Source organism: Crocodylus siamensis, chromosome 2, assembly GCF_052110815.1.
Source record: "Crocodylus siamensis isolate JL-2025a chromosome 2, ASM5211081v1, whole genome shotgun sequence".
In the NCBI taxonomy this organism is placed as follows: Eukaryota; Metazoa; Chordata; order Crocodylia; family Crocodylidae; genus Crocodylus; species Crocodylus siamensis.
The window spans coordinates 31,026,849-31,315,206 of NC_143396.1; the positions used below are offsets into that span (position 1 = coordinate 31,026,849).

Genomic DNA, 288,358 nt, shown 5'->3' on the forward strand with positions numbered 1-288,358 from the left:
TGCAGTAGCAGCGGCATCATGGTTAGTACCTGCTGATGCTATGTTGCCATAACGATGAGCTACATTGCCATAGCTTGTTGCTATGGCAACATAGCATCTCATGTAAACATGCCCACAGAGTAGTAAACAGATTGTCAGCTCAGAGGGACAGGGACAAATAGCTATGTTGGTCACAGGGAAAGTAAAAAGCATTGAACAAGCAAAAGCAACAGTGCACTGGCAGCAGACACTGAAATAACCCTTGCTCTCCCCTCCCTCCATCTACCACCAATTACATATGGAATTAATGCAAAGAAGACTAGCTAGATGCATAGATAGGGCAATAGGAGGGAGGAAGAGGAGTCAGGGAGCTAAGAAAATGGGAAGAGCGAGGGCAAGAGGTTTTACTGATCTGAAGAAACTGAGGGGAAGCACAGAAGAACATTTTACTGTGAGGTAATCAGGATGGAGCTTTATCAAGAGTCAGCTGTTTCACAGTAACTCCTGTGTGCACATTTCTTACAGATGGTAAATAAAAGCTATAGTGTAGTCACTTAACCCTCAATGGCAGAGGCCAGACAGAATGCTTCCAAGGGGAAGCAAGACACTGTCAGCTACAGACTGGGTAGTTAGGACACTCACTAGCTATGGGGAATTTTGGCTTCTAATTCCTGCTCCAAGGACTATTTATATATGTTACAGTAAAACATCAATTAATGAAATACATTTCTTGATTCCTTTCTTTGGCCAATGTCACAGTCTCAGTTGAAAAGGAAAAGAGTGCCCATATCCCAGAACTAACGTGGTAGTTAGGACACTTTTCTCTTCGAATCCCTATCAGGGTAAGGAGGACACTGAACACAGGGGAACTGCTCTAACTAATGTGTGACTGGATAAAAGGAGGGCATGGAAGAGATAGAAGAGACAGTTTGGGAACCATCTACATGTTACTCTAAGGATGCATCTACATGTCGCTCTACAGTGACATAGCGCATTGCTACGTCATTGTACAGTGTGCTACAGTGACATAGCAATCACATGGATCTACATCTGATCAGCAACTATGTTGCCATAGCAAGGCACTCCACAGTTGCAACATCTAACTGTACACTGCATGTACGGTGCAGTACAGGTGGTCACTGTGCCATGATTTAGTACTTCCAAAAGGAAGTACTAAAGCAAGGCACCATAGCCACTTTGCCATTCAACAATGTGTAGACACTTCTTAAATGTAGGAAAGGGATTCAGATCATGAATCGCAATCAAACACAGACATCTCCCAGCACTCCAGAGTTAGGTCCCTAAGCTCAGAAAGGAGTGGCATATAAGGATGCACCCCTCTGTTGGTATTGCCTGGTATTGATGTAGGCTCCCCATAGAGCACGCTGGCTGTCTGGAGCCTTATTCTGAGGGGCCTAACTCTCTTCATGCACTGCAGGGGAGTTTAGGACCTAGCTTAAGGCTGCAGATTCCATTCTGGGAATGGGCACCAGAAGTCCCTTTCTGGATCTGACCCTAGGTGACTGGCTGTTGGATGCTATCAGAACTCAGACTGTTATGGGCATGACCACTGGCAGACATTTAGGCACCTAGCCTAAGAACAGAAAGTCAAAAAGCTGGAGGCTGAATTGATTCAGTCTTAGTAGGTTAGTCTAAGCTGCACAGATTGAATAGACAAGCAAGTAGACAGACATTCACTTTTGATTCCAGAAATGTAGCCACCCACATGTCTGCAGTGGCCCAGGACAGAAGCCAGGGGCAGGGGGTGGCACTAGAGCATGCCTCCCTGCTTGGCTGGATCAGACAACCTGGGTCAAGGCTAGCTTGCCCATTCTGCAAGGCGGGGTTTGTGGGAGAGGTGCAAAGCATTCTGGGGTGCTATGGGACTGTAAATTAACTTGAATCTGAATCTAGGACAGAAGTTCAATAAACCAATTTAATCAAAATCCCTTAAGTCTGGTACTGCATTCATTCATCCAGGTCTATCTTAAACTGATTTTGGCCATTTTGAAAGCAAATTATGTGCGCTGAACTTCTGCTGTGTTACAAATTTGAACTGTTCCTGATCACTTATACCATTTTATGTGTAACTTCTCTCCCCAGCCCTAGGGAACTTTACTGACAAAATTTCAAGTGAATTGCAATATTAGGCAGCAACAGGACAAGGATTTTTAGGACCAGATTTTTGCCTATCTGGTATATTAGATATTTAAGACATTTTGTGGAATTAGTCCAAAATTATTTTGATCTGTCAGGGTTTCTCTCCCACAGCATCCAGAACAATGAGTGAGGGGAATGAGAGGACATTTTCCCACAGTATTTTTGTACTCCTTTGAATCTCAGTGAGGCTGCAGCAATCACGTACTTTCATTACACCATCTCCACCACAGCTTTTTTGTATGTGGAGCTCTACCTCCGTTCTGCAGTAAAAAACATCAATACTTTGAAACTGCTGATTCTTGTAATATCCTTAAATTACAGTGATTTGCCATATCACATTCTTTGCTTTTGGTGAAATTTTATATTAAAGTCCATATGACCATTCTCTGGGGGCATTATTGTGGATTTTACAGTTTAAAATATTTTTCAGGTTTTAGTTATGATTCCAGGAGTTTTCATTTTAAGGACATTCATTTCCAGGGATTTAAACAATTTGCAGGGGAACAAAAGAAGCAGCCAGAAGCAAGGAATTTGGCATTGACCCAGGTCTTCATTCATAATAAACCTTTAAAAAAACAATGATGACTCAGCAGAGACATAATTCACTAACCAGAAAAGCTTGCTTCACTATGTTACAACCACGTTGGTAGGAACTTAATCACAGTAAATAACATGCCAGATATTTTATTTTTGAAAGCAAGTGCTGTGTATTCATCTCTTTAAATTGGTGTATCAGACATCTGTCATCAAAAATATCTATGTTGGATATAATTATTAAAAGTAATCTAAAGAGGTTAATGTCATTAGACATTATGGTAAATGAAACTAGCTACTGAAATAGTAACACCACAGTGCGTTTTAACAAGCTGTTCTAGAATCTAAGTACATTGCATGACCTCTTTGAGGAAATAACTCAGCTGTTTGTCATTGTTTCATTGAAATTATAGATTAAAAATACGTTGGGTAACTAGTTTGGGCCCTTTGAGGCCCAGCCTATAAAACATGTGCTAGTGCAGATCTCTGCACCCACACAATAGTCTACTGTCTTCTAGAACAAATCTGGTTGCTACAGCCAAACCTGAGTGCTTACACCTCTTATATTCAGCACGCCCTCTTTAGTTTAGAAGTAATTTCTCCGTGATATTACTGATCAAATTCTGTGTCCTTTTTTTCACACTGTTACACAATTATTATTAAGAACAAATGATTTGCTTCTAATATGTACACAATATGTACACAATATGTTATGTGTGCACAAAACCAAAAAACTGCTATAAGATATGCCCTTATGTGACAAAGCAGAGAGAATGGTGAAAAGGGGAACAAACAAAGGTGGTCAAATAGTAACTAATCACAGCCTGATGTACTCAGGTTTTTTGGTTGGTTTTTTTTTTAATCAAAGTTTTTGAATTAACATTATAAAAGGTATCCTCTGTTTCCCCAGGGATCTTCCTATTAGGAGATGGCTAATTTCTTGCTGGAATTATAGTAGAGATGGCTGTTTTTGTTTCTTTCACTTTTTATATAGCAGACCTACATTTTACTACAAGGAAAAAGCAAGTATTCACTTGTATACACTATTAAAGGTATCATACTTCAGCTTTACTTGTGTAGTTAAAGTGATATAAACCCTTCCAGTGCAGATAGAGTTATACTAGGAAGACCAACCACACCTTGTTAGGAAGGCCAACCACACCTTGTCATGCATCCACAGATGCATTTCGAGCAGGTCCGAGGAGGCGATTCTCCCCCTCTATGCGGCACTGGTCAGGCCACAGCTGGAGTACTGCCTCCAGTTCTGGGCGCCGCACTTCAGGAGGGATGTGGCCAACATGGAGAGGGTCCAGAGGAGGGCCACTCGCATGATCAGGGGGCAGCAGGGCAGGCCCTACGAGGAGAGGCTATGGGACCTGAACCTGTTCAGCCTCCACAAGAGAAGGCTGAGGGGGGATCTAGTGGCCTGTTACAAACTATTCAGAGGGGACCAGCAGGCATTGGGGAAGTCCCTATTCCTCCAAGCACTACCAGGAGTGACTAGAAATAACGGTCACAAGCTGGCAGAGGGTAGGTTTAGGCTAGATATCAGGAGGCGCTACTTCACGGTCAGGGCGGCTAGGGTCTGGAACCAACTTCCAAGAGAAGTGGTGCTGGCTTCTACCCTGGGGGTCTTTAAGAGGAGGTTAGATGAACACCTTGCTGGTGTCGTCTGACCCCAGTACTCTTTCCTGCCATGGCAGGGGGTCGGACTCAATGATCTGCTCAGGTCCCTTCCAACCCTAGAAACTATGAAACAAGAATAGAGGCGGCATTACCAACATAGCTTATTTCCATCAGAAGTAGATGTTTACTCCCCTAGTATAATTACTTCAATAAATACTCATATTACACAATTGTTATTAAGAGTAAATTGTTTGCTTCCAGCATGTACACAACACACTAGGTGCTATACAAAATCAGAAGACTGCTGAAATGACATACAGATGTCAAAGCATCTAGAGGAGAATCGGCAGAACCTGTAACAGCTAGCATGGATTCACCAAAAGCGAGTCATACCTAACCACCTTGATTTCCTTCTATGATAAGATGACAGAATTTGTTGATGTGGGGAGAGCAGTCAATATGATATTGGCTTGGCAGTTTTGTCTAAAGCACAACATTACTGGGAGACACAAGCCTGTGCTATTACAGAAAGTGCAGCAAGTTATGTTTAATTGACTGAGGAGGCAGATAGACCTTGGGAAAATGCTCATTTTTGCAATTCTGTTTAGAAGCTGTGGATATTGCCAATAAAGTCTGATTACTGCCTGAGTCTTGATGATTGAAATCATATTTAGGTAATGAATCAAAAATCTTATCTGGGAGCAAAACACTGCATAGTATTCTCTGGCTTCAGACAGGGGTTATCTAAATTTCCTCCCTGGAAAATCTGCAGTACATTTTCTTAAAACAAGTTGCCTCCTTCTACCCTATGAGTCGTCTAACAGTTACCACCAAAAGTGGGTAACATTGGGGATTTACATCCTACAAGTCAATCTGAATATATTGATATTTGTTTTCATTAAATTCACATAAAGAGATTAAATTTAATCATTTTTGATGGACCTGAAATTCTGAAAAAAAATATTTGGAAATGGTTCACATCAGTATTTTTGATCAGCATTCCTGAAATCAAGTGCTTTGGCTTAGTTTATCAAAATGATCCAAAATGGGTTTTTTTACCACAACATAGCATTGCTTTCTAAGGGCTAAAATCCAGGAACACGACCTCTGACTTCATACTCCTTGGCTGGGCATCTATAATGTATTCACAGTCCTGTGACTACCATGATGCACCACACCACTTGCCATTGGAAATCAGTATTCCATTCTAGGAGATGCAAACTTCAGGGATCTTGACCCATATGAGAGAGCATGGCTGTCTGAACTACAATTTCCATAGGTCTATTCACAAATAAGAAAATAAAGTTTAATATTTTGGTTGGGCTGAACTGACACAAAATGCTCCTGTTTTTCTGGGGGAAAAAATCAATTTGGGTAGGGGAAACAAAAATAAAATAAAATATTAATTTTGATTTACCAAGCCACAAATTCAATTTTTTCAACAAAATGAAATTTTACATGGAAAATTTTATTTTGTGGAAAGTAAGCATTTCATGGAAGTCACTCCCACAGGAAATTCCTGACCACACCTAGTCACAATATCCTTCTATACTTACTCCATTTCAACATAAGTCCATTTTGCAATATGAGGATCTCTCTACATGACAGTAAAACCATATTCCTGTTATACTGTTGGAGCAAGTTGTCCTAACAACATCAGTTCCAGCAGGCTTTTACTACAATATTTTTCAGGCCTGCCAGCCTATTTGCATCTCCATGCCTCCCATACTGTAAAAGTGGGAGTTTATTATTGCACTTTGTAAAGTCAGAATAACTATGCTGTTCTGTCAGTACAGAGTATCACTGGTGTTTTTCCAAAATGTGCTACCTCTCCATAATGAGGTGCACTTCCAGAGGCGGTCATGTCACCCCCAATGGCTGTATGGTACCTGTCTGCCTCCCCTGGCCACCTCGGCTGCCTCCTCTCTCTCTCACTTTCACCTGCCACATCTTGATCTTATGGTGAAAATGATATTTAGAAGGCAATAGCCTCTAGGTGACCAGAGTCCAGCTAAGGGTGCCTTGCTTTCACTCCTCTTTCTCCAGCTGCCAACCCTGCCTTTTCTTCCCCTGCACTCCCACTCTAGCTTTGGCTAGGGCTCCAGCCCTGCTGGGTCCTAGCCCACCTAGTCACAGTCAGAGCCTCTAGCCCCTCTGGGTTTTGGCCCCCATCTGTGCCTCTGCCTGGCGGAGGTAGCTGCTTACCTTCTTCTCTGAGACTCAGAAGAAAAACGGGGAGGAAAGTATAAACCAAAAAAAACCCAGGGAGGTTGGGGAGGGGGGGGAAACCTACAGGATGCTGGGCACTCCATATCGTGGCCTCCATAACTCCCCTCACAACTGACCCAGTCTGTCAGATGTTGCCAACAAATGAGCACAAGGAAAAGGAAAGAAAAGCAACCCCCTCTTGGGTCAACATAAACAGTCCTTGGAGGGCCCCCACTCCCCTGGGCCCCTCCTGGGCCGACATAAACAGTCCCTAAGCCTCTGGGCACACCTGCTCGCCATGAGTCCTCCTGGAGTCCTCGCTCCTCCAGGCGCAGTCGGTCCCCAGGATCCCCCCTGAGGAATGTAAACAGCCCCTAACTTTCTGGGTGCACTCATTCCCTTCCTATCATCAGGGTCTCCTCCTCTCAAGCTGCAGTTTCTCTCCCTGGGCTTGTGTTCAGTTTTGCCTCCTTCAGAGGCTCCATCCCTCTTTGCTGCGGGACTGGTCCCCCTGCCTTTGCCTTGAGGAAGGGCTTATATTTCAGTTAACCCTTCCTCTGCAGCCACCTGACCAGCACAGAGCAGAAACCTGTTTGCCAGTGCACCAAGGGGAAACTAAGTGGTGTGAGGAAATGAGGATGGCCATAAGAAACCCAACCCCTAAGAAGAGTCCCTAGGGGAAGGGTAGAGAAGTCACTCTCCTTACCCTAGAGCAGATGAAAGCATTAACAAATGACAGAGAAGAGGGGAAGAAACGGTTTTTCATTCAATGTGCTATTGACACAAGAAGGATAAATGAGTGATGGCTAGAGAGGGACTGAGACAGAAGAGAAGTGGGTCAACATGGAGAGATTTTTGTCTTGCTAAAGTAGTCAATTTGTAGCTGAGACTAGGAAAATACGTTGTTTAGCCCCCTTGTTAGGTTAATATTATTGTGGAGTGAAATAAAGAGTAAATTGGATGCTTATCTTGCTGGGATCCTATGACCCCAGCTGACTTCCTGCCCTTTGGGCAGGGGGCTGGACTCGATGATCTCCCGAGGTCCCTTCCAGCCCTAAAGTCTATGAAATCTATGAAATCTATAAATAAACTAGCTAAGGACCTTGTATATGACAGCCCATTTTCCATCTTACCTGTGTGAAAGCAGCTCCACTGACATGCCCAAGCAGACCATGCTATCCTTTCTGACAGAGGATTTGGTCACAGCATTAAGTACCTGGATACCAACAGTTTATTACTCCCTGCCCAATCCACTCTGTATATGAAACTGTTAGGTGAAAAGGTGGTGAAAGTACACCCAATTACACAGCAAATCCTTTGTGAATGCTATGGTAAACATGCTGTGATAATGGAGAGCTCTGAATAGAAATGGCTTTTCCAAAAGTGGTGAAATTATTGCTAGAATTCACTTTTCTATTCTGACTTCAGTAACCTAAAAGCAGACTACTCTCCTCATGATGGCTTTGTGAAATCCACAATGACAGGACAGGAACACTTCTTCTGCCACTTAGCAGTCACTACTAGTGGTGCTTCTGAGCTCACTGCAAAACTCTTACGGATACAGTCTACTGTTTGGGACTGAACAATTAGACTATTCTCAGATTATAGCAAAAACAGAGTAAGAGACTTCATCTATAACAAGGACAGATTCATTGCAGAATATGCTTTCAGGTGTCTCATGGCAATTACCTGAATTGTTTTCATCATCATTGGATAACTTATAACTGGCAAATTGTTTCTCTTTCATTTTCAGTCCCTAAGCCCATACCTTCTCTCCAACCAATACGTAGCTATAATTTAGACTCACATTACCACTGCACCCCACAGATAACAATGGAGTGATCACCAGAGATTGCAAGCCATAATTTTTAAGAATTCAACCAAGCATAACATGTAGCAGCAACCAACAACTCCAAAAACAGTTCCATGTAATCTGAAAGTCCAGGAGCAAATGTAAAATAATACCACCATTAACAGTACAATAACCACTGTATAGTGTTGTCAGGCTCAGCATTGCAACATTACAATCAGCTATGGAGAGAGTTTCTGGTCAGGAGGAGTAAGGAAAAAACTCTCAGCTCTAAACACCCCCAGATTTGAAAATGATTAGCTCTTGATCCAAATGCTGCAACTGTCTTTAATGAGCTTATGCAGATATGGTTAGATCAAGAATTTAGCAAAGTCAAAAATGGAATAGGCATTTAAATGGCTATTAAATCTGGATCAAGAATACCCAGTTATCAGAATTCATGATAATAAAAATCTTTTAATGGATGTTAAACCTTGTCCTTCAGCCAAGCTTTGCCCATTAGAGATGAAGATGGGACTCTGTGGTATAGATTATCCCAACTCTGCCAGCTGTGGGTTTTTTTCCACCTTTTACTGAAGTGCACTACACAGGATCGAACTTAGACCTGATACAGTACTGCATTTTCTAATGTCCTAGCTGCAAAACTTTTTATAAAACCGCAAACTACACATGCTTATTTTCCATGTAAATTCAAAAATTAACCAGGTCTCAAGTGAGCCTGGAGGCCTGTTTATGGCTTCACATGAAAAACACATAGAAATCATTTGTTTTCAATGTTTCAACTCTAATACAGCCAAATACAGCTGTGTGGTTTTGACATTCAGGCATATTTGAATACAAAAGCCTAAAGCAAAACTAAATCGATACAGAAGCCATGCAGAAGGAAACCCAAGAAAAGGATTTCACAGACTGCCTCATAGCTTTGGGACAAATCCTACTCATCTTACATAAATAGTTCCATTGCCTTCAATAAGACATTTCAAACAGGACTCATCCCAAAATGTTCTTCTCTCAGAAAATTATGCCAAGTTTATACAGGTGTAACTTTAAATTACTTCAGTGGAATTGCTCCAATTTATACCAGTGTAACTGAGGAAATCCAACCAATAGTCTTTGTTCCTGTAATAGTTTTAAAAAAAACTACTGGAAATTTATAGCATCAGATATGGTTAGCAGCTGTACCACTAACAAACATGGAGCCCTGACCAATGTGATAAAACAAACTCACATAGCATTGAGCATAGATTTTACCATTCTTCCTACCTTTATCTGTATCTGTTTCTCTGGCACACGTATCCTTTTCTTCATAGTTATGCTGTGATAGGCTAACAATGCTTAAATATGATTTTTTTTTTAAGTTTAGGGTAGACACTACAAATGTCTATCCAGCCAAGTGGTGTAAAAAGATATTAAATATTTACTTTTTGATTATGATGGACTGAAGGCATTTCCTGGAAGTTAACAACTCAGCGGTAATAGGAGAGGCACTGAAATCTAATGAAGGTAATAAGACCCTGCAGCCTACATTTGTATAGAGACTTTCAGCATGTCTGGGTAGCAGGGATAGTGGTTTGACCTAGAATTTTCTTTCCTAAAGCTTACTAAAATTTTTGCATTGCCTGATTATATACAAAAAAACCCCAATCCTCTCCCCACCCCACAAAAACCCTCAGCATGTGGTATGAACTAGTAGTTACAATTTGTATTCTAAATTACTTTATAAATTAACTAATTAATTCTCAAAACATCTTTCTAATGAAGGTAGGTGTTCTTTCCATTTTAGACAAAGAGAAAAGAAGAGTGAAATTGTGGTCATATTGAAGTAAGTGGCAAAATTTCTACTAGAACCAGATTTCCCCCAAAAATGACTTGTCCAAGATCTAGCAGGGAGTAGGTATTAGGGCTCCTGGCTCTCATTGTAGGCATATTATTTCTAAACCAAGTCACTCCTTTGACTCATCCAGGCCTGTTAATCAGTCATACTACTGGTCACATATCTAATCCTTTTCTAAATGTCATTCTAATTTGAAGTGAACATCTATCTTTCTACTCACATGGTCTCCACATCTGCAGCATTTGAGTACCTTAAACAGTTTTTTTTTTTCTTCTTCTGGTCTCTGTTGGAAATAATTCAGAGCAAAGTGTGTTCCAGGGAAAATTAATCATTTTGCTGATGTCTCATCTAACAACTAGTGGCAGGAATTCAAGCATTTGGCTGTGGCAGCAGCATATGACATGCCTGTTTCAGATTTTCTTCAGTTCTTATTTGCCACACCGTTCTCCTTTTCTCTTTGGTAGGTACATTAACTAGTAAAGACTCTTTTGCATCTTGGGTATTTCTTCCTTCTTTAGCATCTTTTTCAAAGTTTATAGAGGGAGCATTTCTAAGGTAGTTTGAGAGTACATTTCATTATATATTCCATGTATTCATGTATTTGACATTCATAAGCCTGCCACACTATCAGACACTCACATGGTACCTCCTGTTGGCACAGCAATACATTGGTACCTTGACCCTCAAAAATGTCTTCCAGTGATCACGCACTTCATTTCTCTCTTTCAAATCCACTGTATGATTCTTTAGACTTCCTAATTCTTCAGCTCATTTTCACCTAGAATCAGTAATCAACCAGTGTATGCTAAAGGCCAATTGGGAAAAATCTATAGTTATGTATAATTACAAAACTTAAAATAAAAACAAAAGAAAATTAAAAGCATGAAATACATCATCATAATAGATGGGGCTAACAACTGGCTTAAGGCTACCAAATGCTTGCTGTTATAATTGAATTAAACAAAACAGGAATGAAGCACTCTTATTCTAGAATAAAAGCAGCTCTGTATAGAATCATTCAGAAATATTTATTCCAAGATATCTATTCCTACGTAATACTACGTGTACATAAGACCTACTTTACCTATTTATTGGTGTTCTATCTTCTTACGTTGCTTGTGTAAGGTTGAAAAGAAAGGAGGAACAGTATTTGGACAGTACCATGTACAGCATGTACAGTCAAACCATCTGAACACTACTGTGATATAAATATTAAATAACAACAAAATTAATCAGTTCTTCTTGTGATATTCCAACACTGTTAAGCTAAAAAGTTTAAGGTTGTTTTCCCCATATCTTTTTCTTCCATGGCAACTTAGCATCTGTGGTTAGTTGAATGATAATCATTTTCCCTCATTTTAAGTCACCTTCATGTTGACTGTCAGCCTTCTACATTTTGTTGCATCTTGATTGATGTTGCCCCTTTTAAGACGATATACACTGCCTTTAAAATACTGTGTAAGGAATAATTTTACTGATTTTTTGATGTGTATCTTATTTGCCCCAGATTATATTTCATAGATTTCATAGACACTAGGGCTGGAAGGGACCTCGGAAGATCATCAAGTCCAGCCCCCTGCCTGAAGGCCAGGAAGTCAGCTGGGGTCATAGGATCCCAGCAAGATAAGCATCCAATTTACTTTTGAAGGTGTTCAGTGTAGGTGCTTGAACCACCTCTGATGGCAGGCTGTTCCAGACCTTGGGGGCTCAGACAGTAAATAAATTCTTCCTTATGTCCAGCCTGAAATGGTCTCACAGTAGTTTATGACCGTTTGACCTCATCATCCCTTGGGGCACTCTGGTGATGTTCTCCCAGATACTGGTGGTCACCCCGAAAAACTTATATATAGGTGGCCATAGGTCACCCCTGAGCCTGTGCTTTTCCAGGCTAAAGAGCCCCATGGCTCTCAGCCTGTCATTGTAAGGTCCGTTTTCCTGACCTCTGATCATGCGCGTGGCTCTTCTTGGGACTCTCTCAAGTTTCTCCACATCCTTTTGAATTGTGGAGCCCAAAACTGGATGCGGTACTCCAGCTGCGGCCTCACCAAGGCCGAGTACAAGGGGAGAATGACGTCCCGGGATTTGCTCGAGAAGCATCTATGAATGCAAGCCAGTGTTTTGGTCGCTTTACTAGCCGCAGCATCGCATTGCAGGCTCATGTTCATCTTGTGGTCAATGATGACCCCCAAGTCTCTGTCTTCCATAGTGCTAGCCAGTGTAGCCCAGCCGAGCCTATAAGGATGCTGCAGGTTTTTCCTCCTAAGGTGAATAACCCTTCATTTTTCAGTGTTAAACACCATGAGGTTCTCATCTGCCCATTTGCTGAGCCTTGTCCAGGTGATAGGCCACCTGGTCATAGAAGGAAATGAGATTGGTCAAGCAAGCCCTACCCGGAACAAACCCATGCTGGCTATCCTTCAGGGTGTTGGCATCGGACAGTCCATTAAGGATAGCCTCTTTAATAAACTTTTCTAAGATCTTCCCCAGGATAGAAGTGACCTCACTAGGATGTTACAATTCCTTCAGGACACGAACACTCACACTGAAGAAAAACAGACTTAAAATTAGCAGGACTATTAGCACGGCCATGCGGATAAGACAAAACAGAAATGCTTTAGAAAGTTAGCTGAGATAATGTCTTCCCATCTATCAAAGGATTCTGGCCCCATTGCAAAGAAGTCTGAAGATTTTAGATCCTCCCAACTTGTTCCTAAAATTATATGATCAGGTGGCAACTGTGCTCTTCTCTACCTACATGTCCAATTTGCTAAGAGACTCTATTACTTCCTATAGTGCAGGATTAACTACAGTGGGTGCACCCACACATGCAATTAATGCAACACAATAAACTCTGGAGCACTTTGAGCCAGAGTACACTGCTTCCAGGTGCAGCATCTACATATGTGCCCAGGACAGCAGCATTTTGACGTGGGGCAGAACAGGTCCAGGCTGGCAGCAGGCTTGGGGGGTCAGCCCCAGGCTCTGGGTGGTGGTGTTGGGTGGTGGAAGGACTGGCCGGGGCATGAGAGTGTTGAATGTGCAGAGCTGTATGGTTAGCAGCAGGCAGGGTTCTGGTTCCTGCTGCTTGGCTAAGCAGGCACATTTTACACCCACTGTCACCAACTTCACATGTATTTCATTGCAGTTAATTACTCTGCTATTAGATAGTATTGTCATTGACTGTACTATCTTATGACAGAGTCAATTAATGTAGTGTGCTCTAATACCAGCGCATATGTACATGGTAACATTTTACTGCAGAGCTAATTAGTCTGCTCCACAGTAAAGTGCACGAGTAGATGCACCCAGTGAGATGTTATGTTCTTCAGCTTCAGACTACATTATATTAACACACTGAATCAGGGGTTCAGTGTAGAAACCAGGCCAAAGCTACACTATATACAACATGTAGCAACTTACCTTCTTAAAGGGAGGAAGGCTTTTAAACACATCTACCATGTGTACTCATATTCTTCTAGTCTTTCCCAGTCAACTTCCACTGTTTCAAATTTTATCTTCCAAACCACCCAGAGGTCAAGATGGAGCTATATGAGAAACTTTATCTCCTTTGATAACCCAGCCAGAGAGCTGTGCTTCTCAGGGACACAAAGCATGTGAAAGCCAGACAGAAAGTAATCTCATCTGAAAAAATTCAAAGGCAAAACAGGGTGCTAGAACAGATAAAACAATCCAGAATATTTAGAGCAAAATGCAGGGTGGATAATAATCAAAATGTTTATTTCCCCCAAAAAAATTGATACACATCTCATACAAAGAATGATGTTAGAAGAACATAATAAAGATAGAAAATCAAGCATTCAAATTTTATGAAATATTAGAATTGAATTGAGGTGTCTGTGCAGTTTTAATTGTGTATATGTGTTATGACAGAGTCTTTAATGACATTACCATATTATTTTCTGTTGGACCCCTGCCTCATTCATCACACAGAATGGGCTGGCTGTGAGGATGAAGTAAAGGAGTATCTGTAAAGGAGACTGATATCTGTAGGACACCTGTATCATTTTATGCAGAATTTGGAAAGCATGTAGTGAATGAAGTAAGTGGACTGCACAAAGAGAAAGGATGTTCTTGTGGTAAAGGTAGCTGAGTGCCCTCAGTACCTCCAAGACTGGCAGGTTCTTGAAGCAGGCAGGCAAGGATCCCCAGGTAATAGTGCCTATCTATCAACACTAGACACAATTTCATGGAGGCATTCAGAGATTGCAGACAGCTTCCGGTAATTAAGAGGACTGCTAAAGAAGAAAAATGTCCATATTATTTACTCTGAGTTCTTTTCTATTAAACAAAAGAAGGAAGACTGAAGGCAGACGATTCTTAAAGTGAACCATTAGATACGTTGTGCAATGTCCGGAAGATGTGTTCTGTGGAAAACTGGTCTATTTTCTGTGGAGAGAGGGAGCTCTATTGTTTGTGTGGCCTCCAGCTCAGGGGAAGAAGAATCAGTCTCCAAGGTGATAGGATGGCTAGACTAGCCAGGAGGACATTTAACTAACAGCAAAGAGAAGCGTTAAAAAGGGGGAGCACAAGCACCCATTCAGAACAAAATGAAGATGCTTAGAACAGAATTAATCATACCATCAAGGAAAATAAAGAGGAAAAAGTCTTTAATTGGTTCTACACCAATGCTAGGGTCATGGTTAAACAAAGAGGACTTGGAATTGCTTGCTTGCTGAATATAAATTCAGCCTCACTGATGTTACTGAAAATTGGTGGGAAGATCTGCATGACTCGAATGTTGAAATAAATGGTTATAACCAATTTAGGGAAGATTGAGCAGGAGAGAGGAGTGGGGATTGGCACAGAATATCAAAAATGGTATTACCTGTTTTCAAGCAACTGACAATTAAAAAGCAAATGTTCTTTAACACTTACAGGTCAATGTTCTAACAGCAAAACCACAAAATGAAGTAATAGTTGGCTTTTGCTGCTGCTTGCCAAATCATATTACAGAACAAAATGACAAGACTCCTTAAACATTTGCCTTTGCTGTATACAACACTGCATTGATACAGGGAACTTCAAGATGAATGACATATGCTGGAGGTCTCATGCCACCAATACTGTAATTTCCGCAGAATTTCAAAAGTTGCAGTTGACTAAAGTGTTATTTACAACATGAAGGGAATTCTGAATTACATCTGTATCTTGACTGATTTAGAACTGATAGCAGAACTGAAAATTAGCTATTGCTTAATTACATCCCAGTCTCTTTCTACTTTCCCAATTTTCCCCATGACTTTCAGTTTATCAAACTGTATTTTAAGAGGTTCTAGCATCGGTTACATAACTTCTCCTTTTGTCCCACAGGCGTTTATGTTATACAATGCTAGAGGTTAGAACACAGTGAATAAAGCAAACTTTACAAACTCCATAGCCAGTCCTGAGTAGTTACTAAACAATGCAAGAACTAAGAAAATACCCTGAGTGGAAGCATGGAGCAGCTAAAAGTTCCAGCAGAAGAAAAGAAATGACCAGAAAATATGGAGGACAACTGGAGAAGTTTTCAACTCAAACTTCACTTTGTACCTCCATGAAATGAGTGTCAGCAAAGGGAGGAGACAGACAGAAGGTAGCTTCCTGTATGACAGTGGCTTATTTGGAATTCCTTTATGTTTTGAATAGCTTTCAGCTAACTCAGAGAAGACTTGAGGTGCATACAGGAGTTACATTTAAAATGATCTAACCCTGATTAGGTTGATTTAAATACCCAATCATGCAGACATTCAGAGGGCTTAAATCACCCGAAAAATGGCAAGCCTGATCTTAGGTCACTTAATGAGGTGCACTAACTTAGATCAAGATAGGGTTAACTTGACCGAGGAAATGGTTAACGTGATCTCCCAAATGCCTTCACACTAGTGGTGTACAAAACAGGCTGTATTCGATTCAGAGTCAACTCAAATTGGAGACAGTGATTCAATTTGTTGACTCAGATCACTGTCCCCAATTCGATTTGGCCAAATCTGAATATGAAGATCCAGTGCTGATTCAGAGAAATAGCAATTCAGCTACAGACACAGCTTTAAATGTTTTTTCTACATACTTTGAGATGCCAGGTGCAGCTCAAGAATGTTGAGATGCTGGGGGAGATGGGGACTCCCACAGGAGCACAGGGGGCCCCCCTACATGCTTGGCAGTGAACCTGGAAGTGGACCGGAAGTACTTCCAGTCCACATCCAGGTCTGCTGCTGAGAGTGAGGGGGATCCCCCCCCCGCACCCCATGCAGCTCAATGATCAGCCATGGGGGGACCCCAGGTGCCTCCCCAGACCCAGAAGGCACCAGTCACTGAGCCAGGAAGGCACAGGGGGGGCACCCAGTGTGCTCCCCGGCAGACCTGGAAACAAACACTAGTGAAACAAACACTTAAAGAGGCCCCAGTCTTGAGATACTACATCAGCAGATGCAAAACTACGTTGTCCCTAATACCTTCAGGAGTGGCATTTATACAACCATCTTACAACAGTATGTCAAAAACTGGAGACGAGTGGGTTATGCATCACAGCTGCTAATAAACAATCCACTCAAATAGAGAAGCCATCTTTGGCTTTTGTGCATGGGCATAAAAAGTTACAGGTGCACTTTTTGGAGGCCACTGTTAGTTGAAACTAACTACAGACCACTTTTTGATGTTCCCTCAACTGCTTCCCTCAGTACAGAAATTATTTTTAAGCTGCAGATGTATGATTTTCAAACTGAAATACAAAATTTGCAGAGCATTTTTGAGAGCATCTGAAAAATGTACAATAGAGTAAAGCCAAGAGCTGAAGCAAGTATCTGAGAATCTGATTACAGAAAAACGTGTCCAATCTTAGATGAAAAAATGAACTATGAGATATAAACAGTGATTGCCAGATATACTGCTGAGGATGGAACCCTGTAGAAAGTAGATAAGGTTTGTCTAACTGGTTGGCTAGGCCAATATATTCCCAGCCCTTATTATCAATTTAAGGGGTAGCGCTCAGTTCTGGATGGAATTTTGTTTAAAGGTGACCAGGCTAGTGATCCCTGAACTGTTAGAAAAACACAGATTAAAAAGGATAAATATTCTGTAAAATTACTAAAAATCAGAAATAGTGTCTTAAAAACTAATGTTAGATTCACTGGGGGCCCAGCTGTCACCATGTAATGTATATGATGTAACTGGTATCTACAGTAAGAAGCAATGGTAATAAAAGGCACTGGCTTCACTGTATGGTTATATAAGATTGTTTTCCTAGATAGATATACACTACAGAGAACTACAGGTAACATCTTCCTCCAGTCTCATGAAGGATAGAGGCAAAAAGTACCCAAGTGGATGTTATATTTGTCCCACAGCATTCATAAATAAATTATTCCAGCCACAGGCATGAGAAAGTGCTGCCCGAGTAGCAAGTACAGAATATACTGTAAATATTAAGTAAAAGTTTATGTTAATTGTCATTAGGCAGATTCAACAGAAAGTAACTTTAGATTCTCACATGTAGATTCAACACATTCACATATCTCAAAGTGTCTGTTTAGAGCAGTGGTCTCCAAACTTTTTTTATGGTGAAGATCACTTTTTGCAAGTAAAGGGCACCCCAGGATCAATCATATCCCCCCCTCCCTGCCCTGCCCCCTGCCCCCCACAACCCTGGGCCCAATATTCCACTTCTGTGCTGCAGCTGTGCTGAGCTGTGCCAGCCCAGAGACCCAGATGAACATGGTGTCAGGCCTGGGCCGGCCAGGTCTGGAAGTCTCTGCAGGCTAGGGGAACATGGGGGGAGGGGGGACTTCTGCCACTGCAGCAACAGCAGCCTCTGCCCGGAGCCCAGGTTGCCCCAGGGAGCACGGGCCCTGGGGGCCTCCATCAGGCTGAGACACGAGAGCTTTATGAGCACTCGTGGTGCTCTGGTGAGGTACCGAAGGACTGGAGGACTGGAAGAGGGTCCCCATCTTCAAAAAAGGCAGGAAGGAGGACCCGGGAAACTATAGGCCGGTTAGTCTTACCTCAATCCTAGGCAAGCTGTTCGAGAAAATTATGCTGGCACACACCCAGGAGGGGCCAGCAGGGGACTGCATGCTTAGGGGCAACCAACATGGGTTCATCAGTGGCAGGTCCTGTCAGACCAACCTGGTGGCCTTTTACAATCAGATCACCAGATCATTAGATACAGGGGTAGCAGTGGATACAGTCTTCCTGGACTTCTGGAAGGCTTTTGACACTGTCTCTCACCCCGTTCTCATTAAGAAACTGGGGGGCTGTGGTGTAAACACCCACACAGTCAAATGGGTCGCCAACTGGCTGGAGGGCTGCACCCAGAGGGTGGTAGCGGATGGGTCCTTCTCAACCTGGAAGGACGTGGGCAGTGGGGTTCCGCAGGGCTCGGTCCTCGGGCCTGCGCTGTTCAACATCTTCATCAGTGATTTGGACAAGGGGGTAAAAAGCACCCTGTTCAAATTTGCTGATGACACTAAGATGTGGGGGGATGTGGGCACACTGGAAGGATGCAACAGGCTACAATCAGACCTAGACAGATTACAAGGGTGGGCGGACGAGAATAGGATGGGTTTCAACACAGACAAGTGCAAGGTGATGCACCTGGGGAGGAACAACCGGCACCATACCTACAGGTTGGGGAACTCCCCTCTTGTCAGCATGGAGGCAGAAAAGGATCTTGGGGTCATCATTGACTCCAAGATGAACATGGGCTGGCAGTGTGGGGAGGCAGTTAGGAAGGCGAACCGCACCTTGTCATGCATCCACAGATGCATCTTGAGCAGGTCCAAAGAGGTGATCCTCCCCCTCTGTGCGGCACTGGTCCAGAGGAAGGCCACTCGTATGATCAGGGGACAACAGGGCAGGCCCTATGAGGAGAGGCTACGGGACCTGAACCTGTTCAGCCTCCACAAGAGAAGGCTGAGGGGGGATCTTGTGGCCTGTTATAAACTTGTCAGGGGGGATCAGGAGGCATTGGGGGAGTCACTGTTCCCCCGAGCACCGCCAGGAGTGACCAGGAATAACGGTCACAAGCTGGCAGAGGGTAGGTTTAGGTTAGATATCAGGAGGTGCTACTTCATGGTCAGGGCGGCTAGGATCTGGAACCAACTTCCAAGAGAAGTGGTGCTGGCCCCTACCTGGGGGTCTTTAAGAGGAGGCTAGATGTACACCGTGCTGGGGTCGTTTGACCCCAGTATTCTTTCCTGCCATGGCAGGGGGTCGGACTAGATGATCTGCTCAGGACCCTTCCGACCCTAGAAACTATGAAACTATGAAACTATATATATATCCATACATGCATACATGTGTGTGTATATATGTATGTACATACCGTGTGTGTGTGGGGGGGGCACAGGCACATCCCAAGAATACAAAACATTCCCTTGGCAGGACCACTGACCCCTTGGCCAATCAGCAGCAAGAGGCCACTTCCTCCTTGGCTAATCAGCAGCAAGAGGCCACTTCCTCCTTGGCTAATCAGCAGCAAGAGGTGGAGTCATCAGGCCCCTTGACCAACCAGCAGCAAAGGGCAGGGGCACCACAAAAAGGTGCCTTCCTCCTTCCCTCCCTACCTGGCTGGTTTGAAAACCTGTTCCTCCTGGCTGTGCATCACCCAGCCTCTAGGTACAGCCAATAGAATCTCAAGGACTAATGATTGACATGTATTTCCACCAATTAACTGAAAAACAGGACTGTATACAGTCCATTCTTCCTTCAAAAATGGACAGGGGACAAAGGGTTTAAAACAGGATGGTCTAATATAAAACAGGACAAATGGCCACTCTGGGTTGGAAACAGTATGGATCTCTTGATGAGCAAGACAAAACAACAGACAAAAGACAAACCAAATTTAAAAAGTTTCTATAAACCAGTTTTTCAGATGTTAAATAACTTTCAGTTCCTTGGAGGGAAAAACACATTTTAAAAAGGTTTATTGTTAGCATTTATCTAGGTCAATACCATTGGATCTGTTTCAGCAGGGAAGTGTATAGTTTTGTTTGCAGATTATTTACTTCCTTTCCAGTAGCAGCAAATTAGGTGTTTACCTCCTGAAGCAGCAGCAGCAGCAGCCAGTACACCTGTTCTTTCCAGATTGTCTTTGCTTTTTTGGCACTTGATGGCCTGAAAATGGCTTCAGTGTTCTCTTGTGGGAGTATTTGGAGGTGTTGTAAAAAGAGCTGAAGCATTTGTTTCTAAAGAAAAAGAAGGGATGGGTAATCACATACCTACTACAGAATATAATCCTCCTTTTATTATTCCAGATTCTCTTCCATTTAATTATGTTCACAGTTATAATTCCACAGAATGCTGAAATTAGATTAGATATGGAAACCAGGGTAATTTACATAAACATGAATATATATTAAAAAGTATATAAGATCCATACATCAGTATCACACCAGAGGATGTGCAGTGGATGGGTTGCATCTTCAGACAGAGATTTTTCCTGGATTTCCTCTAGTCCCCATCCCTGTCTCAATGATCACCTCCTTTTAACTCACAATCACATCCTTGGGGCAATTCCAGCATCACCTTACCTGACAAACATGACATTATGAAAGAGTTCTGTGCATTTGTAGCTGCTACTTAATGTAATCTAGCAGGTGGAAACAAAAGATGAGTCAGCACCTTGTGACCATCCAACTCTACAAAGACCACCAGATGCATAAGCCATGTGCTACATTCCTACCCTCTCGTATTCTATCACTACATTAGTTGTACTGAGCCTTCCGGGAGGCAGCACAGGAGGCAAAGTCTGATCGGGGAGGGCAGAAAGAAGCTATAAGCCATATGCATGTCCTCCTGGTTTTAGTTTGCTCTAGACAGGTAAGATTAAACCTATGAGAGGATTGCTCAGTGCGTATGTCCACATGTGCACATTTACTGCTCATTAACTGAAATTACTGCACAGTATGGGTAAGCATCTACATGTGCATGTCCATACTGTGCAGTAAATATGGTGACTTATGCTGATCTGAGCATAAATTTGATACCTGCATCATGCAGATATCAAATTTACACCCGATTAGTTACTGAGCAGTAATGCACATGTAGAAGCCTTATTGCACAGTAACACTCTGTGTGTGGACTGACTTGTGATTAACTTTAGTCTCAAGTCAGTCCACACACAGTGTTAATGTGCTTTAATGCCTGTACACGTAGTCACCAGCCTATTCCTTTTTACTGGACAGTAAATTTAAGCCAGCATACATGCACATGTAGACATGCCCAGTGAGTATATTTACGCAACACCATGCAGTGCCATGCAGAGATACCTGAGCTACCTCAAGTACCAAAAGCTATATAATTGTGTTAGCCCTGGGCACTACCCAAACTTATAAGGCCTGCTGAGAAATAGGGTGCATTAACCTACAACTATACTGCTTCCAATTAACTGAGTTAGCTTTAGTATCTCTGAACAGCCCTGCATTGTGCCTGTAGCAATTCCATAAATCCCAGCACCCTCCTTCAGACCTTTCAGTTCTATCCAGAAGGCAGGTCCCACTCCCCACACTTCAGACAAGAATTTTCCCACTCATAGCCTGCCCCCTGTATAAATGATGATGGTAGCTTTTGCAGGAAACAAGAGACTGAGTCCAAGCCTACCAGGCCAGGGAGACAGAGATCCTACCCAAAACATTTTAAGTTGCAAATGGGAGTGCATTTGTCATACAGAAAGGATATTTGTTTCTTTAAAGTATTGATTTCATGACTAACCTATTCAGATGACCGTGTTCTGTTAAGTCCATGAACAGTATTGAGAAAATTAGTTTCAGCATGGTATGCTTTGCGCATCTATGACCAACAGCAGAAGCAGTAACCAGTAACAGCATGTAGGAGTAAGAATATGACTGTTACAAATCCAACTGTAATTGTAAGTCTGTGATCTGAAGAACACATACCCTCTAAGACAATCCGTTTGGCAGTTGAAGGAGAGAAAATTGATTATTCAGGGCTCAGAGGGACTTGGCTGACTTTCCAGTACAGCAAGCAAATAAAGTGCCCTAAAACCTATAAAGTGGAAATTACATTGCTGGCTTCCTTGGTCCTCTCCTTTAAAAAGCCATGGTTCCCTACAGTCATCATTGTTGGGCCATTATTCAAATGTAGCATCAAGGATAGCACACACAACATTTGGCTCCAAACCCAGTCTATATCTTCAGTTCAAGGGAACATGAGCTTAAAGTTCAGAATGAATTTAAGTCTTGTGCTGAACAAGGTTCTGTACGTGAAGAGGTGCTACCAGTAGCCCAAGGAGGAACACTTTGGAAACAATCCCACATCTCCTCCTGACAGGGTGGGTCCTCAGTGTTTTCTTCACAATATGAAAAGCCATGTACTTCCTTTAGTTACTTGAAGATTTGGTCGCTGATGAAAAGGAGGCACACTGAAAGGTCTGAGACTGAAATTCTCCATTTCCCATATAACATACAGGACAAGCTTCCTCAGTCTTTTTGCAGACAGTAGCCCTTTTCTCTGCCATGTGAACAAAGACAGCTCATTCTCTGAGCTTGTCTCCACTTAAAAGGGTTTATTACTATGCCTATAACAATAGGAATAGGGAAACATAGGAAACACCCAAAGTAGAAGCACGGCTTATACTTGCAAAGGGCTCTTTAACTGGTATAGTTTAAACCAGGACTGTCCAATCTGCAGGCTTCAGGTCCCATGGACTCCTGCCTGGCTACTGTTCCCTCCCTTGCCCCCTGCCCCACCATGCAGACTACTTCTACTTTTGCAGGGATTTCCGGACTCCACCTCCCTCCCCCAGTTTCCACTTCCTGCCCCCACCCCTGGCCCCACACCTCATAACTGTGAGCCATGGACCATGCAGCATGTGGCCTCCCAGCATGCAGCCTCAGCTGCTCAGAAATTGGACAGCCCTCATTTAAACCACATTCCATTAAACCTGAATGGAATAACCCATCCATCAAAATAACTTTCTTTGGGGTTTTTGGGGGGGTGGGGTTTGGTATAACTGTGTCTTCATTAGGGCTTTTGCTGTCATGTCTATGTTTGGAATACGATTTTTTCATGCTCCTAACCAACACACAGCTACATAGATAAAATACTTACGTGTAGATCAAGCCTTTATATATCTCTCCTTACACCCCTAAAGAATTATACAGAGGGTACAGTTCAGAAATAGATAGATATGAGTATGAAGAACTGTCTCATCCCCTGAAAAAGTGCTGAGTCTCATAATAAGAAACACACAAAGGGGCAATACTTCAGCTGAATGATGACAATTTATACCACCTCAAGATTTGCTTCTAGGTGGCTGCATCTACACAAGACACTGACTGCTCAGTAGCCTGATACTACAGCACAGTAGCGTTACATGGCAAAAACTGTGATGCAGTGCTACTGAGCAGTAGTATTAGGCTACTGTACAGTAGCATCACAAAAAAGTCATTTGTAGGTGCCACTGCACAGTAACTCGGATTACTGGGCATTCATTTAGTACTTGTATAACATGTTGTACAAATACTAAATGAATGCGTAGTAATGACTACTGACATGTACTATGGGTCTAGACACTGGCAAAAGAGATGGTTAAGTTAAACTGCAAGCAGTACAGAACAGGTTTGCCAAGTACATGGCGATGATATGGAATGTGCATATAAATATTATTGGATCATAAGCTTCCATTTTAAGTCCTGAAGATCAACTTGATTAAGTGCTTCTTTACTGAATGATACGCATGGGCCAACATTATAATGTATATAACCTTCATGTATAATGTAATGCAAGGCTAAGCTATTTAAGATGCATGTAAAGAAGAGGAAAAAGGGTGGAACTACCTGGCAACATTCTTAGTTCCTTTGAAGATTCAGGTATCTGCTGACTCAGGCCCTCCCTGTCCAGATTGCAATATATGATGAGAAACTAGGTCACAGCAAACTCCTGACCTCAATATTCATATGCTATAGAAGCTTAGTCTTGGGTTTTGTCTCACTAACATCTTAAAAAGTTAATTTTATGAAGAAGTATAAGCCTAACTCTCAGTCAAGTGCCCAGCCATAGGGGCCTTCTCTCTCGCCACAGAATATAATTAGCTTCTGTTGAAGCCTTTTAAAATTACAGTTAATGAGAGCTGGGGTGGGGAGAAGCTGTTTTCATTTCAGCCATAGGTGACCTTTGGTATGTCATTTATCCTGTCAGCCTCAGTTTTCACATCTTTAAATGGATGATACTACCGACCACCCAAGAACTATAAGGTTTAAATCCCCAACATCTACAATGAGTGCATCTTGGCTAGAAAAAAAGCATGATCATAAGACAACTTAGCTACCACAAGCAGATTTATTCAGGGACAATTCCAAATAAATACAAGTTAGTTTGTAGCTTATCATATAAATTTAGTAATGGTTTATCTACACTGAAAAGTTAACTCAAGTTTCAACTCGTGTTGCCACTAGCCTGGCAAATTGTTCAATCACCACAAAGATAAACAGGTTTTTCTCCCCTACCTTATCCTGTGCTGAAGTTCTGATCAACACTGAGGTGTGTGTCAGCAATTCCAGTGAAAATCTGTTTTCAGGGTTTTATAAATCCACAAATAAGCTTTTGCTTTCAAGAACATGCATGATCTAATGAATATAACTATATCTTGGATACTATTTCAAGTAGGGAAAAGTGCAACTTAATTAAGAGGGGAGCTTTACAAATTCACTTAAGTGTTTGTGTATATGTGTGTGCATGCACACACATATATTCACAAAGGTAAATGAGCATATAGATATAAAATAACTACATGTATCACAGTAAGAACATTTTACTGTATTTACTCAAATATTAGATGAGATTCCCCACCCTCCTCCCCCATCAGCATAGGAGGAAAAAGTCCCGCATCTTACAATCACATACAAGTAATCACATTAAATACATTGTCTATCTTTAAACTACAGCCAAAAGCATTATGTGCTCAGTAATGGAAATCAACTATGAAGTTGATTTAAATGCAGCCAACACTGAGCATGATTACAAAACACATAGCCTAGATGGGACAAACATACTAATGGGAACCTACTTTTCTTTTTTTCTTTTTGTGGTAAAAATATACGTTTGTGTGTGTGTGTTCCTTGTCACTGTCATCACACACCTATACACCCCCCCCATATATAGGTGTGTGATGACAATGACAATATATAATGCACCTCTACCCCACACAACCCCTCTGTTTCTTTCCCCAGTCCTTAATCCATGTCTTCATTTTCCTCTTCTTCCTCATCAACCTTGTTGCTCATCCCCTCTTCATCCTATCCTCCTCCTCCTCACCATCATTGTCATCTTCTCTGGGGGGGCTCATTCTTAAACAGTCTGTGCCAGTTTTTTCTCTTTTATGCATTCTCCAACATCTTCTCCCAGCTTATTAGCCTGTTCATACCTATCTTACTATGCAACTTGTGTCTGCATCAGTTCTACAGTAGGAAGAAAAATTTTGACCAAAAATTTTTTTTTATCAGAATTTGCCATCTCACTGGAATCAACTGATTTTGTATCAACTGATTTCAAGAAAGCTTCCATGGAATGGAGGCAGGTTTTAAAACCTGTCCAATTTCCTTCTAGCTTGGTTCCCTCATTTCAGTCTCTTTAGTTCACTGCTGCTGACCCTAATTTTCCAAAAAAAGGGAATTTCTAGTGCAGTCCTCTAGATGGATTGTCTCTCAGGCCCCCTCCACACATCAGAGGTATTGCACAATTATCTTGTTAGTTGCACAACTATCTTAAGACCAGCTACACATACAAAGTAGCTATTGCATGATTAAAAGCTCCAACCAGCTATAAAGTTAGACCTGAAAAATACGTACTAACTTCACAGCTGGTTGCTATTGAGCTTTAATTTATACATGTATCAGGGTCTCCCCTGCAGCTGACAGCCCTGTAGCTGACAGAGCTCCCAACCACAGGGGGTCACTGTGCCCAGCGTGAGAAACCCAAGGCCTGGGGATCATGGCTGCCATGATCCCCAAGGCTTAGGGGAGCCTGAAACGCCCAGCCCACAAAGGGGTCTCGGTCCAGGCTGTGCCACATGTGCAGCCGGATCAAAAGTTCCCACAACTGTGGCACAGCAGGGACTGAGTCCCACAATTGACAGGGCTTTTGGCCCTGGCTGCACATGAGGCACAGCTGAGACCAAGAGTCCTGCAACTGATGGGACTCTCAGCCCCAGCTGTACACGAGGCTCAGCTGGGACTGAGACACCACAGCTCACAGGGCTCTAAGCCTCTGCTGCAGGCATGGGGTTTCTCAGTTCCAGCTGAGCATGAGGTGCAGCCAGAGCTAGGAGCCCCATCAGTTGTGGACTCTTGGTCCCGGCTGTGCATGGTTCCTGCAGCTAGGAGCTTACTTCTTGCCTGAGCAGGGGGAGCCCACTGGCAATAAGATGCAATTGGATCTAATACACGATCCCACAACTGCACTTCCTACCATGCACATGTAGCATGGCAGGGGGTACAATTGTGTGGATCATGCATTACATCCAATTGTGCCTTTACCTGCACATGTAGAGGAGGCCTCAGAGTCAGAACCCTTGAGCTCTTGTCAGACTCCTAAGGCAGTGATTCCCCAGGTTGTCAAAGATCTAGCTACTCAAAAGTCCTTCAGCCAGAATTTCATTTTAAAATACCAAAAGTAAACCTTTCAGTTTGTCTAATTCACTTTATTTCAGCTTTCTGCTTTGCAAAGAATTTTCGGAGGGGGGAGGTTCATTTTGTTCCAAATAGGACTGAAAATAAATGATGAAATCTCAAGAATTTCTACAAAGCAGGATTTCTCCACCCAGCTCTGAGCAGTTCACTGTGGGAAACTCTGCGCAGCCTTCCCAAAATCCTCCAACTGCTGCGGCCGGAGGCAGAATACTGTGGGAGTTTTTCAGATGATGCAATAATCTTTGGGACACCCTCCCCACCACACGAAGGAAATGGGAAGACTGGTAATGCAAATATGGCTAGGCCATTCTTCCCATCTACACAGCAGAAGAATCATGTTTGAACCTGTGTAATCTGAAACTGTGTTACAGCCTTGTTCAAGAACCAGGTCCAGACATGGTATGCTCATTGGGGTTAAGGATCTTACAAGAATTACACTGCATGGAAACATGAACAGTATTTGCAGTCAGTTACAAATTATAAAACTTAATAGGCTCCCCTTTGCATTTCATGTGGAAATTATATTCAGGACCTGGTTATAATATACTTATCTTAAAATACAAGTAAAGCCTTTGTACATGTTATAGGAACATACTTTTAAAGGCTGTGAACCCACTATCACATTAATGTGAGCATTACCTTTCTATGCTCATTCTTTTCTGGTTTTGCCCCTTCATTCTATCACACTGAAATTAGATTGTAGCATCTTTAGGGCAAAAACTGTTCATTTTATCTGTACTGTAGAACAGTGGGGGCCAATTTTTTTCCTCCAGAGTGCCACAAGTTAGCTTCGCACATTCTCCAAGCACCACTCTCACACCCCTCCCCTGACCAGTCTGCTGCTCTGCTTTCTGATCTGGCCCCATTGTTCTTGCCCTATCTGCTACTTTACTTTCTGTTCCATAACCTAACTGCAGTGTGCTTCCCATACCCTCCTTGATATTTGCCAAATACAAAGGCTGCCCATGCCACCTGTGACACTCATGCTACAGGCTGGCCAGGCTTCCTGTAGAACTTTTAATATACAAGTGGGTGTTAATCAAAATTTCTTTATGTGTATATACATACACAAATTACATACTGAAGGCAGGGCAGAAAGGCATCTTACACATTACATCCTTTATTATGAAGATTTCAAATCTCGTTGCTGCCTTTGCTAGAATCTGGAAGATATGGCAAGCCCTTGAGTCCTTACTCATGGGAGTAAAGGTGGCAGGATCCAATTTATACACCTTACCCAAATGTAGAAATCCTTGGTGACAATCAATTCCAGTCCTGCAATCTATCTTGAAAGGCAGTTTGGTGCCTACATATTAGAGGTTAAACCAAGTTTTGGCCTTTGTTATGTTGATCTCATAAATGTGCTGAGTTCAACACATGTGCAAGAGATGGAAGGAATTCTATTGCTTAGCAACATCCAGTGTTGCAATTCATGTTTAAAAGTCTGCAGTGCCTTTGAGAACAATTACTACATAACTGTATTCTATTTTATTTTATTCCATTCTATTCTATTTTAATTCTATTCCAAACCAAATAAAACCTACTTAAAATACTAGAAGAACATGACTGACATTGTAAAGTCAAGTACTCAAAAACAAAAGAAAATAATTGTACAACTGTCATCTTCCTTTTCCCAATATGATACAATTCATGGTGATATGATTACCCACTACTTTTTTCTACAGGACCTAGACTCATTCAGAAAACAACGTGGATGGCACTTCCTTACTAAGCAGTTGCTCGGTATTTTATTTTCTTCTTATTCAATATGTGACTCCACATCTTATGTACACTATTAAAATCCTGCTCTGAAAAAAGAATTATTAATTTCCATTATACTTACAGTACAGGTTATACTTTAGAAGACTTGTATATTATTTCCTTTGTAAAGATGGAATATGTTCAACCTCATGCTATTCCTATATATTCCTCTTGGAGTTGGAGTTTTGTTCCTATAGTTACCTGACTAAAAAGTTTTTATTGACTCCAGTCCAAACAGATTATAGCTACTGCCACATATAAATCTTTTCAACTTTTCAAGGTCTACCTCACAAGCCCTAGTTTTTTTTTGTCTCTACCATTTCCCCTGGAAGGCTGTCCCAGAAGCTGCTTGATTAGGAAAATTCAAATTCCCAACCTAAATTTGTTCATGGCCAGTCTACACCTTAATCAGTACAGTACAGTCTACAGTTGTTTTTGTATAAGTATATCTTTAGTGTTTATTAGTGTTTATTTCATCCCCTCTCAAAAATATTTACAGAGAGCAATCACATCTCCTCTCATCCTTCATTTTTCTGGCCTAAACAAACTCAAGTTCTGTTAGTCTTCTTTCATAAAATAACTCTTCTATAAGTTTATCAGGGGTGCTCACCAGGATCTGGGGGAACATCTGTTCACCAGAGCGCCCCAAGGGATGACAAGGTCAAACGGTCACAAACTCCTCCATGACCATTTCAGGCTGGACATAAGGAAGAACTTCTTTACCACCCGAGCCCCCAAGGTCTAGAACAGACTGCCAGCGGAGGTGGTTCAAGCACCTACATTGAACACCTTCAAGAGATATTTGGATATTTATCTTGCTGGGATCCTATGATCCCTGCTGACTTCCTGCCCCTTGGGCAGGGGGCTGGACTTGATCTTCTGAGGTCCCTTCCAGCCCTAGTGTCTATGAATCTATGAATCTCCATTCCCTTGGTCATTATAGTCACTCTTGTCTGCTCCCAATCCAGTTTGAATTCATCTTTCTTGACCATGGTGACTTAAACTGTACATAGTATTCTAGATTAGGTCATAACAATGCCTCATACAGTGGCATTAATTCTTCTCCACTAGTAATACCTGTCCTCATACATTTGCCCTTTTCCCAGCTGTAACAAAATGGTGACCTGAACAATCCTGTGATCAACTACAATGCCCAGGTATTTCTCTTCCTCTATCATTTCCCACAGATGAGCACTCTCTTTATAGAAGAGGTTCTTGGTATTAGTCTCCAAATGCATCACCTTATGCTTTGTACTACTGAATTCCATTGCATAAGAATCTCCCGGCTCCAACTCCAGCTCCAGGGTCGTAATGGTGGAGCAGGGACTAGGAGCTCCCAGCTGCCAGGGCAGGGGGATACTGTCCCTTCCCAGGCTCCAGTGAGAGAGGCTGCCCCGGCAGCAGGCAGCTCCTGGGGTCAGGGAGCAATGTCCCATCCCATGCCGGTAGTCAGCTGTGTCTTGGCCTTGTGCTCTCTGCCAGCCCCTGGGATAGCATCCAGAAGAAGCCTAGAGCTTCCCTTGGCTGCTACAGGGCCTGTGAGGGTGGAAGCAGACTGCTGCCGTGAGCAGCAAATCTGTTCCCACTTCCTCACACGTGTAGACACCTGCCCAGGGTGAGTTTTCTACAGAGTAAGTTACTCTAGAGTAAGTCAGTCTAGAATAAACCCACCCAGGAGCATTTATATGTGTAGACACATACTGTTTCATTAATGCCCTCCAATTTTGTGGCACCAGTGGCATACTTGTACTTTGAGAAAGTGACACCAGCTTTTGTCCCACTGTATTCCTGGAACCAAGTTTTAACACCTATTTAAAAATTCAGGACAAGTTCTGGGAAAGAATATGTGTCAGATATTAAAGATCAGAACACTAGATACCTAATGAAGAAAAACCACTCAAGTGCTAACAAAGTTTAGTCAATTATATGCCATGAAAAAATCATGTCACAGTTATTTGTGAACATTGTGATCTTCCCTAAATGAAGATTGCTTAAATGATTATGTTGTCAAACCTTAGATATTAGCTGGGGTTCAGGGATTTTTTTTAAGTGTGAGGTATGTTGTTTTCAAGGCTATAAGTATATTACTCTTATTTTTATGATATATAATAACATACAATAAATGCATATCACATATACATAAGTTATATGTAATCTATTTATATGTATTAACATGATTATCTATAAATTTATGTTAAGTGAATATTATGCAAAATAACCATATTGATTACACTATATTTTACCAGTCTATCTTTTTTTCTGTAAAACACATCTCAAGGAATCAGGAACTGTACAAAAAAACTCAGTAATTAATGATTAGACACAGTGAATACAATAAAAATGAGTTTAATACACCCTCAAGAACAATTGCAGCTTTGACAAAGAACATAAGCAAAGAGAAGAAAAGCAAGATTGTGAGTATTGTGACAGTATGATTAAGGTAAAATAGTTCCATGGGATGATAACTTATTTCAGTCAAAATACCATAGTTCTTGTTCTTCCTCCCAAACAGAGCCTGGTATCTAATAATCTAATCTGTAACTAGGATTTTTCCTGTGTAACTTCTACTTTTTGTACAGTTGCTGCCCAGTGGTGAATACAATGGTTTTCCAGTATGTCTGATCCCTTGCAGACCCCCTTTTCTAATTTTTGAGGGATTAGGAATGAGAAGTACTGGAATTACTCAGCTATACAATACAAGTAGTAGCCTCCTCAGTGCCACTGACAGCCAGTATTGGCCTTTAATATATATAAAAATAAATAAATGAGGATGTAAATTCTAAATAGATGATATACTGACAGAGATACTGAATGTTAAAAGATGCTCCAAAATTAATCAGGGGACCTACAAGGAGCACATATATGACACGCTCACTGCGCGGTAGCCCGAAACTACTGAGCAGTAGCATTGCACAGTAAAAAATGTGAAGTGATGCTACGGCACAGTAGTACTAGCCTACTGCACATTAATGGCATCACAAAACACCATTAATTGGCATTACTGTGCCGTAACTTGGGCTACTGCACATTTATTTAGCCCTTGTTTATACCAGCAACCATAGCACAGTAGTGTTTCATGTAGATGCAGCCACAGATTGGTAAATGTTGTTTCTGTCACAGGCTGAAATGTTCATTAAAAACAGAATTGTCAGCACTCTTAGAACAGTGAGTGCTAGCCATTTTTGGCAGACATACCACAAACGAATCCCTGCACCTACCTCAAGTGCTCCCATCTGCTTCCCCTGTCTGAACTTTTGCTCCTTATATGGCCTGCTGCTCAGGTTTTTGTTCCCTGCCCTGTCTGTTGCTATGCTGTCTGCCCCCTCCCCAATGTGCTATGTGTCATACACAGGGCATGTCTACACGAGATGCATTACTGTGGAGTTGCCTAATTTACTGCGCAGCAAGCACATGTTTCTACACATGCACATGATGAACGCACAGTAAGTTCCCTTAATCACAATTAAATATGCTACCTGAAAATGCAGGTAGAAAATTTAAGTGCAATTAGTTAATGCACAGTAATGTACATGTAGACATGATGTGGCAGCAAGTTTGCTGCTGAGTCTCCCAGCCACTAAGGGTCTGCAGCCCCAGGGCTAGTGGCTGGGAGCCTCTCCTGCTCCACAGCTGGGCTGCCTCACTGGCAGCCCTGGTCTCCCATGGGAGTGCTGGCCACCTGTCCTTGGGCTCTACCCGCTAGATGCCCCCACCCCATGCTCCGCCGCCCCACTCTGAGACATAAAAACACAGACATAATTTTGAAACTGGGAAGAGGGTTTTTTATTGTTGGTGAATGGGGAGGATGGTAGAGGGGCGCTGTTTGTTGGGGAGAGCGGGCTCTGTTGGTTGAGGGGGGAGGAGGGAAGGGGCTCTGTGTGTTGAGGGGGGAGCGGTGAGAAACAAAGATGTGGCCAGTGCTGATATGTGTGAATGTCCCCCCAGTGGTCTACAATGGCCTACAGGACCATGGCTATAATAAAGGTGGTCTCTGTGCATAGGAACTGGCTGCCCAGAGAGCACAGAGAAGGGCTGGGTTTTAAAGATGGCTGCCAAGTACTGGCAGCTGGGCCTGGCTTCAGACATGGTTGTCAGGAGCTGGCAGCTGGGGCTGGAACCTGAAGCTCCTTCTGGTGGCCACAGGCACTCATGGCAGGGCTAGAGGGACCTAGCAGAACATTTTCTGCCAGGTCCTGCATGCATTGACACCTAGCCAAAAAGTATATACTGCACAGTAAATCTAGTCATGACTAAATGCAGGTGTAGATATACCCACTGAGACCAAAACTCCAATTTATTTTTATCGTGACTGAAAGCTAACTAGAAATATCTTAAGTTCTTGTAGCTGGCTCCACGCTGTTTAATATAATATTTATGTGTTATTGTGTGCATGTGTATTTCAGGTAAAGCAACCAGTGTGGAACCTAGAGACAGAAGCATAGGTTGCAGGTGACAAGAGTTTGAAGGAGGTGACAGTAAATCTGTCTTTACGCACATTACTCTCAGCATCCCTGTAAATAGTTCTCTTAAAAAAGACTGTTTTTGTTTGTTTTGCTTTGTTTTTTTTAAAGCATGGAGTTATCTTATGTTAGTACCAGCATCTGGTACATGAAACAGTGGCAGCAGCCAATCCAATGTAATGTGACCCACAGAGAGAAAGTCAGTATGATTAATATACAAACAAAGCATTTCCTAAGAGCAGGGAAACATACAATGCAGGGGGACTCCAGGAGTGCTGAATTTCCAGAGGAAGAGCCTTGCAGAAGCTTGGAAGCAATGGAAGCTAAAGGAGATCTGTTCATGAACACAAAGTATAGAGAGGGGGATAAAATGAGGAAATGAAAGTAAAGATTTTTACTATTTCATTAAGAAACAAGGGTGAGGTTTGAGCGTCCTTTCTCCAGACCCAGATGCCTACTTTGGCCCCTCATCAACACAGACCACATCATCCCTGGACCAAATAATACAGATTATAACATCCAAGGTTTGTTTACCTACACCTATACCAACATTATATACTCCCTCACCTGGTTACAGTGCCCCTCTTCTGTCTACATGTGTAAGAATGTAGATACTGATTAGACATCAGTACCAGAAAGAAACACAAGCCTATGGCAGAATACTTTCACCTCCCTGGCCATTCCAGTGCTGACCTCACAGTGGCTGTTACTAGACAACAACACTTTGAAAATGACCTTGAATGGGAAATTGCAGAACAAGAAATCATCCACAGATTGCATTGTGTTAAGTATGGTCTAAACCTAGACTACAGAGGACTCTTATCCCATTCCATGGATTAGCTTTTATGATACCTCTGTTCCTTCACAAGTTAAGTGCTTTGTTTTTTTGTTTCCTACCTACCTTGCTTCTCCCAGCAGTCCCCCTTCCTTTGTCCTCCCTCTTCCCTACCCTTTGTATTCTAATCACTGCTTTTTATTTAGCAGCTTTGCTTCCTGCAGTACCTTTACAGCATCTGCTTACAAAAGCTTATACTAGACATCTGATTTAGTTAGTCTCAACAATGTAGGGATGTAGACAGGCACCAATGACAAAGCAGAAGTGGTGACATCTGGTTGCCATCATGATCAGGAATGCAAATACACAGCTGCCAGAAGCAGTCACTTTTTTTTGCACACCCTCCCCACCCCCCCACCCCAGGCCCTCCATTTGGCACTTGGAGCAGTTGCACTTATTGCTCTGCCTATTTATACCACTGGTTACTCTATAAAGGTACAAATCTACCCTGCCTTCTGCCTGACCCCAAAATAACGCAGTTAGCTACCTCTCTCTATGGGCCTTGTTACACAGTAATTTTAGGCTGCTTCTGGAACTCTTAACCCCTGGACTGGCTGCACATCAATACCTTTTAAATGGCTTAATGCACTTGTTATTTGGCTTAAAGTTACACCACTCCCAGACAGGATTATCTTCAAGCCACCTAATCTTGTTCCTGTTCCATTACCACGTGGCCACTTCCTACAGCTATTCCACCCAAGTGGAAGACCTCCAATATCCCAGAATGCAGTGGCCCCTCCTGACTCAGGGCAAGCAATGACTCCAGGGCACAGATGGGCCAGGCACAACTCACCCCTGGGGTATGTAGAGCAGAGGCAGCCCCAGAGAACCCAGCAGATGTGGTGCCTCCTGCTGCTGCTTGGACTGGCTCTGCTCCCACAGGTAGTGGCACAGGAGGTGAGCTCTAGGGGAGAAAAAAAAAGGATTGGGCCCCTCTGAGCCCAGGGAGAGCCCAGCAGGCTAGGGGCCCAACCAGCAGTGGCACAGGTCTGGTCGGGAGCCACCTGAACCCTGAGGGGCTTGATCCTCTTTTTCTTCAGACCTCACCCCTGTGCCAGACAGAGCAAGAGGATCCCTCACTACAAAAAGGATGTAGACAAAAACTATTAGAGATAGTCCAGCAGAGGGTGACAAAAAATGGTGACGGGGCTGGGGGACATGACTTATGAGGAAAGACTGGGGAACTAGGCTTATTTAATCTATAGAAGAAGAGACTGAAAGGAAACTTGATAGCAGTCTTCAACTACCTAAAGGGGAGTTCGAAAGAGGATGAATCTACGCTATTCTCAGTGGTGGCAGATGACGGAACAAGGAGCAACAGTCTCAAGTTGTAACAACAGAAGTCCAGGTTAGATATTGGGAAGAATTTTCTCACTAGGAGAGTAGTACAACACTGGAACAGGTTACCCAGAGAGGTGGTGGAAGCTCCATCCTTGGGGGTTTTCAAAATCCGGCTATAGCTTTGGCTGGGATGATATAGTTGGGGCTGGTCCTGATTTAAGCAGGGGATTGGACTAGATGACCTCCTGAGGTCCCTTTCAACCCTAACTTTCTATGATTCTATGATCCCACCCCATCTTTCCCTCCACACCTTCAGAGATCCAGGATACCTTCCCAACCACAGTGCAGCCCAGGTCTGTCAGGAAGCAGCAAACACAGGGGAATTTCCCCCCACTCCCCCCCCCTGCCCCTCCCCCCACCTCTGTTTGCTGCTGCCCAAGAGACCTGGGGTGCCTGTGGCCAGGCAGGTGTCCCCGGCTGCCTGAACATGTGGGGGAAGAACCAGATCACTGCTCGCACCAGGCAGAGTGAGCAATTCCAGAGCTGTGGCAAGCACAAGGAGAGAGAAGGAAATCTCCTCCAACTGTGAATGGAGCCAGGGACACCCTGCCTGGGTGGAGCAATACTTGGGTCTCCTGGAGAGCAGCAAACTGAGGGGACAGGGGGGAATTCCCCTCACCCCCGCTTCGTCCCAAACATGCAGGGAGCCAGGCAGCTTGCTGCTCTCTGGGAGCGAGGAGCTGCTATGTGAGTTTCAGTGAGTCCAGAGAGACTCAAGGAAGCAGCTTCCCTAGGGTTCTGGTCTTGCTGAACCTGACAGTGGCTCCTCTGCACTGACAGTGCGGCTGTGGGGCTTGAGTCTTGGCAGCGCTGCTCTAGCGTGGAGCCACCACAGCTCACTGAGCCCAGAAATCCCCAGGAAAGGACAGCCCCATGCTGGGAGCAGGGCTGCCCAGGCTTAAGCCAGACAGCCACCCCCTCAGTGCAGTGCCACTGTGTCAGCTTCAGCAAGACCAAAGCACCCCAGGGAAGCTGCTTCCCAGGTCTCTCTGGTCTCACTGCAACTGACCCAGTGGTAGCCCACTCTCTGTCCTATGGGAGCAGCAAGTGGGCCCTGCTCCTAGTCCTGCCCCTACTCACCAAGCCTCTAGTGGCAATTCACAGGTGAAGGACAGTCAGAGCAGGTTTTTTGCCTTGCTGTGTTACTGCTCTGCTAAGCCAAACAACACTAAGCCAATTAATATTTGTTTGATAACAAGGCCCTGTGGTATTAGACAGAATGAAACCACAGACATTTTTTATCTGAGACTAGGAGGCAGATGACAGATACTTATGTCACAGAGCTAAGACCCGTGAGACTTGGGGCATGGTGTAGGGGAGGAGCAGAGCCATGCAATTCGCCCTTAAGGCTATAGGTGCTCTGTAGGGGCACAGAGAGGCCAAGAGGGAATATTTAATGTAAAAGCTGGATTCATACTAGTGGAGTCCAGGAGAGACCCGCTGATGAGCTGATTGGACTAAGGCTCACTCTAAGGCTTGTGGGCAGTCTCCCTTATTTAGTCTCAGTAATAACAAGGCATGGCAGGAAAGCAATTAAGGGAGGACTACATTAGAGACAAAGCTGGGCAAGAGCCACACAGCCACCAGGGGACATTATGGCCACCTTCTGGCCCGAACCTGCCACAAGGCTGGCAAACTCTCGGAACTCACTGGCATGTCAGAAGAGTTCCTGATAGAGCTCCATACATGTCATGACCTCCAAGCTTACCAGGTGGTTGGTGAGGGTCTGCTAAAGTCCCAGCTTTCACACAGCTCTCTGAAGCAGTAGCACTAGCCTACAGGGCTCCAGAGCTGTGTGGAAGCAGGGACTCTGGTCAGACCCTGCACTGACCAGCTGATGAGCTCAGAGGTCTTCATATATACAGAGCTCCAATAGGAGCTCTGCTGATATGCTAATGCACTCAGAGAGCTCTCTGCACTTGTGCCACACAGTCAAAGGGGGATGATGACCCCAGTCTGCTACATCCCCCCTGGACCCACCCCTAATCAAGTGGCTTTCTGAAATGTGACTTTTGCAGACTCTCAAACACCTTGCACTGCACAAACAACTGCAAACTGTTCAACTGCTATATTTGCAGCTACCATGCTTTTAGTCTACCACCAGTTTGGTTTCAGCTGCATGATGGAGCTACCTGAACTGCAATCTCAACAACTGAAAAGAGTGCAAAACAGATCAAAGAAAAGAAAATCTGCAACCAAATTGCATGGAACTCACTGTCACAGAAAATCACTTAGGCCAAGACCTTAAGATGTAGAAAGTGATTTGATATGTCTTTGAATGATGAGCAAGTCTATATTTACCATACCTGATAATTAACAATTTAAAAAAGTGGTACTGAACATGATGTTTCAGGGTTTAAACCAACCTTTGACTATCACAGACTAAAAAGAAACCTAACACCCAAAGCAAATGATCTGCCTGTGGTGAGTTTTTTGTATTTTCTCTGAACCCTCTGATACCACTCACTGTCAGAAACTGAATATTCAAGGGTGTGGCTCAGATTCCATGGCAATGCTTATATTCCTATATTTTCACCGTGTTCCTACAATCATTTTTCCCAGAAATCTTCCTTTCTCTTTAAAGCCCAATAAGAATTCTTCTCCTAAGCCCTTTGCATCCACCATTTTGAGCATGATATGGAATATACATTTTGTATCTAAGTGCATGAGGCTATTATCCAGAGTCACAGGTAAGATGCAAATGACTTAAGTACTGGCATCAGGCTTTCCCAGAAATGAAAGTGCATATGCACACTGCCCATATGAATTTCTGTATACAGCTATTGACTATTACTGATACAAGAAATGGTCTCTACTGTGCAGAACTGGCCAGACATTGTGCAAACTGCACACAATGCCTTCTCTGTGCATGAGAACAACATGAGGGCCATGACTTTATTTGCTTTTGTGTGACATTTAACCAACCCCAAACCTGAGTAAAGTATTCACTTGATTCCATAACATGCATTTCATAGTAATAAACTATCATCGGTCTTTCATCAGTCCCATGGGATGCCCATACCCACTATGGGACAGGGAAGTCCGGGTGAGGGAGATTCCCCTGCCCCTCATCAATGCTGACCTCATGAAGGAACACTTTGAGAGGCTGGATACCTTCAAGTCAGCTGGCCCCGACAGTTTACACCCCAGGGCACTCAATGATCTGGTGAGCATCATAGCCCAGCCCCTGGCATGGATCTTCAAGAACTCCTGGTGCTCTGGTGAAGTGCCTGAAGACTGGAAGAAGGCCAATGTGTGCCTATATTCAAGAAAGGGAGGAAAGTGGATCCAGATAACTATAGGCCCATCAGCCTGACCTCTATCCCAGGGAAGGTCTTAGCAAAGTTTATTAAAGAGGCAACCCTTAATGGACTGGCTGGCACCAAGATCCTGAGGGATAGCCAGCACAGGTTTGTTGCGGGTAGGTCTTGTTTGACCAATCACATTTCCTTTTACGACCAGGTGACCTATCACCTGGACAAGGGAGAAGAGATTGATGTCATATATCTTGACCTCAAAAAAGCCTTCAATCTGGTATCCCATGATCACTTGTTGGTGAAACTGGCCAATTGTAGCCTTGAGTCCACCACAATCTGCTGGCTGGGAAATTGGCTCAATGGTCGGACCCAGAAGGTAGTAGTTGATGGAAGTCAATCATCAGGGTGGAGGCCTGTGCTGGAGCTCTGGCGGACCTGCTGGAATGCCAAAGCATCAGGTACGCCTCCTGGGTAAACTCAGTGCCCATTGTATTCTTGAGCTCTCCCAGCCTGGTGAGGGAGGTATGTGTGGTGGGGCTGGAAATCTCAGGCATCCACTACTTGATTACACCCCTGGAGACCCTGGCAGTGCAGATCGTGGCCTCCAATGTCCCCCCACACCTGCCAGACCAAGACCTCACCAAAGTGCTTGAGTTCTATGGTGTCCTCACCAGCCCCTTGTGCAGTCTGACCATGGGGAACAGGGACCCCAGGCTCAGGCACGTCCTGTCCTTTTCGAGGCAGGCATTCATGCTCCTCACAGGTGGCACTTCCCTGTCCACATCACCCTGGCACACCAGAGCTTGCTCCTCATCAACATGTATGTGCCCACCAAAGGGAGAGAAAGGGTAGCCTTTTAAGAGACCCTGGGCAACCTTCTGCATGACGCCAGTGAGAATGATGACCTGCTCCTTGTGGGCGGGGATTTCAACTACACGTCGATGCACTGCTAGACCAGCCGGGGCCAGAGCTACACCTGCCTTCAGCCCGCAACCTGCGGACTGTCCTGGAGGTAGCAGATCTTGTCGATGCCTGGCGGGTTCTCCACACTGATGCATGCCATATATCTGGGCAAAGATGATTGCCAGTGGAATCGCCATGGCCCACCTTGACCACCCCAGCACCATCTGCCGTTACTGCACAGCAGCTGCATCATCCCATTGGGCCTCTTGGACCACGCCCTGGTCTGCTGCGAACTGACCCTGCCTGGCAGAGCATGCATGCAGGCCCCTTATTGGTGCCTCAACATCAGCCTGCTGCAGGACACCCACTTCAGGGACTGCTTCATCCAGCTCAGGAGGAGCTGGGAGGCTGCATGAGCTGGCCACTCCTCCTGGTGGCTGTGGTGGGACATGGGGAATATCCAGATTTGGGCATTCTGCCAGCAGTATTCCCAGCTGGTGGCAAGCGAGATCTACCGCCGCACCAGGAGCTGGAGGAAGATGTGGCAGAGCTTGAGGCAGCCCTGCTCCATGCCGGCAATGACATGGCACTCCTCAAGAGCCTCCGGTCCCGCAGGAAATGCCTGTGGGAGCTAGCAGAGGGCGCGGCCCATGGTGCGAGGGTATGTGCCTGCTGCCAGGACCTGGCAGAGACAATGCCCTGACCGGCTTCTTTGGTCTGGAGAGGCAGCGGGCTGCAGCAAAGACATTGGACCATTTCAAGACCCCAGAGGGACAGCTGCTCATGGACCCAGGTGAAGTGCAGGAGCATGCCGTTGCCTTCTATCAGGACTTGTTTGTGGCTAACCCCATTTGTCCGGAGGCTGCCCAACAGCTACATAAGGACCTGCCACACCTCAGTGCTTCACAGGTTGAGGCCCTGGAACATGAACTCTCCCTAGCAGAGCTTGAGGCTGCTGTGGGGGGCTTGCCTCAGGCAGGGCTCCAGGCCTTGATGGACTGCCCGTGGAATTTTACAAAGCCTTCTGGCCCTCCTTGGGCCCAGCCTCCTCCGTGTCTTCCATTAGAGCCTTGCTGATGGGACCCTGCTGACCAGCTGCTGCCGGGCAGTGCTCACCTTGCTGCCCAAGAAGGGAGACCTTGGCTGCCTTAAGAACTGGTGGCCCGTCTCCCTTCTGTGGGCCAACTATAAGATCCTGGCAAAGGTGCTGGTGAACCATCTCTACACCATCATCGGGCCTAAGCAGAGCTACTGTGTGCTGGGTAGGACCATCCAGAACAACCTGTTTCTGCTGTGTGCCCTGCTCATGGCTATGGAGCATTTTGGTCTGGATGTCGGCTTTGTCTCCCTGGACCAGGAGAAGGCCTTCAATCACGTCGACCACCGTATCTGCTCAGCACCCTTGAGGTTTTTAGCTTCAGACCTCTTTTCATCGTGGTGCTCCAGGTCCTGTACCACAATGCCTCCAGCCTGCTCAAGGTGAACAGCGTGCTGTGCTCCCCATTCCCAGTGCACGGTGGCATACGCCAGGGCTGCCCCCTCTTGGGCATGCTGTACCCCCTGGCCATCGAACTGCTGCTGCACACTCTGAGACATTGCCTGACTAGCTTAGCCCTGCCACTAGCACCGGGCCTGACCACCGGCCCCCTGATCCAGCTGTTGGCGTACACAGATGATGTAACAGTTTTCCTCAGCAGCCAGGAGGATGTGCAGGTCCTGGTGGATTGCTAACACACCTATGAGCTCGCTGCATCAGCCTGCATCAACTGGGGCAAGAGTGACACACTCCTGCTCAGGATGCGGGCCAGCAAACCACCTTCGGACCTGCTGGGGGGCCTCGCCTGGCACCGGGAAGGCCTCAAAGGCCTTGGAGTGTTCCTGGGGCCACCAGCCTTTGCAGCCCACAACTGGGAGGACCTGGAGGATGGAATGGAGGTCCACCTGCAGCACTGGCACCAGAGCTTGCCCCCCACCCCTACTGTGGCTGGACCCTCTGCTGGAGCTACTCGAGAGACTGCAACAGTTCCTAGTAGACTTCCTCTGGGACGGACGCCACTGACTCCCATGAGCTGCCCTCTACCTGCCCACCACCAAGGGGGGCCAGGGCCTGATCAACCTGGCCAGCAGTGTGGCCGCCTACTGCCTGCAGGCCCTCCAGTGACTCCTGTATGCCGAATGCCACCTTCCATGGCAGCAGCTGGCATGCTGGCTCCTGCACCTAATGGGCTGCCTTGGCTTTGACCAGGAGCTGTTTATGTTGGACCTCACCTTCCTGAACAGAGCGGTCCTTCCCTTGTTCTACTGCAGCATGGTGCGGGCCTGGCAGGCTGCCTTCCATTTCTGTCCTCAAGCCAGGCATCTGCATTTCCCGCAACTTCTTCAGGAGCCCTTGGTCCACAACTTGGCCCTGCAGCATGTCGTACCAAGTCTGGCCTCTGCCAGCCTCATGGCTGCTCTCATTGAGGCACACACCACCCACCTGGGGCACCTCCAAGACCCTGCTCAGACAGGCTAGCTGTCAACCAAAGCCCTGGCTGCCTGGCTGGCACTGTGCTCCGCTCACACTGCAGGCCGGCTTCTGCAGGCTGTTAGGGCCACCCTCCTGATGGAAGCAGCGACCACCCTATAAGGCTACCTCCAGGCTCACCAGGCCCTCCCCACTATGGACGCCACAGGTGGCGCCTTCCCACCACTGCTGGTCATCCCAGCTGTGGCCAGTGAGCTGGCTGACCAGCCCAACACACTGCTTAGGCTCCTTGTGCCCCCCCAGCAGCAATATGGGCTGCCCTTTGGCACACTGCTCTGGAAGGGACTCTACATGTGGGTGGTGCGCATCTGGCATGCCCAGGTGCTGGTCAGCTGCCCTGACAACATGTGGTACCAGCACCTGGCATGGCCCAAGACCCCAGTGTGGTGCACACTGTACAAGCTGCCCACCACCAAGAAGACCAGTGACCTCCACTGGAGATTGGTGCACAGCATCCTGCCCACTGGCACCTTTGTGTGCCACCTGGACCCGGTGGCCTCAGCAGCCTTCCCCTTCTGCCCAGGGGTGCTGGACAAGGATATTTTCCATGCCTTCCTCGACTGCCCCCAGCTGCAGCCACTGTTTGCCACCCTCGGGGCACTGCTTTGGGCACTGAGCTGGGACTTCTCAGAGAACACCTACATCTACTCCTTCCCAAACCAGACGGCCAAGCAGGCCGCAGTCAGCCTGGCCAACTTCCTAATAGGCCAGGCCAAGATGGGCACCCTGAAGAGCCAGAGAAACCAGCTCCCCGGGACCGGGATGGATGATGCCTTGCAGCTCTTCTGCCTGTTGGTGCGGACCCCCCTCTCGCTTGAGTTTGAGCATGCAGTCCTCCGGCAGTCGGTATCCACCTTTGAGGAATGCTGGGCCATTGAGGGGGCACCGTGCCGAGTCGAGGTGGAATGCCTGCTCCTTGCCCTGTGATGCCACCAGCTGCTTAGGGTGCAGAGACACATCCAGTGAGCTGAGACCTCAGGCTTTGTCCATTATGTCCTGAGGCCCCCCCCCAGGCTTCCCCACTGGCAAGAACTGTATATATGTACATACTTCTTTTGTTCTTTCTGTTTTTTGGGTTTTTTGTCTAGAATGTGCAGGCAGGCTTTGCAGGCCATGAGCCCAGGCCTTGTCCTTGAAGCCCAGACCTTTGGGCCAACCTGTACATAATTTCTACTGCCCCCATTTGTGACCCTCCCTGGAATAAATGTTTCTTAAAAGTCAAGTCTTTGTGATAACTGTATATACATTTATTTACATTAACTTAAGTCCCCTGACTGTCCTGGCCTGGTTCCATAGAGACAGAGGGAAACTGAATGGTCTGCAGTTCCTCCACAGCACACCTGCCAGCTAACAATCCCCTTCAACTGGAGAAGGGGAGTATATACCCGAGTTACCTGGGCTACAAAACATAATAATCAGAACTAGTTAAGCCTCAAAGTAAAGCTTTAACAAAAATGGGGAAAGGTTATAAACGAACAAAAAATTAGAAGGAAAAGCCAACTAGGACTAAGGTTTTTAGAATAGGCTTGGCCCATTCACATAGGACCAAGTAGTGCACATCACAGTGCCTGAGAAATTATCAAAAAGAAAGCCTAGGCACTTAAGAAAATACTTAAAGCAAACCAATCCATCTGGCTCCAAACTAGAATAACATATAATGTGCATGATACCACTCTTAAGTGCTGTGGAGTATAGCTACTGAGCAGGAAGAACGTATATTCTTGGGCTTGATTCCCCTATGAAATACGAAGAAGTAAATCTGAAGCAAGTCCATGGAAGTCAGTGGAGTTACATTAATGTAAGAGGTAGAAGATTCAGGCCCAAAATTTCTAGAGTGAGCCTGTGAATTGAGCCACACCCTGTATCTTCACCTGTAAGACTGGTTTTACCATGAGATGATCTGTGAGCAACATGTCAGTGGCCAAGTTTCCACTCCTGCCCCTGAAATAATTGTACTGGCATAACAGATACCTTTAAGCTTTGGAAATCTTACAAATTTTCTTGTACAACCACACATGCACACACATACATCCACACAGGAACAGACTCCAGAATTCTTGGATCAGTTATTTTCCCGTTTACTAGAAGCCCTCAGTTACCTAACTAAACCACTGGTGTATTGTGATTTTGATTAGTTAATCCTGGGAGGTGTACTGATGAGCAACATTATATATGCCTGAGTAGATAGAAATTGACAGCAAAAAAAGTTCAGTTAAGGTGTCTGTTATGACATTCAGCTTTGCTAGAGGTCCATACAGGTTTCCCTCGTTTTATGTAGGTTCTGTATGTGAGAATTCGCTCTTATGCAATGACCCTTTTTATACCAAAAATCCGTTGCATTCAAGGTAAATTTAGTCATATGCAATCAGTGTGATGGAAGTCCACAGTCAGCTGCTTTGTGCGGTGCATTGTGGGACTGACGCATGGATCTGTGCTCCTCGCTTGTTGTCTGTGACACGTTTCTGTAGTTGCTATCCCTATTATGGCTTCTAAGCGTCCCACTAGCTTATCTCCTACCCCTCTCTGCTGTTGGCAAGTATCAAAATTGTCTTGTAAAAGTGGTAGAAATGGGTCTGAGGGTCAGTACAGTCAATGTCTTGGAACATATTGCTATTTGTTACATTGTAAAGTGGGTTCCCTTTATGCGAATTCGAGTTATGCGCCATTTTCCAGGAATGCATGTACAGCAGAAAGGGAAGAAAACCTGTAATGATTTGATTTTGCATGAACTACCATACAGGAAAATCATGCTGAAGTCTTTGATGGTTATACCTATTGTGGCTTTTACAGAATCCCAGCCAAGAGCTAGGGTATGTCTCCTTCCAGGAGACTGTGTACGTGACCAACTCAAAGCATTGTGGCAAAATTATCAAAGGCGCCTACTTGACTTCGGAGACTGTGCTGCATTTTGAAAAGTGATTTAGGTGCTTCCAACATTAAGCAACATGTACTTTTCAAAGCATAAACTGCATAGATACTTTCTGCAAATGTTACTTCTTATGTTTTTCATAGAAAAAGGGAAAATTACAAATATAAACTATAAAGAGGCTCTAGCACAGTTAACACAGGCTCCAAGTATAAATGACAGGACATGCTCTAATACACATATAAAATATTTTGGCTCCAAAAACCAAAATTAGGACTTCAGCATAAATAAATTATCTGGTGTTGTTTATGTACTTTTCTATAAAACAGCCCCCTTGCAAGGGATATAAATGCTAGTTAAGGAAAACTACAAAAACACAAGCTCCTGATTTTGTACATTCCTAATAGGCACGTAGAAATTCAGGAGCTTGTGTTTTTTGTAGCCTATAGGCAAGGACATGTGCATGCAACATTGTGTCTCCGCTCGGCCTCCTTGTAATTGTGAGTGGACATAGTGCTCAAGTATATATGAATCCTGCTCGGAAGTGCTCATTTCATTGCACTGGCTCCTTACATACATAGAGTTGAGAGCCAGAGCAGAGGGATGGCACGATGTGCATGTACATACCCCAAAGCCAAAACACAGCTGGGAAGTTTAATTTTAGATCTTCCAGCCATTACAAAGTCCCTTAAAAATGTTAAAGTATGTGTGTGCCTTCCACAATGCCAAGCATGCAAAGAGCCTTTGTTAACACAGGGGAGCAGGAAAGATGCACTCTTTCCTTTTTACAGGTTTTAAAAAATGACCCTAAATGTGAGGATGCACAGAAATGGGAAACAAAGTCATTATCTCAAGCAATGCAGCATTCAAAGCAGACAGATCATGAGGTAATATTATGTTTAAGCTCTCTAGAAAAACAGGACTCAGAATCAGTAACATGACTGATTTCCAGACAGCCCTTTGTCAGATGGTCTCAAGGCAGCTTTCAAGCATTAACAAATATTCAGTAACAAGAAGAAAGTACTAGTTTTGCTTTCTTTATGGGGAACTGAGACATGGAGCAGTTACATGACTTGCCCAAGGTCAGACCATAGGTCTGTGGCAGAGATTGGGATAAAAGCTGACAATTAATTTTGGGATTTAACCTTCAGGATAATATGTACTTTCACTATTCATTTTGATGTGCCCATTTTTATTTGTGTTGTCATTCAGTTGAACACTAGCTGGCTTGGCACCTTAGCAAAGGCCTAGCTCTAACACAGCTTGTAATTCTTGGCCCCAAATCTGCAAAGAGAACCATGTTGAAGAATTTCTTAGGCCACATGAAGCCACACTGACCTCACTAGGGCACCACAGTGGCAGAGGAGACCACCTGCAGCGCTCTGTGTGATGTATTGGATTATCAATGTATGAGTGGATTAAAACAGGGGTGTCAAACTCACCTTGTGCCCTGAGCCATATCTAGACCACAGGGTCCTTATGGTCCAGATCTGGCCCAGGGCATGAGTTAGTGATGGCAGTGGCTACCTCAGTGGCAACGAGGCAAATGACCACAGCCCAGGCAAGTGCTTGCCATGGCTTAGGTATATAAAGGACCATAGTCAAGGAGACCACAGGGTGACTGAAGGCTGTTTCACAGCCTTGACTTTACCCCTGTTCCCAGTGGCCAAGATCCTGAATTCTGTGCCAAGCCCCCTATACTCCTAGTCATGCCCCCAAGTCCCTGGTCCACCTGTAGCCTAACCGTTGGGTTGGAGTGGCTCTATGGTATAGGTCCAGCATGAGGGCTGTAAGTTTGATACCCCTGCATTAGACAAAAGGAGAAATTTCTGGAACAGTTGGGCTTCCGAAGTGTTTGGGCAGAGACAGGAAGAGACTTACCTTAACATGAAAGAAGTGGGAGTGGATAAAGGATACAGAGGCAGCAGTCAGGGGAGAAGCTTGGGTGGAGCACGAGGTGCTAAAGAGAGTGTAGGAGGAGATGAGGGAAGAGATATAAGCACAGTTACAGCTATTGCAAGCTTTGAAAGTAAGGAGAGGCTTACACATTCTGAGAATTATGCAAATATGGTACAGCCACACAGGCATTCAGGAAGGAAAGTCATGAGTATCTAAGGTCTGCCTAGTTTCACTGATTTATCTCAAGGTGCAATTTGGAACAGATTGAGTTAAAGTAGCTTATATCAGTTCATTTGCAAGCACAAGCTAAATGGATGCAACAGTTTGAGAATATGTGTGTGTCCACACAGAACAGTTTAACTAGATGGGTTGGGTTTTTTTAATGTTTAAGTAAACTGATGCAACTTGAATGTAGACAAGGCCTGAGGTGGGGTGGGAAAACAGCGCTTGTATTATTTCACAAATAGTACCTAAACAAGTGATTATAGACTTTTGAAATGAATATGCATGAAAGGGAAGAATTAGGGCTTGGTGAAACAAGTACCAGTCTGTATGTGACCCGGTTAAATCATGCAGTCTTAACTGTCTCCTAATGCAATTTATTTAAAGCCTTGTCCTTGGCGTTTGTTGGCATTTCAGAATTTTCATTACAGAAAACAAAATAGAATAAAAGAAATTCCATGATTGGCTGCTGACCACTCAAATTACCTACGCGCGTGACCTTAGGGACCTGCAGGAAAAAATCCCTCTCCTTCAAGGTGTGGCGGCTGTGCAGCTATTACAGCACCCTACAAGATATTCGGGTAATGAGGCAAGACTCTGCAGAGGAAAGTAGTACAGACCAAAGGCAGAGAAGGAGCCTTTAAAGGGAAGCCAGAGACTGAGTTAAGGGGAGTGTATTGTGGGAGTGGGAACAATGGAGAGAATAACATATGAAGAGATAAGATAGTATAAGGAACAGGATATTCAGAAGAGAAAATGGCATGATGTAAAAAAAAGAGAACTGCCTGGACCAGCTAGGTAAGACCCAGGTATGTAACCATGCCATACTATTTCCAGCAGCAGGTGTACCCTTTTCTCTTCCCTTTAGTTTGCCAGTTTTGGTCACTGCATCTTGCCTCCTCCACGCTGGGGCAGGGACCTGCTTAAGTGCTCATACAGTGCCTAGGAAACAGAGCCAATTCAAATGATATATTAATAAACTGCAGGGTAGAAATATAATCTTCAAAACTGGAAGACAGTGTTAAAATGAACACAAATCCCTTAACAGAAGAGGAGAAGCTGAAAGGACAATGACAATCTAATGTGCAAGGGGTAAAGAAGGCTGATATTTATTCTAATTCAAGCACTAAGACTGCACATTGATGAGGTTCAAGGTAGCCAGCTTCCACACAGTTCAGCATTGAAGTTTATTCAGGAGTGTGAAGACTGGCTCTACACTATCACTTGAACATAAATGCTGCTTTTGCCTCACTCTCTAAGAAGGACCAAGTTGGTTTTATTTATTTATATTGTCCTTTCACAAGAGAAAGAGGTATTAGGAAGACACATTCCTGCTCTATGACTGGGCTCATGTTTCTAAGCATGTAATTCAGTCCAAAAGGTCACACGGCCAAGCTCATTGGCAAAGGATGAGTGACAGCCTACCCTGCAGGCTGACAACCCCCCAAGATGAAACATGAATAACTCAAGCTGTGATAGTGAGGTACAGTCCCCAAATATATCATGAAGGACAAGGGCACTTTTCACATTGAACCCTACCTTACCTTCTCAAATCAGATGATACCTATAGATGTATTATCATTAAAAAAGTAGAAGAATCAGCTGAACTCATGTCATATATATTTGCAGGAGGTCAGTCTTTTCTTGCTTTCTGATCATTCCTTGCCCCTTTTTAATGTCCTTTCTTTGCAGCCAGCATGCATAGCTTAACTTGAGAAAAAATAGACCGTTCCCCAGAGAAGCATTGTGGCCCAATGGCAAACTCATAGATCTGAGTGCCAGAAACTGCTGGGCTTTGTCCAATACTCTGCTATTGACATTGCATGACTTTGCGTGAGCCAAACTACTGTGTCTCTTCCCCCCCACCCCATAAAATGGGATAAATCTTATGCATCTTAGAGGAATGCCAAGAGATGTAACATATTTGTGCAGCACTTTGAAAATATACAGCTGAAAACTGGACATAAATGTTAAGGATTGCTATTGCTAACATGACCAGAAAGATGAAAGGACACTGAGTGAGACATTTCTTGGAGAAGCATTCTCTCACTAGTGAGCACTTCTAATTGTTACCAAGGAAAAAAAAAGATGATGGCAGAAAGAACTTTGTAATTTTTTCCTCTTGTCTAGTAAATAAAATGCTTAGTACCCTAGGCAAACCTTACAAACATTTTGCTGCAAGCTGACATGCATTGTTCTTTGTACGTAGCTCTGCACTTTACAGTGTTCTTTACTCATTAACATTTTCTTACCTCCACACCTGTTCAATATTACATGTTCAATTTTGAAATACTGTCTTTTTTGTCCCCTTTTTCACCATCTGTTGGCACAATCCAGTGTGTGTCTGGGTAAGGTCCAGCTGGCACACACAGAAGGTGAATACATTCAGATCCTCTGAAATTGCTGATTCAGGGAGGGAGATACTCAAAAGGCCTGCTTCTGTACACTGATAGCACCACAGCTGAGAAGCCTATCATTGCAATCAGCGATAGTGCCAAACCTTATCAATGCACAGACATCCTTCACCCCACCCTGCCCTCCCCTCACCCCAGACTTGTATGTTGTAATCACATAAACAATGGGAAATGCAGAATACCGATCACAAAGACAACAGCTGCACTCCAGGGTCAGGCTTTGAATACTCGCCTAACAATGGTAATGTGTAACCCCATCTCAGCTCCCAGCTCTGAATAATGTATTTATAGATGCAATATCTCTTTCAGTGGCCTATTTAAGAATGTCTTTTCATAAATGCATGGAAATTGAAATTATTCTTCACTCTCCAAAAAGGTTAAGGTAAACCTTCTTAAAATATATTTTATCATGTAGAGGGTGAGGGGGAGTGAAGCAACTGAAATAAAAGAAAGCAAATTGTAGACTCTTTTCTAAACTTGGTTTTGTTAAAAAATTTAATGCATGCCATTACTAGAGGGTTTGTAATAAAGTACTTGGTTCATATTAAAAATAGGTAAAACAAAAATATCTAAATAACAAAATGCCTTGAAAGTGATTCATGCTGCCATTCCTTTTGAGAGATGTATAGGTTGCCTATTTTCTAATAAAATTAATTTCGTCATATAAGCTATAATCTGAGCATCCATTGTGCATGGACTTTTCTAACATCCAGGAGACCATGAGCCATATTATACATGAAAACATGATTAGTTCAGTTCAGTTTTAGGTTTTTAAAATACTATTAGTTGTTGCCCATTTATTGTCTAAACATGCGATTTCACGCAAAAGCAGAGGGAAAAAGGTCAACTAAGCTCACAAAAGATTAGGAAAGCTATCTCGTTGCAATTCTTTCCCATTCATATTATTATTTACTGATGATAATTATTTCAGTTTTTTCTCCGTAACCTTGTCCAGCACTATTTACATTGATTTGTCTTTAGGTTTTCCCTAATTTACATTAGCTACTAAGATATTGTTCCCAACAAGCTCTGAGTTTTAAAATCATATACTCTGCATATGGTTGAATGAGAGTTGATTCATTCTCTGGTAATCAACTGAAGAATTAAATGCATTAAGAAGTTCTATTATACATACACAAACACACATATAAATGTGCACGTGTATGTGTACACTTGTGTGTGTAATATGTATAAGTATAAATAAAATGTGGCAAAACAGTCTCTAAATAGAAAAGAGCTCCATGATACCCACAGAAGCAATGAGTAAAAATATCCTTTGGGCTTCAACTATTTCTCTTTTGAAACAAGTAACGAAAGCTATTGGTGATGTGAAATGCATTTTTGCATATTTGCTAAATTAAAACATATCATATTTTCATACTAGTATAAGTATTGTAAGTATATGGCATTATTAACTGTTATCTGTACAGTGTGCTGGAAAAAAATGGGTGGCCTCTTTGTATTCTCACCCCTTCCATCCACTACAATCCACAGGAAAAGTCTCATGACTGGCAGCTGGTTGACTGCCCTATTATCTGAGTCTGCGTCCAGTCTGGCTAATTACAGTCACTGATTACTAAACACTGAGCAGCACTGTCACCTGCCTTAGCCTGACAGGATTATACCATCTGTGCCACATGGCCAGGGTATGGAGAGCTGGTGAAAGGTCACAAAGAGGGGCAAATAGCCCTTAATGGGAGGTAAATGTATGTTTACAGACGTGACAGCTGACTGTCATTAGAGTGTATATATAGTAACAGCTGAAGACACTCTCCAGGGAAAAAAGTAGTATAGGAGGTGTGACTTAATCTGACATTCTTTACCCCCAAACTTGATATCATGCACTAGACAGTTATTGAAGGAAAGAGAAAACATGCATTTATCAGGAACACATCCTTTAACACTGGGTTGAAATCAAATGATGGAAGACATACTATAGAAAACAACTCTATGTAGACAAAGAATGGACTAGGCAACAGAGATGTATATATTGTATTGTCAGTGTATGACTTTTAAGGCCAGGAAAGTACATGGTATGATAGCGAATATTTACAGTCACTTGAAAATTTTGCATCTCCTGTCTTAATCTACCAGGAGGATTTTTCATTTTTTTACAAAAGATTACTAGTATATAGTGTTTGTAATTTATTTATTACACAAACATGTTTATGGCACACATACACACACACACATGCATGGGTGTGAATCTCTACACATTCGAGTTATGCATATACAAGTTTTGAAACTGAATTTTTCGAGTATGGAATATACATGTCAATATTGTATGCTATGCGTTTGTTATTCACAGAAAAATAATCAAGCCACCTCCTTTTGTGGTCTGTAAACTTTCACCAAAGATTTTAATGACCTGTACCCAGCCAATGGCAAGAACATATACATCCTCCTCATTCTTCATCACCTACCAGACACCTTCAGCACAGGCAGCCATATTCTTCACCTTGAAATCCTTGAATTCCGTTGTCTGGGACCTCACCTGATTGCTGTGACTTTTCCAAGTTAATGGCCAGAGGCTCTGCAATCACATCAGCCAACTTCCTCAGCATCCTTGGGTGCACTGCATCCAGCCCCATGGACTTGTGCACATCCAGCTTTTCTAAAGAGTCTTTAACCTGTTATTTCACCACGGTTGGCTGATCACCTTCTCCCCAAACTGTTGCCAGATGCAGTAGTCTGGGATCTGAACCTCTTCTTCTTGTTGCTAGAACAGGTTTGGATTACACTCTGACTCTTGAGGGGTGGGTCTGCAGCGGTGGCAGCTGGAAGCTGGAAGGAGCTGCCATCACCACCTGAGCTGCTTAGAAAGGCACATGGTGGGCCAGGGGCTCATCTCGTATGGGGGTCTCAGCCACTCCGAGTCCCTCCCCCCCACTGTATTTTGAACCCTGCTTGTAGAAACGCTTCTTGTTACCCTTCACATTCCTTGCTAGCTGCAACTCCAGCTGTGCCTTGGCCTTCCTGATTTCATCCCTGCATGCCTGAGCAATACTCTTATACTCCTCCCTAGTCATTTGGCCAAGCTTCCATTTCTTTTAAGCTTCCTTTTTTTTGTTTTAGCTCACTGAAGAACTCCCTTCTAAGCCAAGTTTGGCATCTGCTATACTTGCTGATCTTCCTGAGCATCAGGATGGTTTGTTCCTGCACCCTCGGTCAGGTTTCTTTAAAACACAACCGCTTTCCTGGACTCCTTTCCCCCTCAGACAGGTTTCTCAGGGGATCCTGACCATCAGTTCCCTGAATGAGTCAAAGTTGGCTTTTCAGAAGTCCAGGGTCCTAACTCTGCTATTCTTTTCTTCCTTTCCTTTGTCCTCCTCGTCCTTGCACTCAGAGCCCTGTAGTCACTTTTGATCTGCTCAGGGTCGCCCCCGGCAGTATCATTGGTGCCCGCATGGATAAGCAGCATGGGGTAGTCAGAGGCCCAGATAAGTCTCAGTAATCCTATTGTAACATCTCAGATCCAGGCTCTGGGCAAGCAGCAGACTTCCCAAGACAACAGATCAGGTCAGCACACGGATGCCTCCATCCCCCATAGAAAGAAGTCTCCAATCATCATTACTTATAACTTCCTCTTGGTGGCAGTGGTCTTGATCCTCCCAGTCTTCAGGAGGCCTGGCATGACCTGTTCTGTCAGTGGAACATGTTTCTCCTCCTCTGTTGCTAGGGCTCCATATCTATTCTCCAGGAAGGCTACTGCAGGTGGGGATGAAGACTACAGCTTGTTGCCAGAGGTCACAAGCTTCCAACTTCCACCTTCCTGGGAGTCCAAGTCCTCTTCCTTCTCTAGCACTGACTCTGGCAGTCCTTCCGCCACAGTCCTAGAGGTTTCCTCCAGCATTGAATTGATTAAGTCATCGTGGCAGAGGATACTTTGGAGCCTTGCTGCCTCCTCCTGTAGCTCTCTCACCTGCATCCTGAGGGACACCACTGGGGGTACCACTCACCTCACAAGCACTCCCCCACCTGGCTGTCACTGGAAGGAAACTGCAAGCCACAGTCTCCACAGCATCAAACCAAGACCTGAGTGGAAGCCTCTGCAGGGAGCAGTCCTACCTAGATAGACATCTCACAGGTGCAAACAGAGGAAGAGCTGGCAGTGGCAATAGCAGTGGCTCAGGCATTGCAACATCCTCTAGCCATTTCTCTGGGCCTGTTGCCTCTCTCTTCTTGCCCCTCTTTCCAAGCAGACCTTCCCTAGCAAAATCCCCTGTAAGCCGGCCTGTTTGCTACTCTTTCATCCTGGAAATTTCCCTTTTTCCTGTTTCCTCTCACCAAGCTTACAGTGAAGAAAGGCAAGAGAAAATTTTCCAGACTGAAAGTCCCTAGCGAACACCCCTTGGCTCTAGACTCTAGTCAAGCAAGGTTAAGTATTGGTCTAACTCAGAGGTGAGCAAAATAGAGGCCATGGGCCCAATCCGGCCAGCCAACTGATTGTATGTGGCCCACAGATCAATGGCTGCAGAGCATAGGATTCGGCCCATAGGGATCCAGTGGTTACAGCTGCTACATTGTGCTGGGTGGACGGGTACGTCCCAGTCTCATCCATAGCTTACACCAGCTCCCATTTCATGCACCAGAAGCAGCACTGGGTCCTGAATTTGCCTGGTGCCCAGCAATGGCCATGGCTGCTCATCATGGTCAGGGCCACATCTCTGTGTCCATCTCCCCCGTCTCCTCTCCCCCCAACCATACCGCACCTGCAGCATGGCCCCACAGCTTACACCAGCTCCTGACCCATGCATCAGAAGCAGCACTGGGTGGGCACTGGGATCAGCTGTGGCCACAGGTGGCAGCTTCCCCCTGGGGATCGGGGCATTTGCTTGAGCCCCTCCGTGGCATAGAAGGGTGGACTGGAGGCTGAAGCTGTTGCCCACACTAGCTCCCCTCCCCTATCTCTCCCCCCAGTCCCATCCTACATAAGGAAGTTTGCTTAGCTGTTGTAAGTGGTGAGCGGGGTGCTGATCCACCCCACAACAGCTCCCTAAAACTCCCTATGTGGCACTCAGGCACAAATAATTCCCCACCCTGGTCTAACTCCTGAGTTTTAATTGCTTACACTGAATATACATAGGTTAGGTGGTCTTAATTAAGGAAAGAGTATACTACCTTAAAGGCTCCCCTTCAAAGAGGAGCGGCAAACTGACCTGTGAACTAACTTGTGAACTGCTTGCAAATTGCTGTCTGCAGTCCCTGTTCAGTTGCTCCCTGGTTCTTTGGAGAATAGCCTTTTATATCCTGCCGGGCCTGGCTCCACCCTCTTGTCCAACACAGGCAGCACTCCCAGCCGCTCAGAGTACATGCCCAAAACACACCCAGCCCACCAAATAAATACTCAGCAAGCCAAACACACAGGCAGCCCTGGCTCACCTACCTTCCCAGAGCAGGATCTGGTGCTTGGCTCCTCTTCCCCTTTCAGCCTCTTGCTCCCAGAACACTGTCTGCAAACTTCCCTGTTTGATCCCTCCCATCTGTGTTTCCATCCATTTTTTCTTGTCTCAGAATGTAAGCTCTTTAGGTCATAGACTCTCTTCTTCATATTTTTCTCACTTAGTGGTATTCAGGACCGTAAGTGGGAGAAGGAAAACAGGCCTGAGGGGAAGTTCCAGACAAATCATGGTTTAACTACAAGTCCTCAACAGTGGATCAGGCAGAAGAAGATGTCAGGATATCAACTTCTGTAAAGACAGAAGGAGGCTGCAGCAAGATGGAGGTCTTCTGTCATCTAGGGCTATCCCTTGCCACTTGGCCCACATCTCCACCTTATCCAGATGGTGTAGTTGCCATTTCCATGCACTAGCCTCCTCATGTTAAAGTCACATGTGTCCCTCCCCCTACTGTTGCTCAAATTTGCCTGTTCTTTTTTCATACCTCATACTCTATCAGCCCATGGCCCTCTTACCTCCATTCTCAACTAGTTTTTCTTGTGCTCCCTCATCCTCCAACACACTTTAATTTTTACATAATATAGATTTAAAAAAAAAACAACCCACAGTGTTTATAATAAAGGAGTATGCAATGATCACATAAGAAAGGAGGGAGTGACTGTCCACAGGAACAGAAAGCTGTGTTTATATCAGCCATGATAAAAGTTTAACCATGGAACAGAGAGTTGCCATCTTGGCAACATGCTATATGAATCAGAACATAACAAAAACAGTTACTGATAAACATTCAAGCAGATTTGTAGGGTAATTAGTTAAGTAATTTATGTTTGTTTAATTAGATCCAGTAATGGTGGTTAAATAGAAAATAAACTTTATATTTATGAAAATATTACATGTTTTACCTCTTAAGCTATATCCCCATATGAGCATATGTCAGAACAGCAGAGACTTCCTATGCCTGAAGAAGAGTGATTGCACCTGAAAGCTTGCAAACAACCTTTTCCCAACTACTCAGTTGGTCTAATAAAATATATCACATCTCCCCAAAGAATCTTGCCTGCCTATATCCCCATATGAGACCCTGGTTGATAAAATTTCCAAAGAAGCCAAACTTGAAAAATCTGCAGCAATGAAGATATCGAACAGGTCCTGAAGTTGTGCTTTGAAAATTCACATCTTTAGATACAATTGTATAGACTATTTGAGGCCCCTTGTTCAATTCCAGCATGCTAGTCCTCTGTGTATTCTCACGAATAGCTCCATCCAAGTCAGTGAAGATAATCATAGGTTAGCCTGGTGAGATATTGCGAAATCAGCCTAAAATCTTGTCTACTTTAGGAAAATGATCCAGAGCTGACAATGGGCATCCTTCGTAGTAAATGCAGCTGAATGAGTAACAAATCTAGCTGCTGGCATAGATCAGGACAAACAGTACTTGGCACTGCTTAGAAACCATTCTGTGCTACATACCTACCCAAAATGAATGGTGCTGATGAACATGTCATGACTTGATTGACTCTTTCAGTTAAACAGGATTCAGGTACAGCCTTGCTGGCAACAGATAAGGTTTTCAGTACTTCTGTTTTAACACTATTTAAAAACAGGGAAGAAAAATGTAAGAAAAAAATCAGTCCTAGAGGTTTGTTTCAGTTTAAAAAATGTCTTCTGAAACTCTGAGATCCATGTTCTGGCTGGCCTGCTCTGTAGAAACTGTTATAACCAGCATCAATAGGCAAGGGTAGATACTTTTAAATTGTAAGGCTAGGGGCAGACATTACACAGAAACCAGTTTAAGTGCTCTGGAACTGATTTAAACCTGTAACAACAGAAGCTCATTGCACATAAACCAATCTGAAAATGGCTGAAACTGGTTTGAGATAAACCTGGTTGAATCTAGTATCAGACTTAACTGATTTGGGTCAAACCAGTTTATGCAATGTCTGTCCCAGACCTCTTACTGGTTTAAGATAAACCGGATGCCCCTAGCATCCCAACATGCTCTCGGGCTAGGTGGGGCTCTCTGCTCCCCCCACTCCCCTCTGCTCCCTGACCAGAGCTTGGACAGAGACCTGCAGGTACAGAGCATCTACCTGGCTTCTCCCTGCTAAGCAGGGATTATTTCTCCCTCCTCTCTGCCTTAATGCAGACACCTCAGCATTAGCTAGCAGACTGCATACTGGCTATGGTCTGTGCTGTGGAAGATGACAGAGGCAGAAAGGCTTTCTGGAGCTAATCAACAGGTAGCTTAATGTCCTTCCTTGGGAGAGCTGTTTAAGAAGAGTTCCACTAGTTAATGGAGAAAGGCTTTTTTTTTAATGGCTTGATAAACACTAAGTTAAGGGTAATAAACATTCCCTGCTGAGCTGCATGGTGGGGTAGGGGCTAGGCCATTCTATCCGGCCCATGGGGCCACTAAAAAATTTAGAAAATTAATATTCATCTTTCCTGGGCTGCCTGTCATGCGGCTCTCGATGGCTTGCTGAAACTCAGTAAGCGGCCCTCTGCCCAAAATAATTGCCCACCCCTGGAACAGAATCTCCTTATTATGAGCTTTCCTGTTGCACAGACTGAAAGTACATTCTTCCCCTCAGAACTCTGTGCTATCATGAGAAAGGTACAATGCAAGCTGAAGACAATGAGCAGTATATTTCAAAGTCGGGAAAAGGGTTCAAACAAAGGAAGGCTTCTCTGCACTGTATGGCTTCATTACTCAAGTCTGAGAAGAGGTTTAATCCCTGATCAACATAGCAATGTCAAGAAAAGTCCTTTTAAGTTTTGCTGGTCTGACTTATTTTGCTCAGTATGGTGGGGAGGAGACTGGAATAAAGTTTAGCAGGAAAATAACAGTATTAGCAATTGAAGTTGCACTTGCACAAAGAAGCACTTCACTGGCATATAGCACGCTGGCACAGTTATACCAACAAAGTGTTGTCCCTACAGACTTGGGTTAACAGTGCTTTGCTAGTAAAATTATACTAGTATACTATGCAAGAAAAGCCATCCTAAATAGGCTTATTGTAGCTTATTGTAGTAGCACTTAATTTGAGCTGGTATAGCTTAGTCCAGCTCTCCCCTTGAAACAAAATATGTTATGCTGGCAAACTATAATTTTACTGAGGTAATTTTGTCTATGGCAGAGACTTCTGCTGGCACGTGCAAGTCAAAGGCCATAGTTGTGACCAAAAGAGCTATGCTGGCAAAACGTTGTAATATCAGCCTGGCCCAAGTGATTCAAGTGAGCATGTTCCACATTGTTTGGAAGTGTTCTAAGGCTTGATTTATATTAGGAAAGTTTTGTTGTTATAGCTATTCAGATATAATTATAGCGGCAAGTCCTTGCAGAGTATATGCTCATGTACAGGCTCACAAACTTCTCAATAGAGGCCTGTATCAAAATGGGACTGAGCAAGATGCAAGGGTATTACAAGAAAGTGATAGGAGATGTCACTAGGGATCATATGGAACAAGATGGACAGCACAAACTGTTCAGGAGTGGGAACCCTGAAGCGAGTAATAACGAAGACGATGACAATGACAGCAGCAGAGCTAACAGTAAAGAAGATGATGACAACAGCAACAACTGAAAGGACCGGGAAATAAACAGGGGTAGGAGAGGAGGGAAGATGGGTTAGGGGTGAGGTCGCATCCTTGTGATTGTCAAAGGTGATGGTGACGGACATGTAGGTATGCAGACCCATGGGGGTATGGTGGGCATATTGTGATGTGAATGCAGAGATGTGCTTTAGACTGTGAAGTGAGCCACAGCAGCCACAGGACAGGTTGGTAGAGGTATTGAGCTGTGTGTATATATATACACATATATATTTATATATATATTTTTTTTTTATTTTTTTTTAAGAATAGATAGCAACAAAGTGCTTTCCTGATGTAGTTTGTACCTGTTCCCCAAATCAAGTAAGACATACTGACAAGAACATTTATTATCAATGACTTCATATCTACTGTAGAGGTTTTACCCATGTAAAAATCACAACCCTAACCAATATTACAACATCGGGGAAAAGTTTAAGTCTAAACCTGGCCTATTCATTGGAGAGATAAGAAAATAATTTGAAAAAAAAAAAAATGAACAGCCACCACCTATGCAGCTGATGTAAACAGCATTTACAATTCAGTGAGAACAAATGTTTTCTCATAAAAACCTTCACAGGTCTTTCTTTTTACACTTGTTTCTTATATATGTATATTTCCTGAAACTATAGGGGGAAGAGAAATTCAATTTAGCAAAAGCTTTTCAAATTGCTTTGTTTTAAGTGGAAAGGAAAATCCCACAAAATCTTAGATTCTCAAGAAAAAAAACATGAAAAAGATAAATTTTCATTTAAAGAATGTTGTATTAAATCAAAACACCTAATTTTGAGTTAAATTTAAATAAAATAGTAAAATCCTCAAATATTTTTTTTAAAATTTAAATATATGTACAAAAAGAAGAGTAAAATATTTAGTTCCAACAATGCTGAAGCAGAATATTAGGTATTTTCAATACTTCTGTTCTCTTTATTTTCCAAAATAAAATTTCAGTGAAACTGCTCCAATGTTATGAAGTATTTTCTTCTGAAGTCATTGTGTTTTCCAATAGAAAACTGTTCTGTCAAAACTCCACTATCTTCATGCTTCAGAACCATCATTACATGTTTCAGTTGCTCTCAGAGGCATAACAACACATCTGGGCACTTGGGGCAGCAGCAACTTCTGCCTCCTACCATTGTGAACATGTGGTTCCAGTGGCAGCACTTTTTTTCTGACCCCCCAAAATTGAGCATGGGGGTTGCCCCACCCTACTGAATGCTCTGTACATTTGAGTAGAGTCTTTTTATATAGCTACACTTATTTTCAAAGAAACATCCTGGATTTCTATGCTAACACAGAAGAAATCATAAATATATTTTTGAAGAAAGAATATGGAGCATTAAATCCTATTTTTCAATATGCAGAGGCTGTATACCTGTCCTGAGAGCCATGAATGTTTATTATTAGCATCAGTTTTAGTTTGAAGTCAGAACTAAAAGCAAAAGTAAACTCTGAAGGCAATGTTGCCTTCCCCTCCATTAAATCCAGTGTATTTTTTCATTTAACACCTCCGTGAAGTTTGATTCCTTTTTTGGCAGCATACTGCATTATATTATACAATCATAGAAAATTAGGGTTGGAAAGGGACCTCAAGAGGTCATCTAATCCAACCCTCTGCTCAAAGCAGGACATCCCTAACTAGATCATCCCAGCCAAGACTTTGTCTAGCCAAATTTTGAAAACCTCTAGTGATGGAGATTCTACAACCTTGCTAAGTAGCCTGTTCCAGTGCTTTTCCACCCTCCTAGTAAGAAAGATTTTCCTAATATCTAACCTAAACTTCCCTTACCATGTCACTGAACATCTGGCCTATATTTCTTCAATAATGTTTATGCAAAAATGTACACTTACGTTGACTTAAGAAGTGTGTAGAATGTTAACATAGAATGATAATTAAAAGAGCGTGTATGTGCAATCACTCTAATTGTAAGCACAGATGACTAATTGAGTGTGGCCATCTTAATGTACAGTTACTGTGACTAAATGGGCAACATCTGTAATCTTCTGAAAGCTTAGGTCAGGAACTGCATTCTTGGTATGACAGGTGATTTAATTAATTGATATGAAGGATTTTAGTTTGAGTAACCATTTAAATTCAGACTTTCTACAGCCCTTATACCCTGTGAAGTAATATATCAAATTCCAGTTCAGAGTTAATAAGTCCTTCTTTTTCTTCTCCCAGATTTAGGTGTGAAATACTTTGACCAAGCAATGTAGAGAAGGTCACACAAACCTGCCTAAGTCTTTTAGAATCACAGGTTTCAATTTTTAAACATGTATATCAAACTCTTGAGCTTGGGGAGTTTATTCCTCTTCATTTTCTCACGATTAATCGGTCATCAGCCAGGTTTATATTATCCAGAGGTCTATACCACTACATTCATGTCAGTGGTTAACTTTCAATGCAACATGTAACAACTTAGATGTTAATACTAATAAGTTCACTGCTGATCAGTTTTACATAACATCCAAGCTAATGCCCCTGTAGTACAGACAGAATGAAAATATGATTCAAGTGCAACCTAATGGCTCAAAAACTAGAAGGCAAATAGAAAGAGGTACACTTTTTTTTTTAATTCATAGATTTCATTAAGCTAGTCTCCTGAATTTTGAGATCTTTGCTCAGAACTTGTGACCTCTGGGATTGACAACACAGTGGGTGCATTTACATTAAGAAATTAAAGTGATGCAATACACTCTGGAGCAGGTCAAGGCAGAATCCACTGTTCCCGGGTGCAGTGTCTACACATGTGCCTGGGATCGCCGCAGTCTGAGCTGGGGTGGAGCAGCCCCGGGCTGGCAGCAGGCTCACGGGGTTAGCCCCGGGCTCCAGGTGGCGGTGCTGAGCAGTGGAGGGGCTGGCTGGGGTACAACAGTGCTAAAGTGCAGAGCCGTGCAGCAGGCAGCCCTTGCACTTTAACTCCCATCACCATCTTCACATGAATTTTGGCACACTTAATTACTCTGCCATTAGATAGTACTGTCCCTGACAATGATGTTTTACTGCAGAGTTAATTAGTCAACTTTGCAGTAAAGTGCATGTGCAGACGCACCCACGGGGGGCATCTACACAAGATGCTTTTCTGCACAGTAGCATAATTTACTGCACAGTAAACGTATGTGTCTACATGTGTACTTGCTTAATGCAGAGAAAACCTCACCACTAGCGAGTAAATTTGCTACCTGCAAATGCAAGTAGGAAATTTACGCATGAATAACAGTGCAGTAATGCACATCTAAATGCCAGCTGGGAGCACACTCCCAGTCAGCTCTGGCTATAGAGCACTCCCAGCTGGGAGCACACTCCCAGTAAGCTCAGCCTCAGGGCTCCAGGGCTAGGAGCCTCTCCTGTCCCAGGGCTGGGTTGGCTCTATGGCAGACCCAGTCACAGGTCCTTTAAAAGCCTGCAGGTACTTTGAGCCCCAGGGCTCAACAGCAGGGAGCTGGGGGGAGTTTTGGCCTCTGCTGTGCACAGGCTGTAGGCTTCCTGTGCCGGCCTGCCTGCTCCCCGGTGACACTGCCTGGAACTGTAGTGCTGTGTGGCTGCCAGGTCTATACCATCCAGCCCTGCATGCTGCTACAGGCTCTTGTTAGCCCCCAGACCCAGCTGCAGCCAGCTCCTGGCCACCTGGGCCAGTGACAGCTGCCCACAGCCAAACCCCAGCAGCCTGCTCCTCCACCAGCCAGGATACCCTGCCCCAGCCCCTGCCCTGGGTACCCCACCACCAAGCTCCCCCACCTAGGCCCAGCACCACTGCTCACCCCGGACCCCAACGCAGGTACACAGCAGAAGCTGCCTGCAGAGAGGTCAGGACTGCACACTGGCTCTGTTGGCCCTGGCCACTGGTTGCCAGAAGGGGAGATGCCCATGTCAGGACACCAGCAGCTGCTATTGCCCTGGGTAAGCCCCTCACCCACTGCACTCATGATGGCATAAGCACCTGCAGGGGAACAACCAGAGGCTGGGGTGCTGGCCACCTGTGCACAACTCCACCCCCTATACTCCTCCACCCCACAGCCACCCACCTCAGGAGGGTACACACACAAACTACACTGTGAATAGTCTGCATGGGGAAGAGGGTGTTTTGTTTTAGCTGGGTTGGCTGGGTGGTAAGGGGTTCTGGTGCTGGGGAGGGAGAGAGGACAGGCTTTGTTGTTGGGTAGGGAGCAGAAAGGAGGGTCTGTTTGTTGTGAGGACAATAATGTGTTTTTCTGAGAATGCCACTGCCAGGGCTGCATTTGCCCTTCTGGGCCTCCAGCCCCACCATCTCTGGGCTTTGTCCAGCCAGGACTGGTGGCTGCATGGTGTCCAGCACACCTGGAATGACAAGCAGTGGCTGGAGGTGTTCAGGACGACCTGGGCCACCTTGCTGGGCATCCTGGAACAGTTCTGCTCCCACCTAGAGTGGCAGGACAACAACATGTGGCCAACCCTTCCCATGGAAACCTGGCTGGCCGTTGTCCTGCTCAAGATGGCCATGCCTACCAGCCTCTGCTACATGGGCCACCTCTGCAGGGGAGACTATCGTGGAGGTGTGTGGTGCTCCCTAGGATGTTCTGGGGCACACCGTGCTCCATGTGCACAACCTCCTGGAGGCGGTGGTGGGGTTCCCGGTCCTGGTAATCCCCCAGTGCATTGGGGCCCTGGATGAGACCTACATTTCCCCATGGTGACCACCCCTACTACAGCTAGCGGGGATTTCACTCCATTGTGCTCCAGGCCGTCATCAACCACCATAGCACCTTCACCAATGTGAGTGCCAGCTGAGCGGGCAGTGCCCATGACACCCGCATGTTTCAAAACTCTGCACTGTCAGCCCTGGTGCAGAGTAAGCACTTCATGCCGAGGGTGCCAGACCTCCAGCTGGGCACTGTGATGGTCCCACCCCTCCTCACTGCGGATCTGGCCTACCTGCTCCTCCCCTGGCTCATGCAAGCCTACACTGGCCAACAAGACCCCCATCAGACCCACTTCAATCAGTGCCTGGGTTGGGCCCACACCCTGCTGTAGTGTACTTTCAACTGCCTGAAAGGATGCTGGCGCACCCTCACTACCCACCTTGAGTTCACCAAGGACAACATTCCCCTGCATACTACGTTACATCTGAGGCCCACAGGGAGTTCTTCCATGAGGCCTGGGCAGAGGCAGCTCAATGGTCAGAGGATGCATGATTGCAGGAGCACCAGCTGTGATAGCAGTTACGGCAGTGGACCTCAACCCATCAAGGCCCTGGGCAAGCTGCACACCCACCACAGGGGGCCAGGGCACTGGGTGTGAGAGGCACTGGCCACCTGCCTCCTCCTGCACTCCCCGCTGTAGCCCATCTGCCCATGGACTCCTGCTCCACTGCCCACCCCTAGCAGCATGGCCACTGCAGGCACTGTAGCCTGTAAGATGGGGTCCAGGCTGGAGCTGTACAGCAGCCCTGGGACATTGCAGTGGGGCCAGTCAGGCAGTTGCTGTGCATGGGGGAGCCAGCAGGGCCAGCACGGCAACCAGCAGGAGCCCAGGGTGCTGGGCGTTACTGCCAGGGGCTGGGGTGGAGTAGCCATGTGTAGGGAGGCAGAAGCTGCACCACGAGAGCTGCCATGTGCTGCCTCGATACTCTGCACACTGCTTCTGGCCAGATGTGCAGCTGGTCAGGGAGCAGGAAGCAGGACTGCCTTTTAAAGATGGCCTCCAGCCTCAGAAAACTTTGGTTGGAGCCTCCAGTTCCCCCTGGTGAGAGCAAGGGCCCATTGCAGGGCCCGAGGAAGTGGGAGCAGTTTGCTGCTAGGAGCAGTGAATCTTCTCTCATGTCCCTGCACATGTAGACACCTGCCTAGGAGCATTTACTCATGAGTAGTTGACTTGTAAGTAAACTGGTCCCGCATCAAGTGCAAATGTAGACACACCCAGTGTGGAATAGGTTGGGCCTTTGAATACATTTGTGATTTATGTTATCTGGCATGACAGTGAATTACATTTTACAGGAATAAGAGATTAGAGCTAGCTGGATATATTTTTTTCCATTTTTTAAAAGAATGAACTAAATGAGACTTTTCAGTCTTGGCTCACCTTCATTGGCCCAGAGGCAACTACATGGGGCAAGTAACATGCTGCAGGCAACATCATACTTTGCTTTCCCCATCAATCTTGGCTTCACCTTTTTAATTTCCTGTGGCTATGAGTCACATATTGGTAATGACTATCATAGAGAAAAGGTATGATAGACAATAGCCAAATGTTCAGGCTTTACCTGGGAAACCCAGATTCAAGTCCTTACTCCATCATTCTCCCCACATCCTAAACGAATGCTCTACTCACAAGGTAGTTGGCTGTAATGAGATTGTTCTTTCTCAATCTTTTATGGAAGTTGTGCTAGTTTGTATGAGCAATTATTTTGTATTTTGTATTAAACCTGGAACTTCTACATGTCTAGTAACTGCCTTAACCAGGCCATATTCTTATGCTAACCTGAGGAGCTGACTTTCTAAATTAGAGAAATACACTGATTACCAGAACGGAAGCAGTTTGCATTTATTTTGATAGTTATTCATTTGTTTATGTTGTGTATGTGACTCTTTAATTCTCTTTTGTTCAAGAATGTGCTCAGACATGAGAATAGGAGAAGACAGAACTAGAAGTAAAGGTTAGTATTATTTATAGCTTTAGTTAAAACTACTGAATATTCAATAATACATCAAATTACCAGTTTCAGAGGCAAATTTTGCTGTCATATAAGCATGCATAACTACCACTGGCAGCAAAAGGATGCATGTATACTCGAGAAAATAGCCCTTCATTTTCTGTTTTAACTTTTAAATTCCTTTGAAGCTCCTAGTTTATTACAGTCACTTCCAAAAGATAAATAATTTAAAGTCAGCCTGAGAAATGACTGTGCTTCTGCTCTACATTACCAGAAGCTGTAAGCATTATGTAGCAGATATATGCACAAACATTTAGACACCTACCCTGTTCTCAAAACCTGATATTTTCATATTTCCTCTGAGGATTGTCTGATCCACTTTTAAATCATTAAAAAGGAAAACATTTTTTTAAAAGTGTGAACTAATTTATGTGGCATAAGATAAGCATAATACATCCTATTCCTACCTGACACCTACATAAAATGTCACATAAGAGAAATAGGATTTGTTTCCAGCAGTAAAAAAGAAAATTCACAGCTTTACTGTTTTAAACTTCTATTTCTACTTGGTACAATAAGTAGATTATCTCTTACAACACTGTTTTTCTAATTTTCACTTTCCCCTTTAATATCTCTCAGTTAATTATGAGGTTTGAAACTGACAACACACACAGCATTTATTATTATTCTTCCCTTAAATTTTTTGTGGTTTTGCAACTTTAATAGATTATCAATGGAATGGAGTGGAAAAGGATACTGATATCTTAAGGGAAGCAATTACTGGTTTGGTCCTGAAACTAGAGCAGTGGCTCTCAACCATTTTAGATGCCAGGCACGCGTCATTAGATTCAAAGTACCCCTCATTTAACTCAAGGCACCACTCAAAATGACTACCTTTGGCTTTCACTCATGTTTTGACTATAGAAAAATAATAGAGCAATTATTTTGTTGTGAAGAACTCAGAAACACTGCAACAAGTCAAAATGTATTTGACACTATGGATGCTTATTGGAAATCACTGGGTTTATCATGTGAATTGTGTAGGTGTTTGCACACCTAACAATGCTAATAGCAGGGCATCCCACATCCTTAAATGGAGCTCACAGAACCCCAAGATGCCATAGCACCCTAGTTAGAAACACTGATCTACAGGCAGCCTGATGCCAGACTTCCCATTTAAAAACACTGAGGTAGGTACTGCTCATCCTCTTTGTGCATTATAGGACAGAATTTGCATAGCAAAGAACCTGTTGTCTAATAAGCCAGGGTGGATGCTGTGAAAGAAAAGCATTGTGAGACACATTACTAGCTGCCCTTGCACAAGATACTGTTCCAGGGTGGATTCTGTCCTAAACTGATTAACTCCTTCTTTGTATGGAGTATCCCATAAGCCCAAAACAGGAGGGCGACTGCTGTTTTGTTATGAGTGGAGAGGTCTCAGTTAAATCATTTCTGAGACCAAGCTTACCGGTAGTATTTGTGACAAATCATCCAGAAACTGACTTTCACCTTATTTCATAACGTGTTTGATAGTTTGGAGTTTTTTAATCAGTTTAGCAGGTAAAAAAAGATATTGACCGACTGATTTGTCCCAGCCAACTAACTTGCTTTTATATCTTTTCTGGTTTTTCCTGCTGGTTATGTTCCTTTCTTGGTTTAATTAGACCTTAACAACATTTGGGACAAACATATACATCATTTACAAGAGTGTTTTGTTTTGTTTTGTTTTGTTTGTTTTTTGTCAAGTCCTTGCTTCTTCCTCAAAGTAATTATTGTTTTGGTCCTTCACTGAACTGAGACAGTCCTACAAATAATGTTATGCTAGAGCAGTTCTAATTGTACATGAATTCAGCAGAGCTTAAAGGTATCAATTTGGCATCAAGGTTTGATCAGGCTCTGGGGAGCTTTCCTGTGTCTTGTCATTTTAGGCAGATCAGAAGTGTCACTAAAGTAGCCTCTTATGTATTCAAATTTTTGTGCTTCCTGACCTTCCCAAAGCCACAAAGTGTGCAGGATATTGAACTGAATCTAAGAACTTAGGTTGTTATAAACTCCAAATGCTCAGTTTTACTTTGAGTCTTCACAAAGGATTCCGTTTATGCAAATCATTTTGCCATGTGTAAATTAAAGATAGGCACTGTATAAAGGTAGGGCATGATATTGTCTTTGATTCTGTGCCCTCTACTGCAGATGCAGTACTTTACAGAGATCCTGGCATAATCCCTCACACAAGAACATGGCATCCTATATAAAGCTCTATTATAGTTTTATCAGGCTGTGCCAACAGGAACAGCACTGCTTGCTGGTACAGAGGTATGAGACTAAGGTCACTGAGAATATGTCTGTGTGGCATGAACTTTGTCTATTCATTACATAGAAAAAGCCCATATAAAATAATTGACATATTCAATAGTGGCTGCAAAGTCAACAATTTGTTGTATTCTATATCCCAGGTGATATAGGTGCCAGGCTGTATAAACTTCAGCTCACAAAACAAGCTAGGAGACTCTTCCTGTACTGTCAGAATAAATTGAGTTTACTAGAAGAGGTAAAATTTGCATTGCTGTGAAGTAAATGTTTATGAGATTACTTGTTCAGTTGGAATGCCTTGCCATGTGGCTGTTGGAGTGTTTCATGAGGAAATTCCTCATGTGGCTGCTGGGAGACTTATGTAGGATAGGAAACAAGTAGTAAATTATTTTGATGGAGGTACCAGATTCTTAAGTGTGTCTTAGATTCTTCTGTGTACAACTGTATAAGGTAGACTGAAAAAAACTGTACTGCTTTCTGTTATGTATTGGATTGTATGAGTTAGGAATGAAATAAAATTGCCCTTGACTTTTAGGAGGAGCTACATACATAACATGTGGCAGAGAATGAGTCATACAGCCTAATGCCCAAATGTTGACGTGACGAGCATGGTTTAAGAACTTGCATAGAGTAAGGCCATAGCATAGCACATATTTACTTGATTTGTTTGTCAGATTTCTTGTAGAATTTCCAGTCCCCTGAGTACTGAAATATGTAGTTTCTGTTGTTGTACTTAGGGATACAGCTGATTCAGATGTGTGATGTTCTATTAAAAAACTACCACTTAACACATAGCCACATGCCTAGAAGTAGGTTTTAAAACATGCGCAATGTGCATGCCACAGAAGATTAGATCTACCCCATATATTTTGTTGATTATATTGTGTTAGTCATTGGTAAGAGCTGAGCTATGTGCAACCTAAATTTGCCTCTCAGGTTCTCCACCCCTTGGTCAAAAGACCAGCCTGTCTCCTGTGAGCCTAATATGCAGCCACTACATACAGACTTCTGGAAGATGGGCACTCCAGATAACTGGATATATATTCAGATAAATAAAACTAATTTAAGGCCTTTTCATGAAAAATAGTATAAATCAAACCCACTGTCACATAGCTGTTTTGGCTGGACTTGGCTTCTATTAAGGTTTGATTTTTTTTTTCTTCTCAATGCACCTACTATCCAAAAATAATTTTTGCTTACACATGTTAAATTGAACATGGCAGCAGTGTCATAATTTATTTCTCTGTTGATTTTAGTCATTGCAAAAATAAGCAGGCCCAGACGAAGGTTTTAAAGCATGCAGTTTGGCCCATCTCTAGTTATTACACTGAAATTGCATTAAGGAATCAGATAACAGCATAGGACTAAACTAAATCCATTGCTTCACTCAAGGAACAGTTGTGCAATATTATGCTAAGTATTAAGAAAAAAAGTTACACTGGAAAATAAATTATGCAATTAAATGTGCAGAGATTTAGCCTTTAAAAATATTTCAATACAACATATAGAAAATATACTTCCTCAATTCTTTTGCTCTCTATTGACAGTATCTTTCAAATAGCAGAAAGGTAATGTGCTAAGGAACTGTAAAGGTAAGCTGCTTTTCATGAATTATACATTTCTTGTATCTTTACAATTCAGCAAAAAGTAGAGGGCTCAGTGGAGTCAGATGGAGAGCAGATGCTAGATAGGACCTAGTTCAGAGATTTTTGCTTCTAGATTGTCAGTTCAAATCCAATTCAGGTAACCAGCAGTAAATAGTTACTATTTAATGGATGATCAATGATCCATGGGAAATGAGTTGGGGAGAAATCTATCTAGTTTCCAATGAGCATTGGAACCTCTGTTGAGAGCTTTGATAAAGAGGCCAAGGAGGGTAAGCATAGAGATGGAGGTACCCTTGACAACATAAATGCTGCCCCATCCAAGCCAGGACTGAAGTCCGTGGACAAGGAAGAACGGAGAATCTCATGCTGCCCTTGCCCATAGGAACCCATTTTATGAACAAATATAGCACTTCAGTCCCCAGAGCTTTATTTCAATACTTGTTATGTATGATAATAAATCACACCAAAACAAAAAGATTCTACCATTAAATTAAATAACATAGTGGGAAAATTTGCTGTCAGTTATGAGTATACAACTCCCAAGTCAAGATAATAGAAAATGTGCACACTACTCATAAACAGAATTTGACCTAATGTTTGCAAAACTGTTTAAAACAAGTCTAGACTTGAAGTGGTTTGGTTTTATGTCTGCTAATTGGCAGCAGATTATGACAGTATTCAGGAAATACATGCTACACTGAGGTAAAATGTGTTTCTTTAATCTTCCTTACCTCTGATACTTTTATTTTGTAATGAAGAAAGGATAGAGAATTTTTTTCATGCAAATTTGTATTTCAAACCACACTAAGATTTAGTACCAGTTAAATTAAACTATTATAGATCTTATCCTAATTCAACAGACCAATAGAAATAGCTTTGTTAAACCATTATATCTGATGTGAACACATATCTTAAACTGATGAGGATAATTCTGAAAGAGCGAGCCTTGCTTTTCTTTTACAGGTGCTACAGCTGAGGCATTACCCGGTAATACATAATTAGACCTCAGTTTCTTTGAGGTTTCACAACATTTTTTGGTAGTAATGTTCTCACCAGGACCATAATAGTTATCGATAGATGAGGTATTTGACATAACATTAGGATAATATTTCTTTTATCTCCATGAATACATACTGCAAATCAAGACCTAAAGCATGTTGAGAGCCAGCCTCAAATGAAGCATCCATTCTTACAGCATTGAGTGTTTGCTTTCTGACTTGGCTTCTTTACATGTTGATAAAGCATTAAGAATGTGAAATAAATAGATAAGAATAAACATACAAACTATGTATGACACAGAGAAAATATGTTTCTAAGCCCTCCCTGACCATATACTTTTCTTCAAATAAGCCCCTGTACCACCTCATCCTTTCCCTCTAAGGGCCTGGGGGTGGTTGAGAAAAGCATACAGGAAAGCAGTTCAAGTGGAAGTGCAAATGTAAGCGTATCTAAAAATGTCAAGTCATCAGTGTACAAATCAGCTAAATGCAATCAAATGTATTATCTGTGTTTGGACATGTGGATGTTTCCTTTGTGTGTAGTTGGGTTTTTTTTTAAAGAAAATGAGTTTTCAGGTCCTGTTTGTAATAGAAAAGCTACCTCGATTGAACTGATTTAGCTCTGAACAGGGGTCTACTCTTGTCAGAACCAAATACGTCCAATAGCAACGAATCTATTTCTGAAAATGAGGAGGAATTTAACATTTCACTGTTCACACAGGAGACTGCATATTTTATGTTTATAAAGTTAGAGAAATACCATGACCCAAGTATGGATGCAGTTATGTTATATCAGTATTAAGACAGAGATACTAATACAGCTATTCTTGTGCAAGATTGAAAATAACTGTACTGGTATGAGGCACCTTTATTCTAATATTAACCTACATTAAGCATAGCATCAGTGTAACTATTTCAGTAAAAACAAATTAACCCCGTAAATAACATACCATTAAAAACTGCGTTTAGACTGGGCCAAATAATAGTGTAACAAAGAGCAGCAATTTTCCTGAGATTTAGATGGCATGTCAACTAGCATTCCCAGCCAAAGGCTGTCAACCTTATGAACCTGAACAAAAGTGAAAGAGAAATGGAAAGATGCCTTGCTAGAAGGTAGCAGAGAGAAGTATTCTTCTATTTTTTCTATAGGAAAACCACATGTTAAGTGCAGGAGAGAAGGGGTGTGTCCACACATGCAAGCACAAGTGCTTGCAGCAGCTTAAAAAGAAGCGATGCAAATTTAAGCTGAGGTTTTTTCCTTCAGCGCGCATGCTTGGACATGCACTTTGGTGTGGGGCAAACTGTGCCACCTGGGGCAAAATAACCCTGCCTGGCTTCTCCCAGATCTTCAACCAGGGGGAGCTAGAGCCTGGGGCCAGCACCTGTGCTGTCCCCAGCAGTATAAAAAGCTGCCCTGTCCTGGCCCCAGCAGTATAAAAATCACCCTGGCAAGTAGTTCAGAGCTACTAGCTCTCAAGAGCTTCTGGGGCCCAGCCAATTGGTACCTGTGCCAGCTGGACTGCTGAAGCAGCCCTGAGAGTTCCCTGCACCCTGGGGCAGGCTGGCAGTGGGGGCTGCTGCCTGGCTGTGACCTGCTGTGCACCTGCCAGACCTGGATGGGGACTGCACAGCCAGTAGAGGCATCTGCCCCTCTGGGCCAGCTGCCAGTGGGCTGTGGTTGCAGCGTTGGCCTCTGTATGGCACTACTGCCATGTGTGCCCCCTACCTGGCCATCTGGGCAACTATCACCTGGAAGATGTTTGGGTGAGGTGGCTTGCTTTGAACTAGCAGGAATTGTAGTGTTTCCTATTAGAAAACTGAAAAATCCCTGATAAAAAAAATCCCAAAGTCCCTCTCTAAAACACCCCGAAATCCATGTTCCTCCACAAGTAAAAAAAAAGACCACTATAAAGAGAGAGAGACAGTGAGATAGAGACAGTGATCAGTTGGACAATGTTTTATTGATATATCTTACAGTGTTAAAACAAGACTCTTATCATAATAATAAATGGAACACTAAATACATGTTTCTTGAATTCATACTTTACTGACCTCCCCCACAGGTGCGATGGCCCCCACACTGGGGTTCAGCCCCCCAACAGGGGCTCAGCCCCCACACAAGGGTTTTGGCCCCCCAAAAGGGGATTCTGCCCCCATACAAGGGGTACAGCCCCCCAACAGGGGACTCGTCCCCCCCAACAGGCGGTTTGGCTCCCACACAAGGGGTACAGCCCTCCAACAGGAGCCAAATGGCCCCCACAGGTGCTACCAACCCCCCGCAAGGCCCATATGCCCCACCCCAGCCCCCCAATTGCTGTCCCACCTGACCCCATCCCCCACCAGTTGCTGCAGCTCCCCAATGACTGCCCCTCCCAGCCCCACCCCCCACCTTGCACCCCCAGAACCCTATGGCTACCCCCACAAGCCCAGGAACTGTCACTTAAAAAAACAGAAAAAAAAAAGAAAAAAAAAGCCTCCACTTACCTTGGGGGGGAGAGGCGCTCCATAGCCTCCTGGCAGAGCACCCCGGGCAGCACAGGACAGCAGGGATGCAGCAGGGCCTGGGCTGGGGCCGCTGGAGCTGTCCCCATACCACACACTCTGTGGGCAGGACTCCAGTCAGCCAGATGCAGCAAGAGGGCAGGTAAGTACTGGTTTTTGTTTGTTTTTGTTTTTTAAAACTATGGGGTGGGGGGCAGGGATGGGGGTATTTGGGGGAGGGAGCCAGCCAAGGCAGGGGTTGGGGGCCTCGGGGGAGCTGATGGGGGAAAGGGCTGGCCTCACCAGAGTTCAGGGGCCTCAAGGGGGCTGGCAGTGTGAGGGGCCGTCCACAGCAGGGGTCAGGAGCCTTGGGGGGGCTGGCAGGAGGAGAGACCAATCACGGCATGGGGTGGGGGTATTGGAGGGGCTGGCAAGGGGAGGGGCTGAGCATGGAAGGGGTCTGGGGTCTCGGGGGGGCTGGTGGAGGGAGAGGCTGGCCACAGTAGGGAGCGGAGGTCTCGGGGGGGCTGGCAGGGGGAGGGGCCAGCCTCTCCAGGGGTCGGGGGCCTCAGGGTGGCTGGCAGGCATAGGAGCTGGTCGGGGGGATGGAGGAGTGGGTGGGGCCATAGGGGGTCCCCCCTGTGGTCCCCTCCTCCAGCCCCCCAACCCCTTACTCACCAGCACTGGAGCCCTGGTGCTGAAACATGTGGCCTGGCTGGCCGCGTGTTTCAGCACCAGGGGAAGGGGCCAACCATAGAGATGCTCTGGCAGCCAAAGTGTCTCTGTGGAGGACCCAACCTCCGGTTGCCTGCTCTGCTTTTTTAAACTTTGATTTTTTTTTAGAGCCCTGGATATCCAGGGATCTAATTTTCTCCCTGTGCTGCAAACTTGCAGTGTGGGGAACATTTTTTCATTCCTGCACATGCCTGTTGCCCCACTTCAAAGGGGTTTGAGGTGGGGCAAGAGGCACGTGCCCACTCGTGTGGATGCCCCCAAGGAGAACAAATAAGCTAAGGACAGACATTGTACATAAACCAGTTTAAATTATCATAAACTGATTTAAACCTGTAACCGAACAGACATTCAGTGAACATAAACCAATTTGAAAATGGCTGAAGCCAGTTTGAGACAAACCTGGTTGAATGTAGTATCAGACTTAACTGATTTGGCTCAAACTGGTTTATGCAATGTCTGTCCTAGACCCCTTCCTGGTTTAACTTAAAACAGAGTCCCCCAGCATCCCAGATGCTTTGCAGCCCTGGGTGGCACTCTCTGCTCTGCCATGCCCCTCTGCCTGGCTGCCCCTTGTCCCAACCCCCACTCACAACTCCCTGCTCAAGCAGGGATTCCCCCCCTCCCCTCTCCCAAAGTATGGACTGTAGCCAGCATGTGGTATGCTAGCTAATGATGGACCTGTGGGTTTTTGGAGTTAATCAACAGGTAGCTGGTAATGTCCCACTATTCCTTCCTTGGAAAAAGTTGTTTAAGATGAGCTTGAACTAATGAGAGAGGCTTTTTTTTTCTTAAGTTAGGGGTGAGAAACACTGCGTTATCAACTCCCTGCTGAGCTGGTCAGAAAAGGGGGGGAACCCCTCCCTAATCAGGGCATCCTGTCAAGGCCTGGCCACACCTCCACCTCAGCTCAGCACTGTGGAAGTGAACAGAGGGCTGCTGTAGCCCTCCCTGGCTTCTAGCTTGAGCCACTGCAGGCATGTGCCTGCATTTCTTCAGTCCAGAGGGGATGTCTGTGCAGTTACAAAACAGTTCAGTCTAGCCAGGTTAGACTAACCTGCAAAGATTGAATCAATTCAGGCACAAGCTTTTTGAATGTTTGCTGCTAGGCATAGACTCTGTGCTTGTCTACAGCACATCAGCAGTGGGTCCCCAGGGGGTAGGAGGGGAGAGACAGGAGGGACAAGGACTGACCAAATCCCTTCCATTCAAATCCTCTGATGTACTCCAGAACCAGAATTTCACCAGTATGGACTGCTCCAGACTCATCCTCAATACCTGTCAGACCCACTGGAGACAAAGGGCCCCATCTAAACTCCAAGGTATATTAATCATTTGCTTTCACAGACTGCATCATTGATCTATGAACTTCTCTCCAGCCAAGCTAGAAGAAAAGGCCAGTTAGAGCAGGATATGAAACAAATAAGTCTCTTCAAGAATTATCTGCTGGCACCTAAATTCTTTGCTTTCATTACCAGGGTAGAGAGTTTCCTGCAATCCATCTGGCTTGGAAAATATTGTGGAATTTAGAAATTACCTTGACATGTCATTATAATAGTGTAGCAATCAATATTTGGACTTGTTTATCCTCTTTGTCCCTTTTCTCTTATTGTATATGCTACACAAGAGTGGCTTAAACTAATTTACAACACAGATTCCTCAGGGCTCCTTTTTGTAAAAGCTATTTTAATTCACATATTCTGTTAATTAATGGAAGTCTGTGAGTGAACTTGATTCTGATAAAAAAATGACTTGTCAATTTTGCTTAACTAAATCTCTAATTTTAGAAAAATACTCATTTTACTTACTCTGAAATAACAGTTTTCAGCAACAAACTTGGCAACACCAATATGAAGAAGAAAGAAGGATGATCCTGTTGCTGCCCGGGAGTGGGTAGGAGCCAGCGGGAGAAAGAAAATCTTGCTGAGAATGGCGCTTCCAGAGTCACTGCTCTGCAAAACTAGAGTGGCCACAGAGGGGGCAGAAACGTGAGAACCCCAGATGGAAAAAAGACTGACGTGGCACGGAGCGGGGAGAAGACAGAAGAACATGACAGCCGGAGAGATAGAGAGCTGGCAAGTGGTGCAGTGAGCAATTAAGAAGAGTTACAATGTTCAGAGACTGAATACAGTTGAGGACTCATTGAGGGAAGAGAGTGAAAAGACTGAAAAAGTTCTGGAGGAAAGCAAGAACTCCACAGAAACAAGTAAAGCTTTTCTTTTAATTTGTTTTTAAACAGGAATGAAAGTGAAGTAAAATTTATTAAACTTTACAGAAAGAAAAAAGATTTGAGTTGCAGAGGCAGATAGCCGGAAACTATTTTTTTGTCTTGTTTTGTTGCTAACCTTAATTTTGATAGATATGGGACTTTGTATTTGTCTGAGTTGTGAGATTGTCGGAAAGAAACAAGAGAAGAATTCAAACTACAAAAAAAGAAAAAAATAATAAATTGTGTTCTGTAATAAAAATAATAAATGACACAATAGAAAATACTGTATTGCTGTGAGTTTTTGGAATGAGAATGGTGAAATTTACCTAAATTTAGAAGATGATTTCCAGAGTTCAGTGCTGAAAGATAAACCAACATTATCTGGTGATATATATAGTGGTGTTAAAATTACATCCCTCCTGAAACATAATTTTCCATCAAGATGTGGCAGGCAAGAATCAGTCGGGATCACCACAAAAATCAACCAGTTATAAGAAACTTATTTGTAATTGGAAATTAATCTGGAAATTTACTGGAAATCTATACCTTTATAAAAATACGATTAGACTCCAAACTTCACAACCAGTTTAGCTACATATGGTTATGGCAGAGCACCTTAGGCCAGCTACCACCTTAGGCGAGTGGGGGCACCTAAAACCCAGCCCCCACCTTCGGGTGGATCATTTAACATCAGAGGCAGTTGGAGCCAGGCACGGTTGTGGCCACCTGAGCCCATGTAGGGTTCAAGACCCCAGATAGTGGAGAGTGGGGCCAGGCATGGCTGCAGCCACCTGAGCCCATGGGGAAGTGTAAGACCCCGAGGAGTGAAAGTGGAGGGACCAGACACACTGGTGAGTGGCACCTGAGCCTTCAGGGGGTGTGTTTGACCCCAGGCCCCAGCATAGAGGGCGGAGTACGGGCCTCAGGGGATGCAGAGCAGTGTGCAGTGGGGCACCTAATAGCCTGCACTAGAGTGGCAGTTAGGAGGCCCAGAGAGCCAAGCAAAGGGGTTGAAGCCTAGTGAAAAGGCAAGAAGCCCAGAGCCTAGGAGCCCCAACTGTTCGTGTGTGGGGCAAGGAACACAGTGAGAGGGGTTTGGAGCTCAATGAGAGAGGCCGGAGTTAGGGGCCAGGATATGGTTACAACAGGTGAATGCCGATACAGCTGAGTAATGAGGCCCTGAGAACAGGGGGCCTGAGATGAGGCCCTGTGAGGAAAGGGCATGAAGTGGGACTCAGTGAACATGGGGCTTGAGGGGGCCAGGTTAGGTCCAGGTAAGCCTTCAGGCACCTGAGGCCACAGGTGGGCCAGAGGCTGATTGGGTGGGGTGGCTGAGTAAGTGCCACAGGTAGACAACAGGGCAAGCCAGGAGCCCCTAATTCAGAGCGACTGGGTGAGCGACCTGGTGAGGGACTAGAGGCAGAGTCACTGCAGTGTTCTGCTAACCACCCAGCGCTCACTCGGATGAGGGTTGCAGGAGTGGCCCAAGAGGCCGCGCGCTGGCTGGCCAGAGAGTGCAGGGAAACAAGCCCCAGGACCCTCCAAGTGAGGGCAGGGTGTGGCCCTGGGAAAAGGAGGGGCGGTATAAGAGTGGCCCTGCAAGGGGGCAGTATGAGAGAGACAGCGTGAGAGGTGGTGGAGTGAGAGAGGCCTCAGTGAGAGGGAGGTGGTATGAGCGTAGCCCATGATGGGGCAGAAAGCAAGAGGCCTAACACTGGGATGGGTTGAGCCCAGCCCCTGGCCAGAGCAGAGCTCAGCTGTTAGGAACATCTGCGAGGCTTGGGGTACAGTATAGGGGTGGCTGGAGCTGCATACATAAGCCCAGGAGAACAGGGCATACGAACAGGGCCTCCTGCCTAATTAAGACCTTAATTTTTAAACAACAAGGGGTGGCAGATGAGAAAGGCAGGCGGCGTGCCCAGAGGCAGGTGGGAGACTAGTACTGTGACTAGTCAAGGAGTTCCCACGTTGCCACAGTGCTTAAAACAGCGTTTTACAGAAACCAGCAAAATGATGAGTATAGCGGAGCCCTTACTTAGATATGTCTCAACACTGTGTTCCTTCAATTCTTTCTTCTTCCAAGAGTAGACCTTTGCTATCAAAAATTCTACAATTCTGGAAAAAGTATGGAACACCACCTCATAATGCTTTTCCTTAACTGCAGTATAGTAGACTATGTTTATAATCTGTCTAGATATAAGTATTTTAAAGAACTCTGACTTCAAATATGTCAGTAAAGCATCTAACACACTACTGCCCTTTAGGGTCGGATTTTCAAAAACAGTGCTAAGGTCCACAGAGTGTTGGCTTCAGTGGAAGTAAAGTTAAGCCAACAATAATGGATTTTTTGAAAATCACACCTTATATATTCAAAATGGGCATTTAAGATATTAACATGGTTCTCATGACCAAATTATACATGTTCTAGTACCATTATAACTGAAGTTATTCCTCCACAATGAAAACATATCTCCTAGAGGTATAATACAAGATTCCCCGCATTCCACTCATATATCTTAGTCAGAATTTACAAATGCTTACCATGTCATAATATGCTGTGTTTTGCTGAAAATTCAGGCTGCCTGTTCCACTGCAGTGTTGGGTCTTTCCAGGTCTTTCTCCTGCCTCCAAGAAGCAGAAAGAGGATTCTGAGGATGACAGCCAAGTAGCTCAAGAGCTACTTGCTCTTCTGAAGAGGACTCAAGGAGCAAGAAGCAAGTGTTGCTGCACATTTCACAGAACTTGAGTGGAGAATAGGGAGTAGGGTACTTATGAGCTACTGCACTCTGCCCAAGCTCACTAGATTCCTCCTCCATTCTGGTGAAAAATTACAAACCTCAGATGTCCACGCCCACTTCCTCAGTACATCCACCAGCATATGAACAGTTTGGCCCTCAGAGGCCTCCTTCCTGTCTTTTTAAGGGAGGGGAAGAGGGTAAGAGCAGGGAGACAGATAGCAGCTGAAGATTTTTTTGGCACAAGGAGGGGAGCACCACTCACATGTAGGTTATCAAACAATGACAAGATAACTCTACCTTCAGTCACAACTGATCTAGGTTGGATTCAAACTGTTGAGCCAGAGGCAAAAGATTCTATATTTCATTTTCCATCTAGTCTTCTCACATCTCATTTATTTTAAAAGTTTAATCAGAAGTTCATAAAGCTCAGAAATAAATGTTTCAAATAAAAATAAAGTGTAAAGTACCTGCAGGTAAGTTCTTTTAAAACTCATGGCTCACCCAAGTTTCATTATTAACAAAGAGTTTAGTAGTTTCTTTATTCTGCAAATGTTATAGTGGTAAAATGTAACTTTCATTAGCTGACTGTTGCTTTAGGGATGTAACATTTGCTGAAAATAAATATAAGACTCCCTATACAAAGAAAGAAGACTATATTCAGCATCAGTTGAAATCTGTAGCCCCTTGTGGATTTTCTGGGTATATAGCATCACTACAACATTCTTACCTCCGCTGCAAAAATTGTCACTAATTTCTGGGGGCAGTTATAAAAATAATGAATACAAAACTGGGAAATCAGACTAAATTAGGTAGACATACTTTACTGCTAGTTTGAGAAATCAGTTTCATTCTTTCAGACCAAGCAGCAAGAAGTCTCACAATCTGATTATAACTGTAGGCAAGTCATAATTAAATTTGGGTTACATCTTCAGCACTAAGCAGGAAAACCATCAAATCTCATTTAGCATAAAAGAGAGTCTCATTAAAATATATTAACCTTATTTTTAATAACTATATCTTCTTTATAGCTTCACAATAACCCTTTTTGTCCCCAGAATAATTTTCACTCTCTTCAGTACAGTGGATATTGGTATGACACTGTCTCTTCTCACTCTATGCATTGGCCCTACTTTTATATGTACAGTTCAACTTTACATCTACTCTTTCAAAGGAATTCAATTTTCTACAGTTGCCCTATTTTCTCCTATAAGTGTCTTCTCCTATAAGTACTTCACCCAGCCTTCACCATGATTGATCCCTTTGCATTCATATACCTTCTTCCACAATGAACATCTTGCTGGGGTCATTTGACCCCAGTATTCTTTCCTGCTATGGCAGGGGGTCGGACTAGATGATCTGCTCAGGTCCCTTCCGACCCTAGAAACTATGAAACAATATTTTTTGCAGTTATGTGGGTATCCCATAGGCTTGCATGAAGTGGCTAGTATTTGCTTTGGATTTGGCCGATTTGGGGGGCAGTGATTCAATCTGGTGATTCAAATCACTGTCCCGAATCGATTCGGCTGAATCTGATCCGGAGATCCGGCTGCTGCTGAATCAGCCAAATCTCTGAATCACACAGGCCCTATCCCCCATCCACTCTCCCAGCCCCGGCAATGGCTGCCCTGCCCAACCCCAGCTCCAGCCATTTAAAAACAAAAAAAGCCCTGTTCACTGGCTACTGTCCAGTGGGGGGGTGATCCCTGCTGCCCCCCACTGCCCCATGCTGTGTGTGGGGCTCTGCACAACCCCCCCAAAGCCCCTTGTCTGCTGCAGCAGCCAATGAGTCTGGGGTTTTTGTTTTTTTTCTTGAAGGGCTTGGGAGCTGGGGCAGGCAGGACAGTCATGGGGGGGAGCTGGGAGAGCGGGTGGGGGTTGGGGGGCTTGTGGCAGAGCCCCTCACATGGCATGGGGCAGTGAAAGGCAGCAGGGATTGCCCCCTCATCTAGCAGCACCCGGTAAGTGGGCTTTTTTTTTTAAAGAGCTGGGAGCTGGGGTGGGCTGGACAGCCATGGGAAGGGCTGGGGGAGCGGTTGGAGGTGCTCAGGGAGCCTGGTGGAGCAGGTAGGGGATGGGGCCTGGTAGAGGTCCCCCCATGGTCCCCTCCCCCCACTCCAGTCTTCCCTCCCCCACCCCCTACTTACCAGCTCTGAGTCCGGATCTAGCTCCCTGCTGCAGCAGGCGGGGACAGCCTGAATCACCAAAGCTCTCCAAATCTTTTCTGAATCAATCTGGAGAGCTTCAAATTGATTCAGACCTTTTAATTAGTCCCCTGATTCAACTTGGATTCAGAGATTCAGTCACCAAATCGGCCGAATCGCCTCCGAATCAAATCAGCACCCTAAGCTTCGCACAGCCCCAGTATCTTGGTCTTGACCTTTCTTCAAACTGTTTCTAAAAAGCCATCTATTCCATAAAGCCTACAAAAGATCATACTCACCTCCCAGTTCATACCCTTAGATTCAGTTTCTCAGGATACCGTTGCATTTCTGTTTTATGCTTAACTTGTTCTAAACACAGTTTATACCTAATACAGGGTATAATTAGTTCATACCTAATGCAGTTTATACCACAGTTTATACCACATGCAATTTATAGTTAATGCAGGGTTGTTACTACACAGTCATTTAGCTTTAGCATTACTGTGCAGTCCCAGTGGCGCATTGGTCATTTCCAACCCTACTGGGCAGTAGCAAAGAGCCCGCCAATGCTATGGCAATATAGCGTCTCATGTAGAAGAGCCCACATGGTACAATTTAAAAGTAGTGTATATACTTCTCTTACATTGCATAGTAATTTTATTTTATATAGCATGTCTTATTCAGACTGCATCCCCAAATTATTTAAAGTATTCAGAGTTAAAGATAACAAGCAGTAATAATAAAAGGTTCATTCAAGCCTAGAGGCCCCTTCAGGCTTGTGTAGTTAAGATGCACCATTTTCTGTACCCACTAGCACACAAAAGAGTGATGCAGCTAGCATCACATCTGCATACCTTTTACCTTCTAGCCCTACTGACCAAGCACTCACTTAGCTGGATTGACTCTGGAGGGAGGCTTCAACATAAATGTTAAGCTTGGATCAAAACCTCATCAGTGGACCCACAGCGTGATCCTTACCATTTTGCTCTAATAGCCCTACTGCAGGCAGCATGTAGTATAAATGAATATATATTTAAAAAAATCATATTCAACACACTATGAGCTCACAGACAAGAATATAATGTGAATAGAGTTTAATATTGTGTACTTGAATACAGTGTTTTAATAATAAAACCAATAGCTAACATGGAGCAAAATTAACAGATTTTAGCTGAGATTTTCAGTGGAGCCTAGTAGAGTTACATGCTTAATTTTCATGATATTCCAATAGGATATGACAGCCTAATGTCCTTGGGCCTTTTTAAAAATCTACATAACTAGTATTTGGAATGCTCCCTCCTGATCATGTTGTGTATATTATAAGAGATGGATTGAAGTTTGAACAACCCTGAATTAACCAAACACAAAGATTTACATTCCTAGAGGTGACTTTCAAATTAAACTTGGGGTCTTCATCCTGCCATCAGAGTGCATAAAAGGGCAGTTGGTGGATTGATTTCAGAAAGTAGTTTCTAGAAAAAAAAATAAAACCTCCATTTTCATGAAGCGGAGGGCCCCTTTAAAATATGGGACCAAGAGGTGACATAGTTTATTTGTCTATATGCATAAACACACACACATTTCCAATACATAAAATGCTATAATCTGGTAGCTGTAAAGTGTTTGTCATCAATTTCCTTCATAACACCTGTTTTACTTTTCCCAAGTTTGTGCATGTTAGCAGTGGAAACAATAGTTCTACTGATACAGGGAATACAAATTCCAATTCTTCATTTTTGTCTGCAGTAACTGTAAATTGATAACTACTGTTATTTCACACAGTTCAAGGGTGCAAATGCATATCACAGTCAAGAATCTTGTTGCAAATTTTGAGGGAAAGTGGAATGCTTAGCAAGGAATTTTGTATTAAAGCAGTTCTCTGAGAAACGCCGAATTATCTGAGAAAACATGAACACTCATATTACTCCAGAGGGTATTAATCCAATTCAAATTGATCTAGTTCAGTTTATTGGGCCCATACATATATTCCCAGTAAAGATAGAGATATTCCTACACATAAGTAACTTTAATGGAGGACTTGGTGTGATAAGGTACAGATAAGGTAAATTCTATACTCCTATTTCTCAGTGCTGAACACTTTTGGCTTTGTAAGGCCAGACAGATAAATCAAAGGAGAGTGCTATACTATGCACCTAGTTGATCTCTTTTATTCACTTCTTTTGGCACATTTTCTTAAGGTATCTGTATATATATCCGGTACAAGCACAGAGAACTGTACCAAGAGGTTGGTCGCCCTTTATGTATGCACGTTAGTCTACACATACACGCACTTATACTGCTTGCACACAACAGCTAGTAGTTGAAAATGTGGCCTTCCATGACTCTAACAAATTACAAGGTATGGATGATGGGTGGAGGCCTTTTTGTCTTCACACTCTCAAGAAGAAAACAGGTTAATGTTTGGGAGGGCCAACAGTGGCTCACTTATTTCCACCCAGCAGGATTGCAGTTGAGTGACTGCTGACACCCTCTACTTTATTGCTGTGAGCCACATTGTGGTAAGGTAAGTAATCATGTCCCCACCTCTAAACAACAGAGTTGTGTAAGACTAGAGGTACATGAAACCTTCTTTCAGAGAGCAGGATCACAAGTGAGAATCCTGATAGACCGGTCTACCCAACAGGAGTCAGCGATACTCAGCCTTGCTTTCTGCAACCCTGTGAAATCCCTCTTTTCTCTTTTCATTTAGCCTCAGTTATAGTTACACTGGTCTCAGAAATAAAGTATCTGATAAAATTACTAAGAAAACCTTACTATTTTTCCCACCATTGAGGGCTCATTAGGTTCCCTTTCCATTTGAAGGAATTTTTTTTTAAACAAATTGAAAGAACAACACAGGAAGAAGTCTGAATTTATAAACAACATTATTAAAAATATAACAAAGCCTTTGTTAACTATCACACACAGAGCTAATTACCAGACATTTGAGCAGTGTGTGTAGAAGCTCTGTAGTCCCATAAAGAACTGGAATCAACTAAGTTTAAAAAAAAAAGAGTGCTAGAGTCTCATTTTTTTACTGTAGCAGAATTAAGTGTGCCACATCTTCATAAATTCACAGAGCTTGAGGCCAAATGAACCACTAGATCACATAGTCTAACCTTCTTCATATATCACAGGCTATTAAATGTTACCCTTATATTGCAGCCTAATATCTTGGATTAAGCTAAACCTCAAAATTCCTTGGGAAACTATTATGTGCTACAGGTTGAAAAGAGGAGAAACCAAGGGTGCTTTTATATATAATCTAGGAGGCGGGGGAGGGGGACTTTAATTAGATAGGCTCTGAGAGCTGCTCTGATGAAAGCACCCAGAGTGTCACGTGTATCAGCATCTTCACACTGCAAAATGGTGGTGGGGGTGCTTTAACTAAAGCTTGTTGAACAAGCTTTAATTAAAGTGCCCCTGCTACCATTTTTCAGTTTGGGGATGCTGATACACATGTCACTGGAGTATGGTAATTACAGCACATCAGGGCAGCCTTGATGCACATGTATAGGTCCCCCAAGGTGCTACCAATGCTGTGGCCCCTTCCAACGACAGATACTTGATTCAGTAAGATACACGTAGATGTATAGGGCAACCCACACTTATTGCTGCAGAAGAAGGTAAAAGAACCTTAAGGTTTCTGCGAATCTAATCTCTGAGGAAACTACAGACTCTCCCTATGTCTGAAGAAGGGCGCCTGTGCCCAAAAACTTGAAAAGAACAATTTTTCCAACTACTCAGTTGGTCTAATAAAAGATATCACATTTACCAAATAACATTGTGTTCCCAACCACAAGACATACAGGCCAACTAGCAAAGAGTGAGGATTCTTTGTACCATCTCATTACTGATCCAGCCTATGCTGTGCTCACTTTTAAATGCTTTCGATGAAAGCAGTAGCAGAAGTAAGAAAGGGCAACCAGTACACGAGCCCCACTCACTGACTTGAGGGGGAAGGGGATACATAAATAACAGCTACGGCCACTGCTCTCCTAGCCAATGTGGCACTGCTGGCTGCAGATATTTCTCCATGCACCACTACCTAGTTATGCCTCTGGATGAATGGTAGAAAAATACACATTTTCTGGCTAGAATTTATCTGCCAAATTATCCACTGAAGCAAAATTTCCCTTCTGACCCATGTTGGCACCTGACCTAAACCCTGAAGTATTAAAATTGTTGTCAGTCTTAACCCAGAGCTGCATGTGTTTTGAACATATTGATGGCAATACAGTACTTTGTATTCTTTGTCATAGCCTATGAAGAAAAGGAATGAACTGAGGAATTCATAGATAGATAAAAAGACTCCAAGACTAGAGATTTCATTACAACCAGACACTTCATGTGAAGGCCATTGGATTGTCCCCAGAAACTGGAATTAAACATATCCAGTGTCACCAACCAGTCCCTGAATCTTGTAAAAAATGGACAAGTTTATTTGACAAGAGCTATCATCCATGAAGTCAAGCCAAATAACATTACTTTATTATTACCATCCTACTCTTTGTTGATAAAGTCTTAAATCAACTATTCCATTTTATTACTGCAGATTCACATCAGGCGGACCCATCTCCTGTTCCCTTGATTGTCATTTTGCCTTTCTTAAATATTGGAATGACACTGAAAATTCTACAGCCCTTTGCAATTTTCCCAGTTTTCCTCAAAATACTAGTCAGGTCATTCATTTGAGAATCTTGGGTGTAAGCCCTCCAGAAGATAAATTTTCAAATCCTGCTCTGTTACAGATGGTAACTATTCCAGTTTCTCTACATCATTCACTCTGGTTGAATCCATCTTCCTCATAATTTCTACATACAGAACAGAAGTATCTATTGACAGATTTTAACTTTTTCTGCACCATTATTTACAATTTTACCACTGGGTCTAGAAATGGGCCTATACAGGCAGTCCTCGGACTTATGACACAATTGGTTCCTGAAAACTTCATCTTAAGACAAAACATCATAACTCAGAACCAGTTTTTCCATAGGAACAATGTTATAAATGGGGGATTGGTTCCTTTATGATGCTCAACACAGCTGCGTCCAGCTGGTAAGACTGTTGTGGTGGAAGGGGAGAGGGGAGAGAAAAGGCGTGGGGGGGCAGATCAACACCACCACAGTGGGGGAAGGTGTGAGGCTTGGCCTAGGACAGGAACTAGGGCAGGCATGGGATGGAGCTGCAGTTCATTGGGGGCGCGGCGGGGGGGCCGCTGCTGTGCGCCAGTGGTCTGGGAGCTGCTTGTCTGGTGACTCATGTGGCAGCTTCTGCTGCTGCTCCTGCCACTCATCTGGGAGTGCATGGGGGGCACGTGTACCCTTGGATCTGTGCAAGATGGGGTGGTCAGGGCCAGGGCTGCACCAGGCCACACTCCAGGTGGGCAGTGGTGACTATGGGGGGCTACAGCAAATTTTCAGGTGATCGCAGCCTCCCCATAGCCCCCACTCCTCTGCCCAACCTGAATGCAGCCTGCCTCAGCCCAATCCCGGGGCACACACCCCACCCATGCCCTCCCACAACTCGCGCAGCCAGGGTGGGGTGGGTGTAGGACAGAGCCATGGCTTGTCCAGGGGACCGGGGGGCGGGGGGGCTCCCACCGCTGTGCACTTGTCTGGAGGCAGCACAGCAACTCAGTCCCACACCCATCCTGCCCCAGCTGGGCAAGCAGTGAGAGGGCATAGCCCCCACTCCCAGCACCACTGCAATCCTCCTGGAACACATCCTGGTGCAGCCCCGGCCCTGCCCGCCCTGCCCCACCCCACACAGATCCGGGGGCACATGCCCCCACCATGCCCTCCCAGGCAAATGGCAGGAGCAGTGGAAGGAGCTGCCAGATAAGCTGCCAGACAAGCAGGCCTATCCCTATGAAAACCATATCTTGCTGGTCCTCCTGCCCTTCGTCCCTAGGACTCTTCATTGTCTGTCTTAATACTTCTCTTAAATATGGCCAATCAAATCCTAATAGCATGGGACATGGTAAAATATCTGCTAATCCCACAGCTAATTCTTCAGTATGGCCTATAACTGTCACTCCTAAGATTCTTCCCTCATACGTATAGGATGCCCCATGAATGCAGACCGTACTCACTGAGGTCTCTGGCTCTCTGGCCTATGCAGAAATCAAATCAGCATTTACCATGATTTGGGTACAACCTGTATCTATCATTGCAGGGATGATAAAGCCTCCAATTTTGACATCCACTACCAGTTTGGACTTTTCCCAGGCTACAGTCCATTTTTTTCTTGTGGAGAAAATCCCATAGCTGATCTCCTGCTCCTTTTCGGGAACAAACCCTGGCAATATGTCTTTTATTCCTGGAGCTGAAGCATACTACTTCTTTTGGCTCCCAATTTCTATATTCCCTATTCGTTATTTTTGGAGTTACAATTTTACCCCCTTTTACTTGAAGAAAGATATGGACCAAACTATGGCCTGTGGACAGGATCCAGCCTGCATAGCCAGTGGATCTGACCTGCAGAGTGGGGTTTGGCAGTATTCAGTGGCAGGGGGCTTTGCCCAGGCTGCTGGTAACCCAAGGAGTTTCTTAGGCTACAGACAAAAATCACACATATACCTGTGTAAGTGATCAGAAACTGGTTCAAATCTGTAACACAACAGAAGTTCAGTGCACATAAACCACTTTCAAAATGGCCAGAACCAGCTTAAGATAAACCTGGATGGATGCAGTATCAGACTTAACTGATTTAGGTTAAATCAGTTTATTGAACTTCTGTCCCAGATTCCCTCCAGATTCAACTTAACTCACAGTCCCCCAGCACTCTAGGATGTTTTGCACCTCTCCTGCAAATACCCCTTCAGAGGGTGGGCTGGGCTAGCCTTGGCCCAAGCTGTCTGCTTCAGCCGAGCAAGGAGCCCCAGCTTCTGGCCTGGGTCATTGCAGGCAGGTGGCTGCATTTCTGGAATCAAAGGTGAACGTCTGTTCACTTGCCTATTGATTCAATCTACATGGCTTAGACTAACCTGTGAAGACTGAATCGATTCAGCCCCTGGGTCTTTTGACTGTCTGTACTTAGGCCTTAGGGTCTAATAACAAACACAAGGATAGATTTGATGGCAGCTGTGGGTCTCTGTGTGAAACAGTAACACCACCACAGAAGCAAACAAAGAAGGTAGAAGAAGTCTGAGAAACACTTACAGTGTGACACTGAAGAAAGCTGAGGGAAAGTTATCCTTGGAATGTGAACAAAGGAACTGCCTTCTGCAGCTTGATACCTACCATGTTTGGGGGAACAGAACTTCATCTACTTTTTATAATTAAGCAAGATTACCCCAAATAAATACCTGCATCCAACAAAAAATTCTCCAAATGGAAACAACCTGCTGTCAAAGAAAATGAGCCAACATTTATATTATTAACCATATTTACCTATATTAACTAATAAATAATTTTTAACAGCTTAAAGTCATTAGAGATGTTTAATTAGGAGACTTCTATATTCTGCCATTTCAGGAGGTTTATGTTCTACGATTGTGTGGACTGGGACAGGTCAGTTTGGCAGCTGAACAGAAAAATACATCAATGGGGAAGGGGGGTGGGTTACATTGTTTTTGCTGGAAAGAAAAAAAACCCTTTTATTTTGGGTTGGATGAAACTAAATTGGCCCCCAGGCTATCACTAGCTCCCAGGAAAGTGTCTAGAGACCTTAGCTAGAGCAAGCTATAAGGTATTCTGGGGTGTCTCCTTGAATCTTTCATGTTGATGTGGCTCCACTTTTATATAATACATTTAATTATTTGTCAGAGAACTGGAACTCCAGCTGTCCCTCCTCCCAGATCACTGCCCTGTTATCTTGTAGTATTTCTCCCTCTCTCTTTCTCTCTTTGTATTTTATATGTAGCCACACACACACATTCTCTCTCTCTCTCTCCCTTCCACCCCCCACCCATGTGAGACCACTGTACTACTGGGTGAACATAAACGAAAACTCTCCCCCAAACATACCAGAACTACATGTTTAAGCAAACAAGCTATTCATCAAATGAAAAGAAAAGTATTGGCTCAGCTCTCATCTGTCTTTTATGGACTACTACATTTTTGCATCTAGTTTCTACCATATCATTTGATGTAAGCTGAACTGTATGGACTTAATTTTAGCAGTGCTTCAAAGTCTCCATCAAATAAATACTGATCTGTAAGTAGGAGCTCCTTGTTTCAGTAAAAGACTAAGGTATATTCACTATCAGGGATCCTGGTTTTCTCTGATAAAAAAAAAATCCCCAATTTTCAGATTAAAAAAAGTAACCCAATATCCACATTGTACCATGATTAAAATGAAACACCACTACTGGGAAAATGTGGATTTGAGTTACTTTTTTAAATCTGAAACTTAGGGATTTTTTAAATCAGAGAGCGCCAGGATCTCTGCTCACTGTGTTAATTCTGATTCTGAATTTGAGAGTGGTATTTAAACTACATTTATTCCTTTCCTACTTGTGTAGCCTTATCGTTTCAAAATAGTAACAGCTATTGCAAGATAATAAACCCATTTAAAATACATTGGAAGAATCAAGACATCTTTTTTTTAATACCTGGAGATTTTAAAAATTAGATTATATCAAATCTGGGTAATTGGGTGCTAACAATTGATCATCTTCATTGTTATATTTGGTTAGATTAGAATCCAAGTATTAAAATGAAGAGAAAGTAGCAATAGTTGTTTTCTGAGACAGTTTTCTGGGAATAGCTGTTTAGTCTAGTCAGAGATCACAGGGAAGTAGTAGATTTGTGGTACTGTTTTTAGACTGTTATTTTTAGACTTGAAGAGAAGTTTACAGATTTATAATTTATAATGTAATATAAAAATAACATGTCAGTCTTCCCTTTTATTATTCACAGTTTAGAAAGGAATAGCATCATACAAGGGTGATGGGTATTTTATATCAAATATAATTTTTCCTGTTATAGTTTATTTAGAATTAGAACAGATAGTGGGAAGACAAGGCATAAGAGATTCAACATCTCACTGACATTCAGAATATGCATGTTTTTTTCAATACCACCAAAGCCATCTATGGCCTAAGCACTCAGGAACCAACACTCTTGAGACCTAAGGCTGAAGGAGACTGATCAAGGAAAGGGGAGCTATCAAAGCCCATTGGAAGGAGCATTTTGAAGACCTTATCAATCGAGACTCTGTTATTGATGAGAATGTTCTCAACTTCATCCCGCAACTCCTAGTCAAACATGATCTCAGAATCCCTCAAACCCTTGACAATGTAAGGAAAACCATCAAGCAGATGACGAACAAGGCACCTGGAGCTAATGGAATCTGCACAGATATCTTCAAGGAAGAGGGATAGGAGCTCACATCACAATGCCATGCCATCTTCTTAAGGATATGGAATGATGAAGAAATCTCAGATGATCTCAGGAACACCATGATTGTGACAATCTTCAAGAAAGCTACGCGTCCCTGCAAGCTGATATTGGCGACCAGGGTGAATGACTGGAGACCCTCTGGGTTAAAATCCATGGGGAACATGGCACAGGGGACACAATGGTGGGAGTCTACTACACACCTCCCACCCAAAGTCCTGAGCTTGACCAGGAGTTCACCCAGGAAATTGGCTGAGGCTGCATGCTCCAGGACCATGGTTTTCATGGTGACTTCAAATACCCAGACATCTTGTGGGAGGATCACTCAGCAAAATCCAAGGGTCGCAAAGCTTCCTCTCATGCGTGGATGACCTCTACCTGACTCAAGAAGTCTATGGGCCAACGAGAGGTAAAGCGCTGCTCGACCTGGTACTGGCTACTGGGGAAGACCTAACTGGCGACATAGTGATCGATGGGAAGCTGGGTGACAGCAACCACGAGCTGATCACCTTCACCATCCGCTATAAAGCTGGCGAGTCAGTCAGCAACACGGAAGTCCTTGACTTCAGGAAAGCTGACTTTGACAAGCTCAGGAGGCTTGTCAGTGAGGCCCTAAGGGACCACAACCCCAGGTAGAGGGGAGCTCAGGAAGAGTGGCTGCTCCTCAAGGGAGCGATCCCTCAATGCACAAGCTAAGTCTATTCCATCTCGGAGGAAAGGCAGCAAGAGGGCACAGCAGCTCCCCAGGCTCTCCCGGGATCTAGCAGACCTCCTGAGGCTAAAATGAAAGGCCTACAAAGGATAGAGGATGGGATTCGCCACCAAAGAGGATTACTCTGCACTGGTCCAGTCCTGCAGGGAGCAAACCTGGAAAGCCAAGGCTGCAACTGAACTCCAACTAGCTTTGAGCATCAAGGAAAAGCAAGAGCAACACTGGACCCCTGCTGAACCAGATGGGGCAATTGACAACTGATGCCCAGGAAAAAGCCAACCTATTAAATGGGTACTTTGCATCCATCTTTCATCAGTCCCACTGGATGCCCATGCCTGCTACGGGACAGGGATGTCCGGGTGAGGGAGATCCCCTGTCCTCCATTAATGCTGACCTCATGAAGGAACACCTTGAGAAGCTGGATACCTTCAAGTACACCGGCCCTGACAGTCTACACCCCAGGGTACTCAAGGAGCTGGCGAGCGTCATAGCCCAGCCCCTGGCACGGATCTTTGAAAACTCCTGGCGCTCTGGTGCAGTGCCCGAAGACTGGAAGAAGGCCAATGTGGTGCCTATCTTCAAGAAAGGGAGGAAAGTGGATCCAGCTAAGTATAGGCCCATCAGCCTGACTTCTAGCCCAGGGAAGATGTTAGAACAGTTTATTAAAGAGGCCATCCTTAATGGACTGGCCGACATCAACATCCTAAGGAATAGCCAGCATGGGTTTGTTGTGGGTAGGTCTTGCCTGACCAATCTCATTTACTTCTACGACCAGGCGACCTATCACCTGGACAAGGAAGAAGAGATTGATGTCATATATCTTGACTTCAAAAAAGCCTTCGAGCTGGTATCTTATGATCACCTCTTGGCGAAACTGGCTGATTGTGGCCTTAGGTCCACCACTATCCATTGGCTGGGAAATTGACTCTGTGGTCAGACCCAGAGGGTTGTAACTGATGGAAGTCACTCATCATGGTGTCCTGTGACCAGTGGGGTCCCCCAAGGTTCTGTCCTTGGACCCATATTGTTCAACATCTTCATTAATGATGTGGACATTGGAGTCAGGAGAGGACTGGCCAAGTTCGCCGATGACACCAAACTTTGGGGCAAAGCATCCACACCAGAAGACAGGCGGGTGATCCAGGCTGACCTGGACAGACTCAGCAAATGGGCAGATGAGAACCTGATAGTGTTTAACACCACAAAATGCAAGGTTCTTCACCTTGGGAGGAAAAACCTGCAGCATCCTTATAGGTTTGGCAGTGGTATAGTAGCTAGCACTATGGAAAAAAGAGACTTGGGGGTCATGATTAACCACAACATGAACATGAGCCTGCAATGCAATGCTGCAGCTAGTAAAGCGACCAAAATGCTGGCTTGCATCCATAGATGCTTCTCAAGCAAATCCCGGGATGTCATTCTCTCCTTGTACTTGACCTTGGTGAGGCTGCAGCTGGAGTACTGCATCCAGTTTTGGGCTCCACAATTCAAAAAGGATGTGGAGAAGCTTGAGAGAGTCCAGAGAAGAGCCACACACATGATTGGAGGTCAGGAAAACGGACCTTACAACAACAGGCTGAGAGCCATGGGACTCTTTAGCCTGGAAAAGCGCAGGCTCAGGGGTGATCTGATGGTCACCTATAAGTTTATCAGGGGTGACCACCAGTATCTGGGGGAACATTTGTTCACCAGAGCACCCCAAGGGATGACGAGGTCGAACCGTCATAAACCACTGTGAGACTGTTTCAGGCTGGACATAAGGAAGAATTTCTTTACTGTCCGAGCCCCCAAGGTCTGGAACAGCCTGCCATCAGAGGTGGTTCAAGCACCTACATTTAAAACCTTCAAGAGTAAATTGGATGCTTATCTTGCTGGGATCCTATGACCCCAGCTGACTTCCTACCCTTTGGGCAGGGGGCTGGACTAGGTGATCTTCCGAGGTCCCTTCCAGCCCTAATGTCTATGAAATCTATGAAAGGAGACATTATTTTTCTGCTCTTTGACAGTATGCGTGTAGTAGTTCTCAGTAATGGATCTACTGCAGATCCTTCTGAGGTTAAGATAGGAGTTAAGCAAGGCTGCATCAACACTCTTCTTGATATTCCTTAATCCCGATGCTTCACATGACCACCAAGTTTCCAGTTTAAGTAGAGCTACACTATTTAATCTTAGCCAACTCCGAAACAAAAACAAGACCAGCCCAAACACAATCATTGAACTCTAGTACACTGATGAAGCTGTAGTGTGTGCTCACTCAGAAGCAGACCTTGAGGCAATCGTCAACATCTTTACCAAGGTATACAAGAAAATGGGACTGATGCTTCACATTTAGAAGACAAAGGTCCTCCATCAACAAGCTCTTAAGGAGCAGTGCCCAGCTCTGGTAATTCAGATTCAGAATGAGAGTCTGGAGAATGTTGAATATTTTCCATACCTCAGATGCCATCTCTTGCAGAAGGCTGTTATTGATGACAAAATCCAACATCAGCTCAAATGTGCAAGTGCAGCCTTTAGATGCCTGAGGAAATGCATGTTTGAAGACCTTGACATCAGATCTGAAACCAAGCTCATGATTTATCAAGAAACTGATTCCCACCCTATTGTATGAAGCTGAGATGCAGACAACATATAGAAGACACCTCAATTCATTGGAGAAGTACCATCAACACTACCTGCATAAAATTCTCGGAATCCAGTGGAAAGGTAGATGCATCAACATTAGTGTCCTCTCACAAATAAACACCATGAGCATCAAGGCAATGATCATTCAACATCAACTTTGATAGGCCAGCCATTCCATTCAGATGTTCAGCTCCAGACTCCCTAAATAAGTTTTATTCTCTTAGCTCAATCAAGGCATATGCTCAGAGGGCAAAGTGTTTCAAGGATGTCTTCAAGGCCTACTTGAAAAAAATGCAACATCAACATCAATTTGTGGGAGACTATCACCCAGGTCTGCCCCAAATGGAGGAAGAGTTTGTAAAGATCTAAGTACTTTGTAACCTTATGAGCAAGATGGAAATGCGGGGGTGGCAGAAACAGCATGTCACAGACCAAGTAAAAAATCTGGAGCCACCCAACCCACATGGAATCACAGGCCCGAGTTGCAACAGAGTTCATTGATCTTGGTTCTGCCTTGTAACAGGGAGACAAACAACCTTGTTATGAGATACAATACTAGTAAAACTTACCAGGAGTCAGAGATGCCAGGCACAGATGGTGATGTCATCAAGTGGCGTCTCATGGCGGGCCAGTAACACACCTAAAAGAAGACATTAATTGTTGACTGGAAGAGGAGTGCAGAGGAAGCATTGAAAGATCGCCACCCACAAGCCTCTACCCCCGGAAGACAGAGTTTGAGAGAGAGCAACCAGGAAGGTTGAGGCAGCTCATCCAGAGGCATGGGAACATGTTAGTGACTTGTCAGGATGGACAGTACGCACCCAGAAACATGGAGGTAACTTCCTCGACCAAGCAAGAGGTGAGAAAGCTCAGGGAGATGGGTGGACATGGGTCTTGTGTTTGCCACATCTCCCACAGGGTTATTATCTGCAAATGTAATAATTCTACCCTCTATTTCATCATCTCCAGCATTCTCAGGGGGTGCACATGCACCCCCATGCACCCCCTGTGTGTCACCACTGTTGAGAGTGGTTTTCCAATCAGCTGTGCACCCACTTTATAGCTTCATCTAGATAATAGTGTACTGATGAGAATCTCAAATTAGAAATAAAAAATTGCACCCAGAAGGATAATAAAGCTTTTCTGGATATATCGTGAATTCCATCACCTGAAGTCTTTAAACCAAGATTAGATGTCTTTCTAATCTAGTGTATTAGCTGTAGGCTTGGTACAGGAGTTACTAGTAAATATTTATGTCTTATGTTAATTTACACCAATGATTTTCAGCCAGAATGGCATGGCACCCTAGGGTACTTTGAGATCCTTTTAAGAGTTCAGCACAATATTAGCACTGTTAGGTGTGCCAATACCTAAACATTAGCACAAGATAAACACAGAGATTACAAATAAGAATCCATTGAGCCTAAAACATTCTGACCTGTAGAGACCAAATATAATTCCCAAGTGTCACATATTCTTGAAAACCTAGTTACTCTTTATGAGATTTAAGTGTCTCTAATGTTCCACCAATTTTTAGGTATTGGGTATATTAGTTGCTGGGAAAAATAGGTTTTATTTATTAAACTCATCACTAAATTCAAATATTTGTAAATAAGGACAGTGTACCTTAAAGTGAATATTTTCATGAAATACATGTTTCTGGTTTCCTCACATCCTGGCAATGTACTTGATATCCACTCAATTTTCATTGCTTTCAGTGACTTGATGAATTCTCTATTATCCTAACCCAGGACTGTCCAACTTTGGTGCGGTTGGGAGCCACACAGCACACTAGCCATATGCTTTGGGAGCAGATGCCCCGTGAAGTCATCCTTCCCCGCTGTGTGGGCTGCCCTGGTGACTCCCCGCAGCAAGGGCACCGCTGGCAGCACATGGCCATCCACCCCTTGCCACACAGGCAGTACCAGTGACATGCAGGCCCCTGCCCCATGTCTCAGGGGTATCACAGGTAACACATGGCCCCTCCACACCTTCCCATGTCATACAACAGTTGGAGGGACAGCTACAGAGGTCTACAGGCCACATGTTAACTGCTCATGGGCCAGATGTAGCTCATGGGCCACAAGTTGGACAGCCCTGGCCTAACATATCTTGAAATCTGGAAAACCAAAATAAAATTCTCAGACAAAATCTTTAATGAAGGGCTTAGTTTTATTAACATAATTAAGCCACTGCAGATACACTTGTACACTTCTGTGTGGGCATATTTATACTAAATGGTGTATTATACCAGAACAGAAAAGAATGTCATAAGTGTATCAGTACAGATCTTCTAGTAAATTTCTTCAAATAGACAAGCATTTTTAATGTTGAAAGAGACAGGATTTTTCACTTTCTCCAAAACATTTTGATTTTCTAGCTTTGAAACATCTATGGAGCTTTTCTATATAGCTGCAACATAATAGTTTAAATTACAGTATTCAGTGTAAGTAATTGTTTTAAAATATGGACATTAGAAATAAAGGTTCCACAATTAGCTTGACCTGATCTCCTGCCAAACTACACACCATTTGATATATGACATCCATAATAACTATCACACTTATCCAAAGGTTTTTTTCAAATGTTTTGGGAGCTGTTCAAGTTTTAAGTCATCTCCCCTTTATCCTCTCTAATATAAGTAATCAGTAAATATAGCCTTTTCCATTTATTTTGGGGAATGCATTACTTTGTGATCTATGTCACTGAACTGGATGTAAATGGATGATTGAGTTCAAATCCACAACGAAGGAGAATTACATCATTAAAGAGGTCTTTGTAGTCTCGAAAAAAAGGTAAGCAGTATAGTTCTGACTTTGTCCTGGTTCTTTAACTTCATCACATCATGGGCTAACTTCTAGTTTTAAGAGTTAAAATTATGTTTAAAAAGAAACTCAGACACATAAAGGTAAGGAAATCAACATGTAAGGCCAAACAACCTTGTTGCATAAAGACTAATGCCATACAGTAAGCATAGCACTAAAATCTTAATGAATGTGGACCCAAACTATAGTAAATTGATTTTTAAAAATTAGTTGTTTTTCCTATGTAGTTGTTACTATAGGGAAGAATTAAGGTTGTTTGGATGATTTAATTGTGCATTGTGCATCTTAATACTTTTGGGCCACGTCCAGACATGCATGGATGTTTGGTTCCCCAGGGACAATTAGTAGCAGCACACCTTGTGCTAGTAGCAGCACACCTTGTGCTGCTACTAGCTGTCCCCAGTGAATGCCCGCACCACGCACGTGCTGGCACAAAGCAAGTTACCCCAGGTAGGGTACAGGAAGCTGAGGCCAGCACCCAGCTGGACCCAGCAGTCTTACCTGAAGTCCTGGGGGCCTCCTGGGCTGTAGAAGTGGCAATCCTGCTAGGCAGAGCCTGGCCAGCAGTGGAGCACAGCTCCGGATGGCCAGGCTCTGGCTTTGGGCAATGCATGCTGCTACTGCATGAGTAGCTCCGTTTTATTTCTCCATGGGTTTTTTTGACCCTTGGATAACCAAGGGTCAGAAAACCCCACCACACTGCTTCCTTACAGAGTGGAGAAAAAAACATGCTGTATGTGACACTGCAGACATGTCTACTGTGCCATATACTGCATGTTTTGTTGTTCTCCGCACTATAAGGGAGTGGAGAACAACATACTGCAACACATACTGCATGGCCACGCTCACCTGGACATGGCCTTGGATACCTTTACCTATAAATTTCCTAGAGTTGTAATATTTACTTTTTCATATTTTCAATGACAAAAAAAATGTTTTTACAATAAAATTACAATTTTTTTCTCAATCTATACTTAATTGTATATAATTTGGTTTGTTTTTTTGGAGAATATTCTCTTGCTTCTCTCTTTTAATTGTTAAAAATTTCATGTACCAGCCATAAACAAGAAACCCAAAGATAACACTATCCAATATAATTAATAATTTAAATATAGAGATACATTTTTTAAATAAAATTTAACTTCTAAGCAGAGATTTACTAGTATAGAGTGGCACAAAACAGCCAAAGTATGAAGGCCACTTAACTGCTTTAGCCTCTTTGCCATGTTGTTGTAGCACAAAGTGGGAAATAAAATTTGCCCTTAATGCAGACTTGTAAACCAAGAAGTTAACTCCACTTTATGTGAAAGGTGATAAGAAGGTCTAGTCTTTTGGTGGCAACTAGATCTGGATAATTTTTTTCAGCAAATATTAAATTAGGCAAAATAATTTAGCATCAAAAACCCACCAAATTATTAATAAATTCAGGTCTATTTTGCCAAACAACGCTGACTCTAAAAGAAATTGGGGTCTAGAGAAGTAGCCGTATCCAGAAGCGTAACTGACCAATACTATGCCTCGGGTACTACGGGGTACTCCTTTTAAGCAGGATTAGCCTAAAATTGCAATTTTTAAGATGCATTAAGGGTGCATGTCCACACTTGCATGCCCTTAATGAACCTTAAAAATGATGATTTAAGGCTACTCCTACCTAAATTTGATACCTGCATAAAGCAAGTATCAAATTTAGGCATGATTAACTAAGTCGTATTAGCCCACGTGAGATGCTTAATGCGGATTAACATGTCTGCACAGCGCTAATGCGACTTAACTAATTGCACCTAAAAGTTAACGTGCCTTAATGTGCATTAGTGTGTCTACGTGTAGATGCGTGCCTAAATCACCATAATGCACATTAAGCACAGGCGCATGAAGTTTAGGTGCATGTAAATACACGTGTAGACACAAACACTGTGTTCACCATATCATACATCTTCCTGCAGTGGCTCCAGCTGAGACAGCATGGAAGGCAAAGTAGTGTCCAGAAAAAGAGCAGCCAGTGGCCACAGTTCATTTTGCTGAGAAAGATTGTGTCACCTCCTTATTTTGCTGCCAACTTGCGTGTCCAGCAGCCAGGAAAACACATCTTTTTAATTGAAAAAAAAGGAAGTGATATCCCTCCCAGTAGCAGTGAACTACCAGCTGTTGCTCCTGCATTGCATGCCACCAGCACTTCCCTGCTCCTCCTCCTGCTAGAAATGGAACCACTGCAGGGAAGGTGCAGCATGTTTATGAGGAAACAGGGGATGGGGGACAGGAGGGTGAGGTGCCCCTTGCTTAGGCAGCACCCATAGCTTGTGCCCTCCTCACCTACTCACAGTTGTGCCACTGTCCTTCTATACAACATCTCACTGTTTACTGTACATACTCAGTATGTGGGAGACTTGGGTCCAATTTCTTCTTCTGCCTGATAGGATTCAAACACGTATCATCCCACTTCCCAGGATCATGACCATTAACCACCAAGCTAAACAATTATTCTCACCTACCTGTCTCAATGATTGTTTTGTATTTATGCATGAGCAAAGAAAGGTAGTTAGACATGTTAGTCTGAAGTCAGGCATCAGAAAGGGTAGATTTGTACCTTATAGATGAACTAAATCAGTGACATCCAACATCTGATTAAATGAGCTGGGGTTCACAAAAGTTTGTTATATATTGCCGGTTTAGTTGGCTATAAAATAAAAATCTACCCTGCCTTCTGCTTGTATCTATACAAAATAGAACTGTTCCTGCAAGAGCAAGTGACAGAACCATGTCCAGACTGTGCTATAGCCAGGGGGTTATTGATTCAAGTTTGGGATTACCAAACTGCAGCTAACACAACCATACTTATACCAAACAGTTACAAGTATTTTTGGACTATACATAAAACATAAGATATGGAAACTAATATGTTCTGATTATAATGTTTGAAGGAAGTGGACAAATTGTTCTACACATGAAAGATAGGAAGAAAGATGTATCTTGCAAATTAAATTAATGAGTCAATGCTTGTAAAGAGAAGATTGCCACGTTGTTAAATTTGGGGAGAACAAGAGTTGACATTGGAAATCAGTGGTGAAATCCAAAAAGATCCCCCCTCATGGGGGAATAGCCCTGTTTTACATACCTATTATATGACCAAGATAACAAATGGAATTTTAAAAGTTAACATATGGGCAGTTTTACATGTGTGCACGTGAAATGATGCACATGGAAGCACCTTAAAATAATACAAGGCATTTTGAGGACCAAACAGAGGTTGACAGCATCTCTAATTTATAAAGCTCTCTTCAGAGCCACTTGGTATTTATCATGAAATATATTAGAGTGTAGAGAGGCATTATGAATTTTTAGCTGAATTTTTATAGTGTCTAAATTTCCTTGTCATTCTTGACAACTGTATGCCGGACATTTTAAAGACAATCCTAGTATCCTTAAGTTTGACAAGTAAAAGCTGTACATGACTGCTAAGAATAAAAAACCTTCTCATAAATCAAGTTTGATCTCAGACATTTCCTTTCTCCTAAGTTAGAACTAATGGCAATAACCGCTACCACATTACTGAAAAACTAAGATGTCCATGTACCTAGAAGAAATTGTGATATTCAGTTATCACATCAGAAGAGGCAACCTGGAAATAGGATTCATTCACTTTAATCCATTACTTTGTCCTTCTAAATAGCTTTTCTGTATGAAGTTGACATCTTTACTTTCTTCTGTGGAGACGTCTATTTATTTTAGCAATATTTTATGTTTGATGCTCTTGGGAGAAACTCCAACCATCTCTACCTTCAAAACAAAGAAATAAAGAATCAGAAATACTCACTGGTACACACAAGAAAATATTAATCTATTTGGAAGCTGAGTAATTAAAAGGTAACAAGAGAATAAAAGCAACTGGCTAATCGGTCAGTTCTGAGTAGGGTCTCAATCCTACAATTTAAAACATTCAGGCTGGGCCCAGCAAATTGGGAAAAAATTGCCACAGGAAATAGAAACTCCATTAGCACATATTTTCACAGAATCTGTCAAATCAGGAATATGAATGGAAAATAGCAAACATAGCTCTTATTTTTAAAAAGGGGAGAAAATAATCCAGGAGATTACAGGTCTGTCAGTTTGACTCCAATGGTAGGTACCAAAGGAAAGGATAGCTACAGATATGGAAAGAAATAAAAATAGACAAAACAAAACATGACTTTATCAGAGCATGATTGTGCCAGACTATTTAATAACATTCTATGACAAATAACAGATTTCTTGAATAAGTTTAATGCAGTTGAATTAATTTAGCTAGACTGAAGCAAAGATTTTGCTGTCATGCCTCATGGGAAATTATTGTCCTAACTGGACAGAGATCAAGGCTACAACTGCAAGGTAGATAAGGAATTGTCTCCAAGAGAAACTACAGTGGATCATGTTCAATGGTGAACTATGAAGAGTGGTTACCAATGGTGTTTAACAGGGATCAGTCTTAGGGTCCACCCTGCTTAATATTTTTAACAAGTCACCTCATGAAGTTAAGCTTGGGGGTATTGCTAATATGGAAGAAAAGTACTTTATTATACCAAACAATTTAGATAATCTTGCGTAATGGAACAGTAGAAAAGGAATGAAATGTAATGGTATGAAATGCAAAGTCATGTACCTCGGGATCAATAACAAGGACTTCAGCTATAACATGTGGGTGCACAGACTAAAGAGGAAGAGAAGGTCCTGGTTACACTGGTTGACTGTAGGATGACCATGAGGTGACAGTGTGATGCAGCTGTGAAAAAAGAAAATGCAATTTGGTGTGTATTATAGCGGGTATAGATAGCAAAACAGACTGAGAAAGGATACATATCTTACAAATACATCTGTGGGGTGGATACTAAGTGTTTTAGGCTGAAAAACAACACCAGCACAAAGCCAAACTGGTGCCAAGGATGTACTAATATCATTGTGCAAGGCAGGGCTGTTAAACACAGGGCTGATTCACAAGCTAAATCAGGCCTGCAGATCCTCATCTCCCACTCCCTACGTGAAAGATCCAGTGCACGCAGCCCCCCCCCTAAGGACCCACACCATATGCAGTGCCCACCCTGGCTGGTCTGGGATGCTCACTGTAGGTGGAGCCCATTCTGGCTAGGACCCATGCCACATGTGGCACTCCCCTCCCCACAACCAATCTGAGATGTGTGCCACATACAGCACCTACTCCAGTCAGTACAGGACCCAAGCTGTATGCTGTACCCCAGACTGACTAGAGCAGCCACCATATGCAGCATGTATCCTGACCCTGCAGCCTCTCCCTGCTCACGCCGGGCAGGCCCTGCAGCCTCTCCCTGCCTTCCGCTCTATATTGAGCAGATTCTTTTTGGTATTGGGTGGTGGAATCGGAGTGTGCTCCATCCACTCCATGCATTGACCTGGTATTACAGTGCTTCCAGGACCGGTGCAAAAAATACAAAAAAAACTGGCCAGGGGGCTGGGGCTGCATGTGGCACAGATCCCAGACCATCCAGGGTGGGCACTGCATGTCACCTGGGTCCTGGAATGGGTGCTGTCTGTGCTGGACCTGTTGTGCAGCAGGAAGGGAGGTGGGCATGCAGGATGCAGCATAGAGGCCAACTCATCTATGTAACAGAAGTATAGTCCAGGTTTGATGGTGCAGTTTTCTAGGAGAAAACTCCCCACTGGTCAATAGATATCATGTGGGAAGTAGCCTTACCTTAGCAAGAAATGCTTAACCAGTCAATAAATCTCTACTGCCGCTACTATCAACACTCCACCCCCCACACCCCCCAATAATAAAACCATCAGAATCCTAAACACACCTTTCCCAAAATGTGATATACCTGATTCAACCCCCCACATGCCCTCATGGCAACTACATGGCTGAAACTAAGCAGCAACTATAGACCAGAATGAACTCTCACCAAAAAAATATAAAGAACAGACACGTCCGCCTTTAGGAGAACAGTGCTCACAGTACAACCACTCCCTCTCTGACCTCACCATCCTTGAACTCAAGGGAAATCTACAGTACTTGGCACCTTTAACAGGTGAACTTGGAACAAAAATGTATAAGATGGCTGGAAGCTAAGAACCAGAGACTTAACACTGATGTTGGTTTTATGGTACACTATAATCTACCCGACTTCTGAATTCTTTTCATATGTGAAAGGTGAGACTGACCCTCCTTTCTTCTGATAGGTCTTGATCTCAGAGTAATCAGTTTCTTTTCTTCTGATAATTGTTTGTCTGCTACCTCAGAACAACTTCTTTCTCCACTCTCCTACAACCGTTTTTTACTATGCTATGTTTGGTTTGTAGTGGCCAGACCTGATGAAGAATGTTGTACATTTGAAAGCTTGTCTAACTCTATCTCAATTGTGCAGTTGGTCCAACACAAGATATTGCCCTAACAACCTTGCTTCTTGTATAATTTCTGAATCATCACACCTACATTACTTTTATACTACCACAAGGGAGTTAAGACCTTTTCTTATAAAAAAAGATTAAAAGAGCGTGGCTTGTTTAGCTTTAAAACTTACACAAAAACTGAGCGTGGTAAAGCAAAATAAGTCTGTGTGACGTTTCCAACCATATTTAAATTATTTCTGTTCTGAATCTGAATTACAATCTGACATGCTGTGATGAAATGGAGGAAGGTTTCCTTCCAAACTTCTCAAGGTCTGGCTCTGTAAGAGGTTCATGTGAAGGATATGAGAATAGGAAAGGCACAGGGGGCTGGTGGATTGCACATTAAAATTGGATTTCCCTATCTCCCTCACAAGAATATGTGTAGATTAATTAATATTTGCAGAGCACTGAAAATAAAAGTTGAAATGAAAATATTCAATAAAATATGCCCTGATATAGAAGTGTAGGGTTTTTTAATGCTGTAGAAAGCAAAATCCACCTACCCCTTTCTTCTACACAAACATTTTACACTAATATAACCTATACTTGTAGCCAGTCTTCTGCTGGTGTTACTGAGCCCAAACTCTTTGAAATATTTTTTAAACATACAAAAATTAACTTTCAGATTACCAGGAGGCAGAACTACCAAACTATGTCTACTCATGAATTTATGTTAGTGAGTGCAAAAGTGTGCTGGCCATGGAGTGGCAAGTATGGTCCAAGACTCCATTTCAAGGGTTGTAAGAATGAGTCATAAGACCCAGAGCCACATAACAGCAATTTGGAAAATGTGTTTCCTATAAAATGACCACAGTACAAGAAACATTGGAAAGGTCTTTCAAGAGAGATCCTAGGGCTTAAGTGGGACTGAATAATTCCCTACTCAGAGAGTATATCTTTATGGGACACTACAGTGATGTAGTGGTGCGTCCATGGGTGTCTACATATGACCAGCAGCTACTTCACTGTATTAGCACGCTCTTCCATTAATTATATATTTAATGTCAACAACATGATTGGTGCTGTCCAAACACAAAGAAGTTACACACCTAAAAAAAGACAAAAAACCAAAACAAAACAAAACAGGCTGTTCTGAGGCAGTTCCCATCGCAGCACAGTCCCTGACAGCACTTTTAAATGAATGAAGTTTCATATCCTATAGGCAGCTGCACAGGCAACATATGTGCAGTTTGTACCACCACAAAGGGGCTGTGGTGCCACAAACCACATGTGCCTGCATATCTGGACACAGCCAAGAAGTTCAGGTTAAATTTAAGCCAATGCCAAAATATCCAAGAGGTTATGCCAGAGACATGTTAAGCTCTGAAAATGGGGGAAGTTCCATTTACAAATAATCGACAAAGATGGTATCTATCTGAAGTCAAGTGGATAAATGAGATTATCTAAATATTGAGAAAGTTAAAGAGGAAGGGGTCAACAAAAAACCCTAAGTTACTCCCGAAGAAGTGGAAGAGAGTCAGCAAAAACATGTTAAACTTCAAGGACAAGTCAAAGTAAGGAAAGAACCAGAAGATAAGAGTAGCATGAAGGTCTACTTAGTATATCAAGAGAGAGATCAAAAACAGTAGGCACACCAAGAAGAAGGCTAAGAATCCAATGACTTCTTTGAGGGGCAAAAAAGGTGTCAGAGGGCTGTGAGAGATGTTCCAGAGAAAATAGGGGCTATCAGTACAATCAGTTAAAATTTTCATATATGAAAACAATTCAGTGTGGGGGACAGGACCATAATTACCAGTTAGCATGATGTGCATAATTTCACCAAGTGAAATTCATCAGCCTCATAACTCCTGCTCTTCAGCCATGACAGATCTTTACATCAGGATTGGATGTCTTCCTGAAGACTTCAAGTGATGGACAATCCACTAGTATTCTGTTCTGATGACTCATAACCCTAACAATTTGCTTCTTATTTGGACTAAATGTATCCAGCTTCAGCAGATCTTGTTATGTCCTTATTAAATTAACAAGCCCTTTACTGTCAGGAATCTGCCTCTCATATTCTCCTGAACTGTGATCAAGTCACCTCTCAATACTCTATTGACTAAACTAAACTGGTTAAGGCCATCCAACAGAGAAGCAGAAAGCAAACAAAAAAGAAATAAGATATAATGCCCCTGCTGAGCAGAAATCAGACCAAAAGTACTAAACTCCATTTCACTAATCCCCAAATAAGAGCCAATCTGGAAATGTAAAAGGTATAAATATTGAAAACTTGACTTTACTGAGTACTATGTAAATGTTCTCTTTCTTCTGAGCCCATCTTTTCTTTTAAGTAGGTTTAATGTCTCTTTGAACTGGGTACAAGAAACAAGAATGTTCTTGGATAACCAAGAACCTTGATTTCCGTAGTTTAATAACTTTATGCTTCTAAGTGGATTGAAACATACTATATGATTATTTTTTATCACACAGGAACTGCATCACAGAACACATTTTCCAGTTATCTGTAAGCCTCAACTAATCAGGTGCTGAGTCAGAGGCCTACATTGTCATTTAAGGATAGACATTTCCGAAATATTTCAATTAGAGCCATTTAAAGAATGTGAAAGAGACTCAGTACAACCAGGAGGAAGGGAAGAAGCCATTCGACTTTCCAGTCGTATTGGAAACATCAATTAATAGAACCGATCCCTTAAATTGTCACAAGAGCTAATCCCAAATTATATATTTGTTCTATTAGGAAGACAGGAAGCCCTGAATTAAATTTAAATTCCTTCACACTCATTTTTTTTAACCTTTAAATATACTTTTACAGGACATACTAATCTTTTGTCACATTTTGCACTGGTTTTTGACAAAGAACAACCTTAGCTCTAAGATATGGAACACACCAGTATAATATAGCCACTAGTAAAAGACATACAGAAGAACATTACAGAAGCACCTTAATTTACTATACTGATTTTCCCACTGAAATTTCCTTTAAATACTTAACTGTGATTATACTTTTAAAATCTACCATATTCAAAACTTACATATTCATTTTATATCAAAGTCCTCTTATTATACCTAACATTTGATTTGTGTAGTATAAAAGCCTTACATTTATAACTGATATGTTCCAAATCAATTCTACCTGCCATCGGATATTAAGTTAGATGCAAAATTTTCCGTATCAACTGATCAACCTAATATTAAACTTCAGATTTTAGATTATAAATTAGCTAAAAGTTCCCCATGAAGCTCTGCGCCCTCTCTCATTAATAATAGCCTGAATATTTACCATATTTACTAAAATATAAGACAAGTTCCTTCCTCCCTCCCGCCCCTGCGATCAGCATGGGGGGTAACAGCCATCATCTGACATTTGCATACAAGGAAACCTTATTAAATACATTGTCTATCATTAAACTGATGCCCAATGCAATATGTACTCAGGATTAAAAACTATGAAGCTGATTAAACACACCCAACCCACTAGAATAACTATAAAAAAACATAATCCATATTGTACAAACAGAACCTGTCACAAGAATAAATTAGTGAAGCTTAATCTGAAAAAGATACATAGCAGTGCCCATTGCACTCACTCCCCCTCAGTACCTAATCTTTTTCAAGTCATGGTGAACCACTACAGTGAATGCATTTTAACTGCTGCTTCACTCCCACAGCTGAGCTGCAACTTTCTTTCCCATTTCCAATGATTCTTGTTTCTTCACCAGCCTTAAGTGTCTGGCAAACATCACCAAACAGGGCCCGAAACAGTTCCCACAGAATCCCTCTGTTGCCCCCTCTCTCAGACTGCTGCATATAATTAGTGCAGCCCCACCCCCCCATGAGGTGGTGCCAAGCCAAATTACTCAATGCTTCATCCGCATATACATTTTTGGAGGATCCCAGGACTCATGTCAAGAATGCCCAGTTCTAGTCATGAGTGTGAGGGGCTAATAAGCACATGGAGCCTTCGTGGGGGTGGGAGGTATGCAGCACACACACATACCGAACTAAGGGTCACCATAGCTTTAAATACTGTTGACTCTTCTGGGGCCCAGCACAATGAACTGTATGGTAAATCACAAACCCTTTGGCTTGGTTTGACCTATTCAACTAGTCACTGAACTATTATCATGCATAGTTTCTGCTATATATAAGTAACTATAAAAGTGTTGCTTAAAAGTATGTTTATGGAATACCTGGGCTAAAGCTTTCAACAGTTTTAAAAAAAAAGATAAAATGCCCCAATTCTGGATAAACTAAGTCAATATTTTCAGATTTGCTTTTCAATTCTGTGCTAGGAAGAGCAGGGTCTGACAGTAAGGAGAGGGAGAAGGGACTGAAGGGGGAAGAAACTGGTGGGGCAGAGGGGAAAGACAGGAGCTAAACTCTCTCCCCTCCCCCAAGCTTTATTTTCCCAGTGGGAGAGGAACAAATTCATGGCAAATCTCCAATAATTAGATTCTATACCTGGGACATTATAACAAATTTACAATTTTTTCAATGTTGGGGGTAATCCTATATTTGAGTTAATATGGTATTACAGTGTTTAACATTCCAAATATGGCAACATATTTACATAGAAGAATATGATGCATTTTGGACTCAAATTGTGGATCCTGTTCTGTCAGTATATGAAGCTTTGGCAAAAATGTTGCATTATTGCATAGAAATAATCCAATCCCATTTTACCTTTGGATCTTGATTTATTGCATAGTCCAGCAATGACAACAACAGTGTTGACATACTTCCTTGAGACCCAGCTATATTTGCACACTAGACAGGAGCTTGACAAAACTCAAGTACTATTTGGGCTCGTTGGCTCTGTGTGATACAGGAGGCAATGCAGAGAGAGTACTGAACTTTAACTAAGCAAGTCTGAGCTTGCTTCCTGGCTCTTCCATTTACATACCGGGTAACTTAAGGCAAATGATTTTACCGCTTTTGCCTTAAATTTCCCTTCTCTTAATGAAGGAAAATGATCCTTTGTAAAATGCTTTTGTGACATAAAGATAAATCTACTATTTAAGGACCACCTAGAACCTACATTACCTTTACTGTCATTACATGCATTACATTGATTGATGCAGAATTTGACAAAAGCTTCAATAAAAGGAGCAAATTCATTTTTCAAAAAAGAACATTCTTTACATCAGAATTCTGTTTCTCTGAAAACTTGCAGAATTCTAATTCCTGGGTTTAAATTCAATAGTGAGAGAATTTACCAAGCACTTAATATTTTTATTTACTACCCCAAGAACTGCACTATCAAATCCTTAATATACCTGAGATCATTGGTGACGCATTGGGGGTGCACATAGGTGCACATGCATCCCCTGAGCATGGCGGTGCACCCTCTACGTAAAGGCAGCACCTGCGGGTGGTCGCCACTCCCCCCTCCCTCACCGCCGACACCGCTGGCAGCGTCTGCGGGGGGACAGCAATTGCCACCATGCTCCCACCAGTGCCACCGTGCCTCCCCAGCCACCGGGGGTACACGTCATTCATGCCTGAGATACACAGATGACATCTTCATCATTTGGACAGAAATCCTGCAGTCTCCGATTGATTTCCATCAAAAATTCAACAATCAGCATCCCTCCATTGGACTATCACTTGAATACTCTAACACCAGCATTTCCTTTTTTGGACACTGTGATCAATATCCAAGATGGTAAAATTCAAACCAGCATATATAAGAAACCCACAAACCAACATACATAACTACACAGAACTAGCAATCACCCCAAACACACCAAGAAAGCTGTAATATACAGCCAAGCTCTTCAATACCACCGAATTTACATGAGGAGAATACCTGTGACCATCACCTCACAAATCTCAAAATGGCCTTCAGCCAACAAGGGCACTCCTCCAGAGAGATACACCTTTGCACCTTTGAAAGAGCCACATGAAGACTTACTGCAGTTTAAAAATAAAACCCCCACAAATCACACACCATTAGTTATGACATATCACCCTTCCTTGGAATCTACACAGAAAATCCTCAAACAATCACAACCCATACTAGAAGAAGACCCAATTCTTAATGAGATCTTTCCAGAACCACCCATCCTAGCTTTCAAACAAGCACCAAACCCCACTAACCTCGTCACCAGAAGCAACTCCCTACAACCCAAACCACATCAACCAATGGATCCAGACCATGCCATGACAAGAAATGCAAAACCTACCAACACATCTCCATCACCCCCACTATAACTACACCCCACAACAGAACCATCGTCATTCCTAGATCTTATACCTGAACCTCCAGAAATGTGATATATTTCATCCAGTGCAACAAATGCCCTGAGGGAAAATATGTTGGAGAAACCAAACAACTGCACCCCAGAATGAATGCACACCAAAAACCTATCAAAGACAAGAATACCCAACTACCTGTGGGTGCACACTTCTCACAGGACAATCACTCCATCTCCAATCTCTCCGTTTTAATCCTCAAAGGGAAATTACAAAACACCTTCTGTAGACGAGCCTACAAACTTCACTTCATAAATCTACTGGATACAAAAAATCATGGACTCAATATAGACTTTGGTTATATGACATGCTACAATCTGCCTGCCATCTGATTCACCAGGTACCTGCCTAACAATCTCTTTTCTACCTTATACTCTATCACTGCACTGTCTCCCTTCAGCCTTTTCCCCCTGCTTTCTTCCCCCTCCCCCGCTTCACTTCTCTGCCTCACCTTTTGTCTTCCTAATTCTACCTAATTACATTTTCACTGACATCCTGCCACACTTTTAGCCTCTTTCATTTTTTGAAGTCTCAGAATAGGAGTTTTTCCATGCCTGAAGAAAGTTGACTGCACCCGAAAACTTGCCAAGAACTTTTTTCTAACTGTTCAGTTTGTCTAATAAAAGATATCACATCTACTCAAAGAACCTTGCCTGTCTATGTCTGTCTATGTCTTTAGAGCAACACAGCAACAACCAAAAACCCAGTAATATTTTTATTAATATTCAGGGAGAATGTTAATAACATACAGTGCCTATCAGACTGCCAATTGCTATAACCTACTTTTCAAAGAGTCTATTCACTTCTTTCAAATATATAGGCAGTTACAGTCTCAGAAATATTCAAAATAATGAAAAATAAATATGAAAAACATGCTTCAGGGTGACACTCCTGAAAAAGGTAACTTCACCCTTACAGGTGGCGACTGGGTAAGAATCCTACGTGATGTTATTTTCTGAGATTACAAATCTAAGTAATTTTCCTCTCTCTAAAAATATCATCTGTGCAGAGTTCTCCTCTTAGAATAAAAGACACTTCAGCAGCGTCCCAGAGGGAAAATGAGAGTGAAGCTGACATGAGCAGCAATAACAAGGCCTGAGCAAATGATGTTAACAGGAAAGGTTGTGCTTGTACTTGAAGTAAAAAGTATGCATTGTATACCTAAAAAGGAAAGAAGCAACTTTTCAGACTTGTCAAGCACACTGTATGAAATCCCATAGCCAATAAACTCTATGCAAAAATTGGTCAACTAAATTTATTTAATGCCAGGATATTAAAATAACTTTTCCAGAATAAGAATATTTCACCTCTTTTAACCTTGCAAACTTTGGAGAAAATGAGGGTCTGTTCTTAAGGGCAAATATAAGCAATGGTTTGCAAACGTATGTATGGAAAGGATACTATGTAAGCCTTTGCAGGTATCTGTGATAGGTAGATATGGCAACCTTGCCTGAGACAGAAGGAGCCTTAACACAACCATTTGGTCTCTAGAGAGGTAAGCTGTATCTGTTACCAAGCCAGTATTATGTCCTTGTGGACAAGTTTCTCAAGTTCCTTGCACTTCTCTCAGGGGAAGAGAAGTTATAAGAACATAAGAATTGCCATATTGGATTAGACCAATAATACTTCTACCTCTCAGAGGCGGGGGGGGGGGGGGGGGGGGGGGGGGGGGGGGGGGGGGGGGGGGGGGGGGGGGGAAGGTTGCCTTCCTCTGTAGCAGAGGGCAATGATCCTGTACCTAGGATCAGCCCTCAGTCTTTTCCTTTCTAAAACAAAGACCTCGGCCTTTTCAGTCGGTCCTCGGATGGCAGCTGCTCCATACCCGATCATCTTTTCTACTACGTACATCCCTTTTGAAATTCGGAGACCAGAAATACATACAGTATTCAAAATGCAGGCACACCATGCATTTATACAGTGTCATAACGATGTGTTTCATTTTGATTTCAGTTCCCACTGTAATGATGCCCAACATTTTATTGGCTTATTTTGGTTGCCGCTGCACATTGAGCCAATATGATCACGTTTGAGGTCTTCTTTCAACACCCTCATGTGACCTCCAGTTCTAAAGATAGTCCATAGCTGGAGGGGTCAGTAGCCTTTCTTGCAATGGTACACTTTTCATTTGTGTCTTTTGTCAAGCCACACTTGCTTCTTTCAGCTGGCTCTCCTAGGCAGGGTGGAAGACATTGTCAGTGGCATACTGAGACAAACACCTCAAGAATTTCATATGCAGCCAGATCTGATTTGATGCCTTTATTAGGAGCTGACAAACAGCAGGACTGATGACTTATCAATTGCAGTTTTCTATGAGAGATAGCAGCTAAGAAGGAACTGACTGGAATATTCACTGGACATGATTTACTCAGCAGTAGCTGACATATGAAGATCAACAGCTAGGCTCTCACTTATACTCTGTTTCTCTGCTTCTGCCATGAAAGGCCCAAACATTAGGGCCTATCAGGAGTTAGGATCTAAGAGTACAAATTGTGCAGAGATGGCAATGTCTGAAACATAATCAATATTTATGTATTTCTGCCACAGTGTCTGCAATATACTGACCATGGCTCCTCATGGTCATTGTGTCAAAATATGCTTTTTGGCAAGTGATCTGTTAACTTCACTCTCTGGTCAATTTGTTTCATCCAGCTTTGTTATAAGCTAGGCTTATAGAGGCAGAGTGTATATTTTTAAATAAATGTTTAATACTACACCTGACATGGAGACTTCCAGGCACAACTAAGTAACTAATACAAGCGCAACTATAATACTCATGTAATGTATAAGTCTGGACGGATGAATTGGAATTTGGGGGAGAATACACAAGCATGTAACAGCCTTTTATTTTATTCCAAAGGATTACAAAGCAGTTTGCAAAAAATGTGTGCATGTCTTCCACGACTTTACCAAATTCCATAGATTGAAATTTGTTTCTTTCCTCCTGAATGCAACACTCTCCAAGACCACAAGAACAAAGGGACTATGCCTGATTTTTAGAAAGACTTTTATTGAGCAGTAACAGCTACAATTGTAAAATTAATTTATAGGCTCACATTTAATGATCTAGTTTATTGTGCCATAAACCCTTGAATCAAGGACAGTTGGATAAAGTAATAATAAAATAGTAACAACAATAATTACATTTAAACTAATAAGAAGAGGCACTGAGCCCACAAGAGGCCAAGCTGGCCCCTGTACAGCGACTGAAAAGGCAATAGCACCCTGCTTTAAACTCTTACTTTCTAGCATTTAACCAAGAGGCCCTACAGCCCTTGTTAGGTATAAGTGTTGCTCCCACCCAAGGTTCAAACTAGATTCCCTAGCTCAGCAGTTCTTAACCTTTTTAGACTCGAAATACTCCTGGATAGATATGAGGCACCACTTGGAAAATGTAAACTATCTTCACTCTTTTTTGCCTCCATAATAATAATACAGCAGTTTTTCTGTTTCAAAGAACTTAAAAACACCACAACTATGGATTTCTGTTTCGTATCTCTGGGTCTTCCTTGGGCATCATGTCTGTAAACCTAATTGAGCTAATAACACTGCTTGGCACCCTTGAAGGGCTCTCAAAGCAGCCCAGGCCGCTGGGTCACCCTCGCAGGGCATCACTGCTCTAGGCGCAGTCAGGTCTGCAAAGGACTTGAGGTTTGGTGAAGGGAAGGGGCCAGCACCACCTCACAGGCCTGGGTTTCTGCCCTAAGCAAATGGGGGGGGGGGGGAACAAGCAAGCTCCAACACCTGCCCGGGTTTCTAGATTGAGTTTTGGCACCTGTTCCGAGTCTCCCCAGGACAGGAGAAAACAGGGCCCTATGTCATGTGTGACACCTCCACTACCACTCCACTGGCCCTGCATTGACGGTCTGCCACTGGGTACAAATGGGCCCCAACTTCCAGGAATCTCGTGAAAACCACATGGAGACAAGTCCCTGGCGCGGGAGCTACAAACTGAGGCCGCAGGAAGAGCGCAGAAGCAGTTCCCCCATCTCACCCTTGAGCCTGCACCTTCCCCACCCCCCAGGCTTCACTTTTCCCACGGCGCCTGCGCCCCGCACGCCCTCGCCCCTCCTCCCGGGGCGCGCAGCTGCGTCAACGCAAATGAGGCGGGGAGCGGGGAGACAGGATTGTCCTCGGGCGAGGGCCGAACAGTCCCTCTCAGGCGCTGGAACAAACTATTTTCCAGCCTCTCCCCTTCCCCGCCCCGCATCCTGGAAGAAACCATTTTGCGCTGCTCACGACAGGCACAATCTGATATTTATTTCATGAAAAATACTGCAAAAGGGGAAAGAAACGGCGCGCCGCTCCAGTGGCACGGACCCCTCCACGCGCACGCGCACACACGCACATACACACGTAGGTTCCACCCAGGGCATCCGTTGCATACTCGCGAGAGCAGAACGAGAATAAAGAAAGGCGCAGCCTTGGGCGGGTTTATGAATAATTCATGAGGGGAGGTGCTCATGAATTATCAAAGAGGCTTGAGGCGGGGATTGTGACGTGGTCTGGACAAGCCTTCCGGGGTTCTTCAGGGGGCTGCGGCCGGCCGGGAGCCGGTGTGTGAGCTGCGGGGCGCGGAGCCTGGGCCCGTGACAGCCCGGCCCCCTCCTCCCCCGGGGGGGACCTGTCACACCAAGCGCTGCCCCTCACACTGGGACTCCCCGCGATTGTTGCGTGTCCCGGGCGGGGGGGACGGGGGTCCCCGCATCATCCCGCAGCTTTGTCCCCTCACTCAGGGATCCGAGCGGGGGGCGCCTGCCCCAGCCCCGCTCGGCGTGGGCGGCGCCGCCCGGCCCAACGCCCTCCCCGCCTCGTCACGCGCCGCGCCCGGCTCCCCGCGCCGCGCCGCAACATGCAGGATGAGCTGCTGGCGGGGGTGACGCCGCCGCCGCCAGGCAGCAGCGAGAGGCTGGGCAGCGGCCCCGCATCAGGACACCCCCCTCGCGGCCACCCCTCCTCTGACTCGAGAGCCCGTCTCAGCCCCCACCAGGATTTAAGCAAGCGGCAGCCGCAGCCGCCGCCTCCGCTGAGCCAGAAGAGGAAAGAGTTGAAGCCGCCGCCGCCGCCGCCGCCTCCGCCGCGCAGCCCAGCCCAGCCCCGCGGCGGCGCCCCCCACCCCCCCGCCTGCCACCGCCGCGCCCCCCCGCCTGGCCGCCCCGCTGACAAGCACCAGCAGCGCCTCAGCGCTCGCCTGCAGGAGCAGCCGCCGTCGCCGGGAGACTACCCGCCCTACCGGCCCCTCAGCCCGGCCGGCTCCGCTGCCTGCGCGGACCCCGATGCGGCGGTGGCCGCCGCCGCCTGCGTGAAGCCGCCCGCGCCTCCAGCCAGAGCCCCCATGGAGTCCCCCCCCAACAGCCACTTGCTGGGCAGCCCCGGGACCCTGCTGCCCGGCGGCCTCGGCTCGGGCTTCAGCAGCCTGCAGAGCCCGGAGCTCCCCAGCCCGCATCACGGCAGCGGGGGAGGCTCCTCCTCGGCCGCGTCCCCCCCGCCCCCGCCGCTGCCCGGCTTCGGCTCCCCCTGGTCGGTGCAGACCTCGTCGCCGCCGCCGCAGGCGCCGCAGCAGCCGCCGCCCCAGCAGCCGCCGCCGCCGCCCCAGCAGCAGCAACAGCAGCAGCAGTCGGCGGCGTCCGGCAGCGGCGGGGGGGGCACGCCGCTCAGCGCGATGCCGCCGCCCAGCCCCGAGTCCGACACCAGCTTCTACCCGGGGCTGCCGTCCTCCATCAACCCCGCCTTCTTCCAGAGCTTCTCGCCCGTGTCGCCGCACGCGCCCTGTGCCGGGCCCTTCAGCAGCCCCTTCTCGGCCGCCGCGCCGCCGCCGCCGCCCATGAGTTTACCTCAGCAGCAGCAACAGCAGCAACAGAACCGCCGCTCGCCCGTCAGCCCCCAGCTCCAGCACCAACACCAGGCGGCGGCGGCCGCGGCCGCTTTCCTGCAGCAGAGGAACTCCTACAACCACCATCAGGTGCGGGGCCGGGCGGGGGGCCAGGGGCCGGGGGCCGGCACGGGCACCGCAGCGCCCGGCCGGGAGGGCAGCTCCATCCTGGCCTCCAGGGCAGCACCCCCCGGCGCGGGCTGCGGGGAGCCTGGTCTGCCATCGCCCCGCCTGCAGGTCGGTGTCGGGAATGAGAGAGGCTGGGAAGGCGCTGCCTGAGCAATCGCGCGGTACCTCGGCACCGCCTGGAGGGCTTTGGGGCCCTGCTAGCCCATAGATTAGGAGGTTGCCTTGTAGGCATCCCGTGAAGTGTGTGTGTGTGTGTGTGTGTGTATATATATATAATACCGTCATTCTTTGAAGGTAGAACTACAGGAGGACGCTTCTCACTTCTTGGCCTCTTGAAGGCTTATTAGATCAAGCGTCGTGGCTTCTTAACCTGGCGGGGGAAATACCGCGGATCTGTGTCCAAGAAGGAAGTTTTCTTGAAACGAGCTGCTCTTCTGGCGTGGTTTAGTACCTGCCGAGGTGCACCGGCTTTATGCCCAGTTTATGGAAATGGGAGTCCCCTCCTTTGCTTGCTCCGAGGGCTTTATGGCTGAGGACAAGCACAACTTGGGGGTATCGAAGCCCCAAGCCTCTGGGCATGGGCCTGCAAGTAGGATGCCTGCCAAAGGGTTTGGGAACATCTGAAGCCCCAGGTGCGGGTGGAGGATATTTGCTGGTAGTAGGGCCACTTATGGTTCTGGACTCATGGGTTTGGAATTAGTTTGGGCTAATTTGGCCTCTGATACAAATTTAAATAAACTTAAAAAAACAAACGTACAGGAGGATACACGGGGTTTGGGTGCTCTGTTGGAAGGGTGCTGCATGAAGGAGAGAGGTGCTGTTGGTCCTTCTTACTGGTTGTAATGGCCAAAGCAACTGTTCCCATCATTGAGATGTGTGGGACATCTCCTTCTAGCACTTCCCAGCCTGTTTATTGCTTGTAGGTAGTAAACCTGGAGACAGATATGACAGCAGAGCTGCTAAAATTAAAGACCTATTAACATTTGACATTCCCTCTCAAGTGCGTTTCACAATGGAGCGGCCACCTCTCCCAAATTCCAGCCAGAGCATTCAAGTTTTACGCCTCATTATTCAGACACACAGGCGGGCAGCTCCATTCTGACCACAGCGGCTTCGAGCAATTTTAAGAGATTAATTTTATTTTTGTGTGTGGGCCCCGTCACCCCCCTTCACTTTTTTAAAAGGAATATTTGATACTAATATGTAGTTAAATGTGACGTGCTTTGATTCTATTTGCATGTCATTTAAGTTACAAGTGCCAGGGTTGTTTACAACCCATCTTTGAGGTACGGTTATTAAACCCTATTTTGATTGGAAATTAGAATGTATGAACACCTGATTTGGGCGATCTGAGTGTTTTGAGAGAGGTCTTTCCCAAAACCGGATTTTAAACATACCAGACAAATGCTGCTGCTTACTACTACCAGAGCTCAGTGGGTCCACCTTTTGGTAGCATGACAACTATTATACTTCAAAATTTTTTAGGTTACATGTCGGAGGCAGTCAAAAGTTTATCTGTTTTCACTTCTAAAAAAGTATTTTCAAAGATGGCTTTTGGCACCAACAAACTGCTATCTTGCCTTCAGAGAACATACAAGGTGCCTCCCTCTGTGGTAGCCCCCCAAAACCCCTAGATTCCTCAGTTGGAAGAAGTTATCTTATCTCCATTGACAAAGCAAAGCTGATTTTTACCAGATAAGATCATGATTTTATCTGTTACACCAGAAATTCAAGCTGTGGCTTCTAAAGATAAAAAAAATCCCATCTTTAATTATGTCAGTGATAGTTTTAAAGTATGGTCTTGGATTATGCATATTCTGTGTAGGAAAGCCAGCCTGCTTTGTCCTTCTTACTTGACATTTATTATAGATTGATGCATTAAATATATTTTCTTTGTGCAACTCTCAATTCTTTTCCTTCACAAGGGGAAAAAAAAAATTCGTATCAACCTGAAACCATAGAGTGCTGTTCTTCAGGGGCATGCCAAACAGAGGCCTACCTATCTAACGCAAGCGAGGTCAGCAATACGGCGAAAATGGCAGCTTTGTTGTAAAGGGCATTTAACTGTAGGAATGTTCTGCCAAGAAATTAAAAAAAGGTCCGTTGCACCATTACTGCCTTTTTTTGTAGAGTAATCATTCTGTATTCCATTTTCTCCTTTGCTTAGTAGTATGTTTATAGGCAAATTAGTGAGGTCTAGTTTACAAAAGTCATTTGAGGGTTTTTCTTCTTTTTTAGGAAGAAAGCAAACCTGTAATGTTTCCAAAATAATCTAATTGTTTTTGGGTTTTTTTCTTTAGCCTCTTCTGAAGCAGTCACCTTGGAGCAATCAAAGTAGTGGCTGGAGCACAGGAAATATATCCTGGGGAGGAATGCATGGCAGAGACCATCGTAGAACTGGAAACATGGGAATTCCAGGAACTATGAACCAAATCTCTCCTTTGAAGAAGCCCTTTTCTGGTAATGTCATAGCTCCCCCTAAATTTACTCGCTCTACTCCATCGCTGACACCAAAATCATGGATTGAAGATAATGTTTTCCGAACTGACAACAACAGTAACACTCTCCTACCCTTACAGGTAAGAGTGGCATGTAACTGGAAACTTACTAATGTTTCCTCTTTTCAGTCTTACTTAGCTTTGTAAATTGATGTATTTTTTTTTAAAAAAAAGGAATACAGAAATACCAAGTACTTTTGTAGTGATTACGTAAAAACTTATCTTCCATTTCTACACATTTAGTAATGAGTGGCAAGTACACAGTATCTTTTCTCCATTTTACCTCATGAGGCTGAATTTTGTACCTATAGTGAGTATTATTGCTCACAGGCCATATAGGATAACAAGAAAACAAATTGAGGAGACGCACGCGTTTTTAAGCTGTCTTTTTTAAAAAAATAAAAATAAAACACCCTTTCAAGTATAGATTTTTCATCCTATAGTTTTATTTTAGATCTTGTTATAGAGTTCTTAAGAACAAGCATTTTTTCACTTAATATTTGGACGTCTGCATCTGAACTTATAATTTTTAAATTTGCCTTGTCCTCTTAAACTTTTTATTTGTGCTATTTTATATATCTGCTTTATTTTTCTTCCAGTGACAGCTTCTGTGAGCATTCTTGAATTTATCTGATGGGTGGAAGCTCTTTGATTTGGGGCTTGATCCCTCTCATCCCGCCTCTGTCAGTCTCTGCCATTCAGTTTGTGATTTCTTAGGGGCAGGGACTGTCTTCTGTTGGATCCTAATCCCAATTGTTGTAATAGTTTGAAAATTTATTTTATTACAAAACAGTCACTCTGCTTTAGAATTAAGGAACTTAAAATAATTCACTAGATTTTTTTTCTTGACTCTACTGCACAAATATTCTGTTTGTAATCTTTTTTCCGAACTACTATACTAGTATTTTTCCCTTAAATTGGTTTACTGTGTTACAAAAAAAATAAGGGGATATGAAGGAAAATAGTTAAAATTCTTGCTAATCCATTATATAAACTGTACTGTCTTATTTCTTATTAGCATTTATCTTGACTTTGACTTGGTCATGATTGTCAACACACTTAACTTTGAACAAAGGCACTTGGATTAAAAAAAAAAAGGAGCAAACTAATCTTAGTGCAGCTGTGGTAATGGCAAGGTGTGCACTTTTTTATGCATAGGTTTCCTGTTTTTCCTTGTAATTTTGGCTGTCAGTGGATTTCCAGTTGGCTAAAAAAATCTCATACAGTACCAACAGTTCCCTTCGAGGCCTGATATTCTGCGTGGTGGGCTTGCGGCTAATAGTGATTTCAAACCTGTTTCATATTTTCTGCAACTGCAGCTTGTCACACATTTGCAGTATAGGAGATTTCTGCTAGTACTTTTTTCTAAAGGCCTACTTCATTGACTGGACTTCACTGGGATAGCTCTGTAGGACTGTGGTATTTTTTTCCTTCTAATTTAACTATTCAAATGGAAGATGGTAAGGATGCCATTTTGATATCTTAAATCTAGATCTTTACTCATTAAAAGGCATGGTTCACAGTCACCTGCTTGAGAGAAGCTTGTGCTCAGCAACAGAGACACTTAACATCCCACAGTAAACACTGTAAAGTGATCTTTTCACATTTGAACAGCAGTTTCACAACATCTTAGAGTTCATATGCAGCTAAGCACAAGCTTGCTTGTGTGAGGTATCATACTCTGCTTCTAAGTTTTGAATGTCTTGCATCAAAAAAAGAAGGCTGAGAGGGGACTTGGTAGCAGCTTACCACTGTACTGGGGGGAACCGCAAGGGCTCGGTGAACAACTGTTTACCAGGGCATCCATGGGGAAAACCAGGAGTAATGGCCACAAACTCCTGGAAGACCGTTTGAGGCTCAACTTTAGTAAAAACTTCTTCACAGTTAAGGTGCCCAGGATGTGGAATAAGCTCCCTCCAGAGGTGGTGCAATTGCCTACCCTGGAAATCTTCAGAGATCACCTGACCCCAGTTGTCTGTCCTGCCTGTCGTAGGGGGCTGGACCTGATGATCTTCTGAGGTCCCTTACAATCTATGAATCAAAGCTGTCCAACTTCTGAGTAGGCCAGGGGACACAAATTCTGGGGGCTACACCAGTATGGCCTACCAGCTCATGACCCCTATGGCATATGGACGTGACTACATGCCTGCATCACCTCCCTTCCGCTGTAGTACACACTGCATAAGCACCATCTCCACCACTGGTGCCTCCTAAGTCTGAGGGGGCACTTGCAGAAGCCAGAGCTGGCATCGGTGGCAAGGACAGGACTGGCAAGCACCTGTAGAAACTGCCAGCAGCACTGGCAGTGCAGATGGCCGTGTCGGGTGGGGGAATGTGCCCCCTCCCCCACCAGTCGCCTATGACTACAATGACCCCTTGTGGATGTTCCTCCTCTCCCTCCTCCCCCAAATACTGTACCACACACTGTGTAGCCCTGGCTTCACCCTGAGTGTGCCGTACCACACCACTCCATATCGTGCTGCTCTGCTCTGTGGGACAGGTGTGGAAATCCAAAACTGGAGGAGGGAGCAGGAGCCCAGAGACTCCAGCTACTGTTACAATTGGAGCAACATGGGGAGTTTCAGGCAGGCAGGAACCCAGGAGCTGCTATTTAACTCCCTGTGGGACACATGCAGCCCATGGGCTGCTGTTTGGATAGCTCTGTCTAATACGATGATCTTCTAGAAACTTTGAGCAGTGATTCTCAACCAGGGTGCCACACAATATTAGCAGTGTTTGGTGTGCAAATTCTGACACGAGCCATAAGATAAACCCAGCGGTTTCAAATAGAAATCCATGGTGTCAAAAGCCATTCTGACATGTTGTGGTCTTTCTGAGTTCTTTGTAACAGAAGAATTGCTCTATTTTTCTGTAGTCAAAACATGGGTAAAAGCTAAGAGCTGACATTTTCTAAGGGGTGCTTTGTGTCTAAAAAGTTTGAGAAATACCGTTCTAGAGGAAGCCATTTAATAAAAAGTGGCTCTAAACAGCATTTGTTATATTTCTTGCATATAAAAGCTAATCCTTTCTATTTAATGTTAAACAGAGTGGAGTAGAAAAAAAATAAGCATCTGAAGTTTAAACAAACGTATAATAAATTGTATTGATATTTTGTTCTGTTGGGCTTCATAGCTTAAGGTGGAGCAAACATATTTCAGTTCTGTGTCTGTTATTTAACTGACTGCTCTAGTGTTTCATCAGAGGGAGAAACTAAATAATTCATCCAGCAATATTTAAGCTGATATTTATCTCAGTCTGATTTGTTTGGATTTAACAGACTGTAGTCAAAGGACAGAATACAAATACTACGTATTTCAGTATTAACCACTGCTGTGCTATTTTAGATATCTTCCATATGCTGCATTGCTTCACTAAGTTACTGCATTTGTATTTTTCAGTCATCATAAAATGCTGTTCTCTGAAGGGTCACTTCTCCCCCTGTATTGACTAATTAATTTATTTTAGAGGTCAGAATGAAAAGGCTAAAATAAAGTTGAGTAGAATTCAGAACTTGTGGTTGTTACCATGTTGGCAGTTGTGACAGTCAAACATCAATCTATTTAATTTGTGCTTGCTTGCCTCTTTCCATAAAAGGTTGAGGTATTCAGATTGAAGGTTCTTAAAGATACAGAAGCAATTCAGTAGATCCTGTACAAATACCAATTTTACTAAATTTATGCAATTTGCAAAGTGCAGCAGTGATAAAGAATTTGAGGGAACAGTTGAATATATATGAAAAAGTTACCTAGACTGCTTGTGAACCAGAGTTTCTCAAACTTCCATTCTTGACCTCATTGTTAGTAGGAACCTACTGACGACATAGTTCTTTATACACAATTTTGCAGATTTTTTCCCTCCCACTTGTGATTATACAACATCCTTGTTGTATCTACAGTAATGAACAAGAATGTATTCTTTTTTAATAAAGGGTAGCTGCTTTAAAAAAAAAAAAAGAAGAAGAATCCAAGGTAAATGAGCCAACACTGTAATTACAGTAGCTTTATGCAGACATCTAGAGGTCCAAACCACAGCTGGCAAGTCACTCCTGACAATTCCCAGGCCTTGTTTACAATGGAGACTTGCCCCAATTCCAGCCTTGGGTATCCAGCCACCCGTGCAGCTGCACCAATGTGACCCATAGTGTAAACTGCAGATTATTTTATCTATACTATCATAGCTTATTCCATATCTGGAACTGCTTTATCCTGGGAGTCTGTCCTAAAGCAACCGTTATTGACTGGAACAGGGACAAATTTCCAGTGTAGACAAAGTTAGGTTAATGATGTTAGAATGGAGTAGAGTGTTGCTTGGTTTTAAAACAGAACAGTTTATTTTACCAGTCATTAGTGTATTAAGTTACAATGTAAACGGGATGAAGGCAGGTTTTTTTTAGTCTTGGCATCCTTTAAGTATAAGATAAAAGACATGAATTCACTGTTTTCATAGTGGGTATGATTTCACTGACTGGTAGAGTTAAATCTGCTAATTACCAATAGTGTGGCACTACAGCTCTTAAGGTGGGGTTTTCCAAATTGCTCAGATCTGGCCTACTATTGTATTGCGTTCAGTGGTAACACTGTCAAGGCTGCAGTGGGAACAATGGCAAGCCAACACTAGAGTATTTGTTACGTAATTATGTAATTAAAGGGTATGATCATTTTTATTGATATCATTGTGCTGGTAAAAGCCCTACTGAAAAACAGTTATTCTGGCATAAGATGTGTGTTGCTCCAAGAGTTTGCTAAACCAGGTCTTACTCCAGTATAAATAATGTATAGTGATTAGATCCACAGTATAGGATTTTGTTGTTTTATCCTTGAATAGTTAAAACAGCAGATCTTAAGTGTAGAGACTGCCTTAGTGCTTGTTATATTTCTAATTTTAGGCATATAAAATTAGACCTTTTATTTTGATAAATATTTATGATCAGGAGAATTGCCCTGGCCAAAACATACTCTGTAAATTGAGATGTGTATATAGATAGTCCAGTTTTCCCATTCTTTCTCTTCGGGTTAGGGGAAAACTCTGCATTCCTATTACTGTCAAATATATTATACTGCTTATGAAAAGCCTAAAGGCACTTTGATTTGAAGTTTAATGTTTAAAAATATATTTATAAAACTTATTGAAAATAAAATAGAACATATTTCCTAAAAGATGCATTGTATTTGAGTGTGTGCTCTTGGTAGGAGCAAATGTAAATAAAAACGTCATTGTCTTAGAGTGAACCTGGATTCTGTTTCTGTATCTTTTTTGACTTCAGGAAATGCATTGCATGTCCATGTGTTTTTCACCTTGATTTGTCCTTCCTGTTTGTTTTAAAGAGACCATGCATACAATATCAGCGGTCCTCGAGGCTGAGCTTTACTGTTCACTGCTGAAACCTATTGCTCCAATTTGGGATTTATAGATTAAGATATAATTATATCTCATAATTGCAGATATTTTTAGTCACTTTTTGAATTTATACACTGAAGTTTCCAAATGCCCAGTGAAATAAAGCACAGTTTCAGAGATGTTTTCAGATAAGATAAATGTTTTAGAATTGATTGTACTTGACACCAGCTGTTAGCTTTAACAAATTCTTTAATTTATGCTAGAGGCAGCTAGAGAACAATTTATCAACTGTAGTTATTCACAGAGTTAATTTGACATCTTCAGAACCCAAAGCTGAATTTTGCTATTTGTAAGTTAAAATATTTATCCCCTTAAATATGTTTAAACTGCAGTTATTAAACATATATCAGCCAACATTTAAAAAAGCAAGTAGCTAAAATTGAGCTCTAAATCCATATACAGGCACTTAAATAATGGCTTTATTTTCAAAACTGCTGAGTATTAGCATCTCACATGAAAGCCAGTGAGAGCTTCTCAGTGTTAGGTGCTTCTCAAAGTCCGGTTGCTTATTTAGATCCATAAGTGAGTATTTGGAGCCCATCTATAGGCACTTTTGGGAGGAGGAATAGATTTTACTGCACTGTAAAGTGCTTGTACGTTGAAGCCAAAAAAGCCTGACAGAGGCTGTAAAGATTTAAGCCAAACATTTCAATAAGTTTTGCCCGAAACACAAATGCTTACCTACAGTGTAAAAAAGCACAGCGTATATTTGAAATAAATCCTTTTTTTTAAATGTAAGCCAGAACTTAAGTAAATAACACAACAAAATGTTGGCATGCTGTATTAGTAAAGAAGCACTGTATGCACTGAATCTAATCGCCAAAAAACTAGCCATTGAGGAAATGGTTAGAACCTCTAGCCCATCTCCCAGCCAGAACATAGTTATTCTTTAACATTCAAGAGTTTTTCCAAAGTTAAATAAGATGTTCATCAGAGAATTATTATATAACCTTAGCTGCTCTTAAGCAAAATTTTGCTTTGCTGTACTATTTGTCTTTTTTTTCCTTTCTAAAATTTTTTTGACTAATTTCCCCTTTCACATTGACATCTTTCTGCTGTCTCATGTGCTCTTATTTCAGTCATTTTGATCAAGCCATAGGTTGTGTTAGGCTTTCCTCATGACTCAGTCCTGCCAAGCCTTTAATCATCTTTGTAGCATCTCTGGACAGCTTCCAGTCTGTCAGTATATTACCTTGAACTGTAGCACTACATGTCTGTATTAGCAAGGATTCCAAAAAATTGTGTAGCTGGGAAGCAGAAATGTCGCTGTCACTGAACCTGTTCAATATGTTTATAGCTTGAGTGTAGCTAGTTGCATCCAGTTACTCCTGTGTTATTACCTTAAAACGTTTTCTGTTCTTGGGATTGCTTCCCCTAAATATCTGCCAGACCTTACAGTTTTTGCATGGTGTTGGTAATGGTAAACTGCTTTTCCTTAATAAGGGGATTTCTTGTTTCACCTTTTCTAAACCTCTTTCTGTGTTTCCATACAGCTTAATTGTAATGATTCCTAGGCATAACTGTTATAGTTTCTCAATATATATGTATATACAGTAAAAGCTCCATTACCCCGCACCTTACAAGCCAGCATGTTCTATTAACTGGCATGCTGGCTTGTAAGGTAAAGTGAAACTGGAAGTGCACATCGTGGTAGTTCCAGTGTCTCTGAGCTCCCACGGCCCAGAGCAAAGCAGCTTGCGCTGCCAAGCCCCCATGGTCCTGGGCATAGCAGGCTGCACGGGCCCCTCCTCCTTGTCCCTCAGAGCCTGTGGGAGGGTCAGCAATGCGGCGGGAGGGACGGCAACACCCCGGACGCGGTGCGACAAGCAGCAGCCCAAACAATCAAAGACACCTGTTTGGGCCTCTTGATCAACTGGCATATTTTGTTATTTGGCACCCCCCATTCCTCATGGGTGCTGGATGAGAAAATACCTAGTACAGTAAAAGCTATCTAAGCAAGATGCTTGCAACTACATTATGGATCCTTGATGCCTGCAAGCTTAATTCTTTATGTTTTTTCTAAAGACAACATGAATGACGCAAAAAAAAAAAGGCATGCTTTGCTGATATCAATACATTGTGTGTGTAGTTGGAGAGATAAAAATTTGTTCCTAACAACTTAATTCTTTGAGAACTGTAGACATTTGACTGTATTGGTAGTCAGTTGCTCTCTACTAGTTTTAGCAAAATGTGATCAATATGTACATTTTTTTGAAGTTGCTAATTTTTTGTAGAAAAAGACTAAAATCTTTTAGTGCATTTTTGGGAAACAGTTTTAAGAGGGTAAGATTTTAAAACCTAAAATTCAAAATATTTGCGAGCCTAAATTTAAACACTATCTTTTTTAAAAGTCTTGTTTAACAATGAGCAGAGGCTGTTTATAATTCTTTTTCTTAACTCCCTTCAGTATATTTGAATTATTTGACATGTGATTGCATTATGCATTGAGCTTCTATAATTAACTATTTATTGCTGTAAATGTACTGGCAAGATAGTCTTTGTGTAAATTGTGAAGGTTTATTTAGAAATTTCAAATTCTGCCAAAAACAATGCCTTTGGAAGGAGCAGAAGTTATATTGATAATATGATGAAAACATTCCCTTTTTTAACCAGGTGTTAAATGATGCTATATGCAGTACTTTCCAGTAGCACAGAGAATTGCATAAATCTTCACTTTTGCAGATGGTAAATAGGTAGTTTTGAGTAACTGAAGGCAAAATTTCCTCTTCTAAGGGTACACATCACTCACTCGGTTCCTGGACCAGTACTGCTACAGGAGGCAGCACTCTGCTTCCAAATTAAGGTTACATATTATGCTAGCAGTTTCATCAGGAAGTTCGAAGGAGGAAAAAAAACCCCTCAAAACCCTGACTGAAGTCCAAGTAAAGTAATGTGAGCACTCCATAGCTAGGAATATTGCCTTGATATGTGTCTTTTTCTGGAGGAAAAAAACTAACAGAAAAAGAATAGTTTGGAGGAAGATGTACTTCCAAGGAGGCAGCAGAAGTGAAATGGCTAATTTTAATGGAGGGCCCCCACCACCCCACACCAGTTAATAAACTAATGATGATATTTTTCTGCATTACAGAATATACTCATCCTCCCCCAAAAATTCAGTTCCTATAATTTTTTTGTTAAGGGAGAAAATAGCTGCATTAAAAATAGTCTCTCTGAAAATGAGTGTACTTCTTGTGCAAAGTTTACTAAAAGGACATATGGTATAATGCACCTGATGGTTAACATACATATGCTGTGTGCATCAAGTAAACATAGCTTCTGAAAAACCTGGCAGATTGCTTAATGAATATATTAAAGAGAAATACAAAGAAAGACTTTTAAAGGGAACTCGCTTCTTTGTAGGGAGGTGACAGTACCTTTTGAGTCTATGAGAAACTAACCAACTGTATTACTAGATTCATCTATATTTTGAAACTGAGAAATTATTGAAACATTACATGAAGAGGTCAGGCCCAACTTAAGTCTTTTTTTTGTTTAAAACAAAGAAAATGTGTCAACACTGCTCCATACTGCTTTCTGTAGTACAAGACTAATCATAACACTTGGGAAAATGACCTACTTCATAGAATTATCATTTTGTTAAGTATCAATAATATAATTGATGTTCAAACTAGATTTCTGCCATTTACTATCAATCCAGAGTTACCTGCTTTTCATAAAAGATTGTTTACTGTGTTTCATTCAGTGGTTGATAAGTCTTTTTGTTCTTCAAGTCAGTCTTGACCAAAGGCTTTTAGTATAACAGTAGGATGATTTTAAAGGCATTACACTTGACACACATCATTTTCTTCATAATCCTGATTTGGTTTGTTTTGTCATTGTTTGATTAAGGTTTCATCCATTCATAAATGAATATAAAAACAGTTGTTTTTTGGGGTCCAGTATGGAAGTAACACTTACCTTTTTTGTGGACAGTTTGTTCCAAGCACACTGAGAGAATTCACAACATAACTCACTTGACTGAGCAAACATTTTTAGTAATCAGAGTGGTCCCCTTTCAAAAAGTTATTTCACTCTTAGTGCATGTGGATTTTATTATGATGACTTTTTTGTAATATCGAGTTTATATTCTTTTGCAACAGTTCTTGATGCTGCCTTAAAAGAATCAAAGGCTTATGCTTCTGTCTTGAAAGCTTAAATAGTCTACCTATTTACTTTTACACTGATAAAGCTTATTTGTACAAACAGCTTAAAACTGAACCTTGTACCCTAAACTTTCCACTCGGCTTGGGATATCAGGTTTGGATTAGCTGACCTCATAGGAGTTCAGTCAAGTGAATAGGTGACAGAGCCTGCCATCTGGAATACTCTCTGTCTAGATGTCTACTGAACTCATCAGTAGCGTCCATCAAGGCAAGGTTGAAGCTTAGTGTGCATTCTGCAGTTCATTACTCTATATTTGGTAAAAAAATATTTATATAAGGCATTGTATTTTAGCCGTTTGGTTTAGTTAGTGTTGTATATTTTGTGTGGTGGGGAGGTAGTTTTAACTGTGAGTGCTTTAAAAGTATGTGGTTATCTCAGCCAGGAAGTGATATTTTAAGACTGTGAGAGTTGAACTTGCTCAGAAAAGGTGGCGCAAGGGTCATCTCTTCTTTCCTCTGTTATTCTTTTATATTACTTTTGGCAGAGTTATAACCTATGCCTCCTTTTATATTGGCCAGTGATATTATTCACAAGTTCACAAAGGTGGTGACCTTATTCTGTAGTATACTTTGCCATTGTTTTTCTGGCTAAGTCAACCAGAATTCCTCCTGCAGTTAACAGCAATGCAGCTACTTCTTATCCTCTGAAAGGCAGTTAGCATCACAGTCCACCTCTTTACAGGAGGAAATTTATTATTTTTTGTTGTTTCAGTATATGTGCATGATAAAATTCTAACCAAATTAAAATGTAAGGCACTAACTTGGACTACCTAGGTGTATTAAACATCACATTAAGCCCCTAATACCCAAGTAACTGCAACAAGTACTATTGGATATGAATTTGACTTCTTATTGGGATTTTCAGATAGATTGTATGATATTAAATATATTAAATACTTTTTTAACATAGTCTCTCCCTTCCCTAACTGCATGATGCAGTTCTCAGTATAGATTCAGTATTTGGGCTACTGGTAGCTTTCTACTTCTATAGCTTTCACAAGCAGCAGAAAAGCAGAATTGAAAAATTTGGTTCATTTCATTGTTATTTAGAAACATACAAGGAGAACTGAGTCCCAATATAAGTGACTTTTAGTTTCATTCATTCTGAGGCTTCTTGGGTAAGCAACAGAAGTATAGCAGAGCAAGGTGGTCACAAAAAGGAGCACTGGGTTTTCCATCAGTCTGGCTTAAATGCAGTCATGAGTCCATGCTAAGATTGAATAGTAGGGATTCTACAGCCTTCGATTTAGGAGACATGGCTGTAGGCAGAAAGGAATCAAGCATTCAAATATATTGTTCATATTAGCCCAAAGTACTTAAAAATGTACACTTAGCTTAGTGCATAGGTTGTTCACACTAGTAGGAGTCCCATCATCCTTTCTAGCATCAAACTCATGCAAATTTTGGGTTTTAGGGTAGTTTTTCCAAGCATTGTCTTGTCTTAAATGTCTTATGTCTTGAACAGCTGGGCAGAAGTCATTGCTTCGATCCCACAGAAAATTCCAGTATTTCAAAGCTTGTATTCACCTAGAAATGATGCCAGTTTTTTCATGGGCCAAAAGTTTTCAGCTAATTTCCCGCTAACATTCCTGAATAACCTACAGTTACAATTTGGTTTGATGGAGGCAGTTAGTGTATAAGGTGCCTCCCTGCCTTGCTTTCTGCCCAACTCATTCAGAGGGGCATGAGCCTTTAGGCTAGGGAGAGATGTTAAAAAAAAGTGAGCCTGAATTGCTTCAATCTTTGCAGATTAGTCTAACCTGCCTAGGTTGAACCCATTTGCAACTGTACAGACATTCCCTGTGGACTGAAGAAATGCAGGCACATGCCTGCAGTGGTTCAAGCTAGAAGCTGGGGTGGGGAGAGGTGCTAGAGCAGCCATCCTTCCCTTCCAAAGTGCTGAGCTGAGGAGGGGCATGGCCAGGCCCCCAGCAAGACTCTCTGATTAGGGAGGTATGTAAACCCCCGCCCTGCCTGCAGTCCTAGGCTTTTCCCCACTTGCTGCTCAAGGGGCGGGAGTGTTGCCAGACCCCAGCCCTGGGCTAGTACTTTGAGGCAGAGGTGGCGGTGGGGTGCAGTGCATGCATCACTTGATGATATGGAGCTTTTCAATTTCCCTCTCCCTGCTTCTTCATACTGTCTGCAAACCTAGCAGGTGAGGGAGCCAGCAGGGAGCTGATAACACAGCGTTTATCAGCCCAGCAAGAAAACAAAAGCCTCTCTCATTAGTTCAAGCTCTTAAACAGCTTTTTCCAAGGAAGGAACAGAGGGACATTACCAGCTGACTTGTTGATTTAGCTCAAAAAAGCCCTAAGTGAACGCTGTTTAAATTGGACAAACATGCGCATGCACACACACTTCAGCATTAGCTAGCGTACCACATGCCTAGGGTCCATGGGGCTAGGATCCATCCTGTGGGAGATGGGAGAGAGTGAAGGGAGATCCCTGCTTGAGCAACAAGCCACAAGAAGGTAGGAGGAGGGCAGGATGAAGCCAGCAGACCCTGCTGTGTCTGCAGTCTCCAGCAGAACTCTGGCTAGTGAGCAGAAGTGTAGGGCCAGCCCTGTTCTCTGGAGCAGAGAGCAGAGCCCAGGGCTGCAAAGGATCTGAGATGCTGGGGGACTCTGGTTTAACTTAAACCAAGAAGGGGTCTGGGACAGACATTACATAAACTGGTTTGACCCAAGTCACTGAAGTCTGATACTACCTTCAGCCAGGTTTATCTTAAACCAGTTTCAGCCATTTTAAAACTAGTTTATGTGCACTGAACATCTGTTCTGTTACAGGTTTAAACCAGTTTCTGATCACTCTGTTTTATGTGTAATGTCTGTCCCTAGCCTGATAGGCTGCAGCCTACTTCCTAGCATCTGATGAAGCAGGCTGTTTCCTACAAAAGTTCATGAACCAGTTAATCTATAGGGTGTCACTTTACCCTGCCTTCTGTCCAGATCAGTTTGATGTTAACCTCTGTTCTCCTTACCTGCCATGGTGCTTCATGGGAGCTGTAGTTCCAGGTGTCTGTTGTCGCCATTCATTCATTCTCCACTTCAGGCAAAGCACTCTGGCTACACCCTTTATGAAGCACAGCTGGCATGAGAATGTTATGATAGATCTGCTGCAACCTTTGTTCTTATGTTGAATAACTTATGCTAAATTCTTATGGCCATGCAACAGGGAGGAGGAATACAGTGAACTGTGTCCTTGTACTTTGTGGGAGATGTAGTCCAGCCAAAAAGTCCTGCTTATAGGAGAGAATGAGGACGGTGCATATCACCTACAAGATCTCAGGAAGCATCACAGAAATCAGCAAAGAAGCTTCTCTCCCCTCCTGCCTCCTTTCCCCCCAACCCCATCCATAGAAAACTAACTCTTCCCAATGTATTTGTAGAATTGTAAAACATGTAAATATTGGTATTAGTGCTTTGTCGTAGAAAATCTGACTGTCACTGGAATTTTGTTGTGAAAATTATTATAAATGAAGCTGGTTGGCGTCTGTTACTAAGGAGACCTTAAACGCATCATATACAGATATTTTTCGATGTCTTGAAATGAAAGAAGAGGATTACATTCTGTGCTGGAGACTTCATTTGTAACTATGAGTACACAGCAGTTCTGAGAATGAAACCTTAGAGCGGCAGTTCTGAACTAGGGTGCATGTACCTCCAGGGGGACATGAAGCCTCACCAGGGGGTATGTGAGATATATTTCATACATTGTCTAACACAGGTCGAAAAATGAATTTCCCGTTGAAAGGGGGTACGTGAAGTCTCACTCTGAGACCAAGGGGTACATTGACTGAAAAAGGCCCTAACCGCAGCCTTAGGGTCTCTGTGATAAAGCATCCACAAAATTCAAAACTCCAGACCCTCTGTGAAAAATGTGGGTTTAGGTAGCTTGTCTCGCATGACAGAGGGAACTGAGAGACAGGGATAAAATTCTTCAGGGTCACCTGAACCATAAGATCATCCCTTTCCTTCCTGCAATCCTTTGCCTTATTCACAGCATACCTTTTGATATCTTCCAATGGATCCATAGCAATACAGGTAATAGCCTCCTTCATTAAACAATCTCAAATTCTCCCTAGGGCAAGTCTGTCCTGCCTACTGTATGAATATGTATGCAGAAGGAGTCTTCAATTAAACATGCCTCTTTGGTATTGTATTTGGATGCTCTAAAGGCTTTTATTAATTTAAATTCAAACACCTTCAACTTTAGGTAACATAGCTTGAGCATACTACGTGAAGAAATCACCTTACTCTTCCTGTTACAAAGTGCAGATTTTTTTACACCAGTACTAACGATTTTATTCTCTTTTAGGATCGAAATAGAATGTATGACAGTCTGAATATGCACTCTTTGGAAAACTCCCTTATTGACATTATGAGAGCAGAGCATGATCCACTTAAAGGTATGTTACAATGCTAGCAAAATGTCACCCATTCTGCATATTTGACTTAATATTGTTTACTAATTTAAATCCTAGATTAATATAACAACTGAACGGTCTAGAATGAAAGAGCATTCTGAATCTTGTATCTTTATTAAATTGATTTTATTGATTTACAGTTAGGTAAAATTTTCAGTATTGAAGTCTTCATAGTTTTCTAGAAATTAAATAGACACAGAAATAGGGCTGAAAAGTCACTCGTCAGCTGCAGTATTTTTACCTCGGACCACGTTTTGCAACTTGTTCCAAATGATTGAATGAAATGTGACATTAAATACTTGGCTATGGGTGCGAGTTGGTATGTAAATTATTTGTGATTTTTATGTTGGAATTGATGTTAAAATTACTGCGAGAACTTCTAGTTTCATAAAACCTAAAAGAAGTGAAAGTAGAATAAAATTATTACTTCAATCCATGTAATTTGACACAAACTTCTCGCTGTCTTCCATTTAAAACTTTTTCTCCAGAGATGCAGAATGTGTACGATTAGCCTTTTTCTTTATTGTAAAAGAAGTGCATATAGTGCTTTTCAGAGCTTTGGCAAATGGGTGGGGACTGTGGAGGTGTGGAAACTAAGGTGCACAGTTGACAGCCCAGAGGTTGCAAGGTTGAAACATTCATGTCGCAGTCCTGTCAGTTCCAACAAATTTGTGAATGCCACTAAATACAACAAGGACACAAAAAAAGAAAGGAAAGGAAGGGCAAATGAGTTCCTTTTGCCTCAAACCTCGGAATCATGAACCACTGCAATGAACTTGAATGTAATGTTTTTTGGCTTCCTTTTTAACTCCTATTTTCACTATGTAATAACTCCAATTCTCAATCTTTTCCATGCTTATTTTCAGCCCAGGAGATTTATTATTAAAATTTTAAACAAATCCAAGACACCAAAGTTGGCCAAAGGAAATGTTACATCATTTTTAATGAGATATTTCACCTATTTGTCATTTAACTTAAGTTCAAAACCTGAAACTTGTGATGTATTTAAAACTCTTTGCAGGAAAATACCTTTTAACATTCAAAGGATGTAGGTTCAAAATACTCATGGTCAAAAATAATTGCTGTTTATATTTAGCATTCTGACAAATGTTTGTCCATTCTCCATCTCCAGAAATTCCTAAATGAAAAAAAGTTAAAGTTCGAGTGGGTTTGCTGCATTTGAATCCTTTTCCGCTCATTCACACACAACAGTTAGAAAGTACAGTTGCTGCCTTGTTGAAGTATGTCCCTTTTCAAAAGGCTACTTGTGTTTGTGTCCACCATTATTACAGAAACTCGGGTAACTCTGGCTATTGCAGAATTCGTACGTGAGCGCAATTCCACACTTGACAGGAGGAAGGTGCCAGGAGGAATACAGAAAATAAAAAGGAAATAAAAGACCACTTGTACAGGAACTAGTGTGTTTTGAGACATTAAGGTATACAATTCCACATAAACCACGGCTGTCCAACTGGTGGCCCACATGCAGCCTGCAAGTGGTTAAATGATAAACTCCAGATTCCCTTCTGGGCACTACTCCCTCCATTATTCCATAGACATTAGGGCTGAAAGGGACCTCAGAAGATCATCAAGTCCAGCCCCCCGCCCAAAAGGCAGGAAGTCAGCTGGGGTCATAGAATCCCAGCAAGATGAGCATCCAATTTACTCTTGAAGGTGTTCAATGTAGGTGCTTGAACCACCTCCAGTGGCAGGCTGTTCCAGACCTTGGGGGCTCGGACAGTAAAGAAAATGTCCAGCCTGAAATGGTCTTGCAGTAGTTTATAACTGTTTGACCTCGTCATCCCTTGGGGCGCTCTGGTGAACAAACATTCCCCCAGAAAATGGTGGTCACCCCTGATAAACTTATGGGTGGCCATCAGGTCACCCCTGAGCCTGCGCTTTTCTGAGCTAAAGAGCCCCTTGGCTCTCAGCCTGTCATTGTAAGGCCTGTTTTCCTGACCTCTGATCATGCGCATGGCTCTTCTCTGGACTCTGTCAAGCTTTTCCACATCCTTTTTGAATTGTGGAGCCCAAAACTGGACGCAGTACTCCAGCTGCGGCCTCACCAAGGCCGAGTACAAGGGGAGAATAACGTCCTGGGATTTGCTTGAGAAGCATCTATGGATGCAAGCCAGCATTTTGGTCGCTTTACTAGCTGCAGCATCGCATTGCAGGCTCATGTCCATCTTGTGGTCAATGATGATCCCCAAATCTTTCTTCTGTAGTGCTAGCCAGAATAGCACTGCCAAGCCTATAAGGATGCTGCAGGTTTTTCCTCCCAAGGTGTAGAACCTTGTATTTTTTGGTATTAAACACCATCGGGTTCTTGTCTGCCCATTTGCTAAGCCTATCCAGGTCAGCCTGGATCACCCGCCTGTCTTCTGGTGTGGATGCTTTGCCCCAAAGTTTGGTGTCATCGGCAAACTTTGCCAGTCCACTTCTGACTCCAGTGTCCACATCATTAATGAAGATGTTGAACCATATGGGTCCAAGGACAGAACCTTGGGGGACCCCACTGGCACCATAGTGTTTGGGCTTCTTCTCCCTCCTTTGGCTTGTGCTTCCTATCCCTGCCCCTCTGGGTAGGGCAGCAAGTCCCAGGCAGCTTGGGCCTTTGAGATCCAAGTGACCCCTCAGGACAGGAAAGTCAGTGAAGCAGCTTTCATACTTTCCATGTGGCTTGCATGGTTGGGGAGCATGGGGAAGATCATGCAGTGGGGGTTCAGGGAAACCCACACAGCTGGGGGTAACAACAGGTAGGGGAGGGCATGCTCCAAAGGGAGCACAGGGAGACCATTTAGCAGAAGGGCATAGGGGAGACCACCTGGAAGCAGCATTGTGCAGCCCCATGGGATAGGGGTGGAGGACGTCTTCTGCCCCATGTGGGTTCGGCTTCCAGCTGCTGAGAAGTTCGACAGCTCTGATGGTGGCCTTGTGGTGCTATAAAGAATTAGTCTAACAACATAGTCCTGGAGTTGGTTGTATTATATCGTTTAATTTTTTCCCTTCTTTAAAATAATTACAGCTGTGGCATGCAAGTGTTATCTCACTAAAACGAGTAACAAGAGATTCCCATCAATGATTAGGGAGGAGGTAAAGCCTCTGCCCAACATGAACAGGGTGGTGATATAGTTCTTTATTGTGTTATATCATCATTTGTGTTCCTTAATTCCTAAGCCCATTCAGATTCTTTAACACAAGACTTACACCACGGTTGCACAGAATAAATTTATTTTAGGAAATGGTTGTTTTCCTATTGTTTCCCCTTCTCCTTGACTCTTATCCTCTTCATTGTGCTTCATCATAAAGATGAAGTGGCAGAGACGCAGGTCCCATTAGAGAAAATGCCAGTCATACCTATTCTTCAGCCTACTGAGTCATGCTATTGAGACATAAAGCATACATGCAAGCACCCCTCAGTGTTATGCAGCAAAGGGGATCACAAGATCTAATAACTTTTAAACAGAAATAATATTAAAGATAACATTTTAAAAACTGGATGCCAAAAGTTAAGTGTTTTCTTTTCAGATACTTTTGAAAGTCTCTTTTGGAGGTCTGGGTATTCTGTGCTTAGGGCACTTAGGTGCATCTACACAAGACATTTACTGGAATAGACTAAATTAGCTCTGCAGTAAATTCCTCAGTGTCTACACATGCAAGGCTATTAGGTGGAAGTAAACTAAAACTGTTCACCAGGGTAGTACTTGTAAGTACTTACAAGTGCTACCCTGCTTCAGAGTTTTTATTCCTCAGCAATGTCCACATAGACGCTGACCTAGGTAGGGTATGAGGGTGCTTCAGTGCAGGGACTGCCTACCGGCTAGCCTCGCACAGGAGCGCACACATGCCCCTAGTCAGCTTCTCCACAGCACATTGAGCAGGGTTAGAGCAGCCCCAGGCTGGCAGGTTGACCCCCCCAGACCCCTGCTAGCTGGGGTCCCTCTGACCTGGCTCAACGTGCTGCAGTCCTGGGCGCACATTCAAACTCAATAAGCACCGGATTAATTAATTGCACCCTTAGGTGCCTGAATATAGTTCTAGATCTTAACTTTAGACACTAGATTTTAAAATTTGGCCGCCTTAATTTTTTTATGAAAATGTCATAATATAAGAACTATTTTTCTAAAATAGAAAAAGGGTCCCTGGCCATGCTTTCTGAAAGCCTTAAATATGAGGATGGATTAAAAGGTGGGGGAAAAGCCTATAAAAGCCAAATAACTGACACACAACAGCTGAATTTAAAATGTAGTGGGTGGGCAGAGCTGTGGTAAGTAAGCATCTTTATTAAGATATTACATCTCTTTAGAAAATATTCAACATAGAAGATTTTTCTGGAAAAGTTGGCTTTCACTGATATTCGTACTAGAAAAATCTAAAAAAAATTCAGACACATAAGAAGAGCTTCTGAAATAATTTTCTCTCCTTTTTTTTTTTTCCTTTTTTTTTTTTACTACTTGTTAAACAGTCATTTTCTTTTCTCCAATTTCCTGTCAGCTTCCATATTCCTTTGATGGCTTACAGTAGGTTATAAGCCATATATTGGAGCCTGAGCTAACAAAAACTATGATCTCCAGTTGTCAGGCTTTTTGAGCATACTGCATATAACAATATTTTAAGACCAATTTATTTACATATTTTTAGATTGTCTGGGCTTAATTCAATCTAGTAGTAAATGAAAGATCTATTATAACTGAAGCTTGGTGGGGGGAGTTGCAGATTTTTAACAGTAAATTAAAGCACATTAATACAATGCGTCTTTTATGTAGTACTGCAGCAGTAAAATGAAAGTCCTTGGAATTTTAAGCACGTGTTTCAGATTTAGCTGCTTACAGTGTCTGGAGTATGACTAAGCATCTTGTCTTGGGCTTTTTGGAATGCAGAGCAGATTTTGTATGTACTAGTTTACAGCATTGATCCTTATAGCTGTGTTTAAAAGTCTATTTAAGAAGGGTCAGGTTTTACTGATACTAACTTTTATTTCATGTACAGAACTGTAGATTTAATTTTCCAGTTAATTAAATTAATACATGTTAAATAAAAGCTAGCATGTTTATATGTGTGCAGTTCCAACTTATAGAGCATATTAAATCTCTGATAAAAATTCTTTAAAAGGTAAAAAAGGGTTTGATGTCTTTTGAAATCAGATGCAGTTGTTAATTGTTGCTGTTTTTTTAATAGAATAAACAAGGCTGTAACACTTAACATCTGGTTTAAGATTGTCTTCATGTTGCTTTCTTGCAGTGTGTTTTATAACAAAATAAGGTGTTCAAATTAGCACCTTAATTTTGGGATGAATAGGTTCAAACCTGAGGTCAAAATATAAATACATTATTTTTCCTTACTAATTGTTCTGAGAATACCTGACACGTTATTGTTAGAAGGGTGTTAGAGACCCTGGGTTAAAAGCCAACTTGAACTTTATGGATATTGGTCCTAAAGTTGCCTTTTCCAGAAATATCCTATTTATTTTGGTTTTTCCCAATAAGACTTGATTTAGGAACATTACAGCAGTAGACAAACTTTTGTAATCATGCTAAGATTGATTACTTAAATAGCAATGGGGTAAGCAAGCAACTGTATATCTCAAAGTTTGTTTTCAGTGAGAAGCAAAAACCTTAAGATACCTTGTTGCGCTTTGGAACATTTCCACTTTAAGAAATTTTCTGTTGTAAAAACTACTACTAGCCTTGGCTCCTAATTTACCATTGCTTCCTACCTTCCAGCTAGATATTGCCACATCTGCAAACAAGATGCAAGATACTGTTACATTCAAACTGCTTCTCTTTGACAGTAGTAATAATACACCACTTTTGTAGGGTAATAGGAAAAGAAGCATCAAGCTTCTATTTACATGGAAGAAAGCTACCTTTTACTCTAGGCTGTTCTATAAAAGAAAAAAAAACATTTGTGGAAAAAGTTTTACAAATAGAACAATAAAAATAGAAGCTTATAACAAAGAAGTTAGTTATGAAAGGAGAATAATACTAGGCTTTCCTATGAAAGAATCTCTCAGTATATTTGAAAATCTCTGTGCCTCTGCCTGTCTTGCTCCTGTTTGTAGTATTTTACTTGAGTATCAGAACACCATGAAAAATGAACTTTTAAAGGCAACCAGCTGGAGCATAGGGCGGGTGACTGGTGACTCAGCAAAAATGTGAAAATATTTCTCTAATATTTCTCTATTTTTCTTCTGAAAATGTAAATAGAACTGATGTTGTTTAATCTTTTTTTTTTTTTTAGAAGAGAATGTTGTTTTATCTTTGCTTGTGTTGCAGAGAATCCTGGTTGATGAGAGAATATTAAGCTGTTCTTAAAGGGCACAAAGCTACCTACCCACATAAGGGTTATATATAAAAGGTAGAGTGGTGTTGGTACAGGACTTGGGGTTCTTGTGTTTTGTAGTTTCCTATGGTACAAGGTTCTTGAAATAGTGTAGAAAAGATAAAGGAGTTATTACATTTTTACTGTTTTGAGCATTTTTCTCTTCCATAAAAACCTGCCTATGTTTTTCACTGAGAGGCAAAAATAGACTTTTTATGTAAAAATAGCATGCATAAACAATCTTAATATAAAATCTTAGACCAGACACTTTATAGACTGTATCAATACAACTAATTACACAAGTATTTAACATATAATATTTATATGGAATAGATCTGTATATGCTGTTCTTTGTTACTGAGGGATTATCAGTATGTGGTTTGTGCATTGCCTTAACTAAAGTGGTTTTGAAATCAGCAGAAATCATCCGACAAATGCCATATTTTAAATTGGTAAAATTTAAACTGTTGTGTGATAACTTCAGTTATTAATCAATTTATTAAGTCATGTTTATCAATTCTTAGCAGTGCTCCAAAACTTATTAGGTTACTTTCATGGCATTTATTTTTAGAAGTGATAACTGTAGACAAGTTGTTCCCTTTCTGGTTTCTGAACTGTAAGGATAAACTCACTTCACTTTTTCAAGCTTCTTAGCAAACCAGACGGGCTAAATACTTGATTTTATTAAATATAAAAAAGCATACAGTAAAACAGACTGGAAATCTCATGTAGTCTCTTGATTCCAGTAGCTAGGTTTTAAGAAGAACATGTAATATTTCAAATGTTATGCTGAAAGTGTGACTTGGCATTACCAAGACCCCTTTAAATTTTGCTTATACTTATTTGAATGTTTCCATATTTGGGGGTTCCTCATACCAGTTTATTTACATTGGAATACAGAATACTCAAAACCAAGCCTAAATACACAAACCTTTCTCTAAATAAAAAAAATTAACGAATGAACATAGCTACAACTAAGTTTTCCCGGGAAAAGTTTTATGCAGAAACTTCACTTGTTTGGGTCATGTAAACTAGACTCTTTGAAGGACACATGAGTAAATCTAGCGGTGCTACTTGTTAGGGGTATCTTAATTAAGATACCCCTTGTTATCTTACCGAGTTTGGTGGATATACAAGAGAAGGTCTTGCACATGAATTTAAGATTTTACAATCTTTTTAAATGTATCACAAACAGTTTTCACAGTAATTGGATGTAGAAGTGGAGATGGGGAAGTAAATGTAACGGAACCATTGTTACATATGAAACCAGTCAAAACATCCGTAGCTGCAGAGGAAGCTAATGTTTTGAACACAACATTAATGTACAGTTACTGTATTACTTCAAAGGGCATCATTCAGTACAGGCCCTATGCAGAAATTCCTTGTGTTCTTTTTACACCTTACGTTTATATGTGAGTAGATATTTATATGTGAGCATGTACTTACTGGTTTAAAGAAATTTACAGCTTTGAATTTTGTGCAGTGCAAATACCTGCAGATAAATCAATTGTCAACTTCCTAATCATGCTTCTATTGGATTGTTTTTGCTGTTGTCACAACTGACACCTAAGATTACAATACTCAAAAGAGATTTTTTTAATATTTTCTTTTGAATATATGGCAGAACTTTAGCTGGGTTCAGAATTTTTCCCTAGAAACTCAGTGTCTCCTTTTATTTCTGTGGGTTTTTCTGTACCATAGGTCCTTTTAAAACTAAGAAATTGTAATTGTAAAAACCATAAGCTGACAGGGACACACCTGACTTCTTTAACTACTTATTTTATTTCAAACTGACAGTGTCATTTTAAGCATTATTTCTTGACATTTGCATGCTTGATCATGCAAACTTAACATTTATATTCTTGTATGAGAAAGGGTAAAGCAAAATCAGAGAACTTGTGATCTTGCAACTTCCTTCTGGGAAGTACTCTGCATTCACATGTAATCGCACATGTTGTCTGTGTGGAGGAACCTCCAGGATCAGAGCCTGTAGAAGCTTCTTGAATTATGAAAATATAGAGACAGAACATCTGCCAAAAATGTTCTTTTTCAAACAAATATTCAAAAGGTATACAATATTCAAAAGGTAAGAAATACAGAAATTAAAATTTCTCATGCAGAAATAATGCACAGGATGAATGGGGTCCAGTAGTGGTGACAGCTATTTGATAGCTGTCTTTATCCTCATTCAGTCCAAAATTATCCAAAGCCTACACTAACTATGGGTTTTGTAGGATTTTTCTGTAATATCTGTATGTTTCACAGACATTCAGTTAATTAGTTTCACAACTACTCTGAGAGATGTCACCGAGGCACGAGTTCAAGAGAAAGTTTCATAGTTTTCATAGTTTCTAGGGTCAGAAGGGACCTGAGTAGATCATCTAGTCCGACCCCCTGCCATGGCAGAAAAGAGTACTGGGGTCAAATGACCCCAGCAAGGTATATATCTAACCTACTCTTAAAGACCCCCAGGGTAGGAGCCAGCACCACTTCTCTTGGAAGTTGGTTCCAGATCCTAGCTGCCCTGACTATGAAGTAGCACCTCCTGATATCTAGCATAAAAAAAACCTATCTATCACACACACATACATATTTCACCCCAGGTGGGACATGAACCCACAGTCCCTGGCTTAGGAGCTTAGCGCCTTATCCATTAGTTTACAGAAATCTTTTCTGATTTTGAGCGCCCAAGGTGAAATCCAACTATGATTTGCTACATTTAGCATTTATGTTGCATTCTCAAAGCACTTTTTAAAGCATTATAATAAGGACCCTATGAAACTGATGAATTAATATTAGTATTTCATTTTACAGTCTGGAAAACTGGGACAAAAAGTAAAGTTACTTGCCAAAAGTCGTAAGTGAATTGGTGACAAATACAAGATTAGGCTTTTAACTTTAGAGATGCCTGATTATCAATCCTGTGCTTATTTCTATATAAAACTACTGGGTGTATCTGCACATGCAATTAACACAATGCAGTAAACTCCAGCACAATTTGAGCCAAAAGAAACTGCTCCCAGGCATAGCATCCACATGTGAGCCTGGGACAGCAGCAATTTGAGCTGGTGCAGAGCAGGCTTCCAACTGGCTGGGCTAACCAGGCGCAATTTACAATGATAGTGTCCACATGTGCATTTCAGCTCAGTAAATTACTCTGCCATAAGATAATACTGTCCCCAACAGTACCATCTTACGAAAGAGTTAGTTTACTGTGCCCTAATACCATCACATGTGTAGATGGTGACACTTTACTGCAGTACAGTGTACATGTAGATGCACCTACTGTCTTAGTGCAAAAAAGGCAGTACACCATCCACAGCTTCCTTCTGACTTCAGTTGGACTAGTAAAGATGTTCAGTAGTACTGAAAATTAGAACTCTGTTTCCCCAAACTGACCACTCAAAAAATGAAGAAGAACATGCTTTTATGAGTCTTGTGAAAAGCCAAGGATGTAATCTTTTGCATGGTAGTCAGCTGTCTTGATCGTAAGACCATCCATTTTCTTGTTATAGTCTTCTTTCTCATTCTCTCCTCACCTGAAGTTTGTACAGCAAGTAAGGCAAAGATCCTAACTAATCTTGATTCATCCTCTGAGTCCCAGCCATTCTGTAGAATAAATGAGAAACCAGACCCATGGTAAAAATAAATAGTATGTAATTAAAAATTATCATAATACATATAAGAAACTTATGGAATTAAAGTGGCTGGGACAGCATTAATTCTGGCATTCGCTGTTTTTTGAGAGCTTAACTTCAGTGTGTTAACTCCTTTTGGTAAATTTTGGTAAGTTATTTTCACTATTATGTCTTAAAGTTAAAATTGTAAACTCATAGTTGAATAGATTTTCCATCTCTTTGGTCATGCCAAATTTCAATATCCTGCTGAGAATTCTGGCAGAATTCAGGTTTCCCAAAAGACACAGTGTTTGGGGAAAAACTTGTAATGCAAAGTGTGAGGCATCCTTTCTATAAGGGTTGCTACTTCATGCTTTCTCTGGGTGTTTGGGTTGTTTTTAGTTAAGGCTTAGATATACACAAAACCTTTTAATAATATTTAAACAGTTACGTCCTGTTCTGAAAGCCCTGTGCACACAACATTCCCATTGAAATCAGCATGAGTTCCACAAATTCAAGGCTCCAGGTTTGGGTATTTTGTTATGATTTAGCAATAATCTGTTTTCAGCATATTTACTTAAGTATTCAAGTTTAAATACTTTTTGATTGTATACTTAAGGATTACTAGCAACCAGCTATGTTCTAATAAAGCATGTGAATATGTAGGGTTTTTTCATAAGGCATGTTCCAGTGAAACAGAGGTGCTATTGTAAGTTTCTGTCTAGATCAGTTTGCAGTACTATCATGTTTGCAGCTTCCTGTAAACAGAAAACTTCTCCTTTCATAAAAAAGGAAATTGGAATGAACAGACCTTTGCTATGCTTTTTAAACATGCAGTTTAAAAGAAAATCCTCGCTTACTGCAAATATATTAAAATACAGTATTTTAGTAATTTAGCATCAGGACATGGGGTTTTATATATCACTCTTTGCATATTTAATTTTACAGTTTCACTTTTTTAATTCATAAACTAGCTGATAGATATGTTCTAGAGAGTTGTAAGAATGTTAGCATAGTAAAGTTTCGTAAAAATTCCATAAATAAGTATGTAATTTATTTTTGTTTGATCAGGCTTAGCGGGAGAGATGAGATGTACAGCGATTTATTTAAAGTCACAAAATGTATTTATAAATGGACTACATGTTAGTTAACTGCTTTAATCACTCTTATTACCAGAGTTTTGACACACTGATTCTGGGAGACTTTCCAAATAGCAAGTTAGATTCTGGTAACCGATGTGCATCAAAATTAGTCTGAAAAGAAAACTAAAGCAACGGGCTGCCTGAAACAAAAACTGGCTTTATCCTATTGGCACTGATCCCAAAGAACATTGCAAATCTTATGACAAGAGAATTAAGGTTAAGAGGTTTGTTCATGTCAACTTCAACTTGGGTCAAGGGTATTGTTGGGTAATGTGTTTGCAGTTAAATATTAGTTCTTTATTCCCTCTAGGCAAAATGGAAATATGTTACACATTTCACTTTTAAATGGTGGTGTTCCCCACCCCCCCCTTTCCTACCCCCTCATTTTCTCTTCTTTTTTTTTCCCAGCGTAATAGCTAAAACCTTACTGGTTTTTGGTTTTTTGTTGTTTTTTTTTAAGGTCGCTTGAATTATCCACATCCAGGGACTGACAATCTTTTGATGTTAAATGGTAAGTTCTAATCTTATAACAGCTTCTAATTATCTCTAGCTTATTTTAAATCTGAAAAGTTAGTGTAAAATTGTACTGTTATAGTCTGTTATGGCGTTACTTGAAACCAGAGACAAGGGCAGTCTTGCAGGGGTTGTCACCATCTTCCAGGGTTAAATGGTAAGAGCTAATCTTGTAACAGATTTTAATTATATCTAGCTTAGTTGAAAACTAAAATACCTGTATAAAACCATACTATTCTTTTCTGTTCCTGAGCAATGTAATATTCTGGTCTCCAGAGAACTTCTAATATTCTGTTATACAAAAGGACTAGAAAAATAGAAAGTGTGGATTTTATGGCCAGGTACCTTGTGGGTGTGAATGGTGAATTGTGCCCTTAATGCTGCACTTGTCTAAAATAACATTTTATTTTTTATGGTTTTGGAACTAGCTTTCTTTGAGTGTATTTCTGATTCCTAACCATATGAAATGGAGGCAAGCCTCTGTGAGATGGAGTTTAGCTACTTTTTATACCTATAGAAAGCATCAGACCAAATTTATCCATCTATGTACAGTAATAAGCCATATTACACACAAATCTTATCTGCACTGGAAAAATCCAAATCTGTAGGAGTTCATTAATGTAGCTCCACTGTGTCTGAAATTGTAGTATAGACTGAATTGACATTTTTGCAGTTGTGTCCAAATTTTGCCAGTGTATCAATGTAAAGCTTTGTTTCAAACTGAGACTCTTCGGGCCTTCTTCTTTATTGCCTTACACATATGCAAATGACTACACGAAGAAATAAAATGCAATACCATCAGATTTTTACACAGTAGGTTCGTCAGTGATTAGAGAAATCTGAATTGGTTTAGTTTTATACCAACAAAAGGAGAACATGGCACAAGCACCCAGTGTGGTGAATAAGGTCAAATCATGCAAATTATTGTAAAACCTAGTGGATGAAAAATATCTGCTGTTTTAAAAATAAAAGTTACCTCCTGGCAGTACAAACCCTATATCCCTAAAATTTAGCTGGGAGCTATGCTGTTTGTGGAAGTGCTTGATAATTATGAAACTTTTTCCACCACAGATATAATTGCAGCCACAGTGCTAAAATGTGACCTGCAGATTCCAATACCCTCTGATCAGTTTGGGGCCACACTTAATAAAAATTAAATGATTTGCTAGGATATAGACAGACCAAGAATGTGCACATTAGGATCCTAATTCTGCAAGTTGCCCCACACAGGCAGATACCCATGACAATGTGGATGTGCATTATTTTAAAATGAAGTCTGAGCAGCCATAGGGGAAATCTTTTCTTTCCTTTTTATTCCATTTGTTTTATAAGCAACTGTCAAGTATTTTGAAATCATCAATGTAAGAGATGTCATCTTTTACATTTTGAATTTCTTTTAGCATGTAGGAGATGGTTATTCAATGGAATATATTATGGGATCTTTGTTTCCATAGGAAAATAGAGCTCTATATTGTTGGTCTACTGAAAGCAGTGTTTTTAAAGAGATGGAATTCGTATCCAGAGACTGATGTTTTCAGTGAAATCAGTGGCAGTTCTGTTGTTGATACCAGTGGGATCAAGATTGGGTCCCCAATGCTGTTTGGAACTTAGCAATTGGCATAATTGCTTTAGTTCTTTAAGGTCTGCTATGTCAAATTTGTTACTTTAAAAAAAAAAAAAAGAAGAAGAAGAAAAAAATCCTGTACAAGCCTGATGGTCAGATCCAAAAAAGTACACAAGCACTTTAAATTTAGATGGTCAGCAGTACTAACAGGGATATCCTGCTCTCTGTTTCAGAGCTAGTGTGCACCAGACTAGACTTACCCTTATACACCGGTGTAGTTCATAGCCCTGTATTGGGTGCCTTGGTTCTTTCATATAGTGCATGAAGAGACAAAGGTGCCTCAGAACAGGATCCATTTAATGAGGAGCTTCCTAAAGCCAGTATGTTAAGTACAGTTGTTTAGAACTTGCTAATTGGAAATGTTACGGACAAGCTAGTTTTAAGTCCTTGCAGCTCAATGTGGGTTGGGAGAATCTATTGCTCCTGCCCTCTTTCTTTCAAAATGAGCAGGGCTCACTTTTTTCATTTGAAATGTGTGGTAGTGTTGAAGGTGGTTAGAGCATTTCCGACGTGCTTGGAGACACCTGCCTGAGAGGATTCAAAGCATCATCTCCCACCTCCCAAGAGAAAGATCCTGTGGGTGTGAAACTCCATGACATATGCTAATTGAACCTGGGTCTACCTCATCCTCAGCAGTGCTCTAACCAAGCAACATGGTATAAAAAGGGAGTGCTAGCATGAACTGCTTTTAAAATAGTGACAGTTGTCACTGCATTTTGTAGGAGGTCCAGACTTATAATTACATGCTGTGTGTACTCTGAGAACACCATTGGGATTTAGCCTTGGAGACTTAGAGAGGGGAACATAACTATGGATTGCGGTAAATATTAGGCACAAGCTAGGTATTGAGATGCTAGACCCTGTTGAGACTGGCCTGGGCTAAACATATGCAAAGAGACACAATCCTAGACCTGGAGGGAATTTTCAAATCAATCGCAGAGGTTCTTACGGACGTTATATGCCTTCAGGGTTGGTTGACAATTAAGCCAGCACTTTTAGGGTTGCAATTTTAAGTTTAGACACTTAAAGCCCACCTACGTTGCACTGTAGGAACCTAAGCCATTTTTATAGATCTAGTCCTGAATGTGTAACTGGCTTTTTAACTGTTCTTGGTCTTCTTTTTTGAAACTCCTGTCGCATGTAGATTCTTCCTGTTTGATTTTTAAACTCATTGTACATAAAAGTTTAAATAATTAAGCAAACATATATTCAAAAAAAGTGAAACTGACTAGCTTTTTCATTGCTCAAGTTGAATTAAATATAAAAAGTGAATAAATAGTAAAAATAATAAACAGTACAATCATTTTAAACACTTTTTAAATACAAACCATCTAAAAGGAAAAAAAACCAAACAAACACTTTTTTTCATATGTGGTAACTTGAGAGGGTTTCTTTCCATGTTCACTTTGCCTCCTATTATAGCATGGGAACTCCACAAAAGGTCAGAGTGTAAAACCTATTATAATTTTTCTAACTTTAACATTTTGAATATTTTATAAATATATGCAGGGATTTTAATAGTGGAGTTAACTGACCTTTGGAACTGTTTACTGTGAGGAGGGGGTCTCCATCCTTTGATGTCTTTAAATCAAGAGAGAATGTATGTTAAGAGATGCTTTAGTTAAGGCCAGATTAATATTTAGATCTGGACCCCAATGTGCCTCATAGGCCAGAACTGGACCAACCTTCAGTGGTGGAGAAAGCAGCAGTGGCACTGACCACTGCAGGTTCCAGAGCTGCAGGGGTTAAATGCACCTGTTGCTTGTCCCTCCACCACCCAACAGGGCTCTATATTCTGGAATTCAATGGCAGTCCCCACTCCTGTTTGCCCCACCTTCCAAATTTGCGCCCCTAGGCCCTGTTGAGCCCCGCAGGCTGCATGATATGGCTCTGTGGGCCAGATCTTTTCACCTCTAACTTAGTTCAACCAGAAGTTAGTGGGCCAGATACAGAAATTACTGGGTGGCTATACAGGATATCAGACTAGATAATCTAGCCTTAAAATCAATAAATATGTATTTTTTTTCAAATGAGCCTAAAGGAATTAGACATCCAAATCAGTATAATTCGATGAAAATTAGGCACTTTGGATTTTTAGACTCCTTTTGAAAATTCCAATTATAAATAATTTGTCTAAAAATGGATAATAAAAACAAGTCCTAAGAATGAAAATGCCCTTCATAGCCTTGATTGTTACTGCTTTAACTCTTTAAATTAGAAAACCGTCGTGTACAAATAGTGGAATTTTATATTTACTTTCTGTCTTAAATATAGTAGCTTATTTTGAGTATAACAACCAAGTGTTGTAAAATTCTTCCTTCTATTAATCAGCAATGACAAACTAATTTGATTAGTATTGATTTAGGCACTTAAATAACTAAGCAAAGCCTTTGCAGTACTTGTTTGTAAGTAGAATAGAAATTCCAGACACCTTATGCAAGATGGTGAGATCCAAATTTTAAAGTACCGAGCTGTCTATAAATTCTGTTGGTGATGATCAAAAAAAAAAAAGGCATGATACTCATCTAGACAGGTGCTGGCCCCCAGCTCTGGCTCCCCCTGGCTGCAGATCTGGGACAAGCACAACTTGCCCCACACCAAAGTGCTTGTCTGGGCATGTGCGCGGAGGCAAAAATCCCCAGCTCAAATTTGCACCGTTTCTATTTGAGCTGCTGCAAGCACAGATGGCTGTGTGTGTGGACATGCCCAATGAGTCTTTCTACTCCCATTCCCCTATTGTTACCTTGGATTACACTGGTTTGCATTGCAGTACCAGAATATTAATTCCTACACCAGTTTAAATTCCAATAACTGCACACCGTTAGAGAGCTAGAGATCTAAAATAAGACGTTTTTCCTTTAAAAAAGACATTTTCAGGAGTATGTACAACACTTTTCATATAGGGAGGTCCCCAGATATATAATCTTAAATTAAGAGATTTTTGCCTAGATAAACTACTTCCGGTGACTTAAATTTGTGGAATATGTTTGTTATAATCTTTCACTCCATCTGAGCCTTTAATTATCAAGCACTGGAAAAATGCAAGAAATAATTCTGTTTAGCTTGTTAGGCTTGGGTGCTGCAATCATTCCCTTCTGATGCTCAGGTGGTATAGAAAGAATTCCTTTTGGCTGCAGCTTTTGCAATGCTTGAGAAGTTCAGAACAGAGCATGACTTGCCAAGACAGAAGGATGTTGTGTTTATATAACCATACACATTTAGTATATATAATCATGTAATACAAAAGGTGTGTGAGAATTTCATAAGCGTTTTCAGAAACATATAACTAGTTATTGAATCTAGTACTTTTTTTTTTTTTTTTAATTAAGAACATCAGTGTGGTTATCATATTCTAGTTTATCTGTGGAATAAAATCAAGTCAAGTTCAGCCATAAGCCAGATCCTTCTCACATTATTCCTGGGATATTATTTCAGTGAAACTTTTCTTAGTGTGATTTTGTTTTTGAAGAGGTACAGTAGGAATATGTGTAATGCTGCTGACCGGCAATTACATATTTACATTTAACATCCTACTGAGTCAGGAAACTTTCTGATGACAGGCTGTTCTGCAAGATACATTGCTCTTTGTATTCACTGTTCTTAAAACCATTAATCTTCTTTAACAAACACCTTAGATATTCTGTTATTAACTGGGTGAAAATATTCAGTTCTGTTTTACCTGATCTTTGTTTAAAAATAAAAATCCATCCTTTTTTAATTATACCTCCAGATAAACATTAATGGGCAAACCATGTTTGCTCAAATCCAAGATAAGATTTTTTTCCCCCCAGTTGGCATGGGGGAAAAACCCCTCTTTCCCCCCACGCATTTTATAAGGACAAATATCATGCACCGTTTGTACTACATACAAGCAGGTGCCAAAGTGCTGCGCAAAAATGTGTTTTGGAATACCTGTGTTAAAACTTGCAGCAGTTACAGAAAACGTAACATGCATCAATTCTGGCTAAATGAAGTGTATGGGTACTTTATGAAAATTGCTACAGAGGTGTTTAATTTCAAGGTTATTGTTTTCAAATTTGCTCCTCACTTCCATATGCTCAGGGAGAGCAGTGTCAGACAGTAAGGAGAGGGGGAAGGGGTTGCTGGGGTGGAGGGGGGGATGTTTGGGGGAAACAGAGAGAAAAGCATCTATCTGATCCCCTGATTTATTTTTCCTGCTGTAGCAGTGAAAAGGGAACAAATTCACATCAAACCAAGCCAAAAATTACATTCTATACTTGGAAAATCATAACAAAATTATAAATTTTCCCTATATAGAATTTAAATATTTGGAGGTATAATCAGGGGCATCTTCTATTCAAGAAAAATGTTACTGTGATACTGTTTGAGAATCAACCAAAACTGCTATCCCCCTTGTGCTAGACAAGGAGCAAATTCCATATCAGGGATTCTCTCTCCTGAACTATTTACATTGTCAGTGGTGTAAAATTTGGGGACAGGGTTTATCCACAGGCTGCATGCCACTTGCAATCAGTGCCTGGGGTTGGTCCGTGGTTGTGATTCCACAGATCTATATCCAGCTACAAACCAGCCCAATCCTGCATGCCAGTCTGATCCTGCAGGCTGTGCTCTGGCATGATCTAATGTGTTGGGCCTCTTTGTCCAGCCCACAGGGGTTCCCACTGGTCTGAAAATCTGGCACCTGGGGAGCAGCAGATAACACTGCCACTTCTCCACTCCTGCCAGTTTTCAGATCCCTGGGGAGGTCAGCAGGCTGGGATGACTTGGTTTTGCTGGCCAAATCTAGCCCACAGGCTGGGATTGAACACCCTGATTTAAATAAATAAGGTACATACATGATGGAATAAAGCATATAACGTGGACTCAGAATTAACAACATAATGCTGGCAAATACTATGTTTGTTCCCCAGCTTTTTCCTGACTGGCCAAAACAGTCTTATAATTTTCAGGATAGTTTCTTCTCTTCGGCAGTCCCTCACAGTCAAGGATGATTGTTTTCCATGACTGCCTAATCTGTGGGTCTTAAGATGGCTGATGAAGTTGATCCAGGATTGACAGACTCTGTTGTAGCTTGGGCACGTGTTTCCATGTGGGGTGGATGACTCCAGGTTTTTGATTCAGTCTGAAACATTTTGTTTCTGCCGTGCTCACTTTTCCCCATCCCCTGTTGTCATAAGATTTCAAAGTACTGAGATCCTTGCAACAGACGCTTCCTCCATTTGATCCTGGGCAATAGTCTCTCATAAGTTGATATCTGTTGCATTTTTTCTAATCGGCCCTGAGGACATCCTTGAAGCACTTTCTCTGCCCTCTTCTTGAGCGTACGCCTTGACTGAGTTGAGTGAATAAAACTTGCTTCAGAAGCCTGGAGTTGGACATCCAGATGATGTGGCTGGCGCAGCAAAGTTGTTTGATGATCATTGCCTCAATGCTCATGGTGTTTGTTTGCTAGAGGACACTAATGTTGGTCATCTGTCTTCCCACTGAATTCAGATAATCTTCCGCAAGCAGCATTGATAGTACTTCTCCAACAACTATGGTGTCTCCTGTACGTTGTTCATGTCTCAGCTCCATATAGTAATTTGGAGGTCACAGCTGCTTGATAAATCATGAGCTTGATTTCAGATCTGATGTCAGGATCTTCAAGTGCATGTTTCCACAGGTGTCCAAAGGCTTCACTTGCACATTTAAGCTAATGTTAGATTTTTTTCGTCAATGTTAGCCTTCAGCGAGAGATGGCTTCCCAGATACCAGAAATACTCAACGTTCTCCAGAGTCTGACCCTGAATTTGAATTACCAGAGCTGGAGACTGTTCATTAAGAACTTGTTGATGGAGAACCTTAATCTTCTGCATGTGGAGCATTAGTCCCATTTTCTTGTATGCCTTGGTAAAAACATTGACGATTGCCTGAAGGTCTGCCTCCAAGTGAGCGTACACTACAGCATCATCAGTGTGCTGGAGCTCTATGATTGAGGTTGGGATGGTCTTGTTCTTGGCTTGCAGTTGGCTAAGATTAAACAGCTTACCATTCATTTGGTTCTTTAGCTTCACTCCAGCTGGAAGCTTGTTGATGGTCGCACGTAGCATCTTGGTAAGAAATATCGAGAAGAGTGTTGGAGCAGTGATGCAGCCTTGCTTCACTCCCATCTTAACCTGAAAGGGATCTGTGATTAATCCGTTACTGAGAACCACCACTCACATACTGTCATGGAACAGACAGAGAATGGTGATGAATTTCTTTGGGCATCCCTACTTCAGAAGGATCTTTCACAATGCTTCTAAATTAAGAGTCAAAGGTTTTTGTGAGGTCAAATAAGACCATGTAAAAGGGATTATGTTGTTTCCAGAATTTTTCCTGCAGCTGGCAAGCAGTAAAGATCATCAACTGTGCCTCTCAATACCTTAAACCATCATTGAAATTGAGATACTATATGGAGCTGAGACATGAACAATGTACAGGAGGTGCTCTTCAGCAAGTGGAAGGATACAGTTCAGGAGGGTTCTCTCAATGATCTTTCATTTGGTGGACAGCAAGGCAATTCCTCTATAATTTCCACAATCAGACGTGTTTACTTTCTTGAAGATTGTCACACTTGTGACATCCCTGAGGTCATATGGAATTTCCCCCTTATTCCAAATCCTTCAGATGAGGGCATGGAGCTGTAATGTGAGCTCCTCTCTTACCCTGCTTGAAAATTTCAGCAGGGATTCCGTTGGCTCCAGATGCCTTTTCAGTGTTACGCTGATACAGCAATATCATTTTAATGTTTGTAAACAGCTTATCCTAGGAAACTCACTGTTTTCTTGAAATTGCATTGGCAGCATTATTTTCTGAACATTATAATAACCTTTTAAAGTTTTCCCACTTCTAGTTCACTTTCTCTTAGTTTGCAAGAATCTCGCAAGAGACAGTTATTTTCAAAAATAAACAAGCACATGAACATTGAGAGCATCCTATATTAAAATGCCTTTCATGGCATCAGAAACGTTGTCCAAATAGTATGAAAATATGATAACAGACGGTTCCTTTGTTTTGGATGGCAAAGGGGAAGAACTGAATCAACAGAGTGGAAATTGTATGGTGTTTATGCCAAAAGGGCTTGTAATGCACATTAATCCAAGATCCTATTTTTATATGAACGTGTATGTAAAATGTGCCGCTACCTTCTTCCTAAAAACTGACTCATCAGTGTGGACATGATGAACTTGACTCTCCTTGACTCCTGTATTTGTATGTGTAAAAAGTTGGAAGAAATGTAAAGGATTGATTCAGCAGCTTGGTGATGGTGGGTGTACTGCTGTGTTGGCCAAAATCAGAAAATATATTAGGCACTGCAGTGCCTCTTTTTAGGTACTTGACTTCTTCAGTGGAGTTTGTAATCCCATGTGAAATGCTTAGACTGTATATATAATGACAACTGATAGGAAAGTTAATATTTCAAAATAGGAACTACAAAAGTCAGCATGCAGATTAGAGACCCATGTAAAGTATCTAAAAAGGAAACGCTGAGGTCAGGGCTGTATTTTGAATTTCTTCCTCCTCAGGATTTAAACCTATAAAAGTCAGCACCTAAAGCTCACCCTTTCAAAGAGTCATTTTTTAGCACATGGAGTGTGTCCTGTATTCAGCCAGAAACTCGGCGATTAGAACACTCACGTAGGATAGGAAAAGGGCACTGTTTAGTATCCCTCTCCTGTTTATAGGATTCAAATTCAAATATTTCACTTTCCAGAAAAATATCATAAGTGCCAAGCCTATAGGCTATACTAAGGAAAAGATACTCTAAACTATTTTAAACGGTCTGTATCATCTTGGTGGGAGGTGGCCAGTGGTGTCCTACAGGGTTCAGTTCTTGGCCCCATGCTGTTCAATATCTTTATTGAAGATTTAGATGAGGATGTGGAAAGCACAGTGGCCAAGTTTCCAGATGATACTAAGTTATAGGGAAAAGGGGATAGGATGCAGATCCAACCAGACCTGGACAAGCTAGAAAGGGGGGCAGAGCAGAACCAGATGCAGTTCAATAAGGATAAATTGAGAGTGCTTCATCTGGGGAGAAGTATCCAGCGACATGAATATAGGTTAGATGTCCTAGCCAGCACAATAGCTGAAAGGGACCTTGGGATTATGGCTGATCACAGGGTGAACATGAGCTGTCAGTGCAGTGCTGTAGTCAACAGAACTGATAGCATATTGGGATGCATTAGACGATGTGCTGCATGCAGGGCTAAGGAAGTGATACTATCTCTCTACTTGGTACTGTGTCCAGTTCTGGGCTCTGCACTTCAAAAAGCTGTGGAGAACCTTGAAAGTGTCCAGAGAATGGCCACAAAAATTATTAGGCGCCTGAAGGACAAACCTTATGAGAAAGACTAAGGGATCTGGGACTGTTTAGCTTGGGGAGGAGAAAGCTTAAGGGGGAACTGGTGGCCGTCTATAAGTTACGTAAGGGGTGAATATCAGGGAGCTGGGAGAAAACCTGTTGACTAGGGTGCCCCAGGGAAGGACAAGGAGCAATAAACTGCTAGAGGATGGTTTCAGGTTGGATGCAGGGAAGAACTTTTTTACTGTAAGGGTGACCAGAATCTGGAATAGACTTCCCAAGGAGGTGGTACAGTCCACAGCCTTGGAAGTCTTCAAGAGGAGACTAGACAGACACCTTGCTGGGATCATTTGATCTTGGTAGTATACCTGCACAGAGCAGGGGAGTTGGACTCAATCTTTCAAGGTCCCTTCCAGGCCTTAATTTCTATGATTCTGTGATTCTATTGCTGTTGAATTTGTCCCATGAAAGGTTTACTGGACAAGAGAGAGGGCATGAAAGTAAATATAATTATATCTGGTTTAGTAGCTAGAGCATTCTCCTGGCAGGAGTTCCAGTCCCTGCTTACTAATTTTACTGGCACCTGTCTCCTTCACCCCTCTCTACTGATCTGGTAGTAGTAGACATCTGTCTGTCTCATGAGAAAATAAAATTACATTGAGTGAGACATCAGCTCTCTGAATGTAATCCTCGCTTGAAAATAAATTGTAGCTGGAGCTACCTCTCCAGGGCACAAAAGCGTGGGTAGTGCATATGAAGACACTGAGATGCCCACACACCAATGTGGGCTTGCTGGTTTAATCCAAAGGAAAGGCAGAAGGTGCTGGTATGTTGGGACCAGTGTGGTTGCAGGTGCTGCCAGAGCAAAGGAGATGATCCATTTGTCTGTCTATCAGGGTGTCCAGTATATACATTCTGAAAAGAAATCTTGGATCAAGCCCTTCAAGGGAAGTTGGCAGAAAAATCCCTGGTTTTTGGATCCTGATGTAATTTAGGAGTGAACTAGGTGATTAGCTGCATAGCTGTCAAGACTGAAGTACTGCTAAGCATGTACAGAAGCAAAAGTTTTAGGTAGTTGAGAAATATTAGTGTTAAAATGGTCTCCATCATAGTTCGGTGATGATGTAGCAGGGGCTTGGAGAATTACAGTTTTGGACTTGGGATTTGAATATTTCCAGAAATAACTCAGTAACTCTGGTAGGAAAGGACCCAAAGAAGAGAGAGAATGTGAAACTAAATAAAATTGTAATGATAATAAGCATAAAAATGGAAATGACCGTAATTAAATGCCAAAGTGTGAAAGAGTGTTTTATGGCTCTGATCCTGCAACTGCATTCTGTGTAAAAATCCCAATGAAGTCAAAAGATTTTTGCAGAGGCATAGGAAGGGTTCATATTTGTGTGTTTCACTGCAATATGGGGGCTTCAGAAGAATGTTTTCTGTTTGAATATTTATCACAGTTAATAATGTACAGTTTATTCATGTAAAGTTCATACATTGCTTTTACTAAACATCCAAAAAGCTGAAAAATGGTTAATCAGTGTGTTGTTGTGTGTCTTTTGCATTGTAACAATTAGCACAATCTCTTTAGGAGTCCTGTCACACTCAAAAATGAGGGGAATCTTGATTTAGTGATAGTCTGTTAGAATTTGTTGCCTTGCCTTTATGCAGTGTTTCTATTACAATGGTATTTCTTGTGACTTGCACCCTGACTTTGTTTACTACCACAAGGAGTCTTTTGTTTTAAGCAAAACTGTGCGGTTAATTTTCTGCTAGTTTTTTCATGGAAAAGGAAGGTCATGTCTTATAGCATTTGTATTGTCACTGGAAAGGACTGAACAAACTGTTCCATGAACCAGGATGTTTCTCTGATTCATTTAACTCTTACTATACCCTTTTAAAATAGCATTTTCCTTTTGATCATTATTCTTTAGCAACATTTTGCACATTATTTAAATTCTATCAAGTCTGAGGCAAGAGTTGAGGAAGGCAGAAGAGCACAATTACTAGGCTATAATAAATTCATTAATACATAATAATTAAGTACATCATTAAGAATATCATGTAAAAAGGCATGTTAGAAGATTGCAAAATAATGCACATTGTTAAGCTAAGAAAAATTATTTAAAAATTCTTTAATCCAAAATTTAAGGCTTAGTCATATTCAGTTCTTAGTGCAGAGTCAACGAAAGAGTGAAATATGGCTTTAGTATGATGTGATCACACGTTTGCTGTTAACACTAATGCAGATTACAGTGCGTCAGTTACCCACATAGTTATTTGTATCATAAATATTTTTATACGTGGGCATGATACAGTTCTTTGACATTTTACAATTTGTCCTTTGTTTACATGCAGCAAGGAGTTATGGGCGAAGACGAGGTAATTCACTTGTTTGCTACAGTACAATTAATTCAGATTTGGCTGCTACTGATCATTGTGATTAATTACTCCTGATTTATTGATTTTTAGATATCTCATATCTGCATGTTCTCTCAGTTTTGCAAAAAAAAATCTATTTTGGCTATGGATCTTTTGTATTAGCGAGTTTGAATTGTAAATTTCTTAATTAAAACATGTCTAGCACTAATATTTTCATTAATTCTTAAAATATATACTTGCTGTACTGTTCTTAGTGAAAGTTTAAAAATTGCTTTTTTTTCTGCAACTCATCTTCCCTATACAACCACATATAATTAATTAAATAAACAGTTACGGAAGTGTCACAGGTTTAATAAAGTAACATGAAACAATTCTTAGAAATTTTGGACAGTTCTAAACAGAATTCTCAATAATTTTATGGCTGGTATAAAGTGACATATCTCCACTTATCTTGAAGAAGCTAGGATGATTTAAATAGATGAGAATTTGGCCTTTAGTTTTATAAACTATATGGAGCATAATCTATAAATTCTACGGTTTTTTGAGTAGTTTCAAATATTCACAGAATACAACTATTTTCATTTCTAGCTTCACCTCTTTCCTAAGTCATTTCCAACCATCACCTGATAGGAGCTCGGTATTGCCACTTTAGAAGAAAGACTTGAGGATTTAGTTTCTTTGCCTAGTGACCCAGGTTTTGATACGATAAACAGTTTTAGAAAAGATCAGTTATTATTCAGTATGAGTACGAATTCAGTAGACTTCTTGCTGTTGGAATGCATTCAGTTTGTGCTCAAATATTATTGATAGAGCTGTAGAAGTAGAGCTTGGAATTGCATTACTTGCTGGTTGGCATAGGAAGAAATTGTAGATCTGAACATATCCAACAAACAAGTACTTTCTACACTTATTTGATCTAATTCTATCTTATTGTGCTAATTCTTGAGTTTCCACCCCAAAAAATAATTTTAATAGTAATGTAGTGAAATTGTTAAATACATCCCCTTAACATATGTTTAATTTACTGTTTGATAGCATACCTGTAATGTTAACACTAGAATATTAACATTGTCTCATAAATGAGAGATTTCCCACCCTGATGGTCTGGTTTCTGTTATTAACAATTATTGCTAATTGTTAATAACAGTTGGGGAGATTATGCTTGGGGGTAATCAACATGGGTTCATTAGAGGCAGGTCCTGTCAGACCAACCTGGGTGCCTTCTATGACTAGGTCACTAAAGCCCTTGGACGCAGGTGTCATGCTGGACGTAGTCTTTCTAGACTTTAGTAAGGCCTTTGACACTGTCTCTCACCCCATCCTCATTAAAAAAATTAGGCAACTGTGGTGTTGACGCCTACACAGTCAGATGGGTTACAAATTGGCTGGAGGACTGCACCCAGAGAGGGGTGGTGGACAGGTCATTTTCGACTTGGAGGGATGTGGACAGTGGGGTTCCCCTAGGGCCTGCACTGTTCAATATCTTCATCGGCGATTTGAATGAGGGGATGAAAAGCACCTTGTTCAAGTTCGCAGATTACACTAAGATGTGGGGAGAAGTGAGCATGCTAGAAGAGAGGGACAGGCTACAACTAGATCTGGACAGGTTACAGGGGTGGGCAGATGAGAATAGGATGGGTTTTAGTATGGAAAAGTGCAAGGTGTTGCACCTGGGGAGGAAGAACCAGCAGCATACCTACAGGCTGGGAAACTCCCTTGTCAGCACAGAGGCAGAAAAGGATCTTGGAGTCGCTACTGGTTCCAAGATGAACATGGGCCGCTAATGTGGGGACGCAGTCAGGAAGGCTAGCCATACCTTGTCACGCATCCACAGATGCATCACAAGCAGGTCCAAGGAGGTGATCCTCCCCCTTTATGCGACATTGGTCAGGCCGCAGTTGGAGTACTGCGTCCAGTTCTAGGTGCCGCACTTCAGGAGGGATGTAGATAGCGTCGAGAGGGTCCAGAGGAGGGCCACCCGCATGATCAGGGGGCATCAGAGCAGGCCCTACGAGGCGAGGCTACGGAACCTGAACCTGTTCAGCCTCCACAAGAGACAGCTGAGAGGGGATCTGGTGGCCGCCTGTAAACTTGCCATGGGGGACCAGCAGGCAATGGGAGAGTCCCTGTTCCCCCTGAGAACTATCAAGGGTAAAAAGGAACAATGGCTGTAAGTTGACTAAGAGTAGATTCAGGCTAGACATCAGGAGATGCTACTTCACAGTCAAGGTGGCTAGGAGCTGGAACCAACTTCCAAGGGAAGTGGTGCTCGCCCCTACCTTAGGGGTCATCAAAAGGAGGCTAGACAGCCACCTAGTCAGAGTCATTTGCCCCCAGCATCCCTTCCTGCCTGTGGCAGGGGGTCAAACTTGATAATCTGCTTAGGTACCTTCCAACCCTACCAACTATGAAACTATGTATAATTTTGAGTTTCTTGCTTTATTTTTATGCACATAGGATATGAAAGAGCAGGTGCATATAAAATGCTTATTGTAGCCCCCTGCATCAAAATAGTGATATGAAAGGGTAAATGCTTAATCATTTAACCCAGGGGTTGTCAACTGGGGGCGCATATACCCCTGGGGGTACTTGGACCGGTCCTAGGGGGTATGCACAGGCGGGCAGGGAAGAAGTCCTACTGCCTCCCAAGAGCAGAAGCGAGGGCAGTGGTGCCCCTCTGTAAGGCAGGGAAGTCTGCACATGGCGGTGGCCGCTGTCATACACCAGCTCAATGAGCTTCCCCACCCGGCCCTGGCCCTGCTCTTGGCACATGGCAGTGCTCCCAGCTCACCCACCTGCCTGCGGTCCCTGCCTCCCAGCTCTGTGTCTGGCCACGTGCAGTCTCCCCTCCATCCGGGGTACTTAGACTAAAAAAGGTTGAAAACCCCTGATTTAACTGATAAATGCAGTGGTAACTGATTAGCTTACTTTAGCTTGGGGCCAGGGTACGGAAGAAGCCAAGTGGTGCCCCAGCAGGAATTGGAAGGCAGCAGGGCAGGCAGGAAGGAGGAGAGGGGAAGGGGGACTAATATCCATAGCCTAAGAGGAAGCAATTAGCTGCTCATTCTCAGGTGCTCCCTCCCTCCCTTCACAGGACTTCACATGTTTTGTGATGTCTGGCTAGCCTTGCCTACCTCCCTCTTCCCAGCCAAAGGGCTCTAGGAGCCGAGAGTGGCTCCCAGCTTGCAGCTGTGTCCAAGCTGCTGTGGTGTTGGTTAATTGTTTAACCAATATAATTAGAGGAGGTTAAATAGATATTTTTAAGTGGTATTTACATCTCTACATCAAAACCCAGAGAAGGAGAATAGAGGGGTGGGGGTGAAGGTGGGGAGGGGGAAGAACGCCTAGGAAATTGAAGATGGTACCTTTTTCGAAATGTTCCCTTTAGGTTAAAGGAGTTTCAAGGATGGGGGGGAAGAGAAGATAGCTGTTATTAATCTAAACAGTTCCTTGGATCTGCTTGGGTCATCAGGAAATGTACTACTACCGATGGGCTTTCTTTCAGAGATTAAGCTTCCATTCATCTCTGAGAAACTATACTCCCTTTAACCAAACCTTTCCCCCATTACAGCAAAATTAATTTCCCTGACACCATTTTTAAAAATTGTTTCCTAATGTTATCTTGGAGTTGGCAACCTTTTACTTAAGTGGGCCACGTCTTGCAACCTGGCAGTGCGGCGGGCCAGCATTCCCCTCTGGCTGCTCCAGGAACACAGAGTAGAGGCTGTGTAATAAGAGAGAGCAGCACTCCACGCAGGCTGCAACAGCCAGCTGGAGAGTCTGGAGGCGATGGGTACACCATTAATAAAGCCCAGACCAGATCAAACAGCTAGTGATTGGTACCTTTAGTAAAATGTGGATTGAAGTGAGCCAGATCCAGTTCCTTTGTGAACTGGATCCAGCCCACGGGCCATGGGTTGCTGATCCCTGTTCTAATCTGTAGTGAAAATAGAGATACTTTTTCCTCTTCTTGGACTTAACTGTGTGCTGTGAAAGCATCTCTTTTGAAGAAACATATTTTCAGTTTTAAAGACTATATTTTGGGTCTGGGCATTGTAAATTAAATGTACAGCTAGCTATTGCAAATATCTTGATTTAAAGATAAAAATATAAACAAATATAATGGGGGGAAGACATCTTTCAGCAGAAGTTAAATTCATGTGTATTTAAAAAAAAATCCAATTTTTTATAAACTTGTCAGCATATCAGTGTGACCTTCACACTGTTTGTTAAATAAGGCAAACAGTTTCTTAGGGTTTTTTCTGAGATGTTTCAAAAAATGTCTGAGTGATGGCTAGTTATTTTAGATTTATGGCCTGATTTTTCCTTACCCACAATTAATCCATATGCATCAGTAGGAATTCTACAAATCTCAATTTGTGACGCACAACTCTGTCCTCTCCTCGCCACTCAAACCCTTAATTTGAATATCATCATTTATTCATTCCTCTCTCTAGACCACATGTCCAAACTGTGCTACATCTCTAAGATCTGGCCTCTGGTCAGCACCCACAGCTAAAGCACTCATTTAGCCACTCATTAACTCTTATTTCAGCTATTGCAGTCCTCTTCTTTCTGAGTCTCGACAATGAAGGCTTGCCTTTCTTAAATTCATTCAGATTACTGCTACAAAAATAATCTTCCTAACATGTCTTTCCAACCGTGTTATTCCCTTCTGCACGCCTCCACTGACTCCCCATTGTCCACCACATGATACATATATACTTCTCATTCTTGTCTTCATTTTAAAGCTGTAATGTTTACCAGATTTTAGGTACCATTAGGCTGCCAACCCCTCTCTCTTCCAAAGGTGCCAGCTTTTGTTGCCCATTAGTCAAATATCCCCATAAATGTAAATTGTACTTTCTCCCTTGCTGTTTTCTGTGCATGAAAATATGCATATAATAGTCATAATATTGCCTACTTTCAGATCTCTTCTTAAAATTCATCCATGCATAATGTTAGCATAAAGCCTAACTGTAGCTAGAGCAGTTAATGTGCTGTATCTGCTGTTTGTTATGCTTATTGTAACAGTCTCATTTCTACCTTGTGCACCCATTTCTTTGTTGCATCTACCTGTTTCTCTTCGCTTATTCATAGATTGTAAATTTTCTGAGCAGGGATCATCTTGGTTGTTTGTACATGCAAGGCCAAGCAGAACAGGGGTCAGATCCCATATTGAGACTTCTGAGCATTACCACAGTGCAAATAATTACTGTATTTACTCGAATCTAACTTGACTCTGAATTTAAGACAACCCCCCCAGTAATTGGATTCTATATATGGAAAAAGATATAGGTTTGTTATAATTTTTCAGGTATAGAATCTGATTATCAGCAGGTTGTCTTGAATTCACTCTCCCTTCCCTTCCACTGCTGCAGCAGGGAAAACAGTGCTTGGGGTTGTCAAAAAGCCCTCTTGCCCTCTGCTTCCTCCACCTTTTCCTCTGCATCCTTCCTAACCCCTTGCTCCCTGCCACCAGCACCTCCACCCCACCACTCTGTGGTCTCTCCTCTTTTCTTCCTGCCATCTTCTTACTGGCAGACCTACTGCCTGCTCTGTCCCCTCCTGGAGCACAGCATGTGGGAAGCTCAGCCCATGCCTGGGCATGCAGCAGTGCCAGAGCTGCTGATAGACCAGGCAAGGGACAGAGTTTCCGTGTGTTCTGTGCTGGGGAGGAAACCCAGCGTAAGCCAGAACCCAGTGCCCCTGACAGTAATGTCAGGGGGAGAGCAGAGATGGGGCAGAAGATTCACAGGGCAAGTGGGGTGGGGCAGGAGGCTGCTGTGGGTCTGACTGACTCTGACCCAGATGCAGGGTCTGAGTCAGAGCTGCAGCAACTACCTCCCCTCTCTCCGCTTTGTGTGTGAATCTAACACAAGGGGCTCTTCCCCCCTATGCTGATTGGTCGGGGTGGAACCTTGTTTTAGATTTGACCAAATACAGTAATTAATAATGCTGGTATTTCACCATCTCCTCCCCCAAAATGTATAGCTCCTCTAAAAACACAACTCCTGGATGATCCTATGAGATGAATGGTTTCTACATGGCTTTATCGTCCCACCAGGAACAGCATGAGTTCTTGCTGATGTGTTATATGGAGCTTTCCTAACAGCCAGCATTTTTAAGGGGCATGACTATAAACCTCAGGTTAGGAACCAGTTACATTTTTGCAGACTCCCATCTGTGGTAATGTACTATTCTGTTATATGGATCTGGAGTAGGAGAATCTGTCAGAAATTAGCTATAACATTTCCAAAGCCATGTAGTTGGGATCCTACCGAGCCTCTGCAACAGGTTTTAAGGTAAAGGAAGAACTTTTCTCCCCACAGGTAGTACTGTTTGAAAAATATATTTAAATGAATTATAATTATGACAGTGCAGGAAAAAAATTAAGAGTTGGTAGTCAAGCAGCATCTCTATGCTAGGCTGACAGATCTACTCACTTTGTTAAATGGGAAACTTCTCTTAGAAACTGGGCTTTTAACAAAGTTGAGCTTTCATTTTACAAAAGATATATTTCTGGCCCTTATAAGAGCACAAGAAGAAGGAACTTTTTGCATATGAATCAAATATAAATCTTTATGGAGATCACCCAGAACAGTGGCAGTATGAACTACCCGAGATATAGATCCTGACCCCAGTGGCAATTTGGCAGTCTGAGAAACTAAGTTGTGTGTTTGAATTCTCTGAAACTAAAGTAAAAGTATCATTCCTCTTACACCTGTCCATTCATAGTTTCTAGGGTCGGAAAGGACCTGAGCAGATCATCAAGTCTGACCGCCTGCCATGGCAGGAAAGGATGCTGGGGTCAAATGACCCTGGTAAGGTGTTCATCCAGCCTCCTTTTAAAGACCCCCAGGGTAGAAGCGAACACCATTTTCCTTGGAAGTTGGTTCCAGATCCTAGCCGCCCTGACAGGGAAGTTGCGCCTCCCGATGCCTAGTCTGAATCTACCCTCTGCCAGCTTGTGACCGTTGTTCCTTGTTATTCCCAGTAGTGCTCTGGGGAACAGGGACTCTCCCATTGCCTACTGGTCTCCCTTGGCTTGTTTATAGATGATCAGTAGATCCCCCTCAGCCTTCTCTTGTGGAGGCTGAACAGGTTCAGGTCCCATCGCCTCTCATAAGAGCCTGCCCTGCTGCTCGCCGATCATGCAGGTGGCCTCTTCTGGGCCCTCTCCATGCTGTCCACTTCCCCCCTGAAGTGCGGCGCCCAGAACTGGAGGCAGTACTCCAGCTGTGGCCTGACCAGTGCCGCATAGAGCAGGAGGATCACCTCCCTGGACCTGCTCAAGATGCATCTGTGGAAGCACGATAAGGTGCGGTTGGCCTTCCTGACCGGGTCCCCACACTGCCGGCCCATGTTCATCTTGGAGTCTCTAATGACTCCAAGATACTTTTCTGCCTCTGCACTGACGAGAGGGGAGTTCCCTAGCCTGTAGGTATGCAGCTCCTTGCACTTGTCAGTGTTAAAACCCCTCCTGTTGTCATCCACCCACCCATGTAACCTGTCCAGATCCAGTTGCAGCCTGTCCCTCCCTTCTAGCGTGCCCACTTCCCCCCACATCTTAGTGTCATCTGCAAATTTGAACGAGGTGCTTTTTACCCCCTTGTCTAAGTTGCTGATGAAGATGTTGAACAGTGCAGGCCCGAGGACCGAGCCCTGGGGGACCCCACTGCCCATATCCCTCCCGGTCGAAAATGACCCATCCACCACCACTCTCTGGGTGCGGCCCTCCAGCCAGTTGGCGACCCAGTTGACTGTGTGAGTGTTTCATCTCTTTTGATCATTCTGCAACAGTGCTGCTGTTCTATGGGAGTCTGTCTAGGCTTATGACAAAAGTAGCCTCCATGTTACTGAAGCATGCTCTACGTGGGCAGGAGTAGAGGAATGCCACCTTGAAATATCTGTCAGCTTGTTCCTATAAGGTGTTTTCTATGCAATCTCTCCTCATCCTTCGGAAGTCAGAGCTTCTAGGAGGCTTCAGCTATCCCCTCATAGCAAGAAGGATAAATATGTAATGACTTCCTTCATAACTGTTCAAAGCTTTTTTTTATGCATACTAATTAAAATACCATTTTGCATTCCTTGCATTGAGATCTTTTCTTAGTTTATCGGTTGACCTCATTATTTAAAGGTTTTTCAAAATTCATATTTCTGTTTTAAAACCTTTTCACTGACCCTGCATTATAATTCTCTCTCAGCCCAAACCAAATATAAGATGTTTAAAATGTAACCTGATTATTCCCTTGTTAAACCATACCATGGCAACTTGAAAATTGGTCGGTGGCAGGCAAACTTAAATTCTCTTAAGTAGCTCTTACCATTATCTCTTAGTAAATAAGATAATTTATTTAAAAACAAATTATTACTTTACTGTTGGTTTTGTGTAAGGAAACTGTACAATATAATAGGATAATGAACCATTACCCTCAGAATGATAGCACCTGACAGTTCTGAACACTTTTCCTCTTCAGTTCTGTCTTGATCTTTTTTCAAATATTTGTGTTTAATTTTAATTTTCTCAGTATGTTATGTCTTTTCTTTCCCATGGGTTGCTTGATCACAAGAAACTAAAAATTAGTCTTGTAATATTAATTCTTATTTTTTAGGTCGTTCGTCCCTCTTCCCAATAGATGATGGTTTGCTGGACGATGGTCATAGTGATCAAGTTGGTGTCCTGAATTCACCTACATGCTATTCAGCTCATCAGAATGGAGAACGGATAGAACGTTTTTCCCGCAAAGTGTTTGTTGGAGGTCTTCCACCAGACATTGATGAAGGTGAGATGGCTGAAAGCAAACAGAACTTGGTTTGGGAAGCGAGAAAAACAGCTTTTTCTTTTTAGGTTATTAATTTAAAGAATGGAAATTACAGAGTCTCAAAAAATTCCTAGTGAGAGTTCAACTTTGATTCATTTCATTGGAGGGGTTGCACTTTTTTGAATCGGGACATGAAAGTAATTTGTGTTTAAATTACATTTAATTGAGAAAATTGCACGTAACATTTTCTGTAAATAAGAACAAGTTATGAAAATTGTACACAAGATGAAGCCAGAGTTTTTTTGTGTTAGTTATCACAGCTGCTCAGTATTTGTATTACTACAATTTTATCTCAATTAATTGGAGAGTTCAGAATTGAATAATAATATGCATAAGTAACCTATCAAGTGTTCACTGTCAAAATGGCCTCTTGTACCTCAAGCTGCTTCAAAAGTTTGGGTATTTTGTTTGGTTTGCTCCTAAACTTTGGTTCTTCCTCTCTTGCCATTCTCCCTACAACTCAAGATCACTACTACATGGTAATGCAAAGCAGTATGCTATTAAAATAATCAAAGTATGGGTTATATATTATTATGAACTATGACATGAGTAGTATCATCTAGATGTTCTGGTGTGTTATGATTCATTTAATCTAGTACTTATGGCTTTGTAGGTTTCAGAGTTCAGGTTCTACTACAGTATCAGGGTTACAACCCATATTTATGTTACAGTGGTAGAGTGGAGATTGTTTTTCAACTTTTATATTATAATTTAGGTCTCCTCTGTTGGCTGTTTAGGTAAATCATTGCTATTTAGAAAATAGAAAATATCCCTGGTTTATTGAAGCATTTCTTTTTCAATAAATAATACTGTAAAAAAAAATGTAAGCTATGGATGAGTACGTAGAAGCATCCGCTTTTGTTCACTCCCTCTTCCACTAGTATAAAATACAAATTAAATTGTACATTACTTCTATACTGAATTGCACTTGTAATTGAGCATCAACTTAACCAAGCATCTCAAATCTGTGTATAGACACAGTTGTTATCCTCACTTATGCATAGGAAAATCAAGGTACAGTTTAAGTGACTTTTCCAATGTCAGGAGCTAGTGACACAGAACACTTTGTAATATGCTGAATATAAAGTGCGCTACATAAAAAAATCAAATACTTTCTGTTATATTTAGAACATATTTGCTAATGCAGTTTATTCCCAATGTATAGTATTCTTGCTATTCTTTAATACTTGGCATCTTCTGAGCAGATAAGTACTTAATTATATACTAGTTTTGTAATGTAAACTGATGTCCATTTAGTAGGTTGAAATTAAAACCTAGCATAGATGTTTGCACAAAATGAGTTTGAAGAAGTTTGTTGAATGACAGTATAACTATGGAAAGCGATATGTTTTGATTTCATCTACATTATGATGATGCCTTCTGCAACCTCTGTTGGATTATTCATTTACTTCAGGTTTGTACTCTAGTCCTCAACCAGAGTTTTCTGCATAAAGCTCCCATAGTTTCTACTTCCAATCCTAAATAAATGGAAAGAGCATTTTTCTCTGCTATTTGTTCGAGCCAGCAAGAGGACTCAAAATGTAGGTTGCACAACCTAACTGCCTCTCTCTCAAAAACTGTAACTCCTTTCTGTGGGTTTTTTCCCTGACTCCCTTTGTTAAGGGCCTATAGGGGAAGAGGCTTTAGTAGTGGTAGATAGGAAGAAGTGACTTGGGTAGGAAGGCATGCTTAAATTGTTCAGCATGCATCACCTGTCCTGCAGGTAGGTTTGTCCACTGTTTACGGAGAAACCACTTCTAAATATTAAAAGGCAGGTTAGTCTCTGTGCTCATTCTGTACTTTGCTCTGCTGAAACTTTGCTTCTGCTTTGGTACTTCACTTCTGAAACTATTAATAAACTACTAAGGTGCCAATAGTAAAAGTAGATTTAATGCCAGTGCTGGTCTGGACTCTAGGGAAGTGGGCTGGTAGTAATTCAAGATCACTACCAGTCTTGTACAAGAGCTTTTACATGGGAAAAACCTAGAGGTTTACATAGAAAAAGTCTCTCATTAACATTACCAGTCCTCTGTGGCCATTCAGATACTTCTGAAATACTGTTTTGTTAAATGAACTAAAATGATTTGATGAAATCTAGTTAGGTTCAAAGCTCTGTAGGGTAATCTGTGTGCCTAATCTTGAAAGATTTACTTTCTTGTAGGTTCCTGTATTGTTTTCCAAGAAACAATGACATTTTATGACAAAGAAATACAAAACATCAACTCTACTGTTTGTCTGTATTTTGTACTGTTAGTTTGAAATGCCTTTTTTAATTGCAACTATTGTACCTGTATTTAGATGAAATTACTGCTAGCTTCAGAAGATTTGGCCCTCTGGTAGTAGACTGGCCTCACAAAGCAGAAAGCAAATCCTACTTTCCACCTAAAGGTAAGACAGTGAGCAGCTTTTATAATGTTTGGTCACTTAATTTATGACACCTGTTTAAGCTCTCCTTGACTTTCTTTTTTGAGAGCATGGTTTACAACATCTGAGAATAGTTAATGTTGTTCTTTTAATACAGGTTTAGACAAGGCTCATGTATGTGCTAAATCCTAGGACCTGAGGGTTTGCCTTAATGCTACCCTGGTCTTTATCAGGTCATTACGAGACTTCTGAGCACTTCTAAATCTGTCTTTCCAAAAGAGAAGGCTGATACACTGAAACTGTCATTTGGATGGCCTTCACAGTTTCTTTGCATAACCAATTTTCAGATATCCATTTATCATAGAATCATAGAAGTAGGATCAGAAGGAACCTTGTAGATCTTCAAGTCCAACCCCCCTCCTGGGCAGGAGAAAAACTGGGCTCAAATGACTCCAGCCAGGTAGGCAGGTAGCCAGGTCTTCTTAAAGACCCCCAGGGTAGGACCCAGCACCACTTCCCTTGGAAGTTGGTACCAGATCCTAGCTGCCCTGACTGTGAAGTAGTTCTTACGGATGTCTAATTTAAACCTACTCTCCAACAACTTGTTGTGGCTGTTATTCCTTGTTATGCCAGAGGGTGCTAGGGGACACAAGGTCTTTCCCAAACCCTTCTGGTCCCCCACTAGTGATTTTATAGACAGTCACCAGGTCCCCCCTCAGCCTTCTCTTGTGAAGGCTGAACAGGTTCAGGTCCTGCAGTCTCTCATTGTAGGGTCTGCACTGTTGTCCCCGGATCATGCAGGTGGAGTGATCCAAGATCCCTTTCTGCCTCCGTGCTCTCAAGAAGGGAGTTTCCTATAATTTCATAGTTTCGTAGTTAGTAGGGTCAGAAGGGACCTGAGCAGATCATCGAGACCAACCCCCTGCCATGGCAGAAAAGAGTACTGGGGTCAAACAACCCCAGCAAGGTGTACATCTAGCCTCCTCTTAAAGACCCCCAGGGTAGAAGCCAGCACCACTTTGCTTGGAAGTTGGTTCCAGACCCTAGCTGCCCTGACAGTGTAGTAGCGCCTCCTGATATCTAGCCTAAATCTACCCTCTGCCAGCTTGTGACCGTTATTTCTAGTCACTCCTGGTAGTGCTCGGGGGAACAGGGACTCCCCCAATGCCTGCTGATCCCCCCTGACTAGTTTGTAATAGGCCACTAGATCCCCCCTCAGCCTTTTCTTGTGGAGGCTGCACAGGTTCAGGTCCCGTAGCCTGTCCTCGTAGGGCCTGCCCTGCTGCACCTGATCATGCAAGTGGCCCTCCTCTGGACCCTCTCCATGTTGTCCACATCCCTCTTGAAGTGCGGCACCTAGAACTGGACGCAGTACTCCAGCTGTGGCCTTACTAGTGCTGCATAGAGGGAGAGTATCACCTCCCTGGACCTGCTTAAGATGCATCTGTGGATGCATGACAAGGTGCGGTTGGCCTTCCTGACTGCATCCCCACACTGCCGGCCCATGTTCATCTTGGCATCAGTGATGACTCCAAGATCCTTTTCTGCCTCTGCACTGACGAGAAGGGAGGTCCCCAGACCATACGTATGGTGCTGGTTCTTCCTCCCCAGGAACACTTGTGAGTGTTGAATCCCATCCTATTCTCATCCACTCACCCCTGTAACCTGTCTAGGTCCAATTGTAGCCTATTGCATCCTTCCAGTGTGCCCACATCCCCCCCACATCTTAGTGTCATTAGCAAATTTGAACGGGGTGTTTTTTACCCCTTGTCCAAGTCACTGATGAAGATGTTGAACAGTGCAGGCCCGAGGGCCAAGCCCTGGGGGACCACACTGCCCACATCCCTCCAAGTCAAAAATGACCCATCCACCATCACTCTCTGTGTGTGGCCCTCCAGCCAGTTGGCAACCCATTTGACTGTGTAGGTGTCAACACCACAGTCCCCCAGTTTTTTCATGAGAACGGGGTGAAAGACGGTGTCGAAGGCCTTCTGAAAGTCCAGGAAGACTATGCCCACTGCTACCCCTGCACCTAAGGATTTGGTGACCTGGTCATAGAAGGCCACCAGGTTAGTCGGACAGGACCTGCCTCTAATGAACCCGTTGTTGGTTGCCCCTAACCATAATCTCCCCTGCTAGCCCCTGGTGGACATGTGCCAGAATAATTCTCTTAAAAAGCTTACCCATGATCGAGGTAAGACTAACTGGCCTATAGTTCCCCGGGTCCTCCTTCCTCCCTTTTTTGAAGATGGGGAACCACATTGGCCCTCTTTCAGTCCTCTGGCACCACACCAGAACACCACGAGTGCTCATACAGCCATGCCAGGGGTCCCACAGTGACTTCAGCTAATTCCCTCAGCACTCTGGGATGGAGATCGTCCGGACCAGCTGATTTAAATACATCCTGTCCCTCCAGAAGTTCCCTGACTAGATCCTCCCTGACCTTTGGCCTAGGTGCGCCTTCCCTGGGGGCTGAACCGGTCCCTGCTCAGGAAAATGGAGGCAAAGAAGTCACTAAATAGGTTAGCTTTTGTTGTCTGGTGTGACAACCAAATTTCTTAGTGTGTCTTGTAGGGGCCCCACATTACTCCACTACCTTCTTTTTACCCCCTATGTATTTAAAAAAGGACTTCTTGTTGTCCTTAATCCAGGTAGCTGGCCCCAGTTCCATCTCCTCCTTGGCCTTCTTGACTGCCCCCCTGCATCCCCAAGCAACCGCAGTATAATCCTCCCTGGTGATGGCCCCTCCCTTCCATGATGTACGCCTCCCTTTTAGCTAGGAGACATTCCCAGATGCTTTTGGTGAGCCATGGGGGCTTTTGTACCCTCCTGCTCCCTTTGATCCATGTTGGGATTACCTCCCTTTGGGCTTGGAGGTTCATCTCCTAAAGGAGCAATCACTCTTCTTGGACACCTTGGACATATCTTATGAATGTGCTGCTGGATACTGCTACCCAAGTGCAGCACCTGCACTTGTCAGTATTTAAACACATCCTGTTTTTGTTAGCCCATACCTGCAACCTGTCCAGATCTTGCTGCAGTCTTTCCCTCCCTACTAGTGTGCTCACCTCACCCCAAATTTTGGTATCATCAGCAAATTTAAACAGGTTGCTTTTCACCCCATCGTCCAAATCCCTGATAAAGAAATTGAACAGGGACCGAGCCCTGGGGTACTCTGCTGCCCACTTTCCACCAAGTCGAATATGACCCATCCACCACCACCATCTGAGTACGACCTGTCAGCCAATCTGCAATCCATCTGACTGTGTAGGCATCGATGACACAGTTGCCTAGTTTTTTAATGAGGATGGGGTGGGAGACGGTGTCAAAGGCCTTGCTGAAGTCCAGAAAGACTACATCCACGGTGACACCTGCATCCAATGCTTTTGTGACCTAATCATAAAAGGCACTCAGGTTGGTCTGACATGAGCTGCCCCTAATGAAACCGTGCTGGTTGCCCTTGAGCATCATCCCTGAAGCCGGCCCATCACAGTTGTGCTCCTTGATGATCTTCTCAAAGAGTTTCCGTAGAATTGAGGTAAGACTGATGGGCCTATAGTTGCCTGGGCCCTCCCTCCTCCCTTTTTTAAAGATGGGGACCACATTGGCTATCTTTCAATCATCTGGCACCTGGCCTGAGCACCACAGGCGCTTGTAAAGCCATGCCAAGGGCCCTGCAATAACCCCTGCTAACTCCCTCAGCACTCTGGGATGTAGAGCTTCTGGACCTGCTGACCTGAACACATCCAGCCCCTCCAGAAGCTCTCTAACCCGGTCTTCCCCAGCCTGAGGACTGGAGGCATTCCCCTCCAGTCCGTCTTGCATCACGGTGGGGAAGTCCCAGAACACTTAGTCTGTGTTCTTCCAGTTTCTAAGTTGAAGGTTCACATAATTATATTTTTATGATAAATATCTACATGTGCATTTTGAGTTTGGTAAACTAGAGCCAAACTGTATGAAATTAAGATAAATCTTTATGGAAACTTGACAGTATACAGCCAAAAGTCCACTTGATGGAAGAAATCAAAGCTTTTTGAAGGGTCCAGGAAAAAAATCCATAGCTCTCCCTTCTAAAATCTCTTATGAACATTTCTAATCATTTATAGATGCAACTTGCAAGAGAAGTGGTGCTGGCTTCTACCCTGGGGGTCTTTAAGAGAAGGCTAGATGTACACCTTGCTGGGGTCGTTTGACCCCAGTACTCTTTTCTGCCATGGCAGGGGGTCGGACTCAATGATCTACTCAGGTCCCTTCCCACCCTAGAAACTATGAAACTGTAGTCTATTAATGCTTATTTCAAAGTGCATTCTTTACCATTTTGTTTCATCCAGTAAAATCATTTTGATATTAAATTTGTACAGATTGTAAATAAGCTGGTGCTTTCATTCATCCCAGGAGGTGCAGAAGTGCAGTGTAGTGTGTCAGGGAAACTGATGGTTGAGCTTGGGGAAACACAGTGCAGCATGAGGGTGCCAAGGACGCACAAAAGTGTGGAGTTTAGCCACAGGGAAAAGGCAGGGGGCATCAGTGTGGTCTGTGACCTGGAGGTGGGGCATGGGCATGCAGCCCCTGCTGATTTGGCTCACAAGACATTCTTCCCCTGACCACTGGGAAGTTGGAGAGCCCCGAAGTATACTGTTTATCATCACCATCCTGACTTAATGAACACAGGAAATGCTTAAATACTAGGCTATTTAAGTAACTTTTAGATAGGTACAAGGTACCAACTGTGTTATTTATTTTGATATGGAATACAACTTTTATATACTTTTCCACTGTTCTGAGACTTTGTATTTTCAGTTTGCTACAGCATTCATCACTGTGTTGCCACAAATTTCAAGGAGATTTACCACACTGTTTAGGAAAGATAGATATAGATATAGATATGTCTTCTGGTTGCTGGAAACTATTTCCAACTTTAGGGCACTACTACATTCAGAACTAGTTCCTTCAACATGGTAGATGCTGTAGGATAAATATGTCCTTGGCTTCTCACTGATGCAGATCTGTTATGGAAGTCTCTTTTGAACTGTGGATATATTTAGTCACTTGTCTCTATATTCTCCCCAACACCTGTTAAGATGCCAAAATTAGCGGTATAGAGAAACCTTTTAGATGTCTGACTCATGCATCTTACTTACATGACGTGTGAAATCTGATCATCAGATTTGGGACCAGATACGAATTTTCTTGCTGGTCTCCCCGGTCTCTCCCTGTGCCTCACTGCAGTTTGGCTTGGTGTATGGAAGATCCTGGTTTATTATAGGACTTTGTCGATATTTGAAGGTTGCCTGTGATTGCAGGGGTGAGGACTCCTTCTTGTAGTCCTAGATTTCTGTGCCCCTAAGACAAATACTGTGAAAGCATTGGACCTCATCAGTAATCAAGTTTAAATGTTGATTATAAATTGGCAAAAATTGCTTAAATAAAAGCCAGGTATTAAAACTCCAAAGTCTCTTATTCACAGCCCATGGGATCATGTGCCTGTAAGCCATTGTTAAATAAATGATGAATGCTGCTGTTGTTAATGGCAAAAATGAACTAAGCTTTATAAGCAAAATACTTTTTCAAAGGGAAATATTATATATGAAATATGCCCTTCCAATTCAAGAGGAATCCTAGAAGCAATTTCTGGTTGATTTAATTTTAGTTTGAGACAAATGTTTTAGTTAAAGTCCCTTGTTTTCTATAAATAACAGCCATCAATTTAAAAAAAAGCAAACAGAGATCTGTTATTGAGCCCTAATTTTAATACACCACTAAATTTGTTTAATTGTATCTACTATTGTTTATCCAGTGTTGTTAGGAACTGGCTACAGTGCTTCTGTCTGAAAATGTCTTGGAGCTCTCTACAGCCCTAGGCCATAGACAGGATTTTATTGGTCTTCTCAGTGGTAGAGATTTCAGTGGTAGAAATGTAGTGTTCTCAGTAGTAAAGATATCCAGCTTATCTTTGTTGAAGTCCTTACTTAGTTTTCCAGGCTACGTGTTGTCGCCTCCCCTTCCCTGTTTTATGTTTACTGAGAAGCCTTGAGCGGTGCTCAAACTCTGTAGCAAAGTTGTTCTTCTTTGGAAAAACATAAGCAGGAGCCCTGATCCTTTGAAGTGCTGATTGCCTCCTGAGAGATGCAGTTAGGTGGCCTTTATTCCCAGTGGCAGAGTTGCTAGCATTCTGAAAATGGTAGGTGGGGTACTTCAATACCCCCTACATGTTTAGGCCCAAAGTAAACAGAGAACTTGAGGAACACAGTGCTTTTTAAACAGAAGCAAGACTGAAGTAGGAGATTTACTCTAATAAAGTCAGGGTTCAGAGTTCATAGGCATGGGTAAATCCAGAGGAAGGTGCAGGAGGTGTAGCTATGCCCTGTTTCTGCTTTGCAGCACATGCACAATGAGCACTTGAGCTCATGGGCTTGTTAAGGCAGCTGCTGCCAAAGCCTGCAATGCTACAGCTCTGAAATACAGAGGGTGAACATTGCTGCTCACTCTCCACCCCCTTGCTCACCACCAAATTCAGCAGCAGAGGAAAAGAGAGGCGAGTGGCAGCAGCCTTCACCCCTTGGGTTGTGGAGCTGCTCTACTGCATTAACAAGCTGATGAGTTTACAAAGCTCACTGCATGTGTTGCATATAGTTGGCAGTTATCCTTTTTTTTTTTTTTTTTCCCCCTTTCCCCAACACCAAATCCACAGGCCTGAGGTAAAGAATATTGTGATCAAATTGAAGCTTTTAAAAATACTGTGCGCTGAGGAGATGCTGATCTAAATGAGACATCTGTTACATGCAGGATGGTGTGCATTGTCCCATTTACAATTTGATGCTAAACATAAAATATCAAGTGTTTTGGATCTGACAGAAGTCACTGAAGAGCTGTCTAATCTATCTAGGTGTTCATCATACACAGTCATCTCAGTGATATATAACAGCCAGTTAAACCTGAACTGCTCACAAGCTTCCCTTCAGTAAACCAAGTTCTGTGATTGTAGTCTGATGGAAGAAAGTCCTATGTCCATCCCCTTGTTTCATTTGTTACTAAGTTGTTTATTCAGCTTGTGTCCAAAAGTATTTCATTTAATAGCTAACTAATAACTATATGAGCCTACATTTCTTAGATGTGCACAGGAATGCTACCAGAGATGGTTCTCATTCAAAGCTGTGGAAATACTGCTAGCCAACCAAGACAACTGATTCTTAGAAGATAAGATTTGCGTGAAAGAATTATAGGGCCTGTTTAAAAGAAGGAGGGTTTGAAGTGTGGGGTATTTCCCAGACATCTAGTTATACCTCACTACAGTTAATAATCTGATCCTCACTGCCACACATTCGCGTTTTCACAGACCTGCATTTTGTAGACTGGCTTCAATTCCACCCACAAGAACACAAAATGCCAGCAGACTCTTCCTATGCCTGAAAAGGGGTGTGTGGGCCAGAAAGCTTGCAAAGAACATTTTTGCCAGCTGTTTAGTTGGTCTAGTAAAAGATATCACATTTACCCAAACAAACTTGTCTGCCTATTTGGCTTAGGGCAGTTTACTTCTGACTTTACACAAGGGCTTCTTGCTATGGTGTCACGAAGGTATAGCAAGACGGGAGGCTTTGGTGGCTGAGGCTAGCAGATCTGACCGCTCACATAGGTTCCTAGCCAGAATGCAGGACTTCTTTGCCTCCATTTTCCTGAGCAGGGACCAGATCAGCACCCCCACTGGAGCCCCCTCAGGCCCCAAGGGAGGCTCACCTAGGCCAAGGGTCAGGGAGAATCTAGTCAGGGAACTTCTGGAGGGACAGGATGTATTTAAATCATCTGGTCCAAATGATCTCTATCCCAGAGTGCTGAGGGAGTTAGCTGAGGTCCTTGCGGGACCCCTGGCACAGCTGTACGAGCACTCGTGGTGATTTGGTATGGCGCCAGAGGACTGGAAGACAGCCATCATTGTTCCCAACTTCAAAAAAGGGAGGAAGGAGGACCCGGGAAACTACAGGCCAGTTAGTCTTACCATGATCCTGGGTAAGCTTTTTGAGAGAATTATTCTGACACATGTCCACGAGGGACAGGCAGGGGAGATTATGCTTAGGGGCAACCAACACGGGTTCATTAGAGGCAGGTCCTGTCCGACTAACCTGGTGGCCTTTTATGACCAGGTCACCAAATCCTTAGATGCGGGGGTAGCAGTGGGCATAGTCTTCCTGGACTTTCAGATGGCCTTTAGCACTGTCTCTCACCCCGTTCTCATGAAAAAACTGGGTGACTGTGGTGTCGACACCTACACAGTCAGACGGGTCACCAACTGGCTGGAGGGCCGCACCCAGAGAGTGGTGGTGGATGGGTCATTTTCAACCTGGAGGAATGAGGGCAGTGGGGTCCCCAAGGGGTCGGTCCTCGGGCCTGCACTGTTCAACATCTTCATCAGTGTCTTGGATGAGGGGGTAAAAAGCACCCTGTTCAAATTTGCTGATGACACTAAGATGTGGGGGGATGTGGACACATTAGAAAGAAGGAATAGGCTGTAATCAAACCTAGACAGATTACAGGGATGGGCCAATGAGAATAGGATAGGATTCAACACTGACAATTGCAAGATGATACACCTGGGGAGGAAGAACCAGCACCATACGTATGGGCTGGGGAACTCCCTTCTCGTCAGTACAGAGGCAAAAAAGGATCTTGGAGTCATTATTGATGCCAAGATGAACATGAACCAGCAATGTGGGGATTTAGTCAGAAGGGCCAACCACATCTTGTCGTGCATCCACAGATGCATCTCTAGCAGGTCCAAGGAGGTGATACTCTCCCTCTTTACGACACTAGTCAGGCCACAGCTGGAGTACTGTGTTCAGTTCTGGGCGCCGCACTTCAAGAGGGATGTGGACAACATGGAGCAGGACCAGAAGAGGGCCACTCGCATGATCGGGGTCGGCAGGGCAGGCCCTATGAGTAGAGGCTACAGGACCTGAACCTGTTCAGCCTCCATAAGAGAAGGCTGAGGGGGGATCTAGTGGCCGCTTACAAACTAGTCAGAGGGGACCAGCAGACATTGGGGGAGTCCCTGTTCCCCCAAGCAGTACCAGGAGTGACTAGAAATAAATCACAAGCTGGCAGATGGTAAATTCAGATTAGACAACAGGAGGTGCTACTTTACTGTCAGGGCGGCTAGGATCTGGAACCAACTTCCAAACGAAGTGGTGCTGGCTCCTATCCTGGGGGTCTTTAAGAGGAGGCTAGAGAATCACCTTGCTGGGGTCATTTGACCCCAGTACTCTTTCCTGCCATGGCAGGAGTTCGGACTTGATGATCTGCTTATGTTCCTTCCGACCCTACTAACTCTGAAACTATGAAACTTTGACAGACTCTAAGCATCCCTCATTAGTCTCAAGGCAACCTGGGAAAATACCAGCTCTTCATTTTCACTTTTTTTTTTGCCTACAGAAAAGCAATAGAGCAATTTATTCTATTGCATATGGCTCAGAAACATCATAGAAGGTCAGAATCCTAGAATCATAGAAAATTAGGGATAGAAGGGACCTCAGGAGGCCATCTAGTTCAACCACCTGCTGAAAGCAGGACCAGCCCTAGCTAGATCATCCCAGCCAAAGCTTTGTCTAGCCTGGTCTTAAAAACTTCTAAGAACTGAGATTCTTCCTCCTCTGTGGGTAACCTGTTCCAGTGTTTTACTACCCTCCTTGTGAGAAAGTTCTTCCTAACATCTAACCTAAACTTCCCTTGCTCCTTGTTTTGTTGTCTGACAACACTGAAAACAGTCTAGCTCCATCCTCTTTTGAACACCCCCTTCACAGAGTTGACAGCTGCTATTAAATCCCTTCTATCTCCTCTCTAGACTAAATAAGCCCAGTTCCCTTAGCCTTTCCTCATAAGTCATGTCCCCTAGCCCCCTCACCATTTCTTTTGTCCTCCATTTGTCCACATCGCTCTTGGAGTGGGGAGCCCAAAAGTGAACACAGTACTCCAGATGTAACCTCACCAGTGCTGAATAGAGGGGAATAATCACTTCCCTTGAGCTGCTGGCAACACTCCTACCGATGCAGCCCAGTATGCTGGATACGCTGCCGACTCGTATCCAGCTTATTGTCCACTGTAACCCCTGGGTCCTTTTCTGCAGAGCTGCTGCCCAGTCAGTCAACCCCCAGCTTGTATTAGTGCATGGGATTGTTCCCTCAGAAGTGAAGGACTTTGCACTTATCCTTAAAGAATGCTCTTAACAGTGCTAACATTGTAAAGCACCCCGTTACATAAAGGGGAAAGAGTATTGCTTATTGCGTGCCTCATACTGAATAGTTATCTCTCAGATTGTAGTGTGGATGTATATTGAAGAGTGCTGCTTATAATTTCTCGAAACATGCACAAATGATACAAACTTTGCCTTGTAGCTGAGATGCAAATTGTTTCTGCTAATGTGATCCAGCAGCTGGAGTGTTTTTTGAAAAAGATCTATTCAGATATATTCAGATAAGTAGCTCTTTTCAATCTCAATGAAAAGAATACAGTTGAAAAGTACAAAAGATTCAGGTGTTAAGGAGTTATAGTGGCTGCATGCCTGATACAGCCAACACATCTACAAAAGCAAAGAAATAAAAAGTTTAGCTGCCTAATAGTACGTACCTACCAGCCATCTACAATTAGCAGTGTCGAGGGAAGAATAATCTGGTAATGAAATGCACACAAACAAATGGAAAGAGGGAAAAATTAAGGTTTTGTTGCATAATCCTAGGCATATGATAGTTGTAATGATTATTATGTTTATACTTGATGGAGGAATAAGGAGTATGTTCTCTTGCAACTTAACTTTTCATTCCATTTATTCATTGTTTTTGGTACAGTGAGCATGTGTGTATTGATTATTTTATAATCAGGTTGTGTATGTTAATTTCCTAGCTTTTATACATGCTTAATAATGGGTGGGGTCTAAGGAGGAGGTGGCAAAAAAGTGTCTGTAGCTGTGTATGAACTCACCTCCTGTGCTGTACAATAAAATCGGATAGAAAAGTTTCGCTGGACTTGAAAGGATTGTGTGTTCCTGGTCCCCTCTCAGTCATGCTTGTGTGTCCACCTGTCTCACCAGTCAGACTTGAACACCTCGTCCTCCCTCAACTAATCAGGCTTTCCATGCCCATCCTTTTGCACTAAGTTCTCTCCTTACCCAGCCAAACAGCATTGTTTGTGCCCTGTTCCTAAGCAAGCAGGCAACGCAGCTTATGTGAGCCCCAATCAGTCGTCCAGTCCAGTTTGTATGTGCCCAGTCCCCAGCATCCAGGTCTGTGTTAAAAATGTGTAAACTTTCTATTATAACATTTTTTATAATTATAGAATATTATCCCTATTGCCCTAAATCTATTCAAGATCCAAATAATGAATAATGTATTTTGTGTAGACAGTTAGCTGTTAAAGAGAGATTACTACTCAACCGTTAAAATTCAGACTAATAAGGAAACACTTCAGGCAGAGCCTAGTTTCACAGATTTCCTACTGAATAGTTGTAAAGGAGCACAAAATGAAAACCTACATAATAAGTACAGAAGGCATAAAAACAAACCCTGTGCAAAATTTCACCCTTATTGCTGACTTTCTTTTAAAGAGAAACAGGAGTATATGCCCTATTTTTAAATTCACTTCAGAAAACAGCCCATAGCATGGAGTCACTGCTGGGCATCTCCATAAGAAAATGTTTTATACTTACTATTACAACCAGAACTATTAAGATGTTTTAAAAGTGTTTTTATGTTCGCACCATAGCATTAAGTTAGCATTTGAATTTCTATATGTGCAATGTTTGGAAGGCTTGCTAGGTCACTTATGCAACAAAGTACTTTGCTCTAATCTCTGGAATTGAGATTAGTCCCTTTGTGCCAAGTTGGATTTTCATTGTATAATGTCCATTGCTGGCAATGAAATATACTTTTAGATCCTAAGTAAATCATTATCTTAAATTTCCACCGTATGATGTAGCAGACATGTTTATTTTGATTTGATGTTAATCTCTTATTTGGAAAATGCAAAGGACTGAATTGTTGGCATAAAAGTGTATTACAAAGAAACTCTCTATAGTCAGTGTTTAAGTCATTAACTATGACAGAGTGTTGTATAGATGAAGAAGCTGTTTCCAGTCTACATATTAAGAATTGCTTTGACATCTCCATTCTCATTTTGACAAATGTTTGGCCAAAAAGCATTTTGTGAAGAGTTGCAAGGGTGAAAAAATTGCACATTTTCAGCTAATTCTTTGTTTTCAGGTTATGCGTTCCTCCTTTTCCAAGAAGAGAGCTCTGTTCAGGCACTGATTGATGCCTGTATTGAGGAAGATGGAAAGCTGTATCTGTGTGTTTCCAGTCCTACTATCAAGGACAAGCCAGTAAGTAAACAGTAAATGGCCTCTGGGCTATACATGCCATCTGTCTAATTCTGCTTCTGAGATGCAGATAGTGGAAATAATCAAAAGTAAGCTACCACTGGCACAGTTCAACATCTGGAACAGTTGGCTGATTTAAAAACTGTGGTGTCTTGAATTAATAGGATGAAAACAGACAAACGAGACAGGTTAAGTTAATGGGCTCGTGACTACCTAAGACAGACTGATAGTTACTGTGACTGCAGTGTGGTGAAACTTAAAGTAGTATGCGGCTTTCTTCCTTTATTAAATAGGTTCAGATCCGTCCCTGGAACTTAAGTGATAGTGACTTTGTGATGGATGGTTCACAGCCTCTTGATCCTCGAAAAACGATTTTTGTTGGAGGAGTCCCTAGGCCATTAAGAGCTGGTACGTATAAAACTACAATTGTAATGTCACAGTTTTAAAGGTGCACCCTTGTCAGTAATGCATTGTGTAAGGTAGAAAGACACAAGACTGTCTTAATAGCAGATGACCAACAGTACTATGAAATAACTTAAATATCTCCACATATTTATACCATTTCTTATGTGATTCATCTAGATAGGCCTTGGCTACAAGGTGCTGTTCATCTTTTACATCTATTTAAAAATAAATTTCAGAACTCGTCAAGAAGTTAATGATTATGAACTTAAAAATATGGAAGTTCAAGCTACACTTTGCAAAGTTGTAATGTAAAAATTGCCATACAAAGGCTTTTCTTTAATATTGTCTTTGCCTACCTCCACTACTGGTTCTGAACTTGCTTGTAATACTGCAGTTACTGTATGTTTTAGTGTATTCCATAGTGTCCTTTCATCAATGGTTTGTTTGAGGCACAGTGATTTACCTGATCACAGAAAGATTAGTACTCAGACTGGTCTGTCAGGAAATTAAGGCAGCCAGAATATGACAACGTTAAAGGTCTAGGCATAAAACATTTGCAGTTTTTTTTATTTCTTGAGCCTAGAATGCCACAACCTAACTCCATTTTTCACTTCCAAAAATTTATGGTTAGCCATACCTCAGATATTATTCTATGCTATATTATTTTGTCACTACAGTAAAAGCATAGGGTGACCTTTTCCTAGCTAGTGCAGTCACTTCTGTTAGAAATGCTTCCACTTTTTTCTGGTAAAATTGACCAGTTAAGCTAAAATCATCATCTGCTGTTCATCACATTGAACTATATCTTCTGCTTCTAGTTTAAAGCCATTCTCTTCTCCCTTAAGTGCCTGTTTGCTTTTTTATTTGCTTCTTTCACAGACCCAAGGACGAACATTTTGTGCCCAAAAGCTTGGCTTGCATCTCTCCCAATTATATAGTTGGCCTGATTAAAGATAACATCAAAAACATCTTCTTTCTCACATATTTCCTGGCCCATCACAGCTATAGCAACACTCCAACCCTACTACTAATATGTAAAATAGAAACTTTCATAGTATTTACACAATGAGTGTCTTGTCTTCACTAAACTATTAAAACTTTTAGCTCACTTTTTAAATAGATTTGACAACAGACATAATATTAATTTTAACTAAAAGCTAATTTTGAATAGCACTATTAAATATCAGCTTTACACCTCATGTTCCAGAGTATACTAGTAAGGCTGTTTGCAGATGTTAAAAAAAAAATGGTGCTTTACTTCAGGCTTGATTGTGTTTCTGTACCCTGCCCCATGCATGCCCAGAAGAGAGAACATCTTAGTTAGTCACCTGATAGCTGTATAGATCGGGCACTTTAGCGGGGCTTCTTTTGCACTTTTATCTAATAGCTGATTGAATTAACTTTAGCTAAAAGCATCAAATAGCCCTACTGAAGCACCAAATCTATATAGACACTGCAGAGTTGAGCTGAAATAACTCACTGCTGCTTCTGGTAAAGCATGGTTTTATTTTATGGTTTCTTTGTTTGTTTGTTTTAATTATCTACAAACAGCTTAAGGTTTTACTGACAGGTAAAACTTCAGTATGCAATTTTGATTACTGCAATAACTGACACGGCTTTTTGATGCTATATTGATTCGTTAAAGTATTTGATTTTATATTATTTGAAGTTCCCACTTCCCATGCTCAAAACCTAGCTGTGCTCTCTGTGCAATTGAAGTGAAAACTGCTACTCCATACACAAACAAGGAATAGAATGATTATAGAGCAAAGTAATAGTAGCCTGCTACATGGTATGCACAAGGAAACTAGCATGTGGAAAATGAAATGCCTATGAGTATAGTTTGAATGAGATGGTAAACTATCTATTTTGTCAATTTTCATTTTTCATTTTTGTGCATTTTCATTTTTCATTTAAAATATTGCATTCCTTTGTTTCTCAATAGTTGAACTGGCTATGATCATGGACCGTCTCTATGGTGGAGTTTGTTATGCAGGAATTGATACTGACCCTGAGCTGAAATACCCAAAAGGTGCTGGACGTGTTGCTTTTTCCAATCAGCAGAGTTATATTGCTGCCATTAGTGCTCGGTTTGTCCAACTTCAGCATGGCGATATTGATAAACGAGTAAGTTGTACAGAATTAGTTGTTTAAAATGCTTCTTACTTACATTCTTAAATAAGTGCTAATCTGTAAATCAGTTATGTCAAGATGCACATTCCAGTATTAATGGAGAAGTTAATGGTAAGTAGATAAAAAAAAAAAATGAAGATATCACTATACCATGCCCCTCAACCATGCCTCACTTACCCTCCCCTGCTTACACATTTTTATCATGTCATATTTTTCTTAGCTTTTATAAAAACTCCTTATTTATGTTTCTGTTGATAGTTATGTATATAGCCTCCTCACATCCTAAGGATCAAACTGTGACTGTCCCCATACTAACAACATGCATTCAGCAAAGCAGCAGTTTGTTTCAGGAACGTGTGCTAGACCAGGGCTGTCCAACTGATGGCCTGCAAGGTGTTAAGTTGCAGCCTTCAGGGTCTCACCTGCCTGTGGCTCCCCATATTGCTCTGTCTGCACCTCCCTACTCAGGCTTCCACTTTGTGCACCTGTCGCAGGGGCAGAGCAGTGCAGTACAGCACAGCTCTGAGCTGAGGGGTGAGCCCAGGGCTGTGTGATGAGCAGGGTTGGGGTGCCCGCACTGGCATGCAGTGCAATGGGGTGTCTTCATTTGCCATGCAGCCTAGGGACCCATGGCCTCGACTGATACAGTCCATGTGATGTGCAACCCTGATCACTTAGAAGCTGGACAGTCCTGTGCTACACCATATTTTTTTTGTTCCAGGAACTATCATTTCTTTTTTGCTTTCTGCAGGCAAAGTGCAAGCAAATCAATTTTGTTTCTCTTCTCTTTATTCTAATTAAACCAAAGATAGAGTTTTTTAATATTCCGAGGTGCTTATCTTTTTACATCAGACTGCCTTAATAGGTTTGTGTGTTTGATTAGTAGGTGTTTAAGAAGAAAGATAGCCATATAGTTGGAATTGTGGGTAGGACTCCTGAGGTCTGGTATTAATTCCATTAGTACCTCAAGCATCCTTCGTAACGTAGGTCAGTCTCTGCCTTCATCTGCAAAATTAAAATAAGAAAATTAGCTCACTATGGTGTTGTAAAGAAAATAAAAATTAATTGGTTTGAGACACTCCAGTATTAATGGACAAGTTAATGGTAAGTGGATAGAAAATGAATATATGACTATACCATGCCCCTCAGTCTTGGAGAGTAGTACTCAACCATGCCACATTTACACATGTCAAAACCAGAAATGAGACACTAAAGCTGCTCTGAAGCTCTTCTAGTTTCTGCTTTCAAATGCACTGGTTGGAGATACCAAGAGTGGGGATGAAAAGAAGGCAGTCTTGGAACAGCTTCAGTGGGTCATTTTTGGTATAGAATCCGTCTGCCTTTAAACCAGTTTGAGGGCTTTTTCTCTTCAAAATTCTGGATTAGCTCTTAATACCCTTGATGGGCGCGTCCACACATGCAAGCATGCGTGCTTCACATCAGCTCAAATAGAAGCGGTGCAAATTTGAGCCAGGGCTTTTTGCTTCAGCACACATGCTTGGACATGCACTTTGTTTTGGGGCAAAATAACCCTGCCTGGCTCCTCCCAGATCTGCAGCCAGGGGAAGCTAGAGCCTGGGGCCAGCACCTATGCTGTCCCCAGCAGTATAAAAAGCTGCCCTGTCAAGTAGCTCAGGGCTACTCGCTCTCAGGAGCTTCTGGAGCCCAGCCAATTGGTACCTGGTGACACTACCCCTTGTGCCAGCTGAACTGCTGAACCAGCCCTGAGAGTTCCCTGCACTCTTTACCTACTGCAGCAGTCTGGCAGAGGGAGCTGCTGCCTGGCTGTGACCTGCTGCGCACCTGCCAGACTCGGATGGGGACTGCACAGCCAGTAGCAACATCTGCCCCTCTGAGCCAGCTGCCAGTGGGCTGTGGCTGCAGAGTTGGCCTCCATGCAGCACTACTGCCATGTGTGCCCTCTGCCCGGCCATCTGGGTAGCTATCACCCAAAAGATGTTCTGGGTGTGGTGGCCTGCTTTGAACTGTCAAAGCATGTCCTCCTGGCCCTGTCTGGCCAGGAGGTCAGCCACAGCCAGCTGTGCCCAAGGTGCCAGCTCTGAGCAGGCAGGGTCCTGCCACTGGCTACCCTAGCGGGAAGTCTGGTGTTCCCTATTGGAAAACTGATGGGGGGTGGGGCCAGACAGAAAAGGGATTGGAGGGTCTGGGGTGCAGGCAGGAGGTGGGGCTGGGCAGGGAAGGGATCAGGGGCCTCAGGCTGGGGGGGAGGAGCAGGCAGATGGGCAGGGCAGGGATTGGGGGGTGGAGTGGGCGGGGCCAGCGGGAGTCCCCCCATAGTCTTCTTCCCTGTTCTCCAGCTCTCCCCTCCCCCCTACCCCTTACTTACCAGCACTGGAGCTCTGGTGCTGCAGTCCACTGTCTGGCAGCCATAGCACCTCTATGGAGGACCCAGCCTCTGGTTGCCTCAGGGCACGGACCTGCCCCACTTTTTTTAACTCTACTTTTTTTAGACCCCTGGATATCCAGGGTCTAATTTTCTCCCCGCACTGCAAGTTTGTAGCACAGGGACCATTTTTTGCATTCCCACACGTGCCTCTTACCCCGTCTCAAAGGGGTTTGAGACAGGGCAAGAGGCATGTGCATGCTCATCTGGATGCACCTGATTGGTCCCGTCATCAACATAACTTTCTAAGTTTAAAGCTCCAGTGAGTTCTTTGGTCGCATTACACTCCTCATGGAAAAAAGTATGATCTTTGTCTCTCTCAAATTTTCTTTTTTTAAAATCTTCATTTAATGTTATATGTTTCTTGTTTTGAGAGGCAGAAGGCTTCTTCTCTTCCTATATGCTTTTGCTATATCACTCATTATGTACACCTGTATCATGTCCCTTATTCCTCTGCTTTTGTAAGGTAAACAGTACCATATTTTTAAATATTTTTCATCATCCATGACCCGTCATTTTGAATATTCTTTTTTTGGTTTCCTTCTAATTCCAGCTAGCATAGCCCTTCTGAGAAGGGATGATTAGAACTGTACAGGACTAGGGACTCGCCATTGCTTTATAAAATGGCTCTATAATATTTCCCACTTTATTTTCAGTCCCATTCCTTGTACATTTTAACATCTTATTTACTTTTCACTGCACCTGTATCTTTCACAAGAGGAAGTTTTGATTGAGCTTTCAATAATACACAGGTCCTTTTTTCAGTTGGAAAGATGTGTCAAACTATGTAAGGTGCATAACTAAGTCCAATTTTTCATTTGGTGTTCATTACTTTTCATTTCTTTACATTGAACTTCCATCTGTTATTGGGTTACCCATCCACCTTATTTGGTTATGTTTCTCTTTAGTCCCCCCCCCCCCCACAATAACCTGAATTTGACTAATCTAAATGAACTTGTCACCTGGACATTTCACTGCCCTATTTCTTATGACCATTTCCACAATATTAATAAATATTTAAAAGGTTCATGGTATAGACTCTTCAGGGATCTCATTGAACCTTGTCTAGTATAGCAAAATATTTGTTCCTATTTTATTATTTGCTTCCACCCTTTTTTTTGTTAGCTTTTTTCAGCTATTTAAAAACCTTTACAAACTTAAGTAAATGTCAGCCTGTGCTCTTCTATCTGTTACTGCCATGTTTCATTCACACAAACATATTGGTTAGATCCTATCACATCGTGGGAAACTGGCCATCAAGTCCAGTCCCCATAATCTTCCAGATGTGTTATATTTTTTTTCAATTAGTTTATACTATGCTGCGATGACTTACTGTCCTATAATAACTTGAGAGGTTTTTTTGTAGTTGCAGAAATATTTGCTTCCCTCAAGTGCTCTGGTGTGGTAGCTATTTTTAATTGTGCATATTTTTCCTAGCAGTTCAAACACTTCAGGATAGATCCAGATTTGTCCTTTAGGCATTAAAATAGATTTAACTGGAATCTAAATACCTGTGTTGCAAAGAAAAATTCAGAATGACCATGCTTCAACTATGACAGAATTCCTCAGGTGCCTAAATTCCTTCAGTGCCTCCATTCGGACTGTACACTTTCCTAGGTCCCTATCATTGGGCTTTTATTTTGAGAAAGTAGATGTGTGCTTCTCCTGTAAATTTTGTTGCAATCCAGATTGGTCATGGAGAGATCTTAAACTTTCCCTGATTCTCTTAGGATACTTTACTACTTCCAAAAGGAAAAACTAAAATCACAGTGCAGTAACAATGTCACCATAGGGTGACGTGTAGACACACCCTTTGGTGTCCCCAGAGCATACAGAAGTCAAATTGACACTGAGTTCAGTACAAACTATAGCACAGCCACTTTCACTTAGCAGGCTGGGTGGTAAAGTCTAGTTTTCATGAAAACTTAGGCTGCTTGCAGACGTTTAAAAAAAAATATGATGCTTTACTTTAAACTCTGCATGCTCCTGCACAAAGCCCAGCACATGCCCCAAAGCGGCATTGTGTTAGTTGGACCTGGCTCGCCCAATGTCTGTATAAGTCGGAAGCTTTAATGCAGTTTTTGCAGCACTTTTGTCCCAGTTCTCTATAAAGAAACAGTAGGTGTCTAGTCCTAAATCATTCTTTGGAGGCATCTCATTCTCGTCATTCACTGGTTATATGCCTAACGCTGTCTGTTGAAATTGCCCTTCAGAGCAAAGTATGATCTTCAGGGCAGATCTAAGTGTAGGCTTCAAGGAGACCAATCTAGAGCTGACCCTTCTGGCTCTCTCAGAACTCAATAGATATATATATAATTGCCATCTGGTAACATCATTTAAAGCAGTAGCTTTTTTTAATTAGTGTTGAAGCAAACTAATACATCTTGTGACACACTTATCTCTGGTCATCTATTACCAGAAAAGAGAACATCTGATAATATCCTGATACAGAGAAACCCCTGAGCGTCTCAGTGATGTTCACATCTTCCTTACTTGCTCTTTTTATTTCTAAGTCATACAGAAGATTCTGTTTGTAGGCCTTATGCCATTCATATGTTTGAAAATCCCTGTTTATTCTTACATGTTTGCTACTTCTTCAGTATCCTTCTTAGCTTCTCCAAATGTTCCCCTTCCCCGCCCCCCAGATATTTCAGGCTGTTCATTCTCTGAATAATTATGAAACCTAAATTTCTCCTCTAAACTCTTACATTTTCCTTTTTACATTTTACTGTGATAAACTAATGAAAATATACCAGTATTTTTGTTTTCTAGTCTGTTTTTCACTTTCCCATTGTTACGCCGTAGCAGTAATGGATAATAGTATTGGGTTTGGAAAAACTAAAATAGAATATTTAATGAACACATCATATTAGAATTGAATCTTTTTTCCACAAAAAATATTTAATCTTAATATATTAATATTTTGGAAAACTTAACATTCATGCCTAAAATAGCAGACATCTTTAAATGCAACAATTTGTAAGCAATAAAGAACTATATTTATTATACTACATCATTCTGATGAATCTAGTGCTTTGCTTACAAAGCTGTTGTAAAAATAGCTTAAAGTGAAATGTGACATTTATAAATCATGCAGAAAGTAAAGGGAAGTTTGACCTGCAGTCACATCTCTTCTTTATGTTTCTAAAAGAAAACAATATTCTGCGATTTAAGTTGTCTTTAGATTCTCACTTGTTCCATAATTGTAAATGACCCGTGTTCCCATATATTTATACAATACCACATAATGGGTTCCCAGTCATGATTAAAACTTCTGAACTGCAGTTTATCTCAGCTATTGATATGCAGAGAAGTTTTACATTTGTCCATATTAACCTGCATAAATAAAAGTAGTAAGTCCTCATACTGTCTGACAGATGCATGTGTACCCAGTTTCTGAAGGTAATGAAACTAAATCTATATCACAATTTCTCAAAGCTATGAGACCCTTATGATTTTAATTGGTACTACATTTAAATTTGGTTAAGGTTGTTTTAGATCTGCTTTATAAGTTTTACATGTACATACTGTCTATGAAGTGTCAAATGCACAAAATATTGCTCACTTGTTTGCCGTATTAACACCCGTGTAATAGTTGTGGATGAATTATTCATTTTTGGCATTAACTTTCATATAAGAAATTTTATTCCCAACAGTAAGGTCTTCATGTTGTTAAATGTTTTTGAAAATATATATTCTCTAGGTTGCAGCTTTGAAATTTTCACTGTAACGTTGATAGATGAAAGTTTAATGAAGCTGTAATACTAATTTGCTAAAATGGCAAGTGCACATGGAGAAATCTCCTGTGGTTTTCATTTTAAAAATAAGTTTAGAAAAACTGAAAGATGAATAAGGATACCAGATATTAAATATCTAGGACAGATCATCATGTATCCACAATATCTCCTATTATTCATTGGGTGTGTGTTTGAAGGTAACGTGAATGAATTTATAACTAAGGAAGGCTTTTGTCCTTCTTTATATCTTTCTCTGACTTTTTTTATAAAAACTTATTTGCCCAATACCAATCAACTACAAAAGGATAGGGATCCAAACAGGATCAAAACAGTAGCCTGTCTAGTATAATTAATTACATTCTGTTAACTGAGCTAGTTTGGAGCATTTTTAAGGTATCAAGGAATGCTTGCTGGTAAAGCTGATTTATCTTAAACTTCTGGAGTGTTAAAACGTAACCAGTAGGTGGGTGTCTTAAAACAAATTAAAAGCTCATCCAGGGAACAACAGTTTACTTCTGAGTCTTACTTCTACCCTTATCCAGCCCAAAAAACCCTATAGTACATTCCCCAAGGCTAACAGAATCTCTATCTGCAGCCTCTCCACAAAGTTCTTAGCATGACAATATTACAGTGGTAGGAAGTTTGATGCAGTAGTGTAAAGATAGGTGGGTTAGGGAGGACATGAGCCCCGGGTGCTACCTAAGGGGAGTTGAGTGCCTCATAGTCCCGTCCTTCTGTCTTGTGCTGCACCTTCCCTGCAGCCTTCAGCTCCAGCTCTAGCAGTGTGGATACAGCATGGCAATGATTGTGGCATTGGAGGGAGAAGGCAAGGGTTGGGAGAGAGAGTGTGACAGAGTGGGCAAGTGATGGTGTAAATAAATGTCAACCTTGTGCCACTCTAAAACATGTTTATGGTGGCACAGGTTGCAAACAACCAGATGTCTCAACCCCTTGTCATGCTCCAAGTGCCCAAAACCATTGCCACAACCAAATGTAGTCAGTTTTGTGCAATTATTGTGTGACCCACCTTAAATGGGATGTTCCCCTGCTTGTGGATGTGCACCTCTACATTTCTGCCTCTGTCTTGCCACTGTGCCTGAATTAGAGCACGCATCTGCAAGTGGGGAAATATACACAAGGTTCCCCTGCTTGTAATTGTGCTCTGTAGGAATCCCCCGCATGGTTTTCCCACTTTCTAATCCATGATTTGAATCAGGGTGCAGCACCCAAGGCCACTGTCTTGCAGGATCAGTCCCCTGAAGCCTCAGGAATTGCAGAGACCCAATCCTGCAGGACAAGTACCCCAATAAAGTCTCGGACACCTGAGACCTACATCAGTGGTCCCAAGGCACATCCTGGCGCAACTGATCCTAGTCCAAAGATGATGTTTGTGAATAAAAGGCACTCTGGGAAATGTAATTTCTGTTCCCCATTCACTTCCTAGTCCTTGTAAACTGAAAAGCATACGTACGTGTCTAAGACTATTACTGTTTTTATTAATAGCACTCAGGTCAGTTCTAAAGAGCGACAACTGTCTCTGTTACAGTGTATATACATCTAAATAACTAAAAAAAAAAACCTTGCAAGTTATTTACTGTTTCAAAGTAGTGTATGCAATTTCTGAACACCAAAACAGCCAGCATCAGATGATTGCTTAATATAACATTATACCAGTATATAAAAAAAAATTCTTTTACACCAATCATTTTGTGAATATGAACAGCAGCTGCAGCATGATTTGCCAAACCAGCATCAATCAATGCATCTTCCCTTATAAAATGAGGAAGACAAGAAAAAAAAATCCATGTTCATGTATGAGGTCAACTTATTTGTATTTTATTTTGATCTTCTTTTTCCCATCTGGAAATCTGTTACAGTTCAGCTGTACAGACCCAATACAAACTAATCATGAATTCTTGCCACTTTTCCACTCTGGCCATCAGATGAGTTTGGGAGGTGAAAACTGTATAAGACAAGTGTACCTGGCAGTCTGAGTTGCAAAGGTGATTTTACAAAAAAAAATAACTATTTTACATAGTGATGGAAAACTATTTAGTTAGAGGAGCTATCAGAAATGGTGAATGAACACATTGTCAAGGTTAGCGACTAAAAATTTGACTTGCTTTATTTTAAAAATGCTTCCTAATTTATGTGCCCAAACAATAAATACAATCACTGATGCTCATAAAAATGGTATGTTTGCAAGCCAGTTATGTAAGTACATGGTTGAATTCACTTTTCAGACAAATTACATAGTTGCATGATCAAATAATACCGCATGCAAAATTGTGTGTACAAAGTTCAAGATCAGGTTGAAATCTGTTTGAAAAACACATTACATATGTTTTTGAAAAATATTCATAGCATATTCTTATTTTTTTATGCCACCATTGAAAAAGTTAATGGGCAGTTTGAGAATAACTAACAATTTTTTGCCATCTCCTCTTCCTGATTTATTTACACTTCTCCATGTGTAAAAGCAAGTGTGTAATCCCCCCTTGTGTATAAAAAAAAAAAAACCTGTGTCCTTTTAACAAAATAAGTATTCTGGAATTGTGTTCCAGTAATACAGTCCTAGTGAACAGGCCTCATGTTAATACTTTCCATTTTTTTTTAGTCATCACAAAGGAAAACGTTAATGTTTTGAGTAGAAATTTCTAGACATTAACTGGACTTGGTGTGCATTTTTTTTCCCCCCCGCAACAGGTGGAGGTAAAGCCATATGTGTTGGATGACCAGATGTGTGATGAATGCCAGGGTGCACGATGTGGTGGAAAGTTTGCTCCTTTCTTCTGTGCCAATGTCACTTGCCTGCAGTATTACTGTGAGTTTTGCTGGGCAAATATCCACTCCCGTGCAGGACGTGAATTCCATAAGCCATTGGTAAAAGAGGGGGCTGACCGCCCACGTCAGATCCACTTCCGCTGGAACTAAGCATGGTGAACCAGCATCTACATAAGGAAAGAAGGGTGCATGTGGCTTACTGTGTTTGAAGATACCGACATGCAGAAGAAATAAGTGCATTCTTCTGCTTTTCACCCCAGCTCTCAATACATGCATCTTTATCAGCAGCCAAAACACTACAAGCCTCTTGTTTTTCACCAAAACCCTACATCTCAGGCTTACTAATTTTTGTGATATTTTCATGTTAAAAATAAAATGTTTTTTTGTATTTTCTCCAAGTTATTTTTATATGTAAAGTTAAAACTAGATATGAGAATGTTTTTTCGTAGGGGCACACAGTCTGCTGCTATATTTAGTGGGTGAAGCGTGCACTTATTTCTAAACATGGGTTTTTAACTTCAAGATCTGCCCCAGTAATTTACCAAAGGTAGCAAAATAGTGAAGATGGAATATGTCTGCTACAAAAAGCTTATTTTTATTGTTGTTGCTATTTTCAGTGTATACATAAACTAAAAATTAGGGTTGATTTTTTGCTCTCCATTTTGACTTGCAAGAAATAATACCTCAAGATAATCTGATTTATTAGCTATTTTTAAACATTTTTAATCACAAGCTGTATTAGCTTTGCTGCTATATAGGTGTTATGTGTAATGCCACCTATTAATACGGGATTGAAACGTTTAAGACACACTGCATTACAGAGAAAATGCAGGCAGCACAATATGGCTGAAACTGCCATAGTTTTAGAATGTGAAAAAACTGCATGTTTACTTACCTGTATACACCATATGCATGCACTAGAATTATTAATTAACAAGAGGTGAGTTATTGCAAATGTTCAGAAAAGGCTCTCTTGAATCTAGGTAGCATGAACAAATTTACAAAATTTGTTACAAAAAAACTTGCATGCATTATTGTGACTGAAGTAAAAAAAATGTCCTACATGTGTACAATATGCAAATTAGTTTTAGATTAGAAAGTGCAGCCATTTTGTGACCTGGTCAGTAGTGGAATTCGATTTATGCAGACTGGATGTAATATTGTAATCCCTGTGCAATTTTGTGATGTGTGGTTCTAATTCATGTGGAGTGATGTAGTATAGATAAAAGTTTGAGTAAAAAGCTAGATTTTTTTAAAATTAATTTAAGCCCCCTTGATTGTTCATGGTTAAGATTTCCTCTACAAACCAAAGATGGCCAGCACACTGCTAACCAGTCACCAAATGTGAAATCCATGACAAATGCATACAAAAAATATACTTATAAGAATGCATAATGCTTTAGTAATTTAATCTAATTAAAGTCAAAATGGAGATGGTGTAATATACAGACGGCTAGTTGCATAACAAACTAAATTTTACCTTTAAGACAACAGTGAAATCTGGCTTAAAACTTGCTTACATGTTTGACCTGTGTGCATTGTGGTCTTCTGTCAAACTGGGGTCACTGTTGCATGAAAAGTAGCTACTTAACAGTCATAGGTTAGTGTTTTTTTATTTTTATGAAGGAGTTCTAGCAATGACATTGCTTGCAATTTTGTGGGAGGGAAAAAAATAGTTTGGACGAAGGCAATATCTAATACATTTTTCTTGGTACTAAACACTAATAGAAAACCATTAGCAGTGCTTTTGTCTATCTCAGAGCATTTTTAATGCAACTAGCCCCTATGTTTTAATGGAACAAAAACTATTCTGCAGTCTAAGCAAGCACCCAATAATAATAAATGTTAAAGTGCAGAATTACGAGCCTGACTCGAGATGAAATTACAAGGGATTGCTTTTGCAATCCCTTGGGACAATCCTTCATGTAAGCAAAGTGTTGATCTTATATTGGTTGTCTACGGTGTGCTTTTTTGTACTGTACAATATGTGGTTCATGTCTAACTCTGCTGTTTTATTGTGGTTGTGGTTCAAGTTTTTAATGTTTAAAGTTGATGCTGTTTTAAGAAGAGCTTTTTACTAATTTATTTGTCAATGTTCCCTATTTGTTACTTAACCATGATCCTCCAGATTTTTTGGAGCATTCTTTTCTAACCTTAACCCTGCCAAACCTTGATCCATTTTGACATTTGTTATGCACTATTTTTATATCTCTGTGAGAGATTTTTCCAACAGTCAGCTATTTTAAGGCACACTTTTTTTGACTGATGACATCTCCCTTGCTATACCTCAATTTTTGGAATTTAGAAAAGAAATCAGTAGTTTTGCAATGTTAATTATTTAGATATAATTTAATTCTGCAGATTTTTTTAAACTTTATTTTCATATTTTCTGCTTAACATTTAAAATTGAAGAGCCTTTAAATAAATAATGAACACTAATATGAAAATAGTACAAAATTTGAAATAATTGGAGATGTTAAAAAATCCCCTTCCCTGTTTAAATAGAACTGTTTCAGTTGTAGGGGAATAAAACAGGGATACCTTTTTTTGGCATGGGTAAAAAGAACTGAAATGTCTGATTTTACTTGTCACTTCATTTCTGGAGCAACTAAAGTTACGGCTATCGGCCTAACAACACCTTTTTTTTCTCTTTTCTCCCCTTTTTTATCTAAGTTCTTATTTTCTAACTGTTGAACACTGTATTTGATTTTTTTTTTTTTTTTACAGATCATATTTATTTTACTATTTTTGTAGAAGATTGTTAGTTAGTTTTGATTGTATTTTTGTATTTTTAAAGCTACTTCACTTTTGTTCCCCAGATGTGCATATTGCTGCCCACAAGTATGACTGTGGAGGAGAAAAAAACTTTAAAAATCCACACTTTTTGTTAAGAAGGAAACATTTAGCATTTATATATTTGTGTATGGAAAACACTTGATATTTTATCCCTGTTGCATCTGGCTGCACAAAGCCTCTCCTCAAAGATGCTACAAAACTTGAATATAACACATTTTGGAAGGCTGACTAACCTCGATTCTGTGTTGTGATGTGCAATACTGTTTCTAATGTTTGTATAAAAAAAAATAACAGTGTAAACCTTTTTAATGCAAATTTATTTTTTTCATTGCATATTTTGCAGATTTTATCCACAGTGTCATTTTTTACTGTCAGAAAAGATACCCCTTTTGTCATTGCAACTATTTTTTAAATCCAGAAATCTTTGTACTGATGTAAATGATTGTAGTTATTTTGGATAGTGTTTTGCTAACAAAAGGAGAGACTTTTTTCATGCATATTTCTATTTTGTTTTTTTGGTTTTTATTTTATTTTAATAGTAGTAAAATACTTGGAATAATTTTTCATATTCTTGTCATTAATATTATTTTGTATTTTTATGTGGAAATATATAATTTTATGACGCTAATTGCTAAAGTTTATTTTATGTTGAATTATTTTTGGAGCTGAAATCTTTGTAATATTAAAGCAACTAGTTTCTAATTCCGAGTTTCTGTATAGAATCGCACAAGTGGTTTATGGAGTGTTTGGATTGTAATTATAAATGGTTCTTTGATATGCAAATTAATATTTTCAGTTGATTTTATTTTGTATTCCTAATGGGGTGTTAAAGCAGTTTTTTATTTTTTTCTAAATAAAAAGAGAACCCATGCTTTTATGGACACTAGGTAATCGCCTTCAGCTTAAAATTTTTTTGTTAAATATTTTAGTTTGTTTTACTGTTATCTTCCAGGTGTCTAAATCTCCAGTCTGTCTGTTGTACTGGTAATTTAACTCTGTAATGGAATAGTTTGCTGCCAACTATTTATATTAAGTAATTTTTAAATATTTGTAATATTGTTGACTGACTAATAAACTATTAAGTTATTGGCACATTTTGTGTTGTAATTTTGTCATGTGCACCTCTTTAACAGAAATGGATTAACAAGTCAAATGCAATATGCAATGGCTTGGACTTGTGAAAAAATACTTAAAGATGTTTGGTGGCAAATTGAAATCCTATTCCTTATGGCTTTTTCCCCTAACATTTGAGGTAATCGGGGTAGATTTTTACATGATCCCTTGCAAATGTTCCACATCTTATTCTCCTCGTAAAACTACATAGCAAACCAAAACATAGCTAACCAAGACTCCCAAGAATGAAGTTATCAGTGGATGTCTTTGTAAGTTTTTCAGAGGAATTTTGCTTCATTTCTATAGCTACCTACTTTTGACTTCCAGAACTAGCTGTGTAGAGATCCTTTCTGCCTTCAAATGCACCCCTCAGGTGTCAGGCCTCATGCCTTTCCCAGCCCTTGGGCAGAACTCAGCAAGTTCTCCCACTTTTGAACCATGTGCACTGTGTTACAATACCTGAAAACCAATTGTACGTGCACAGCAGGTCGAACTGGGTTCTGAGATCTGCAATTCTTCCCTTCAGCAGTCTGTGATTACCAGCATAGAGTGAGAAAACAGCCCTTTAAGAAAAATAAACATTTTAGTAACAGTGGAAAGAAGGCATTTAGAGAAAATGGATTTTAAAACAACAAGCCATCTACATGTTTGGCTATATTATCATCACAGAAGTAACATAGGCAGGCCTAATGCTTCAAACACCCCGGGGGTCCCCATGCTTGTGTGGTTTCCCTCAAACACCTCCTGAGAGAGCCCCTTTTCTAATGGTTCTTTTGATCTCTTCTGTTTCTACATCTTTTCCTGTCCTGACTTTGTCTCTTTGAGGTTCTTAAGTGTTTGCTAAGAAGTGGCATAGCTAAGAAGTGGCATCTGGAGCCATCCTTTCCTTTTTTTTCCAGCTTGTGTGGCTTTTTGTTTTGCTTTTTCAAAACAGTCCCATTTTAAGGTAAACTAATGTTTGACATAATAAGCATCCCACTTACAAGGTCATCATACAATCTTCCTAAATTATTACTGGGTAGCTCCAAATCTATCATGTCATCTTAACAGGTGAGTAATGGGGAAGGTAGTGCAATGGCATAAGCAGTGGAGATGAATGAGAATTATCTGTTTTTTATAGGTAGTATTAAAGTAAATATTTACTTCCCAAAAGAAGCACTAACTGCACTGCCATTGCCAGTAATTACTCTTGCTTGTTTTGCTTTTTGTTGTGCACACTTGGTTTAGTCAGCACTTAATTAGTGACATAGAACTACAAATTCCCACTAGTTGTTTTATTGTGACACTGTGTATATGTAAAAGTTTGCTCAGTGACTTGTTAATTATTCACAAGTTGTGTAATGATCAGTTGTACAGCATTACAATCTTTATGTTGGTTAAGGTTGTTCTGTTTTGAACTTAAAGCAGAGATTAAGACTCTTCTTAATGAAAAATACTGTCTTGTCCCGCAGACTTGCAGCATTTCCTCTTTGGATACAGAATTAATTCATTGACAATTTAAACAGCACATCAAATAAAATATTGAATTATTTGAAATGTATTAGACATGGGGTGAAGGTTTAGTATCTGTATTCTTGCTTTCTTTATCCTCAATGAGGATGAATTTAATGGGTTCAGATTTTGCATATGCTATATTTGAAGAAAATAGGTTGTAATTAAGCTAATTAGTAGGGCTGTGCAAAACAGCACCATTCTGTTTCAACAGGGCAGTGTTTCATTTAAAGTTTTGTTTCATTTTGAAACCGCTGTTCTATTTCATTTAGTCAAAACTCTCACTGTTTTGACGTTTCACCCACCAGCTATAATGGGGAAGCACGGAACTGCCTGTAACTGTCATTTCTTGTCTGATTCAGATGAAACTTGCAGGGATGGTAGTCCCTGCCGAGGCCATGAAGCCTGCCAGTTTCAAGGAGATAGGTACAGAGGTTTCTGGGAAGCTTCACCTCAGGCTGCTGACAAGCAAAACTCATGACATGAGTGACACTGTGCGTGTGTGTGTGTTAAGGCTTGCCCTCACTGGTGCTGGGGCCTCTACATGACACCGTAGTGTCCCCCAATGAGGTCTTCTCCTCCCCTATAGCCTCAGCTCAGTCCACCATTTTAAATGACAACAGGTAATAACTTAGTAAGCAGTACAGTAGCATCAGCAGCATCTCAGGCAGCCGAACTCACAGAGCCTTTCTTTCCTTTCCTGCAGGAGCTTCTTCTCCAGCAGCTGCCAGAGAACTTTCCCTGCCAGTCCCAGGCCTAGGGCTTAGATGTGCCCAGGGCCTTGCATCCTTCTGGTCAGGTGCTAGGGGTGTTGGTCTAAGGACATAACATTGGTAGATATGGTTCTTTCCTTTGGGTCAATCTAATCTGGTATGTTTTAGCAGAATATTTAGAGAAATATATCTTAGCAAGCTTTTGGATTGAAAAACCCCTTGTCAGGCTGAGGAAGCACTTGCAGTCGGGGGGGGGGTGCTGTTCCTGGATGGAAGGCATAGTAAAGAAGCCAGAGGCTGGCATGCAATGCAGGCAAGAAAGCCAGTCAGTGAAAATGGAAATGGAGGCATCAGTGGGTGAGGGATAGACTGGGGCGGGAGAGGTGGGGGAAAGGGGGATGTAGCAACGCAGGTAAAAGTAAAGAGGTCCCTGGGGAGTTAGATGCCTGGCAGATTGTACTCCATGACTGTCTGTATGTAGGAGACTGATGAAGTGAAATTCATAGGCCCGGCTGTAAAATGTACGTAGTCTATGCCGCAAGGTATGAATGTATAGAAATAAAATATAAATGTATCTCCCTTCCTATATAAATTAAATTCTATAGTGTAATATCCAATATCAATTTAAAATTGAAAAGAATAAATCAATGACTATAATAATAAAATAAAAGCATCTAGAAGAAAGAAAAAGGTATTCTGGAATCCCTCTTGCTAGGCTAAGCTAGCGAGCAGGAAATCATTCAAGTCAATGCTAGTAGTAGCCTTCATTGTCTAACGCTCCTGAGCTACTGTAAGATAGCTCAGTAACTGTCAGACCCAAAGGCAGAAAGCAGGCCAGTTAAAACAATGCTGCCTTTTATGCTGTTTTTCCATCCCTTTCCCAGAGCATTTGACTTGGAAGGGACCTCAGGGAAGGGTCACAATCACTGGCCAGCTACACAGTCAATATGAGAGCAGTCCTTCCCCCGTCCTCCCCCTCCCTCTCCTTACTTTGTTTTCCTGCAGGCAAGCCCAGCTTCAGCTTCGAAACTCAAAATGTTTCAAAATGTTTTGACTGCCTTCATTTCATTTTGAAGCTGTTTCAAAGCCCTTCATTTTGTTTTGATTTTGCTGTTTTGAGCTCCAAACGATTTGAAACAGTGTCAAAACTAAACAGCCAGAGAAATTTTGCACAGCCTTACTAATTAGTAATGATCTTGGTATCTAATTATTGCTATATAGGCTATAGCCAGTGTCAGGTCAATATCTCAATTATGCTTAAGTGGAGCATTGTGACATCAGAGGTAACTCAACCTACTCCTGCTTTCTTCCTTCAAATAATCTGCTTGCAAAGACCATGGCTACAAAGGAATCATGTGCACTCTGTTACAATACCTGAAAACTGATTGTATGTGCACAGCAGGTCCAGCTGGGTTCTGAGAGCTGCAATTCTACCGCCTTACATTGGCGTGAGGGGGACTAGATTCATATCAAGTGTTCTCATAGGTGGGTTAACTTGGCCCATCTGTCATTGTTTTTTTAATGGTCTGTGGCTGGATTCTAATTGGACCATTAGTGTTTGAAGGACTCCCACTGGCATTATTTTTTGGTTCCATTGTGCAGAATAGCAGGAAGGGGAATGGAAATTCCACCAAACTCTCAATAGATATTCTCAGCTTACCATATTTTAACATGGTTTCTTTGTCTCAGAGTATGCTATGGAAGAATTTACTTTTCCACCCCACTTATGAGTAAATGCTGCCTTAACATCCTTAACAGTTTATGGAAGAGCTTGAAACAACCCAGGTGACATTTTATTGGCAGAACAGTGGCAAAGTTGGCAATAAATTCTCTATTTTACCTGTAGGTTAGTGATGTTGCACTACATCAAGCAGCGGTATAGAAACAACTGTAGTTCTTTTGAGAATCAGAGTTCCCCCAGTGATAGGTGTTTCTAGAATATAATTAGAATTTCTTATTCACAAGACTGAATGATGTGATCTTCAGTAATATGCTACCTCCTCCTGTGCCATAAACTACTACAAACAATATTGGAAGTTGTATTGTTACATCAAATATTAAGGCATAACAGCTGTATTTGGCCTTGGAAGGAAGTATTACAATTGAATGTTCATTGATTTAACTTTTTCGTTAAAAGAGACTCATTATCAAAGCTAGGCCTAATGTGCCAGTTATAGGGCTTCTCCAAATATCGTTCCTGATTTGTCTGTGGACTTGAGAGACTGACATATTTTACCAACATATAGGGATTGACCCTTATGTTTCATAATTAAATGTTATCTGCTATAACCACCAAATGACATCTGTATATTAACCAAAAATTATATTCATTCTGTGTATCACTTATATGCAGGTTATTCCCACAAAACCTAGACACCATTTAACTCTTAACTAAGATCTCAAAATAAGTCTTAAGTGAAACTTAAGATAATACATGGACCTGTGCACTGAGCTGAATATCAACTTGTAAAATGAATGTTACATTAATCTAAATATCTATGACTTACCTGTTTCACATTAGAACACAGTGATCCAAAATTTTTGATTAAAGCAATAGGCATGACAGATCACTACAGCTGGGAACTAACTACAGTAACTTTGTATTGGATCCAGATACCCCAATAAATCACACAAATAGTACTTACCTAAAGTGTCACTGCCCTGTAGGAAAGTAGGGTTTTTTGAACAGGGATTCAAGACAGTTCTCTCTGCACTGTAGTAATATGCCAGACAATCTACCCTCTAAACAAAATCTTGACAGAATCATTAGTATACATAGAGACCAACTATCTAAGGAAACATGCTTAGAATGTATAGGTTATTACTTTAAAAGGGTATGAAGAGTAGTTAGTCCAATGAGAAGCCTACCATCATTAAGACAAATAAATTTGTGTAAGTCTATAAACTTGGTAATAAGATTCCATAAGCAACTCTACTTCTATGGCCTGCTACATTTGCTCCTACCATACATGATGTAAAATCGCCTCTTTGACAGCTATTACAATTATATTCCTGACATGGCACTAGTTTCTGTCCTCAATGTGCAGCATGGCATATTACTGTTAAATTTGCTTTGGAAAACTAAAGACTACAAAAGACTCACCCAAATATATTCAGTAGCATGGTGAATAGTCTGCCACTATTATTTGACTTGTGGGTGGATTTAGGGTGCAGATCTGGTTGCACTGTCTATGGAAGTTTACTTCTGATTTGATCAGGAGGAAATATAAATGAATCAGTTTAGTGTTCTTTGTACCCCCAGCAGTGGATAAATAGAGATGTTTATAATTTAGACACTGATGGTTTTTTCCTTGGTGTCATCGTATGTTGAAATGGTAGATAGGGATATGTATCTGGAAACTATATTGAAGGCAAAATGTAAGAATTATTGTGGTCTCTTGACTATTCTGACAGTTTGGCAAAGACATCCAAGTACGTTTACTTATGTATATGTTTGGCAAATACATCCAAGTACATGTATTTGGCAAATACATCCAAGTCATCAATAGCCCTTGAGGACTATTATGAATAATCCATTTCTGACTATAACATTTAGTGTTAAGTCTTTCACATTATGCCAGAAGACATGTTATGTCCACCAACTTGAAACAGAGATGTAAGGGTTCATCAACAGTTGAATAGCTCTTCCTAGGCCTGATACGCAACAAGGCCAGAGTTCAAGAGACCTCACTTAACTTCCACAGGCTTAGTGGAATGAAAAAGTGGAATGAAAAAAGGTGTTACAGCTTGCTCTAAAAGATAAACTGTGTAGCAAAACAGAAGGCAGGTACACTGTTAGAACAAAAAAGATGGTATGAATGAAGAGAAAGGGCCTGGACCTCCCAAATTGCATGAACTCAAACTCAGATGTTTAGAAATGGGGAGGACACTGGTGGGAAGGGTTTGCATAAAAGTGTTCATTGTTTGTGGATAAATCCATACATCTCTTGTGCTGCCCTAAAGGAAAGCTTGTGCCTAAGAAGTTCCTTTACAAAGTCTCTTTAACCACCATATGGTTCTTCAAGAGTTAGGCTATGCACCAGAGTGTCCCTGTGGGGGGTGCTTTGGAGAATGCTTATAAACTACTGGGGAGACCTGAGTCATATCTGAAGTGTCAGATGTTGACCTGACACTGAATTTGAGGCTGAGGGAAGCTGAGCTGTGGAGTCCCAAGGAGGGGTATCAGACATGGAGGCTGTACACTGGGTGTCTGCCAGAGGGACCACACTTCAGAGACACTTTCTGGACACACTTCAGCAAAAAGGATCTAAAGGTTAGGTCCAACACAGTAAGACAGTGACTGTCAATAAAGAGTGAGTCAGCCAGAGTTGTAGCAATTCCCTGACTATAGTAGCAAGAGGCTTGAAAGGGCATTTGTGTGCTTTCATTTAATAGCTAAATAGAATGATTTTAATGCATATATCTGATGGGGGGCATCAGTAAATGAATTGGAGCTAATGGTTGGAGTTCCATGACTATTGATACTTTTTAACAGATTGTTGTTTACCCTGAGCAAGTTCCAGTTAAACTAACAAGATGACATTTTGGGTGTGTCCAGACAAGCCCACACATGTCTCTTGCAGCGTCTCAAACCCTTTTGAGATGTTGCAAGAAGCATGTGAGGGAACAAAAAAGGGTTCCCCATGCTGTAAATACCCCAAGGGAAAAAAACGGGTCAAGGTATGGTCTTGGACCATGCCCTGAGGCAACTGGAAGCTCACTCCTCCACAGAGATGCTCTGGTAGCCTGCCAGAATATCTCTGTGGTTGGTCCTTTCCCCGGTCCTGAAGCACACTGCCTGCCCATACAAGTTGCAGGGACCTGGACCTGGATTTGGCTTCTGCTAGTGGGTTGGGGGCCTGGAGGAGGGGGGAGGGGACCATGGGGGAGGCCCTGCCTGGCCTGTTCCTTTCCCCACCCCCAGTTCATTCCCCCAGCTCCCTGCGTGCTCTCCCAGCTCCCCCCCCCCGCCTCACTGGAAGTAGCGGAGAAGGAGCAGGAGGTTGGAGAGAGCAGGGGAATCTCTCCAGCTCATTTCCAGGGGCTTGTCTCCAGCCCCCTGCTTGTCTCTTGCTTGCTTCCAGCCTTGTCTCAAGCAAAATGAGCAGAAGCCCCTGGAGACATGCCGGAGACATTCTTCTGCTGTCTCCAGCCTCCTGCTCATGGGCGATGTGTAGGGGGTGCATGTGGGTGCACATGCACCCCTTATGCTCCTGCTTGTTCCCCTACTCATCTCCAGCCTCCTGAGGCTGGCCTCAGGCTCTAGCTTCCCCTGGCTGCAAATCTGGGAGGAGCCAGACAGGGTTATTTTGCCCCAAGTGGCACAATTTGCTCCACAACAAAACAAAACGCATGTCTGGGTATGTGTGCTGAGGCAAAAAGCCCCAGCTCAAATTTGCACCGCTTCTATTTGAGCTGCTGCAAGCACACTTGCTTGCATGTGTGGATGCTCTCTGTCTGTCTGTCTGTCTGTCTTTGGATAGATCTTAAAGTCTAAAATTCAGAAAAGAATAAATTTTGTACTTCAAAAGTCTCCAGGGACAATCCCAGGGGTGCAATGTCAACATTCCTAGTGGTCATTTCTAGGGATTGCCCTTCCTGGACAAATCTAAAAAAGGTTAGTTATCAAAAAATGGAAGTATATTACAAGGAATATTCCATATGTACCTTCTCTTAATGGATCAGATGTCTAGATAGGGTAAACTAATGTAGCTTCAGTGGAAGTCTACAACAGGGACAAACTCACCCATCACATGCACATCGCTTCTCTCCCTGCTTGAGCACATGAATTCATTAAAGGTTAATTTTTGTTATGCCCTCATTCTCTTCCCAATGCTGCCTCCTATCACCACAGGATGATGCAATGTGATATCACCTGAGCCTTGTTATAAGAGCCCCTAAAACTGATGACACTTTCTTTCTGTTTGAATCTGTTGTATCCACCAGTGAAAGGAAGCCTTCTACTCCATTCATTCAGGATTTCCTTTACCCACCATGGAGGTAATACACCTCTGATTCATGCTCTGCTTGAGACCAAAAAACTCATCAATTCTGACACATCAGTTCAAAAAAGATATTAAAGATCACTGCTGGGAACAACAAAAAGGAAATATTTTCTTATAGGAAGGAGTATTTTCCTGTATCCAGCAGATAGCCTAACTTGTAAATGAAATCAAAGCTAATGGTAAATCCATTTGTTGAATAAAATTCTGAAAAGAAAAGTCAATATTCTCTTTTCATTGTGTGCTTGTAAACTTTTGTGACAGATTATGTCCACATAATGCTATTTGTTCACGATGCCAGTGAAACCATTTGAATAAATGTGACATTTTCCTTTAGTACTTGACATTCATTAAAATAAATCATGTAAATTGAACACTGGAATATAAAGCAAGCACAGCAGTGGGACTTCTCCTTCTTAAGATTTTGGCAGTATTTTCCTTACCTTACTAGAGGGAAGTACTGGGAAGTGAGACAACATACCTCCTTTAACTTTTTCAACCTTCAGGTGCATCTACACATGCAGTTCACTGTGCAGTAGACTAATTTGCTGCAGTATAAAGCTTCACAGTCTACAAGTGCGATGCTATTAGACTGCAGCAAACTAGTTTTTGCTGCCGTAAGACAGTACTATCTCACAGTGACGAAAATAATTGCGCCTAAATGCATGTGTAAATGCTAACCCAGGCATACATTGAGCCTGGGCCACCTCCTGGAGTCTAAGACTGACCCCTGGGGTCCCTGCCAGCTCAGAGCTACTCCATCCTGGCTCAAACTGCTGCAGTCTCAGATGCAACACCTGCATGTGTGCCCTGGACTACAGCAATTTGAGCATCTACACATGCCATTAAAGCATCATGATAAATTCCTGCACAATTGGCAAGCTAGAGCAATGATTCTCAACTGTTTTGAGCCAATAGCCCACCTTAACCATTTCAAAGTGACCCAAGACACACTAGAGGTATGTATATAAAGTAGGCCACCTTTCCGCCTAAAGCTGCCCCCAGTCCTACTTCCAATCCCACGCATAATTGCATAATCCAGATTCAAGCACCATACTCAACACCTCCCATCCTGCTCACAGCTACCTTCCAACCCCATGCCCAGACCTATAGCTCATGTCTGTAATGGTCCCTATTGTCAGACATACCACAGAAGCATTTGAGCTGGCCCCTGAACTGGTTGACACCTGCCCCCACAAACAGTTCTCATGGTGAGAGGCAGCATAGTGTGCAGTGTCTTGGCAAAACTCTGGGAGTATGTAGGACAGTCAGCTGACTGCCCAGGCTCCCTCACATCCACTCCTGATAACCCATCTGATGAGAACCAGTGGACTGGAGAACACCACTGGAAAGACTAACAGACCTTTGAACTGTCCTACTGGACATTGCTGGCTCTGATCACCAGCCCAGCAGCATTTACAAAATAGTGTGCTCTGCAGTTTATTCTTAATAAACTCATTTACTCTCAGGAAGGTTTGAATCACTACCATTTAATTTTCCTTTCTATAATAACCTCTGCTTGACATTGTTTCCTTAATAAAAAGCACTAGATTTGGAGACTGCAGACCGTGATCTTCATTTGAAGACCCTTCCTGGAAATTGAAAAGGCAGGTAGCAACAAGCCAGCAGAGTGATTCTGAAATGATCTCATTAATCTGTTTGGGAGCCATCACATTCAGAAATGCAAACCAGTGGGCTTCAAATGCCTGCTTAGTTTTCCTTTGTAAAGCCTTCATTTAGGGTACTTAGTGGCAAAGATTAGGTTTAGGGTTTTCTGTAATAACATACTGCATCATCATTTACTCCCAATATTAATTCTCCTAAAGATTTCAATGACCTTTGCAAAATAAAATCAGATGGGACTGATGCATTTGTTTTAGAAAATGCTAATCAATATCTATTTTGTTAGCCAATATGGTTATGTCTGCTGTTATTGTGATTTATTTCACTTGTGTTGACCAGAAGTGGTTGAATGGTGATAAGAGTACTAAAAGTGGCAAGGGTTAATAAATTCAGATGAGGTTGTCATCTTATTACCAGAGAGCAGTAAGTGAAGCACAGCCATTTAATTAACCTAGTCGCAATGAATTTCATGCAACACACAGTTAACACTCCATCTATTAAAACTGTGAAGCAGATGGTAGTGAGTAGTTTCGTCTGCCATAAATAGGATACCAATTTAAATTATTTGCTGGATGGAGTTTTATAGGACAAAATTATCTACAAATTAAGTGGTAGGATACTTCATTATCTAAGACTTGTTTAATGTATATAATGTTTTTGCCCCAATGGTTTTAAAATCCAATACTTTCAAGAAGTCTCCGACAGCTAGAAAAACAAGCCAAATTGTGAGGCTTCGGCGCTGGGCTGGTAGAACATAATGCCTTCCAGGTAGGGCATTTATTTCCTATCCTGAGCTCAGTGGTGGGGAGTTACCTTAGATCCAGAAGCATGAGAACTGATATCCATTGTAAGTTTTCATTTTCACTCATCTCTCTGTGGAGATTTTTACTGGTCATATAAATGTCTAATCCTAGTTGAATATTACACAATTGCATCTCTCAATACATAGGCAGTTTCTCCGTTGCTCTTGATAAATAATTATGATAGGTATTAGCAAATGTAACATTTTCCCTTCCATTTCACAGTGTGCTGAAGAAAATTAAGTTACTACATGATTGTACAAGAGATTTGCATGCTAGTAATTTGTGGGGCCTGTTACAGATTACCTGTATCTACATTGCCATATGGTCTGTACTAGAAAATAAGCACTATTTCTGAACTCAGTAGTTAATGCACTTCTTTTGTGGGGGGGGCGGGGTTAGTAACTTGGAAGAGGTCATTCTTGAGTTCCTTGCATTCCATATAAAATGACTGAATAATGAAAAAAATAGCTTTCAAATCAGTAAAAATAGTAGTAAATGTTGCCATCTTTATATTGCAAAGTAAGAGAGAACTATGCACTTAAAAACCACAAATATCGAACAGAGTTTCACATGTCCATCTAAGTTCTGACATGTTGGGAATGTATCAATTCTTAGATTAACTTTATACCCAAAGTTGCTGTCTTTACATACAATTGAATACTCCTTATATACAATTCATTATAAGAATGCTAGGAAGAAGCAAAGAAACTTCACATCACTTTGACTCCAAATTGTGCATGAATTTAATTTGCCAGCTAAAAGTACTTATTTGCAATGGGAATACAATCATAAGTGGGGGGAAAAAAAACAACCACCTGAATCTCTAAAGCAGATAGGTCACTGATCTTGAGAAAACACATTGCTTCCTCCAAGATTTGACAGAAAAAAAGAAACAGGCTCTAAAAAACAAAAGAAAACCAATCTGAAGGACCCATTCAGTTCTGGGTTGCCTTCCTTCTTTTTAAAATGAGTCTAGGCGGTAATGTCTGCCTTTTGTAACCAAGGTTCATTAAGCTCATAGGTAGATGGAGAGAATGCATTCATTTCTATAAATAACTCTCTGAGACTCCTTTATTTAAATGACTTCTTGAGTTTTTCTCCATAGAGAGACACTAGGCAAGGGTGTCCCTTGTCACCTCTACTGATAGCTATGTCCATTGAAAGGCTTGCAATAGCTAGCAGAGTGTCTCAAGAGATTTGGAGCATCACAATCCCTGACAAAGGACAAAAATTGCTCTTTTCACAGATGACGTCTTGCTTTATATCTGTAAAACACTACCCTTTAAGGAGGTCTTTTTAGAATGCTACCATACTGTATCCAGTTTTGATGTAAATATGACTACATCAGAGACAACCCCTTAGGCAATCTTTCCACAGGACTCTCCAAGGGATTCAAATACCTAATGATACAAATCTCACCCAATTTAAGTGAATTAATTATACTACATCTACCGTCCTTTTTACATCCTTCACGTTATATAGATGGCAGAGAAGGTATAATTTGCCATTATTTGTTGGTTGAAATTAAAAGTATTTAGAATTTTTTACGACATGCAAAGAGCTCAAGAATCACCTCTTCCTAAGGTTCTAAAGACCAACAAAAAAACCCAAAGGACTTATAGACAGGAAACAGGTGTGGGCAGATGAGAATAGGATGGGTTTCAACATTGATAAGTGCAAGGTGATGTACCTGGGGAGGAACAACCAGCACCATACCTACAGGCTGGGGAACTCCCTTCTCACCAGTGCAGAGGCAGAAAAGGATCTTGGAGTCATTATTGATGCCAAAATGAACATGGGCCAACAGTGCGGGGATGTGGTCAGGAAGGCCAACAGCACCTTGTCATGCATCCACAGATGCATCTCAAGCAGGTCCAAGGAGGTGATACTCCCTCTCAATGCTGCACTGGTCAGGCTGCAGTTGGAGTACTGCATCCAGTTCTGGGTGCCGCACTTCAGGAGGGATGTGGCCAACATGGAGAGGGTCCAGAGGAGGGCCACCCACATGATCGGGGGGCAGCAGGGCAGGCCCTACAAGGAGAGGCTATGGGACCTGAACCTGTTAAGCCTCCATAAGAGAAGGCTGAGGGGGGATCTAGTGGCTGTTTACAAACTAGTCAGAGGGGACCAGCAGGCATTGGGAGAGTCCCTGTTCCCCCAAGCACTACCAGGAGTCACCAGGAATAACGGTCACAAGTTGGCAGAGGGTAGATTTAGGCTAAATATCAGGAGGCGCTACTTCACAGTCAGGGCAGCTAGGGTCTGGAACCAACTTCCAAGAGAAGTAGTGCTGGCTTCTACCCTGGAGATCTTTAAAAGGAGGCTAGATGAACACCTCACCAGAGATGTTTGACCCCAGTACTTTTTCCTGCTATGGGAGGGGGTCAGACTTGATGATCTGCTCAGGTCCCTTCTGACCCTAACAACTATGAAACTATATGACCCCCTCCCCACCACAGAAACTCTGTAAGTGGATAGCTTGATTCTGATCGCTTCAAAACTGGGCCCAATCTGGCCCCTGGCACCGTGTCATCTGACTCATGGGGCTCCCCACAAGTGTGAAAATTTGATGATTGGGGAACAGTGGCATCACTGCCCCGCTGACAAATTTTAAAACTCATGAGGAGCCCTGCACAATGAAAACCATGTCCCTGAAGGCTGGATCAAGTGCACAGGGTCATGGAGGGGCAACATAAGACACAAATCAGGTGTTCAGGTCTGGGCAGAGGCAGGACAGAGCCCAATCCAACTCATGGACCTGCCCGTTGCCACTCATCTGATCCACAGGGCCAAAAAATGAGTCACCATTAGTTTACAGCAACAAAAAGCACTCAAACTCACTGGAAAAATATTGAAGCAGATGATTGTTGTTATTTTTTCCCCAGTCTATTAGATAATGCAAGTCCTTTCTGCTTTCTTGGGATATCAGACAGTGGTAAGGACCATGGTGAAACATGGAAAAAGATAATCAAATTACTTTGGTAAAATGCCCAACGTTTCACTAACTTTCATTCATTTCAATTAAAATTCATTTGGGTTTGTGAGATTAGGCAGCAGGAATTTTAAAAGATAGTCACCATCTTTTAAAATATGAGAGTTTTTCCAGATTGTAATACTAGTGAAATGTAGACCAGCTCAAAAGTAAATGTAATCTATTTCTTGAGATTTGTGTGTGTGTATTGTGACATAGACATAGACACACCTATACTCACACACCTATAAATTAATCCCCCTCCTAGAAATCATTATTAAAGCAGAAACCCCACAGTTGATGAGGAGTCAATTAGAAGAAATAAACAGTACCCTAACCCAAAGCTATTATCTCTGTTGCACTGAGAAATCTTGTTCAATCCCTTTGCTGGAAAACATGTGCACAAGCTTATATTCAGCTGTTCTAAATTATAATTGCCTGCATAGGGCTATCATAATATGCACCATCTGAGGATTAAACACCATATCTTAAAATATATAACTAACAAGGCATTTATGAGGAAAAACCCTGGGAAAAACCCTGTGGGGCAGCGGGGATCACCCCCCGCCAGGAAGGAACTTTGAGTCTGGAGTTTTTCTTGTTTTGTTTTGTTTTTCTTAAAGGGCTGAAGCTGGCCTGGGTGAGGCACCCATGGGGAGGCTGCGGAGTGAGGGAGTGGTTGGGGGGCTCATGCAGAGCCCCCCCCCGTGCAGCGTGAGGCAGTGGGGGGGCAGCAGGGATGGTCCTCCCACCCAGCAGCACCCACTGAGTTGGGGCTTTTTTTAAACAAGTGCCAGGAGCTGGGGCGGGCAAAACAGCCGTTACCAGGCTGGGGGCAATGCGCCGGGCTAATTCAGAGATTTGGCAGCAGCCAGATTGGTTTGGGACAGTGACTCGAATCACCGAATCAAATCATTGTCCCCTGAATCCTAAGTGAATATTAACCACTTCACACAGGCCTTAGTATTCATACTGCATAGATTTCACTTCAGTTTTGAACAAAATAAATCCACACTTGCCTTTAAGATGCATTAACTGTGATTATCTGCTATTCTAAAAAAAAAGGCACAGATATTATTTATGGGCTTGCTGAAATATATCCTTATTTGGGGTATAATTTCATATTTTCAGAGTTGACATTAACTCAGTTTTTAACCCTGAATTCTACATTAAGCCATAGCACCATGGTAATGTAGAACAGAAGTCTATATCTATGGTGATGAAAACTGAATATACTTTAAGACCTAGATGACAGAGGCAAAAATATTTGCCTCCTGAAAACAAAATACCAGATCAATAATTCCAAAGGAAGTTTATAGTTATATATGTGGCACAGGAAGGAATATCCTAAAATTTTACTAAATAATAAATGAAACAGCCCTAGTCACATTTATTAATAATACCTAAGCCTCATGTATCATGTAACTTTGCTCGCAACAGCTTTATTCAGAATGGAGACAGCTTCGGACTAGCTCCCAAAAACCAACAAGCTGGGGAGCCGCCCTGAACAATAGATTTTTCCTACATTTATACACTTTGGTTCAAATTCACAAACATTCATTTTGCCCTTGCCCCTCCTATGTTCCACCTATTTCTCCTCCCATCTCAAGCTCCACCTCTGTTTGCTCATTAGCATGGAATAGCCTATGCATTTTACTCATTTACATGTCTTTTTGCTATGAGCACATGTCTAAGACCTTGACTCCTGCTCTTCAGTCAATAGGCAGACTTTGACCAAAACCTGGAAGCTTCTGGAGGCTTCTTCACCAATCACCATTCACCTTTTTGCATATGTTCATCTCAAATTCTGTTACCAATTACGTGTTGTTTTCCACATTCCAATTGTTTTTTCTGTCTCATGTTGTACCATCTTCCACCTTTTTTGAGCCCCTGTATCTTCTCTCATTCCTCACTTAGCTGGTTCCCAGCACACAGACTTGCTTGCTGCTTTTTCTTAGAAAATGGTTGACACAGTTAAGATGGTTACTTAGAATAAGCAAATGGCTGGCTTAGATACCATTCTGCCTTGTGGTCAGCAGCTCTGCTAGGCCACAGGTCATGCCTTTATTCAGCTGCAAATTCAGTGCTCCACAAGATCCAAATATTGTCACTTTAACAATAGGCTCCCAGACAAAAATCATATCTGACAAGATGTGTCAAGCACATACAGAGTTTTTGGGGTTTTTGTTTGTTTGTTTTGGGTTTTTTACATATCAACAGGAATCTTGGTTGCGCTGACTTCAGTGCAGTTTGGGACTATTTTGTTAAGATATTATTTACACTGATGTTGGAGTAGAGAACACACTAGTTGGGTTGGTTGTAAATGGCTGGATAAAGGACTGTGCCCAATGTGCCCGAGATGCAAAGTGTACCACCTTAATAAGTGCTACATTCTGCAGTACTGGGATAAACAAATATGGATACAACAAGAAGGAATCTCAAGAGAAGCTCTAACTGCACTTTAACAACTTCCATCCATCCTTCAATTTGACTCTGAAATACTCCGCCCAGCAGATTTATTTCTTAGACAACACTGGAAGTTTGCAATAGCTGTTTCACCACCACATAGTATCAGAGGCCAACTGCTATACCAAGTGACACACCTACGGCTCACATCCTAAGCACACCATGAGATTTCTTGGCCATAGTCAAGCTATATTCCAGCCATATCTACTCTAATCTCACTGACCAGGATGCATACCTTAAGGACCTGGAGCAGGGATTCCTATACATACAATTCAGTCCTAAAACTATAACCACTCAGATCATCAGAGCCAGACTCAGGCCCCACTCCAACCTGCTACAATACCTGGGATAAGGTCAACAGAGTCCTTTTGGTTGTTACTGACAGCCCCCAGTTTGAACACCTTAGACACATCATTAATGACCTCCAAACACTCCTGGAAAATTGTGACCGTCTCAGGGTAGCCATGGAAGAATAACCTGTCCTGGCTTACAGGCAGCCCCCAAACCTCAAATGGCCTCAATCCAGCAGCAGAGTACCTAGTTCCAGTTCTCACTAAGGCATCAGACCTTGCTTTGGACTCATGTACAAGCTGGGCTCCTTCATCAACACAGGACACATCTACACAAGACACTGACTGTGCTGTTGTTATTATGCAGTCATTTAGTCCTTGCATACCCAAGTACTAAATGACTTCACAGTAACTGATGTGACTGCGCAGTATCATCCCCGTATGGTTGCCTGGTGACTAGGGATGCACCGATAAAGATTTTTTGGGCCAGTCCTGATGGCCGATTATTAATCAGCCATATCAGCAGATACCAAGCCCATCACCGATATGCAGCCTGGCAGCTTGGAGAGCAGCGATCAGCCAGTAAATCTGTTTTGGGGAAAGGGTGGGGAGAGGGAGGGAAGGGGTGTGGGGAGGATTGAGGACCCCATGGTGAAGGGTTTAGGGTGGCTCTGGGGGTGGGGCAAGGGCAGGTGTTGCACAGCTGGGATGGGGTGGGGCAGGCCAGGGGACAGAGCCATGGCTCATCCAGGGGGCATGCACCTCTGGGGGAGACATGAAGGGAATGTGCCCCCCCAGATCTATGTGCAGGGTGAGGGCAGGCTGCCACTGCATGCTTGGGGCCAGAGGCTATGCTGGGCTTTTCCCAGCAGAGGGGCTAGGCTGCACTTGGGCCAGGTGGGGTAGGGCAGGACAGGGCAGCAGCGGGAATTTCAAACTGCAACCTTTAAAAGCCGTGGTTTGACATAGCTCCTGGCACTCGGGAGCCAGAAGCAGGGAGAAGAGGAAGGATCCAGGCACACGTGTGTCCCGCAAGCACATATGCCCCCTTACCTGACCCAAAGCAGAGGCAAACGCAGCAGGAGCAGAGCCAGCAGAGGGGGCAGCAGCAGCTGAACCCCCTAAGGTAAGTGGGGCAGAGAGACCGACGCAGCTGAGCCAGATCCAGAGGTGAAGCCCCCTGGATCCCTCTTAACTGAGCTGGTAGGGAGCCGCGTTCCTGAGCCGCATGAATAGAGAGCACAAACAGGGTCGTTCTGTAATAGCGCATTGGTGTTTGCATCGGCGTTCGTGCCGGCGGGCGAGCAGGAAGGACGAGGAGGAAGACTCCTGCTCTGCTAGTAAGGGCAGCAACTCCTGCGATGGTGTCGACACGGAGTTCTGCCAGGGCCCCTGCCCGGGGGGCGCAGCCTTCCTGGGGCTTGTCCGAGGCCTCCACCCAGACGGAGCCCTCGGGGGGGCTGCCGTCCTACAACCCTCTGGCCTGCGGGAACTGCCCGGCAAGGTCTGGGGGGGCAGGGACTGGGGACTCCTGCACCTGTCCTGTAGGTATCCGCCTTAGGACCCTGGAGGAACGGGTGCGGGGGCTCCTGGAGGAGGTTAGCAGGCTGAGGGGAATCCATGAGGCAGAGGAGGAAATTGATAGGTATTTTCTTTCTCTGCAGGGTGGTACGACTGAGGAGAGGGCAGCCCGGGATGAGCCCTCCACTGCTGAGTGGCAGACGGTCTCCCGCGCCAGGGCTATTAACCATGTTGCGGCACCAGTTCCTCCTGTCCATCTGGAGAACAGGTACGAGGCCCTGGCAGCCCTGGAGGAGGAGGGAGCAGTGGAAGATACCAGGGAGGAGACTCTGCGCACACAATGTCCTGTGCGGGCGGTGGGAGTCAAGAGGCCTAAGAGGAGGAAGCGTCGCGTCATCGTGATTGGTGACTCCATCCTGAGAGGTGCGCACAGGCGGTCTTCTCTTCCATCCTGCCAGTGAGCAGTCGAGGCAGACGCCACGAGATGTGCATAGCGGAGACCAACTGGAGGCTACAGGAATGGTGCTTCGAGGCGGGCTTTGGCTTCCTCAGCCATGACCGGCACATCGTGATGAGAGACATGCTGGGATGGGATGGGCTCCACCTTTCCCCTAAAGGTAAGCGTGTGTTCTCTTCCAGGTTGGTGAACCTCCTTCGGCGGGCTTTAAACTAGGCTCGTCGGGGGAGGGGGAAGATGAGGGCGGAGGAGATGATGAACTACCAGGCCCAGCAACAGCCAGCGAGCCCAGACCAATGGTCAAAAGGGAGAAACAGGTAAGTGATGGGGGACGGGGCATTGCTGAGACTAGGGGGTCAGTGGGCACAACCGTTGGAGGCCTCAAAGGCCTCTACACGAATGCTCGACGTATGGGGAAGAAGCAGGAGGAACTTGCCCTCCTCCTAGCTGTCACCAGCCCTGACATAGTGGGGATCACAGAAACGTGGTGGGACTCATCGCATGACTGGGCGGTGAGTGTCAAGGGCTATAGGCTATACAGGAGGGACAGGATAGGAAGGAAAGGTGGAGGAGTAGCACTCTACATCAAGGAGGAATATACTTCCTCGTTAATTAGCAAGGGGGTAGAGGGGGGGCACTCTGAGGTGCTCTGGGTTAGAGTAAAAGGCAGTCCAGGGGATAGAGACTTAACGGTGGGAGTCTACTATAGACCTCCCAACCAGGGAGAAGAGCTCGACCAGGAATTCTTAGGTCAGCTCGCAGAGGCAGTGAGGGCTAAGGATGTGGTCATCATGGGGGACCTGAACTTCCCAGACATCTGCTGGGAAGAGCAGTCAGCCAAGTCTGATCGCTCACGTCGGTTCTTAGCCAGAGTGCAGGACCTCCATCTAACCCAGGAGGTGCACAGCCCCACCAGGGGAGACGCCTTGTTGGACCTGGTGCTGGCCACGGGTGATGACCTGGTGAGGGGGCTGCGGGTGATGGGCCACCTGGGAGACAGTGATCATCACTTGCTGGAATTCACCATCCAGCGTAAGGTGGCAAAGGGCTGCAGCAAGGCAACAGCCCTAGACTCTAGGAGGGCTGACTTCAACAAGCTAAGGAGGATTGTTGGGGAAGCGCTGAGGACCCAGAGGGGAAGGGAGCCAGATGTCCAAGGTGAGTGGTTGCTCCTTAAGGAGACAATTCTCCATGCCCAAAGGGAGGTAATCCCAACAAGGGTCAAAGGGAGCAGGAGGGCACATAAACCCCCATGGCTCACTAGGAGCATCCGGGAATGTCTCCTTGCTAAAAGGGAGGCATACACCCAATGGAGGGATGGGGTCATCACCAAGAAGGACTATGTTACAGTCGCCCGAGGATGTAGGGGGGCAGTCAGGAAGGCCAAGGCAGAGATGGAGATAGGACTAGCTTCCCGGATTAAGGACAATAAGAAGTCCTTCTTCAAATACATAGGGGGTAAAAAGAGGGTCCCGGGTAATGTGGGGCCCCTGCAGGACACGATGGGCAACTTAGTCGTCACGCCAGATGACAAAGCTAACATATTTAACGATTTCTTTGCCTCTGTCTTCCTAAGTAGGGACCAGTTCAGCCACCTCCCTGCTGGGCCCCCCTCGGGCCCCGGGAGAGACATGCCTGGGCCAGGGGTTAGCGAGGAGTTAGTTAGGGTACTTCTGGAGAGGCTGGACGTGTTCAAGTCTGCTGGTCCGGACGACCTTCACCCTAGGGTTCTACAGGAACTGGCCGAGGTCATTGCGGGACCCCTGGCGCGGCTCTATGAGCACTCGTGGTGCTCTGGTGAGGTGCCGGAGGACTGGAAGAGGGCCAATGTGGTCCCTATCTTCAAAAAGGGAAAAAAAGAGGACCCGGGAAATTACAGGCCAGTTAGTCTTACCTCAATCCCGGGTAAGCTCTTTGAAAAAATTATCCTGGCACACATCCAGGAGGGCCTTGCGGGGGAATGCATGCTCAGGGGCAACCAACATGGGTTCATCAGTGGCAGGTCTTGTCAGACCAACCTGGTGGCCTTTTACGATCAGGTCACCAAATCATTAGACGCAGGGGTTGCTGTGGATGTAGTCTTTCTGGACTTCCGGAAGGCTTTCGACACTGTCTCTCACCCTGTCCTCATCAAAAAGCTGGGAGACTGTGGTGTCGATGCCCACACAGTCAAATGGGTCGCCAACTGGTTGGAGGGCCGCACCCAGAGGGTGGTAGTGGATGGGTTCTTCTCGACCTGGAAGGACGTGGGCAGTGGGGTTCCGCAGGGCTCAGTCCTTGGGCCCGCACTGTTCAACATCTTCATCAGTGACTTGGATGAGGGGGTAGAAAGCACCCTGTTCAAGTTTGCTGATGACACTAAGATGTGGGGGGATGTGGGTGCACTAGAAGGGTGCAATAGGCTACAAGCTGACCTTGACAGGTTGCAACGGTGGGCGGATGAGAATAGGATGGGGTTTAACACTGATAAGTGCAAGGTGTCGCACATGGGGAGGAAGAACCGGCACCACACTTACAGGTTGGGGAACTCCCCTCTTGCCAGCACGGAGACGGAAAAGGATCTTGGAGTCGTCATTGACTCCACGATGAACATGGGCCGGCAGTGTGGGGAGGCAGTCAAGAAGGCCAACCGTACCCTGTCATGCATCCACAGATGCTTCTCGAGCAGGTCCAGGGAGGTGATCCTCCCCCTCTATGCGGCACTGGTCAGGCCGCAGCTGGAGTACTGCGTCCAGTTCTGGGCGCCACACTTCAAGAGGGACGTGGACGATATGGAAAGAGTTCAGAGGAGGGCCACTCGTATGATCAGGGGTCAGCAGGGCAGGCCTTATGAGGAGAGGCTACGGGACCTGAACCTGTTTAGCCTCCACAAGAGAAGGTTAAGGGGGGACCTTGTGGCCTGCTACAAACTGGTCAGGGGGATCAGCAGGTATTGAGGGAGTCCCTGTTCCCCCGTGCGCTGCCAGGAGTGACCAGGAATAACGGTCACAAGCTGGCGGAGGGTAAGTTTAGATTAGATATTAGGAGGCGCTACTTCACAGTCAGGGCGGCTAGGGCCTGGAACCGGCTTCCAGGGGAAGTGGTGCAGGCTCCTAGCCTGGGGATTTTTAAAAGGAAGTTAGATGAGCACCTTGCCAGGGTCATCTGACCCCGGTGCTCTTTCCTGCCGAGGCAGGGGGTCGGACTAGATGATCTACCTAGGTCCCTTCCGACTCTAGCTACTATGAAACTATGAAACTATGCTAGCACAGGGTGAAGGTACCGCACTAAGCCAGAAACAAGCAGCCACTCCTACGATGGTGTTGACACAGAGTGCTGCCAGGGCACCTGCTGGGGGGCACAGCCTTCCTGGGGCTTGTCTGAGGCCTCCACCCAAACAGAGTCCATGGGGGGGCTGGCATCCTCCCACCCCCTGGCCTGCGGGAGTTGCCCAGCAAGGCCTTGGGGGGCAGGGATTGGGGACCCCCACACCTGTCCTGCAGGCACCCGCCTTCGGGACCTGGAGGCACAGGTGAGTGAGCTCCAGGAGGAGGTTAGCAGGCTGAGAGGAATCAGGGAGGCAGAGGAAGAAATAGACAGTTATTTCCTTCCCCTGCAGGGTCACACACCCAAGGAAGAAGCACCCTGGGAGGTGCCCTCCACTGCAGAGTGGCAGACGGCCACTTTCAGAACCAGGGCTGCTTCTAACACAGTAATACCAGTTCCTCCAGTCCAGCTGGAGAACAGGTATGAGGCCCTCACAACTCTGGAGCAGAAGGAAGGAGAGGAAGCAACCGGAGAGGAGGCAACTCCATGCTCTTCACATTCCGAGCAGGCCGAAGGAGCTAAGCAGGCCAGGAGGAAAAAGCATGGAGTGATCATCATAGGCGACCCCATCCTGAGAGGTACAGAGGGCCCCATCTGTCACCAGGACCCCTCGGCATGCGAGGTCTACTGCCTACCTGGGGCAAAGATTCAGGATGTGAAGGGGATGATCCAGGCTATGATCCAGCCCACCGATTACTACCCCATGGTCCTAATCCATGTGGGTACTAAGGATGCAGCCAGGAGAAGCCCTGATCGCCTGATGAAGGACTACCATGCTCTGGGATGCGTCCTAAAGGAGATAGGTGCACAGGTGGTTTTCTCTTCTATCCTACCAGTGAGTGGATGTGGAAGACGGCATGCAACGTGTATCACAGACACCAACTGCTGGCTTCGGGAATGGTGTCTCGAGGCAGGCTTTGGCTTCCTCAATAATGACCGGCACATCACGACAAGAGACATGCTCAGATGGGATGGGTTCCACCTTTCCCCTAAAGGTAAGCCTATATTTTCTTCTAGGTTGGTGGATCTCCTCCAGCGGACTTTAAACTAGGCTCACTGGGGGAAGAGGAAGATGAGGGCAGAGAAAGCCTTGGACTACCAAACCAAGCAACACCCACAAGTACAGTCCAGCCTAAGCCGACAAGTGGAACATATACACAGGTAAGTGACAGGGGCCAGGGTAATGCTGAAAGTAGGGGGCCAGTGCACACATCCACAGGAGGCCTCAAATGCCTCTACACAAACGCTCATAGTATCGGAAACAAGCAAGAGGAACTTACCCTCATGCTACCTGACACCAACCCAGACATAGTGGGGATCACTGAAACGTGGTGGGACCCAACACATGAATGGGCAGTGAATATCAAGGGCTAGGAAAGGTGGGGTGTGGCACTCTACATTAAGGAGGAATACACATCCTCGTTAATTAGCAAAGAATCAAAGGAGGGGCACTCTGAAGTGCTCTGGGTTAGAATACAAGGCAGTCTCAGGGAAAGAGACTTAACGGTGGGGGTCTACTACAGACCACGCAACCAAGGGGAAGAGCTAGACCAGGAATTCTTAAGTCAGCTCATGGAGGTAGGTCAAAGGATGTGGTCATCATGGGGGACCTGAACTTTCCAGACATCTGCTGGGAAGAGCAGTCAGCCAGGTCTGACCGCTCAGGTAGGTTCCTAGCCAGAATGCAGGACCTTCATCTAACCCAGGAGGTACACAGCCCCACCAGGGGAGATGCCTTGCTGGACCTGGTGCTGGCCACGGGCAATGACCTGGTGAGGGGGCTGAAGGTGCTCAACCACCTGGGCGACAGTGATCATTGCCTGCTGGAATTCACCTTAAGGAGACGATCCTCCAAGCCCAAAGGGAGGTAATCCCAACATGGATCAAAGGGGACAGGAGGGCGCAAAAGCCCCCATGGCTCACCAAAAGCATCCGGGAATGTCTCCTAGCTAAAAGGGCACCCAATGAAAGGGAGGGGCCATCACCAGAGAGGATTATACTGTGGTTGCTCAGGGATGCAGGGGGGAAGTCAGGAAGGCCAAGGTGGACATGGAACTGGGACTAGCTTCCCAGACCAAGGACAACAAGAAGTCCTTTTTTAAATACATAGGGGGCAAAAAGAAGGTTCCAGGTAATGTGGGGCCCCTGCAGGACATGCTAGGAAATTAGGTCACTACACCAGACAACAAAGCCAACATATTTAACGATTTCTTTGCCTCCATTTTCCTGAGCAGGGACGGGAACAGTCACACCCCTCTGGGCCCCCCTTAAACTCCAGGGGAGGTGCACCTAGGCCAAGTGTTAGTGAGGATCTATTTAGGGAACATCTGGAGGGACTGGATGTATCCAACTCAGCTGGTCCAGACAATCTCCACCCCACAGTACTGAGGGAATTGGCTGAGGTCATTGCGGGACCCCTGGCACGGCTTTATGAGCACTCGTGGTGCTCTGGTGTGGTGCCAGAGGACTGGAAGAGGGCCAACGTGGTTCCCATCTTCAAAAAGGGGAGGAAGGAGGACCCAGAAAACTATAGGCCAGTTACTCTTACCTACAATTGTAGACAGGTTACAGGTTACAGGGGTGGGCGGATGAAAATAGGATGGGATTCAACACCGACAAGTGCAAAGTGATGCACCTGGGGAGGAACAACTGGCACCATACCTACAGGCTGGGGAACTCCCTTCTCATCAGAACAGAGGCAGAAAAGGATCTTGGAGTCATTATTGATTCCAAGATGAACATGGGCCGGCAGTGTGGGGATGCAGTCAGGAAGGCCAACCGCACCTTGTCATGCATCCACAGATGCATCTCTAGCAGGTCCAAGGAGGTGATCCTCCCCCTCTATGCAGCACTGGTCAGGCCAGAGCTAGAGTACTGTGTCCAGTTCTGGGTGCCGCACTTCAGGAGGGATGTGGCCAACATGGAGAGGGTCCAGAGGAGGCCACTTGCATGATCAGGTGCAGCAGGGCAGGCCCTACAAGGAGAGGCTACGGGACCTGAACCTGTGCAGCCTCCACAAAAAAAGGCTGAGGGGGGATCTAGTGGCCTATTACAAACTAGTCAGGAGGGATCAGCAGGCATTGGGGGAGTCCCTGTTCCCCCGAGCACTGCCAGGAGTGACTAGAAATAACGGTCACAAGCTGGCAGAGGGTAGATTTAGGCTAGATATCAGGAGGCGCTACTACACTGTCAGGGCAGCTAGGGTCTGGAACCAACTTCCAAGCGAAGTGGTGCTGGCTTCTACCCTGGGGGTCTTTAAGAGGAGGCTAGATGTACATCTTGCTGGGGTTGTTTGACCCCAGTACTCTTTCCTGCCATGGCAGGGGGTTGGTCTCGATGATCTGCTCAGGTCCCTTCTGACCCTTGAAACTATGAAGCTATGAAACTATAAGCACCAGCAACCCACCCTTGCCCTGCACACAGATCCAGGCAACACATGCCCCCCCATGCCTCCCCCAGGGGTGCACAAAGCAGCAGCCTGCATCTGCGCACATTCACCAGCAACATGATTGGCTACATCAGCCAAAAAAGCTGACCGCTGAGAATGTCAATTTTTCTTTTATCAGTGCCAATATGATAGGGACTGGTATATCAGTGCACCTCTACTGGTGATGTTTATTGCACAGTAACTCATTACTACTGTGCAGTAACATCACTCATGGTTCTTGACCCACAACAGCACTGCACACCAGTAATGAGCTACTGTGCATTAAGCATCTTGTGCAGATGTGGCCACAGATCACTTCACCACTGGGCCAGATAAGTCACATTGTAACATCTGAGGTTCATTCACTGGCTCCTTTACCAATGTTACATACATCGTCACTGCCACTACAATGCCCTTCTGCTGTTTACACTGGACAGGGGAAGCAATCCCTACATGTGAAAACAAATGGACACCAATTTGCCGTCAGTACCAGAAAGGCACACAAGCCTGTAGCAGAACTGTTTTACCTCCCAGGCCATTCCATTTCTGATCTCAGAATGGCTGTTCTTAGACAACAACACTTTAAAAATGAACTTGAATAGGAAGTTGCAGAAGAAGAAATCATCCATAGACTGGACTGTGTTAAATCTAGTCTAAATTGAGATGGTGGCTTCTTACCCCATTACCTGGATTAGTTTTTATAACTGTAGCAGGCTTACCTTTCAGAGCTTGGGTTGAGTCCCAGGCTTGAGATTCTGCTGTTTCAATTGGAGGAGTCCATCTACCAGTCAGGGGGCAGCAAGAGAAATGAAGTCGTGCCCCTTTCCTGAGGGGTGGGGGAGAGGAGCTCCCTTGGACCTGATTGAAGAATTCAATGTTCTCAGGTCTGGAAGACTTCGGGGCGGAGCCCTGGAGTATATAAAAGGAGCTGCATGCCTAGCACGAGGAAGATGCATTGGGGATGGAGAAGAGAGAAGAGCTGCTCAGCAGAGCAAAGCAGTAACCCAGGAAGAGCCCCTGAAAACTTCTATCTGTGCGGAGCTGCAGATGGTTCCAGCGGTCAGGCTCTTGGTGTGCAGCACAGCGCATGGCATCTGAACCCTGGGAGCTACGTGAGGTGGCTCAGGTCTGCACCCTTTGGCATGTGGCCAGAGATATGGTGCACAGACCAGTGCATGGATCTTTGGAGCCGTTTGGGTGGCTCAGGTCCCCAATCTCCATACGAGGCTGGGAGCTCAGTCCAGGAGGCACTGCCTGGAGGATGGGGAACCCGGGGAGCCGCTTGAGGTGGCTCGGGTTTACAGCTGCTGGCACGAGGCAGCAGCTCAGTGCAGATGACGCTATATAGAAGGTCCAGGAGCGGATTGAGCCCCAGTGCCACAGAAGGCTGTCTGGGCCTCCAGCCCCTAGCACAAGGCAAAGCGCCCACTACACAGACTGGTGCATGTGGCCCTAAGTCAGGCCAGCGGCAGCAGAGTCAGGCAGCAGGAAGGCCCAGCAGAGAAAAGAGCTTGACCTGGAGAACAGGAGGCACCCCTCCAGGTCTGTGGAGTAGTAAGTTACCCTAGAGAGAGGGTTCCCACAGGGGAGGGACCCCCCCAAGGTTGTGAAGGGGCACCATGTGGGCTGCTCCTGGGTGATAGCGGGGGGGGAGGGGACTTAGAGGTCTCTGGGGTCTCCCTCTCCTTTTCTTTCCCCTACTTCCTTTCCTGTAGTGGTACCTTGGGAGTGGGGCCCCTGCCCTGGCGGGCACCCAGATAGTCGAAGGATTGCTGGATATATTTGTAGACTGTGCCTTATAGTTTATGTGACTAAGTTAAAGTAATAGTTTGTATATTAACGGAGTTATAAGGTTGCCCGATCAATATCCTTTGTTCTGGGTTGTTCTATTGTTCATCGGTATTTTTTAATAATAAGTGGGGGGGTGTAATATGCCCCCCCCTTACCAGAGTGTGACTGCTGTCAGCTGTCTAATTACCTGCAGTCATCTAATTACCTGTTACCCACCAGGGTGGGGCTGTCTGCATATAAGGGTGGTCTGCTCAGTAGTCACAGACCACTCAATAGGTTACTTGTGTTTTTCTGTACTTCTTGCTAGGGTCTGTTGCTAGTTCTGCCCCTGAGCAGAAAAGTAGTTAGCCTGAAGTCATGAAGTAGGCAGGATAGTTATGCACCTTGTAAACTGACTAAATATATAGCGAGCACAAGCTTTATAAGCTGCCCTTACCTGAACCCCTGCTTCCTGATCAACTGGCTCCTGGTCCCACAGGCTCAACAAGATTCCAGTTTGGTGCTCTACTTCCTGACCTGCTTGTTTGTGACTCTAGTTCACGTATTTGCCTTATTACCTTGCCAGCTCATGACCTCGGTATCAAAACCTGACCACCCATGTCCTACTTCCCTGACAGCTTGAAGTGTTAGGAGCAAATTGGGAGTCTAGCTGAAGCAATCTGGTCAGGGCCTTCCTCCTCAGCAGCAGCTGCTTCAGCTGGGATAGGCTGTAGAGCCTCAGAATTGCACAATGTGTCAGATGTGACATCAAGCCCTTTTGGACTTCCCTGAAGTAGTACTATGGAGCTTGAGTAAGGTATAATGAAGGGAGGAGGCACTGGCTCCTGACTGCATCAGCCACTCACAGCTGTGGGAGGAGTGAATAGGGACAATTGCCAAAAAACTTTAACCCTTCCTACTGTTAATTTATTATCCAAGTTTTTAAACTTGGTAACACTGCTTTACTTTTTTATTAATAAGTCCTTTTTGGCTAACCCCTTGGACTCTATGCTTATACCCAAAAGGTATCATTTAGTTTTGTCAGGTTTCTGGGTGGGTGCTTGAGTGTTATGTTATTAGTGTGGAACTCCTAGAAAGTAAACCTGGCCCTTTCTTCTGATAAATAGTGCCTGGCAGGACCAACATTTAACATGTTTACATTGTCCTCCAAGATATAAGGGTAGCAACTTTTAAAAGAATGTAATTGTCTTTAAAGAAGGAAGCATAGGGGACTCTAATATTATTTATATAGCCTCCTGCCCTTCAGGAAAAAAAAACAACCCTAAATATTAAGAAACCAGATAAAGTCAAGACACAGTGATGAAAAATGTAGAGCCCAAAGCAATAGATTCAGGTTGGTTTGTTTGTTTGGGTTTTTTAATGATCAATAACAGATGCAATAAAAGGCATCAAGAGATGGTGACAACCTCATTGGCTGAGATCACCAAACTATTTGAATATATCAAATAAGCAACATCCTTTAAATCATGGAATGATGCTCCATTTTCTGGTTCTGCTTCTGTGAATAACAGCAGAAATAATGAGGAAGACATCAGCAAGGGTAATATACAGAGGAGCAGAGATCATTTGGGAATGTTGGGATGAGAAGTTGTTACAAATATCACCCTGAAAGTTACAGTTGATAATGCTTTGTGGTCTTTACTGTAAGTAAATGAGTTGCAGGAAGGAAGTGGAATAATCCTAGGTAACAGAGGGGTAACTTATGAGACAAAACTGCCTACCCTATTTCTAGCTTGATACACATAGTGAATTTAGGACTTGAAATGTTACAACTTGCACTCCAAGAGATAAGTATGTGGCCAAAAGAAGAGCTTGTATTCCAAATGTGTGATTTGGCATGTGATCTGGCATGATTATGATTAACAGCAGAAGTTTAGTACTCTTTTGACTTGTGTAAGATCATAGTATTGCAGAAGAATGTGCAACCTGAAAATAGGAATAAACCCAGAACACTGACAGGAGAAACAGGCTTTTGTTACACACTGCAGCTTACAGAGGCACTTATCTTAATGCCCTCTTTCCTAAGCTGCCTCTGTTTTAAGCCTCTGGAAGTGTGTTTCAAGGCAAGAATCTTGTAGGGAGGCTACGTAACGGACGATATCAGTCATCCCAGGTTAGAAAAAATGATTAATGACTTTAAGCAAACTATTAGTGCTATTTTCACCTAGTCAATCTGAAAAACTTTCTAAGATCACTGACCGCAATAGTGTCTCCTGTTTAAAATTTCAGATGTTGGTGGGTGTGGAGCTATTACATCAGTCATGTAAAATGTACAGAAACTTCTTTCAAGCAATTTGTCTTTCAAAACAAAAGTGAAATCCAGAATTACATATCTGTTTAAAAACAGTGTGCAGAGAGTGATTTCCAAGCCAAAGTCTGTCCCAGAGCTTTGTTATACTCTTGGATAAATGAACAACCCCTTCCCTAGCTGGCAATGGTGGCAATTTTCAGAAACTTAGGAGTTTAAAGAAATGATCTGACCTGCAAAAGCACTGAATGGTCAACAGCTTGCACTGGGGCCTGCGCAGGGAAGGTGTTCAGTGTTTCTGAAAATTGGACCATTTAGGTGATGAAATATGAACTTAATAACCTAACTTTAGGCTCCATTGGATAAAATGGCAAAATTATTTGTTCAAAAGGGATCCAAAAGGATTTGGATAACTGGAGATATAGGTAGGTGCCTAGTGAGAATTGAAAGGCTCTTTAGCAGGCTAGGTGCCTACCTGCCATTCGCCTCAATGGTCACTACCACCAGGTACCTACCTGTATTCTTGGGCACCTAAATACCTTAGCAAATCTGACTATGGATTCCGTTTTCAAAAACAGCTTACACAATTGGGGTTACAACAGCAAAGATACCTAGGTATTACCATACCTAGCACCCTGCTGTCTATAAGTACCTCAGCCAAGACTTAGGCTCCAGGCCCCCATATGATGCATGAGGAGAATATGATGCTTACAGAAGGAATCATTAGCAACCAGCTGTGCAGGGACTCACTTATGGTGGCCAGGAGTGAAATACCTAGGATTGTGGTGCCTAAAAGGTGGACTTCATTGCTTAAAAGGGGAGATGGGCTCCTATGTACCTGTGAGGATCTGGCCTTTAGGAATACAACCTTACTTCTAAAAAGATTTAGGTTCCTCAAATGCCTATTTTCCCAAATTTGAAAACAGGACTTTGGCTCCTGAGTCACTTACTTGCTTTAAAAATGATACTTATTTTTTAATATCTTGACAGGTACAATATCTAAACCATGAAAACTTCAGTTTAAAAATCTAAAGAAAACTGGATTTTTTTTTATATCTACAGAGTGATATTTAAAATAAAGCCTTGTTTACGTTATAAAGGAAAAATATTTTCTATTAGTCTGCAATCATGAAAATAATTAAGTAGCAGTCCTGTAGTTGAAGCATTCTGTGCATGCACACTAGCAGAGAAGCATTTCACGTGTGCTAAGCGTTCTCCAGCAGTGCATGCTATTACATGCTGGAAGCCATATGGCCTACAGGGTATTTCAAGCACTTAATGCAGAGAACTGGGTTACCTTGCTCTCTCTGCTGCCGATTCCCTGGGTGAGTGAAGATAAGAGTGTTTATCCACCTTTCCCAGCTCCTTAACTGAAATGTCATAAATAAGTGCCAAGTAGCAGTATTTAAGACTACATTTCCTTATCTTTTAATTATGGTAAGTATATTAGAGTGTTGGGGAGGGTTTCCTAATCTGGCCTTTTATGACCAGTCACTTCATATGTGATAGAAGACACCAGAGGATCAGAGATTTTAAAATTCCTTATAAAAACTTTTGATGTTCACTTCAGTTTGAAGGGAAACTAATTTAAATTTGTGACAAGAGCTGAGGCCACCAATTAATGTTGCTTGTAATACCTCCCGTTGTCATTCGGATGCTACCCCACCTCTCATGGGAGAGTATCAATGTACTTTACATTACCAGTGTACATTGCAGCAAAATCTATGGGTATGTCTACACCACTAGTCAGAGGTTTCAGTGAGGGCTCCTGTAGCACAAATATAACTTTAATCCAAATAGCAATGCGAAAGGGCCATCTTACACTGACATTTCCAGTTGTACCTGGTAGCACTGCTAATAAACTGTGCCTGAGGGCAGGCTGGGCTCTATCCTGTCTCCCTCCATTGTGTGAATAGTCTGACCCATGCTAGGGTAAAGAGAGATGTGGGGCTGTCAAATGCGCGGTTCCTTCTTCCTGACTGTCAGCCCATATACTGCTCAAAAGCTGTCTGGTCTGTTTAACCCCTATTTGCCAGCAAGCCTACCATTTCCATGAGGTCAGTCCCATGGTTTGCACTCTTCTAGGTCCTAGACACCTCACTGAAAGATGCCTATTCCACATGGCAGAAGACCAGAGCTGCATCCATGAGTTTAGGAAGAACTCCCCCAAAAAACCAAAAAGTGAAATGTGAAAACTACACATGCCCCTGGGAGTCAGCTGCACTGCCAGAGCCAGATGAAGAAGCTAAAACAGTTATATAATCAAGCCAAAGACAACAGTAGAACAATTGCCAGCAAACTGCCTCTGCTTCCAAGAACTGGATACAGTTCTCATGACCACACTCCACAACTAAGCCTGATGGCTCATGTGATGCCATTTTTCAGCCAACAGCTGTCATGAAGAGGCTACAGGAGGCTGTCCCAGAAGACTGGGACCCATCGGTCACCAATCGAGAATCAGTCTCAGAACTGACCCTCGACCTGCACCTTAAGGGCTCCACCCCCACAGATGTCCTCAGGGACTCCCCATAGAAAATCTGGCTGCTTTTTCAATTTTTCTGATTGAGGGAAGCGGTCTCATTGGACAGTGCATGCTCCTGAGGATGAGGAAACTGTCTGCTTACAGGGTTAGAGCTCTAGGAGGGGGAGACAGTCATGTAGTCATATATATGGTTGGGAGGTCATACGTGAGCTCTGTGGCATGCTGGTCAGAGAGAGACCAGAGGCCACACAAGCCATTGCTTAGGCACTAATCCCTACACAAGCATAATATTTTTACAAGCACCTCTTCAGCTGAACTTCTCTGTCTAGTACCCATTCAACTTATAGAAAGGGTGTAGAAAAAGGTTGTGGGTCACTGACCCTCCCACATCTCCTTTTCTCCACAATAAATAGGGAGACCTAGAGGCAGGGCTCTGCAGTAGCAGGGGGAAGACTTCACCTTTGACACTGCACTTGTACATCACCACACTGGGCAGCTGAGAAGTTGAGGGGGGGAGTAAGAGGGAGAAAATATGGTAGACAGGTACTACTGTTGCTATTCTCTGTCTCTGTGGTTCTGTTGTTTCTCAGTTGGCACTTCACATTTTGGTTGTGATTCTGATCAAATTAATTCTAGAGTTTTTTGTTCCTCCATGTACGTAGTTAATATATTGCTTTTGGCTTTAATCTGTAAATAGCTAACTTATTTTCTCCATTTGAGCACTATAAATTCATAGAATCATAGAAGTCGGGTTGGAAGGGACCTTGTAGATCTTCAAGTCCGACCCCCCACCTGGGCGGGAGAAAAAGACTGGACTCAAATGAGTCCAGCCAGGTAGTCATCAAGCCTCTTCTTAAAGATCCCCAGGGTAGGAGCCAGCACCACTTCCCTAGGAAGTTGGTTCCAGCTCCTAGCCACCCTGACCGTGAAGTAGTTCTTGCGGATGTCTAATCTAAATCTACTCTCTAATAACTTGTGTCCATTGTTCCTTGTCATGCCAGGGGGCGCTAGGGGAAACAGCGTCTCCCCTAAACCCTTCTGGTCCCCCATAGTGAGTTTATAGACGATCACCATGTCCCCCCTCAGCCTTCTCTTGTGAAGGCTGAACAGGTTCAGGTCTCTCAATGTAGGGTCTGCCCTGTAGTCCCCGGATCATGCGTGTGGCCCTCCGCTGGACCCTTTCAATGTTGTCCACATCCCTCCTGAAATGGGGTGCACAGAACTGGACACAGTACTCCAGCTGTGGTCTGCCCAGCGTCGCATAGAGGGGGAGGATCACCTCCCTGGCTCTACTTGAGATGCACCTGTGGATGCATGACAAGGTCCAGTTAGCCCTGCCAACCGAAACCTCGCATTGTCGGCCCACGTTCATCTTGGAGTCAATAATGACTCCAAGATCCCTTTCTGCCACCGTGCTCTCAAGAAGGGAGTTTCCCATTCTATAAGTGTGCTGCTGGTTTCTACTGCCTAAGTGCAGCACCCTGCACTTGCCAGTATTGAAATGCATCTTGTTTATGTCAGCCCACTCCTGTAACCTATCCAGGTCTTGTTGCAGTCTTTCCCTCCCTACTAGCATGCTCACCTCACCCCAAATTTTGGTATCATCAGCGAATTTAAACAGGTTGCATTTCACCCCGTCGTCCAAATCGCTGATGAAGAAATTGAACAGAGCAGGCCCCAGGACTGAGCCCTGGGGGACTCCACTGCCCACTTCCCCCCAGGTTGAATATGACCCATCCACCACCACCCTCTGAGTATGACCCTTGAGCCAATCTGCAATCCATCTGACTGTGTAGGCATCAATGCCACAGTCACCTAGTTTTTTAATGAGGATGGGGTGGGAGACGGTGTCAAAGGCCTTGCTGAAGTCTAGAAAGACCACGTCCATGGCAACACCTGCATCCATTGCCTTTGTGACCTGATCATAAAAGGCAATCAGGTTGGTCTGACAAGACCTGCCCCTAATGAAACCGTGCTGGTTGCCCCTGAGCATCATCCCTGAAGCCGGCCCATCACAGATGTGCTCCTTGAGAATCTTCTCAAAGAGTTTCCCAAGGATGGAGGTAAGACTGACGGGCCTATAGTTGCCACGGTCCTCCCTCTTCCCTTTTTTGAAGATGGGGACCACTTTAGCTATCTTCCAGTCATCCGGCACCTGGCCGGAGCACCACAAGTGCTCGTAAAGCCGTGCCAAGGGCCCTGCAATAACCCCAGCTAGCTCCATCAACACCCTGGGGTGGAAAGCATCTGGACCCACTGACTTGAACACGTCCAGCCCCTTCAGAAGCTCTCTAACCCGGTCCTCCCCAACCTGAAGTCTGGAGGCGTTCCCCTTAAGTCCATCTGGCATCCCAGCCGGGAAGTCCCGGTCCCTGCACAAGAAAACAGACATGAAAAATTGGTTAAAGAGTTCTGCTTTTTCCTCTGGCGCAACCACCAGATTGCCCAGCGTACGTTGCAGGGGCCCCACATTACCCGGTGCCTTCTTCATCCTCCCTATGTATTTGAAAAAGGACTTTTTATTATCCTTGATCTTGGACACTAGTCCTAGCTCTATGTCTGCCTTAGCTTTCCTGACAGCCCCCCTACAGGCCTGGGCAGAGGAGGTATACTCCTCTTTGGAGATAGCACCCCCTTTCCACTAGGTGTACGCCGCCTTTTTGGCAAGCAGGCATTCCTGGACACCCTTCATGAGCCAGGGGGGCTTCTGGGCACTCTTGCCCCTCTTACTTCTTGTTGAGATGGACTCCCCCTGGGCCCTGAGTATCGTTTCCTTAAGGAACGACCACTCGCCCTGGATGCTGAGTTCCCCTGTCCTCAAGGACCCCAGCGCCTCCCCCACTAGTCTCAACTTGTTGAAGTTGGCCCTTCTAAAGTCTAGGGCTACCATCTTGCTGCAGGCCCTTGACACCCTGCACTGGATGGTGAATTCCAGCAAGTGATGATCGCAATCGCCCAGGTGATCAAGAACCTGGAGGCCGCTTACCAGGTCATCGCCTGTGGCCAGGACCAGATCCGACAGGGCATTTCCTCTGGTGGGACTGTGCACCTCCTGGATTAAGTGGACATCCTATATCTCAGCTAGGAACCTCCTGGAATGGTCCGTCCTGGCTGACTGTTCCTCCCAGCAGATGTCTGGGTAATTAAAATCACCCATGACAACTACATCCCTTGCCCTAAGTGCCTCTGCAAGTTGGCCCGAAAATTCGCGGTCCAGCTCCTCACCTTGGTTGGAGGGACTGTAGTAGACCCCCACCATCAAATCACTCTCCCCACGGTGCCCTTGAATCTTAACCCAGACAATCTTAAATTGTCTAACCATTGTTCTATTTTGTCTGGGTTTAAGCTATCATGGCCACTTGCATGGTTGAAAACAAATTGATAAGTTGCTTTTTATTTCCCCTTAGTTGAGCACTTGTATATAGTTTATTGATTGTTTCCTCTTTTGGCAGTTTTTTATTTAATGTGGCCAGCTGCACTTCGGTTTGATTATGCACAGTCATTTTTACATTCTCCCTTTAAGTTTGTGTGTTTCCTTCTTCCTTTACGTCATGCTCTATTTTGGAAACATTAACTGTTTAAGAAAGTTTTACCCCAGAAAACCGGCAGCTGTCTACGTGTCCTTGCTTTGCCTCTTTGAGACGGACAGAGTCATGGCTTGGAAGAATGTGGAATAAACTAGTGTTCAAGGCCTCACAATTCAGCTTCGCAGGCTCACCACCTTGAGGGTCTAGGCCTGAAAAGGACATAATGAAGCTGACCCTAACAAATGCATCGGCACAATCCTGACCCACTCGGCTTTCTGAGGGAGCTGAAATAAACAGAGCTGCATACATTCAAGGCCTTGCAACAGAGCCAGTGTCCTGTCATGCCCAATGCCTTATAATCAGGAATCCTGGTTTTCTCTGATTTAAAAAAAAATAGCCCCAGTTTTCAGATTTTAAAAAAGTAACCTAAAATCTTCATTTTTGTGTGATTAAAATGAAATGCCACCTATATAATCACATAAAAATGTAAATTTTAGGTTACTTTTTTTAAATCTGAAAATATATATATGAATGGTGTTTCGTTTTAATCATAGAAAGTTAGGCTTGGAAGGGTCCTCAGGAGGTCATCTAGTCCAACCTCCTGCTCAAAGCCATCCCCAACTCGATCATCCCAGACAAAGCTTTGTCTAGCCAGGTTTTGAAAACCTCCATGAATGGGGCTTCTGCCACCTCTCTGGGTAACCTGTTCCAGTGTTTTACTACCCTCCTAGTGAGAACATTCTTCCTAATATCTAACCTAAACTTCCCTTGCTGCAGCTTGAGACCACTGCTCTTTGTTCTGTCATCTGCCACCCCTGAGAACAGTTTAGCTCCATCCTCTTTTGAACCCCCTCTCAGTCTTCTCTTCTCCAGACTATATAAGCCCAGTTCACTCAGCCTTCCTCAATAGGCTCCCATGCCTCCCAGCCCCCAAACCCTTTTTGTTGCCCTCTGCTAGACTCTTTGAAATTTCTCCACATCATTTCTGGAGTGGGGGCCCCAAAACTGAACACAGTACCCCAGATGTGGCCTCACCAGTGCTGAACAGAGGAAATAATTACTTCTCTTGACTTACTGGCAACACCCCTACCGATGCAAGTTAGTATGCCGTCAGCGTTCTTGGCAAGGGCACACTGCTGGATCATATTCAGCTTATTGTCTACTGTAATCCCCAGGTCCTTTCCTACAGAGCAACTGCCCAGCCAGTCAGTCCCCAGCCTGTAGCGGTGCATTGGATTGTTCTGTCCTAAGTGCAGGACTTTGCACTTGTCCTTGCTGAACCTCATGAGATTCCTTTTGGCCTAAACCTCCAATTTGTCTAGGTCACTCTGAATCCTAGTCCTACCCTCCAGTGTAGCTGCTACTCCCCACAGCTTGGTGTCATCTACAAACTGGTTAAGGGTGCACTCTATGTCATCTTCCAGGTCATTGATGAAGACATTGAACAAAACTGGCCCCAGGACTGACCCCTGGGGTACTCCACTTGATACCTTCTGCCAACTAGACATTGAGTCACTGATTACTACTCTGTGCCCGATGTTCCAGCCAGTTTTTTGTCCACCTTACAATCCATTCATCCAGCCCATACTTCCTTAGCTTCCCTGCAAGAATGTTGCTGGAGACCATATCAAAAGCTTTGCTAAAATCAAGGTACACCATATCCACCAGTCTCCCTGCATCCACACAGCCAGTCACCTTGTCATAGAAGGCAATCAGGTTGGTCAGGCTTGACTTGTCCCTGGTGAATCCATGCCGACTCTTCTTATTCACCTTTTTCTCCTCCAAGTGCTTCAAGATGGATTCCTTGAGGATCTGCTCCATGATTTTTTCAGGGAGTGAGGTGAGGCTGACTGGTCTGTAGTTCCCTGGATCCTCCTTTTTTCATTTCTTAAATATGGGCACTATGTTTGCCCTTTCCCAATCATCTGGGAATTCTCCTGATCGTCATGAGTTTTCAAAGATGATGGCCAATGGCTCTGCAATCACATCAGTCAGTTCCCTCATCACCCTCAGGTACATACCATCTAGCCCCATGGACTTGTAGACATCCAGCTTTTCTAAGTAGTCTCTAACCTGTTCTTTCACTTCCTTTCCAAATTGCTGCCCAATGCAGTCTGGGAGCAGACCTTGCCTGTGAAGACTGAGGCAAAAAAGGCATTGAGCACTTTAGCCTTTTCTGCATCCTCTGTCACAAGGTTGCCTCCTCAATTCAGTAAGGGACACACACTTTCCCTGGTCCTCCTCTTGTAGAAACCCTCCTCATTACCCTTCACATCCCTTGTTAGCTGCAACTCCAATTGCACTTTTGCCTTCCTGACTTCATCCCTGCATGACCGAGCAATACTCATATTCTTCCCTAGTTTTGTCCAAGTTTCCACTTCTTATAAGCTTCCTTTTTTGTGATTTTAGTTTACTGAAGAGTTTCTTGCTAAGCTAAGCTGGTCTTCTGTCATACTCACTGGTCTTCCTGCACATTGGGATGTTTTATTCCTGCACTCTCAGTAAGTCTTCTTTAAAGTACAGCCAGCTCTCCTGGACTCCTCCCCCTCAGTCTGCCTTCCCTGGAGATCCTGCCCATGAGTTCCCTGAGTGAGTCAAAGTCTGCTTTTTTGAAGCCCAGTGTCCTTACTCGGCTGCTCTCCATCCATCCTTTCCTCAGGATCCTGAACTCAATCATCTCATGGTCACTGCTGCCTACGTTGCCATCCACTACTACATTGCCCACTAATTCTTCCCTGTTTGTGAGCAGCAGATCAAAAACAGCATGGCCCCTAATTGGCCACTCCAGCACTTGCACAAGGAAGTTGTCACCAACACTCTAAAAACTTCCTGCATTGCTTGTGCACTGCTGTATTGCCCTCCCAGCAGGGTGGCTGAACTCCTCCTTGAGAACCAAGGCCTGTAATTGGGAAGCTTCTGCTAGCTGTTTGAAAAAAGCCTCATCCATGACTTCCTCCTGGTCTGATGGTCTATAGTAGACCCCCACCCCACCATGACATCACCCTTGTTGCTCTCCCCTTTGGCCCTAACCCAGACTCTTAACAGGCCTATCTTCAGCTTCATACCTGAGCTCTGAGCAATTATATGGCTCTTTTACAAAAAACTGTATCTCCTCCTTCTTCTCCCTTGCCTGTCCTTCCCAAACAACTTGTCCCCATTCATGACAGTGCTCCAGTCATGTGAGCCCCCACCAAGTCTCTGTTATTCCAATCACATCAGTTCTGTGACTGTACAAGGATTTCTAGTGCTTCCTGTTTGTTTCCCAGGCTCCGTGCATTTGTGTAGAGTCACCTGAGGTAACTAGTTGATTGCCCTGATTTCTCAAGAACTACGAGAGCACCTGCCCTGTCACCAGCTTCTGCTTGCTCTTCCTCCAGGTCTCCCATTTCCCCACTTACCTCAGGGCTTTGGTCTCCATCTCTTGGTGAAGCTAATTTAAACCCCTTCTCACTAGGTTAGCAAGCCTGTCTGCGAAGATGCTCTTCCCTCTCTTCATCAGATGGATTCCATGTCTTCCCAGCAATCCTTTTTCTTGGAAAAACATCCCATGGTTGAAGAAGCCAAAGCCCTGCTGGCAAGACTCTGCAGCAAGGTATTGATTTGCAAGAGTCACCTGCTGCTGCCTGGGCCCCTTCCCTTGATTGGAAGGATCAACAAGAGCACAGCATGAGCCCCAGGCCCACTCACTCTTGCACCCAGAACCATGTAGTCACTTTTGATACTACCAGGGGAAATTCTGAGTGCATCATTGGTGCCCACATGGATGAGCAGCATGGGGTAGTAGTCAGAGGGCCAGTAAGCCTCAGTTGTCCCTCCATGACATGTTAGATCTGGGCTCTCGGCAAGCAGCAGACCTCCCAAGACAACAGGTTGGGTCGGCAGGTGGCTGCCTCCTTCCCCCACAGAAGGGAGTCTCCAACCACCACCACCTGTTGCTTCTCCTTGGTAGTGGTCATCTCAATTTCTTCCCACCTTGATGAGGCCTGGTCTTTCTCCACCAGTGGATCATGCTCCTCTCTCCCTGCTGCTAGGGCTGCATACCTGTTCTCCAGATGAACCACTGCAGGTAGAAATGAAGATTGCTACTTGCTGACAGAAGTTACAAGCCTCCAGCATCCACCCTCTTGGGCATCCATGTCCTCTCTCTTCTGTAGCACTGCACCTGGCATTTCTTCCTTCACAGTCCCAGAGGTCTTCTCCAGTATCGAACTGATGAACTCCTCATGGTGGAGGATGCTTTGGAGCCTCACCACTTCCTCCTGTAGTTCTCTTGCCTGTTCCTTGAGAGACACTCCCCAACCTGGCTGTCAATGGAAGGAATCTGCAAGCTGTGGTCCCCACAGCACCAAACCTGGATCTGGCTGGAAGCATGGATGGCGAGGGCTCTTGCCTAGACAGAAGCCTCACAGGTACAAGCAGAGGCAGTGGCAGTGACTCTGGCATTCTGACTCCTCCAGCCATTTCCCTGTGTCTCTTAATCTGCCTTCTCTCTCTTACTGCTCTTCTTCCAAGCAGACCTTCCCATGTGAACTGGCTTGGAAGCTGGCCTGTTTATTGCTAGTCCAGACCCACAAACTGGCCTGCGAACTGCCTGCAAACTGCTTACCCTTTTTGCAGCCCCTGTTCTCTGGCTCCCTAGCCTCCTGGGGAGTCTTCTATTATACCCCGCTGGGCCTGGACTGCCTCTGCCCCCTCATTAGGGCTTCTGTCAAAAAATTGGGGATTTTTTTTTTATCAGAGAAAACCAGGCTCCCTGATTATAATCCACCAATGCAAAATACCCAAGGGAAGGCTTCATAGGAAGGGGGGCAGAAGCAGCCTTCCCTCCCCTATACCTCTAAACAGTGACACAAAGGAAAACAGATAGGCTGAAATAAAAGTGCATTGGTTTGTATGCAATGCAAATAGGGACACCACTCACAAAATTGCTTTATAAGCCAATTGGCAGTCCAAAGACATCAGTTGTTGACTGGCAGGCATTTAAGCATCAGGCACTCCAGCAATGTAGGCACAGATCATGTCCCTGATTTTCCTCACCTCCCTAGACCTGAGGCCAGCCCTGATTGTTGGCAGACTATTGGACTGTAGATAGCAGTCACCTAGGGCATAATTTTCCTGGAACCATTCAGAGCAAAAAAATGTTTGCAGTTATTGTGCAATGAAGCGCAGGCCAAAAATATATGCACAGCATTCCTGATGCTGGCAACTGAGTCATTTTGGAGGCAGCACCTACAGCACCATTCAACCTTCCAAAAGGGCCCTCCAGCACCATTCTGCAACTGCTGAGGGTGTAACACAACACTTGGTATGGCCCCAAACTGTTGGGATGCAGCTTCATGAGGCAGAGAAGGAGAGGACAACCTGGGTTGCCTATAATACAGGTAAGCACCCAAACATAATCATATCATTGTGTAACCCTGTGGTTGGGAGGGAATTATTTCATGGACTGCTGAAGCAACTGAATGCTAGATCTCAAAACATGGCATTGTACATCTTTCTAGAACACCCAGTACTTATGTATATGAACCTCTCCCTGTGGTCCCTAAGTCCTTGAAGCACAAATGAGTATTTCTTTTGCAGTTAATGTATTTGTGGATTCCTTGGGAGGACACTATGGGTATGTGTGCCATTAATACCCTTTCACAGTTTGGGAACCTCGTTCTCTGAAAGTCAACTATTCTTGAACAACCTGATGCCAACTGAACGAGTGTTGAGATGTCCCAACATGGGTCACAAAATATAAACATCTTGATGACAGACTTGCCAATACCAAAGTAGATAGCTACTAATTTATAGTAGACATGGGTTGCAGATTTCCACAGTACAATCGCAAGCTACTTCTGTAGGGTATGGGCTCTCTCAGCAATGTTCTCTGCTTTGTAGACCTGGGCAAGCTCTTTGCATAGATTCAGGAAGGTCTGTTGCCCCCTGTGAAACTAATGCATATGGTGAATTGCATCTTAGGTCCCAAGCAGTTGTCTAGATTCTTTAAAAACAGCTGCTCATCTAAGCTAATAAGGGAGCTAAAATGGACAATGCCTCCATGGCTGCCATTCCACCACCAATCAAAGCCAAGAACTGCAGCAGAAAGCTGCAACAGCTTCCTGAAATGCAGGGCTCAAACCACTGGAGAGCAGGGGGAGAGGGAGGCAAGGATTTCCAGCTTAGTGTCTGGTAAATTCATATGAGTTCCCCATGAGGCAAATCCTAGTTGGGTTTGAGTTCTTATGAACAAAGGGTTGTGGCATGCATCTTGTGGGATGTCTGAAGTTTTAGCAGCTTGCATGGCTTCAGGGCAGTCTACAGCAGCCATAGGCTGTGGATGGTCAGAACCATGTATCATGCTGTGGCACTCTCAAAGACAACACCATGTGTAGCATAGACATAGTTTAACCTCATCTGTATTTTAGAAGAGTAACAAGGAATTTGGTTCTGATGCCAAGCAAACACTGATTGTGCAAAGGCCTATCGCTAAGTATGGAATGGCAAGTGAGAGGGCCACTAGCCCTTTGTAATCTCAGGTCCAACTGAGCAGTACTACAAAGGAGCAACAGGTATTGCTTTCCAAAATGTTCCCTGGGCTTAACAGCTCCATAAGGAGGTATCCCAGAAGTGGGAACATGAAGAGTCCATTTTGAAGAACTGTGTGTTTGTTTTTTCCCCTTTCCTTATTCTTTTTTTACTAGTTAAAGGATACAAAGCTCTTGGAGCTGCTACCAAGACCCAGCCTCCACAGGACCAGCAGCTGTGGTATCTAAGGCTTTTCCCTTGTCAGCACCACAGTACTCCTCAGCAACAGCCCACTTTTCTCAGGGAGATGAGAAGTGTAGTAAGACACAGTAGAGCAAATGAGTAAGTCTAGAAGTCCACAGTCCAGTTGTCCCTGGAAGCAAGCAAGGTCAAGATCAGCATTTCAAGAAGCTATTTAAGATGAGATGGGAAAGGGTCCACCATTATTTCCAACCCAAGAACATCTTTAAAACAGGAGTTTAATACAGGTTTCGCTAATAAAGAACCAAGAATGACTTCACATTTCCCTGTATAATTTTCATATCATTTATGGATTTCACATGGTTTTTGTTTTTAGTTTTTCATGGCAATACCCATACAGTAAGAAAACAACTCCTTTAGTATAACGTTACCAATGTTGTGTTTTTGTTAACAGACAGCAAACAAGATGATGAAATAACAATACTTACTCATTCTGTCGCACTTCTCATCCCTAGATCTCAATGCACCTTACAAAAGAGGTCAGTATTATAATTCTTAATTCTCATTTGACAGATGGAGAAACTGAGGCATAGAGAGGTATAGTAACTTGCCCAAGATCAAAGAGCAAATCGGTGGTAGAACCAGGAAGTGAACACAGGTTGCCTGACTCATTTTCCAGTGCACCTTTCCTTCCTTATCTTATTGTCTGTACGGTATCAGCACAGTCATTGCTGGGAGTTTCTGTGTCCTGGGCAACAGCAGTGCATGGTGGCTGTTGCAGTTAGGCTGCTGGTGGCAGTGGCTGGGCCAGAAGTGTAAGGGCTGCTCTTTTTGCACCCCATATGCCCCCTGCTACCTTTCCCCCCAGTTAAGCTCCTAAATAGCAGGGTCTATTTAATAAAAGTTGCTTGTCCCCAGTGGTGTAGGGGACTCATTGAGCACCTGAGGTGGTGGCAAAGATATACCAACCACAGTAGACCGGGACACAGAGGGGGAAGCACCATGCTGCTTAACCTCCTTTGCGGTTTCCCTCGCCACCCAACACACTGGTGCTGCATTACCCAGCTCCTGTGGCTGGATGGAGGCCATACAGGGTTTCCCTGCAAAGGCTTGAGGATGTGGGGCAGAGAAGGAGGATGCACTAGTTGGTGTAGTGCTGCTCTGCCCAGTTTCCATTGCAGGCAAGGGGAGTGCAGGGATTCCCCTGCTGTAACAAAGACTCCTAGCCAGGGAGATCTTGGCCCGCCCCCCCATAGTCATTACCTGGGGTGAGTGCCCCACTCACCTTGCCCTAGTTATGCTACTATTTTACCCCCTTTGTTTGAAACTAGATAAATATAACCAAGATGGAAGTACTGTGTAAGCAGGCCGTGCCTTTTTCAAGTCTCCCAAAATTGTATGTAGAATATATACTAAAATACCATAACACCTGTAAGGCTTTACCAGTATACAGCTGTAAAAGCAGCCCAATTTATATATAATTTTTAAATATATTTATATAAATATATATATAAATAAAATTAGGCTGCTTTTACAGCTGTATAATGGTAAAGCCTTACAGGTGTTAATCTTTTAATCTTTTGAGATATATATATATATATATATATATATATATATATATAACAACTGGCTTATTGTGCTATAACTTATCTTGTATTTCCTCATTCATGTGGGTAAAGAATACAGCAAACAACTGACAGTAATCAAAGGCTTATGAACATATTGAGGTAAAAAGGAATATGCATTCACGCGCGCAATTGTTTTGGGAGCTCATGTCACCTCAGCTGACATGGTGCAATACAATGCCCGCATTATATACCACTGTTACTATTTTAAAGAAACACAGCTGCTTACAAAAGCAGTGAGAGAAATCAGCCAGCTATGTGATTATGTATTCAGCAGTCAGTATTAGCAACTATGCAGATTGAGCCAAATGCAAATTTTCTTCTCTACTCAGGCAATCTTCAGTTATAGACTATAGGTGTTTCCTGAGTGATGGTTAGGGTGGGGTCCTTAAGCCATGGGGGTGAAAAACAGAATCTACAATGCCCTCTGGCTCTGCCCAGGCTGTGTCTTCACTTCTTAGTTGGAAAGCAGGAGTAGTATAATGAAGTGGGGGTGACTCGGACACCAGCTCTAGTTGCTGACCCTGACTGAAGGGTGCAACTGGTGTCTTTGGCCTAGGATGTGCTGGCAGTGGTGGCTCAGGTAGCTGCTGTGAGGAAGTGGCAGCAGCAGTGGGGCAAGTGGCTGCAAGCCAAGCAGCCATTTGCCACTGCAGAAGTGCTGCAAGCAGCAGGCCCAAGTGGCAGTGGGGTTGTGTCAGCACAGCCCTTCCCCACCTGCCTGCTGCTGGCAACTCCCAAGTCCAACAGGGCCCTGGAACCCCAGAGTCCATGGCAGGTCCTTCCCCTACTAACCATGCCCCCAAATTCCCTAGCTTGTGAGTAGCCCAGCAGGCCAGACAGAACACCTCTTCAGGTCAGATCCAGCTCGTGTTTGACAGCCCTTATATAAGGCATACTTCTTTCCCAGGGTTCCTTTTGGAGCAAAAGAAGTATCTGACCTTAACCAGAACCAAACTAAAATTGTCTAGCATAAAACAAAGAACCTCAAGGTCTGGTCTATATTAAGGCGCTACAAATAAATATTCCCAATAATTTATGTTGTGTTCTAAGGCACAGACAGAAGTGATTAATTTTTGCCCAATCTGGCCACAGAAAGTGGTCTATAGCTGTCACAGGCACAAGTGCACGGCTGTAGGCTACTTCAAAAATGACCAATTGCAGTAAAATCTGAACCCTTACATAAGGGTTCAGATGAAGACATTTCAAAACATAGTGTCTTCTGGAACTTGTGTCTGCATTGCCTGCCAGCCTGCTGCCATTTTCAGAATGGGGGTGCGGGGAAGGGAGCAGAGGGAGTTCAGTCTGGGGATTTTTCAGTGCCCACTGGAGCATGAGGCAGGTGAATTGGAGTCCCCTGATGTAGGGAGGGCTCCAATTCACCCACATCCCCCTCAGGTGCCGCCTGGGGAATCTCTAAAATGAGCTCCCTCTGCTCCCTCCCTCCCCCATTCTGAAAACAGCTGGACTAGCAGGAAGCTGGCAGGGAGAAGGGGCTGTCTCTAGGGGAACCTGGCTAGATTCCCCTCCCCCCCGAAACCAATAGAGAACTTCTCTTTGGTCCAGGGGATCGTTATAACTCAGAACACTTCCTGCAAAGCATTCTGCGTTACAGCAGGGAGCTGCACTTCTGCCTATGCCCCTAATTCTGTTTCCAGTTCTAACCAATAACACAGTAATAGAAGAGACACAGGGAGAAAGAAGATATGTGAACATACTAGCTATGATTAATTTCCTTGAGTTACTCAGCACCAGGCTTCAGATTATATACTAGTCACCAGCTGTGGTTAGGAAATAATTTCCCATATGGTAGAATATTGCACAATAAAGTATATAATGGGGTTGTTTACATCCTTCTCTGCTCCCTGCCACCCTGCTGTACCTTTCAGCCATCCTTCTCGACAGCATATAGGTTTATCTGTTGCCAGAGACATTATACTGAACTAATGTGTATGAGCCACTGTTCTGACCTGATATGGCAGTATATAACAAATTCTTGGGAGCGAGGGTAGTTCTTATTAATGTTGAAACTGGGACAACGCCCTTCTGACTTGTTGATCCCAACTGTTCATCATATAGCCATACATGGCTGCCTATGCTTTCTTCTTCAATTTCTATAGTAACCTTTATATTTGTCAATGAGGAGATTAAAGCAATATTAAGTTAAAAATAGAAGCAGAATTTTTCCATTCTGGCCCAGCACCTAGCCAGCCCCGCCCTTATAACAGAGCTGAGGCAGCAAAGCCTCTGCTCCCCTGCCCTGTGTCCCACCTGTGGCTGCCACCAGTAGCACCAGCAGGGGGTGGGAAAGTGGAGGCCCCTGCCACATGTCCCCCTCACCCCCCATCCCTCCCAGCCGTTCCTGCTCATGTCTGGGGGGGGGCTGCATTCTTCCCTGTGCCCCTGACACTGCCCAGCTTGGGTGACAGCTGTGTGTGGCTTTCAGCTCTCCTGCCTATCCCACTAGCGGTGTGGGAGGTGGGGGGGGAAGGAGTGAAGGACCCCCAGCTGTGCCTTCTTGGGTTCGGGGGAGACTGGTGATGGACTACAGGGTGGGGGGCCTGTGCTTTCACCCCCCCGGCACTGCCCAGCTCAGCTGACAGCCCCATGTGGCTCTCAGCCCCAGCTCCTGGCTGCCTGTGATAGCCAACCCATGAAGTGGCAGGGGTTGGGAGGTGGGGGGAGTACAGGTCTTTGTCCAGGTCCAGTGCCAGCCCCCTCAGACCTGAGCAACCACAGTGGGAGAGGTCTCTGTTCCCCAACCTGCCCTTGTTGCTATACAGGTCTATTGACACAAGCAGGCAGGAGCCAGGGATGACAGCCATGTGGGACTGTCAACCAAGCTGAGCTGCTCTTGGTAGGGAGTGTAGACTCCTGTCCCATGGCCTAGCCCCAGTTCCCCCAGATCTGATCAAGCACAGCTGTGGTGGGGAGACTGGGGGGCAGCTGGGGACAGAAGCCATGCTGGGAAGCATGTGGGAGTGCCCCCTGCCTTCTGGCCTCAATCAGTGCAGGAATTTGTATGCCCCTGCAACCCAAGACCAAACATGCATTTTGGTTCACTCCCGCAAGGAGAAACCCGCATAGGTTGGATTGATTCTCCCTCGGACTTTTTGAAAGTCTGTTCCTAACCTCAGTTGCACCTGAAAGAGCGTAAACTGACCTGTGTTTTGGAGGGCTCACAGGATTACAGAAACTCAGCAAGTTCCTGTTTGAAGGACCAGTGTCCAAGCTTCACATAAAATCCAGTTCATGGAGGCTCATTACAGTAAGCTGAAACAAAATCCTTTAAGAGATCCAGTGTCAAGGTATTTGGCCTGCTTCTCAAATTTACCAATCAGTAATTTTCATCACTTAACCCACTTACCTTAAAACATCTATAATCTGATGGGGGAAGTCCATATCTAAATGTGGTGCAGTTTGGCTTGTTTGTTTTTTTTAAATCTGCCAGTCCATTGCCAAGAAATTAAACAAACAGATGCCACTTCTTTTGTGGGCCTCCATTAACTACAATGTCTGATGCACCATCTGCTGGATCTGCAGCAGCAATTAACAGATACATGCTATTCCCAGAGCAGGGCTGACATAAACTGATGACACTAGAGTACCAGCAAGTCCTCCTTTTCCCACCTCAGAAATTTAAATACCTCTGAAATGATATTTTGACAAAAAGGAGAGTCTGCCAAGAAGAAAAAAAGAAACTGTATGTGTATATATTTGTGTGTGATCTTTTTTTATTTTACAAACATACTGAGTAAATGTCATTTCTAGTCATTATATTTGTTAAATAAATAGTGAAAAGATCCAGTGATAATTACTGATTTTTTTTTTTTATAAACATGAAATATAACCACTCAAAATGATCAATTCTGTGCTATATCTCTGGGTCCCAGCTGTAGTGATCACCAGGTGCAATAAACAGAGGCATACAAGAATGAGAAGAACTAAAGTTTTTTGTATGTCTTTTTGTCTCAGACTAACACGTCTACCAAGTACACCCCCAAAACATGAAAAATGCTGAATTTTAGCTGATTTGGGATTTTAAACTTCATTGCAGAACAACAAGGAAGTGTTTTTACCTCTCTGCCTACCATCTGACACTCCAGGAAAGGAATTCTACCTGATCAATACATCAAAGAGCTGCTCGGCACAGCTCACAAAGTCCCTCTCATGGAGCCAGAGGGACAACTTTCCACCTTCAGCTCCCTGTGTACAAAAATGAATTTTATTTCCTACCTATGGGGACTTTTTACCATCTTGTACCATCTACATTTTTCCCAGAGCCTGGCAAAGGGACTTTGATCCCGAAAGCTTGCAGAAAAGGACAGTTTTCTTGTGATTTTCTAGTTGGTCTAATAAAAGGTATCATTTTGGAACCAAGAGTTCTAGTTTTTTGTAAGAACTAACGAACAAATTTTTATTGTGGAGCTGTAGGCAACCCCTGCAGACCCTTTGTCTCTTTCACTAACAACTACAATCTAACTGAGGGACTGCCTTCCAATTCTCAACTCTTCTAAATAAGGGGATATCTCTAAATTGTAACTTTTATCACTATACCTTCCCTCTTAATACTGTATTTACTCAAGGAGAAGACAACCTCTGATTATAAGACAACCCCCCAGTAATTAGATTTTATATATGGAAAATGTATAAATTTGTTATAATTTTCCAGGTATAGCTTCCAATTATTGGAGGTCCTTTGAATGTGTCTCCTTCCCACTGCTACAGCAGGGAAAATAAATCTGGGGGATCGGGTAGCCTTTTTGCTCTTTGCTTCCCCCAACTTTTTCCCCTGGCAGCCCCTTTCTGTGCCCCCCCAACCTTACTGTCAGTCCCTGCTCTCCCTGAGCCCATGGAAGTCAGGAGCCAATTTGAAAACAATAACCCTGACATTTAAATACAGCTGTAGCAATTTGTATATAGTACCCATACACTTAGTTCATCTCAAATTGATGCATGTTCCCTTTTTTTTTTTAACTGCTGCAAGTTTTAGTATATGTGTTTCATAAACACACTTTTGAGCAGCACTTTGGCACTTACTTATATCTAGTATAAACTTTTTTTTGGTAGCAACCTATGTGCAAGTTCCAGGCCTGGAAACCTTGGAGTTCAGATGCTGCCTAGTCTTGCTTGCTCCTAGCTAAAAGGCTGAGAAGCAACTAGGGAAAGATCATGAAAGCAGTCTTCCATTACCATAAAATAGATAGGAACTCTATAGTTTCATAGTTTCATAGTTTCTAGGGTCAGAAGGGACCTGAGCAGATCACCTAGTCTGACCCCCTGCCATGGCAGGAAAGAATACTGGGGTCAAATGACCCCAGCAAGATGTTTATCTAACCTCCTCTTAAACACCCCCAGGGTAGGAGCCTGCACCACTTCTCCTGGAAGCTGGTTCCAGACCCTAGCCGCCCTGACCATGAAGTAGCGCTTCCTGATGTCTAACCTAAACCTACCCTCTGCCAGCTTGTGACCGTTATTCCTGGTCACTCTTGGCGGTGCTCGGGGGAACAGGGACTCCCCCAATGCCTGCTGATCCCTCCTGACTAGTTTATAACAGGCCACAAGATCCCCCCTCAGCCTTCTCTTATGGAGGCTGAACAGGTTCAGGTCCCATAGCCTCTCCTCATAGGGCCTGCCCTGCTGCCCTGATCATACGAGTGGCAGAACTGGATGCAGTACTCCAGCTGTGGCCTGACCAGTGTCGCATAAAGGGGGAGGATCACCTCCTTGGACCTGCTCGAGATGCATCTGTGGATGCATGCCAAGGTGCGGTTGGCCTTCCTTACTGCCTCTCCACACTGCCGGCCCATGTTCATCTTGGAGTCAATGATGACCCCCAGATCCCTTTCCACCTCTGTGCTGACAAGAGGGGAGTTCCCCAACCTGTAGGTATGGTGCCGGTTGTTCCTCCCAAGATGCATCACTTTGCACTTGTCTGTGTTGAAACCCATCCTATTCTCATCCGCCCACCCTTGTAACCTGTCTAGGTCTGATTGTAGCCTGTTGCATCCTTCCAGTGTGCCCACATCCCCCCACATCTTAGTGTCATCAGCAAATTTGAACAGGGTGCTTTTTACCCCCTCATCCAAATCACTGATGATTTGGGTTTAAGGGCCTCAAAAAAAAAAATAAAAAGACAGTTGCTGTCCCAGGAGGGAAATCAGCCCAAGAAAATAATCCAAATTCGGGCCACAATGGCCAAGAGGATCATCAGGAGTCATTCATGTTCTGTCTTCTTGTACTGCAAGCAGACACTTGACTAGATCCAGTTACTCATGAGCTGTAAGACCCAAAACTGGTGTCACCTCCAAAGTTACAACAATGAATGGGAGTCTGTATACTCTCTTTTTTATTTTGGAAGTTAACAGTGCATCTCCTTTGTACTGGCATGTTTGTTCCTGAATAGCCAGTTATGTTGATCTTTGGTGGATTCATTTTTGTTCTCAATTTAAATTTTCTGTACTCATACTCCGGTAAAATTTTAACCTGAGCTCCAGCATCCAATTTCAATGAAAGCACTATTCCATGCATTTCCACTGGCAAAATCCAGATGCTCTCATTGTTTTTGCTTGATTCTACCATAAAATTCTCCTAGTATGTGCTCAACTGTATGTTCTTGAGGTTTTTGTGTTTGAGAGCGGCAGCAGTAATATGGTTCCTCCTCTTACAGTTAAAACGGAGCTTTGCAAATGCAACTCAATGTTTGCAGCCACGTAACCTTCCACAGTTGGTATACATCTTCTTATTTGCTGTCTCTCCCCCTTAGCTTATTCCTTGTCAGTGGAAAATTCCACCCTGTGCGGTGGCTTCTTCTTGCCCCATTCTTTCATGCCTGTTTCCCAAATGACCCTTTTGATGCATCCAGTTTTGTAGTCCAGGCTGTCGCAGTTTCTGCTGTTCTGCACGTTTGAACAGTCTTTTCTAGAGACAACTCTCCCTCACATATTAGCCCAGGGCAGGCAATTATTTTGGCTAGAGGGCCACTTAATGAGTTTTGGTGAGATGTTAAGGGCTGTGTGGGTAGCCCTGCCCCTTGACAGTTCCCCTCCCTCCCCTGGCTGGTTGCCATATTAGGATCAAAAGTCCTACCACTTAACTCCTGATTTTTATCACCAGAAGTCCCTCCCTTTGCCCCCACCCCAATACTCCTTTTAGGAATGGAAGTCGCCACCTTAGAACCAGAAGGAAAAAACAAATCATACATTAAAAGTAAAACACCTACTATAACATATTTTAATTTTATTACAAAAAATATTTTGCCATGATTTTTGTTTGTATAGTGTATATAGAGGTGATTGCATAATAACTCAAAATAAAATTCTTACTCTTGTATATTGTTTGTAGGGGGTGTAGAGTATGGTGGGGGTGCATGTGCATGTGTGTGTATGGTGAGATGTGTGTGTGTGTGTGTGTGTCATGGGAGCAAGGTGTGGGTGTCTGAGGTTTGCATGGCCCCCCACACTCTCCTCCATATGACGTGCAGCCCCCACTGCCAACAGCAGCAGCAGGTGTGGGCCTCAGAGTGCTCATGACCAGCACAGGCACTGGTGCCCAGTGGGGTGCAGCTCCAGACAGTGTTGCATGTGCAGGGACCAGGAGCACAGCCTGCCCAGCACCTGTATGACAGGGGCTCCATGTGCAGCTCTTGCCCTCACACCAAGGGAAGCCCCATGCTGGACTCCGCAGGAAAGCAGGGGGCGGGGCTCCCTCCACTCCCTGTGGAGTCCCAGGACCTGTGCAGCAGGGGGTGGGGAAGGCAGCCAGCTCCAGTGTGGGGCTTCCCCCAGTGAGAGTGCAGGAGCTGCAGGCACACAGCCCCCATGATAGTGGTGGCCAGGCAGGCTGTGCTCCTTGCCCCCATGTGCAGTACTGGCCAGTGCCAGTGCCAGTGCCTGCGCTGAACATGAGCACCCTGAGCACCCTCACATGCTGCTGCTGCTGCCAACAATGGGAGCTGCACATCATGTGGGGGAATGAGTGGGTCCCCATGCCCCCAACCTCCCTCACTCTCACCCACACCCTGCCCAGCCAACCAAGCCCCACACTCCTACCATCCCCCTGGGCACAGGCTCTTCTAACCAGCAGCAGCTCCACCCCGCTCCCCACCCCTGCCATAGCCCCAGCCCCTACTCCTGCCATTTCCCTACCTGCTGCCCAAAGTGAGCTGAATGCCATGGAAACTAAGTAGGTTCCCATAGGGGTGGCTGCAGCAGGGACAGCGGCAGCCCTGCCTGGAAGCTGCCTGCTGGCAGGTCCGGGCCCTTCCACCCATGAGGGTAAGAGCAAGTCACAACAGGGTATGTTGGGAGGTGTGCATATGCATGGGCGCCTAGCTCCCACCCTTGTGGGCAGAAGGGCTGCGTGGGGCAAAATTCATTTGTGGGCACCATGGGCTGGATGAAAGTGCCTGGTGGGCCAGATCTGGCCCGCAAGCCATATTTTGCCCACCCCTGTATTAGCCTTTCTTGTAATGCAGTGACTGCAATGCCACAAATAATCCTCTCTATTACCAGAGATTCTGTCAAGTTCCCAAAAGCGCAGTTCTTACTCAGTCTTTTCAGTTCAGTAACACGCTGCTTTATAGCTTCTCCTGTTGTTTGTCTGCACATAAAAATAATCTATGCCTTTCAACATTCTCATTATTTTTTGGCATATCATACTTCTCAAATTTGGACAGTATTATAAGTTAAGGCTTATTTTGTTGTCTTTCAAAGGTAAAGGTGTTTTAAACAGCCAGGACTTCCTCCCCTACAATATGCAAGAAGATAACTTGTTTGACTTTGTCATTTTTCTCTTCTGCCCCTATGGCTACTAGATACTACTCAGACCTTTGTCTGAACACCCTCCAGTTCTCTGTTGCCTGACATAAAAAGGGCAGGCAGAGGTTGCAAAATTTGCATAACTAACTATCATTTACTTAGACTATAACCCTGCAAGAAGATCAGTTACAATGGCCATTGTCATTCCACTTGAATGCACTGCTCGACTTGCTCTCAGTTTCCAACTTCTTTTTGGAAGTCAAATTCTTTCAGGTTCTTTCTCATTTGCTGCTTCTGACACTTGGTTCAATAAATACATAGGCATACATAACTGAGAATAAAATTAAACAATAAACATTACTTGTGGAGCTGTAGACAACCTCTACAGACCCTTTGTCTGTCTTTCACTAACAGCTACAACCTGAGGGACCATCTCCCAATTTCCAACTCTTCTAAATTAGGGAGTGGCGATAAATTAGAACTTTTATCACTACACCTGCTTTCTAGATAACATTAAACAGGTAACTGGCTAAAGAATTATTAACTAGCCATAAATTATAAACCTCCGAATTGCTGGTTCAAATCCACTTGAAGTTAGCAGTTACTGAAAATCACTATACTCTTGACAACTGCCCATTACACAAGTCACACAAAATGCTAGTAATGGCACTAGTTGTCAGCCAAGTGAAGGTTTGCATGGGCTAACAACTGAGTTGCTGCTCTCACTGCTCCATGTTCTACATGTTCTAGGAGTTTGTTTGTTTGGGGGGGGAGGGGGTAATTGGAGGGGAATTTTGGCCATCTTGGTTTTGCTTTAAAAACATCAGCCTTCAGAGCTCTTAAACCAGATCTCTTTGCAGGAACCCAAAATCATTTATGCTGAACAAATGAAAGACACTGTCCTGGATTTCCACTAAATACCTGATTTCCGTTATTATAACTGGAATAATTTATCAGTTCTGAGGCCTCATTCTCAGTTACAGTGGACCCCCTTATACCTCTCTGGTAGTATTAGTGGCCTTCACATGATTTCTAAAGCTGCCACAGGACTCCTGTACATTGACGGGCCTTAACATGAGAACTGAGACCATTTTCTTTTGAGCTGTTACAAAAAGTGATGTTTTTTACTAATTGAACATATTAGAAAAAATCTATCTACTTTGGTCCTGGTGAGTTTTCCTTCATACATCTCAGTCCAGGCTTTTTGGCTGGTGCCCAGGCTTTCTGGCTTAGAGGCTTGGCTGCTGGATGCAGAGCCACAAAGTTGTAAATTCAAGCCTGTGTAACGCCCAGAGCTCCTACTGCACAAGGGAGTATTTTTTTTGGATAGGCATCTGGCTGGGGTTATCTGACCCCAGAACTCTTTGCTGCCTAGGCAAGGGGTCGGACTCGATGATCTGTTGAGGTCTCTTCCAACCCTAGCATCTATGAATCTGTGAATCTCAGGGCTTGCTTTCACAACCATCCACAACTTGGGAGGAGTGTTTTGAAAACTGATTTTAAAGCTCCTAAGAGAGTTAGCCACTTTGGAAATGTTGCCCCATTACAATTAATATCAGCCTACATAGGTTGAGGGCCAGATTTTCAATTTAGGCATGTGCAACTGCATACTCACCTTTACATAACACCTAAGAAATGTATAATCCGCACATGCAAATCAAATTTGTGGTACACAGCTCCCCCTGAAGAAGGGTGACTGCACCCGAAAGCTTGCTAAGAACTTTTTCCAAGCTACTATCTTGATCTAATAAAAGATGTCACAGAAGAGGTTAGATTCAAAGGGGGAAGCAGTTCATCAGGTTTAAGCAGCAGCACTGTGCTCTGATTTTGACTTCCTACCCAAACATTATTAGCTGCTCCAGGCCTCTGAGAGCCAACCTTCCTTTACCATTCATTCTCCTCATCAGGACCATCTTCATGCAGTGCTAAAAGACTGACACACTGTCTTCAAGAGCTCTGCCTTTCACTTGTTTTCCTGTACAGCTAAATTAGAAAGGAAGACTAACTCATTACAATACTTTAAGGAGAAAGGGACTGAGGAAGGACTGGAGTAAAAGAGGGCAAAGAGGAACACACAGTTAAGGAGAAAAGGAACCTGGGGGCTGAAGAACAACAGGCACTGTAGAAAACAAGAGAAAGGAACAAATTTGAAAAATTAAGTTCTCTTTAGAGAGAACATATGCAGGTGTGGGGGGAACTGGCTAATAGATTTGGGCCTGAGTGAAAGCATGATGATGGGATGTTAATGGAACTGAGCAGTTGCATGCAAGGGAACTGACATGCATATCCATGATCACAGAGGATACTCTATCTTCCTCTTCCCATATTCACCCACAGCTATGTAGCTTTATATTGTCATCGGCTATCCTTCAATTTGAGGATGATCTCTACCATGGGTCAGTGATGGGTCTTGCGATGACTTAGAGTCCAATCCTTGAACCACAAATCCATCCATAGAAGTTTTAGGTCTTTCCTCAGGAGAGAGTAGGCTGCAAGCCAGGATTCTTCTCCATTTCTTTCCTCTGCTCTCTCTTCTCTGCTTCAAGGGAAAGACACTTTACCTTAAAATGGGCAACCCCTTTTGGGGAAGTTGTGGCACCACTGGAGACAGTTGGCAGCCAGCTTCTCCCCACTCTTGATGTCAACATCCATTTTCTTGTGGTAAGTCTTCAAAGTGTCCTTGTAGTGTTTCCTCTGGCCACCACGAGATCTGAGGCCTGTACTATGCTGGGAGAAAAGTACTTGTTTTGGGAGCCAAGCGGCAGGCATCTGCACACAATGTCCAGTACAGAAAAGTTGGTGCTTGAGGATCACTTACTCAGTGCAGGTAACACTGGCTTCAGCAAAGATGCTGGTGTTTGTGCAGCAATCTTTTAATTTGATATGAAAGACTTTCTGGAGGCATCATTGGTAATGGAGATTCTTGAGATGATGACAGTAGGACACCCACATTTCACATCCATAGAGGACAGTGGGGGTGATGACTGCATTGTAGACCTGGATCTTGCTGTCTTTTCAGAGATCATGATGAATAAAACATGCTGAAGCATTTTCCCAAAGGAAGAACTTGTGCACTGGATCCTGCGCTGGATCTCCTCATTAACATTCACTCTCAGAGAAAGGCAGCTACCGTGGTGGTGGAAGTGCTTAACTACCTCCAAGGTCTTTTCCTCTATGGTAATCTGGGGAAGAGGGTCATATTCATAGCCCAGGGCAGGCTGACAGAGCATTCTAGTCTTTCTGATGTTGAGCTAAAGAGGCCCAAAGTTTGGTAGGCTTCTCTGAAGCAACCAAGCATTATTTGGAGGTTTTCCTCAGCATACACAAAGATAGTTTAGTCATCAGTGTATTGAAAGTCAAGGATGGTTATTTTGAGTACTTTAGTCTTTGACTAATGCAGTCCTAAACTGAAGAGCCCTTCATCCAATTGGTATTCAATGCCAATTCCAGAAGGAAGGTAGTCGCTAAGGAGAGCCAGGATGACTGTCAAATAAATGGAGAACACATTTGGGGTAATGACTTGTTGCAATGACAAGTCCAGTAATGACAAGTCCAGTAGCCTTGTTGATTCATACATGCTAGGGTCAGAAAGGACCAACAGATCATCAAGTCTGACCCCCTGCCTAGGCAGGAAAGAGTGCTGGGGTCAGATGATGCTAGATGCCTATCCAGCCTTCTCTTAAAGACCCCCAAGGTAGGGGACACCACCACCTTCCTTGGAAGCCCATTCCAAATTTTGACCACCATTACCATGAAGAAGTTCTTCCTGATATCTAGCCTAAATCTGCTCTCTGTCAGTTTGTGCCCATTGTTCCTTCTTACCCCAAGTGGTACCCTGGTAAACAGAGCATCTCCAATTCCTTGCTGCACCCTGCTAATGAATTTGTAGGTGGCCACAAGATCACCTCTCAGCTTTCTCTTGTGCAGGCTGAAGAGGTCCAGGTCCCTCAGTCTCTCATCATAAGGCTTGTCCTGTAGCTATTAATCACATGAGTGGCCCTCCTCCGGACCCTCGTGAGTCTATCAAAATCCTTCTTGAAGGATCCAAAACTGGATGCAGTACTCCAACTGCAGTCTGACCAAGGCCACATAGAGGGGAAGTATCACCTCCTTGGTTCTATCTGTCATGCATCTTCTAAGGCATGATAAAGTACAGTTAGCTTTGTTGATGATTTCATCACACTGATGACTCATGTTCATCTTGGAGTCCACTATGACTCCAAGATCCCTTTCCACTTCTGTGCTGCTGAGATGGTCACTTCCCAGCCAATAGGTGTGCTGGATATTTTTGTGCTCTAGGTGCAGCACTCTGCCCTTGTCCTTGTTGTACTGCATCCTATTGTGTACTGCCCACTTTTCTAACCTGTCCAGGTCTATCTGCAATCATTCCCTATCCTCCGGAATGTGCACTTGACCCCACAATTTATTGTTTATCCTTGCTTTACCGCAGTTCAGATGACAAATGGATCCGTCTCTGATCCACTCCAAAGAACTGTCACAGTTACCTGATCAAGGAGAAGTCTCAGGACCTTGATGTACTTTTCAGGACATCCATATCTGGTAAGTAATTTCTACAGGGCTTCACAATTGATGGAATCCAAGGCCTCAGTAAGGTCAATGAAGGCCATATACAGGTCCTGATGTTCCTGACACTTTTCTTGGATCTGGTGGGCAACAAAGATCATGTAAACTGGCCCATGAGATGGTCTGAAACCACATTGGGATTCTGGCAGAAGTTTCTCAGCAAGCGATAAAAGATGGTTCAGGAAGATGCAGGCAAGGATTTTCCCTGCTGTGGAAAGGAGGGTGATACCTTGACAGTTCCCACAGAGACATATCTCCTTTCTTCAAAATACTCATGTTGCTGTAATTCTCTTCATTTGTCCAAATTCAAGGAATACATTTCTAGAGTCTCAATACCATTTCCTCACAGCCAGCATTGTAGGTTTCAGCAGGTATGCCATCCAGTCCAGTAGCCTTGTTGTTCTTAGTTTCCTTGATGAAATACCAGGCTTATTCTACAATACAAGGGTTGGTGAAGGATCCCATTTCAGGGTGTTGGGGCATGGACTCAATGATGGTATCTTTCACAGTTGACTCACAGTTCAGGAATGCTTCAAAGATTGAATAGCTACATTGTCTTTGATGAGTTTCAAGCTATCGTTTGATCAGGAAAGGAGGACCATGGGAAGTTGGGCTGTAGATAGTTTTTGTTGCCTGTAGAAAGCTATGCATGTTATGTTTGATAGCATAGACCTGGATCTCTTTGGATTTATCTTGACACCACTGATTTTTGTTTTCTCAGATCCTCCTTTGAGCTTTAGCTTTGAGGAAGTGATACATCTTCTTCTGCTGAGATGAGGTGTCAACTTGCCAAGCAGAATTAGTCCTTCTATTCCAGTTGAGGAAGGCTTGGATCTCAGCATCGCTCTCATAAAACCAGGCTTGGTGTCGATGGGTGGTATAGCCAATGGATTCAACATAGGCCATATGGGCGATGGTTTTAAACCCCTTCCAGTGTTTCATAGATTTCATAGATATTAGGGCTGGAAGAGACCTCGGAAGATCAAGTCCAGCCCCCTGCCCCAGGGGCAGGAAGTCAGCAGGGGTCATGGGATCCCAGCAAGATAAACATCCAAATCTCTCTTGAAGGCATTCAAAGTAGGTGCTTGACCCACCTTCGGCGGCAGTCTATTCCAAACCTTGGGGGCTCAGACAGTAAAGAAGTTCTTCCTTATGTCCAGCTTGAAATGGTCATGGAGGAGTTTGTGATCATTTGGCCTTGTTACTCCTTGGAGCGCTCTAGTGAACAGACATTCCCCCAGATCCTGTCGAGCACCCCTGATAAATTTATAGGTGGCCACCAGATCACTGCTGAGCCTGCGCTTTTCCAGGCTGAAGAGTCCCATACCTCTCAGCCTCTCATCATACGGTCTGTTTTCCAGACCTTTGATGTGTGTGGCTCTCCTCTGGCTTCTCCACATCCTTGTTGAATTGTGGAGCCCAAAACTGGACACAGTACTCCAACTGTGGCCTCATCAAGGTCGAGTGCAATGGGAGAATGACATCCTGGGATTTGCTCGAGAAGCGTCTATGGATGCAAGCCAGTGTTTTGCTTACTTTACTAGCCGCAGAATCACATTGAAGGCTCTTGTTTGTCATGTGTTCAATGATGACCCCCAAGTCCCTTTCGTCCATAGTGCTAGCCAGCGTAGAACTCCCAAGCCTATAAGCAGGCTGTGGGTTTTTCTTCCCAAGGTGGAGAACCTTGCATTTTTCAGTGTTAAATACCATCAGGTTCTCATCTGCCTATTATCTGAGCCTGTCAAGGTCAACCTGGATCACCCTTCTGTCCTCAGGTGTGGATGCTTTACCCCAAAATTTGGTGTAATCAGAGAACTTAGCCATTCCGCTTCTGACACCAATGTCTACATCATTAATGAAGATGTTGAATAGTGTTGGCCTAAGGACAAGCCTTGAGGGACCCCACTGGTCACAGCGCACCATGATGATTGACTTCCATCAACTGCCACCCTCTGGGTCTGATCACAGAGCCAATTCCCCAGCCAGCAGTCATGGTGAAGCTGAGGCTGCAGTTGGCCAGTTTTGCTAAAAGGTGATCATGGGATACCAGATCGAAGGCTTTTTTAAAGTCAAGGTATATGACATAAATCTCTTCTCCCTTGTCCAGGTGATAGGTCACCTGGTCATAAAAGGAAATAAGATTGGTCAAGCAAGACCTACCCACAACAAACCCATGCTGGCTATCCCTCAGGATATTGCCATCAGCCAGTCTGTTAAGAATAGCCTCTTTGATAATGTTTTCTAAGACTTTCCCTGGGATAGAGGTCAGGCTGATGGGCATGTAGTTCACCAGATCCACTTTCCTCCCTTTCTTAAAGATAGGCACCACACTGGCCTTCTTCCAATGTGAGTGCTGTAATTTGGGCACTTCACCAAAGCGCCAGGAGCTCTGAAAGATCCATGCCAGGGGGTGAGCTATGATGCTTGCCAGCATCTTGAGTTCCCTGGGGTGTAAACTGTCTGGGCCAGCTGACTTGAAGGTGTTCAGCCTCTCAAGGTGTCCCTTCACAAGGTTGGCATTGATAGAGGGTAAGGAATCACCCTCACCCAGGCGTTCCCATCCTGTAATGGGGAGGGGCATCCCTTGGGACTGGTGTAAAACCAATGCAAAGTACCCATTTAGTAAGTTGGCTTTTTCCTGGACATAGGTTGTCAGTTGTACTATCCAGTTTTGCAGAGCCCCAATGTTGCCCTTGCTTTTCCTCTGGCTCCCCGCATACCTGAAAAGGACTTTATATTGTCCTTGATACCTGTAGCTAGTTGGAGTTCTGTCATAGTCTTGGCTTTCCTGGTTAACTCCCTGCAGGTCCAGACCAGTGGAGGTGGATCCAGTCCTTTGTAGGTCTTTCTTTTTAGATACAGGAGGTCCGCTAGTTCCCTGGAGAGCCAAGAGGGCTGCTGTGCCCTTTTGCTGCCTTTCCTCTGAGACAGAATAGATTTTGCTTGTGCATCAGGGATTGCTCCCTTGAGGAGCAACCACTCTTCCTGAACTCCCCTCCCCTTTGGATCACAGTCCCTTAGGGCCTTGCCAACAAGCCTCCTGAGCTTGTCAAAGTCAGCTTTCCTAAAGTTGAGGATTTCTGTATTGCTGACTGACTTGCCAGCTTTACAGTGGATGGTGAAGGTGATCAGCTAATGGTCACTGTCACCCAGCTTCCCTTTGCTCGTTAGGTTGCTGATTAGGTCGTCCCCTGTTGCCAGTACCAGGTCGAGCAGCGCTTTACCTCTCATCAGCCTCTAGACTTTGTGCGTCAGATAGAGCTCACCCATGCATGAGAGAAAGCTTTGTGACCGTTTGAATTTATCTGAGTGCTCTTCCCACAAGATGTCAGGGTAGTTGAAGTCTCCCATGAAAACCATGCACTGGAAGCGTGTGGCTTCAGCTAATTCCCTGGCGAACTCCAGGTCAAACTCCTGGCTCTTGATCCTGGGTAGGAGGTCTGTAATAGACTTCCACCATTGTGTCCCCTGTGCCGTGTTCCCCATGGATTTTTACCCAGAGGGTCTCCAGTCATTCACCCTGGGCACCAATGTCAGCTTTGAGGGATGCATAGCTTTTCTTGACATAGAGAGCTACACACCACCCCTTTTGTCCACTGGATCCCTCCTGTACATCTATACCTGTGCCAGTGCTTAGATTTAAAGTGTCTCCAGATGAAAACAGCAACCCTGTGATCTTGACAAGATAGAGATCTGGGCCCAGGACATCTCCATCTTGCTGCAGCTTTCTCCTATCTTTACAACTGGTGATATCCTGACATCTTCCACTTGATCCACCACTGAGGACGTGGGGTTTGACTGCTTTGTCTGGAACCTCCCCTCAGGTCTGTTCACCATGGGTGACTGCCAGGAATATGAAACTCTGGGGCATTTGTACACACAACAGGGATTTAGTCCACTAAATTGAAGTGGTAGGTTTTTAGTTGCAAAGATTAAAAACCCACCATTTCAATGTAGGGGCTTCCATCACTGTTACCACAAGGGGCTTGATCCTTTTTCTTCTTTTTCAGAGCCTGCCCACATCTCCCACAGCTGGGGAGTGAGCTGCCAGCAGGTTGAGTGTCCCCTGCGCTGCGGGGAGCTTTGGTCCTTCCCTCCATAGTAGTGGCACCCCCCCAAGGCCACCCAGATGGACTGCTAACAGGCCAGGTGCTAGGCTTGGGAAAGAGTTGGATCAGGCTTTGTGCTGCCTCTGAACTGCTGCAGCACCCACCCACTAGCCACTCACCTGGGTGCTGTGGAGGGAAGGACTGGGGCCCCCCACAACTCAGGGCTCCCTGACAGCTTGCCATAGGGAAAAAAAAAAAAAGGATCAGGCCCCTTGCTGTTTTTTTCTTCCCCAGTGGAGCCTGGCCCCTGAGCTGTGGAGGTGTCTGGTCCTTTCCTCCATGGCAGCAACACACCCTGGGGCCACCCAAGTGGGGTGTTAGCATGCCAGGGGCTATCCCAGCTCAGAGGCAGCATCTGGCGGATCCAGCTCTTCCCTGAGCCTGTCTGTTGGAAGCTGGCCAGGTGCTGCTCACTACATGGGCTCAAGGAACACTCTGGTGGGTCCTGCCTCTAAGCTGTGGCAACCCCTGGCTCATTAGCACCCCACCTGGGCAGCCCCAGGGTCTGCTGCCATCACAGAGGGAAAGACCAGGCCCCCCCACAGGTCAGGTGTGGCATGGCCTGGTGGCAGCTCACACAGGCAGGCTCCATCAGAGAAAAAAAGTGGCAAGGGGCCTGATCCTTTTTTTTTCATGGAGCCTGCCCACCTCTCCCTTGGGTGGGGGTCAGCTGCCAGTGGTCCTTGAGCTGTGGGGGCCCCCAGTCCCTCCCTCCATGGTTGCAATGCCTGCCAGGGCTGCTCGGGTGGGCAGCTAGCATGCAGGTGCTGTCCCAGCTCGGAGGCAGCACCCAGCCAAATCCAACTGTTCCCTGAGCCCAAGCTGGGGCAGCACCTGCCCACTAGCAGCCCATCTGGGCAGGCCCAGGGGCACCACTGCCACAGAGGGAAGGACTGGGGTCCCCTGCAGCTCAGCAGCCACTCGGCCCTCTGGCAGATCACCCCTGGCTGTGGGAGATGTGGGTAGGCTCTGCAGAAAAAAGAAAAGAAAAGGATTGGGCCCCTCACTGCTTCTGCCTTCACCTGTTTCTCCCGCAGTCAGGGGGGAAGAGGGGGCTGGGGGTAGGGGCAAGCTGTTAAAAGGCTGCAATGTTACAAATAGCTACACTGCAAACTAAACTACATGCGTTTAGTAGTAGTTTAGTTTGCAAGGTAACAAACTCATTTAAATCATAAAGAACCCGCAAGTGTAGTGTGACACAATTAAACCACAAAAATAAGCAATTTTTATCACGTGTACAAGTGTCCCTGGGTGGCATAGCTCTGAGGATCATTGGGACATACACACCCCTCCACCACTACAAGGTTTGGGTCCATAGACGGGGTAGTCATGTGACTTGTAGTTGGCCATTCAGAGACTAATTCCCTATATCAAGTTGATTTAAATTTAGCTTGCTTTTGCTTTTCTCCTCTTCTTTTTCCTCCTGCTGTCAGGCAACTCAGCAGCCCAGGTTTTCCCTTCAAAGGCCCTGAGTCTTTCACCCAGACAGGAGTCTATTATATTAGCTGTGTAGAACAGCTGAAGTGCCACAACATTGGTCATATGACTTTTGGTTTAACAGATCCTTTGTTATATTGATTTTTGTCTGTGGAATGATTTCCCTGTTCCAATTTGTAAAACCAACATCCTTTCCTCATCCAATCTCCTTATCTAAACCTACTCTTTTCTTAATGCACAAGGTTTCTTTTTTTCATCTATATGTAAGTACAAACAGTCTCCTCAGTTACTCCATTTCTTACTGTCTCAGAGACCCCCTGTGTATGTCTTCTCTGTGTGGCCGTCTGCTGATGTGCAGTTTCTCTGGGGCTCGGATCAACATTATTTTTTATGCATTGTCAGAAGCCTAGCACTTTGTTCACTGCCAGGCAAAACATGATAAGATGTACCCTGAGGTTTTTAGCAATTGGGACCCTTATTAAAGTGCTTTAAAAAGCAATAACATATCACCACATGACTGCATAGTGGTGTGTGTCACATGCCTGATCCAAATCCCATTGAAATCAATGGAAATATTCCTATTTACCTCAGTTGGCTTTGGGTCAGGTTCCAAACGCCTCCAGCCCCTACTGGTCAATTATTAATTTATATTTGACTAGTGAATTTCTAATTCATATGAGGCTCATAACCCAACTCCAGATCTTTATAATCTGATTCACTACCCTGGACTACCTAAACTGGAGTGTAGTAGCTATATGGATCAAGTTAATCCCCTGCTCCTGTGTGACAGCCGATTCAGGGAAAAGGTTCTAACACAGGCATATTTCCTGAATCTCTGATTTTTATCTTGAATATAAATATGTTCTCTAATTATACTTACTGCCCTTTATCCTGATAATCTGTTCAAGCAATCTGGACTGGAAAGAAAATCACTGTCTCATAAATCAGATATGGTTTTAATTCTTTCAAGTCTCAGTAAGTTTGCCCAGGGTTTAGAGTTTAATTGAAACAGACAGCTTAATACATTAACCTTTCACCTCTGGAGACCTGGGCTCAAATGCTAACTTAGGTCAAGAAGAGAAAATTAGATTGGTGATTTCCTCTCAGCCTTTAAAGCACATGGTTCAGTATCACAAGACCACTGAGGAGTTTGGAACAACTGGCAGGGTCCACGCAAGAAAACCCCCTGGATTAGAATAACAGTTTTATAGGTCAAACCTTGGATGCATTAGTAGAGTGATATAGGGAAGACTGCATACCCCAGCACCACGGTTTTTTCAACACTTGCTTTCAGCTGTTGTTTTTGGTTTCTCAGTTTTATGGCAACAAAACTCATATAATCTAGGGGCACATCCAGATGAGTGCATACAGGCAGTATGCATCACCAGAGGCCCTTGTGTGGCACCACACAAGCTGCACATGGAGGCATTACCCATACTGTTAACTTGCAGCATGCAAGGGGGTGGGCAGGGTTGATCCCAGTGTCAAAAAAAAATGTGCTAGAAGAAAGCAGGGCAGCTCAAAGTGTGCGGCCCAAAACCGGAGCCTGGCCGGCCAGAGCCACACTCTGGCTGCCAGCCAGGCTCTCTGTTGCCGGATCTCCACCACTAGAGGCCCAGGAGGTCCCCATGTAAGGCTGCTGCAGCCAACCCAGGTGCTGGTCCCAGCCTCCCCTATCCTACCTAGGGCACCTTGCCATACACCAGGATGCACATGCACAGGAGTTCCCCCAGGACAAGTAGCAGCAGCACAATTATGTGTTGCTGCTGTTTGTCCTCAGGGAAATGTAAGTGCATGCTCATCTGGATGTGCCCTAAGAAGCCAAAAATTATTTGAATAAATAACTGGGCAGGACATTAATTCTAAATAGGACTTATGAATGAAACTGCCTAATTTAATTGTATGTTTTGGTTTTTGTCAACTGAATAATGCATCCAAACTTTTATGCTTTATTTTCCATAATATGTTGGCTTCAGTTGGGTTTACTGAGTCATTCTGTTGCTTTTTTTCTGTTGTTTCTGTTGTCTGTTGCTTCTGCTATACCAGCAGTTTCTGCAGTCACCCAGCCCTATCAGAGCTGTCTCTGTCCCACTGCCTTGGTTCAGCTATAAACTGTGTTTCGTATTGGTCATTGTAGAAAGCATTAAAAGTTGGTCTGAAAATAAGATGCAACCTTTCTTTCCAGTTTCCTTGTACATATGCTGTATGAACTTAAGCAAGATGCTCAAGACAAAGCTCTTTTTATCCTGTGGCCCACTTAATTCTCCACCCCTAAGTCTCAACAGATCATCTACTGTCAAACCCCGCTTGCTGCTGAACAGCCAACCCCACCCAAGCCCATGCATGCCCCATAGCTTACATCTCTTACATCTCCACAGGCATGCTACAGAGAAACCATATTCTAGCTCTGAAATAAGTAGCACAGGCATAAACCTGCATCTGGTTTAATTGGATCTGCCTCTTATCAGAGCTAGTTAGCCTGGCCACAGTAACTGCTGTTACTGTTTTGGAGGTAGTGACTGCAGAGGTGCCACCGAAAGTTGTGGTGAGGTTACTTTATCCCCTCAGATCTGTCCTGTAACTTCTGTGCAAACTATCTGTGGCTCCTCCACAGGCCACCAGTTTAAAACTGCTTTCCTAGTGTCCAGACTGTAAATCCATGTTTGGACACTACAGCATGCAGTAGCATAGGAGACTTGTGTTAGCATTTGCAACTTCATGACCCTCTGTTTTGTTCAGCTTTGTGGTAGATGACAGCTTTGTAGAGATAACACATGCAACTCCTGGTATCTGTATGAGAAGCGGGGTGTCCTGTCACTCAGTAGTGTCCCCTGCCAACCTGTCTAAGAATAGTCCTGGACAGGACTCAGAGGGAACTGTTGCTTGCCCTCCTAGACGGTGAAGCAAAGTCTGTTTATAGGGAGGCTCAGTTGCAAAGGGTGAATATTTAGCCTGCATCTATGTCCCTGAAGTATCTCAAGCGGTCATCCGATTCTTTACTGCCTGTACTCTACTGATGAGATTGCTGACTGGGTCCCACCAGGAGGAGACTAGATATGAGTAGCTTGTCAGCAGTTCTTTTATAGAAATTTAACATGGTCAAACACACAGTACCATATGTACTGCAAGGTGTGGGAAATGAGTTGCCCCACATGATTGTCAGTTGCAGACATCTCTCAGGAATTAACCACTCTGAATTACTGTTAAATTATTAGCACATGATTGGGGATCACTTGATGGAGCCTTCTCTTCTCCCCTCCTCCTCAAATAGATTTATGCTCCTCAAAACCTTAAGACCACCCTTGAGAAATATCCATGAAAAAAAAAATTTACCATGACCCTTAGCTATGACATCATGACCCCTGCCTTTCTCTCACACACACTCTGTTCACTTGTGATTTATCAGCTGACTGATGGCTGAGATCTCTGTATTTTATGTGCATTTGAAAAGAATATAATTTCCTGGAACATATATCTGCACAACAAAACCTACCAGTGTATTACAAGTATTATTTTTTGGTCTGTATGGAACAAATATCATTGTGCAGTGTTTTAACCTTGCAAATATGTATTTGTTTTTAATTCAGGTCAAGGCTGAGATGAAAAACACACTGTGAAATCCAACCGATAGACACCTTAATCATGTTTTTTGCTTTGGATCTTTTCACTTATTCCATCTGGTTCAAAACCAGTTGCAACGCAGCACGGCTGAAAACAAAACCTTTGCCAGCAATAGAACCAGATCAACAGAAATAAGACAATAGTCTTTTTCATGCCACAAATGCCACTAAGCAAGGTATAGTTTCATGTGTGCTCTCAGTCTTTTTTTCCCCTCCTGACCAAATTATAAAGCAGTGTTTACTAAAAAACATAGTAAGGGAATATATAATGATTAAAGGACTTGTTATGGTGTAATGACTGAAGATTTAACTATTAAAAGGAACATCAGTGCAGCAAAGAAATTAAACCAGCACTGAACTGCTTTTTTAGACCCAAGCACCAGGTGCATTAATTACATTTCATTGCATGTTGGTTTATTACTGCGGTCACTTGTGTCTTATGATCTGCATTAACACCTGCGTTCTATGGATATCTTGGTATTTCACTAAGCAAGACAAATATTGGCCAGATGGTGACTCCAGTAGGATGCATTTCACATAGATTTTCCTGCCCTATGCAGTTGCCTGTAAAGGAATTCTGAATGACACGCTAAACTAAGCCAAACAAAAGAAGGACACAGCAGTAAATTTGAGATGAACTACCTCAAAGGTACTCTCACAAAAGATCAAATGCCAGCCAGGTCACCAGCCCTAAAACTCAGCTCTTGCCAGCAAATCTACTGTAGTTCCGCAGCACAATGACATCATTCGTATACCCATTGCACTCCGCAGGGAGAGGGCCAACCTTCCTGGTGCTGAATACAACTCCAGGGAAAACTGGGTCAATGCAGTTCCAAAACACATCAAACAGATGATGCAGCTTCTCATTTTTATGAAGAGTCCTTGATCTTGCTTCCATAATAAAGATTAGTTAATGTACATCATGTATTTGGCATGAGATAATTGCTACACTGGCAATTCAGCACCTCATTTTAAGCATCTATAGCACCCCATGCTTCCAACAAAGCAGTTTTTGGGGTATTTACAAAATGTCGTGTACCATGCAAACCCCTCAGATCTACCTCTTTCTTGACCAATGCGCAATAACAATCATTTGATACTCTGCACACAAAAAGTATCCTTACTAACAGCAGTATAGTAGAGAAATTCTGTTACACAAATAGAACCAACTACTTATAACTGGACAATTAAGAGCAAAATTAAAACCTGTGTTTGGTTTCCTTTTGACTGCTGTCCCTTAGAGGTTCTGGTGTGACGTGGCTGGATCCAGCCATTGCAATGCACGAAGGCTCATTTTATACAATAGTGATCAGGTAGAGCAGTTGCTGAGCAAAGCAGACTTCTCTCAGACTCAGCTCAGGGTGATTTTTAAACATCACAGCTGTTACCCCTGGAAAGGGTGGGCTTCTATGGACCCAGTTAGAAAAACTCTCTGTGGTGGGCTGTCCAAACACCATAGATCAGAAGTGGGGCAAACTGCAAGGGTCAGTCATGCCTCTGGGTCAGGAACACTGTGAAGAATGTGGGCTACATCTCCCTTCCCCTTATTCCCCAGTGAAGTGTTAAGGGCATGAGTTGGGGATTTAGGAGGAACACGGATTTGAAACGTTTGTTAAAAGCGATGATAAGAACCACCCGTAACTCCTTCAACAGCTGGCAGCCAAAAATCTGATTTGTGAGTTAGGGGCTTAGGTGGAAAAGCAACAGGAACCAGTTCAACAGGTGATGACTCCACTGCAGTGTCAGGAGCCTGTTATTGGCTTACATCTGTGGCCTGACTTGAACACCAAGAGCACAGTCAGACGTCCAAAGATGAAGCCTAGAGGTCTTTCTTGTCCTGTGATATCTGAGTGAGTGGCAATGACAGTCTGCCCCGGTCCAAATAGGGGGCCAGGAAAAGTATGGCACAGGTAATGTGCTGAAGACTTTATGTGGTGGCAGGGCATGATCATGTCCTAGTAAGTTCTTCTTACCTCCCTCATTTCAGTGATGGCTCTGGGAGATGATATATCCCTGGGGGTGCTGACCCTGCCTACTGATGGAAAAAGTGAGGGACCTCTATGACTGGTAGCTGAAAGTAAAAATTTGAACTCAGGTTCCTGTTTCTGAGATTTTGTTGGTGGAGCATCTCAGGGCCAGATCCAGCTAGCCAAGTGTTGTTTTTTTATGTGTGGGTGTTTGTGACATATTCTCACTGCCCTATGGAAATCAAACAAGTGTGGAAAATTAAGCTGCAAATGAACTCAGGTCAAGTTGCCAATCATTGTGGAAATAAATGGTGGAAGTGTGATGGTCCAAGTCAACTGAGGGTAAAGTCAGATCATAGTTGAGGACCATCTGGTCCAAATCCTAGGGACTTCTTAAGAGGTATTTGCTTGCACTGCATTCACGGGGTATGTGCTATTGACTATGAAGACATGCACTGGAGCTGGCTTCAGGGCTGGCTTAGTTATTTTTGGGCTGTAACTAAGAATATTTTCTGGAAGTGCTGGATAGTTTTGGCAGTCCTACAGAGTTCCTCAGTGAACTTATTCAAGGGGGCCTAAAGGTGGGGGCTGAGATTCCATGCATCTGGTAGGGACAGGCAGAGAGATGGACTTGGGAGATGGGAGATGGGCTAATGGGAAGATCTCCTAAAATACAGAATGTAACTCCTTGTTCCACAAGCCAGTTGGCTATAGTTGGCTCATAAGACCTATCTGTGGGCCACCTCAGCCTCAAGAAGACTCTGGGCAAAATTTTGAATTAGCTTTACTGACTTGAAGCTCACCAAGAAGTCAAGGACTTCTATGCCTCATGCCTTCAGTGCTGTCTCATTGGTGTAAAAGGGAGCCATAGCCCCCTTAGTCTCTCTCCCCTTGGTACGTAGCTCACTTAACAGAACAGGTATGGATCTGAGTGAGCCCCTACAGAAAAATTACCACTGTATTTTTAGATATCTTATCACTTGATTTCTAGAGGCAATCCCATTGCTTTCCGTAATTCAAAGTCCATTGATCAGCAGGCCCAGGCACTTATGTACTTAAGGGGTATGGAAATCGAGATACAGAGTTCTCCTGTTGCTCCACAATAAACAGTCCAAGCTCCTAGCCAACAGGAAAGGGCTTTAAGTAACATGTCAGCCGGAGACAATGAATTACGAAATTAGATAACTGAAGAGGAAGCAATAGAGGTCTGTCATGTAAACCTTCTGAAACCATGGAAGATCTGCACACTAGACCACAAGTATGGGCCAAAGACTGGGTAGATGTAAGGCTCTGCCATCCCCATCATAGTGTGAGGCTGGTGGAGGCTAGGTTAATGTTTACATTGCACTTGGGATGGTGAGGTTTTTGATAAGCCTTACTATCTGTGGAAGCTCATTTCACAATTTCACCAAATGCTGCATTGCCCATGCAGATCCTTATTATCATTACCATTCCAAAGTGTCTGAGAAATGTTTACCACAATCCTTGGGTGGCCCAAACTCAAAAACTCTGTATATGAACAATGTGTTATTGAATCAATGCACTCATAAATGAGGAACTAATGCAGAGAGCAAAGGACAGGACATACTAGGCATCTAGTTGTCCCACTGAGGTAGACATGTAATAGCAACAGAAGTCTGGGCATAAAGAGTCCAGCATTAATCTAATCTGTTTAGTAATAAAATCATAGCTAAGTGTGCCCGAATTATTTATAGACCATGAGTACCTTACTCTGGCAATATTAAATAGAAGAAAGCTGAGCTTTTAGCATTTGCAATCTGCTTTGACAATTGTAGAGTTCAGGATGATGACCCCTCTGTTCCCAGAAGAATCAGTGAGCACCAGATCTGATGTGGAAAAATGAGAGGCTAAAGAAACTATAACCCCCCTGAGCTGCTCTTTTGTAGGAGGGCAATGACTCAGTCTTGGAGAAGTGTGGGCAAATCCTATTACAACCAGTAGCCAGATAACTTGCTGGTGTAGAGATCAGATATAAAAGATATGTGCTCAAGGTCATCTAGTTAGCAACCTTAAATTAGCTCACACTGTTTGATGCTGCTATCCAAGTGATAGCACATGTACTGTAAATGGAAATCAGAGTCAAAATAGAATCCTATGGGATGCCCCAAGCAATTTTAAAGCAGATATCTTATAACCTAAACAACTTTCAGGGACAAGTGGTAATCAAACCAAGCCAGAAAAATGTCATCTAGTCTTACCTTGGTGAAACGACTTCATTATTGTTTTTATTGTAGGAGGGCCTAGCAGGATCTATCAAAACTAGGCCCCAAGGGTCTACGTGTTGTACACAAACACAATAGAAGACAGTTACTACTAGGAAGACCTTATAATCTAATTTAAGAAAAGATCCAACAAGGCGTACAAGATTGTCAGACAGAATGGTAGCAAGAGGGTGGTGAAAATAGTAAGAACACTTGTCCCTATAGTCCATATCTGTATACAACAGATGGATTAGTGTTTACATATGCATATACATTTCAGAAATCCCAGTGAGGAGCTCAGAAGGAGTGAATAAAATGAGTATAAATATGGTGGAACTACAGAATTGTATTTCAGAGATGGAGACAGATACATTGCAGCTTGACTGGAAATCAATTTAAATAAATTAAAATTTAGCATAAAATTGGGCCAAACATCTCTGGAGCCCAAATACAGTTATTTCCTCAGGTAATCCATCTGATTTAACAACTCCTGTTACGGAGTATATATTAATTACATCCACACTTGACTTCATTGAATTAGTCAATTAGGGCAAGGGTAAAGAATAATTTAAGACTGCTGGGTTACAGAGGTTGCACATCTTGAAGCTTCCAAATCAGCCAAAAGTTTCTTTTTATAAAGAAAATTGACTATTTATGATGTTATACGTCTCAACCACCATAAACTAGATGATGTCTTCAAGATGCTACAGCAGAAGTGGGCTTTAAAATGTGAAGTTTAAAAGGGGAAGTTCTGCCATAGAAAACTTAATTTTCAGTTGTTATCTACCCATAAGCCCTTTAGTATAATTTGTGGAGTGGTATAATTATACTCTAACTTGGAAGGCGGGGGTACAGCAAAGAGCCAGAGAGAATTGGAGTGTGGAATGATCTTTATCCGTGTGACAAGAGGCTTCAGCGGTATTGGCTGCTCACCAAGAAGGAAACTATAGATTGAAAATTTTGCTGTGTGAGCCATTGTAGTAGAAGAAGGAATGCTGAGAGAATTGCAAGGAAGCCCTACCTATCCAGTACCTTAATAGAGCTGAATTCCTAAACTGGGTTATGTGGTCACACCACCAGACAGGGTATAATGATATGTCTTGAATAAACATGTCATAATAATTTAGAAAATGTTTTGGTACAGTAAAAAACTGGGACATTTTCAAATGACCTGGAAGAAGTTCTTGGAACACAGACAACACATCTCCACATGCATTAAGGCACTTTTTCTAATATGCATTAAATTTAGTACCTCCAGTGTGAAGTACTAAGAAATGCACATTAGGCTTCCTTAGTGCGCAGTAATGAATGTGCATGGTTTTTAAGTGATGCTTAATGTGCAGTAGCCTATTTTACTGTTCATTAGCATAAGCACACTTTTTTACGTGACACTAACGATCAGAAAATAGGCTACTGCACATTAAAGCACACATGTAGACATGCCCTGGGACACTAGATGAAAACTTCGGATTATTTGGACGAAACAACAACACCTGGCTTTTATTTATTACATTGTCTAAAAAATTTATTTGTTTAGAAAAATGAGTCCTAAAAAGAGCATGAAAAAGAGCATCAGCCCTAGCGTGGATCCTGTCTGCAGAGAGAAGGGAAGAGAGAAAATACAGACCCCTTCCATGGGGATCAGTAAACTGCATAGCAGTGCAGTTCTGTTAACAGTCACACCATTAGAGAGCTAGCTGGAGATAAGTTATGAGGCCTTGGCACATATGAACTCCATGTGGATGATGAAGTTTCATCTCATCATGTTGCCTTCAGATAAGTGCTGATCTTTGGGGACTAAGTGATTCAAGGGCCACACTTCCTAGTCCTTCTGCCAGGAAAGGCACATTACTTCTTCCGAAGAAAACTAGGGAAGGAGAAAATCTTCCACAAGTGAGCCCCATTTCCAGCTCCGTGTACGGAAGTAACCTGCACAGAGGGGACAGGGAATGTCTGCTATAAAATATGGCATAGGCTTTTCTCGTTCCTCTCCTTCTCTCATTAGAAATGTTAAGCAGGCATGAAACTTAAGCTTGTTTATAAAAAGAAAAATGGGCATTTTTAAAAAAGGGAGCCAGCAGATGGGAAAAGAGAAGGATGTTATGTCAGAAAAGGAATTATAGGAAGGATGTCAGTGTGACCAACAGGAAGGAAATTTAAACAAAAATGAAAGCTTTAAAACTTAGATATCCTCAAAAGACCTATTTCTAAGGAGAGCTTTCATTTCAGGGAGTGTTACAAAGATAGAAAAATAGACTCAGTGCCATCTGGTGGCCTATGGTAGAAATAGTCTTAAAATAGTTGTGCTTCCTTATTTATTACTATATGTTGTAATATGGTATCACAAGGCTTTTAGGAGGCTTGCTACATGTAACATAGTATTAATTTGCACAGCAACATAAAATATTATTGTATGGAAAATTCCACATCTGGGTTTTTAAAATATTTTGCATACTAAAAACACAGAGGAATATAGTGACTGTTGGCCTTCTTTAGAACCTGCTGAAGTTAATGGCAAAATTCCCATGGACTTCAGTGAGAGATGGATTTCAGGAATGTACTTTTATGGTACTAATGACACTACTTTTGGGGGGGTTGTTAGGAATGGAAATCTCCTAGCTAGAATTACAGAGCACTGAATTGGCCCATGAATTTGTTGGCATGCCACTCAATCCCTTTTTGCTGATAATTCATCATTTAGACAAATCCTCAAAAAAAGTAAAGTGATCAAAGCAGAAATGTCAGCCAGAGGAAATAGCAAAACTGAAAATGAATGGGCAGAGATGTATAAAGGTACATATATTGTCATGCCCTGCAAAATGCAATTTTGTGGATTCATTAAAAGCAAAAACAGAATAATTCCCTTCACTTCATATTCTCTGCAAAGATTAAAAAGCTGCTGTGGAGCTTTGATAGGTTTTTGCCATAAAGAAAATACATCTCTAGATGAGGACAAATTCAGAAGAAAACTATAGAATTATTTTATTCCCCAAGATTAGCCTGTTTCTGTATTTCAGAGGCAAGAATTGTTGATTTATTTCAATAAATACCTGAAAATATATTCTTGTCAGGATCTTAGTGATTTTACGTAGTGTTCTTAACATGAGCTGCAAACTCATCCTTTCTTAATGATTCCTCATCCCCTTTATTACAGATGCAGTTTGAAGGAAGCTTTCCTCAACTGTGAGGCCAATAAAATGCTCACTCAGCATTTTAAGTATGTCACCTCCAGGAAGAATCCCTTCTACAAAAAAAGTCCATTCTGTGTTAGCATGATGAAGCAGGAAAAGGCAGATTCATGGTACAAGTAGTAAACATGTTAAATCCTCAATTATAAAATGCTTGTAAGGGGAATGGTATTTCACATTCCTGTCAGGATCTGTAATCTTGTAAATAGGAGTATGTAGAAAGGAAGTCATGTGGCACCTTTCATCTTCAATGAAACACACAGGAAAGAGAGAAAAGGAGTTAGAAGGTCAGGAATTAAAGGCAGGCAGGCAATGAAAGCTGAAGCAGAGTTTTGCCAGCCTGAAAAGCAGCACTCTTCCAAAACTGCCCTTCTTTGCTAGTGCTAGGAGAGCTCCCTGCCTCGTGTTACCCACTACCCCTAGAGTAAAGTCTGATTTGCTAAAAAGTAAAACTTAAAACTTGTCCATCCTAAATAGGACTAATTGTGGTACATGATATGCTAGTTGTAAAAGGTCTGTCCCCTTCACGCATGGGCAATTCTGTAGCCAATAACACGTAAAGTAGTAACATGGTTAGTATTACTTCCCCATGACTTCCCAGCTGGTGCATCCAGATGCATATTTACAGATGCATTGACCAGGAGCAGCCTTTGCCCCAAGCCCAGAGCAAATCAAACTTATGTCTCTGGAGCCATAGCAAGATGCTCTCCCTCTCTTCCACATCTGTGGATCTGAAAGTGGGTCAGTGTATCTTACATACAACCAACCCAGACTACCATTGTGACAAGTCTCAGTTACCTCTAAAATAATAGGAAAGTGATTGAATCCTAACACACATATCAAGGGATAATATTAGTCTTCATGAGCACATCTACACAAGACATTCACTGCACAGTAGACTAATTAGCTGTGCAGTAAATGTCTCAGCATCTACACGTGTACCCCATTAGGTTGGATGGAGTGAACTAATTTATTCAGCAGCAGTAGGATAGCACTTGTAAATATGAGTACTATCCTGCTGTGGAATAAAAATTTCCACAGTGGCACACATGTAGATGCTGCCCCGGCTAACCGCTTGCTAGTCCAGCACTGAAGCACCCTTATGCCCCAGCCAGCCCCTCTGCAGAATATGGAGACCTGGGATAGCAAGCTGACCCCCTGGGCCCCCACCAGCCAGGGCTGCTCCAACCCAACTCAATGTGCTGTAGTCCTGGGTGCACCATCAGTTGACAATAAACTCTGGAGTGTATTGCTCTAGAGTTTATTCCTCCTAGGTGCACTTTCAAACAGCACGCCTAGGAGAAATAAACTCTGGAGCAATAAACTCTGGAGTTTATTACTTTGCATTAATTGCACATGTAGATGTGCCCCACAAGTCTTAACATTCATTAATGTCTGTGAATTCAGACAAAATCATGACTGAAAGCCCTGGCTCAGAGACCACCTGTGGTGCAAACTATAAAACAGTGATATAATCACATACTGCCTGGAAGCTAGGAGGAGCAGAATGCCCCTTGCAGAAGGATACTGGGCAGCTTCTTTACTCGTGTCTCCCCAAAAGTCATACTGCTGATCTTCAGGTGGGCCAGGTGAAGGGGAGGTTCTCAGACTATCCCTGTTGCCATAGAGGCTTCCCCAGTGTTGTTACTACTGTTCCTGTTCAAGTAGGCCAAGGGTTCCTTCTGTTCGGCTTGTCAGGCAGCCCAAGGCAGAGACTAGGTACATCACTGCCTTTTGGATTAGTGCCATTATCGCTTTGTTTTTGACTGAGAGGGCTTTCCTCCTGGGTGCTTCCATGCCTGCATCAGCTGGAGTCCACACAAGCATCTCTCCACCCAAATGCTGGGATTTGAAAGTCTAGGGGGTGGGGCTGTCAAATGAGAAGGTTACTGGGAAGCTCCCTTCACCACCACCTGCACAAGCAGAAAGTTTTGTGCAGACCGTGATGACTTCCACCCAAATGGGTGCCTCTGGAGATGGTACTTGTTATCCCCAAGCAAGTTGTGTGCATACAGCAAAAAAAAAAAGGATGGTCTATTGACTTTGGAGCTCATGTTCAAGTTCCTGCTCTGTCACAGACTTCTGGTATAACTGGGCAAATCACTTCATGTCTCTCTGCATCACCTAGAGTATCTCACAGGACTGTTGTAAAGCCAATTACATGCAGTAGTGCAGATATTATTGTGATGGGGACCACATAAATATAGTTAGTCTGTATTATTAATGCCACTACAATGAATTAGACACACAGACTAGTTCAGCTATGTTGCAAGTGAGTACAACTCCCATTTACTCAGGTCCATTTGCAGTGCAAGAACCATTGATGTAAGAATGCATATGACAAGAAATGCTGGTAGGTGAAATGTACTGAGTCACATGACATTACAGTCAGTTGTAGATAGACTTTAAAGAACAATCCTATGGATTTTTCAAATAAATATGTCTTTATGGAAAATTCTTTTATAAGTAGACTGAATCATTTTTCTAAGGATCGAAGAACAATATTCCTTTCCAGTGCTGGATTAGGAAATCCTGGCTCATACAGAAGCTGTGGCTTAACTTGTGATCTAGCCCAGATCCAGTGACTTGCACTGTAAGCCTCTGGCACCACCTCACCTCCCTTTGGTTCCACTTGCCTTTGGACTTTTCCACCTTTGGATGTTGTTTTTTTTTCCATCCGTAGGTTTGTGAGTGCATGTTTATGTAACAGCCTCTTCTGGGGTTATACCAGAGGACACCCACCACTCAAAAATACGGAAGTAAATAAAAGATAGAAAATCAAGTGCAAAAATACACTGGTATACTGTTTTCCGTATTCAGATTCATGCAGAGCTGTAATACTGCTGTTCTACCACCATGTTGTGCTGTGGAAAGCTATAAATCAGCAACAGGTGGCCTTCTAACATGACTCCAAGATGGTAGTTTGTACCAAATACTCAGGGTTTCCAGATTCCCAAACACTGTAGAAATCATACCTTGCAGGTAGCAATGCTTGGATTTCTACTTGAATGCAAAGGACAAAAGAATACAGAAAACCAGCTTTACGGAGTACATCTATAGTTGGCTTTCTTTTGTCTTTTTCTTAGGACTTCAAGGAGGGGATGTAATGTAATTAGAATGCCCATGTGAATTAACCTTTAGTGATTCTTCCACTTCAGCTCTGCTGTTGCAAAGCTGTCAGGCACAAAATGTGATTCTCCCCTGCTCTGCACTTCATGTAGGCAATTACACCTGCGCACAGTAAATGAAAAACAGGTGGAAAACACAAGCAAAGCGGAAGGGCAGCAGTTTGTGCTCACTTGACTCTTACTTAGCATCAGTGTAAATGACTCCCTAGAGGATTTCTGTGGAGTTGCATTGGGGTTTCTGTAAGTTCCACATCTGGCTGGAAGGTACTGGGTTAGGAGAATTCCTAAGAAATAAACTAAATGGGACAAATTATTTTTTATTTCCGGTTTTAATTCCACTGCAGTCAGTGGTGTTATTCCTGGGACAGGTCTGGTATCCTGTGATCAAGCAATTAGAGTTACTGGTGCATATTTTTAGCATAAAGGATTGGCCCTAAAAGGCTGCTCAGAGGACCCTGCTGTAGGTCTGCAAGTGGAGTGGCCATTGCAGGGGAGTTTTACAACCTTTGCATCCTGAAGGGGCTGCCTTTCTCTGTGGATATAACACAATACGAAAAGTGGCAAGGTATTGGGCATAGCATCCATAAGTAGGTTATTTGGTATTGTTGCTTCCTGTAAGTAGTGTAGGTAGGTTATGGGTCAAATTGGATTTTCTCCTAGCTTTTCAAGTCTTTACCTGGATAGAGCCCTTGAGGTACAGTACATCAGCATTGCCCAGGCTGAGGTAAAGTTATTCAGCCTTTAGTGTATTATTAATGCCTCAGGATTCTTGTAAATAAATGCATTATTTAGGAAATGCAGCCCCTTGAAGGCATTTATTTATTCAGGGGAACATGCAAACTACTGGGCAATCATGAGGCGAAATCGCAAGGCCCTTGCTGCTAGCTATCTCCAGCTATAGTCTCAACACAGGCCATGGATTCATTTCCTAAGGACTCCAGCCAACATCAAGGTGCTCTGCTTTGTGTGTGCTAGTAGATGTGGGCAATTAAAGGGCAGTTGTTCCCAGCATTTACAAGAATTGTCCTGTGTCTTGTGGAGCACCTTTATTCCGGTGCAAGATAAATATTAAATGAGTCTTAAACTGCTGGTAAGCTGATTTGCTAATGTTTACCATCTATGGGTGAAGAACACAGATGTCATTAAGGCACAGGGTTCCACAAAATGTGGGACAGGACAAAGTCATGATCTGTGTCTGTTTGCCTTAGCATTTTTGCTTGGTTATTGCAACAGGCTGGCAAAAAAAAGAGTCATTATCTTCCTCTTTTCTCAGCAAAATGAGTAAGTTACATTCCTGAAACCCCTGCTCACAAAGCAAGTTAATTCAATTAATAACAACATAAGTAATACCATTTATTAATCAGCACCACAGTTAATCACAAGGGCTAGGGACAGAAGTTACATATGACCTGGTTTAAGTGATCAAAAACTGGTTTTAACCTGTAACAGAACATAAGTTCAATGCACATAAACTAGTTTCAAAATGGCCTAAACTGGTTGATATTCAGATAAACCTGGTTGAATTTAGTATCAGACTTAACTGATTTGGGTCAAACTGGTTTATGCAATGTCTGTCCAGGATACCTTCCTGGTTTAAGTTAAACCAGTCCCCCAGCATCCCAGATGCTTTGCAGCCCTAAGCTGGCTGGCCCCACCTCTCTTCTCCCCAGCCAGAGCACTATTGTTGCCCCACCAGGCTGAGGGACTGCAGCATCTGCCAGGCTTCCCCCCTGCACCCGTTCCCACCCCCACCCCCCACTCGCTTCTCAACCAGGGATTTCCCAACTCCCTCCTGCCCCTCTCCCACAGCAGGGATACCAGCATCTGGCCATGCCTCCTCCCCCATGCTAGCTACTGCTGAGACGTGTCTGTGTGAGTCTCCAATTTCACTGGAACAAAGGGCAGACAGCTAGTGGCTTGCAAATGCACCCTGAAGATAAGAAAAGCTTGAAACTAATGAGAGATGTTTGCTTTTGTAGGGTTGATGGGTTGATAAACTTTGTTCTGATAAGCAACCTGCTGGCTGCAATCTGTCAGTCTTTAAGAGGGGACAAAGAAAGGTGTTAGAAATGATGAAGAAGCAGGGAAAAGCTCAATATCACCAATAGACAACACAGAAGCAGTTCTGTCCGCCACCCCTTGCCTCAGAGTGCTAGCTCGGGGCCAGGGTCTGGCAACACTCCCTACACCTTGAGCAGCAAGGGTGGCGGAAGCAGGGGGAAAGCCTGCTGCTTCCCCCTCCCGCTCCAGGCTGGGGACCATGCAAGCAGGGTAGGGGTTTAAACCCCTCCCTGATCAGACTGTCCTGCTGGGGCCTGGCCACACCCCACCTCAGCTCAGCACTGACCAAGGGAAGAGAGGGCTACTCTAGTGCCCCCAGCTTCTAGCCTGACCCACTGCAGGTGCATGCCTGCATTTCTGGAATGAAAAGGGAATATCTTTCCACCTCAAAATCAGTTCCAGCTCTGCAGGTTAGAGTAACCTGCAAAGATTGAATCAATTCAGGCTCCAGTGTTTTGCATGTCTGTCCCTAGCCAAGTACCTTGTTACAGTCATGTAAAGAGGTCTAAGGATGGACACATGCCTTCCTAAAGAAAATAAATAAGGTCTATTCTGTGGATTCCATATATAAATATTTTAATAATTCTCAACTTGTTTCTTTTGGCACAGGAAATGTTTTAGTATACTTTGTCTCTTGTTCCATTTTATAGTCAGGTTTAGTCTTTGGTTTAGCCAGCGATCTGCATCTTCTAAAATATCTGCATGGAAATGTCTTCATGTTGCATTAAAGAGATACCAAAGCGGTAAGAAAATTCTGTAAACTGCTCCTTGATTAATTTATTTAAAGAAATATGAAGCTCTTACAAGACATATGCTCCCTCTAAAGACTGAGTTTAGGTAGGAACATAGAAGGTGCAAGCTTTGGTACATGGACACCAGCATCTCATCTCTGACAATATCCAGTATAAGGTTCTTCCAAGGAAGATGCCAGCAACTTTATAATGGGCAATTATGGAATTAGTTATCCATAAAAAGTTTCTTACTATCCAATCAATTAATTTGCCTTATAAACCCTCCTGCTTCAGAACATATTCTTAATTAATTCTGTGTCTTATCTAATGTAACTGTGGATGTTCTATATTGGAGTCTAATCTGTGTTTTAATCCTCATAAGCTTTTGCCCTCTGTGATATCTTGTAGCCATTAATTCCATGTGCAAATTTCATTGAAGATCACTTTCTTTGTATATTATAAGAAGGTAAAAAGAAGAACCCAGTCTATAATCTTTCCCTCTAGGACTCAAAACAACCCAGACTCAATATTTTTAATCTAATGATTAAGCCAATTTCATTGTATTTTGTCATTCTCACTGGATTGTTTTGCATATTTAGGCTTTTACAATACTGCTTTTATCTACCTTTGATGTAGACATACTTAGGATTTCTTTTTGCAGAATCAGAGTGATAGAAAGGGTCCCTGAAACCCATAAGATGTGTCATGTTTCTTCACTTATAAGTATAGTATCAAATGAGAGACAGAGAAAGTTGTCACCGGGCTGATCCTAGCTGTTGGTCCACCAATAAAGATAGCTTTTCTTGCACATTAGTCCGCTCTTTTCTCAAGCCCCTTTGTGTTTTACTTATGGCATAAATGCTCTCATTTTGCACTAACCAATCACTGGACAAAAATGGAAATAATCCTGGAAACAGAAGACCAGAACTCAGGATTCCCTCTCATGGCTAAATGCCATAACTATTAGGAATGCCTTTATTTTTTTCTGGCCTTGTGAATTTTGCAATCTTTCCTGAAAGGTGTCCCAGCTTCAGTAGGAGAGTTGGCAGATGCCCCCATCTAGGCTTTTTCATAGCCTGGCAATTAAGGCACTTTCATGGGAGGTGGAACATATGGGATTGTTATCCCTTCAGGCAACCCCATTTTCAGGGCAAGTTTCCATGTTATAATTGTATTTCCATAGGGCTCATGACCTCATTTGAGGTTGTGGCCACTAGCTTAGACACCAGTGTTTTATGTAATTGATTGGCACTATTAGTACGGTCATCCTCAAATTTAAAAAGAGAGAGCCCTGTTCAGTACTTGTAGAGACTTGCCTATGTGGTGACAGGGAGGTGTCCTGGCTGAGATGTGTCCAAGCATGATCCAAACCTGGAATTATGTGGTGGGGTAAAATTGCTTCAGGCTCATTCCTAGTGGCCATTGTCAGGCATGCTGGAGAATAAGTGCTCGAGAGTTGGGCATTTCTCTGTAGTCAAAGTGGTCTCACCAAAACTTACTGATTGGAGTGTACCTACAGGCATGGAGGGATGGAGTGTGCTCAGGCCTGGCCTGGCAGGGACATGTTACTGCTGCAATATAGGCAAGTCCTCAAATGTGTGTAGGTGCCTCCAGTCTGGATTTTGGATCCAAAGCAGAGGCACCTCTTCTGGAGTCTTGACTCAGATGCCTGAGCTCGGGGAGAGACAGATATACTGACACACTCCTCTGTTTAATGTTGGTAAGCACTAGGTAACTCCTTGCTGAGCATAAAGTCTTTTTGGATTGTTCTTCTCAGATGCCTGACTTTCCTTGTGGAATTTGTAAGGAGCATAGGCAACAAAGTCAGAGTGTTGAACCCCACATTAAGGATGAGACACCTGAAAGTTAGGCATTGTCACCTAACTTGGTGGCACCAAAGTCCATTTTTTGGATCTGTTTATCATGCTCTGTGCTCTGGTGATACCTAGTTCTGAGTCCTTCTGTGTCTATAACACCTTTCTACTTTGTGAGCTCTCCAGGGCCGGCATTGTACTCTATTTGTCTGTATTGTGTCTAGCGCAAAGCAGTCCTGATCAGTTATTGGGACCCCCTAATCACTATTGTAATAATATCACTGCAAATAAAGCAAAACTTTGCTTTATTCAGTTGAAACAAAGTAGGCATAACGGTATCTTAGCATAGTACAAATGACTTCTTCCAATACCCATCAGACCCCTGATCCCCTGCTAAGTCTGCAGTTAAAGATCACTCAAGAAGAGAGAGAGAATAGATATTCCCTCCCGTTTCTTTTCCCTCTTAGTCCCCACAGCCTTTATCTGGTGTGTGCATCTCTCATTTGGACAAATATTTTTTGGGATCCAAATTAAAATATTTTTGTTCTGTATCTCAGGTTTACATGAGAGAGAACTTAGGAAGAAATGCAATCCACTGCAGTTCCTGTTATTGCAGAATGAATATATATGTTGATTTAACTCTATAGTTTGTTTAACTTAGTGAAGCTGCAGCTGTAACACCTGCAAGGCACAGCTTGACATAGTTTTTCAGCAGGCAGGAAAGAATCCGGTGGAGGAAAACAGGTTGGGGGGGAGGGGTTGGGAGGGGTTTTTTTTTTGGGGGGGGGTGTTGCTTTTTGCTTTTTTTGATAGCAAAGCTGCTTTTCACTAAAGGAGCCAGAAATTTCCCTACCCAAACAGAACAGTGAAAAGCCAAGGGTTTATAGTGTTTAGCTTTGGGGTGTGAATATTTTCACACAGCTTCTAGTCTTCACACTGTTATTTAATACCAGCTTTTACAGACCCTTTCTCTATAGTGGCTGGAGATCTACAAGTGTGTGCCAGAACTCTTTCTACTAATGTACAAGCTGGTAATTAAACTGTTTCTTCAGCTCAAAAGGTAAAATTGTTGCTTTTGGACTAGTAATGTATAATACAAATGTAATATGCAGCAAGCATGTACTAAGCTTGAAGAATTCAAAAGTGATGTTAAACGAATAACCAAACTTAACAGAGACTACATTCAGTTATTTAAGTGGAACTGTATGGGGAGGCAGAGATGATTACTTCAGCTTTGAGCCAGTTTATAGAAATTCCACCCACAAAGCTTCTGCAACATAGTGCTGGAAAATTAGCTTCTCAACTATTCACCCCAAGCTCTCACAGAAATTCCTATTTTCTGCTATTTTTCAATGCAAAGATGCACATTTGGTTGGTGCTTAATAAGATGGTAAATCTGGGAGTTGTAAAATGAAGCTGTTGAACATTTCAGAGTCCTACCATAGCCTGCTCCATCAGCAGTAATCATGTCTGAGTCTTGTCTCTTCCTCATTTCAGTGGCTTGTTTTAAAATTGACATAACATTCTGCTATAGGTGGAGTACTGCTAAATCACGCTGATGTTAGGGGAACATAACACATTTAAAGCCTTTATAACAATATTGGGTGTGGGTGCATAAAAGTCTTTGCTTTCTGGTCTACTTGAAGATCTGTGCCCTGTGCATTCTTTACTATGATCGTGTGGACGTTGTCCAGTGTATTCACTATGGTTTCCTGTTTTCTGTATCCTAAGGATATAGTTTCATAGTTTCATAGTTTCACAGTTGGTAGGGTTGGAAGGGACCTGAGCATATCATTGAGTCCGGGATGATAAATAGTGTAGACCAGGGTTCTCAAAAGATACAGCCCTATGGCCAGATTCAGACCTTGGCATTGCAGAAAAAAAGCCTGACAATATGGCTTGAATGCCCCCAAAAGACTCAAAAACAGGAAGGCAAATTAACAGAACCCTAAATTTACTCTTATGATCTTATGTGGGCAGAGGGTCTGCCTCCTCATTTTGGAATACTTGGCATTGTTAACAAAGGTCTTAATGAAAACAGGATTATCGTGTTAAAATCCCAATAGAACAATGGTTGGCATCTTTGACTCTAAAGCCATATCCACACTACAGATTTCTGCCTGTATTGGTATGTAAGTTTGGGAGAATGAAAAATATGATCTTTGTGACTGACAGTGTTGGCAGAGGACTGTAGTGGTGATGGTGTTCTACCAGCAAAACTGCTTTTTCTTACAATGACTTGCTCTGCTTCAAATGGGAGTTTTTTGCTCGGACAGATATATCTATGTTAGGAGAGCTTCAGGAATATACCACTATCCCTTTACCAATAAAGCACTCCTGGCATGGATGTAGTACAAATCATAGGAATACTGCTATCATCCTACAGACTGTAGAAGACTTGCATTGGTTATATACTCTCGAATGAAAGCCTTTGAAACCTCCAAATGAGTGCCAAGTGAAAGCGAAACATGCATGATACAAAATAAGTTCAAACTGATATCATTAAACTTGTTCACATTTACATACATATATTCTGAGCATGTCACTGTAAGGTAGTTATAATAAATCACAGATACAGAAATGAAAACCATAATACAGTTCTGCAAATCTAGTAACAAAAATTAAACACACGTCTTTGACAGTCATCTGCCCTTTGCTAGAACAGCTTGCAGCTGGAAGACTGAAGCAATAAAGACAATACAGGACTACAAATCACAGTAAAATAGTTTCCTTAAATTTTCCAAGAGTCTAGCTGTGTTTAGCTTTGCAGATACAGCAGGTCTCTAGATATATGCCAGTCAACTCAGGCAGCTGCTATAACATTTCAGATCTCTCTTTCTTGCTCTACGCTGTTCTGGGTACACTGATTTATTTATTTGGAGAGAAAAAATAACATATTCAATCTTTTAACCTGTTCACTGCAGAAACTAAAGTGTGTGAATTTTTGGATGCTGCTTTTGCTACAACTACGAAATCTTTCCAGGGCGTATAGGTTATTTCGTGGATGGGTTTTATTTAAAATAAGTGACTTTTATATATCTTTAAAAAACTTTTCAAAAAGGGTTAAACTAAGCTCTCAAATTGCTACATTTTAATAGACTGGGACCTCATTCTTTTCACTGGAAAATGCATTTACACCCATTCTGGGCATAAAGTACTTATAGAACTTCTCTGTTTTTCATTTATTTCACTATTGCAGCACTACCAATGGAATCTAATGAATGACTCCACTAATGTGTCCGGTGTATTTTCAAGCGCTCTTTTGATGTGATCTTCATCCTTACACTTCATTTAGAAATGATAAGCCATGGTTGAAATTCAAATTGATTTTTAGAGGTAGGCCAGTATTGAGTGCTTTTGAAAACCCAACTCCAAAGTGTTTGAAGTATAGAAACAAGGAAACTAAAGTAGATGTTGATATACTTCACAGTTCATTCAAACAGTTCAAAGCATGTAACTGAATAAAATATCAGTTGCCCAAAGGACAGCTAAAGATTGAGGCAATCTCATAACAGAAGTTTAGTCCTGGCAGTGGTACGATATATTAAAACATTAAATTCCCCTATAGTCTTGCTGGTATTCTTCTTGAGAAAGGTCCACCAAGACTTAAAGGATACCAGTAATGGGAAATCTTTTAGGATATAGATTGTTGACCACTAAGATTTAACTGGTGCCACCTACATGTTATTTTCCCATAAGAAACAAATAGTGTTTGGTTCTGGACTACAGAATGCACCATGCATAATTATACGGTTTTCAAATGTTTCAGCTCAGTTGGTTGTTGTAACAAAAGTCAGTTATTGCTTTGGGGTTGAAAGGATGCTTCAATTATTTTAACACTAACCTCATAATTAGGTGGCTTGAGTTCAAGACACTGCTTTGCTATAAATTACCTATGTGGCCCTGGGTAACTCCTTTAGGATCCTGCGGTTGTTAAGCCACTCTCAGCATGGAGCAGCTGCGTCAGTTTGAGCCTGAGCACAGACCCCAGGCTGACTGCTTCTCTGCAGCTCTGAGCTCTGGCCCAGCACTTGCCACTCTGCTCTGACCACAAGCAGCCACATCCATTTCAGTCCAAGCACAAGCGTCAGGAAGACCATCTCCTCAGGGCTCATACTCAGGCTGAAATGGATGTGGCCGCTCTGCACCAAGAATGGAGCAGCCTCCCCAGGTCTCTGTGCTCAGGCCAAAATTGAGCTTCCTACAGCCACACCATGGGGCTCGGGGAAGCAGGCTTCCCTCGCTCTGTGGTCTCTTTTGAATTCAAGCCAGAGCAGTTGCTTTCAGTGGGAAGTGGGGGGACCACTAGAGTTTTGGAAAATAGGAAGGAAGAGAGTGGCTGGGAGCTGTGCATCCTGGGATGCTGAAGGAATGAAAGTAAAGCATTTTATACCTCCCCTTACCATTCAAACAGTACCCTGGAATGGCATGAGTAAAAGATAACCAAAATAAACCTCCTTTTGACTGGCTTATCTTTAAAATGTGTGACGGGCTAGCTGGCAGTGACTTAGCCCAGGGGTTTTGAAGGGGTAAAAGATGATTGGAGGACTTGGGATTCCCTTTACTCACCAATCAGGCCCCAGAGACTCACCCTCCATGTCCCCTGATTGGCCCCTTGGGTCACCTGGAGGGAGATAAAAGGGGCAGCGCAGCTGATTCAGGAGAGACTAGCAAGGGACCACAAGGAAGGAGCTGCAAAGAGCTGGACCAGCAGGGCGGGAGCAGTTGCCCCAGAAGCACCTGAAGGAGTGGGACCTGCAGGCAGCGGCTGGACCCTCAGCAGTGCAGCCGGCAGGAGAGGCTCCCCACTGGGCTCCAGGGTCACCTACAAGAGGCTATGGCCAGCAGGGGAGGTTCCCCAGCTTCAGCAAGGATCTGAGCAGTGACCTGAGAGGTTCCCAGCCCTTCTAGCTCATTTAATAACAGGCCAGAAAGCACAACATAAAGCTGGGGCTCCTGGAAAGTCAAGACCCCTTGCAGCTTAGTGCAGTGCCAGCACTGGTAGCTGTGTGGTAGAGTTTCTCCCTACCATGTAGGAGCTCTGAGTTCAAGTCCCAGCTGGGATGAGTGAAATAACAGGGAGAAATCCTTGCTGCAGTAGAAAGGAATCATTGTGTTTTCCCTCTTTGCCCACCTTCAAGTACCTAGGCCCTTTATTCCTTGTTATTTGACATTTTGTATTTTGTGCCTTTTATATTTCACCAACCGGTATTGTTTGTTCTGCTGTTTGTGTTTTATATTTTGTTAACTTTGTCTTTTGTCAATGAGTGTAAGTATCTAACCTTTGTTGAATCCTGCCCCCTTAGGGCATTGTAGTGTCCCCTATACACCCTGGTTTATGCCTGTTATGTTCCCAGTACTGTTCTCGCATTCAAAGGTATATGGTTAAAGCCCCATTGGTGGTCTGGCTCTGCTCTATAGGGGGAGGAAAGTCCCTACACCTCCCATGGTGCTTGTGCACCTGCTTTGATCCCTTCAGTTGGAGAGGGGGTACCTCTTGGAGTACTGCCTAGGTTACAAATGTATTGAGAGTCCTTATGGCAGTTTAATATCCATTAGCTAATGACCACTCTCACTTGAGGTACCTTAATGCTGGTGTTAAGGTAACCTGTGCTAAGGCTCTTAATCTCTCTCTGGCTCTGTTCCCCATTGTTAAAATGGGGGTAACAAAATCCATTTCTTGAGGATAAATATATTAAAGACTGTGAGGCACTTCCATACTAGGGCATTAGGCACCACTTCCATACTAGGGCATTAGGCACCATTTTCCCGCTTTAGTCAGTTTTCTCCAGTGTTTGAAAATGGAGCCTTATGATTTTGTGCAAGTTTAATGGCAAACCTCCCTTGTAGCTTTCATCCTGCCCTTGGGTATAAATTGGGTTGCTCTTCTCAGAGCAGTGATGAGGCTTCTCTCTTCTAACCTGTCCCTGGCCTTTCTCCACCCATAAATAGTTTAAAAAGCCACCCAATCATCTAAATTTATAACAGGGAAAGTGCTGCTGAAACCTGCTGTGGCAGGATTTTAAAGTTTAAAATAGCTTTTCAGTCATTTCAGTCAGGCCAGTAACTGATAGCCAGACTTCTTCCCAATCTTACCCGTTTCATGCCATAGAGCAGATAGCATCATTGTTTTGCATTTAGAGATTTTTTTTCTTAATTATGTTCTTTGATGTCAAATTGTTGGGTTTTTTTCAGTGATTAACTATAACAGGAATGCAAAATTCTATTTTCACAAACAAGTTTACTATTGAATTCTCTGTATTATGTTTCTCATTTGAATTTGTGTAAGAAGAAACTGCTACAGAACCCTGAGAGCTTGATATTAATGAAGTAAAATGTGTATATGATCCTACTCAGGAGACTTTTAGATGCTGGCAGGGATCTTGAACAGCACTGAATTCACATGCTGTAAATCCAACAATAAAGAGAAAACTCTGGGATACACTAGGACCATTCTTAGAGTTCAAATGACAAGCCAAATTGCATCTTACCCTTCATCAGCAGGAGAGAGGTGTGCCACATTGCTGCTATTGAAAATACCAAGGGGGATTAAGATCTCAGGTCTCCAAAACCTGAATCAGAGGTTTCAGCAGAATAAAAGAAGAATGTACTCCTTTGAGCATAGAGGTTTTGAAAGCAGCCTGAAGAATCTGGCTTTCTCCACCCCTTGTTTTAGAAAGGGATACTGGATACAGTTTCCAAGTTCCAATCTTTGAACCCAGAGTTGTAGTTCATCAGAGAGAACTTCCATGGAAGCCTTAGATTTTGAGGACCAGACATAAAAACCTTGTCTCTTTATCTGCTTATAAAGCATCCAGAGGACCTATGGCACAATAGGCTAGATTCTGTTACTCTGACTGCATCCTAGACAGCTACTGCTTCCATGGAAATCAATTGTTTATCCCCCTTATCTGAAAAACACACTGCTATTACATCTTTGTTCCCTGGTGAGGGTCCCACGTGAATTAGTGTCCTGGTATTTTTGTAGCTGCATAGAATATTGACATCTTTTCCAGTTCCTTACTCAAAAACAGAAGTTTGGGGGGATTGCTTCAGTTTGATTCTTAGGCAGGCACATTTAACCCTTTTTGAGGCATCCTTTTATTTCCTCTATAACTTTGCCTCCCCTCCTCTTCCCAACCTAGTCTGTTTTCTGTGACCCACAGAGGAATCCACAAGTTTTGGAGGGTCCTTTTTCCTGATGCTAACCAGGCCCTCAGTTCCTAGTCACCTCAACCCCCCAGGATCTTCTGTCTTTGAGGAGATTTCCCCCTGAAATACTGGGTATTGTGTTATGTTTGTCACCACTGAGCAGAGGGTGTCTTCATTTCTTGTGTGTTTGAAGGCTTTCCACCAGAGGTGCTTTCTACTCACAATGATCCTAAAGGAAGTCACAAGGCCTACAAGACAATAATTGATTGATGGCAACTTCTAGACCCAAGAGGTTTCAAGTCAATGTCTGGTTCTGTGCAGTGCACAGATCTGCAAGATTTGAGGATCCAACCATGTATGCTTTCCAAATGTGCACACATAGCTAGAAACCCTAATTAGAGAACACCCAGAAGAGGCTGAATTGTTTAATATATTAAAGGGTTTGAGTAAATGGTTAAACCCAAAATCCCAGGTCCATTGACCTTTGAGTTTACACAAGATGAAGAGATCCACAAGTAGTATAAAGTTGGCCTTGCTTCACTGAAATTTGTGCAACTACCTCTTACAGAAGTCTAAGGTTGTGCTTCCCTCTTTCTGACTGTAAGCCAGTGTTAAAATAGAACAATATGTACAGGAAGGAGTCATTGTGGGAGGCCCTGAAGTCTCCTTCAGGAACATGTTGGAAACATTTCTTAGCTTGGTTCATTCTAAAGGGCCAAAAATTGTGTCTGTCCTATCCTTGCTTCAGTCAGTGGCTGCTGTTGTGCCAGTTGGAGGAGAGAGGCTGTTCACTAGAACAGGGGTTTGCATCCAGGAATTTGGTTAACAGCTATCAGGTAATCATGACCATCCTGTACATCATTGTCAAGTGGGGAGGCAGATTCAGGCTGGTTGGAAAGAAGGGTGGAAAAGGAGGGATCTGTGATAAGGAAATAATTAAAAACCACTGCACTCGCTTTCCACATTTCCCTTCAAATATTGTTAAAGCGAGTGTTAGCAGTGGGCATCTGCAGTGCATAGTGCCAGCCAAGGAAATGCAATTACTGAAGGAAAACACCATGAGTGCTTAGACAGGGTATTATAAAGGGGCTTCTTGTGATTTTCCTGTTGAGGTTTTTTGCATTCTAAGAAGTAGCATTAAAGGACCTGTATAAATGTTATTAATGTTAAAAATACATGAACACACTTCAGAGAACATGAAGTATGCAAGGTGAGTGAGAGTTAAAACTTAGCTGATCTCACACACGTGGGGTACGGATGGAAGAAACAGCAGCATGGTTTGTCTCACTACCTGTTCAGCATATTTAAGATTGTTATTTTATTTAAACTAAAAGAAAAATGCCTGTTGCTATTATAATTAAGATGTGTTCTCTGGTAAATTATCACTACCTAAAATCTGTATTTGTTTTCACATTGAATGACTCATTGGAACATATTACCACCTCCACAGTGCAACTTTGAAAGTTTAGGTATTCATTTTCCATTGAATATTTGGTATGGTGTTGGCGTGAACAGGTCCCCAGGTTAAAAGATCCTAATATTCTTTTTAGGTATTCAGAACTACAGGGCCAAATCAATGCTCTACTTATAGAAGTGCAGTCTTACTGGTTTGCGTATGTGGTTCTCAGTATTTAGAGAGTCAGTGCCTGAAGTGAATAGCTCCTCTTCCCTTAGCAGGCTGGTAGTAATGTGAAGTGGTGTTATAAAAAATCCAGGCTAAGGAGATGCGGTTTACATTTAGGTCTGTAGTCAGTCAGATGTTTCTTATTCTCAGGTTTTGTGGCAAGTAACTGAATCACTGTGAGCCCTCTGTCAAGATGCTCTCTCTGTTCCCCATGCAAGTTCCAACCCACATCACTGGCAGGTCCATTGCTCCAAATAAGATAGTTGCCTTGTCCAGCTCTGCCCAAAGATGTAGATGGGACCTCTTCTATTATCATCTCTGGATATTGGCATTAAGACTGAATTTAACCTGGCATTCTGTATGAACCCAGTGCCACGACAGAGGATGGGGCAACATCCACTAGTGTTTAGTGCTGGTTTTCTGCATGTTGTTACTGCACTGTCATTTAGTACTTGTATAACCAAGTACTAAATGACGGCGCAGTAACTAGCGTTACTGCACAGTAGGGTCGCAGCATGGTTGCCTGGTAATGCTTACTGTGCAGTAACTCATTACCATGGCGCAGTAGCATCACATAATGGTTTGTGCCTGGTGACACCACTGCACAGTAGTAACAAGCTACTGCCTGTAGTAATGAGCTACTGCTCAGTAAGGGTCTTGTCTAGACGTACCCAGTGTTATGGTATTAAGGCTTGAGACTGTAAAAGTCTTGGTCACCAATTCCTTACCCATCAAAGAGGGACAGAACATGTTGGTTACCAGGACATCATTGTGATGAGAACTGTAGTTTCTAGAGAAGTAGCGTAACTACGGTGGGCTGACTAGACTGTCTTTACAGAGCAGGGTGGAGGGAGAGGGGACACAAAATATAATGGCTACTGCTGTGGCCAGCTACACCACCACCACTAGCAACATGACAGCTGCCCCTGCCCGGTATACAGAGCTTCTCTATTACATCCCTGCCAGAGAGCCCCAGTATCAAGTGCACAGAAGGATTTGAAAGGCAGTAGGCCGGGTAAGTTAGCTCCTGGATGGACTTGAATTGAGTTAGGGAAGTCAGTACTATATTAGCCAAATCCATGCACAAGCTGTTTCTGTGACTGAATACCCCCAGACCCCTGCAGTCCTGATGGGGAATGGATCTGCTCAAAACTGGCCGTATTCTGTAGTGATCGTTCTCTGGGGAGTTAATGTCATGGAGAAGAAAGAGAAGTTGGTTTTATGGTGACCATTTTGGCTGGTACAAAATAAAGGGATGAAGTAAAGGGAATAGGACTGTGGAAGGTTGGGATTGAGGAAAGTGCACACTTTCCATTACTGACAGTGTTATTTAAAATCAAGGGTGTATTGCTGAGGGCAATATCACAATAGAGACTTGAATACCTAAGAAAACAAAAAAGTGGAGGCTAAAAGAAAGGAAATGAACTTCTTGATTGAAAAATATGGAAAAAGCATGCATGCAAATCCTGTGTGTTGAAGAGCAATCGGAATACTGGCATACAAGAAGCATATTGGGTTTTTCCCTGCCACATCACTGGGTTTCAGACTTTCCAGAATGTGTGCGCTACATGGTCATAATATTAATAGAAAACATTCTAATTCCAAGAAGTAGCTTTTCAGAGAACTTTGTTCAAGACAGCTGAGCAACCAGACACACCTTTCATAACTCAGGAGGCCTGGTTAGCCCCAGCATACGAGGATGGCAGCTTGCCCTGAGAAGGTTAAAGTTGGATATGTGTTCAAATACCTTTAGAGGAAACAGCAACAAAAAAAGTTTGGAATATTAAAATGAGGGAAAATATATGCATGTTCTTTTTTAATAAGGATGGCTTTTTGTATGAAGTGCCGCCAGGGGGCACCAGTAGGCAGAAAACCAGAGCAAGGATGCAGGAATGAAAAAAAAAATTCTCTAAATGTCAATGAGTTGGGGGGGGCGGGTTGTGTGTCTTACTTTGGAGTAGTGACCAGGCCTTTGAAATATATATTTTAAAGCAAATTTATTATCCAGTTGAATTGTCTCCTGGAGTGATACAAGCTTCCTCACACTAATGAGAAGAAGACTTTGTATTTCATCTCTGCATGGATACGTCTCTTCTTTGTTTTAGGATCAAAAGGATTTGCTTCTCCTGACAACTCTGTGTGTGTGTGTGCGCGCGTGTACACATAAACACAGCTTCTCTAAGTAACCTGTTCCAACGCTTAACAATCCCCATAGTAACAAAATTCTTTATTCAACCTTCTTCCTTTTTTTGCAATGTAAGATTATTCCTTTTCATCCTACACCCTGTAGAAACAAAGATTAGTTGATCACTATCCTCTTAATAACTACTCTCTGTTGTTAAAGACTGTTACCAAGTCCCTCACCCTGTCTTTTCTTATCCAGAGTAAATAACCTAATTTCTTCCAACTTTTTTGTAAATCATGTTTCCTAGACCTCTCTCTCTCTCTCTCTCTCAGTTGTCTCTGCCTTTCCTGAAGTATAGGGCCTAAAATTAGATACAGTACTCCAGGTGAGGTCTCACTAGTGCTGAACAAAAGTAGAAGAATCACTTCCCTTGACTTGCAAGCGGCACTCTTACTAATACAATTCAGTATGTTTTTGACTTCTTGTATAACAAGAGCACACCATTGGCTCATAGTCCACTTGCGGTCTGCCATGATCCTCAGGTTCTATACTGCAGTACTGAAGCCCTAACAGTTATTCCTCAATTTGTGTTTATCCATGGAATTGTTCTTTCCTGCGTGTTGGATTTTGCACTTGTCCTTACTGATTTTCATTCTATTTCATTTTACCTATTTATCAAGGTCATTGTATATCTTAATTCTATCCTCCAAAATGTCTGCAACTCCATCCAGCTTGATGTAATCTGCAAATTTGCTAAGGAACTCTAGGAGATCCAACCAGTTATGTGTTCACTTACAGTATTTTTATTTAAGCTTTATTCCCGAACTTATTAATAAGAGTGTCACGAGGAGACAGTGTCAAAACTTTGCTAAATCAAGGTATATCACATCCACTGCTTTGCCACCATGCACAAAATCTGTCATCTTGGTGTAAAAGGCAATCAAGCTGGTCAAGCATACCTGCTTGTGGCAAATCCGCATTGGCTATTCCCAATCACTGTATTATCATCTGGGTGTTCAGAAATAAATTCTATGATGACATGTTTGGTAATTTTTCTGTGTATTGAAGTTACTGATGGTCTGTACTTCCCAGATCCTCCTCCTTCCCTTTTTCAAAAATGGGCACTATATTTGTCTTTATCCAGTCATTTGGAACCTTATCTAACTTCCATGAGTTCTCAGAGATAACAGTCAATGGCTCTTCAATTACCTCAGCCAGTTTGTTGAATAATCTAGGATGGATCTAATCTGACCCTACAGACTTAAAATCACCTGTTTTTATAGTAATCCTTTACCTGATATTCCACTACTCTAGGCTGCTTACCTCTTTCCCTGTCCTTGCTGTCAGTTATGCTTATCATCTGATAATTAACTTGATTTGTGATAACTGAAGTACAAAAGGGATTAAATATTTCAGCCTTCTGCTTAGCATCTATCATAGTGTTACCCTTTCCAACTATTAGTAAGGAACCAATGCTTTCCTTGGTCTTCCTCTTACTTCTAACATATTTACAGGATTTTTTTTGGTGTTACAAAAAATTTACAGGATTTTTTTGGAGTTACAGAAGCTTCCTACAACCTTCTCACATGGAGTAATTTAGTAATCTGTTCCAAGCATCACCGGCTTTGGGAAAGAGGGCGGGGATAATATGCTTTAATTCTCTCTAAGCAAAATTTGTGTCTTCAGATACGCTGGCAGTTCTATATCTAGGGAGCTGAATCCCTGACTCAGCGGCCTTACCCAGGCCAGCACATTTTAAAGTTGCTGGCGAGTCCTTAAATCAGTGTAGAAGTGCTCTTGTGGGAAACAACTCCGAAGGCTCACCTTCATAGTACCACCACACAGAAATATCTGTGCCAGCAAGGAGTTTCCTTTTTGGTAGCTGTTTGCAACCACTTCTCAGCATGTTCATGCCTCCTGAACATTTCCAAGGCACTGGGAACTAATTAGAGAATTCCAGGCTATGAAATTTGACTGTAAACTAATTAATGTTTTGTGGTAGTTTTCAATTTGAAGCATCAAAATTAGCAACTAAATAGATATGCAGATTGTATATGTGCACTAGAGCTCAGCACAACTGCTTCAGTAAGCCATTTGCTGAAAAAATGAAGTATTGAGTCAGCCAAATCTTATTTGGATTCAGAATTCAGGAGCGAATGGTTTTGAACAAGGGTCATCCAACTTTTCAAAGGCTATAAAGTCAGTTTCTCTTTCCCTCTTCCTGCTTAAAAAATATTTAATTCATTTATGGAAATTTGAATAACATGAACACAAGAAACTGGAAGAACCTGCTACAGAATGTCCTAAAATCTGAGGGTGAGCGTGCTCTCCTGGGAGGAGGGTGACATGGGCTCAAATCCTCTTAGATGGAAAAAGGGATCTGAGCCCTGATCTCAGATTAGTCCAGCAGTTAAATAAAAGGATTTGTGATACATACAAGCCCTAATGTGGACAACTTCATCCACCACTAAAATGCAGTAAACAGTAGGGTCAAAAAATCAGAAGCTGCCTTCACAGCTTGCAACAATCACGCCACAGTTGTGATCAGGATGTGAACTAGAGATATAAATACTAATTAAATAAATATTAATTTAATCTGTTTAAATTACAACTGGTTAAGTGATTAATCAGTATGGGAGCCCCTAGCCTGGCTTGTGGGGTGTGCCCCTGCCCAGCCTGGCACCAGTGGAGTGCTTCCAGCCCCCCAAGGTGCAATAGGGACTCAGCAGCTCCCCAGGGCCACACTTCACAACAAAAAAGGGAGGGGGGGTTGGTCTTTTCTGAGCCCAGATCTGGACGGGGCACACTGTGGGGCTGAATTGCAGGCCCAAGGGAGTTGCCCTGCA

The 288,358-nt window shown here is 43.2% G+C and overlaps 1 protein-coding gene and 3 long non-coding RNA genes across 9 annotated transcripts; 1 reads left to right on the plus strand and 3 right to left on the minus strand.

Moving 5' to 3' along the window:
* Positions 1-19,800: 19,800 nt before the first annotated feature.
* Positions 19,801-114,196, minus strand: LOC149870118 (uncharacterized). 5 transcript variants are annotated; one of them, XR_016440687.1, is made up of 6 exons: positions 114,061-114,196; positions 100,251-100,370; positions 99,189-99,391; positions 93,362-93,432; positions 56,153-56,268; positions 51,427-54,883 (listed from the first exon to the last, which is right to left on the minus strand). It is a non-coding gene; the product is annotated as an uncharacterized LOC149870118 (long non-coding RNA). The 5 variants fall into 5 exon arrangements; XR_016440689.1 differs by lacking the exons at positions 51,427-54,883; positions 56,153-56,268 and adding an exon at positions 19,801-20,332; XR_016440686.1 differs by having other exon boundaries at positions 51,427-56,268.
* LOC149870119 (uncharacterized) lies at positions 72,388-75,584 on the minus strand. The gene is made up of 4 exons (XR_016440423.1): positions 75,562-75,584; positions 75,372-75,449; positions 74,835-74,986; positions 72,388-72,414 (listed from the first exon to the last, which is right to left on the minus strand). It is a non-coding gene; the product is annotated as an uncharacterized LOC149870119 (long non-coding RNA).
* On the plus strand, positions 110,871-193,510 carry CPEB2 (cytoplasmic polyadenylation element binding protein 2). 2 transcript variants are annotated; one of them, XM_090035603.1, is made up of 11 exons: positions 110,871-114,188; positions 116,528-116,806; positions 130,603-130,693; positions 142,252-142,302; positions 154,595-154,618; positions 163,234-163,404; positions 165,742-165,831; positions 178,050-178,168; positions 178,459-178,573; positions 180,516-180,697; positions 189,551-193,510. In XM_090035603.1, exons 1-11 carry the CDS (start codon positions 113,079-113,081, stop codon positions 189,776-189,778), a joined length of 2,460 nt encoding a protein of 819 aa, XP_089891729.1. In that variant the 5' UTR covers positions 110,871-113,078; the 3' UTR covers positions 189,779-193,510. The 2 variants fall into 2 exon arrangements, with proteins under 2 accessions (XP_089891729.1, XP_089891731.1); XM_090035605.1 differs by lacking the exon at positions 154,595-154,618.
* Positions 189,669-220,911, minus strand: LOC149870121 (uncharacterized). The gene is made up of 5 exons (XR_016440690.1): positions 220,835-220,911; positions 219,327-219,543; positions 197,582-197,674; positions 193,997-194,100; positions 189,669-189,795 (listed from the first exon to the last, which is right to left on the minus strand). It is a non-coding gene; the product is annotated as an uncharacterized LOC149870121 (long non-coding RNA).
* Between the last annotated feature and the right edge of the window lie 67,447 nt (positions 220,912-288,358).

Excerpts from the sequence above, each read along its gene's own strand:
- CPEB2 (XM_090035603.1), top strand. The coding sequence starts at position 113,079 with ATGCAGGATGAGCTGCTGGCGGGGGTGACGCCGCCGCCGCCAGGCAGC. Across the intron at positions 165,832-178,049 it reads ATCCTACTTTCCACCTAAAG|GTTATGCGTTCCTCCTTTTC; the intron begins GTAAGACAGTGA and ends CTTTGTTTTCAG. Across the intron at positions 178,574-180,515 it reads CCCTAGGCCATTAAGAGCTG|TTGAACTGGCTATGATCATG; the intron begins GTACGTATAAAA and ends GTTTCTCAATAG.